This window comes from Gopherus flavomarginatus, chromosome 16, assembly GCF_025201925.1.
Source record: "Gopherus flavomarginatus isolate rGopFla2 chromosome 16, rGopFla2.mat.asm, whole genome shotgun sequence".
Taxonomy (NCBI): Eukaryota; Metazoa; Chordata; order Testudines; family Testudinidae; genus Gopherus; species Gopherus flavomarginatus.
The window spans coordinates 8,135,678-8,403,352 of NC_066632.1; the positions used below are offsets into that span (position 1 = coordinate 8,135,678).

The 267,675-nt window shown below is 47.4% G+C and overlaps 2 protein-coding genes and 1 pseudogene across 4 annotated transcripts; 2 read left to right on the forward strand and 1 right to left on the reverse strand.

The window, feature by feature from the left end:
• Positions 1-67,023: 67,023 nt before the first annotated feature.
• On the reverse strand, positions 67,024-228,240 carry LOC127035557 (adhesion G protein-coupled receptor E3-like; annotated as a pseudogene).
• On the forward strand, positions 93,065-121,132 carry LOC127035657 (adhesion G protein-coupled receptor E3-like). 3 transcript variants are annotated; one of them, XM_050925803.1, is made up of 17 exons: positions 93,065-93,390; positions 95,258-95,323; positions 103,568-104,776; positions 106,749-106,825; positions 107,419-107,508; positions 108,049-108,232; positions 109,142-109,261; positions 110,169-110,368; positions 110,873-111,043; positions 112,122-112,316; positions 112,994-113,229; positions 113,963-114,029; positions 115,439-115,530; positions 117,667-117,835; positions 117,946-118,050; positions 118,620-118,680; positions 119,148-121,132. In XM_050925803.1, exons 1-17 carry the CDS (start codon positions 93,360-93,362, stop codon positions 119,180-119,182), a joined length of 3,108 nt encoding a protein of 1,035 aa, XP_050781760.1. In that variant the 5' UTR covers positions 93,065-93,359; the 3' UTR covers positions 119,183-121,132. The 3 variants fall into 3 exon arrangements, with proteins under 3 accessions (XP_050781760.1, XP_050781762.1, XP_050781761.1); XM_050925804.1 differs by lacking the exon at positions 93,065-93,390 and adding an exon at positions 94,537-94,570; XM_050925805.1 differs by lacking the exon at positions 95,258-95,323.
• Positions 188,661-210,475, forward strand: LOC127035670 (adhesion G protein-coupled receptor E3-like). The gene is made up of 14 exons (XM_050925853.1): positions 188,661-189,106; positions 191,822-191,898; positions 192,486-192,575; positions 193,115-193,298; positions 194,241-194,357; positions 195,095-195,294; positions 196,545-196,715; positions 201,897-202,085; positions 202,769-203,004; positions 203,733-203,799; positions 205,205-205,296; positions 207,294-207,462; positions 207,573-207,677; positions 210,072-210,475. Exons 1-14 carry the CDS (start codon positions 188,764-188,766, stop codon positions 210,105-210,107), a joined length of 2,076 nt encoding a protein of 691 aa, XP_050781810.1. The 5' UTR covers positions 188,661-188,763; the 3' UTR covers positions 210,108-210,475.
• Positions 228,241-267,675: the final 39,435 nt, after the last annotated feature.

Here is a 267,675-nt window from a genome sequence, read left to right on the forward strand (position 1 = left end):
CGCAAACGACAGTATCACATTGATTTCTAAAAAATCGACTTCTATTAAATTGAACTAATTTCATAGTGTAGACATACCCTAAGTAACTACAGGCGGAACAGATATTTAATAATGGGTTCTTCAGTCTCTCAGAGAAAGGAATAACACAACTCAATGGTTGGAAGTTGAAGCTAGGCAAATTCAAACAAGAAATAAAGTATAAATGTTTAACAATGAGAGCAATTAACCGTTGGGACAATTTACAAAGTGTTGCAGTGGATTCTCCAACACTGACTATTTGTAAATCAGGTTTGGACTTTTTTCTAAAAGATATGCTCTAGAAATTATTTGTTGTATAGCTTCTATTACATAGAAGGTCAGACTAGAATATGATCAGAATGGTCCCTTCTGGCCTTGGCATCTATGAATCTGTGAGAAACAGGAATTGTTTGTCACAACCAACACTTTGAAATCAAAAGAAAGATACCTGAAAATGAAATAAATATTAGAGGGTCTCTGTAGCCTAAACAGCTTCTGTGACCAAATGTGGTGCTAGGAACTATTGTGCTTTGGAGATGATGTCTTTGAGGTAAAAAGTGAAAACAATATATTTTCCACTTATGGTCATTCATTATCCTATGGCTGTTGCCTTACGAGTTATTGTTGCTAACTTCAGTATGTCCTGGCTAGTTTCCATTCTGCCTCTCTATATTCTCTGTACAGTTTAAATTGGATATAGGATTCTTTGTCATGTCCTTTCCAAAAGAGTTGTGCAGGATTAATGGCTTTCGTGTGCTATCCAAGGCATGTGGGAAGTGGTTCTTGAATATTTTGTTATACATATTTCTACGGCACCCATCCCCATAGCTTATGGGGGCATGCCTAGACATTGTGATACAATCCACCATTAGTGTCCAAACACTGGTAGCTGGGGCTTACCATTTTTGCATTGCTTCTAAAGCAGAAATCCCTCCCTCTACTGCAATAATGAACTTTTAATTTGAATCATACACTTAACAGAATCTAGTGTGGCTTCTGTCTCCACCAGGTTCTCAGCAGGCTCAGCAGCAGACTGTTCCTTGGGAGCAGGAGGCTCAAACAGCTCTTCTGAGTAACAACCAAAAATTTGCTGTTGAACTTCATCCACACCTTTCTCTGGGGCTGGTTTCGTCACTTCATAATTCTGGCTGGGAGCCTGTTGTTGGCTGAAGTCAGTCCCCATGCTGGATTCAGGGGCCAGCATGATACCATCACATACAGGCGCTGGCTTCCTCTGGGCCCCAGGGGTACACAACCTCCCACTCTGCCTCAGGCCCTGCCCCCACCCGACCCCTTCCTCCAAGCCCTCATCCCGCCCTGTTTCTTCCGCCCCCCTCTCTGCCCCAGGCCAGAGCCCCTCCCCACCTCTTCTCCCAAGCCCTCAGCCCTGCCCTGACTCTTCCTGCCCTTCTCCACCCTGTCCTCATCTCTTCCCACACAGTTCTGCCCCCTTCCCCGAGCCTGTCCTGTCCCCACTCTTCCCCTTCCCTCCAGCACCTCCTGCACGTAGTGGAACAGCTGATCGCAGCAGGCGAGAGGCACTGGGAGGGAGGGGATAGAGCTGATCAGTGGGGCCACTGGCAGACAGGAAGCATTGGGGAGGAGTGGGGAGCTGGCTGCCAGTGGGTACTAAGCACCCACTCATTTTTTTTCTGTGGGTGCTCCAGCCAAAATCATCATAAAATGGGCATGTTGTTGGTGACTTTCCCAAAGTGCAATTCTTATCCTGGATCTTCCTGTATTTGCTCTTTAGCCTCTTAATTCGCTCCCTGCACTGATCACCTGTCTGGAAAATCTGCAGCGCTGCCAGCTTTTTAGCTCTCTGCAGGTATGCATACCCATTTCTGATGCTTTCGCTGAAGTCCACAGTTTTACTATCCTCACACCACAGATTCACCCAATCTGGCTGTGCTCACGTGACCAGAAAACAGCTCACTTTGCAAAAGGCTTGTTCGGATCAGTCTCCATTGCAGATCCTGGAGACTGTCTGATAGTGTGCTTGTACATTGGTAATGAGAAGACAAGGAGTCAATACTGACCTGAGCTACTGCTGTTCACAAAGGGAGGGTGGCTTCTGTTTGCAATAGAGTGTATTGCAGATTGTTGGCACAGAGAGGTCTAAGGCGGTTGCCATAAGGAACTGAGGGATACATGTGGATGACTCCTGAGACCTGAATCAAACCAAGGCCACATCTACACTGCAAAGCAATAGGCCTCAGACCCTAGGTTCCAGCTTGACCTGAGCTTGGACCCTCCAGCCCTGCAAGGTTCTCGGACACTGGGTTAGTGTCATTGCGATGTGGATGCAATGAGGTTTGCCTTGAGCCCAGGCTCGAGCCCAGGCTTACATTGCAGTGTAGACATACCCTGAGTGCCATATCACTATGTTGAGCATTAATTAAGATCCTTACGGATGAAGAGTGCTATACAAAGTTACAGACGGTGATCAAAGCTGGCATATTTTATGGGAATATGAGGATGTTTACCTATTCCTTTTGGATAGTGGAAAATGTATCACAGCAAGCTAGCAGTATTGGCAACTCAAAGCATTTTAAAATCATAAATCAGGTATAAAAATCATGAGATTAAAAACAGAGTCTTTTGATTTGGCTTCTGGTTTTTAAGTCTTTAGGTTCATGTTTTCCAGATTTTTCCAGGAATCACAAAGCCTAGAAATTTACTTAAAAATATATGAAACCTGAAATTCTCACATAATTATAGGACACCAGGAGCTGAAGCTTTAAGAGAACCCCAAATATTGTGACCCTCCCAATAAAATCATGAAACTGGATTTGGATTTGGACTGCACTGGATTAGACTTTCCTTCATTCTATCCTTGTTCATCCAACTGGGCCACTTTCTATACTGTACTTGCCCACTTATTTCTAAATTAAATGCTCCCAAACTTAATTCATATAGAGTTAAGATTGCTCAGTGGTATCTGATGCCCTTCCAGTATGTGGAATTTAAACCTCTGAAAACCAGTAAGTACAAAGTTAAGTTATATGCCACCTCCCAATGCAACCTTAACATTGCCCCCTGAAACTGGCAGTAGCCACACTGGGAATGATTCAGGAAGGGGCAAGGGGGGTGCCATAATAAATAGTTATGAGGAAAATCTATGAAAATGTATCATTATTTGTGTTGCGGTCCATGGATTTGAATTACAGTATTTATCTGCATGCATTCCAATTGCTTTCATTGTGTTAGGCGTGGTGAATAGTGGAGGGATTAGTTGGAGTATCTCAGCAAAGCCGTTACTTATGATATTGTGATATGATGAGAGGTGCATATGTATTTCAAAGGATCAGGTATACCACATTTCAGCCCTGAGTTTGGCAGGCCATGTCCACAGAGGTGCACAAAGGTGTGTTCTTGCCAGGGCGTTTGTCAGCAGTCTGGTGGCATACATGACTGTGCTCTCCAGGCCTCACGGAGGGGTCAGTGAAGGCTATATTTCAGAAGGAATCCTCAGGTTAAGGGTGATGGGGCCTGCACTGGCCCTATAAGAGCTGTATTGGGTCAAGTGGGCTCAAATCAGCCAATTAAGCTGCAATGTGGGAGAATTAAGCCTGGGAGGAAAGCCCTAATTATGTAAGGTTTCCATATTTCAAGTCCCCAAACAGAGGGCACTGATGGGGGGAGGGAGAGTTGGCATGGGTATTGGAGGGGTGTTGGAGGGGTGTGTGTGTACTGGGATGGGAGGGGTATTTGGTGGAGTATGGCCTCACACTCAGTGGGGGGCAGGATCGTGCTTCCTGTCATGGTGGTAGGGCAGGTGGCGCAGGTCCGGGATACAGTGCCAGACTCTCAGTCAGCACCTCCCTGTGGGCCTCTCCTCATCCCCAGGGCAGGAGCTGTGGCCTGGCCCTGTCTTCACACCCAGCCAGATTCTGAGGCCCTGTGGCAAGGTAGGTGGCCTGGCTGAGAGGCACTTGGTGGCTCTGCTTACCTGGTGATTCAGGCTGGCCAGATGATTCGACCATCTGCAGGGGAGGGACCAGTCTGGGTGCCAAGATTCAGGGCTGTAACCAGGGCAGGGTGAGCAGGGCAGCCACCATGAGTGCAAAGCCATGGAGGCTGAGAAATGACGGGGACCCAAAAGCAGGGGGTGCAAGTGTGCTTGCTCACCCTGGATGCTGAAGAGCCTAGTTATGACTTTGCAGAGACATCTTTTTTGGATCTGCACCGAGCAAGGAAAAATCCAGGACATTTCTTCACATTTCAAAAATCCACCTGGATGGAGATCAAAGGACCAAAAAAGAGGTCATGTCCAGGAAATCCCGGACATATGGTAACCCTATAATTAGGGGAAACTCACCAGTGTGGGAACAGGTGAGATTTATATAAAGACAGGAAATTGGAAGAAGAGAAGGCTGCAGGAAGGTATCTGCAATCACTCCTTGGGAAAAGAGTTGAGAGACTGGCAAACCCAGAGGAGTGGAAAGGGCAGGAGGTAAGGAAGTGGCTCAGGGAAAGGCAGCAAGGTGCAGGAGGGAACCACACCTTGGCTGCTGCTTATAGAGAGTCCCTGAGCTGGAACCTGGCATAGAGGGCAGGTCTGGCTTCCTCTACCAGCCATTGAGAGAATGACACCTGGGTGGTGAATGGGAGGACTGCCTGAGACTGCTGATGAGCAGGGACTTTGACACGCATCCCCCCGGAAGGGGAAACCATGCAGTGACCTGGTTGGAAGACTCAGTCATGAGAAGAAAGCTGTGGATCCTGGAGCGAGAGAGGCCACAGGCCAAGGAAGTGAAGGAGTGTAACTGCAGGAAGAGGTGTTGACCTGACAGAAGTAAGCCCCAGAACTGCCAGGCAGCGGTACCATCCAGTGATGAATAGAGGCCCCTGTGACAGGGAAGTAAAATTTAGTAAGTCTGGAGTGGTTTCTGGGGAGTAGCCTCAAGCCTGGTCTACACTTAAAATTTAGGGTGGCCTAGCTGCGTCATGTAAAAGTGTGAATTTTTCACATCCCCTGAGAGATGTAGTTAAGTCAACCTAAGCCCCAGTATAGACACCACTGTTCTTCCATCAATCTAGCTGCTGCCTCTCGAGGCAGTGGGTTTACTACAGCAACAGAAAAAATCCTTCCATCACTGTAGCAAGTGTCTACACTATATCACTGCAGTGGTATAGCTGCACCTGTGCTACTGTGGTACTGTGAATAGTGTAGACATACCCTTGGTGTTTGAGTATCGGCCAGGTGGAGATTGCTCCTATTTGCTACATCTGACCTAAACCGAAATTCTAAACTCTTAAATAAATAACTTTTTCAATATTGCTTCCCCTGAGAGTCAGTGGATGCCATGCCCTAGCTCAGATAAATACCAAGTGACTGAGATCAGTTGGGGAACAATTACAGTCACGTTGAGCAATAAAAGAAGAATGAGTTAATTTTGTAAAATGCTAGTTTGGGGGCGTCTGTCTCTTGAGAATCCAATCCTCAAATGACCCCAAATTTGGACCACTAATACTACCCAGCACCCTTATGATGCACAGCAAATTTCAAGACAATCCAAGTTAGAGCACCTAGAACAGTCCACCTTTAAACAAAAGCAATGCTGAATCTTCTCTTTAGCAGAGAAGCATATATGATGTGCATTGGGAAGCTCCTTCTTAAAACCAGCATGACACCAGAGTACTCAGATACTTTGGTAGATGGCACATTATAATCTATATAGATGCTTACATATAATGATAGATTAGATAAACTTCTGGATGCTGTCAGGGATTGTTAATAGAATGTTGAAACTTTCAGTTCTATCTGATTTGCATAGACTTCTAAACCGTACTCATCAGAATGACATACAAATGCTTTAGTAACTTCTAGTTTTGTGGTCTGAGTTCAGCCTAGGTTGTTGCAACAAAGTTGTTCATATCGTTCCCTCTAGGACAGGTATCCGCCTTACAGAACCCATCCTCACACCTGACACTCATGGGCCTCACTGCTGGCAACCTTAGCAGAGAGACCAAGAACTGAATAGGCCACAGAAATTGAATTACTGTCAGATACCCAGAAATTGGATCCCCCAGGTCAGGCTTGAGGCACAATGAATGACTGTGGTGTATGGAAAATGTGTACAGTTGTTGTCAGTTCTTCTCTGTGAAAAAATAGAGGAGCAAAAACCTGTGATGTGTTGAGTCCTCAGTTCCTATTGGCCTCGGAGCATCTCAGCAATACACAGGATCAAGCCCCAGTTTGCCAGTCCTATACTTTCACCAGCACTAAATTCATGAATAGGATGAATTAATTAATAAAGAAGAAAAGAAAGAAAATAATCAAGGACAGTCACAGTACTCCTATAGTTCTGGATGAGATTCTGATCTCATTTACACCTGCGATAACTGGTGTTGATGGAATTACTCCATATTTACACCAATATGACTGAAATCAGTGTCTGTTCCAATGACTTAGTTTCTCAGAAAACCAATCTTTCTATAAATCCAAAGTACCAAATTCACACCATTGGAGTCAATGGAAATACATGAGAGATGAATTTGTCCCAAATGCTTTATTTAAAGGCTATCTCCTTATATATCTTGATTTGTTAGAATGCAGTGGCCATTCACCCAGGAAAACAATGTGAATAGAAACATTTAAACAGATGAACTATTCTCCCCTGATTTGCTGAAATAGTTTCCTCTTAAGAAACTAACCAGCATTAGGCAGTAGATTGTGCAGTGCCCTTTCTGGACTTTATGCTGCAAGTTTGAAGCCATTTCCTGGAAGTGAATAGCATTGTTTCATGAATATTTAAAGGCACCTTTTCCAAGTACTTCCTAAATCGTGTTTACAATAAGAAGAAGGGAGAAGTTCTCCTTGTATTCAAGTAAAAGAAAGCTGCAGACTAGCAAAATCATAAGACTCAATTCTGATTTTGCTTACTCTAATAAAACTCCATTAGCTGACATACATTTACTCTTTATTCTTACTGATGTGAGACCAGAATTAGGCCAACAGAATCAGTATTTTTAAGATATGCAATTTAATCTATTGCCCTGCAGAACCTATAGCAGTGGTGGGCAACCTATAGCCCATCAGGGTAATCCACTAGCAGGCCGTCAGACAATTTGTTTACATTGACCGTCCACAGTTACAGCTGCCCGCAGCTCCCAGTGGCTGCAGTTAGCTGCTCCTAGCCAATGGGAGCTGTGGGAAGTGGTGGCCAGCACATCCCTGCGGCCCTTGCCTCTTCCCACAGCTCTCATTGGCCTGGAATGGCGAACAGCGGCCATTGGGAGCTGCGGGCAGCCGTGCCTGCTGATGGTCAAAGTAAACAAACTGTTGCCAGTGGATTACCCTGATGGGCTGCGTGTGACCTGTGTGCCGCAGTTTGCCCACCACTGACCTATAGGGTCTGGTGCTACTTTAAATTATGCTGAATTAAATCTAGAATAATTTCCCTGAAATCAGTGGTGTAAATGGTAACTCAATCTAGTCAAGTGAAGTTATTTCAGATTTACAAGAGGGTAAATGAGAGAAGAGAGAAGAGTCTAATGTAGTGACTGCAGATGTATACAGGTGAGTAGTAATAAGCTCGATAGCATTCATCACCATACAAATTTTGACAGGTTTCCATGCCCCGTTTAGGGTTTATGTCCCGCCTTCCCACCCCCCATTTCCATTGGCGCCAAAGTGTGGCGCCGTCGGCCATTTTGAAAAAACGTGTGCGTGTATGTGTTTGACTAGGGGAAGTGTTGTGTATGTTTGTGCTTGTGTATATGGAGATAAAAAGGTTGAAAGAAGAGTGTAAAGAGGAAAAAAGAGAGTCTGAGTAAGGTTTAGAGGAAAAAAGGAAATTTGAAAGAAGAGAGGTAAGTTATTGAAGAAAAGAGGCAGGTTATGAAAGAATAGATAGAATTTAAAGAAAAGGAAATATTTGTTTTTGAAGGGCTAGTTTAAGAAAAAAGTAAAATAATATTGAAAACTAGGTTGAAAAAGGGAAAGGCAAAACCTGTTTGGGAGCCCCACAACCCCACTTCTTCCCCCCACCCCCTTTCCTCTTTTCTTTTCCTCCCTCCCTTTTAACTGTTTTATTCTTATCTAAAGAAACAGACCCCCAGCGTTTTCCCGCCACATAGCCCTTTTACAAAGGGGTTTTTATAAAATTTAAATTTATAAGCTTTTAGTAACACACCATTTTTAAAGTTTTTTCCTAGGTTTTAGACTAACAGGGGGGTTACTTTTTTTTTTAATAAAAACAATGTGAAACTGTAGCTAAGTGCCTGTTAGCAAAAGCAGCCTCTGTGAGTTAGTGGATTAGAGATAAGAAGGCTGCTTCTTTCCCAAACTTTTTAATAAACACAAGTTTAAATTACCTTAAGTTTTGCAAAGGGATAAGACAAACCTAAGACACAACCCTTTTGTATGTGTTGTAATAAAAAATTATGCAGAAGCACCCCTGGTTTTTAGTAACAGATGGTTTATAGTCCCCTTATTTTGTAAACCACTGAATTAGAGAGAAGAAGAAGATTGCTTCTTTTCCCACTTTTTAACAAATAGAAGTGAAAGTTTTGTAAAGGTGTAAACACTTGAAAAGACATGCCTAAATGAAGACACATTTTTTATTTAACCCACTAGGCATAAGTGTTTTAGTAAAAAAGAGCAGGCAGAAGCACCCCAGGTTTATAAACCCCTTATTTTGTAAACCAGTGGATTAGAAAGACAAAAAAGCAAAGCTTCTGTTAGCAAAAGCAGCCTCTGTGAATCACAGAGGAGTTTGCTTTTGACCCCCTAAAACACAACCCTTTTGTATTTAAGTTATAATAAAAAAGAGCAGGCAAAAGCACCCCAGACCTAAACCCACAAAACCCTTACTAAGAAAAACTTTCCCTACCCCCAAGGTTTTTAGTGAAAACCACTTAAAACAGCCTTTTAAAGGCTGTGGATTAGAAAAAAAGAAGAGCCCTTTGAAAAACAGGCAGCTTAAAGACACATTTCTTTATTTAACCCCCTTGACATAAGTGTTTTAATGGAAAAGAGCGGGCAGAGGGATTTTTATAAAAGTTAAAACCATAAGCTTTTAGTACTACACTATTTTTAACACGTTAAAGTTACCTTAAGTTTTGCAAAGAAATAAGACACAACCCTTTTATATTTGAGTTGTAATAAAAAAGAGCAGGCAGAAGCACCCCAGGTTTTTAGTAACAGACAGTTTAGGGCTATAAAACTAATGTATTGTGACAAAAAAGGTTGTCCCCCATGGGTTTTAGGCTAACATGGGCCATTTTTAAGTAAGGACAGCAGGCTTTTGCAGCAAAAGCCATTGTTAGCAAAAATAGCCTCTGTAAGTCAGTGAATTAAAAAGAAAAAGGCTAGAATATAACAAAAAAGCCCTAGGTCTCCTTTTAAAACAAAAGGACACCAAAAACAGGTTTTAAAAAGAATAGTAACTTACTTACTATAAAAAATAAACTTTTTAACCATTAAAGTTTAAAAAAGCTAAAGTTTGTAGCCAGAGACCTTCCCGCATTTTTTCCCAGAAAAAACAAGGCCCCCACCCTGCTTTGCTCTTATCTAAACAGCCAGAAACTTTGGTTTTTTCCCCCCTGTAACAAAAGCTGAACAACAATACTATAAACCATTTTAAAATGTGTTTTTTAAAGTAATGTTTAAAATCCCCTCTTTTTAATTTATTAAATAAACACATAAAACAGACCTACCTAAAGACCCTGTTCTTTGGCACAGTTGTTTTAATAACACGTAAGGCTGCAAAAATAACCCAGGTTTAAAAACACAAAAAACCTGTTTATAAAAGTTTTTTTTCTAGGTTTTAAATTAACGGGTTATTTTTTAGTAAAAACAATGTAAAGCTGCAGCAAAGCAGCCTCTGTGAGTTTAAATCACAGAGAAAAAGGCCAAAACAAAACAAAAAAGCCATAGGCCTGCTTTTAATACAAAAAAGCTTGTTAAACTAAACACTTTTTATGTAAAAAAGGCATTGCTTTGTAAATAATAGCAAAATAAAAAATATTACCCAAGGTTTAAAGCCACAGCTGGCTAGTTTATAAAAGTAATTTGTTAACAAAAAGAGAGGAAAGTTTTGCAAAGGCCTTAATAAACCCTCGAAAAGACATACCTAAATGAAGACACATTTTTTGTATGTGTTGTAATAGAATAAAGCACCCCTGGCTTTTAGGGACACACAGTTATTAGTCCCCTTATTTTGTAAACCAGTGAATTAGAGAGATGTTTGTTTTAATAACATGTAAGTTTGCAAAAATAGTTTAGGGCTATAAAACTAATGTATTGTGACAAAAAAGGTTGTCCCCCCTGGGTTTTAGGCTAACATGGGCCATTTTTTAAGTAAGACAGAAGGCTTATAACAGACAAAAGCCATTGTTAGCAAAAACAGCCTCTGTGAGTCAGTGGATTAGAGATAAAAAGGCCAGAACATAACAAGAAAGCCCTAGGTCTCCTTTTAAAACAAAGGGACACCAAAAACAGGTATTAAAAAGAATAGTAACTTACTTACTATAAAAAATAAACTTTTTAACCATTGAAGTTTAAAAAAGCTAAAGTGTGTAGCCAGAGACCTTCCCGCCTTTTTTCTCAGAAAAAAACAAGTAAGGGGCCCCTCTGCTTTGCCCTTATCTAAACAGCCAGAACCTTTGTTTTTTTCCACCCTGTAACAAAAGCTGAACAACACATACTGTAAACCATTTTAAAATGTGTTTTTTAAAGTAATGCCTAAAATTTTTTTAACTTACTAACAATGTAAAATAAGTTTTGTAGAAGTTTTTAGTAATAAGTTTAATGGAGTTTATTTTTAAATAAACAGTTTTGTTTTAAAAAGCCAAGGCCATAAAACAAATTAAAAAATACAGCTTGCAGCTTTTAAAAACTTTTTGGTTACAAAGGTGTAAATGGGTATATTACCATTTACAAAGGCTTTTTATTAACTGTTTAAACACATTTACTATAAAAAATAACATTTTTAACCATTAAAGTTAAAAAAAGCTAAAGTATATAGGCACCCCCAACCCACACACACCTACCCACCTTTTTTCCTAGAAATATGCCCTTTACACACCCTGTTTTTTTTTAAGAAACGTCTTTTTAAATATTAATTCTTTTGGGGGGGCGCCCAAAACCTTTTTTTAAAAACAGGTTTAAACCTATAAATAGGGGACAGAAAACTGAACAATGCTGTCAAAGAAATATTGCTAATACAAGACTTATACCATTATGGGGAGCAACAACATGGTAAGAAAAGTTACTATGGTGTGTGTTTGTTTGTGTGTGCCACCACGGTATTATACCTGCATTGTGCTTAGTTAAAAGGCAATATTTTTTCTTTTAAACAGGATGAGGCTTTTTTCTTGACATACCAGATTCCGCACTAGAAGCTTTAAATTTTAGTAAGCTAATTAATATGCTACACAAGTATGATTTATTTTAAAAGGAAAAGGGTTTTAAAATTTTTATTTTTTTAATTTAGAACAAGATGGAAGTCAAAACCACCCGATAGGATTTCCTGAGATTACAGAAGAAGGTATAAACTGTTTTCAAATATGTGTTTGAAAAAACTGTTGTTGAAAATAGTGTACATTTTTAGGGGTTTATGTTTGTTATTGTTAGTAAAAAAGAAGCGGTTTTTGCCCTTAAAGGTTTTACTCTACAAAAAAGTTTTGCTGGAAGTTGTTAAAAATGTTGCAGCTGTACCGCCCCCGTGTGGTGTAAGCTAAAATAGCACTTTATTTTGTACATTGTATTTAAACGCTGTTTTTAGCCCCTTACTGTAAAAATGTTTTTAGTGGAGTTATATAAAGGCTTCAAAAATATATATCTGGGGGGATATGTTTATTGTTGTTAGTAAAAAAAAACATACAGGCTTATGTGCTAAAAACATTTTGTTTATGTGTATTGGCAGACTTATCAAGCGTTATTCCTCAAGAAGAAATGTTGAAGGGGAGCTCGCTTAAAGGGGCCAAGAAATTTCCCTCTGAGGCAGCTGCAGTCGGAAGCAAGGGTATTAAGCTCACCAATTTTGAACAGCCCTGCACGTCCAAATCCCTTATTACACAAAGCCAGCAACCTTTAAAGAGGGGCAAGAAATTTTCCTCTGAATCAGCGGCAATCTGAAGCAAGGGTATTAGACCCACCGATTTTGAACAACCCTGCACATCCAAATCCCTTATTACACAAAACCAGCCAGCCTTAAAAAAGGCCAAAAAGTCTACCTCTGAAACAGCAACAGTTTTCAGGGTGGGGGGAAAGGGGATCAGGCCCCCCGATTTTGAACCACCCAAAGCTAAAAAATCTACATCTGCAGCTTCCAGGGACCATGGTAAGCAAGGCAAAGGGGTCAAAGCCTCTAGTTTTCAACAACCTTATGCCTTCCCAACCCAAAATGAATTAGCTTTAAAAAAGGTAAAAACAAGCAACCCTGTAGAAGCAACCGTGTCCAGAGGTGGGTTTGAGCAGGGTGAAGAAGTCAGCCTCCTGGCTTTTGGGTCCTGTGGAACCCTTGCTACAAATAACCATCTTCCTGTAGGGCTCGCCACATCAGTTGTTGTTTGTAATGAGCTGTTCAGTGTTTGTACATCTCTGAAGTGTTTAATAGTTAAAAAGTTTTCAAAGCTAATTCTCGAGGTGTTTCAAAAGCAAAATTTTCCAGAAGAAAGGGTGGTTTTAGACCAAAAAATAACAGATACCCATGCACTGATTGAAAAGGTGGAAAGCGTGTTGAAGGGGGAAGGAAGGGTACGACTAAATATGAAACCTAAAAATGTAAAGAGGGGTTGGAAAAAATGGAAAAAATCTAAAATATTGAGAAGGCTTTTGGCCAAAAAAATTAAAAAAGCCAAAGCTATTTTAAAAAAACAACCCCCCAACCAAGAAAGGGAAATAGACCCTCCGACCCCTTCTCCTGAAGGTCCAGATTCTCCTGCTCCTAATACACCACCTTAGGTGTATTTGGAATGTGTGAGACACTGGATAAGACCCCGAAGAGAGTTTAACGCTTATGAATATTGTCAAGAATTTCGTTTCGCTAATTTGAACAGAGTAACGGGGTTCACAGAGGCCATGGTGGCCGTTGACATCGCTATTCAAAATTTGCTAGATGATATTAATAATCAAGTGGGCCCTGAAGATTTTGTACAGCTACGCTTAGATGCCCCGGGGCTAAATCACCCGCTTTTTTCTGTACGGAGGCCTTGGGAAGATTTAAACGCCATAGATTTTTTAAATAACATCATTAATGTGTTACAAAGTAATGCAGAGATTGTGGGGTCCGGAACTTTACGCCTGGTTGTTACGATTATTAGAAACAGGGTTGGTGGTGATGGATCTGTAAGACCCCTAAAGACTATCACATACAGTAAAATTATTGAAAAAAAAATAAAACATTTAATTGATTTAAATAACCAGGGTAACAGCCTGTGTTTTGCCAGTAGCGTGCTGGGTCTTTTATCAGATGAAAAACTTACAGATGCCCAACTGTTAGAGGGGGCCAGACACCTTCATCAGGAGTTGGGGCTTTCGGACCAAAAAATGATTAGCTTTACAGACGTGAGCTCTTTTGAAGAGCGCTTGGGGGTGGCTATTACCGTTATGTATTATGAAAATGGAAACTGGTGCTTTTTTACAATGGGTGGTGTACAGTGCCCCCAAACTGTTTTTGTTTTGCTACATAACGAACATTATTACGGCATCCTAAATATTAAAGCCTTTATAGACACACCGTATTTGTGCAACTACTGTTACGCCCCGTATAGCCACAAACACCAGCACGCCTGTAAAAACCACTGCTGTACGTGTAATAGCGCCGAGTGCCTCGAAGTGGCCGCGGAAAAAGAGAGATGCCCCAGCTATAAGCTATTCTGCAGGTCTGACGCCTGTTTAGAAAGGCACAGCACTCTGGCAAACAGCGGTAAAGTTGATTGTAAAAACAGCAGTTTTTGAGATAAGTGCGGCTTTTACGAGGTTAAAAATCACAGGTGTACAAGCAAAAAGTGTCTCCGGTGCTATTAAAAAACCGACAACATAGAGGGTCACGAGTGTTATATGCGTAATATCTGGTCTCCAGAAGAGGGGAAGGATTATGCGTTTTATGATTTTGAATGTATGCAAGAAATGGGGGTACACGTGCCAAATTATGTTTATGCTTTGCATTTAGATAAAGAATCTAGCTGGGAATGTAAGGGGGAAGAATGCATTAGCGAGTTTGTTCGAACCTTTGTAGACAAGCGCTTTAAGGGATACACTTTTATTGCTCATAACGCTAAAGGTTACGATAGTTATTTTATTCTTAGGCAGTTAATTAAAGAAAAAATGGCTGTTAGCACCATAATGCAAGGTGGAAAACTTATTTGCGTAGCGGTGGTGAACTTAGACATCAGATTTATAGATTCTTTAAATTTTCTCCCCATGAAACTCAGCAAGTTACCCAAAGCGATGGGGTTTGAGGAAGCGAAGGGATACTTTCTGCACTTTTTTAACACCGTTAAAAATCAGAACTATGTGGGACCTATGCCCAGGATAGAGTACTTTGGAGTAGACTACATGATGCCTGAAGAAAAAAAGGAATTTCTAAACTGGTACCAGCACAATTGCCAAAACAAATTCGGTCTCCAAAAAGAACTATGCTATTATTGCAAAAAGATGTTGAAACTTTGCGAGAGGCTTGCGACCGGTTCAGAAATGAAGTTATAAAAATGACAGAGAAGCAGATTGTTAAAAACCCAGGGAAGGATAATAAGAAGGTGGTCACTAAGTGTATAGATCCCTTTCAGCACCTTACATTAGCCTCGATTTGCATGGCCATGTACCGGTTTAATTTTTTAAAACCGCGAACCATAGCCCTTTTGCCATTAGACAATTACCACAAACAGCAGAAGAGATATTCCACACCGGCCATTCAATGATTGATGTACGTAGCCCACACTGAGAATATTTACATCCAACACGCTTTGCAGGGTGGGGAGTTTAAAGCGGGGTCCTATTTTTTGGACGGTTACGCCGTTATAGCAGGTAAACCTACGGCCTTTGAATTTAATGGCTGTTTTTTTCACGGTTGCCCCGTCTGCTATTGCGAAAACCATTACAACCCATTGCTTAAGGCAACCTACAGGCAGCTGTACAACTGAACCATAATTAAGGCTGAATTTTTAAAAAGCCAGGGGGTTGAAGTAAGAACCGTGTGGGAACACGAGTGGCAGGCTATGCTAGCGAACGATAACCGGGTGGGGAATTTTTTACGAAAAAAAAAGCTGCCACAGCCTTTGGTTCCTAGAGACGCCCTTTACGGTGGTAGAACAAATGCCATTTGCCTTTATTACAAACCGCAGCCTGGGGAGCAGGTTCATTACTACGATTTTACCAGCCTCTACCCTTTTGTTAACAAGACTAAACAATACCCTGTGGGACACCCCGTTATTGTGTATGAGTGTTTTGGGATATTAAACAGTACTTTGGCATCGCCAAGGTTAAAGTGTACCCTCCAAGAGGTCTGTATTTCCCCGTATTACCATACAGGGTCGGTGGTAAACTAATGTTCCCCCTGTGTGCCCTTTGTGCAGAAACAAAACAAAAGAACCCCTGCAGGCACAGTCAGGAGGAGAGGGCTTTACCAGGGACTTGGTGCACAATAGAATTGGTGGAGGCTTTAAACAAAGGGTACAGAATCGCTGAGATTTATGAAGTCTGGCATTTTAAGCGCTCTTCAGATGCCCTGTTTTCAGACTACATTAAAACACACCTAAGACAGAAACAAGAGGCTTCGGGGTTCCCTCACTGGTGTACGGACAAATTTAAAAAAGAACAGTATGTTAAAGACTACCGTAAAAAAGAAGGTGTGTGTCTGCGTCTAAACAAGATTAAGGTAAACCCTGCAAAAAGACAAATCTCAAAGCTGTTTTAAAATTCCTTGTGGGGAAAATTTGATCAGCGAACAAATTTGACTAACACTAGTATAGTGACAGACCCCGATGAGCTTTTCAAGTACGTTTTTGTGCCTTATTACGATGTGTCAGCGTGCGAGTTAATTGATGATGACACAGCCGTAGTGTCTTGGGGTACGTCTACGCTACAGGATAAATTCGAATTCGCTTAAACCGATTTTATAAAACAGATATTATAAAGTCGATTGTGCACGTCCACAGTAGGCACATTAATTTGGTGGTGTGCGTCCGTGGTCCGAGGTTAGCATCGATTTCTGGAGCAGTGCACTGTGGGTAGCTACTGTAAAATAATGAGGCCAATAACGTCGATTTGCGTCCACGCTAACCCTAAATCGATATAGTAATATCTATTTTAGCATTACTCCTCTCGTTTTGTAGGAGTACAGAAATCGATTTAAAAAGCCCTTTAAATCTATATAAAGAGCAGTGTAGTGTGGATGGGTGCAGCGTTAAATCGATTTAACGCTGTTAAAATCGGTTTAACAGCATAGTGTGGACCAGGCCTTGGAAGTACGCAAAAGAACACTGCACCCATTCCAGCAACACTAACGTGTTTATAGCGTGCTTTACCACCGCTTATGCCAGGCTAGAGCTTTACCGCTTGTTAGATCGCTTACAGAAGTGGTGTCTTTATCATGATATGGATTCTGTGATTTTTGTGAGTAAAGAAGGGGAGTGGAATCCAGCCCTAGGGGATTATTTAGGAGATTTAACTAGCGAAATACCCCCAGATGAACACATTGTGGAGTTTGTGTCCGCGGGGCCTAAAACATACGGGTACAAACTGTCCAGCGGTAAAACTTGTATGAAATTAAAAGGAATCACATTCAACTCAGGAAATAGTGAGAAAATTAATTTTGAAAGCTTAAAAGAACTCATCTGGGATTAGCCCATGGAAGAGGACCCAAAAGAAATCATGGTACAGCAGCCAGGAATCGTAAGGGTAAAAAAACACTGGTTAATAGAAACAAGAACGCTGAAAAAACCCCAAAAAGTAATTTACGACAAAAGAGCCCTTGAGGAGGCTTTTAAAACCTTGCCTTAAGGGTATTAATTATTATGAAAAACCACGTTCAGTTTGTTCATCCCTTTTCCTGTTTGCTTTGTGGTCCCTCAAATTCTGGAAAATCATATTTTATAAAGCAATTGTTGGGAAATGGTAATAAGCTGTTATCATATATGCCTAAAAATATTGTGTGGTGTTATAGCTGTTGGCAACCATTGTATAAAGATTTGCTGCAAAAATTTCCATGTATTACATTTTTGGAAGGTTTACCTAATACTTTTAATGATGAACCTTTATTTCCTAGTTGTGATGAACTAGGAATGTTCTTAATGTTTTCTCTGAATACTGTGTTGGTGCCTCAGTGTCCCCATGGCAGTTCTTAAGTATCTGGCAGAGCAAAGGACCAGTGCACCTAAATGCCTGACCCTTGTCTCCTAGCAACTGATGGCCTGGGCCCCTCCCCTGCAAAGGTGCCAACTGAAGGTGTTGGAGACAAAGAGATCAGGTGACCTCTTGGTCTGGGAAAGGAGCTGAGCAGAGAGGAGGGGCTGGAGGGGGTTGTGAGTCTGGAGCTGGCGGGGGACGAGGAGTGAAGTGCAGACGTGGGCGTCTGGCTCACTGCCCCCCAGAATGGTCCCGGCCGAGGGGACCGGTTCGCTGTATCTACAAGCTCTGTTTTAGACCCTGTTCCTGTCATCGAATAAACCTCTGTGTTACTGGCTGGCTGAGAGTCAAGTCTGACTGCAAAGTGGGGGTACAGTACCCTGTGGCTTCCCCAGGACCCTGCCTGGCTGGGCTCGCTGTGGGATGCACACGGAGGGGCAGAGGATGCTGAATGCTTCAAGGAGAGACCCAGGAGGTGAAGACGTGTGAGCTTCTTGCCCTGAACAAGTCTGCTCCAAGGGAGAGGAGGCTCCCCAAAGTCCTGCCTGGCTTTGTGGGGAGCAGTTCCACAGCATCACCCGGTGACTCCATGACACTAGTAATAAAGTAAATATGGTTATTATAGATGATCTAATGGAGTCTGCTTCTGAAAGTGGTGAAATCGAGAAAGCCTTTACAAAATACGTACACCACAAAAACCTAAGTATTATGTACGTTGTGCAAAATATGTTTTGTCAGAGAAAAAAAGCCGTACAATTAATTTAAATACTAAGTATATGGTACTTTTTAAAAAACCCCGTGATAAACTGCAAATCACCACTTTGGCCCAGCAAATGTACCCTGGTAAAACACAATTTTTTTTGGAGGCTTTTGAGGACGCTACCAAAAACCACTATGGGTATTTGCTGGTGGATTAAAACCCTTCAACACCCGAAGCCCTCGGGTTAAGAACAGGTCTTTTCCCACCTTTAAAAAATCCATAAAAATAGTTATTTTTATTAATCTTTCATTTTAAAAAAGATCATCCCCCTGACAAACATGTCTAACTGCGTGCAGAGAAACCTGGCTCTTTTAAAACTTCTCATCAAAGCCAAGCCGCCACAAAGGAAGGCTATTCTCTGCTTGGCTTCTGATGACCTAGTAGTGGCCATCTCAGAAATAGCGCTTAACTCTTTTAAAGGAAACGTTCCTCTAAAACCCCGACAAATAAGCATCCTAAAAAAAATAACAGGGAATTATTAAAAAGCTAAGCGATAAAAAGCTATCCCTCAAAAGAAAAAAGCTAATTGTAAATCAGACCGGTGGCTTTATCGGCCCTTTGTTGAGCTTTGCACTCCCCCTACTGTCAAGCCTTTTAATTAACAGATAATGGAACACGCTGAAAAGATGTACCTCATTCCTAGCCATCAGTTAGAACAAATAAAGTTTGCTTTTAGCAGTGAAGAAAATATCAGAACCACAACCACTCGCCAATTGGATTCAGAAATGAAAGACATTCTTCAAAAAACTGGTTTATCCGACTACGAAAAGGCTAAACTCTACGAAGGGGTCCTGCAAAGATACCTGTTATTGGCCAAGCGTGATGAAATGGAAAAGACTTAAATTAACCTCTTTTTTTCCCCCGAGCAAGAGCAAGAGGAACTTCAACCTCCTAAAGTTCAGGGGGGTTTATCGGACTTTGTCATTCAGGAGGTGTTGGAGGGGGTAAATCCTCGCTATAAAAAAAAAGCTGAAATATTGTTAAATAAACTTAAACAGCTTAAAGATGTTTCTTCTTGGGCTGATAATGGCCGTTTTGTGTACCGAGGGAAAGCGATTGAGGGGTCTCACATGCTTGATTTAGTCAGGGGGGTAACCGGCTCTTATTCTTTCGCTAACAAAAGGACTCCTAAAGGATGGAATGTTTTTATGAAAGCCTTGGTTGAGCTAAACGTGCCTACGTCTGTCGTAGGGCATGTTACCAATAAACAATTTTTAGAACGTCTAAAAATAGGGCTAGAGCCTGTCAAGGCCACAAGTAGCATCACCCTTTTTAAAAACATCCCTGTTAAAAAATGAAAAGTCGAATGGTTAATGATATAAAATAAAAAATGTAAACAAAATTCAAGGTGTGTTTTATTGATGCGCCTCTTTAAACTCACGACAAGACAAACACGTTTGGACATGTTGAAACATGTTTGAAACATGCCTGGGCATGCCTGGTCTTTTCCCTTTTACAAATCACACCACCAAGCTGTCATTTTCTGGTAAATCATCGGTGTACAATTTTAAAATGCGATCAAAAGATAAACCCCTACTACGTTGTTTTAAAAAAAAAATACAATGATAACCACAGGTTACAGCTAGGGGGTCCTGTAGTTTTCTCTGATGAAACACAAAGTTATTAGAGTTACAGTTTAAAAAAGTCATAATAGACTTAGGAAAAAAGTTACTGTCTGGGGAAAATCCATAGGAGTCAAAAAACTCGCCAGGACCCCGTTTTGGTAAATAAAGGACCAGCCAATGTTCCCTAGGTAAGTTATGGGGGTGAGTGTTAACAATAAGTCCCAAAGGTCTTTCAGACACAAAACCTTTCGGAAGCAAGTCGCTAGGAAAAACATCTAAAAAAGAAGGGTCCTTTGATAAAATATCTCTTAGCTGCATGGTGTTCATGATCACATATAGTCAAACAGAACGTTTCTTCTATGATTCACTTCAAGCACATTATCAAAAACCCCACACACTATCATGTTAACCGTAGAGGGCAAAGCCGTTGCAAACCGAATTTCCGCTCTCAGGTTTCCAGTTTTAATCAGAGAATAATGATCGGCACACTCCTGATCCGGAGTCAAATCGAAGGTGTATAGCGTATAGCCCTGGGCAAATTCATCACGGTTAATTAAGAGCAAGCAGTCTTTTACATATTTTCCAGTAGCCTGCACGAGCTGCATGTACTCCCTCACACAGTTTCCATTTTCAAAATCGGGTTGTAGGGGTTTTGCTGGCACCTGTTCGCCATCCACGTACAAGGCCACAAAATTAATGTTATAATGTTTAAAGGTAAAAGGGTTTCTAACATAGCTGCGCTGAAGGCGTCGTTATCTATAAAACCGATTACAAGTTGCTTGGGCAACTGTCCTAAAAAATGGTTTTCCTGGTTACTGACACGACTGCCAGCCGGAATGCTAAACAGCTTTATGCCCACGCAGTCTACCGGGTACTTAGCATTGGCGGTCATTAAAGTTTCAGGGTGCCCCAAACGAACCCCGGGGTTACTTTTACCTGTTTTACAAACAGGCTATGTCTACACTACAGGATACATTCGAATTAGCTTAAACCGATTTTATAAAACAGATATTATAAAGTCGATTGTGCGCGTCCACACTAGGCACATTAATTCGGTGGGGTGCGTCCATGGTCCGAGGCTAGCATCGATTTCTGGAGCGGTGCGCTGTGGGTAGCTACTGTAAAATAATGAGGCCAATAACGTCGATTTGCGTCCACACTAACCCTAATCCGATATAGTAATATCGATTTTAGCGTTACTCCTCTCGTTTTGTAGGAGTACAGAAATTGATTTAAAGAGCCCTTTAAATCGATATAAAGAGCAGTGTAGTGTGGACGGGTGCAGCATTAAATCGATTTAACGCTGTTAAAATCGGTTTAACAGCATAGCGTAGACCAGGGCACAGAGGCGCTGAAATAATGTGAACTTAATAATTCTGGTTGGCTTTTCCGCTCATGAGGCAAAAAACATCTTTCCTACGCGTCAGTTTAATTTGTAAATCCACGCCATTCAGCAGTAGTTTTTCTTGAAAAAACAAATTGCTGTGTAAAGGTCCCAACAGATCCAGCTTCCTGCTGCTGGCCATTAGTCTGGCCCTGCGTACAAACCCCTTGTTAGCCTCGCCGACCAAAAGGGTGTTTTTGTGGCCCCCAGCTGTGTCTTTATAAAACCTGCCTGTCGAAAACTGCATAGCTAGGGTGTCATGGATGTAGTTCAAAATTAGCTCTATTAAGGCTCTGTAAGGGTAACAATTGTTGCTCTGACTAATAAGACGGTCGCCTAAAGTAACATCCAGCTGGTTAGAAAGAGTGGTGATGGGGTAGTTTGTTAGGGCCACCCTGACATCATCATCAATGTCTGACCCATCTTCTTTTATCACCTGCAGCACACGTACAGCAGCGTGTTGTTAAGGTCTAAGTGATGATCTCTGTGTCCCGAAATAAAAAATTCAAGAGGGGCGTTCACCGTTAAAGCGGCCAAAGGAGGCACCTCTACATAAAAGCTATTCTCGATACTGGTTTGTGTGGGGGCTATTTGAAATAAATCCAGTTCTGATTTGGTGCATTCATCAGAGCCACAATGAATAAAAGCCATTTTAAAATATATCCCTTTTACCACGCGTGACGTGACGCTTCCTCTTAGGGTGCCTTTTAGGTTTATGGCTAAGACGTCTTCTGACAGCTTTTTTTTTTTTTAAAGGGCCTAGGAGGTCCTTTAAACGGCTGGCGCAACGCTGCTCTTTTTCTCCTCATCACCACTAAACCAAAACCTTCCTGTGGCATGCGTGCTCCTATTTTGTTTATAGCGGCACTAGACACGTGGTTCACGACGTCTTTGGTTATATTTTTTGCTGCTGTTTTCATGTGGGGTTTAATAATGTCAAAACCTCTTTTTAAAAGTAGCACGGCTTTTCTAAAAAGACTGCGAAATATCCCTCCTAAACCAGCCCCATACATAACGGGTAATCCTTGATATCCTGGTAAGCCATAACCAGCCTGGGCCTTGTAGTAGTTTCTATACAAAAAAGGGTCCCCGTAGTTTTTCATAATCACCATTCTTCAGCCTTTTTGGGGTGCAAATGTAGTTTAACAATTACCTTCCCAAAACTAAATGAAACGTGTTTATTCTGATCCGTCTTTATTTCAATAGTAATGGTTCCGATATGCTTCTTACTCGCGGTGACGTAATGCGGTTTGTCATACGTGATGGTAACAAATTCACTGTTGCTACCGCAGATGGGGACACAGCGCAACAGCAGCACATAGTAGACCCCCACTAACTGATGTTCCACTATGTCCGTGTACATGTATAAAGAGTTAAATCCACCCGTAATGTCTGCGGGGTACGGTGCTATCCTACATGGATGATCCGAAAGCATTCCTAATATTGTTGCCAATTTTCCCCTTGTGGAAAAAAAGTACTTTCCATTGTTTGGTTTTAACTGAACCCTTCTAGTCACCGAGCTGTAAATGATGCTGGCATTTAGTTTTTCAGTATCTTTGTCAATATTCTTGTTGATGATTTCTATTAAATGGAGAATGCTTGAATAATAGCCAGCATCTATGTTGTAGGTTCGGATTTTTTTTCCCGATGCTAACGTTAATGTTGTATCGTAAAGGAGTGTGTTCCACAAGTGACAATAATGAATTTCTGATAAAGCGACATCCCACTGACCTATTAAATTTAAAGGCTTGGCTAGTTGTATTGTAAAATTGGAACTAGTATTTTGAGGAAAAGCTCCCGCAGAGGCTTTGCTTGGTAAAGTAATGTAAAAACTTCATTCAGTCATTTTTCCCCCACCTTTATTAAAGGTCATACACTTGAGACACTTTAACCCAACTGTTAAATTTTTTAGGCCAGCCTTTCCATTTCACAAAAAAATACTTGTTTCTTCCCCGACTTTTTTTTTGCTAAAATCTTTTCTACCCTGGAAACGCGGTCCTGGTTAGGGTTTACTTTTTGTAATTCTTCAGGGTAAAAAGACCCTGCGACTTCCTCCCCTCCGTAATCTTGTAATGCATACACAGGCCTTTGTCCTCGTAATAAAACCCCTGACAAGATAAATATTTCATCAGTAAAGGTTTGCTGATAGCCCTTTTCAAAAGTGCCCTTTGTTTTAGATACTCTTATGTGATTCCCTTTCTTGAAAATCACATGTGGCATCTTTATTTTAAAACTACCCCCATAGACGGTTTTCCACACGCTCAGTGCATTAGCTTGTGTCATGTCAATTGGGCGCCCTCTAATAGTTCTGTGATAACTTCTGTTGTAACCATCTATGAAGGCCTGCAGCACATCAATGTAGCGAAAGGTGTTACGGGTGGTAAAATACCTCCACATCTTTGATTTTAAAGTTCTGTTAAACCTCTCCATGATCCTGGCTTTGACTTCGTTATTGGTAACAAAATGGTGTACCCCATGTTGCTTAAACAGATTTTTTAAAGCTTTGTATAAAATCTCTTTTCCTCAGTCTGCTTGTAATTTTTGAGGCACGCGGCCTTTTGAAAAAAATAGCTTTAAACACTTTTGTCACCTCTTTCCCTGTTTTATTCTTTAGGGTTACAGCCCAAGCGTATTTAGACAAAATATCTATCACTGTTAAAATATATTTACGACCGTTATTGTGGTTAGAATAGGCGACTATATCAACCAAATCTGCCTGCCATTGCACATCCACATTAGACACAACTGTTCTATTTCTTTTAAATTTAAGCCTTGCCGGTTTATCTAAAGTCTAAGCATCTTGATCCGCAAGCCAAGAGGTAACCTGCTTTTTGCTTAAAGTTTTATGTTGTTTTTTAGTGGTCTGAAATAAGGGTGTTATACCCCCAAAACTTCCAACTTCTCTGGGAGAGTAATAAATTTTCTTTAGCAAATTTGCCACATTTAACCCGTCTTGCTTTAAAACACAAGTATACACAAAAATTTGTTTTTGCTTTTGTTTTTATTTAATACAGCAACATCTATACACATTTTACTTTTAAAGCAACAGCAAAGTAATATATGGTACAATCATACACATTTCTTTAACGCATAAGCAAAATAATATAAAAATGGTTATACTAACTTTTTTTTCAAATTTTACAATACATTTTAATTAATATTTTTTTTGAGCCTTTAGGGTCAGAAGCTGATATGTAAAAAGTTTTATAATCCATTTTACGAACCCTGCTACACACCAATCAACGAATATAGGCTGCCACCTCGTTTGACAGGTCTACCAGCAAGATGTTTCTGCAACCTCCCTAATCATTTTAACAACTTTGGTTATAGTTTCAGTGGTTATGTTAAACTTTTTCAGTTTGTAGCCTTCGACTATAATTACATTTAAAAGCTGGGCCACATTCAGTTTAGAAGAAGTATGTCTAATCTGATAAAATACTTCTGAGTGACCCCAAAAAATACAAGGGTGACTAAAAGGGTTGGACTCATTTACCACGCAGGCTGCACAGTTTTCCAAAAGCTGTTTTTTCAAACAGTGGTAAATGGCTTTTACTACAACAGCTCTAATAATATCAGCCATAACGGCATCTTCACAGCTTTTCTGGTCACCCTCCTTACTTTTTACAGACATTTTTTTAACATCTTGTTTCACGCAAAAAAAACAGGTACATATTACGGTTATTCTGCTCAAAGGCCACCTCTCTTCATCTTCTGAAAATGTCTGTCAAAAAGATAGCAAAAACATGTTTTAAATTCTTTGTTGCAAAGATTTAAAAATAAAAAAAGACCTATAGTTTATTTGTGCTACCCCAATCGTACCCTCGTCTGATTCTGAATCATCATTATCATCCTCAGCTGATGCACCGTTGGGCCCCGTAGCACCTTCCTGTAATTAGACACAAAACATATAGTTTTATTTAACCTCCCCTTATATATGTTTATATTTATATTTCTTTCAAGATTATCTAAGTAACTTTTCCTCACCATGTTCTTTGGGTTCTACCATTGACTCCCGCTCACTGCACACCCTGTTTGTGTCCTTTGTTTCTGAATCACGCTGGCAAGGGCTCCATCGATCATAGTTTCAGCCACCTATTATTAAGCCAACCGTATAGTAATGTTTAATTAGTGTCATACAAAGATATATTTCTTTTCTTTCAAATAAGTTAAGCTGCCTTTACCTCCTTGTGTGCTTTTGTCTCTGCATCTGTTGGCCATTTGTCACACACCAGAGCAGTAATCTTGTATGGCCCCGGCTTGGTTATCTGTCCAAAAAAACCCCCCACAAAAGTCATTTTTAAGAGCGTAAATACAATAATTTTTTTCACAACGGGTAAAGCTTTCACTTGCTTTTACCATAACAATATAGCCATCTTTCCATGACTTGGGGTCTATCAGCTGGTTCTCGACATCACTATCCTGCAACGGTCCCTCGATTGCCATGTCCTCATATATAGGCTCTTCTTCCATTCCTACCTATAAAAAATAAAACTATGTAACCATTTATCTTTATAAAACATTTTGTAATTTTTTCATTACTTTGTTATAAAAAGGGGGTTTTACCTCTGCCTTTTTTTCCAAATCCGACAACAATTTTTTTCGCACTTGATCCTTTTTCTCTTTTACAAATGGCTATGGCTTCATAAAGTCTTCCTCTTTTTTCGGTTTTATTTCAGGATGAAACGTAGGGTTCGGCAACAACCCTTTCTTGTTGGCAAAATAACTGTAAAGAGGCCTTCTCTTCTGAACATGGACTGGTGCACCCAGGGGCAATTCCAGCTTCTTGGCTTCTGTAGGCATCTTGTACATGGACATGTCTTTGTGTTTAGGCACCCTGTTTTAAAAACCCTGCTTGCAAAACTATGTATTTTTATACACAAGAACACATGCTCATTGGTAAACAATAGCTCGTTTCTAAAAGGCTCTTGTTTAAAATCTTGGGACTCTAGGATTGGTTTAAGAAGTGCTTTCTGTGACCTTACTGTAAATATCATCTCTGATTGGTCCACCAAAAGGAGGGGCTAGTTCCCTAGCCTCACCACCCAGAACAGCTTTCATTTCACTTCCAACAGTTGTAGGGGTAGGATGTCTTGCTCTACACGTGTTCAGTAAAATAAACACTGCTTTATTTTTTCTTCTCTTTCTATTCTTTCATAACCAGCCTCTTTTCTTCAATAACTTACCTCACGTCTTTCAAATTTCCTTTTTTCCTCTAAACCTTACTCGGACTCTCTTTTTTCCTCTTTACATTCTTCTTTCAACCTTTTTCTCTCCATGTACACAAGCACAAACATACACAACACTTCCCCTAATCAAACACATACACACAAGTTTTTTCAAAATGGCCGACGGCGCCATACTTTGACGCCAATGGAAATGGGGGGTGGAAAGGCGGGACATAAGCCCTAAAAGGGGCATGGAAACCTGTCAAAATTTTTATGATGATGAGTGCTATCGAGCTTATTACTACTCAGGTGTAACCGAGAACACAATCTGATCCAATGAAAGTACTCCAGTTTTACACTATGTAACTAAGAACAGAATGTGACCCAGCTGGTCAGATCCCCAGCTGGTGTAAATAGGCATAGATGTATTGAAGTAAATGGAGCTATAACAATTTATACTAGCTGAAGATTTGGCCCACTGTCTTTAAGGAACTTCCAGGATGTTCCAAATCTGTCAGGGCTTGTCTACATCAGAAAGTTGCAGCGCTGGTGAGGGAGTTACAGCGCTGCAACTTAGGAGGTGTACACATCTGCAGGGCACCACCAGCGCTGCAACTCCCTGTTTGCAGCGCTGGCCGTACTCCCGTTTTGTCTCGGGTGTAGAGGATCCAGCGCTGGTGATCCAGCGCTGGTAATCAAATATAGACACTTACCAGCGCTTTTCTTGACCTCCGTGGAATAAGCAGGTATCCCAGCATACCTGAGGAAGCCTCTGGTAATCAAGCTGGTCTCCTTCCCCGGTTTGCTCTCGCGTTCCCCGAACCCCGAGCAAGCAGGTCTCCTTCCCTGAGGTTTGCTGGGTGGTTCCGGGAACGCGAGAGCAAACCGGGAAAGGAGACCAGCTTCGCCGCGGTTTGCTCTCGCGTTCCCCGAACCCCGAGCAAGCAGGTCTCCTTCCCTGCGGTTTGCTGGGTGGTTCCGGGAACGCGAGAGCAAACCGGGAAAGGAGACCAGCTTCGCCGCGGTTTGCTCTCTCGTTCCCCGAACCCCGAGCAAGCAGGTCTCCTTCCCTGCGGTTTGCTGGGTGGTTCCGGGAACGCGAGAGCAAACCCGGGAAAGGAGACCAGCTTCGCCGCGGTTTGCTCTCGCGTTCCCCGAACAAGCAGGTCTCCTTCCCTGCGGTTTGCAGGGTGGTTCCGGGAACGCGAGAGCAAACCGCGGCGAAGCTGGTCTCCTTTCCCGGTTTGCTCTCGCGTTCCCCGAACCTCCCTTGAAGCCGCCCAACAGCGCTGCAGTGTGGCCACATCTAACACCACTTGCAGCGCTGGTTGCTGTAAGTGTGGCCACTCTGCAGCGCTGGCCCTATACAGCTGTACTAATACAGCTGTAACAACCAGCGCTGCAAAATTTTAGATGTAGACATGGCCTCAGTCACTTATACCAGGATACATTCAGAGCAATTCCATTTGTTGAAGAATCTTTGGTCTTATTAATAAGTATTCTGGTGGGAATCTGATTCTGATCATCTTACACCAACACAAATCAGGACTAACTTGACTGATAAATGGAGTCACATAGGTGTAGAGCAGATCAGAATCAGGTGTGGTGTCCAGTCATTAATGTGTGGGAGTGAGTGAACATGTGTTAACTAGAGATCAACATGTCTAAATTAGAGATCAATGTCTACTTGGCAGCCGTTATCAAGCAGAGTGCCCCAGGAGTTGGTCTTGGGGCCGGTTTTGTTCAACATCTTTATTAATGATCTGGATGATGGGATGAATTGCACCCTCAGCAAGTTCGCAGATGACACTAAGCTGCAGGGAGAGGTAGATACGCTGGAGGATAGGGATAGGATACAGAGGGACCTAGACAAACTGGAGGATTGAGCCAAAAGAAATCTGATGAGGTTCAACAAGGACAAGTGCAGAGTCCTGCACTTAGGACGGAAGAATCCCATGCACTGCTACAGACTAAGGACTGAGTAGCTAGGCAGCGGTTCTGCAGAAAAGGACCTAGGGGTTACAGTGGATGAGAAGCTGGATATGAGTCTACAGTGTGCCCTTGTTGCCAAGAAGGCTAACAACATTTTGGGCTGTATAAGTAGAAGCATTGCCAGCAGATCGAGGGAAGTGATTATTCCCCTCTATTCAGCACTGGTGAGGCCACATCTGGAGTATTGCGTCCAGTTTTGGGCCCTCCACTACAGAAGGGATGTGGAAAAATTGGAGAGAGTGTGGCGGAGGGCAACAAAAATGATTAGGGAGCTGGGGCACATGACTTACGAGGAGAGGCTGAGGGAACTGGGGTTATTTAGTCTGCAGAAGAGAAGAGCGTGGGGGGATTTGATAGCAGCCTTCAACTACCTGAAGCTCCGTTGTTCTCAGTGGTGGCAGATGAAAGAACAAAAAGCAATGGTCTCAAGTTGCAGTTGCGGAGATGTAGGTTGGATATTAGGAAACAGTATTTCACTAGGATGGTGGTGAAATGTTGGAATGAGTTACTTAGTGAGGTTGTGGAATCTCCATCCTTAGAAACAACTAGGAGTCCGGTGGCACCTTAAAGACTGACAGATTTATTTGGGCATAAGCTTTCATGGGTAAAAAGCCTCACTTCTTCAGATGCATGGAGTGAAAGTTTTTGAAGAAGTGAGGCTTTTTACCATGAAAGCTTATGCCCAAATAAATCTGTTAGTCTTTAAGGTGCCACCAGACTCCTTGTTGTTTCTGTGGATGCAGACTAACATGGCTACCCCCTGATATTTGACTCCATCCTTAGAGGGTTTTAAGGCCCAGCTTGACAAAGCTCTGACTGGGATGATTTAGTTGGAGTTGGTCCTTCTTTGAGCAGGGGATTGGATTAGATGGCCTTCTAAGGTCTCTTCTAACCCTAATCTTCTATGATTCTATGACAGATAAAAGTTTGTTTACAACTTCTTCCTTATCCCACAGGTGGTGTAAGTTGGATGGAAAGACATATACTATTACTGAAGCATTAGGATATTCCAGGGTGTATTATTGTGTTACTGCAATGAGCAACCAACTAGCATACAGTATGTGCTTTGTTTGGCCTTGTGCCTCAGACCTCCTCCGTGAACGGTTGCTACACAATAATATTTGCCCCAGTATGCTTGGTTACAATTATAAATTGCTTTTAATTATTAGAAAAAATATAAAACCAGGAACAAGTTCTTAAAGTACTGGGCCATATTCTCCCCAGCATTAAAGCAGCATATGTTGCTATTCCACAAAGTTGTCCTAGAGGGTGCCATGCCACAAGAAGTGTGAGTGATTTCTGGTGTGGCAATTCCTATTTACAAAGCCCCATACTATGGTTAAGACCCAAGACCATTTTAAATTGCTTGTGTGTAGCTGAAAAGTTCTTGCAAAGCCAAGAAGTTTATTTCAATCCCTTGACAATCGAGCAAACAAAGAAAAGAGAAGGTAGTTTCACTGACGGAATTCAAAGCTTTGATCTCAGCCTCTCTAAGTCAGATGATTTAGCAAGTCCTGGATATTATCACTGTTAGAACACAAGCTCTTGTGTCTCATCCTAGGGATTATCCAGACATAATCAGTTCAGTGTTTTAAATAAATCATGAAGCTGCTCAGCCTAGGAAACTTCCATTAACTCCTGAAAAGCAGGGATTGAATTCTGATTTTCAAGGCAAGATGGTAAATCCAGCCTGTCTGTTTCTCAGGTCTGGGATGAGAGACTTATTCTGAACCTTGCCTTGTTTCAGGATTATTTAAAGATAAAGAAGGAGGGAAATTTACGAGAAAACACGAGTGCATGTACAGAATTTGAGAGTATTAAAAATGTATTGTTGTGGAAAAGACCACCACCCAGTTGATTTGGATCAGACAGCCTGAGGCACCTTTATTGATAAAACAAGATTACAAGTATGCATACAGGGAGAGACGGCGTAACCTCATGCAAGAGATAGGCCGCTCTGCCCCTTACAATTTTACCAAGCTTATAAAGGTTAAAACCGCAAAATGTCACATTTATATTTGGGCTATATTGCTTAACACAGTATATTAAAACTAATGTTTTACCTTATCTAGCATAAAATATTATAATTGAGCAAGCTATTTCAACACCTATCATGCGTTTTGGCAGTGGGTGAGCTGGTCATTCTGTAACTCCACCTTGCAGTTACCGTAAGCAAGCAATAATTATCCTACTATATTTTGCTTAAAGCTGAGCTGGCACTCAAGTGACCCCTTGTCCTCCTCCTAGTTCCTCTTTTGTCAGTGTTTCATACCCCACTTTCTCATATCTAGTTTCTCCACACCCAGTGCCACAGTATGCAGATAAACAAGTTTCTTTGAGAACTAAAACCATGGCTTTTATTTTGCATTTATTTAGCTTGCATGGGCCTGTAAACTAATAAAGCTAAAAGCATATAATTGTTACAATATTTTATGTTAAAATCACAGATGCTTATATCAATGGCAGGACTCTTCAGCAGGGACTGATAGATTACTATTTCAATCAGGGCCCTGATACAGTATCCGACCAGTGACAGCAACCTCCCAAAAGGCTTTGGTGGCAAGACAAGATCCCATATAAACAGTTGCAAAGCTCTATCCAATGAGATGGGGAGGGGTTATATTCCCTCACAGTATGTAGTGAGGAGGCACGATCTTGTGGTTAAGGCACTAGACCAGGACTCAATTCCCAGCTCTGCCATTGATTCCCTGTGTGGACAAGTCACTTCACTTCTCTGTGTCTCAGTTCCCCATCTGTAAAATGGGGATAACAACCAATACTTTTTTATCTCTTTACAGTGTAAGCTCTTTTGGGCAGGGACTGTTTCTTATTACCTGTGTACAGCACCCAGCACAACAGGGTCCAGATCTCTGGCCTTTCTACTTTGCTGGAATACAAATAACAACAGTTTTTTTGTTTTTTATTAAACCTCTTGTCCCATTGTGACCATTATGGCTGAAGAGGAAATAATCTGAGAGAAGGACTACATATAGGCTTGCCAGGCATTAGGTTTTCAACTGGAACACCCAGTCGAAAAGGGACCCTGGCGGCTCCGGTCAGCACCACTGACCCAGTCCTTAAAAGTCCGGTTGATGGCGTGGGACTAAGGCAGGCTCCCTGCCCAGCTCCATGAGGCTTCCTGGAAGCAGCCGCATGTTGCTCGGCTCCTAAGAGCAGGGGTGGCCAGGGCAGTTCCGTGCGCTGCCCCCACCCCAAGTGCCAGCTCCGCAGCTCCCATTGGCCGAGAACCATGGCCAATGGGAGCTTCAGGGGTGGTGCCTGTGGGTGAGGGCAATGTGCAGAGCTGCCTGGTTGCGCCTCCACCTAGGAGCCAGAGAGACATATCACCTCTGCTTGGGAGCCACCTGAGGTAAGCACCACCTGGAACCTGCACTCCTCACCCCCTCCCACACCCAACCCTCTGCCCCATCCCTGAGCCCCCCCTGCACCCAAACTTCCTCCTACAGCCTGCATGCTGCACCTCCTTCCACACCCCAACCGTCTGCACTCCAAACCCCTTGGTTCCAGCCCAGAGCCCCCTCCTGTACCCCGAACCTCTCATCCCTGGCCCCACCCCAGAGCCTGCATCTCCAGCTGGGGTTCTCACCCCCTCCCACATCCAGCCCCCTGGCCGAGCTTGGAGTTCCCTCCTGCACCCTGAACCCCTCATTTCTGGCCCCACCCTGGAGCCCACACGCCCAGTTAGAGCCCTCACCCCCTCCTGTACCCCAACTCCCTGTCCCAGCCTGGAGAAAATGAGTGAGTAAAGGTGGGGGAGAGTGAGTGACAGAGAGTGGAGATGGAGTGAATGAGAGATGGGGCCTTGGAGAAGGGGTGGGACAGGAGCAGGGCCTTGGGGCAGGAGGTGGGACTAGAGTGTTCGGTTTTGTGCTGTTACAATGTTGGCCTAATTACGTACTATGGGTACCAGCCTAAGGAGCCTCACAGGTTCTTTAAAATAGTTATGCCAGCAAACCTTTCCTAGTGTAGACAAGGCCTTAGTTCCAATCAGTTAGATTTGGGCAAAACTTTTGAAGATAATGGAGTTGCTCCAGTGTCACTGAGGTAATTCAGATTTATGCCAGTGTAAATAAGATCAGGAGTATTTCCAGTAAAAGCCCAATGTAAAAGCCCGATGTAAATTAAAAGTGTCTAAAGCCCAGACACTGGATTTTTTTCATTCAGGTCTCATTGTCTGATATTGCTTAGTGGCATGGGTCTGAGTGTTTTTTCATTCTCCTAGTACTGCATGTTTTGAGGCTGAGACAGGTCTTTCCCTGTGTGCCCTTGTTAGTTTGGGCTCTGGTTATGCAGGACTCTCCCATCATTGCTCAGTGGTGGAGCACAAAAATTTCTATTAGGGATTTGGACGACATCTTACCTCTAGTGGTCTTCTTTCCTCATAGAAGACATTAAAACTATTCTCTCCTGGTATTTCCAGGAAATGACTGCTTGCCCACACCCAAATTTGCAACTTCTGGTCTTCTGCGCTATCCATAGCATGTGTCTTTGTGAGGAACACCTGCTAGGCCAACTCTCCTTCAAACCTTCCTGCCTGCATCCCTCTTTCTATAGGAACATAGCTAGAAACACACCCAGGTCCTGCTACTGCTGCATATGGTCCTGTAACACTAAGTGAATGTCTACACTGCAGTTGGGAGGTAGGAATAGCCAAGCCAGTGTAAGCAGAGTCAGGATGAGCTCTACCCTGACATCTGGTGGTGAATTATGGTGAGTGTTGAAAATAATTTCAGGGACTGATCTTGTTTGCATACGCTCACCCACCCCGACTAGCATAGCCCACGGCAGCCTAAAATGGTCACTTTGACAGCTGTGGGATCCTCAATTTCTCTGTTATTGGGGCAGGAGGAATAAAGCTTTGTCACCCTGATTATGTGAATGAGGAACTACGAAACTGTTTTATGACAGAGGGTCTCACCATCAACTACGTAGCACTCACTAGACAAGGGACATGGGCTCCAAAACCCAGTGAACTGAGAAAGGTTGGGGATAGAGATTTGTGCCTGGGGGTGCTGTCTGTTACCCCCCACTCCCCCTTGCCAGAAACACCACTTGCACCTTCTCCTTTTTCCACTGTCAAATGTTAGAGCTCATTTTTATTCCATTAAGAATCTAGTTATAGGTTACTGAGCTGAACTCACTTTGGGCTAATAGTGTACCAGCACTGGGGTTTCTGTACTATGAGCTGAAATCACTAAAGAGTTAAAGTTACTAAGGGTTGAGGTCACTGAGTGCTGTGCTAACTAGTGGGAGAGCCTGAAGCTATATTGTGGAGTGGAGCAGTTTTTGGGGATGGCTGGAGCAGATCACAGAATGGCTGGTGGAGCAGAGCAGCTGGCAGAGTGAAGCAGTTTGTGGGACGGTTGGAATGGCCCATGGAGTGAGCAGAGCTGAGCAGTTTGCGGGGATGGCTTGGTGGAGCAGAGCAGCTGGCAAAGTGGAGCAGTGTGTGGGATGGTTAGAGCGGCCTTTGGAGTGAGTGGAGCCAAGAAGTTTGCAGGGATGGCTGGAGCAGATCACAGGATGGCTGGTGGAGCAGAGCAGCTGGCAGAGCGGAGCTGAGCAGTTTGTGGGGACAGCTGGAGGAGCAGAGTGGAGTGGCTGGTACAGCAGAGCAGTTCGTGGTGAAGGCAGAAGCAGAACCCCATGGAGAGGCAGGGCAGTCGGCCCAGGACCACATAAGGTGCCCCTTAATATCCTTGGCCCCTTTTCCACCCAGGCTGGGGGTTGGGTGTGTGTAAAACCCTGCAGAACTCTGGGGCTTCACTGACCCGGGACAGAGACTTTTAGGTTGTGGGACTTTTGGGACTGTGAATGATTTTTGGGTTGCTGGACTCAAGGGACATTTGGGGTGTTGGACTTTGGGACTTTGGGGTGATTTTGGGGTTGCTGGACTCAAGAACCCAAGGGAAAGGACATGGCCCAATTTCTTGGGGTGGATCTTTGCTCATGGTTTGGTCTATGAACTCTAGTTGAAGTATTTTCCCAATTTAATACTGATGTCATTTATCTCACGTTATTAAATATTTTCTGCTACACTGAGACTCTGTGCTTGTGAGAGGGGAAGTATTGCCTCTTTGAGGCACCCAGGGGTGTGTGTAAGATTTTCCCAGGTCACTGGGTGGGGGCTCAAGCTGGTTTTGCATTACGTTGTAGGGAGGGGACCCCTATGTAGTGAACCCGGCCCTTGCTGCTATCAATTCGGCCTGGCAGAAGGGTTACACTAGCTTTGATTCAGCTCAGCAGTTCTCAAACTTCATTGCACCATCTGCGACCCCCTTTTGACAACAAAAATTACTACGTGATCCCAGGAACAGGAACCAAAGCCTGAGCCAACCCAAGCCCCACCACCCTAGGTGTGGAGGCCAAAGTCCAAAGGCTTCAGCCCTGGGCAGGGTGCCTGTAACTTGAGCTCTGCCACCCAGGGCTTTGCCTGGGGGCCCCAGGCAGTGGGGCTTGGGCTTCGCCTGTGGGCCCCGGGTTGCAGCAACTCTAATGCCAGCCCTGGTGACCCCATTAAAATGGGGTCACAACCCATTTTTTGGTCCTGACCCACAGTTTGAGAACCACTGATCTAGCTAGATCAGGGGTGGGCAAACTTTGGCCTGTGAGCCACATCCAGCCCTCCAGCCAGTTTAATCCCTTGAGCTCCTGTTGGGATGCAGGATCTGGAGATTGCCCCTCTCCGGTGCTCCAGCTGGGGAGTGGGGTTGGAGGCCGCATGATGTGCTGAGGATACCAGAAGCAGCAGCATGTCCCACCTCCAGCTCCTACATTTAGGGGAAGCCAGGGAGCTCTGTGCACTGTCCCTGCCCCAAGTGCCATCCCTGCAGTTCCCATTGGCCAGGAACTGCAGCTAATGGGAGCTGCAGGGGCGGAGCCCGCGGACGGGACAATGCACAGAGCAGCCTGGCCGCATCTCCACTTTAGAGATGGAGGGGGAACATGCCGCTGCTTCCAGGAGCTGGTTGAGGTAAGCACTGCCCGGAGCCTGCACCCCGACCTCCTCCCATGCCCCAACCCCCTGCCCCAGCCCAGATCCCCCTTCTGCCCTCCAAACCCTTGGTCCCAGCCTGGAGCACCCTCCTACACCACAAATCCCTTAGCCCCATCCCAGAGCACACACCTCCAGATGGAGCACTCCCCATTTCCCCCCCACATGTACCGAACCTCCTGACCCAGCCCAGAGCCCCCTCTTGCGCCCTGAACTATTCATTTCTGGCACCTCCTCCTGCACCCTAACCCTAATTTTGTGAGCATTCATGGCTCGCCATAAAATTTCCATACCCAGATGACCCCCTCAAGCCAAAAAGTTTGCCCATCCCTGAGCTAGATCTTGTAGTTTTGATTTACCTAAATCTTGACGTTAACATAGCTAGAAACACACCCAGGTCCTGCTACTGCTGAATACAGGCCCTGTGTCATTCAGGGAATGTCTACACTGCTTTAGGAGATAAAAGCTAGCTTAAGTAACAATAGCAGTGTCGTCGCTGCATTGGGTAGCTCTAATATGGACAGCGCAGTACATAAAGAGCAAGTTTAAGGTGAATATTGGAGAAAAGCAGCAGACAATAGAGCTGGTTGACTTTTTTAAAATTTTGACAAAAATGCATTGAAATTGCAAACTTTAACCAAAAAAAGGAGTGGGGGAAGAATCAAGAACATTTTGAATTTCAACAAACAGGGGAGAATGTAGGGAGGTAAAATGTCAGAGTTGCTCAAAAACTATGTAGCTGGCTGAAATTTTTGATATTTCAAAATTTCATTGAATAAGTACAGAAAAATGTCCAACAATTTTGTTGTTTCATCCCCCTCTGCCCCCCACACTGCTTTAGTGGATAGTGAGTATCAAAACAGTAACTGTAGGGGACTTAGGCACCAGAATTTAAGAGTTCAGAATAAGACTGGGTGACTTAAGCAATCAATTAAAACCGCTTGAGAACTTAACATTGAATAAGTCATTCAGCAAAATTATTCCATGGATAATGTTGAGCAATGAATACATTCAAGGGAATTGCAATCCATTTGGGGGAAATTTGAAAACAGGCAAAGTTAACTTAGGGCCAGACTCTATGACTCTTGTCATGTTAAGTGGTACCTTATCTACATAAGTAGCCCCATAGGGCAGTGGTTCATAACCAGGTGTCCAGGGCCCACTCCGGGCATGCAAGCAGGTTTCAGGGGATCCACCACGCAGGGCTGGCATTAGAGGGGGCCAGGACCGAAAGCAAAAGCCCCACAATCTGGGTTGAAAGCCCAGGGCTCTAAGTCCTGCCACCTGGGGCTGAAGCCAAAGCCTGAGCAACTTAGCTTCACAGGGCCCCCTGTGGCATGGGACACCATGCAATTCCCTGCTGCTACCCCCTAATGCTGGCCCTGGCTTTTATATGCAGAAAAACAGGTGTTGTGGCACAGGTGGGCTGTGGAATTTTTGTAGCAAGTGTGTGTGTGTGTGCGGGGGGTGCCTCCGAAAGAAAAAGACTGAGAACCCCTGCCACAGAGTCTGTCCCTAGGGTAGTTGTAGTTGTAGAGTCATGGCTCCATAATCCACTGAGTTTGTCCCATGTGCCTGAAGAGAACACAAGGCTCCAGCTTCCCATGGAGGCTTAGGGCCTATGAGAAGAGGATGAGTTTTGGAATTCTGAGCCTTGCAGCAACCTTGTTAGTGAAAATTAAAAAGGAAACCAAGCAGACAATGGGCCCTGTTGTGTCATAAGATCCTATCAGCTGAAACTGAAAACAGGAAAAGTGTTTCTTCTCAGAATACCCTGCATCTTCTGGTTTATCTTGACACTAACTTCTTCCTTTCTCACTGGACCTCAAAGCCCCCGCTGTCTTGAGAAATTGAACCTGAAATCCTCTGTCAAAATTGCACATCTAGACAGCCATGATCAAGAGATAGTGTGTTGAAGTAGCCATTGGGGTATCCTGCTACAGTGACACATCTCAGTCCTGAACTGCTAGGAACTTGACATTTTGTTCCTTGCTCCTGGACATCTGGGACAACTTCATCATGTGGGGCTCAGACAGAGGGACTCATAACGCCTTACAGCACTGGGGCTATAGCATCCTCCTCCTGGCACCATGTGGACTCCCTCTTATGCCACTTGGTTCTGTCTGAAAGATATTGTCTAATCAGCAGGCAACTCAGGAAACTCTGCTCAGTCTTAGGAAGGTTAATGGGTGGCAACTGCCTGCGACATTCCCCTCTGGTGTTATCTGGACCTGTGATCTGCTAGGTCACTCCAATCCTTGACTCTGGCAGCCAGCCTGACCCTGCTCTGCTGTGAGAACCCCCACTCCTGGGGCTGTTCATACACAGTCTCTGGCATGTGAGCTGCTTGGATTGTGCAACCAAATGACACTAGCCAATATCTCTGGTCCCAGACACAACCGTAGGAACCTCCATCTTGCAGTGTCCTGCTGGTTGCTGCAAGCTTATATGCGTTTGTCAATTGAATGAAGAAATTGATATGTACCAGGCTTGTTATCCCAATGGGAGTCTCTGACATGCTGGTTGCTCTTCAGTCAGGCTCTCCGCTTGGTCAGAGCTTCAGTCATTTGGTGGTGATGCCTGTAGATGTAGGTGGAAGAGAGAGAGAGGATGGCAAATGTCTCTCCCTTTTATTGTGTTCTTTCTTCCCTCTTGGCTTTGACCCCTCCCCCCTTCAGAGTCAGGTGAGCATTACCTCATCGCAGTCCCAAACTGGCCAAAGGCAGGAGGGTGACTCACTCGAGAGTCCAACAGATCCTTTTGTTGCTGTGTAGGCCAGCGTCCTTTGTTCCTGTGAGGCTGGGCTGGGTTTGTCCCATACGTGCCCTCATGAGGTATGAACTGCCTCTCTGCTCTTGGAGAGTTTTTGCCTGGACTTATTTTAAGCCATGAGGATACATTTTCAGCCTCATAACTACATACATGAAATTATAACCTATAACATTATTATAACATTACTGTAACAACAATGCTCAGTGCATCATGAGCCTTCCGAAGACACCAACATGACAAACATTGCATTGGATACCACACAATTATTTCACAAGGAAGAACACAGGGGTGCTGGGTGTTCCTCCAAGGTACAGAGCATCACACCTCCTCTCTTAGTTTACTGTAAGAGGGTTAGTCATTGACTAGCTTGAGGGCAGTTTGTGTTATAGTTCTCTTGGCAGCCAGACATTAAGGCCATGAGGCAGGGTGCCTCAGTTTCCCCATTCACACACAGCAACTCAGGTTTTGTATAGTTCCTCTGCTGTGATAAGCTTTAAACCTGTTTACAGGTATTAATTGAAAAGTAAGATTATCATAAGGTTTAACATCTGTGTCAAAATTCGTATCCCCAAAACTTACCATTAATATCAAAATCTTTATCTCAGGTGTGCGTTTACAAGTATCTTTATGATACCACGCCCTCTGTTCAGATATTCTAGTGTGAGGTTAGTTTGTTCATTACCTATGGTGCCCTTTGACTCTCTCCCATGTAATCACTCACTGGCTTTTCTTTTACTCTAGTGTTCCCTTCTGTGTGGGCTCTTAATTTAATCATGTTGCTGGCATTTTGATAGCTCAGGGTCTGGCAAGATGCAGGTCCAGGGGGATCCTGCACACTGGCTGGCCCTCTGAGGAGCAGTCTACCACCCCCAGGAATGTACATATGTAGAAAATCCAGCTTCCCTTTTGGGGTTACCCTTTGGTTTCCCCCTCCCAGCACTAAGTCCTTCCCTGCCCCCTAGAAAGCTGTGATCTGTGCTCTCTACGCTAGATGTGTTTACCCTTTGAACAGATGCACCTTTTCTCAGCAGTTTTCCCATAACTGCTCCCTGTCTCTCACCAGCCTGGGGAAAAACACCCCCTTCTCTGTCAGTTGGGTTATTTGTATTCTGGCAGACTACCACCAGGCAATTTCCTGGTCTCAACTCCTGTGTTATCACAGGCATTGGAGATGCATCTTGATTTAAAGAAACAGTTACTTTCAAAAAACTTTTTAGAAATAGCATCCTGAAAAACTGGGACCTGGATTGGAGTACCCTCCGCCACTTCTTTCTCTGTCACTGAGAAGTCAGCTGTGTGACTGCCTCCCTCCAGGAGGTCACTTACACAGTTCCTTAGTGCCTGGGTGCACAGATTCTGACCCAGCCATCCTCCGAGTGTCCTGGACATCCTGACCCAAGGGACTAGGGAGGAGACATTCCTGTACCCCCACTATTCCTTGCTCAGTTTCTGCCTCTGGGTCCCTCCTAAGACCAGGGCCGGTGCAACCACTAGGTGAACTAGGCAGTGGATCTAGGGGGGTAAGTGGTTGGGGGCACCCAGGGCTGTCCTTAGGCACAGGCAGCTGGGTAGGGCACCTGAAAATTTGAGGCACCACTGGGTCTTAGTGTCCACCCTGCTGGTTTTCCTATCTTTGTTCTGACCCTTCCTGCAGGCTCTGATTTTTCATGGGAAGGGGATCTAGTAGTTAAAAGAGAAAAATTGTCCAACCTGCCAGACCTATTAGCACAACAGTGAAACTGTTAAAGAGCCATTCAAGGGGTAATGAAGACATTTAACGGGCATTTGCCAACCCCCAGGTATCTACTGTCAGTTTCTGAATGTACTGACAAAAACAGTTGTCCATGACTGTAATATTTACTCAGAACATGTCAGTCTACAGGACCTTAGTTTAAAATTTGCTTTAAAAATATTTCATTAGTGAGTTGGTGAAGATTATAAAATCACATCTCTAAAAAATCCTTGCGTAGATTTTTAGATGCACAATCATCTTTAGCCTTAAATGCTTGGATCTTCAGACATATGTTTTTTAAAATAAATTCTTCAAAAGACCACCCTTTTCTAAAATACAAATTTTAATTATTATTGTAAAAAAACTTACTTCCAAAATCTTCCTGTCGTTTCTGTCCATCCATTTCTCCCTTCATCCCACTCCCCTCCTCCCCCGCCCCCCCACTGAAGGAAGCAACAGCCCTTTGCTTCCAGATAGCTGGATAAAGAGTTTCCCTTTCTTTACTTCTGTCTGTCTGTCGAACTAGTTTTAAGCAAAATCAGTACCTTAGTAAGATATAAAATCCTTTGTTATGCCTAAAATCTTTGGAAACACATTTTTTAAAGTTGGTGAAATTTCATTAACGTGTATTGTTATAGAGATCACACACAGTAAATTAGTGTTCCCTTTTTCTAAAAGCAATGAACATTGTTATGAACACAGTAAACCTCTGTAACTAATTAATTTAAAATAATGTCTGTTTCAGAGAGTTAAATATGTAGTAATCTGGAATGACTACATTTAAGTGTACATTTAAAATATAAAATCAGCTTAGAAATACTGATTAAGAAAATATAAAACAGAGAAAAGCAGCATCATGTATTCCATAATATTTAATGTTGTATTCAGCAAGACAGCTGACTCACCCTTACTACAAAGTTTTTGCAAATAAATGTCTGACAGACTTCAGGGCATATCAAAAAACCTGTGACTGGCATTTTTTATTTCCAAGTTTAGTTCTTTTAATTAGGTACCTTCTGCCTGTCCATTCTGAGTGAGGGAGAGGGTACAGGGCTCTCTGTGGGGAACTGTGACTCTTCGCCACCGTGAGGTAGGCCGGACATCTTGTTTTTCTTTCTGCTTTGTCCCTCCGCCCCCACCCCCACCGGACTGCAAGCTCAGGCTGCCGTTGGCCTAGGGGCACCAGTTTAATAATACTGCATAGGGACCCATAAATCCTAAGGATGGCCCTGGGGGTGCCAAAAAGTGGTGCCCTGGCTCAGCAGGGAGGAGCTGCCTTCCAGAGGCACCTGAGAGCCAGAGTGTCTTGCTTGCTGCGGCAGTGAGCTCCACCCATGGAAGAGCCGGTGCGGCGCGTGGGGGTGGGTGGGCAGGAGCCCTGCAAAGTCGGTGGTGCCACTAGCGGGGAGCAGTCGCATCTCTCCACCCCTCCTGCCCAGGATGCAGCCTGGTGTCTCCCTGGGGGGCTTCTTCAGGCTGCTGCAGATGCATGCAGGCAGAGGCCCCTGTGTGCCCCTCAGCTTCCCCCTCACCATGCTCAGGCTCTGTGGCTCCTGGGCATGTGAGCCACTGCCAGGGCACGGGGCCCTGAGCCTGCTCTGGGAGGGGCGGCAGCAGCTTACACTCCTGGAAGCAGCAGAGCCCGAGTGTGGCGAGGGGGGAGCTGGGGGTGCGCACGTGGGCCTCTGCCCACATGCATCTACTGCAGGAGCCTCCAGAAGGCAGCTCCTCCCTGCCGAGCTGAGCAGCAACCCAAGTCCGGCAAAGCCAGTGAGTGGACTCAGGGCGGGGGCTGCCGGAGTGTGGTGAGGAAGGGAGGGCTCACGGGGGGGGATGTGCACCCTCCAGGGGAGTTTAGGGGGCGGGGAGGGGAGAGCCTGGTCTGGGGAGAAGCCCCTGGGCATGGCTGGTCCCTGGGCAGGCTGGCCCCTGGGGTTTATACAGGCTTATTGGGATTTGCCCCTCAATGAACCAATGTTACGGGGTGAGGGGCGCGCAAGGTGGAAGTTTCGCCTAGGGCACAAAATATCCTTTCACCAGCCCTACCTAAGGGTATGGCTACACTTGCAGGTGTGCAGCGCTGGGAGTTACAGCTGTCTTCGTACAGCTGTGAAGGGACAGAGCTGCAGTGTGGCCACACTGACAGCTACCAGCACTGCAGTGTGGCCACATTTGCAGCATTTACAGCGCTGTTGGGAGTGGTGCTTTGTGGGCAGCTATCCCACAGAGCACCTCGTCCCATTTTGGCGCCATGGGTTGTGGAAAGGGGACGGAAGGGTGCAGGTCATTCCGCTTCCTGTCCCAATGCCCCGTAGTGCATCGCTTCACATCCCAGCAGTCACAGTTTTTCCGTCCACGTTTGGTGCCATTGTGAGTCTCTGTGCAGTGCGATTTCTGTGGGAAATGGAGCCCGAGCTACTGAAGACTTTGCTGATGAGTGTCGCTAGCACATCACGTTTGGCAGTTGAGCTATTCCTTCAGCTCCAAAGTGACAGTGAGGAGTCCGACGATGATATCGAGTCGCCTGACGCGTATGACACTAAATTGCTTGTGGCATTCACGAAAATGCTCAGCACCAAGGAACGCCGCTTTTGGGCTCGGAAAACAAGCACTGAGTGGTGGGATCACATTGTCATGGAAGTCTGGGATGACGAGCAGTGGCTCCAGAACTTTCGGATGAGAAAAGCCACTTTCATGGGACTGTGTGACGAGCTCGCCCCCACCCTGCGGCACAAGGACATGAGATTGAGAGCTGTCCTGTCAGTGGAGAAGCAGGTGGCTATTGCAATCTGGAAGCTGGCAACTCCAGACAGCTACCGATCGGTCGCGAACCAGTTTGGAGTGGGAAAGTCCACCGTTGGAATCATGTTGATGCAAGTTTGCAGGGCCATTAATCGCATCCTGCTAAGAAGAACCGTGACTCTGGGGAAAGTGCAGGACATTCTGGATGGCTCTGCACAAATGGGTTTCCCTAACTGTGGAGGCGTGATAGATGGGACGCATATTCCTATTCTGGCACTACCCCACCTGGCATCCGAGTACATTAATAGGAAGAGGTATTTCTCTATGGTTCTTCAGGCACTTGTGGATCACTGTGGGCATTTCATTGACATTAACACAGGCTGGCCTGGAAAGGTGCATGATGCACGCATCTTTCGGAACAGTGGCCTGTTCAGGAAGCTGCAGGCCTGGACTTTTTTCCCAGACTGGAAGATCACAGTAGGGGACGTCGAAAAGCCCATTGTGATCCTTGGAGACCCCGCTTACCCATTAATGCCTTGGCTCATGAAACCGTATACAGGGAAGCTTGACAGGAGCAAGGACGGGTTCAACTAAAGGCTGAGCCGGTGCCGAATGACTGTGGAGTGTGCTTTTGGCCGTTTAAAAGGACGCTGGAGATCTCTTTATAGGAAGCTAGACTTGGGGGAAAGCAGCATCCCTGCGGTTATATCCGCGTGCTGTACCCTCCATAATATTTGTGAAGGGAAGGGTGAAACATTCAGTCAGGAATGGACCTCCGAGGTTCAACGCCTGGAGGCTGAATTTGCACAGCCAGAGAGCAGGGCTACTAAAGAGGCCCAGCACAGGGCTACAAGGATTAGGGATGCCTTGAGGGAGGAAATTGAGGCTGAAAACCAACAGTAATGTTTGGTGCCTTGCACGAGAGTGAAGTGCAGTGGTTATAATAGTAGGAATCTGTTTTTCCTAAAATGATTTGCAGGGAATGCTTCTTTTCTGGGCTAAGGTATATTTCACTTTCTGCAATAATAAAGACTGTTTTCAAAGACAAGAATTCATTTATTGAAAAGAAAATAACTTTCTTGACAGGCACACAACATTCTGGGAACCTAAAAGGGCAGGGGGGTGGGGTGGGGAACTGTACAGTCACAGGTTTGAATATGTCCTGTCTGGAGTGCTTTGCAATGACTGCTGCACTTCAGGATGAAAATACTGCATGGTGATGGGGACTGAGTGCAGAGGGTAAGGGTCCTAGTTCTCAGGGCTGGTTGGTGCATGTACAGGTGTTGGGGGCAGCTGGTGGTGGTAAGAACCTGGATGCTGGGGAAGGGGCTTTGGAGCTGACATTGAGGCACAAGGGAAAGAGCTTTGGGACTGGGGAGGGGCCGGCATGCTAGTGCTCTGCCTGCATGGCTACGAGTGCCTGGATAGAGTCTGCTTGGCGCGCCAGGATGCTTATCAGCTGCTTTGTGCTTTTCTTCCTGGCTGCTGCGTTTCTCTGACGGATCCTGCTTTCCCTTTGTCTCCAGTCCTGCAGTTTTTTACTCTCTCTGGCAGAGTGATCCATAACTACTTTAAGCATGTCTTCTTTGCTTTTTTGCGGCTTTTTCTTGAGATTCTGTAGCCTCTGCCCAGTGGATGATGCGGGCAGTCCAGTAGTCAAGGACACTGTTCGAAAGACAGAAATGGGAACAGTTAAAACAGAACACAGGCTGCATTGTTTATAATCTCACCGAGACAGTTATTCCCACACAGTGAAGGATTTGACAATCTTCACTTTAGCCTACTTTTACACAGGCTGCATTGTTTATAATCTCAACCAGACAGTTATTCCCACAGAGTGAAGGAGTTTACAGTCTTCACTTTAGCATACTTTTCCCATACCAAACAGAGTGCACCTAACCCACAGGAGGCAGGAAATGGTGAGTAATGATTGCTTCAGGGATGTGCAGGGGTTTCTGTGCATTGGGGAGAGCAAAATGCTGCGGGGGGCACCTACACTGAACACTCTCCCCACATTTTCCACAGGAGTTAATACTGGAAGCTCTCTCACTGCTGCAGGTCACCTGGGAAGGGGTGTTAGCCTGACTGGGACAAGGACCACAGTGGCTTTCCCTATAAACTTGCACAAGCGCATTGCCCACACTCTGGCAGAAACTCTTGAAGAGATTACCGCAGCCAATTACCGCAACATGATAGACCACATCAATGGGCTATTCCACATCTAGGCATGCATGTATGCAGCCCAACCCCCCCACCCTTCTCCCGAAACATTTGCATCCTGAAACTAAAAGCTGCTTACCGGGAACCCGCTCCTCTGCTTGTCCTTCACCAAGTACCGGCTGCTGCAACTGGCTACTTTTCTCCTGGCTTGAGAAGAGCTCCTGGCTGCATGCCTCCTGGGACTCTGGGGTGTCTCCCCCCACCCGAGTACCCTCACTCTCAGTTTCCTGAACCCCATCCCCTTCCCCCTCCTCTAACCCACTCTCCCCCCCCCCGAAGCGTCCATCGTAGTCGTCGGATTGGCAGTGGGGTCACCCCCAAGTATCGCGTCCAGCTCCTTGTAAAAACGGCAGGTCATGGGGGCAGCACCTGAGCGGCGGTTTCCCTCGCTGGCTTTGCAAAAGGCACTCTGCTGCTCCTTTACTTTAACCCTGCACTGCACCGCATCCCGGTCATGGCCCCTTTCCAGCATGGCCTTTGATATCTGCCCTTAGGTATCGTAATTCCTACAGCTGGAGCGCAGCTGTGACTGCACAGCTTCCTCACTAAAAACACTGATGAGGTCCAGCAACTCGCCATTGATCCATGCTGGGGCTCGTTTGGCGCGTGGAAGCATGGTCACCTGGAAAGAGTCACTGATTGATTGCACTCCACACCTGGCTGAGCAAACTGGAAGGGGATTTTTTAAATTCCTGGGGCATTTAAAGGGTGGGTCACTTGAGCCCAGGGCAGTAGTGTGTGAACTGATGAGCAGAGTGGCTGAACAGGCATTCTGGGATACCTCCTAATACCCTGGAGACCAATTACAGTGCTTTTGGTGGCCACACTTGCGGAACAGCGCTGCATCACCAGCGCTGCAATCCTTATACCCCAAAAAGAGCAAGAGTACAGCCAGCGCTGCAATCAGGGAGATGCAGTGCTGTATGTGCCTTGCAAGTGTGGATGGTGAGTAAGTTGCAGCGCTGGTGCTGGGTTTGCAGCGCTGCAACTCTCCAGTGTAGCCAAGCCCTAAGACACATTTATCTGTGCTTCCTAGGAAGGGTTCTGTCTCTTGTTCATCTGCAGAATTCTGCCAGCTAACAACTGGGATAATTTCCTTAATCACTGACAACACCTCTCCTGCCCCTGTGCCTGAGGGCAAGTTGCCTTTTGCTGGAAAGGAGCTAGTCTCAGCCCCTCTCATAGTTGGAAGCACCCTGCTTCCCTGTGTTACAGAGTCACAGGAATCCTCACCCACCTCAGTGGTTTCTGAGATCCCCTGTCCCCTCTCTGGTCTCTCCTCTGGGACACATTGCTCTATGCTCCCTAGAGCCGGGTTTGCCTCTGGACAGACTCTCTCCCATTCTCTCAGCAGTTCCTGAGACCTTACCCTTGCCCTCGGGGATCCTAGCATAAAACTCCCTCCTACTGCAGGCAAATACTTTAACTTGAGCTACACGGAAAAAATCATTTCCAAGAAGCAGGTTGACTAGGAGGTGTTCCATTACTCCCACAGTCAAAACACTGTCCAAACCTTCCCACAGAACATGGGTTGTAGCTAGTGGTATGAGGAATCTGCTTTCACCCAACCCCACGATCTCTGCCATTTGGCCAGGTAGCATACTGTCCTTTGGGACCACATTCTGCTTAACCAGACAGATCTGGGCCTCTGTATCCTTCCAACCCAAGTACTCCTTGCCAATAATTTGGACAACCTAAATATGCTCCACATCTGGTTCTGCAGAGGCTAACCTCACAGTACCAATATGATAGGTTTCAATTGCTTGGAGGGTTTCTGTGCTGAGGACAACAGAACTGATTTGCTACTGGCTGCCTGCCTCCTCCCAGCATGGAGCATTTATTCCTCAGGTGATCAGTGGAATTACACTGATAGCATCTTTTGGGCTCTTCTGCTTTTACAGGAGATTTGAGATAGGAGTTACCAGTAGAGGAATATTTTTGGGTAAGAGAATGTTTAGGCTCCCAAACCCCTTCTCTCTACCTGGGGGCAAAATGGGATCCTCCCTTCCCACCAGTTTTAAACTCCTCTTTCTGTGGCCTGCCCTCAATAGACCCCTGATTCTGTTCGAAGGCATCAGCTAAAAAAGCCATCTCATCCACAGACTTTATATCTTTGTCCCATACACTCTGCTTTACATCAGCCTTACATATGCTTAGAAAATGCTTTTGAGCAACAAGATCAAGCATTCCTTCAAAACTTGCCACCTCTTTACCCCTCACCCATTTCCCCAACAAATCTCTCATTTTGTTTATATATTTCCCATTACTCATACCAATAGCCCTCTTAAGATTCCTAAAATTAACTCTATATGTTTCAGGGGTAATCTGAAAACTTTGCAAAACAGTATCTTTCAATTTACAATAGTGAAAAGCATCTTCAATAATCATTCCATTGAATATCTTTCAAGCGTTACCAGTTATTTGCAATCAGGGTAGGAACACTCTTATCATCAGGGATTTCATGTATTACACACAGCCTTTCGAAAGTAGTCAGATATTCAGCAATATCATCCTCCTTACTGTATGCAGGACATAAATGTTTCCATTTGTGGATTTTGGGAGCGATGGGAGTTGTTGGGGTCGGGGGCCTCTGGTTCTGCTTTTCTTTACAGGCCCAGCTGGCGTTTTCACTCTTTCTTTTTCTTCTGTCTCTTTCTCTCTTTTTCTTTTATACCCAGTTCTTTCAGTTGCAAATCTCTGGTGCTCCTTCTCCTTTTCTGCAGACTGCAGCCTAAAAAGCTACAACTTCGCAATTGCTTATAGACTCATAGACTCATAGACTCATAGGTCAGAAGGGACCAATCTGATCATCTAGTCTGACCTCCTGCACAAGGCAGGCCACAGAACCCCACTCATCCAATTTTATACAACCCCTATCCCAGGACCGAGTTTTTGAAATCCTCAAAAATGGTTTGAAGACCTCAAGCTGCAGAGACACCACCAGCAAGCGACCCGTGCCCCACGCTGCAGGGGAAGGCGAAAAACCTCCAGGGCACCTGCCAATCCGCCCTGGAGGAAAATTCCTCCCCGACCCCAAATATGGCGATCAGCTAAACCCTGAGCATGTGGGCAAGAGTCACCAGCCAGCACCCAAGAAGGAGTTCTCCGCAGCAACTCAGTACCCATCGCATGCAACATCTCCCCGCAGACCATTGAGCAGACCTGTCTGCTTCACTGCTTTCACTCATTTTCCTGCTGTTCTGTTCCTACTTCCATTTCCTAAAATAAGTAAACAGAAAATAACAAAACTGTGACCTCCTCCTGACTGTTCGTAGCCACTGCACTTAAGACTCACTTAAAATCACAAATATCAGTGCTTAAAGTGTGAACTTTATTTAGAGTAACAAGCTGCCCATACAACCCTGTTTGCTGCGCTACTGTGATGTTCCCCTGGTGTTATCTGTACTGGTGATCTGCTAGGTCACTCCAGTCCTTGACTCTGGCAGTGAGCGTTACCCTGCTTTGCTGTGAGAACCCTCACTCCTGGGCTGTTTACGCACAGCCTCTGGCATGTAACTGCTCCTTGGATTGTGCAACCGAATGACACTAGCCAGTATCTCTGGCCCAAGACACAACCCCAGGAACCTCTGTCTTGCAGTGTCCAGTTATGCCCACTGGATGCTGCAAGACTATATGTTTGTCAATTTAACAAAGAAATTGTTATGTACCAGGCTTGTTATCCCAATTGGAGTCTCTGACATGCTTCAAACCAAACACACTGCTTCAGGTAGAATAAACAAACAGATTTATTAACTACAAAGATAGATTTTAAGTGATTATAAGTCAAAGCATAACAAGTCAGATTTGGTGAAATGAAATAAAAGCAAAAAGCATTCTAAGCTGATCTTAATGCTTTCAATGTCCTTACAAGCATAGATGCATCTCACCACAAGCTGGCTGGTTGCTCTTCATTCAGGCTCTCTCCTTTGGTCAGCGCTTCCGTCACTTGGTCTGCTCTCTGTAGATGTAGGTGGAAGAGAGAGAGAGCATGGCAAATGTCTCTCCCTTTTATCATGTTTTTTCTTCCCTCTTGGCTTTGCCCCCCTACTTCAGTCAGGTGAGCATTACCTCATCGCAGTCCCAAAGTGGCTAAAGGCAGGAGGGTGACTCACTCAAGAGTCCAACAGATCCTTTTGTTGCTGCACAGGCCAGTGTCCTTTGTTCCTGTGAGGCTGGACTGGGTTTGTCCCATATGTGCCCTGATGAGATGTGAACTGCCTCTCTGATCTTGGAGAGTTTTTGTCTAGACTTATTTTAAGCCATGAGGATACATTTTCAGCCTCATAATTACACACATGAAATTATAACCTATAACATTACTGTAACAACAATGCTCCGTACATCATGAGCCTTCCGAAGACAACCCACATGACAAACTTTGCACTGGATACCACACAATTATTTTACAGGGATGAACATGGGGATGCTGGGTGTTACCCCGAGGTATAGAGCGTCACAGTCCTGCCAGATAATCTGTTCCTAGGTTAGTTTTTAAGTGTAGAGTCAGAGCTCCATAATCCATTGAGTTTATACCATGTCCCTGAAGAAAATATAAGCCTCCAACTTCCCATGGAGGCTCAGGGCCTATGAGAAGAGGATGAGTTTTGGAATTCTGAGCCTTGCAGCAATGCTGTTAGTGAAAAATTAAAAAGGAAACCAAGCAGACAATGGGCCCTGTTGTGTCATAAGAGCCTATCAGCTGAAACTGAAAACAGGAAAAGGGTTTCTTCTCAGAATGTCCTGCATCTTCTGGTTTACCTTGACACCAACTTTTTCCTTTCTCATTGGATCTCACAGCCCCCTCTGTCTTGAGAAATTGAACCTGAAATCCTCTGTCAAAATTGCACATCTAGATATAGTCATGCTCCAGAGATAATATGTTGGCTGCATAGGAACAGGAGTAACCATGAGGGGATCCTGCTTCAGTGACACATCTAAGTCCTGGACTGCTAGGAACTCCGCTTGATACCGGCTGCCAAATAGACATTGAGCCATTGATCACTACCCACTGAGCCTGACAATCTAGCCAGTTTTCTATCCACTTTATAGTCCATTCATCCAATCCATACTTTTTAAAGTTGCTGGCAAGAATACTGTGGGAGACCATATCAAAAGCTTTGCTAAAGTCAAGATATATCACATCCACCACTTTCCTCATAGCCACAGAGCCAGTTATCTCATCATAGAAGGCAATCGGGTTGGTCAGACATGACTTGCCCTTGGTGAATCCATGTTGACTCTTCCTGATCACCTTCCTCTCCTCCAACTGCTTCAAAAAATGGTTTCCTTGACAACCTGTTCCATGATTTTTCCAGGGACTGAGGTGAGGGTCTGTACTTCCCTGGATTCTCCTTCTTCCCTGTTTTAAAGATGGGCACTATATTTGCCTTTTTCCAATCATCCGGGACCTTGCCCCATCACCATGAGTTTTCAAAGATAATGGCCAATGGCTCTGCAATCACATCAGCCAATTCCTTCTGCACCCTTGGATGCATTAGATCTGGACCCATGCACTTTGCATGTCCAGTTTTTCTAAATAGTACTTAATCTGTTCTTTCACCACTGAGGGCTGCTCTCCTCCTCCCCATACTGAGTTGCCGAGGACAGCAATGTGGAAGCTGACCTTGTCTGTGAAGACCGAGGCAAAAAAAAGCATTGAGTATTTCAGCTTTTTCTACATCATCTGCCACTAGCTTGCCTCTCCTATTCATTAAGGGTCCCACACTTTCCTTGACCTTTTTCTTGATGCTAACATACCTGTAGCATACCTTGTTACCATTCACATTGCTTGCTAGCTTCAACTCCAGTTGTGGTTTGCCTTTCTGATTACAGCCCTGCATGCCTGAGCAATATTTTTATACTCCTCTCTAGTCATCTGTCCAAGTTTCCACTTCTTGTAAGCTTCCTTTTTGTGCTTAAGCTTACTGAAGATTTCACTGTTAAGCCAAACTGGTTGCCTGCCATATTTGCTATTCTTTCTGCACATCAGGATGGTTTGTTCCTGCGCCCTCAATAAGGCTTTTTTATAATACAGCCAGCTTTCCTGGACTCCTTTCCCCCTCATGTTATTCTCCCAGGGGATCCTGCCCATCAGTTCCCTAAGTGAGTCAAAGTCTGCTTTTCTGAAGGCCAGGGTCTGTATTTTGCTACTCTCCTTTCTTCCTTTTGTGAGGATCCTGAACTCAACTATCTCATGGTCACTGCTGCCCAGGTTGCCACCCACTTCTACTTCCCCTACCAATTCTTCCTTGTTTGTAAGCAGCAGATTAAGAGGAGAACAACCCCTGGTTTTTTACTCCAGTAATTTCACAAGGAAGTTGTCCCCAACACTCTGCAAAAACTTCCTGGATTGTCAGTGCAATGCTGTGTTGCTCTCCCAGCAGATGTCAGGGTGATTGAAGTCCCCCATTAGAACCAGGGCCTGTGTTCTGGAAACTTCAGTTAATTGTCCAAAGAAAGCCATGTCTATCTCATCCTCGTGGTCTGATGGTCTATAGCAGTGGTTCTCAAAGCAGGTTTGTCACTTGTTCAGGTAAAGCCCCTGGCAGGCTGGGCCAATTTGTTTACCTGCTGCATCTGCAGGTTCAGCCAATCACAGCTCCCACTGGCTCCCACCGCTCCAGGCCAATGGGCCCTGTGGGAAGTGGTGTGGGCTGAGGGATGTGGTGACCATCCTTCCCTTCTACCCTTGCTTTCCCTGCCATCCTTGGACTCCAGCACCCTGTCTTGTTGAGCCAGACATGCCAGTCTGCTCCAACACAGACCCGGGGTCTGAACCATGTGTCCCAAAGCTCCAGGTAAACTCATAAATTGTTTGCCCTCTGTAACACGGATAGAGAGATATGTACAGTTGTTTGCCCCCCCACCCTGGTATTAATATATACTCTGGGTTAATTAATAAGTAAAAAGTGAGTTTATTAAATACAGAAAGTAGGATTTAAGTGGTTCCAAGTAATAGCAGACAGATCAAAGTGAATTACCAAGCAAAATAAAATAGAACACACAAGTTTATGTCTAAGAAAACTGAATACAGATAAAAACTTACCCTTAGAGGAGTTCCAATAAGCTTCCTTTTACAGACTAGTCTCCTGCTAGTCTGGATCCAACAATCAGTCACACCCTCCAGGGTTACTGTCCTTTGTTCCAGTTTCTTTCAGGTATCCTTGGGGGTGGAAAGGCTCTCTCTTTAGCCAGCTGAAGACAAAATGGAGGGGTCTCCCAGGGGTTTAAGTAGACTTTCTCTTGTGGGTGGAGACCCCCTCCTCTCTCCTATGCAAAGTCCAGCTCCAAGATGGAGTTTTGGAGTCACTTGGGCAAGTCACATGTCCATGCATGACTGAGTTTCTTACCAGCCAAGCCACATTCCTGGGAAAGCTCCAATGTGGATTGGTGTCTTCGAGTTCATTGTTGGTTCAAGTAGGTCTTGATTGGGCACTTAATTTGCACATTCCTTTCTCAAGAAGCTGACCAAATGCTTTACTAAGGCCATGTCTACATCTAAAATTTTGCAGCGCTGGTTGTTACAGCTGTATTAGTACAGCTGTATAGGGCCAGCGCTGCAGAGTGGCCACACTTACAGCAACCAGCGCTGCAAGTGGTGTTAGATGTGGCCACACTGCAGCGCTGTTGGGCGGCTTCAAGGGGTTTTGGGGAAGGCGAGAGCAAACCGGGGAAGGAAACCAGCTTCGCCGCGGTTTGCTCTCGCGTTCCGCGAACAACCCTGCAAACCGCAGGGAAGGAGACCTGCTTGCTCGGGGGTTAGGCGAACGCGAGAGCAAACCGGGGAAGGAGACCAGCTTCGCCGCGGTTTGCTCTCGGGTTCCGCGAACCACCCTGCAAACCGCAGGGAAGGAGACCTGCTTGCTCGGGGGTTCGGCGAACGCGAGAGCAAACCGGGGAAGGAGACCAGCTTCGCCGCGGTTTGCTCTCGCGTTCCCCGAACAAGCAGGTCTCCTTCCCTGCGGTTTGCAGGGGGGTTCGCGGAACGCGAGAGCAAACCGCGGCGAAGCTGGTCTCCCTCCCCGGTTTGCTCTCGCGTTCGCCGAACCCCCGAGCAAGCAGGTCTCCTTCCCTGCGGTTTGCAGGGTGGTTCGCGGAACGCGAGAGCAAACCGCGGCGAAGCTGGTCTCCTTCCCCGGTTTGCTCTCGCCTTCCCGGAACCACCCAGCAAACCTCAGGGAAGGAGACCTGCTTGCTCGGGGTTCGGGGAACGCGAGAGCAAGCCGGGGAAGGAGACCAGCTTGATTACCAGAGGCTTCCTCAGGTATGCTGGGATACCTGCTTATTCCATGGAGGTCAAGAAAAGCGCTGGTAAGTGACTATACTTGATTACCAGCGCTGGATCACCAGCGCTGGATCCTCTACACCCGAGACAAAACGGGAGTACGGCCAGCGCTGCAAACAGGGAGTTGCAGCGCTGGTGGTGCCCTGCAGATGTGTACACCTCCTAAGTTGCAGCGCTGTAACTCCCTCACCAGCGCTGCAACTTTCTGATGTAGACAAGCCCTAAGACTACTTAGAAATCAAGCAAACATGCAACTAAGATAACTAGCTGATTGCCCTGCTTTCTCAGTATGAATCAGGAGCAGTCCCTCCCCTCCATTGCACCCACCTACCTGTAAATGTTTCTTTTTGCTGAGAGGATTTAACCTCTGTTTGCTGTAACTTTGAACCTAAGGCTAGAGAGGGTTCCTCTGGGCTATAGGAATCTGATTACCCTGTAAAGTATTTTCCATCCTGATTTTACAGAGATAATTTTTACCTTTTCTTTCTTTAACTAAAAGCTTTCTTTTTAAGAACCTGATTGATTTTTCCTTGTTTTAAGATCCAAGGGGATTGGATCTGGACACACCAGGGTTTGGTGGGGGAAAGGAGGGGGATGGTAAATTTTTCCTTGTTTTAAGATCCAATGGTTTTGGATCTGTGTTCACCAGGGAATTGGTGAAGTCCATCAAGGCAACCCAGGGGGGGAAAGTTTTGGGGGAATAGAGAGTGCCCCAGACACTGGAATTCTGGGTGGTGGCAGTGTTAACAGATCTGAGCTAGTAATTAAGCTTAGAAGGGTCCATGCAGGTCCTCCACATTTGGACCCATAAGTTCAGAGTGGGGAAAGAAACCTTGACATGGTAAGCAGTGGTTTGGGATTTTTTTTAGGAACCGAAAGCCTGTGGGATTTTTTTTCTCTCCTTTCTAGCTTCTTGGAAAGTAGCCTGAGGGCAGAAGTGTTAAGTTTTTTAACAAGGGTCTTTGTTAAGAGGAGGCTTCAAGCTGTGAGCAAGCAGGCAGCAAAAGGAATTTACAAGCTGAATTGTTTTCTTTCTTTCTACCCTTGGGTATAGCTAGTTAGAAAGTCTCTGTTAGCCAAGCAGCCCTGAGCTGAGTGCATCCCAGTTTCAGTGAGCTGCAGGGGGGTGTGGCCAGCACAAGAAAGTAGGAAAATGAGTACCAGTGGAGCAACTAACAAACTAGAGCTGGCTAGACTGGAAGCAACAGAGAAGGACAAAGAATATAAGAGACAGATGGAACTAAAACAATTAGAAATAGCCAGAGAAGAGGCTGCCCACAAAAGAGCTATGGGGGCGAGAGAAAAAGAGATGGAGATGAAACAAAAAGAGATGGAGATGAAACAAAAAGAAAGAGAAAGAGAAGAGAAAGCCAAAGACGCTGACCACCGGAGAGCTATGGAGATGAAACAAAAAGAGATGGAGATCCAGAGGGAGGCCCACCAGCAGGCCCTGGAATTAGCAAGGGCTAAGCCAGACGTACCAGCCAACTCTAACAACCCTTCTCCAGGTACTGTTTTCCATCCCAGAAAATTCCCCACCTACAAGGCAGGTGATGATATTGAGGCCTTCTTAGAAAATTTCAGAAGGACCTGCCATGGGTACAGCATCCCTACAGACTAGTACATGATAGAGCTGAGGCCACAGCTCAGTGGACGCTTAGCAGAGGTGGCGGGTGAAATGCCTAAGGAACACATGAATGATTATAAACTTTTTCAAACCAAGGCCAGAATCAGAATGGGGCTAACACCTGAGCATGCCCGTCGGTGGTTCAGGGTCCTAAGGTGGAAACCAGATGTGTCATTTACCTGACACGCCTACCACATTGGAAAGAATTGGGATGCCTGGATATCAGGAGCAAGTGCTAAATCTCTGGAAGAGCTGTCCTTCCTAATGCAAATGGAGCAGTTCTTCGAGGGTGTTCCCGAGGAAATAGAAAGGTACATCCTAGATGGGAAGCCCAAAACTGTAACTGAGGTGGAGGAGATTGGAACCAGATGGGTGGAAATGGCAGAAAAGAAAAAAACTACTAGCAAGGGGAGCGAATATCAGAGGGGGCAAACCGAAAATAAACCCTATCACCGGGGGCAACCCAAGACCCCACCTACAATCCAAGGAAAGCCCCAGATACCCTATTGTCCCTATTGTCCCACTTTACCAGTCTCCAACAACCCACTTCGACCCAGTGAGCAGTGGGCAATGTTTTAAAATGTAATGAACTGGGACATATAAAGGCCCACTGCCCCAAGAACCCCAACCGATTACAGTTCATTACACCACAATCACACCAAAGATCCTCAGGCCCAGATGCCTCTCAAATACCCTCGGAGCGAAGGGAAAACTTGAGAGTGCGCGGAAAGAAGGTTATCACGTGGAGAGACACCGGGGCACAAGTGTCAGCTATCCACCAATCCTTAGTGGACCCCAAATTCATCAACCCAGAAGCCCAAGTGACAATTTACCCATTCATGTCAAAATCTGTAAACTTGCCTACAGCTGAGTTGCCTGTCCAGTACAAGGGCTGGTCAGGAATGTGGACTTTTGCAAGTTTCTATGACAATTATCCCATCCCCATGCTACTGGGGGAAGACTTGGCCAACCATGTGAAGCTGGCCAAGAGGGTGGAAATGGTCACATGCAGCCAGGCCAAGCAAGCTTCCACACCCATCCCTGTTCCTGAGCCGTCCACAAGGGCCCCGTCTGTGTTAGCAGAGACCCAGACAGAGATGGTGGAACCGGATCCCCTGCCAACGACTGCAACAGCCATAGTGCATCCAGTCCCAGAACCGGAACTGGAAAAGCAACCAGCACCAGAACCGTTGCCAGCACTGATGCCAGCGCTTGCAAACCCATCTACAACTCCAACACCAGAGGGCACCAGCGGGCCTGAACTGGCAGAAGCAGCAGACAACCCAACCCAAGAGTCTCAGCCAGAGCCTGAAATATCACATAGTGCACCTGCGGAAAGCGGTTCACAATCAACAAAAACAACCCCATCACCTACATCGCTTCCAGAGGGACCAAGCCCAAGTCCACAGCCTAAGGAGGAACTGATGTCTCCAGCCTCAAGGGAACAGTTCCAGGCTGAGTGGGAAGCAGATGACAGCCTTCAGAAAGCTTGGATGGCAGCCCAGAGCACCCCACCACCTCTCAGCTCTTCTAACCTATCTCGGTTTGTTGTAGAACAAGGACTTTTATACAAGGAGACTCTTTCTGGTGGACACCAGGAAGACTGGCATCCGCAAAAACAGTTGGTAGTTCCAACTAAGTACCGGGTAAAGCTCTTGAGTTTAGCTCATGATCATCCCAGTGGCCATTCTGGGGTGAATAGAACCAAAGACCAACTGGGGAAGTCCTTCCACTGGGAGGGAATGGGCAAGGATGTTGCTAATTATGTCTGGTCTTGTGAGGTGTGCCAATGAGTGGGAAAGCCCCAAGACCAGGTCATAGCCCCTCTCCAGCCACTCCCCATAATTGAGGTCCCATTTCAGCGAGTAGCTGTGGATATTCTGGGTCCTTTCCCAAAAAAGACCCCCAGAGGAAAGCAGTACTTACTGACTTTCATGGACTTTGCTACCTGATGGGTGGAAGCAGTAGCTCTAAGCAACACCAGGGCTAAAACTGTGTGCCAGGCCTTAGCAGACATTTTTGCCAGGGTAGGTTGGCCTTCTGACATCCTTACAGATTCAGGAACTAATTTCCTGGCAGGGACCATGAAAAATCTGTGGGAAGCTCATGGGGTGAATCGCTTGGTTGCCACCCCTTACCACCATCAAACCAATGGCCTGGTGGAAAGGTTTAATGGAACTTTGGGGGCCATGATACGTAAATTCGTAAATGAACAGTCCAATGATTGGGACCTAGTGTTGCAGCAGTTGCTTTTAGCCTACAGGGCTGTATCACATCCCAGTTTAGGATTTTCACCATTCGAACTTGTGTATGGCCACGAGGTTAAGGGGCCATTACAGTTGGTGAAGCAGCAATGGGAGGGGTTTACGCCTTCTCCAGGAACTAACATTCTAGACTTTGTAAGCAACCTACAAAGCACCCTCCGACACTCTTTAGCCCTTGCTAAAGAAAACCTAAAGGATGCTCAGGAAGAGCAAAAGGCCTGGTATGATAAACGTATCAGAGAGCATTCCTTCAAAGTAGGGGGCCAGGTGATGGTCTTGAAGGCGCAACAGGCCCATAAGATGGAAGCATCATGGGAAGGGCCATTCAAGGTCCAAGAGTGCCTGAGAGCTGTTAACTATCTCATAGCATTCCCCACCTCAACCCTAAAGCCTGAAGTGTACCATGTTAATTCTCTCAAGCCCTTTTATTCCAGAGACTTAAAGGTTTGTCAGTTTACAATCCAGGGAGGAGATGATGCTGAGTGGCCTGAAGGTGTCTACTACGACGGAAAGAGTGACAGTGGCGTGGAAGAGGTGAACCTCTCCACAACCCTGGAACCTCTGCAGCGACAGCAGATAAAGGAGCTATGCACTAGCTTTGCACCAATGTTCTCAGCCACCCCAGGGCGGACCGAACGGGCGTACCACTCCATTGACACAGGTAATGCTCACCCAATTAGAACCCCACCCTACCAGGTGTCTCCTCATGCCCAAGCTTCTATAGAATGGGAGATCCAAAGCATGCTACAGATGGGTATAATCTGCCCCTCTAACAGTGCATGGGCATCTCCAGTGGTTCTAGTTCCCAAACCAGATGGGGAAATACGTTTTTGCGTGGACTACCGTAAGCTAAATGCTGTAACTCGTCCGGACAACTATCCAAAGCCATGCACCGATGAGCTATTGGAGAAATTGAGACGTGCCCAGTTCATCTCTACAATAGACTTAACCAAGGGGTACTGGCAAGTACCGCTAGATGAACCCGACAAAGAAAGGTCGGCCTTCATCACCCATGCCGGGGTGTATGAATTTAATATGCTTCCTTTCGGGCTGCGAAATGCACCTGCCACCTTCCAAAGACTTGTAGATGGTCTCCTAGCAGGATTGGGAGAATATGCAGTTGCCTACCTCAATGATGTGGCCATTTTTTCTGATTCATGGGCAGAAGACCTGTAACACCTGAAAAAGTCTTTGAGCGCATCAGGCAGGCAGGACTAACTGTTAAGGCTAAAAAGTGTCAAATAGGCCAAAACAGAGTGACTTACCTTGGACACCAGGTGGGTCAAGGAACTATAAACTCCCTACAGGCCAAGGTGGATGCTATCCAAAAGTGGCCTGTCCCAAAGTCAAAGAAACGGGTCCAATCCTTCTTAGGCTTGGCCGGATATTACAGGCGATTTGTACCACACTACAAATCGCTGCCCCACTAACAGACCTGACCAAAAAGACCCAGCCAAATGCAGTTAAGTGGACTGATGAGTGTCAGAAGGCCTTTACCCAGCTTAAGGCAACACTCATGTCTGACCCTGTGCTATGGGCCCCAGACTTTGACAAACCATTGCTAGTAATCACAGATGCATCTAAGCGTGGTGTAGGAGCAGTTTTAATGCAGGAAGGACCGGATCAAAACTTCCATCCTGTCGTGTTTCTCAGCAAGAAACTGTCTGAGAGGGAAAGCCATTGGTCAATCAGTGAAAAAGAATGCTACGCCATTGTGTATGCCCTGGAAAAGCTACTCCCATACGTTTGGGGACGGCGGTTCCAGCTACAAACCGACCATGCTGTGCTTAAGTGGCTTCATACTGCCAAGAGAAACAACAAAAAACTTCTTCGATGGAGTTTAGCTCTCCAAGATTTTGATTTTGAAATTCAACACATTTCAGGAGCTTCTAACAAAGTAGCTGATGCACTCTCCCATGAAAGTTTCCCAGAATCAACTGGTTAAAAATTGTCCTTGAAATGTGGAAAATCTTGTAGTTTTACATAATTAGTAGTATATGTAAAAGTGCATGTGTTTTATTAATCTGTTTATTCTAAAGTTCTAGGAAGAAATCACCGCCAGTGTGGTTCCACACTGTCTGAGATTTGGGGGGTGTGTCATAAACAGATGGTTAAGGGTTAATGTCTCTTTTACCTGTAAAGGGTTAAGAAGCTCAGTAAACCTGGCTGACACCTGACCAGAGGACCAATAGGGAGGCAAGATACTTTCAAATCTTGGTGGAGGAAGTCTTTGTTTGTGCTTTTTGTTGTTGTTGTTCACTCTCGGGACTGAGAGGGACGGGACATCAATCCAGGCTCTCCAAATCTTTCTGAATCAGTCTCTCATGTTTCAAACTTGTAAGTAATTAGCCAGGCAAGGCGTGTTAGTCTTTAAGGCGTGTTTGTTTTTTCAACTTGTAAATATTTCTTTTTGCTGAAAGGATTTTACCTCTGTTTGCTGTAACTTTGAACCTAAGACTGTGGGGGGGGGGGGGTGCGCCCTCTGGTCTATAGGAATCTGATTACCCTGTAAAGCATTTTCCATCCTGATTTTACAGAGATAATTTTTACCTTTTCTTTCTTTAATTAAAAGCTTTCTTTTTAAGAACTTGATTGATTTTTCCTTGTTTTAAGATCCAAGGGGATTGGATCTGGACTCACCAGGGATTGGTGGGGGGGAAAGGAGGGGGGATAGTTAATTTCCCCTTGTGTTAAGATCCAAGGGGATTGGATCTGGACTCACCAGGGATTGGTGGGGGGAAAGGAGGGGGGATAGCTAATTTCTCCTTGTTTTAAGATCCAAGGGGTTTGGATCTGTGTTCACCAGGGAATTGGTGAAGCCTCTCAAGGCAAACCAGGGAGGGAAAAGTTTTGGGGGGGACAGAAAGTGCCCCAGACACTGAAATTCTGGGTGGTGGCAGTGTTACCAGATCCAAGCTAGTAATTAAGCTTAGAAGGGTCCATGCAGGTCCCCCACATCTCTACCCTAAAGTTCAGAGTTGGGAAAAAGCCCTGACAGTCCTGATCCCATTGAAGTTGACTGGAGTTTTCCCATGGGATTGGCACTTACTGTATATATTTTTTTTGCTGGCAGGTGAGTTGGGGAGAGCCCTCCACTTCATGTCTGTGAAACAATCACCTTTCCAACCAATGATGTTTATCATACAGCCGGCTTTGCTGTGCCAGTGTTGCAAGTGCTTCAGCTGCCATTCTTCATCGCAACTACATACAAAACCTGGAAGGGGAAGCTGTCATAAACAGATAGCTAAGGGTTAATGTCTCTTTCACCTGAAGCACCTGACCAGAGGACCAATCAGAAAACCGGATTTTTTCAACTCTGGGTGGAGGGAAGTTTGTGTCTGAGTCTTTGTTTTCTGTCTGCCTGCTTTCTCTGAGCTTTGGAGAAGTAGTTTCTACTTTCTAGTCTTCTGTTTCTAAGTGTAAGGACAAAGAGATCAGATAGTAAGTTATATGGTTTCTTTTCTTTGGTATTTGCATGAATATAAGTGCTGGAGTGCTTTGATTTGTATTCTTTTTGAATAAGGCTGTTTATTCAATATTCTTTTAAGCAATTGACCCTGTATTGTATCATCTTAATACAGAGAGACCATTTGTATGTATTATTCCTTTCTTTTTTATACAAAGCTTTCTTTTAAGACCTGTTGAAGTTTTCTTTACTGGGAAATTTCAGGGAAATTGAGTCTGTACTCACCAGGGAATTGGTGGGAGGAAGAAATCGGGGAGATCTGTGTGTTGGATTTGCTAGCCTGATTTTGCATTCCCTCTGGGGGAATAGGAAAGTACTTTTTGTTTCCAGGACTGGGAACAGAGAGGGGGAGTCACTCTGTGTAGTTTCACAGAGCTTGTGTCTGTGTATCTCTCCAGGAGCACCTGGAGGGAGGAAGGGAAAAAGGATTATTTCCCTTTGTTGTGAGACTCAAGGGATTTGGGTCTTGGGGTCCCCAGGGAAGGTTTTTCAGGGGGACCAGAGTGCCCCAAAACACTCTAATTTTTTGGGTGGTGGCAGCAAGTACCAGGTCCAAGCTGGTAACTAAGCTTGGAGGTTTTCATGCTAACCCCCATATTTTGGACGCTAAGGTCCAAATCTGGGACTAAGGTTATGACAAAGCGGGATTGGACCAAATCCTCTCTCTGATCCAAATCCACAACTCCTCAATTCAAAGGGCACCCTAGGGTTGTAGCTGGGTGTCTCTCCCAGATTTAAAGGGCCAGATCCCAGGTCAGAGAGCAGTTATTTCTTAGGGAAAGCACACATTGCGGGGGGTGGGGGGTGGGGTGGGAAGGGCTCGCTTGCTATGTGTGTGAGCTAGCTTCTCTGTTTCACTGTAATGTGCAAAGAATAAAATAACCTTTTTATGGACCTTGGTTGCTTCTTTGGTTTGAGGGTTTGCTATCATGTTCTGTGTATCCTGGAAACCTAGGGCCAATTCTAAAGCCTCTTTATGCCAATCTGGCAATGTAAAGGGGCCTTAAAGTGGGCAGAAATGGCCCTTTGATTAGCCCTCCAGTGCAGGAGTCCTTCCTGGATGCTGTAGAGCTGGCATAAAATCTCTACATTAGCCCTGCCCCCAGCCCTGGCATGGGGGTTGTGAGTGGGGGGGTGGAGGTGCTGCTGAGGGCATGGCTGAAGCACATTGCTTCATGGCTATTGTCTGCTTCCCAAGGCCCAAAAGGATCCTTGAACATGCACTAGTTTATACCAGCTGAGGATAGATTTTCAGCTCCAGCACTGTCACTGCACCACTAAATGCTCTTCTACTTTTTTTTAAAGAAAATTTGTTTTCAAACCATGCTGTCCCCACAACACTATGAAATTCGCTGATGTCATCTTTCCATAAGAAACTTCTCCAAACTGAGAGCAGTGACTGTGTCATCCCATTTCTGTTCACCAGTATTTATTTATATTATTTTGGCATGTACAGTTCCATGATGCTTGGTGCTGTACATACATAGTCAGACAATCCCTGTCCCAAAGAACTTACAAGATATGTAGACAAGATGGACACAAGGTGGGAGAACAGAAGGATTATTACCCTTGTTAGACAAAGGGGGAATAGAGGATGAGGTAACCTGGCTAAAGTCACATAGGGAACCTGAAGCAAAATCAGGAACTAAATTCAGTTCTTCTGCCTTAGGATAGTTTTTTGGTTAAGATGCTGGACTTTCACCATCTCTCTCCTATCTCCTCAGCACCATTCAGATGCTCAGCTGGTGAAAATCAACTTTGTTGTTCTAAGGAGATGTGCCTAATGGTCCCTGTAGATTCAGGTATGTGGAAGGGTTTCAGGCAGCGCAGCCATCTTGCTCACTTTGGAAGAGCTGCAGAAAAAGTGGTTGTGAACTTCCAAAAAGGAGATGTGCTCAGGGCCTAATTCAGTACAAGTTCTTCTAAAAATAGATTTAAGTTTCAGCCTCTTTCACTGCACATTGGCCCTTGGCAAAATAGGGGCTGGGTTGAGATGTAGCTGCACAATGAACTGTTGGCTAATGTAGGTCTCAGCTCTCTGCTTGAGCTGCAGGATAGTCACATGGCTATGACCATGCAGCAGGATGGCAGATGTGCATCTGTTCTTGGCTCTGCCACAGCTGCCCCATATGTGGAAGGGATATGCAGTGCATGACATTAAAATATACACAGACACCCCATGAATTCTGGGTGTGGAGCATGTGTGTTAAGATTTACCAACACTCCGAGCCAATCTGTGTGAAGGGCAAAAGGTTCCCCAATTGCAAATGTGCTTCTGGCGCCATGCCTCATCCCCATGGTGGATCCAAGTTCTGCTTCCTCACCAGACATCCTCATCAGATTCAAACTTAAGGGGTTCATGGGTTTCCTTCAAGCTCAGGAGCTGTGCATCCTGCTTTAACCGACCTCTGGATAAAACTATCCTCCTGCCTCCAACAAAACATCTCCCCTTTACATGACTAACACGTCTGACATATTAGCCAGAGATGGTGGTGACCATGCTCCATCTGTGCCTGCTACTAACACCCCAGGGAATTGTCTGTTCCCTCACATGCACCTCCTGTCAGAAATGTGGACTGGTCCAGCTCCTGGTGGGGTTCTAAGAGGGCTCATCATGCTCATCAGAGACAGAGTCCTCTCTCTCCCCCAGCTCCCACCTCACACACAGATAAGCCAACAAGTAGCAGCTATCAGCTGTTTTCAATGTAAGCAGAATCAGGATGAGCTCTACCCTGACATCTGATGGTGAATTGTGGCAAATGCAGAAAAGAACTTTAGGGGCTGGTCTTGTTTGTGTAGGCAAACTCACTCCACCTAGCATGAGCCCACAGCTGCCCAAGTGGTCACAATTGCTTCTCCTCCTCCTCCTCCTCCTCCTTTTTTCTCCACTATTGAATAGCAGAGCTAATTCTGATTCCCTTAAGAGTCTAGTTACAGGCTGCTGTGCTGAATTCATTTTGAGCCAATGGTGCACCAGCCCCTACTACAAGCAGAAATCACTGAAGAGCTAAAATTACTGAGATGAGATCACTGAGTGCTGTGTTAATTAGTGGGGGAGCCTGAAGATATGTTGCTAAGCGGCTGGCAGAGCGGAGCAGTTTGTGGGGACAGCTGGAGTGGCTCATGGGACTGCTGGTGGAGTGGAGCGACTGGCAGAGCAGAGCAGTTTTGTGGGACAGTTGGAGTGGCTGACTGAACAGCTAGCGGAGCAGAGCTGAGCTGAGCAGTTTGCGGGGGCAGCTGGAGAGGCTCGCGGGATGGCTGGAGGAGCGGAGCAGCTGGTAAAGCAGAGCAGTTTGTGGTGAAGACTTCAGCAGAACCCCACGGAGAGGCGGGGCAGTTGGCCTTGGGCCATGTAAGGTGCCCCTTAATACCCCTTCACCCCCCATCTCCACCCAGGCTGGGGTGAGGGGGTAAAACTCTGCAGATAAACTTTTGAACTCTGGGGCTGCACTGACCAGGGACAGAGACTTTTGGGTTGTTGGACTTTTGGATGATTTTTGCGTTGCTGGACTCAAGAGACTTTTGGGACTTTGGGGTGATCTTTTGGACTTAAGACCCTGAGGGGAAAAGGACACTACTCTGCTTATTTGGTGGTGGGTCTTTTGCTCATGGTTTGTGTTATGAATCCTGTTTGTGGTGTTTCCCCAACATAACGCCACATTGTTTCCCTCCTTTATTAAAAGGCTTTTGCTACACTCAGATTCTGCTTGCGAGAGGGGAAGTATTGCCTGCTTGAGGCACCCGGAGAGGTGGTATGTAATTGTCCCAGGTCACTGGGTGGGGGCTTGAGCCGGTTTTGCGTTGTTACTGAAACGGAACCCCTGGATACTGAACCCGGCCCTTGTTGCTGCCAACTCAGAGGGGCAGAAGGGTTACAGCAATAAAGCAGCAATTTCATCTTCCATGCAAAGGCTTCAGTGTCTGGTGCTGGGCTGGAGCAGGGAGGTTTGTCAAACACAAGAATCTGCCCTTTTCCTCCATGTTCTTTATTCCTGAAAAGAAAAGCAGCAACATGATGATGGGTTCTGAAGCCCCTGAGAGTGTCATGTACAAATTGGTGGCAAAAACCGAAGCTCCCAGATCCTTACTGTGACAAAGTTCCTCCTCTACCTTGGTGGGTCCTGCACTTATTGGCAGATTTGCTCACCTCAGTGATCTTCCCCACAGCCTGGGTCGACTCCTCCTGGTCTGATCAGGAGCTGGGAGGTTTGGGGGGAACCCAGGCCCGCCCTCTACTTCGGGTTCCAGCCCAGGGCCCTGTGGATTGCAGCTGTCTATAGTGCCTCCTGTAACAGCTGCATGACAGCTACAACTCCCTGTGCTGCTTCCCCATGGCCTCCTCCAAACACCTTCTTTATCCTCACCACAGGACCTTCCTCCTGGTGTCTGATAACGCTTGTACTCCTTAGTCCTCCAGCAGCACAGCCTCTCACTCCCAGCTCCTTGTGCCTCTTGCTCCGAGCTCCTCACACGCACTTCCTCTCCTGTGGCTCCCCCCGGCCTGACGGGAGTGAGCTCCTTTTTAAACCTGGGTGCCCTGATTAGCCTGTCTTGATTGGCTGCAGGTGTTCTAATCAGCCTGTCTTCCTTAATTGGTTCTAGCAGGTTCCTGATTACTCTAGTGCAGCCCCTGCTTCTGGTCACTCAGGGAACAGAAAACTACTCATCCAGTGACCAGTATATTTGCCCTCTACCAGACTCCTGTACCCCACTGGTTTGGGTCTGTCACATTACTCAATAAGAGTAAAGGACCTAAAGGATATTCCTCAAAGTGCTGACTGCTCACTCGGCATGGTCCATCTGTTACCAGGGGTTCTTTCAACCCAAAGCTATTGGTAACTTTTACACTATGTGAGGTGGTGTCAGGAAATAAATCAGAGGAGACACGGCCATCTGACTGATAGATGGCCGGCACAAACAGGACAACACACGAGTGCTTTCACTTAAAGCTAAACTTTAGTGTCAAGCACTTACTTATGTCTGCAACAGGTTAGTAAAACACCCCAAACTCTTGATAATTACCAACACTGAGTGTGACTCTTGAATGACACAGCGGCAGGCTTCCGGTGGCCAAATCTTCTATCTGCCAGTGGGGACCAGAAGGAGAGTCCCAAAAGTGTCCAACTTTCCCCTCAAACTTTCCCCCCTTATTTGTACATTAGTAATACAGTGACATGTCTCTTAAAGAAACATTGTTAAGTAAGCAGTTTCAATGGTCAGGCAAGAGGTTCCTTCTGATTATTGATTAACCAGCTCTTTAACCAGGTATGGGTTTTTCCAGCTTTTGCAGCCTTGAGGCCCCAGTAGACGTTCCTGGGGCACATCCTGCTCTTCTAAAATGCATGTATCAGCAACTTCTACACAATTCTTGTCAGGAAGAATGTAGCATCCCAACCCTGCCCCCTGCCTTGGTCAAGCTGCATGGCCACTTTACAGCCTGCTGACTAAGTTGCTTTTAGCAATAAGCCATTGTAGCTTCAGGCACTTTACTGGTTTGCCAAAATCTCCCCGTACACATCTGGACCGACAAGGTTTCAGTCCCAGGAAACAATCCTGATCCAATACGTCCAGATCATTACATTGCAAGTGTCAACAACACCGACACAGTCGACAATCAGTGACCACTGGAGTTCTCAGTGGAGCCAAGGAGAGGGAATGTGGAGCTGCTAGGAAAGGAGCATTTGGTGCTGGTGCCTAAGACATGTAGGATATCCCTCAATTGGGATGCGATTGACTAATGACATTCCCAGCTGGCTTATAACAAATCCTGACTTGCTCAGGGGACAAAGCACCATTAGAGCAGTAATGAGACCCAGCTAGAGATGACTGTTTCACAGGCTGGTACTGGAACAGAGCAGAGGACCTTTAGCCATCTAGGTGCTGGTGGTGGGGATAGCAGATATGGATAGATTGGAGGTCTGAGATTTCATGCTGGACGTTCGGTATCCCATCTCCTGTACTCCTCTCTCACCTGGAGAGTGAGGGACACAGTCACTGCACAATGTTACTAACTCTGAGAAAATCAGAAATGGCCACTGTGAGGCTGGTGAAGGTGCAGGGTGGGTGCTGAAAGGCATGGGTGTTACCTGATGATTGAGGAGACAGTGCACCAGGAAGATGAAAGCTCCCGGAGGGCTGTTGACCATGGTGAATAAATATGCCATGACCGTGACTGCTGGGCTGACTTGGAGGAGACCAAGGCTCCGTGTGCAGCCTGGAATGAAGAGCTGGGCAATGGCTTTAAAGGTCAGTAACCTGGGTAAAGGCAGATGGAGAGATCCCGTTACAATAACCCTTTGGAGAGCAATTGGGTCAGGAGGATCTGGGCAGAGTGGGGTAAGCAGCATCGATGGGGGAGCTGTGGCAGTCGACTCGCCACCATGAGGATGGCCAGGTAAGTCGAACTAAGATACTTCGACTTCAGCTACATGAATAGCGTAGCTGAAGTTGCTTATCTTAGCTTGATCCCCCCCACCACCCCACCAGTGTAGACCAGCCCAGAGTTTCCAGCACCCTGTCTCTAGGCTCTTCCCTGCCACTTTCAGGCTGTAACTAATCTCCCCAGCCCCAGGACTTGGGGAAGAAACTGCATGGACTTTGTCATTTTTGCTCCGCCCAGTGTAGGGCCTTTCCCCCACCAAACGCTGCATGGTGCAGCCCTTTCCTTCCTCATTTCTTGGGTCAATAACTGGACTAGACCAAACTCTTGCTGTTCTCAAGGTGAGCTCCCACTGGTTTCTGTGGCAGCTATGCCCGAGTAAAGGCTGTCGGCCTGGGGATACAGCACAGGGACTAATCCCAGGACTAGCTGAAGCAGATAAGTCATATGGGACCTAACAGTCTTTCAGTGTGTTTTATGGACCATGTTCTCCTCCTCGCTGCTCTGAAATCAGTGGGGTCACAGAGGTGAGAGGATAAGGGGGTCCTGTGGGTCTGTGAGGTACCCACCAGGATTATGGCACAGACTGGACCCAGGAAGCTCCAACGAAAGCATCTCTCCAGGCTGAGCCAGCAGCTACAGGCAGGGAGGAAGAATGCAGTGACAGTAATATGAATTTATCACCCCTTTTCAGCCACTGGAGCAGAGACAGGGATTGTGTCCTGAAACAAAAAATGGATTAGACTGAAAAGCTTGAACACAGTCCCAGAGCCAGGTGTGGACACCAGTTATACCAGTGTGAATCCAGAGACACGCCATAAGAATCCATGGAGTTAATCCTCATTTACACAGGTGTAAACACTCAGAGCTCAGATACCATGGTGATGGGTGTGGAATATGAACCTGGGGAGATAGAGTGAGATAAGAGAGTGGTGAAGCACTGGAATGGGTTACCTAGGGAGGTGGTGGAATCTCTTTCCTTAGAGGTTTTTAAGGTCAGGCTTGACAAAGCCCTGGCTGGGCTGATTTAGTTGGGACTTGGTCCTGCTTTGAGCAAGGGGTTGGACTAGATGACCCCCGGAGATCCCTTCCAACCCTGATATTCTATGATTCTATGGTATCTCTTCTCACCTTGAGGACAGAAGTGGTGGGATCATTGTTAAATGGTCTTACCCGTCCTACCTATGCATAGTTTGAAAATGTCCTTGTGATTCCTTCAAATCACGAGTGACATTTACAAGTGTCATTCCCAGGAGTGTTGATGCATCTCCCATGTGTTTCACAGAGGGTGGCATTTTATTGACAATATCTGCAATGAGAAAAGGGATAAAACTGTCAGTGAGACCTTGGGCCCGTTTCAGTGACAAGGGAAAGGCAGGAGCAGAGTAGAGCTGGTCCAAAAATGGGGTTATTCCCACAGAATTTTTCAACACAATCACACAAACAAAAAGTTAACCAAGGGCAGCCAGGCAGCAGAGAGGGATGGGAGGGTCCTCATCCTGGAAGATGTTCTCATTCGCATCCGTGAAATTCCCTTTCACGGGATCAGGCTTTTATCCATCTACACAGGCACAGTGGAAACTTCCAGTTACATTGTGGCACTTTGAGAAGGGTCTGTACACAGAAGGGGACCCTGGTCATTTCCAAGCACAAAGACATTCCCCTTTATAACCCAGCTGCACTGACCTGGGACATGGAACCCAGGTGTTCGGGGCCCTGACAAGTCTGTTAGAAGGGACCCAGAGGGGCTTTCCTCTGACCTGGAGACAGTGAAACCAGCTGGGAACCCAGGGGAGGTGGAGCCAGTGCAGAGGGTTTGCACAGGAGGCAGGATGCCTGGGGGGACACGGCTTTGGGATTCAGAATCCTTGGCTCCTGGACAGTTGTCAGCCTCTTTCTGCTGCTGCAGTTGGAGGGAGGGGGATTGCAGGATGTGACGGGATGAAATCCATGTTGATGAGTGACCCCGGTTGGAGCAGAGATCCCTCCAGTCTATCATGAACTAACCCCACAGGTCAGGAGTCTCTGTGGGGCTAGAGAACAGGGATGGGAACCTGAGGGGTCCTTCCTTTGCCTCATCACCTGGGTCTGCTATCATCAGGTACTAATGGACACAGCATCACATTGGGCCCCATTCTCCTGTCACTGTTGACTCTTCTGCTTTTCATTGACTTTGCTGAGATCATGGCCTCACTCTCCTGAAAGTTCCAGAATCGAAAGGGTTGTGAAGTGATGCAAGAAGAGGCACATCTGTTTTTTGCTATACTTGCCCAGGGCTAGCCCTACTCCTGAGAGGGGCTGATCACCTCCAGGAGGCACTGGTGAGCAACCTCAATTCCTTCTGAGTGAAGGGAACTCGCAAACTCTCTAACAAACACATGGAACTTGGAGGGAGGAACACGGGTTGCAGAGGGGAGGAGTTTGGAGGAGACCCCTGGAAGTCAGTCTGTGTGCATATGGCCTGGATTTTAGCTACGGTGCTCACACATCTGAAATAGTTGACTTGATAAAAAAGCAGTTTAGTTTTATAAGCATAGAGTCCTCTCCTGTTATTACACAACATGCAGTACATGAAAACTGATGGCTGTGGTCTGCCTAGTGAGACCCGCAGCTCGGATGGGAGTGTGTTTGTGTTTAACAGAAAAAACAAAGCAGCACCTAGGACCAGAGCAAACAGCCAGTAAAACAATTCTTGCTCCAGGGCTGACCACATCACAAGGAGTAAGTACCACAGGAGCTCACTCCCGACCAACAGGTGAGGGACTGAGCAGTGATCCCAGTAGTGAGTAGGAGCAGGGAGGTGATTTCACCTTTGCATATGGCACTGATGAGACCCAAACTGGAATACTGCCTCCAGTTCTGGGGTCCACATTTAGAAAAGAATGTTGAACAATTGGAAAGTGTGCAGAAAAGAGCTACAAAAATGATTCAAGAGCTGAAGAAATGCCTGACAGTGAGAGACTCGAAGAGCTCAATCTATTTAGCATATCAAAATGACGATCAAGAGGGGAATTTGCCAGCTCCTGAGTCTTCAAATCCAGGCTGGCTGCCTTTCTGGAAGATGCTTTAGTCAAGCACCCCTTACTGGGCTCAATAGAGGGTAACTGGATGAAATTCTATGGTCTGTGTTGCACAGGAGAGGAGACTTGATGATCTAATGATCCTTTTTGGCCTTAAAATCTGTGACTCTATGAACAATTCCTCTTGGCACAGACACACCAGAGAATCTAACCCGGGGAATCTAAGGGGGTTTCACTGTCAGGACAGATACTCAGTTGGTGGAACATTCGTGTTGGAGGGACCAGAAGTAATTGCAAGTTGCATCAACTTAGACCCTTCTGGACTTTCCTAATCCACCCCTGAATTCATCCCACTGACTTCATTCCACTCACTGGACAGATTCCCGTCAGCTTGGCTTCCCACAGGGACTCAGAGGCTGTCAGGAAAGGATGAGCTCTGAGGATTCTGAGCTTTGCAGATCCCTTATCTCAGAAAAACAGCACAGGAAGCCAACCTGATGCATATCTTGTTATATGACATCATATCAGCCAAAAGTTTTGCAGACAGGAAAGAGCTGACACTTCCTGCTGTCCCACCGCCCAGCCTCAGCACCTCATAATCATTTGCTTCCCCAAGTAACGTATTCCTCATGGGTGAAATTTACCACAGTGCAGAGGGCCCAGCACCAATTCAGTCCTGGCCCCAATGGAAAGCACATAATGCCCATACTGAGCATTACATACTATCAGAATGGACTGAGATTTCAGTGTCTTGGTGTCTTCAATTAATCTGGTAACTATTCATCCTAAAATAATACAAACATAATGCTTAGGTCACTTTGCCTTAGGTCACAGACTTTGACTCCCTCAGAGAACTGATGGGCAGGATCCCCTGGGAGAATAACATGAGGGGGAAAGGAGTCCAGGCGATCTGGCTGTATTTTAAAGAATCCTTATTGAGGCTGCAGGAAAAAAACATCCCGATGTGTAGAAAGAATAGTAAATATGGCAGGTGACCAGCTTGGTTTAACAGTGAAATCCTTGCTGATCTTAAACACAAAAAAGGAGCTTACAAGAAGTGGAAGTTTGGACAAATGACCAGGTAGGAGTATAAAAATATTGCTCAGGCATGCAGGAGTGAAATCAGGAAGGCCAAATCACACTTGGAGTTGCAGCTAGCAAGGGATGTTAAGAGTAACAAGAAGGATTTCTTCAGGCATGTTAGCAACAAGAAGAAAGTCAAGGAAAGTGTGGGCCCCTTACTGAATGGAGGGAGGCAACCTAGTGACAGAGGATGTGGAAAAAACCTCTATCTTTACAAACAAAGTCAGCTCCCAGACTGCTGCACTGGTGGTTCAGGACTATTTAGAAAAGCTGGACGAGCGCAAGTCCATGGGGCTGGATGCGCTGCATCCAAGGGTGCTAAAGGAGTTGGCGGATGTGATTGCAGAGCCATTAGCCATTACCTTTGAAAAGTCATGGCAATCGGGGGAGGACCTGGGTGACTGGAAAAAGGCTAATGTAGTGCCCATCTTTAAAAAAGGGAAGAAGGGGGATCTGGGGAACTACAAGCCAGTCAGCCTCACCTCAGTCCCTGGAAAAATCATGGAGCAGGTCCTCAAGGAATCAATTCTGAAGCACTTAGAGGAGAGGAAAGCGATCAGGAACAGTCAGCATGGATTCACCAAGGGCAAGTCATCCCTGACTAACCTAATTGCCTTCTATGAGGAGATAACTGGCTCTGCGGATGAGGGGAAGGCAGTGCTACAGACTAGGGACCAAGCAGCTAGACAGCAGTTCTGCAGAAAGGGCCCTAGGGGTTACAGTGGATGAGAAGCTAGATATGAGTCAGCAGTGTGCCCTTGTTGCCAAGAAGGCTAACGGCATTTTGGGTTGTATAAGTAGGGGCATTGCCAACAGATCGAGGGACGTGATCATTCCTCTCTATTCAACATGGGTGAGGCATCATCTGGAGTACTGTGTCCAGTTTTGGGCCCCCACACTACAAGAAGGTTGTGGAAAAATTGGAAAGAGTCCAGCAGAGGGCAACAAAAACGATTAGAGGGCTGGAGCACATGACTTGTGAGGAGAGGCTGAGGGAACTGGCATTGTTTGGTCTGCAGAAGAGAAGAATGAGGGGGGATTTGATAGCTGCTTTCAACTACCTGAAAGGAGGTTCCAAAGAGGATGGATCTAGACTGTTCTCAGTGGTAGCAGATGACAGAATAAGGAGTAATGGTCTCAAGTTGCAGTGGGGGAGGTTTAGGTTGGATATTAGGAAAAACTTTTTCACTAGGAGAGTGGTGGAATGGGTTCCCTAGGGAGGTGGTGGAATCTCCTTCCTTAGAGTTTTTTAAGGTCAGGCTTGACAAAGCCCTGGCTGGGATGATTCAGTTGGGGATTGGTCCTGCTTTGAGCAGGGGGTTGGACTAGATGACCTCCTGAGGTCCCTTCCAACCCTGATATTCCATGATTCTAAACCCAGGAATACATTTTCTAGAAAGTAAGAGATCTTAATAAAAACCCAGACTTTCATCCAGATGACAGTGTGACTACTTATCAGTGAGAAGGTGTTGTCCATATCTGAGCTATGGTTATAGCTCACATCTGCAACTGTCACCTTCAACAAGCAGACAGTCAATGGGGCCAGATCTCCAGCTGGTGTAAATCATCATCGCTCCATTGGAATCAATGGAGCCAGATCCCCAGTTGTTAAATGGGCAAAGTGCCATTGGAGTCAACACACCCATTTACACCAGCTGAGGATCTGGCCTTATATGATGAACTTTCACACATTCGGGTCCTTGGGAGGCCACCCCGCCTCACTTCATACCCACCCTTAAGTCTGGCTCCCGATCTTCGGGGTTGAGCTCTTGGCTTTCCCCTAGGTGGGACAGAAAGTCCGCATTAGCATTTTGTTTCCCCGTGCGATGTTGGATTGTGAAGGCATATTGCTGCAAGGTGAGGTACCATCTCATCAGCCTAGTGTTCGCAATTTTCATGGTGTCCAACCACCTTAAGGGCTCATGATCAGTTATCAGAATGAAGGGTTTCCTGAAAAGGTAGTATCTAAGGGCCTCAATTGCCCATTTGATGGCAAGGGCCTCCTTTTCTATAACTGCATAGCGGCGTTCTCTGGGGAAGAGCTTCTGGCTAATGTAGAGGACAGGGTGGTCCTCCCCATTCACCTCCTGGGACAAGACTGCCCCCAGCCCCACCTCCAAAGCATCTGTCTGGACCAGGAACTCTTGGTCAAAATTAGGGCTGAATAGTACAGGTTCCTGACACAGACTCTCCTTGAGGATTTGGAATACCTCTTCACATTCCACCGACCATCATACTCGCTGTGGGGTGTCCTTAGTTAAAAGAGCCATGAGGGAAGCTGCGATGGATGCGAACTGGGGGATGAAGCATCAATAGTATCCTGCTATGACCCAAAACTGCCATACCTCCTGCTTTGTAGTTGGCACTGGGCAGGCCTGCTGGGCTTGGACTTTCCCTACGAGGGGCCATACGAGGCTTGCCCTAGGGTCTATCCCAGGTAGGTAGTTTTCTGCCATTCAATCCAACATTTCTTCAGGTTGGCTGTGAGGCCTGCTTTCCGAACGGTTCACAGGACAGCTGCTAAGTGTTCTTCCCAATGGTGACTATAGATAACAATGTCATCTAGGTAAGTGGCCGCGTAAGTGATATGTGGACTCAGGAGATGATCCATCATACTCTGAAAGGTAGCTGGGGCTCCATGGAGGCTGAAGAGCATCTGGACAAATTGATACATCCCGTTGGGGTGGTGAACACTGTCTTCTCTCTGGAACACAGGTCCAGGGGAATCTGCCAATACCCTTTTGTGAGATCAAGTGTGGTGATGTAATTGGCAGTTTCCAGACAGTCAAGAAGCTCATCAATCTGGGGCATTGGATAGGCATCAAACATCGAGATTCTGAAAGTTGATACAGAGACAATGGCTCCCATCAGCTTTTGGGACAAGCACAATTGAGCCACTCGATGACCACTCGATGACTCCCAGTTCTACCATCGTTTGGATCTCCTTCTCTATGATCTCATGCATCTGCCGTAGAAGGGGGTTGGTCACTTCTCAGACCACCTGTCCCAGGGTCGTCTGGATCCTGTGCCATGCGACTGTGGTTTGGCTGGGGCATGTGGTGAAAATCTTCTGGAAGGCTTCCAGGAGGCACTGAGCTTGTTTCCATTGATCAGTCAACAGCGTCTGACCCAACTGGGGCTGCGCCATCTTGTCCAACCCAGGCACTTGGAGGTGGGAATCCTTCCCGGGCATGTCAGCATTTCAAAAGGTTCACATGGTACACCTGATTCTTCTTCCTCTGGTTGGGCTGGTGAACCTCATAGAAGACAGGCCCCAGCTGATGGATGATTTTGTACAGGCCTTGCCATTGGGCCAGGAGCTTCAACTCTTCTGATGGGAGGAGCAGAAGTACCTGGTCCCCGGGTGCAAAGCTTCTTGTTTGGGCCTCGTGGTTACAGCACCGCTCCTGGATCCCTTGGGCTGCCTGAAGATTTTCTTGGGCGAGGGTCCTGGCTTGCTCAAGCCAGTCTCACATTTCCAGTACATATTGGAGAAGCCCCTGGGTGGTTGAGGGAGTGTACTCCCAGGCCTCTCTCAGGCTGGCATCCATACAAGAGTTCGAAGGGGGATAACTTGGTGGATGACTGGGGTACTTCGCAGATGGCCAGGAGCAACGGTGGAAGTAGCTAGTCCCACTGTTGCAGTTCTTGAAGAGGAAACTTCCTCACATTGTCTTGAGCATTCTATTAAAGCACTCAACGAGCCTGTCCATCTGGGGATGGTATACGGACGTTTGCAGCTTCCCAATGCTGAGCAAGGAAGCTCCACTCAGGTGAAAACCTGCACCAGCTCAGCCATGATGGTATGGGCGCTGGTGTTCCGCAGTGGAATGGCCTCAGGGAAATGGTTGGCATAGTCCAGTAGGACAAGGATATGCTGGAACCCAGCCTTGCTCTTAGGGAGAGGCCTGATCAGGTCTGTGATGACTCACTCAACGGGCGCTCCCATCATGGGCAAGGGAACTAAAGGCACCTTTGACACTCCGGGGTCGGCAGCCAACTGGCAGTCTGGCCATGAGCAGCAATAGTCCCTAACCTCCCGGTGAATAGAATAGAAGCGGGATAAGACTCGAGCCACGGTCTTTTCTTGTCCCAGGTGGCCGGCTACAGGGATGTCGTGAGCGAGCTTCAGAACACTTCTCTGATGGCACCAGGAAATGACCAGCTGGGTCTGGACCTCCTGGGTCTGGTCCTGTTCTACCCGAGAGAGGTGATTGGCTGTAATCTCAAACTGCAGCCACTGCATTGCTCTCTGTGGGTCTACTGCAGTCCCATTTGTTAGGAAGCTTATTCCTTCACCCTCTCACTTCCCTGGTCCTTCTCGCATGAACAGAAAGCAACAATACCCGAAGTCCGAAGGTGTAAACAATTTGATGTTTATGGGGGTGAACTTCCAGCAAGCATGATTACAGTTTCCTTCCCCACTATCCCCCTTCCCAGCTCTGACACCACAGAGCCTTGCCTGTGTCCCTGTTCCCATTCCCTGTTCCCTTCCCCCCCTTAGCAAAACATGATTCCAATTCTCCCAGCCCCATTCACTGTTCTCACTCCCCTCTTACTTCCTGATTGACTGCAGACTATATAGTAAAACTTGAGTTCTGCTTAGATATATCTTAACCAATCATTTTACTGGAATTTAATTAATCACTCCTAACATATTGTAACATGGTTATTTAACCAATTACATCCCACCAACTTAATTGGTTTACACTCAATGAATTATACAGCAGATAGAAATACAGAACCAGACAGAGATTATACAGACAAACAATAGGGAAGTGGAGACTGCTGTGATAGAACAATACAGAAATGAGGATTTCACATCCCAGCTATTGATAAGTGAGTTCTTGCCAGACAAGATGCTATCAAACGAAGTTTTCTTTTACGTCTTCTAGGCTCTTCCCTTTCTCTGGAGGTGATAGGAATATCAGGACAGGATTGTATTCCTAGCAGCCCTATAGCACCTTATTTCAATGTGATTGGTTTGGAATGTAAGGATGTGACCATACACTTCCCAATTTATGGTTGCCTCCATTACTTAGCCAAAGGCCTTAGCCTAAGAACCAGGCCTCAGACTCTCATAGTAAGAAAAGGCCCTTACACAGACAGACAGAGGTATAAAAGAAAGAATCAAAATCACTATAACTAGCTAAGTGATAAGAATACACATAAATTCTTAAAGTATAGGCCTTTGCAGACAGGCGTGATTATCTCTATCCTAACACCATTGACCTTGGTTATAGGCATGCTCAAGGATGGGGTTGTCCTTCTAGCCTCGAGGGAAGTCAGACACGGAGGTTCTCACAGGGCCTTCCCCCACTGGATCTGGGAGCCTGGTTTGTGTCCGGGACTCATTGGGTTTTCTTCTCCCTGTTCCTTTTCCTCTGGTTCACGGTGTCCCTCTTAGTTGGCCTCAGGGCCCTGGTTTGCCACCGTGTCTTCCCCTAGAGCTGTCAGGGGAAGAATCCCCCAAAGGCTGGCCTCCCGGAGAAGGTCATTAAAGCCCAGCCAGTCCCGGTCTAGAATGATGGGATAGGCAAGGGTGGGGGGGCCAACTCTACCATTATCTCCTCGGTCACCCCATTTATTGTTAAAAGTACCCAGACCCGGGGGTACATTTTTATGTCTCTGTGAACACACTGGAGTTGAATCTCTCCCTTGGTCCTTTTCAGGTTCAGGATGACTCCCTTCTGTATGAGGCTCTGCTCACATCCTGAATCCAGGAGGGCCATGACTGGCTTGCGGCCTACTTCAACCAGCATTGTCAGCTTCGGGGAGGATGGCTTGCAGGCCTGGATTCCCTGGTGCAAACCTGGCCAAAGCTACAATCCATCTCAGGACATTTGTGTTGTAAGTGTCCAAAATGGCGAGCGCCTGGGTGCTGCTCAGGTCTGGGTTTGGGTCTCTGAGTCAATTCTGGGGTCATCACCCTAGTTGTGGTGCCCAAAGCCTGGGACCTCTGCCCAATGGGATCTTCAGGAGCCAAGAAGTCCTCCATCAAGGTAACAGCCATGCTTAAAGTTTTTGGGCAATGTCGGAGTACCCATGCCCTACCGCGGGGCAGGAGAAACTGGGTGAATTGCTCCAGGACCACTTGCTTGGTGATTTCTTCCACCGAATGCCACTCCGGGAGCAACCATTGCCATCAGAGGTCCTTTATCTCATGAGCAACATGCGAGGTCAGGCCCCTGGAAGGTAGGTTGCCTTTTGGAGCTGCCGATGAAAGGTCTTAGGTGTAATATCCAGGGCATCCAGGATGGTCATCTTCACCCACCTGTACTCTAGTGCATTCTCAACTGGCAGCCCCCACTCAATTCCACTCAATTATGGGGTGAAGAGGGTTAATTGCTGCTCCTGGGGCCACCATGCTACCACAGTGACCCGCTCAAAGGTCTCCAAGGATACTTCCAGATCATCCTCGGGTTCCACCTTGGAGAGCCTGATTGGCACCAGAGCCGTGGTGGGTGTGATGGCCCCCTCCAGGTGGGGGCACATTGGGTTTGGGTAGCAAAGTCATAAGCTGTTGGAGGCACTCCTGCTGCAGCTCTCGAAGCTGCGCCCCCAACTCCCAGAGGACATGCTGTTGTTGGGCCCCCAGCTACTGCACCAGTTGTTGCTGCTGTTGCTGTTGGCTTTCAGCCAGCTACTTGAGGAGCTTGTCCAGTTCCATCTTTCGCTCTCTCTCTTTTTTCCCCCAAAGAACTTGTCAAGGGCGGCCATGAGACCCCTTTTCACAGGGGTTGGGTCGTGCCTGCATTCTCCACCAAGTGTAGTTGCTCAGTGTGTGGGGGTCTGTGCTCCCATTCTGGATCTTCAGAAGGCCACCCTGCCTCACTACGTCACTGATACATTGACCACTATGGGGAACAAAGCAGTCTCCACTCGCAGCTGGGGCTCGGGCCAGTGTGCAGGCTGAGTGGCAAATACGCAGTCAATTAGCCCAGGCCCTGGATCAAGGCAGGGCAGCAAAGAGTCTGAGGCTAAGGCTTCCAGCCTGAGGAAGGGGAGACTGCCACCCCCAGGTTGGGGCAGCAGGGGGGATGCCGGCCCACCCACTCCACTGTGCCCCAGCCCAGAACTCGTCACTGGATCAGTGGGGATCCACACCGCAACACACTGACTCACCCTCTGTCAGAATTGTGGCCAGACAGGGGTCTTCTACCCCTGGCCACTTGATTTCACCCCTTCTTAGTGTACCTGCTGCTGTGAGGATGGGTTGAGATTGACAGCAGCTTCCGGGTCAGCAAGCAAATCCTTGGGGATCTGGTCCATCAGTGGTCCAGGCCAGTTGTCCTTTCCCTCTGGGGTCAGATTTGACAGCAGTCTGGGTGGTCTGGGCCAGCTGTCTGCTTCCTCCAGGTCTGAATCAGCTAGTGCCCCCGGTGTCGCAGGCCAGTCCTCTGGTTCCTTGGCACCCTCTGCTGCTTCCCAGCTGAGGCCACAGGAGGCATTTGGTGTCTCCAGTGGCTGCCTCCCTACTGAGCTTTCTGAGCTGCCTTTTATACTTCCTGCCCCTCCCACGCACTTCCTGAGGGAGGGGCAACTAGGCCCTGGTGCCGCCCACCAGGGCTCAGTCTGGGGGCCCTCCCGTTCTGGGTCCTCGGGAGGCCACCTCGGCTCACAACAGGCACCAATAATTTCAAACCCCGGACAAACATTGTGATTGGCACCTGAGCAAGTGAGGGTGGGAAAACTGATGAAATTCAACATAGAAACTGTTCATTAGAAAATAGTCGCTTGGTGCTCACAAGAATCTAAGCCATGTGTAAGGAGCTGTGATGTATGGGAAGCGCAAATGAGTTTTTACACTTTGGAACTGCAAGTCAGCTGGTCTATACTAGAAAATTGAATCAACCCAGCAACTTCACTCAGGGCCTGGAAAAATTCACATCCCTGAGTGATGCAGTTACGGCAAGCTAAGTCTCCATGTCAACAGTGTAAGATTGATGGAAGAATTCTGCCTTCCACCTAACTTTCACTTCTTGGGGAGGTGGACTACCTATGCAGACAGGGGAAGCCACTGTAGCATTTCCAGTGCAAGACAAGCCCTTAGGCTGGCTCGTTCCATGATCATTTGTCTCTACATAGAGTCCATCTGCATGAAAATGCAAACCCATCTGGTGGTCATTTGAGAAATGTTGTTACTACATTTCAACATCAACTTAACCACTGAAAGAAGTTTTGCAGTTCTGCACTGATCAAGGATCTCACCTGGTTATTAACAACAAAGACAACCCATGGCTACAGTTTTCTATCAGACACAGTGTTGCAAACTCTCATTGTATTATTACAAGCTGTGAAATATTTGTTCTTGTTATTCAAGCCCCAGCTCTAGGAGTACCATGATTAGGTGAGAATCTCAGTTTGCATTAAAAAATAAAGTTTCTAGCCCATGTGATTGCAGAGAAAAGCTTGTCTGACCTCTTGTATACCACAGGCCACAGAATTTCCCCTAAATAATTCCCAGAGCAGAGCTTTGAAAACAACATCCAATCTTGATTTAAAAAATGCCAGTGATGGAGAATCCACCAGGACCCTCGCTAAGGAGCTCGATCTATTTAGCTTAACAAACAGAAGGTTAAAGGGTGATTTGATCACAGTCTACATAGGGAACAAATACGGGATAACGGTCTCTTCAGTGTCACAGACAAAAGTCTAACAAGATCCAATGGCTGGAAATTGAAGCTAGACAAATTCAGACTAGATATAAGGGATGGTAATTAACCATTGTGGTAGATTCACTGGCAATTTTTAAATCAAGATGGGATGTTTTCAAAACACTCTGCTCTAACTCAAACAGAAATTAATCCAGGGAAGTAGGAGTGGCCTGTGTTAGAGAGGAGATCAGACTAGCTGATCCCTTCTGGCCAGGGAATCAGTGAATGTGCTAGTAGATCAAAGCCAACACTGGCTTGTACTTAGGCAGACTGAGGAAGGATTGTATGGTGGTTATGACCCTTTGCTGGGACTGGGGAGACAGGGGCTGTGGGCCCAGATCAAGTTTTTCCGGGTGTCATTTCCTCATCTGGGATTTCCTTCATGCATGGGGTGGTTCTGAGGCTAGCTCTTCATCTGTAAGTCTCAAAATGCTGCACTGAGGTGTGTGTGTGTCAATATTATTATCCCTGTTTGACCAACAGCAAAACCAAGGCAGAGTCACCCAGAGTTGTCACTAGAAGCCAGGTTTCCTGAGTGCCAGTCCATTGCACCAGCCAACAGCCCGGGAGCCACTGGAGTTTGTAGAGCACACGGGTGGGTTGAGCTTGCTGGGAGAAGCACTGATCTGTAACCAGGCATTCTGGGCTACTCAGGTCAGCCCTAGGATTAAGAGGCTGCATTCTCATGGTAAGTGACATTACAGTAGTATATAAAGGCTCCAGCTGAAATCAGGGCCCCGCTGCGCCAGGTACTGTACAGATACAGAAAGAGAGAGAGTGTGTCCCTGCCCCCAAGAGCTTCTATGCTAAATAGACAAAAAGCAGGAGGGCAAAGAGGCCCAGAGAGGGGGAGGATCCTGCTGCAGAGTCAGGACTGGAACCTAGAGCTCCTGGCCCCCTGTCCAACCCCACTGCCCCCAGACCCAACTATCTGCATGTATCATTCTTATGTCTGAAGTTATGAGCATTGGCTCCATGCTTGTATTTAAAGTGTTTGCTGTAGGAACACATAAAGAAGGTTTGGCCAACACATTGTGAAGGGATTATTCAAGTAATGGGAAGTACTTAATTAACAATGGACTTTGGGAGATGCCAATCCACATGTGAGCTTTCCTGGGAACATTCAAGCTAACATGGAAAAAGCTGAATCATTCATCGACATGTGACTTGCCCAGGTGGCTACAAATTCCATCTTGTTGCTGTGATTTTGCACAGAAGAACAAAGGGGTTTCCACCTACAAGAGAGAGAATATAAAAGGCTCTGGAAGCCTCTCTATTTTGTCTTGACCTGGCTCAAGAGATGGCCTCTCCAACTCAAAGAGATGTGTGAAAGAAACTGGAACAAAGGACTGTAACCACAGGGGTGTGAGTGATTGCTGGAGCCAGGCCATAAACTACAATGTTGGTCTGAAAAGGATTGGGCCCAGACTAGAAAGGAGTCCAGTCTGTGAAAGAAGTTTATTGGAACATCTCTGAGGGTGAGATTTCATCTGTAATCAGTTTCTTGATGTATTAGTCTTAGACTTGTGTGTTTTGTTTGTTTTATTTTGCTTGGTAATTGACTTTGTTCTGTCTGTTATTACTTGCAACAACTTAAATCCTACCTTTTATACTTAATAAAATCACTTTTGTTTATTAATTAACCCAGAGTAAGTGATTAATTCCTTGGGGAGCAACCAGCTGTGCATCTATCTCTATCAGTGTGATAGAGGACGGACAATTTATGAGTTTACCCTGTATAAGCTTTATACAGAATAGAAGAGATTTGTTCGGGGTTTAGGCTCCCAGAATGACTGAATACTGGATGCTGGAAAAGTCCCCATTAACTGAGAAGCCCCTGGGCTAAGTGAAGCTTCCTTTCTGTGAACTGCAGGGGGGCATAGCACAACCTCTTGGTCTGTGCTGGAGCCAACTGGTGTGTCTAGCTCAGCAAGATGGGAGTGGAGGGAAGCCTTTTCTGGCAGGGAGGGCTGTTCTCGGTTTCCCAGCACATCTAGTGACAGTCTTGAGGGAGTTTCTGTGACTCAGCCCATCACAGATAGAGTCTCTTCCCCCCTTTGAGCTGGGCAAGCAGTGCTTAGGGAGCACAAACTGACCCTAAGTTCCTTGCCAGCGTGCAGGAGCCCCTGCCAGGGTTACAGCTCGTATCGCCAGCTCCCATGTCCCACACTCCCTGGCACATACTCCTGCAAGTGGAGAGAATCCACAGGAGAGTGTTTGGATTAAGTTTAGAGGCAATAGCAACAAGAGTGATGCCCTAGAGGACCTACGGAGTTGGTGCCTATGTATTCTTCTGCTGATATTTCTCCACGCTCGGGTGTAAGCAGTTCTCACTTTGCTGTCAGCCCCAGTGTTCAAAAATCATGAGGCAGGCCCATGAGATGGGTTTTAAAACCATGAGATTTAAAAAAAAAACGGACTCGTTTGATTTGCCTCCTGGCTTATGAGCCTTTAGGGTTGTGCTCGGCCATGATTTTAAGCTTTTCTCTACCATCATGAGGGCAAGGAACTTTCTTACTTCAACCCAGGAGCTGGGACTTGGAGAGACACATTCAATGATGTGAGACCTGCAATGAAATTGTGGGAGCTGGCAATACTGCATGGCTCTGCGTACTGAGGGTGGGGCCTCTCCTCTTGATGCATCCATGTAGAGCAGCATTTTCCTCCCCCTGATGTTTGCAGTGTCCAAGAAGCTGGCTGGGATGAGGCTGGGGATCGAGAAGATCCAGGCTGATTCCATGAAACACCCATCAGATCTCTAGGACTCCATAGGTGAGAAATGCCTTACACTTCCAACGCCTGATCACTGCTACTTCCTCACAGAGGGAATCCTGGATATGGTCTTTCTGTGGTGAGGCCAAGCTGAAATTCAAGGAGAGAAGTAGGATGGGAGGGAGAGATGGGAGGATAGGAGCAGGGAGCCAGAGATAGATAATTCTGTTTTATTTTGTGATCACATGCATCTTTCCCAGGTTTTACTCTGAGCTGTCATGCTGTAGCAGAAATTTGGTTCTTAGATCCCATCCAGCAAAGACTCCTATGTATGTGTAACCCCCTGCGTCCTTTAGATCAGTCTATAGCAGCTTTCAGAGTGGTAGCCGTGTTAGTCTGTATCAGGAAAAAGAATGAGAAGTACTTGTGGCACCTTAGGCCTGGTCTACACTACGAGTTTAGGTCAAATTTAGCATCAATAAATCGAATTAACCCTGCAACTGTCCACACAATGAAGCCATTTTTGTCAACATAAAGGGCTCTTAAAATCAATTTCTGTACTCCTCCCCAACGAGAAACATTGCTGGTTCGAATTAGGGTTAGTGTGGATGCAATTCAACAGTATTGGCCTCCGGGAGCTATCCCTCAGTGCACCATTGTGACCACTCTGGGCAGCAATCTGAACTCAGATGCACTGGCCAGGTAGACAGGAAAAGCCCCGCAAACTTTTGACTCAACGCAGTGCCACGTGAAGGAGCTGAGACAAGAGTACCAGAGAACCAAATAATCAAATGGATGCTCACGGAGGGAGGGGCAACTGATGACTGTAACCATCCCACAGTTCCCGCATTCTCTGAAAGCCATTTGAATTCTGGGTTGAGCTCCCAATGCTTGAAGGGTCAAAAACATTATCACGGGTGGTTCTGGGTACATGTCGACAGCCCCCCACCCTTGAAAGCAACGGCAAAAAAATCGTTTCTCACCTTTTTCTCTGTCATCGTATGTCTCCTGAATGCTGCTGGCAGACGCGGTACTGCAGCGCTACACAGCAACATCCCCATGCCTTGCCTTGCAGATGGTGCAGTATGACTGGTATCTGTCACTGTCATCCCGTGAGTGCTCCTGGCTGGCCTTGGTGAGGTCGGTCGGGGGCGCCTGGGCAGACATGGGTGCTCCTGACCAGCCTCGGTGAGGTTGGTCGGGGCACCTGGACAAAAATGGAAATGACTTCAGGTCATTCTCTCTTTAAGTTTTGTGTAATAAAGATTCAGTCCTGCCTGGAATATCGTGCCAGCTGAAGGCTTCTGCCTCAGGCTGCTCTCCCAGTCTGTAGCACCATGTGGTCGCACCTACCCCAGCCTACCCCTTGCTCCCATGGCTCACGAAGCCTAGACAGTAGTAAGGTGCAGCCCAACTATAGGCTGAGCAAGTGCAGAATGGTGGTTCACTCTACTTCCCTGTAAGCCAACCGCCCTCCCCTCCCACCTTTGATCTCTGCTTGCAGAGGCAATAAAGTCACTGTTGCTTCAAATTAATGCACTCTTTATTAATGCATTCTTTATTACTTCATCACACAAATTGGGGATAACTGCCAAGGTAGCCCAGGAGGGGTGGGGAAGGAGGGAAGCAATGGGTGGGGTTATTGTAGGGGCACCCCCTGGAATGGCATTCAGCTAATCATTTCTGTGGGATGTCTGGGGCTTTGACCCATTTGCATCTGTGGTTCTTTAGTAGGCTTGCCTGATATTCTAGGCAGGACCGAATCGCCCTTAGACAAAACTTAAAGAAGTGATTGACCTGGGGAGTCATTCCCATTTTTGTCCAGGAGCCCCCGACTGACCTCAGTGAGGCCAGCCAGGAGCACCCATGACAGCAGCAGATGGTACAGTATGACTGGTAACTGTCTTTGCCAACTTGCAAAGGCAAGGGGATGCTGCTGTGTAGCACTGCAGTACGCGTCTGCCAGCAGCATCCAGTAGACATATGGTGACAGTGAAAAAAGGCAAGAAATGATTTCACAGGGTGGTGGCTGATGACATGTAACCAGAACCGCCCGCGACAATGTTATTGCCCCATCAGGCATTGGGAGTGCTACCCAGAATTCCAGTGAGGGGACTGTGGGATAGCTACCCACAGTACAATGCTCCGAAAGTCAACACTAGCCTTGGTATTATGGACGCACTCTGCCGACTTAATGCGCTTAGTGGGGACACACACAATCGACTGTGTAAAATCGCTTCCTAAAAATCGACTTCTATAAATTCGACCTAATTTCGTAGTGTAGACATACCGTTAGAGACTAACAAAATTTATTTGGGCATAAGCTTTCATGGGCTAAAACCCACTCCAAGTTAGCAGCTGTCCAACAACTTTAAGCTCCCAATTACTGTGTGGGTTAACATGTGCTTAGAGTTAAGCACTTGCTCAAGGTCTTTACTGGGTTGTGGTCTCTGTGCCCCATAGATAGCAGGGGGGTTCTCTCAGACGTGCTGAGAGCTCACAGCTCCTATAACCTGAGGCTGGAGTTTTGAAGTGCATTCATGAATTAGATTTGGATCTTAGAATCATAGAATATTAGGGTTGGAAGAGACCTCAGGAGGTCATCTAGTCCAATCCCCTGCTCAAAGCAGGACCAACGTCAATTAAATCATCCCAGCCAAGGCTTTGTCAAGCCAGGCCTTAAAAACATCTAAGGATGGAGATTCCACCACCTCCCTAGGTAACCCATTCCAGTGCTTCACCCCCCTCCTAGTGAAATAGTGTTTCTTAGTATCCAACCTAGATCTTCCCCACTGCAACTTGAGACCATTGCTCCTTGTTCTGTCATTTGCCAACACTGAGAACAGCCAAGCTCCATTCTTTTCGGAACGCACCTTCAGATAGTTGAAGGCTGCTATCAAATCCCCCATCACTCCTCCCTTCTGCAGACTAAATAACCCCAGTTCCCTCAACCTCTCCTTGTAACTCATGTGCCCCAGCCCCCTAATCATTTTCGTTGCCCTCCGCTGAACTCTCTCCAATTTGTCCACAACCCTTCTGTAGTGCGGGAACCAAAACTGGACACAATACTCCAGGTGTGGCCTCACCAGTGCCGAATAGAGGGGAATAATCATGTCCCTTGATCTACTGGCAATGCTCCTACTAATACAGCCCAATATGCCATTGGCCTTCTTGGGAAGAAGGGCGCATTTCTGACTCGTATCCAGCTTCTCGTCCACTGTAATCCCCAGGTCCTTTCCTGCAGAGCTGTTGTTTAGCCAGTTGTCCACAGCCTGTAGCGGTTCATGGGATTCTTTCATCCTAAGTGCAAGACTCTGCACTTGTCCCCGTTGAACCTCATCAGAATTTCTTGGCCCAATCCTCCAATTTATCTAGATTACTCTGGACCCTATCCCTACCCTCCAGTGAATCTACTTCTCCCCTCAGCTTAGTGTCATCTGCGAACTTGCTGAGGGTGCAATTTATCCCATCCTCCAGATCATTAATAAAGATATTGAACAAAACCAGCCCCAGGATTGACCCCTGGGTCACTCCGCTAGATCATGTAATCTCTCGGCACCTCAGTTTCCTCTTGAGCAAAGCATGGGTAATCATCCTTCCTCTGTTTGGTTTGCAAGTGCTCGAGGACAAGAAGTGTTTGTGACTCGGTCTTTGGGAGTGCCTGGCATAGTGGGGAGCTGATCTTAGCTGGTGCTTCTAGGCACTGCCATAATACAAATACTAAAGCTTTTAGTCTAGATGTTTCCATAGTGTTGGTAGCAACACGGAGCAAAACATCCACCAAATGAATGATCAGTTCAAAGGTACCTGCAGAAAAAAGTTCCTGCACCTCTCTATGAGTCCCGCAAACTCAGGGCTGCAGTTAAAGATGGGCACTTGAAGCAATGGAAAGAGAGGCGCAGACATTAGAGCTTTTACTCAGACCACATTGGGGGGAAAATCCCCTTATCTTCCCAACCATGAAGGCTGCCCTCTGTCTGTATGCCAGTCCTGTGCTGCCAATAATCTAGTAAGTGCCTGCTGCAAAACTCCTCTCCCTTCCTTCCCCTCTCCCCCTGCCTTTCTCTCCCTCCATTTACACGCCCGTCTCCAGGGGCTGCTCCAGGCACCAGTGCACCAAGAGCATGGCTGGAGCTGCAAGCTGCGGGGGGTGGCCTGCTGGTCACCATGACTGTTCCTGATCTCCTTCAAGTTCTTCAAAATTGATTCCTTGAGGACCTGCTCCATGATTTTGCTGGGGACTGAAGTGAGGCTGACTGGTCTGTAGTTCCCCGGGTTCTCTTTCTTCTCTTTTTAAAATATGGGCACTATCGTTGCCTTTTTCCAGTTATCCAGGACCTCCCCCAATCGCCACAAATTTTCAAAGATAACGGCTAATGGCTCTGCAATTGCATCAGCCAACTCCCTCAGCACCCTTGGATGCATTAGATCTGGACCCATGGACTTGTGCATGTCCAGTTTTCTGAATAGTCCTTAACCTGTTCTTTCACCACTGAGGGCAGTTCACTTCCCCATACTGTGTTGCTCAGGGCAGCAGTGTGGAAGCTGACCTTGTCTGTGAAGACCAAGGCAAAAAAAAAGCATTGAGTACTTCAGCTTTTTCCACATCTTCTGTCGCTAGGTTGCCTCCCCCATTCAGTAAGGGTCCCATACTTTCCTTGACCTTATTGTTGTTGCAAACATACCTGTAGAAACCCTTCTTGTTACCCTTCACATCCCTTGCTAGCTGCAACTCCAGTTGTGCCTTGGCCTTCCTGATTACACACCTGCATGCTTGAGCAATATTTTTATACTCCTCTCTAGTCATCTGTCCAAATTTCCACTTCTTGTAAGCTTCCTTTTTGAGTTTAAGCTCACCAAAGATTTCACTGTTAACCAAGCTGGTCAACTGCCATATTTGCTATTCTTTCTGCACATCAGGATGGTTTGTTCCTGTGCCCTCAATAAAGCTTCTTTAAAATACAGCCAGCTCTCCTGGACTCCTTTCCCCCTCATATTAGCCTTCCAGGGGATCCTGCCCATCATTTCCCTAGGGGAGTCTAAGTCTGCTTTTCTGAAGTCCAGGGTCCATATTTTGCTACTCTCCTTTTTTCCTTTTGTCAGGATCCTGAACTCAACCATCCCATGGTCACTGCTGCTTAGGCTGCCATCCACATCTACTTCCCCTACCAATTCTTCTCTGTTTGTAAGCAGCAGGGCAAGAGGAACATGGCCCCTAGTCGGTTCCTCGAGCACTTGTACCAGGAAGTTGTACCCAACACTCTCCAAAAACTTCCTGGATTGTCTGTGCATTGCTATATTGCTCTCCCAGCAGATGTCAGGGTGACTGAAGATCCCCATTAGAACCAGGGCCTGTGTTCTGGAAACTTCTGTTAGTTGTCTGAAGAAAGCCTCGTCTACCTCATCCTTCTGATCCAGTGGTCTATAGCACATGCCCATCATGACATCACCCTTGTTGCTCTCGCCTCTAAACTTAACCTAAAGACTCTCAACAGGCTTTTCTCCTGTTTCAAACTAGAGCTCTGAGCAATCATACTGCTTTCTTACGTACAATGCAACTCCTCCACCTTTCCTCCGATACCTGTCTTTCCTGAAGTGTTTATACCCATCCATGACATTGCTCCAGTCATGTGAACTACCCCACCAAATTTCTGTTTTTCCAGTCACATTGTAGTTCCTTGACTGTGCCAGGACTTCCAATTCTTCCTGCTTGTTTCCCAGGCTTCTTGCATTTGTGTACGTGCACCTAAGGTCATTCTTGGCAGTATCATTGGTGCCGACATGGAGAAGTAGGAAGGGGTAGAGGTCCGAGGTCTTGATCAGTCTCTGCAAACACTCCGTCACATCCTGGATTCTAGCTCCAGGCAAGCAGCAAACTTCGAGTCTCCCGCTCTGGTCGGCAGATGGAAGACTCCATCCCCCGAGGAGGGAGTCCCCAACCACCACCACCCATCTCCTCCTCTTGGGAGTGGTGGTCATGGAATCACCATCTTGGTTATGCTGGTGTAAATCTGGTGTGACTCCATTGAAGCCAACAGACTTACACCTCCATAGAAGAGGTGTACGAAGTGATGTGAGGGCAAGCTGATTGTGGGGCTACTGTGATTAAAGTTCCCTCAATGGATATAACAGGCATTTGGCTTCTAGCAAATTGCATGGGTCCGTTACTAGATGGAAATGGTAGAATTACTGGCAGTAATGCAGAAAAGGCAGAAGTTTTAAATAAATATTTCTGTTCTGTGTTAGGGAAAAAAGGAGATGATGTAGTGTCATCGTATGATGATAGCACTCTTACCATTCCACTGGTATCTTTGGAGATGTAAAGCAGTGACTCCTCAAATTAGGCATTTAAAATCAGTACATCCAGATTACTTTCATCTAAGAGTTTTAGAAGAGCTGGCTGAGGAACTTGCATGACCATTAATGTTGATTTTCAGTAAGGTCTGGAATACTGGGGAAGTTCCAGAAGATTGGAAGAAAGTTAATATTGTGCCAATATTTAAAAAGGGTAAATGAGACGTGTGACATTGATCCTGGGAAAAATGATGGAGTGGGTGATTCAGGACTCAAATAGTAAAGAATTAAAGGAGGATGATATAATTAATGCCAATCAAGATAGGTTTATGAGAAATAGATCTTGTCAAACTAACTTGATATCTTTTTTTGAGGAGATTATAAGTTTGGTTGATAAAGGTGTTTGATCTAGCACTGCAGAACATTTTGGTTAAAAAAAATAGAATGAAATAAATAAAATTAACCTGGCATAAATTAAAAGCTAGATATCAGATAGATCTTAAAATGTAATTATAAATGGAGAATCATCAACAAACAGGTGTGTTTCTAGGGGATCCTATAGGTCTTTATGCAATTTACCATTTTTAACAATGACCTGAAAGAAAACATAAAATCATCACCGACAAAATTTGCAGCTGACAATAAAATGGGGGGAGTGACAAATAAAGAAGAGGTCAGGTCACTAATACAGAGTAATCTTGAATAGTAGGTCAACTGAGCTCGAGCAAGCAATACAGGAACTCCTCACTTCAAGTTATTCCAGTTAAAGTTGTTTCGTTGTTACATTGCTTATCAATTACCGAACATGCTTGTTTAAAGTTGTGCAATGCTCCCGTATAACGTTGTTTGGCAGTTATTTGCCTTGTCCACTGCTTGCAGAAAGAGTAGCTCATTGGAACTAGCCGGTGGGGACTTGGCACCAGGGTGGGCCGGCAGCCCCCATATCAGCTCCTCACTCCCCTAAGTTCCCTGTACAGTAGCCACCCAGCAGGCTATCAATTGTTGGGCAGTTCAGCTGTCCCTCCCCAACTGCCATGTGCTGCTCCTGGGAGCCTCCTGCTTGCTGTGCAGAGGTGGGGAAAGGAAAAGGGGTGCTAACGTCAGGGGGTCCCCCTTCCCCAGCTTCTTATTTCCACAGAGTAACTTGAGTAACAATAGTAGTGTCATTGCTGCTCTTTTGCTCTCTCTTTCTCTTTCTCCCCTCTCTTTCTCTTTTTCTACCACGGCCCTTTTATGTGCAGCCTCCTCTCCGGCTGCCTCCCTGGCTGCCTTTGCCTCCATAGTTTCCCTGGCTGCAGCTGCTTCTTTTAGCTTCATTTCTGCTTGCCACATTCAAAACTCGTGGTCCTTTGCCTTCTCTGCCGCTTCTAGTCTGGCCAGCTCTAGTTTTGTAGCTGCCTCACTGGTAGTCATTTTTCTGCTTTCTTGTGCTTATTTCACTCACCTGAAATAAACAAACAGAAAATAACAAAACTGACCTCCTTCTGACAGCTTTTGGCCACTGCACTTAAGACTCATTTAAAATCACAAATATCAGTGCTTAAAGTGTGAACTTCACTTGGAGTAACAAGCTGCACATGCAACCCTGCTTGTTGCGCCACTGTGACATTCCCCTCTGGCGTTATCTGGACCGGTGATCTGCTAGGTCACTCCAATCCTTGACTCTGGGAGCCAGCCTGACCCTGCTTTGCTGTGAGAACCCCCACTCCTGGGCTGTTTACGCACAGCCTCTGGCATGTAACTGCTCCTTGGATTGTGCAACCAAATGACACAAGCCAATATTTCCGGTCCCAGACACAAACCTAGTGTAGACGAGCCAGACTCACCCCTGCAGCCCCTCCTGCTGGTTGTCCTCAGGAATTAGCTCACTGCCAGCCCAGAGCACCCTCTGCAGGCCAGTGATCCACCTTCCAGCTACTGGCCCCCATGTCCCTCCCAGGACCCCAGTGCCCCTTTAACTGGGTCTCCCCCTCCCAGGGGAACCCCCACCCCACTATCCCCACTTTGCCTCAGTATTGGCTACTGCCCAGTCTCCATCTAGCCCCTGTTCACTGGGGCAGACTACAGTATAAGCCACTTGTTATCAGCAAAGGGGTTTGGACCTGCTGCCTTTGCCTACCCCTGGGCTGTCCCATGCAACCCCGAGTACCTCTTGGCCTAATACTAAGCCACAGCCTGGGGCTTTCCAGGCAGGAGCTCCCCAGCTCCTCTGCCTTTCCTGAGCCCTGCTCCACACTAGGTACCTTGTCTCACTCCCTGTAGCCAGGCCCTTCTCCCTCTACAAGCAGAGGGAGACTGCTGAGCTCCTGGCTCCCAGCCTCTTTATAGGGCCAGCTTTGGCCTGATTGGGGGGTTGCTCAGCAGTGGCCACTTCCCCAATCAGCCCAGCTTTTACAGCTGAAGCTTTCAAGCCCTGCCAGGCTGCTTTTTAAACCCCTCAGGGCAGGAGCGGGTAACCAACCCGCTACACTAGGAGCCTCTATCTTGCGGTGTCTAGTTATACCTGCTGGACACTGAAAGCTTATATAAGTTCATCAGTGTAACAAAGAAATTGATATGTACCAGGCTTGTTATTTCAAGGAGAATCTCTGACAAGCTTCAAACCAAACACACTGCTTCAGGTAGAATAAACAAACAGATTTATTAACTACAAAGATAGATTTTAAGTGACTATAAGTCAAAGCATAACAAGTTGGATTTGGTCAAATGCAATAAAAGCAAAATGCATTCTAAGCTGATCTTAGCACTTTCAGTGCCCTTACAAACTTAGATGCGTCTCACCACAGGCTGGCCGGTTGCCCTTTCAGTCAGGCTGTCCCCTTTAATCAGTGCTTCAATCGCTTGGTGGTGATGTCTGTTGATGGAGGTGGAAGAGAGAGGAAGAGCCTGGCAAATGTCTCTCCCTTTGATCATCTTCTTTCTTCCCTCTTGGTTTTTCCCCCCACCTCAGAGTCAGGTGAGCATTACCTCATCACGGTGCCAAACTGACCAAAGGAAGGGGGGTGACTCACTCGAGAGTCCAACAGATCCTTTGTTGTTGCCTAGGCCAGTGTCATTTGTTCCTGTGAGACTGGGCTGGGTTTGTCCCATATGGTGTGAACTGCCTCTTTGCTCTTGGAGAGTTTTGTCTGGGCCTGTTTTAAGCCATGAGGACACATTTTCAGCCTCATAACTATATACATTAAATTACAGCCTGTAACATTGCCATAACATTACTGTAACAATTACTGTAACACCACTATAACAACAATGCTCAGTGCATCATGAGCCTTCCGAAGACAATCAACATGACAAAATATGCATTGGATACCACACAATTGTTTTATAAGGATGAACATGGGGGTGCAGAGTTTTCCCCTGAGGTACAGCACGTCACACTGCCTTCACAGCCCTAGAAGCCTTTGAAGTCAGAAGTGATGAATCATAGAAATGTAGGACTTGAAGGGACCTCGAGAGGTCTTCTAGTCCAGTCCCCTGAACTAAGGTAGGACTAAATACTATCTAGGCCAACCTGACAAGTGTTTGTCTAACCTCTTCTAACCTCTCCATCACATCCAGTGATGGAAATCCCACAGCTCCCTAGGTAACTAGTTTCAGGGCTTAACTAACCTTACAGTTCGGAAGCTTTTCCTAATGTCCAACCTAAGTCTACCTTGCTGCAATTTAAGCCTATTGCTTCTTGTCCTGTCCTTAGTAGTTAAGAAGACCAATTTATCGCCCTCCTCTTTATGTACTTCAAGACTGTTATCATGTGTTTCTCCTTCCCATTCTTCCCCTCCCCCCCGGTCTTCTTCAGACTAGACATCCCCAGTTTTTTCAATCTTTTTTCACATTACGTTTTCTAGAACTTTCATCATTTTTGTTGCTGTCTTTTGGACTTTCTCGTTTGTTCACATCTTTCCTGAAATGTGGTGCCCAGAATTGGACACACTGCTCCAGCTGAGGCCTTATCAGTGTTGAGTAGAGTGGAAGAATTATTTCTCATGTCTTACTTACAAAACTTCTGCTAATATATCCCAGAATTATGTTTGTTTTTGTTTTTTGTTTTTTGCAACAGTAGTACATTGTTGATTCAGATTTTTCTTTGTGATCCACTCTAACCCCCAGATTCTCTTCTGTAGAAAAGGCAGCCATTAATCCTTTCTAAGCACTCATTTTCCATTTTGTACATGTGAAATGAGACTCCTGCTGAGGTAGGGGTTTGTGTGTGTGTGTGTGAGAGAGAGAGAGGTGGCTGTTGAGCTGCAGTATGGAGTGAATTTAACGATTTATCCACTGTGGGTCATCAGCAGGGATTATACCTAGAATCTTCTGCACTAAAAGCCTGAGCCTTGTACCCCTTTAGCTAAAGGACATGCTTCTCTAGTGTGCAGCAGTAGTAGAATCTTATTCTCCTATGTGAAAGTAACTAGAGAGCTGCATTGTCCTAGTGTGGGTTACTTGAGGGTAGAAAGTGGTTGGAGTGGGGGGACTCTGAAAGATCTGGGCAGGAAGTGGACACATGTGTTACAGATAAGAAACCAACAGATCTTTGTTTTGTAACCCTTGTTTGCTCAGCTTATTTCAGCACCAATTGTATGCAACTGTCACCTGGTGTGTGATCTCCCATGAGGGTGTAAACTGCAGCGTAGGGACAGTCTGATTCCCTGTTGCCCTGTGAGGGCACCCAGCACACTGCAGGGGTTACAGAAGATAATAAATAATAAAGGGCCCATCCCCTTAGTGGGATCAGTTACTGACTCCAGTGAGGGGAACTTGGCCCAAAGACTTTGTTTCCAGAGACAGGAGACAAGGGTGTTAAAGAGGAAGATGCTGTGACTGTGTGTCACTTTTGCTTTTGGTCTTGTTTCTGGTTAATAAAGAAGCTGCCAGAGTGAGAATCCCAGAGCTTGTCTTCTGAGCAGCCATGGGACGCCGAGGCTTCACATTTCCTCCAAGTAAGTAGAACCAAGTTAGTGATGGCAGAGCCATGATGTATGGGAGAGTGTGGCAGGCAAGCCGCTATCCTCTGAATAGCTGGGAGTAGCCAGCTGGCAACTTACTGGAGATGCCAGGGAGGGGAAGTTAGAAGGGTTCTGTCCTCAGGTACTTTAGCGGTGCCCTGGCCTATCGGGGTACATCTGCACAGCCTGTGGCAGGGACCCTCCAATCCTGCCTTGACAGACTCAAGCTTGTGCTATCATGATAAAAATAGCTGTGTAGACAGCACTTTTAAGTTGTGGTTTGGACCAGCTGAGGCCTATCCCCACCCCAGACTTCAGAGCCTGACCTCCCGTCCAAGCCACAACTTAGAAGCTCTGTGTACGCAGCTACTTTTAGCACAGTCGCACGAGCCCAGGTCTGTCGAGCTGGGTTCTGAGCTTTGCTGCTGCAGTCTGCTGCGCGGTGTAGATGGACATTCTGTTACCTGTTCGGCTTCACAGGCAGGCAGAGAGCAGCTGCAGCATCAACTGTTGACTAAAGAGATTAGCAAGATACATGCTCTCCTGCAAACTTATTGTACATCTTACCCCTCTCTAGGGCATGTGTTTGCTTTCTTGCTTAGCACTGGGCATCCTGATCCACGAGGAACAGATGCGAGAAGGTTATATCTGACAAAACCGAAAATGACAAGGGCAAAGGGAGAAAACCCTGTATGGTGGTTGTGTGAATTTTGGTAATGATTTATGATTCCTGTGCATGCTTCAGTTTCCCTCTGGCCTTAGCATTTCTGTGACATGATGTGGTATTTCACTCAGCAATCTGGTTGGAGACCAGAGTCATTAACAAACTAGGTAAAGAAAGTCTACACATTAATGAAGAACCTGGAAGAGACAATGGAAACCTCAGTAGCCAGGACATCCAGTTCTAGCGACCAACAGCTGAGAGGAAGTAGATTTCCCTGCCCCTTGCAGGACAGGAAACCAAACACCCTGAGTGGGAGAACAAAGGGGAAAGGTGACAGGTGGCTGGGTTTAGAGCTGAGCTTTCAGAGACACAGGAAACACACCTGGAACTAAAGGAACAGACCCGGTGAGAGAGAGCCAAGAGGGTTTGTTCCTACAGCAACCTGGCTCATGGCAGCCCTGGCATTGGTCAGCATGGACCATCTCCTAACCTGTGCCTCTCTATGCTAAAGTAAGGTCTGTCAGATTCTGGGGTCCAGGTGGCTAATACATTCTTACCTTGTTTTGAAAAGGCTGCCTGGCATTTCTGCAAATACTCACTGAGAGCGTTGTTCCCTGAAGGAGTAAAGAACAAACCTCCCACTGGAGTCTGGTTTGGCTGGACTTACTACAAGGAGCCATAGAAAATGACGGGGGTGGCTGGCACCCAAAGGCCTAGTTTTGGAGGCCACGGCTCTGCCCTGTGGAACTGTGTAGCTCCTTGGGGCCCAGCACCTCTACAGGGATCTCTCCAAAGGGACTGGTTATAGACTGCAGCATAGAGCAGACCCTGTGAATCCATGACACCTTGTCCCAGGACACTGAGAAGCCACTCAGACTCCAGCCTCCCAACTGCCTCCTACAGAGCATCAGATGATGAGACTAGAATGGAAAAATCCAGTGCTTAGCTTCCATTCTCCTCATATCAATGAGGTCCAGTGCCCTGATCCTAATTCTGATCTCCTAAATCCCAGGATAAATCCAGGGTAACTCCAATAAAAGTAAACCAATGGAGTCATTCCAAATTTAGACCAGTGTAACTGAGATTAATGTCAGATTCATACACAGGTGCTTAGACTCCTTTATTTAGTAATATCTCCCTGTGGTGTTTATTGCCATATCTTAGATTTTAAATAAGTTTTGTTCATCTTCTCTCAAGTGTTTTTCTTCCTTGGACTGTTCTGGTTTCAACCACCAGCAAGCGCCCAGAGGACAAACAGAATTGGTAAGTTCTCCGGTTAGTGAAACATAATGTTTTGTGTAACACTTCTGTGCCCATAGTAAGTGAGTCCCATATAGAGTGTCTGCAATGAAGTTGGTATTGGCCTGGCAGCTCTCAGCAGCATTATCTGGACTCTAATGTGGGGGTTCAGTGTATCGGGTCATTAGGAGTAGCGGAATGCCCAAAGGAGTGGGTACACCTCAGGTTCTAAATAGGCCCTGAAGGGAAAACCCAGAATTTTGAGAAGAGGAAAGATTTGGTGTCAGGGATAATTCCTCCTTATCTGTGTTCATTTATTCATTCACTCCCTCTTTCTCCCTCTGTCACTCCTCAGGGTGTTCTAGTTTTAGTCTGCTCATACTCTATCCCATGATGGACAAGAACCTCTTTCTGCTGCCATGTCCCACTGAGAGGTCTTTTAATAGTGTCACTAGGCCATACTGAAAAGCCAGAGGTGGGCCCAGAAAGCAATAGCTGGAGACTTACTCTACCGGACTGCAATACTTGGAGGTCTGTCAGAAAGGAATGAGGCAGAATGAAGTAGCAGTAACTCTGGGTCTGTCCTTTTGGCAGCTTCCCCTTTAAGAAGCTGTTAATTTTCGTTTGCAATTCTGTAATAATGAGATTATGATCAATTTTATGAAGAAAGTAGAAGCACTGGCAAATCCTACAAATGGAGCTAAATCTATGTTGACCAGCAGGCAGGGCTGACCCTAGACCAAATGGCGTGTGCCCTTCCCCACCTCCTCCATTTGTTAAACTTTTAAATACCTTATTTTTTACTGCATTTGTCATCCATTTCATGAATTTGATGCATGATTTATCCCTGTCTCATAAGACTAACTCTTGATATGAGGGTTGCCAAGCATCTGGTTTTCAACTGGAATGCCCATTCGAAAAGGGACCCTGGTGGCTCTGGACAGCACCGCTGACCCAGCAGTTAAAAAATCTGGTTGGTGGAGCAGTGGGGCTAAGGCAGGATCCCTGCCTGCCCTGGCTCTTCGCAGCTCCCCGGAAGCAGCCGGCATCCCCTAGGCGCAGCAGCGATCAGCAAAGCTCCAAGTGCTGTTGCTGCTCCCAGCACCAGCTCTGCAACTCCCATTGGCTGGGAAATGTGGCCAATGGGAGCTGTGGAGGGTGGTGCCTGTGGGCGAGGTTAGTGCACAACACGAAGAGCCACCTGTCTGCGCCTCCGCCTAGGGGCCGAACATGCCGGCCACTTCCAGGAGCAGAGTGGAGCCAGAGCAGGCATGGAGCCTGTCTTAGCCCCGCTGTGCCACCAATCGGGAGCTGTCTGAGGTAAACGCCACCCCGCCAGAGCCCCCACCCTGAACTCTGGGAGTTAGGATAAAATGTTTAATGGGAGATATGATGTTTCTGTATCTTTCTATAAAGAGCCAAGTGGGATGTCAGCTAGCACATGTCCTCCAGTTTATATCTTGGAAATTAAAAGTCTCCCATGATCACACAATTCCCATTAGTATTTACTTCATTAAAAATATTAAAGAGGTCTCTATCCATATCCAGATCCGATCCTGGTTTTCTGCAGCACACCCCAAGCACTATCCCAAGGAGGCTCGAGGAGCTTTCTTCCCAACACGATTATTGAGACAGACTCTGTCGTATCCATTCCATCACTTCTTATTTCTTTACAGTCTACCTCATCATTGATATACAACGCTACTCCACCACCTTTGCCTTTATTTCTGTCTTTCCTAAAGAACACATACCCTTCAATACCTGTACTCCAGTCATGACTACTATTCCACCATGTTTCTATTATCCCTATAATATCCGGTTTCCCTTCCTGCACCAGTAGCTCTAGTTACTTCATTTTGTTACCTAGGCTCCTCGCATTAGTGTACAAACATCTTAATTTTTGCTGTTTGGCTTCGCTCACATTCTTTACCCAATTAGGCCCAGATATTCTACCACCAGTATCACCTATTAGACTGGTATCTACACTACCCTTCCTCCTTATGTCCATTCTCCTATCCACAGCTATATCCTTTCTTACTTTGTTTTCTTCTCTCTTACCTGGATATCTCCCAACGATCTCCCCCAAATTCCTAGTTTAAAGCTCTCTTAATCAGTTGTGCCAGCCTCCATCCTAGAAGTCTATTTCCCTCCTTACTCAGGTGAAGTCCATCCTGAGAGAACAGTCCTCTGTCCATTAATGCTTCCCAGTGGTCGTACATCCCAAAGCCCTCCTTATAGCACCACTGCCTGAGCCATCTGTTGATTGCCATAATCTTGTCACACTTTTGTTGCCCTTCTCTAGGAACAGGCAGAATCCCACTTAAGATCACCTGAGCCGTGATTTCCTTAAGCGTTTTCCCCCATCTGGCATAGTCTCCCTCAGGGCTGGTGCAACCATGTAGGCAAACTAGGCGGCCGCCTAGGGTGCCTAGTGGTTGGGGCCACCTAAAAGTGCCCTCAGGGAGGAGGTGGAGTGGAGGTGAGCTGGGGGAGGGCGCACGGGGAGGGCTGCCTGCAGTAACGGGGGGGCACACAGGGGAACAGCTCCCCACCCCAGCTTACCTCCACTCTGCCTCCTCCGCTGAGCACACAGCCTAGCTCTAAGTCTCCTCCAATCAGCGCCGCAAGCCTGGGCAGAGAGGAGAATTAGAGCAGCACCGGCGTGCTCAGAGGAGGAGGCGGAGCTGAGGTGAGCTGCGGCGGGCTACTCAGGCAGGCTTAGTTTCCACAGGAGGTATCCCCAGGCAGGGTTAGCTGCCGGGGGGGTGGGTGGGAAAGGGGGGAAGTCTCCCCAGGAAGGGTTACCTGCTGGGGAGAGGAAGGGGGAAGTTTCCCCAGGCAGGGTTAGCTGCCATGGGAGGACGGGGGAGAGAGGGGTTAGCTGTTGCTGTGGGGGGGGGGGGTAGCTGCTGCGGGGAGGGGGAGCTCCCCGGATGGGGGGCTAAGTTAGCTGCTGTGGGGGGGGCAGTGTTAGCTGGGGGTGGGGTGCAAGGTGGAAGTTCCGCCTAGGGCGCGAACCTTCCTTGCTCCGGCCCTGGTCTCCCTTGATACGTTCCAGCGAGAATCTAGCCGTATTATTCATTCCCACATGAAGGACAATCAACGGATTCTTTCCCGCTCCCATTAGGATCCTTTTCAGCATCAGGTCCACGTCCCGTACCTTAGCACCTGGCAGACAGCACACCCTTCTGTTCTCTGGATCAGCTCTAGTTACAGGCCTGTCTATTCTTCTCAGTAAGAGTCTCCAATCACATAGACCTGCCTTTTCCTGGTGATGGTGCGGTTCTCTGGTCTATCCTCTGTTCCCTCTGGCTGCAAGTCCTCTTGATTTTTGTTGTCCCTTGCAATCTTCCACAACCCATCCTGTATCCTCCTGGGGCTCATATTTGGTGGTGTTGTCTCCATTGACTCTTCGCCTCTTCCTATAAGACTAGCTGCTCTTCTCTTCTTCCTTGCCCTCTCACCTTGAGCAACCACCTGTTGAGCCCCTTCTTCATTTTCCAACTCTGCAGACCTGTTCTTGAGCTCTATTTCTCCTTCACTGGTCTGTCTTTTCCTCTGTCTGGTTCTCTTAGTCACATGCTTCCACCGTCCACTTTCCTCACCCAGCAGTGTCTCCTCAGCATTCTTTGGTTCTGCTTCCATCTGCATGTCTGAGCTTTTCCCTTCAGCCTCCTCATGTCTTTGCTCCATCATCCCTTCGAACCCCCTTCTAAACATGACCAGAGTTTCCACCTGCATCTCCAGTCCTTGGATCTTTTCTTCCATCAGCTCTATCAGGCGGCACTTCATTCAGATTAAACTCTTTTCAGGTACCCACTCCAGGATCATGTACATGCCACAGCTTCCACATCCAGTCATCCTCACTGTGTCTTTCACAGCTGCCTCTGTATCAGTCATAGCCTTCCCACCTAAAACCTGTTAGTCCAGGAAACACAAACCAAAGCAAACCACCACCATCTATAACAAAACAAACCCCCAACGGGCACCAGAACACCAGCAGAACACCACCCACTCCCTTCACTAGCCTGTCTATTCCTCTGTCTAGCTTTCTTAGTCTCCTCTGCAAAATCCCCTTGCAAACTCCCACTGAAACGCCCCTGTTTACAGCTCTGTTTGTTGGCTCCTGTGCTGCTGCAGCTGTAGGGATAAAGTGAGAAAGGCCGAAAGCCATGTAGAGTTGGACTTTGCAAAGGGAATTAAAACCAATAGTAAAAGGTTCTATAGCCATATAAATAAGAAGAAAAGAAAGAAAGAAGAAGTGGGACCACTGAACACTGAGGATGGAGTGGAGGTTAAGGATAATCTAGGCATGGCCCAATATCTAAACAAATATTTTGCCTCAGTCTTTAATAAGACTAATGAGGAGCTTAGGGACAATGGTAGGATGACAAATGAGAATGAGGATATGTAGGTAGATATTACCACATCCGAGGTAGAATCCAAACTCGAACAGCTTAATTGGACTAAACTGGGGGCCCCAGATAATCTTCATCCAAGAATATTAAAGGAACTGGCACATGAAATTGCAAGCCCATTAGCAAGAATGTTTAATGAATCTGTAAACTCAGGGGATGTACCGTATGACTGGAGAATTGCTAACATAGTTCCTATCCTTAAAGGGAAAAAAAAGTGATCTGGGTAACTACAGGCCTGTCAGTTTGACATCTGTAGTATGAAAGGTCTTGGAAAAAATTTTGAAGGAGAAAGTAGTTAAGGACATTGAGGTCAGTGGTAACTGGGACAAAATACAACATGGTTTCTCAAAAGGTAGATTATGCCAAACCAACCTAATCACCTTCTTTGAGAAAGTAACAGATTTTTTTAGACAAAGGAAATGCAGTGGATCTAATTTACCTCGATTTCAGTAAGGCATTTGAAACGGTTCCACATGGGGAATTATGAGCTAAATTGGAAAAGATGGGGATTAATATGAAAAGTGACAGGTAGATAAGGAACTGGTTAAAGGGGAGACTACAATGGGTCATACTGAAAGGTGATCTGTCAGGCTGGAGGGGAGGTTACTAGCGGAGTTCCTCAGGGATCGGTTTGGGGACCAATCTTATTTAATCTTTTTGTTATTGATCATGGCACAAAAAGTGGGAATGTGCTGATAAAGTTTGCGGATGACACAAAGCTGGGAGGTATTGCTAACACAGAGAAGGGCCGGGTTATCATACAGGAAGATCTGGATGACCTTGTAAACTGGAGTAATAGGATGAAATTTAATAATGAAAAGTGCAAGGTCATGCATTTAGGGATTAATAACAAGAATTTTGGTTATAAACTGGGGTTGCATCAGATGGAAATAACAAAGAAGGAGAAGGACCTCAGAGTATTGGTTGATCACAGGATGACTATGAGTCACCAATGAGATATGGCTTTGAAAAAAGCTAATGCAGTCTTGAGATGCATCAGGCGAGGTATTTCCAGCAGATATAAGGAGGTGTTAGAGGCACTGATGAGACCTCATCTGGAATATTGTGTGCAGTTCTGGTGTCCTATGTTTAAGAAGGATGAATTCAAACTGGAACAGGTACAGAGAAGGGCTACTAGGATGATCCGAGGAATGGAAAACCTGTCTTATGAAAGGAGACTCAAAGAGCTCGGCTTGTTCAGCCTAATCAAAAGAAGGCTGAGGGGAGATATGATTGCTCTCTATAAATACATCAGAGGGATATATACCTGGGAGGGAGAGGAATTATTTAAGCTCAGTATCAATGTGGACACAAGAACAAATGAATATAAACTGGCCATCAGGAAGTTTAGTCTTGAAATTAGAAGATGGTTTCTAACCGTTAGAGGAGTGAAGTTCTGGAACAGTCTTCCAAGGGGAGTAGTGGAGACAAAAGACATATCTGGCTTCAGGATTAAGCTTGATAAGTTTATGGAAGGCAAGGTATGATGGGATAGCCTAATTTTGGCAATTAATTTGGCAATTGATCTTTGATTATCAGCAGGTAAGTATGCCCAGTGGTCTGTGATGGGATGTTAGATGGGATGGGATCTGAGTTACTACAGAGAATTCTTTCCTAGGTGTCTGGTTGGTGAGTCTTGCCCACATGCTCAAGGTTTAACTGATCGCCATATTTGGGGTCGGGAAGGAATTTTCCCCCAGGGCAGATTGGCAGAGGCCCTGTGTGTTTTTCGCCTTCCTCTGCAGTGTGGGGTCACTTGCTGGAGGATTCTCTCCACCGTGAAGTCTTTAAACCATCATTTGAGGACTTCAATGGCTCAAACATAGGTCTGGGGTTTGTTACAAGAGTGAGTGGGTGAGATTCTGTGGCCTGCATTGTGCAGTAGGTTGGACTAGACATCGTAATCATAGAATCATAGAATATCAGGGTTGGAAGGGACGTCAGGAGGTCATCCAGTCCAACCCCCTACTCAAAGCAGGACCAATCCCCAACTAAATTATCCCAGCCAGGGCTTTGTCAAGCCTAGCCTTAAAAACCTCTAAGGAAGGAGATTCCACCACCTCCCTAGGTAACCCATGCCAGTGCTTCACTGCCCTCCTAGTGAAAAAGTTTTTCCTAATATGCAACCTAAACCTTCCCTACTGCAACTTGAGACCATTACTCCTTGTTCTGTCATCTGCTACCACTGAAAACAGTCTAAATCTATCCTCTTTGGAACCTCCTTTCAGGTAGCTGAAAGCAGCTATCAAATCCCTCTTCATTCTTCTCTTCTGCAGACTAAACAATGCCAGTTCCCTCAGCCTCTCCTCATAAATCATGTGCTCCAGCCCCCTAATCATTTTTGTTGCCCTCCGCTGGACTCTTTCCAATTTTTCCACATCCTTCTTGTAGTGTGGGGCCCAAAAGTGGACACAATATTCCAGATAAGGCCTCACCAATGTTGAATAAAGGGGAATGATTACGTCTCTTCATCTGCTGGCAATACCCCTACTTATATAGCCCAAAATGCCGTTAGCCTTCTTGGCAACAAGAGCACACTGTTGACTCATATCCAGCTTCTCGTCCACAGTAACCCCTAGATCCTTTTCTGCAAAACTGTTGCCTAGCCACTCGGTCCCTAGTCTGTAGCAGTGCGTGGGATTCTTCCATTTTAAGTGCAGGATTTGGCACTTGTCCTCGTTGAACCTCATCAGATTTCTTTTGGCCCAATCCTCTAATTTGTCTACGTCCCTCTATATCCTATCCCTACCCTTCAGTGTATCTACCGCTCCTCCCAGTTCAGTATCATCTGCAAACTTGCTAAGAGTGCAGTCCACACCATCCTCCAGATCATTAATGAAGATATTGAACAAAACTATCCCCAGGACCGGCCCCTGGGGCACTCTGCTTGATACTGGCTGCCAACGAGACATGGAGACATTGATCACTACCGGTTGAGCCTGACGATCTAGCCAGCTTTCTATCCACCTATAATGGTCCTTTCAGACCTTAACGTCTAATATTCTATGATATATATATTTAACAGTGGTGGTTGCAACAGGAGAAGGTGCCAGTGATAACTTGACACAAACCACACGTATGTGTTTAATGTTGTAAGAGTACAAAAGGGTTTTATTATCACCTCAGCCCAATAGACCAAAGGCACCTACCCTTATCAACACAGCAGACTCAGGTTCTATTCCCAGCGCTGGGAAGGGTTGTAGGATTTAATGGTTAGAGCACAAGAGACTGAGAATCAGGAAACCTGGGTTCTATTCTTAGTTCTACTGCTGATTTGTGGGTTTTCTTTGAGCAAGCTTCTAACTCTCTTTGTGCCTTAGTTTCCCCCTCAGTGCAATGGGGACAGTGAATTGGGGACTGAGAATTATTTAATGTCTGTCTCTAAAGTGTTTTGAGCTTAGACAGGAGGTGCTAGGGAAGGGCAAACAATTATTCTTACAGCTGAGCCCAAATCATTAAATGTGCATTTGGATCTGAATTTTTTCTATATTGCCATGAGTGTTTGGATCCAGGCTTCTGGATCTAAACTATAATAGAGATCAGCGACAGTCATGGAGTTCTGATCCAGATTGGAACATTCCCCAAAGTCGTGTTTGATTCCAAGATCTTTGTTGGCTTCTAAGCTAAGTTGTGCTTATTCATTATTTAAAATAATGTTCACTATTAATAAAAAATATTTTCAATTAGATTACAAATATAACGGGGGAAACTTCTAGCTGCATTAAGATTTTCAGGCTCCTTTTCTTTTTTATTGGGCCTTATTTTTTTGCCTGAACAAAGTTGATCCAGTCCCTTTTACTCTATCCACCTCTCTCCACTTCCAATGTTTTATTGCTGTTTTTCCTTGCAGGCACATGTCAGACTGAGACTCTGGGAAGAGAATTCATCACCTCCTACATGGAGGACTGTGGAAGCTCCAGTCAATTTGAAATGGAAATTACTGGCTACTTTGCCTTCACTTCAGTGTCTGTTTCCATCTCCAATTACACGGGTGACGGGGGAAGGTTTGAGGAGAAGATCATGGTAAATCAGGGAGAGATGGTTCGGGTCAGGCTACCAGAGTCAGTGGGAATTAAGGGCTCTACCAAGTTCTCCAAGGTGGTCCTAGTCAAGGCTGACAAAGATATCTCAGTAGTGTCTGTCAGCAACAAGACCACTGTGCTGTATCCTGTCTCCAGCTTGGGAAAAGAACACTACATAGTGACTCCCTCTACAGAATGCTTAGATAGTTACCCAGAGTTCTCTGTTATGACGTATGAAGACTTCAACGCCGTGGAGGTCCATGTGAAAGGCAAGTTACGTGACAGAACACAGAGCAACTCCACTTGCGTCGGAACTAAGCTCCGCGCTTTCGAAGGCTACCAGTTTCAAGGCATAGGAGATCTGTCTGGCACCAGGATTGTCTCAGAAAAGCCAGTAGCCGTCCTGATTGGTCAGGGGTGTTTTTGTAATAACACAAAATGCAACCATGTCTTTGAGCAGCTCCTACCAGTTTGCAGCTGGGGTACAACATACATCATTCCTCCCTTACCCTGGCAGAAAATGAATGAAATAGTCTACATCACTGCCTCCCGGAACACAACTGTGTTGTATCAACTAGGGGAACAGCAAGAGACTGTTACTCTAGCAGGAGGCAGCGTACTCCAGCGTCCTGTCAAGCCCTGGATCCCAGTCTCCATCTCTGCTAATGTGGGCATCCAGGTGGTGTTCTACAGTGTGGGCTGTAGAATTCCTAATTCCTCCCACACCTTCCTGATGAATGTTCCAGATGTTGCCAGTTACTGCCAGATGTATTCTATAAATGCCCAGAAGGGCTTCGAGGACTTTGCTTTGATGGTGGCCGATACATCAGAGACTGGTGCCATCATCCTAGACAATCAGCCTCTAAGGGATGTGGTGTGGAACCGTGTCCCTGGTACTGAGTTTGTTTGGGGCATGCGTACACTTGGACCTGCCATCAGGTCCCATGCTGTGGAACATCCCAGCTCTCCATTTGCACTCCTGAGTGTTGGCAATGCCGCCATGGACAGCTATGGGATTCCGGGTTCCTGCAGGAAGAGTGAGTAGCATGGGTTTTTAATTGATTTTGACCACAATTTGTGTCCATGTTGCACAGAAAACAGTGTCACAACCAGGAAGGCAACCATGGGCCTGGTGTAAAGTGTGTTAATTTTGATGGGGTTCCACTGATTTACACCAGCTGAGAATTTGGCCCAACATGCCATCCTAGGCCACCATTAGCCACAGTTACTTAGGCTATGTCCATACTACAGAAGCTGCAGCAGCACAGATACGGTGCTGCAGCTGTGCCTCTGTTACACTGTAGTGTGGACACTTGGTACAGTGATGGAAGGGTTTTTTCTGTCACTGCAGTTATTCCACCCCACCACGAGGTGGTATCTAGGCTGACAGAAGAATTCTTCTGTCAACCTAGTAGTGTCAACACTGGACTTAGGACACCTTAACTACATCTCTCAGGGATGTGAATTTTTCACATGGCTAGATCTACCTAAGTTTTAGGCATAGTCCAGGCCTAAGATTGTACCTGTGTTGCTAGCTGCACCGAACTAGTTTCAGCCCAGCTCATGCAGTTAGGCAGATGCTCGCCAGCTGTTCTGAATTGGTTTAAGAACTGTTGCACTTTTCCTCCTGTACTTGGTTGTAATGCCCTCTGGGTACCCAAGAGAATGTTGTGCCTGATTCTCACTTATGCCACTCCTGTGCTTGCGGCAGGGAATAGAAAGGATGGAGGAAAAGGTAGCTTTAAGACACCCTTTGTGTGCTATGCATTCTGGGACCATGCAGGGTTGCTGTAATTTACCCTCTGCTTCCCATGGCCCCTGAGAACCAGGAAGTAGCTGTAGCATGGCGCATTCTGACCACGCTTGATCTGCCTTGCATATGAAGCCAAGATCACATAAAGGCCCTTATACCAGTTCCACTCTAGCGCTGGAGGATCCCTCCACAGGGAATATTCTTAGGAACCTTTTACACCCACTTTAACCACCTTTTCCAGGCCAGAGCAACATAAGTGTAACGGAGGCCTGCTCAACACCTGAAACTTCAGCCAACCATAAGCCAGCCTAAGCCTCAGTGTAGGCAACACTAGGTCAACAGAAGAATTCTTGTCTTGTCCTAGCTACCACCGCTCAGAGGTGGATTTACTAAAGCAACAGAAGAACCCTTCCATCACTGTGGTCAGTGTCTCCACTATAGTGGCACATCTGCAGCTGCACCACTTTAGCATTTCTAGTGCAGACATGCCTTGATGAGACTCAGGCCTTTTAGAAGTACAATAGCAGGGTTAGAACAGTTCCTGGGGAAGGGAAATGTCTTGAGATAGATATAACAACAATCATCTTGGTTATCACTATGGATCAAACTCAGGACCTTGTGGCTGCATGACTCACTACTGTTTGAACTGAGGGATGAACTCCAATAGCTAGGAGCTGTAGCAGAACCAGACCCATGGTGGACCATCCCCTAGAGGACACATAACACACACTGATCAATGAGATACACAGACAAAGCTTACGTTGAGTATTAACCAGGTGATGTGTGGACACACAGTAGGCTTTTAGGGCCGAATGTATTGCTAACTGATTACAGGTTCTGTTGCTAGTTGTCAGATAGACAGGGCTTTAGGGATCAATGGAGTTAAAGGGAGAAAACACCCGCTGGGTTTCAGTAGATCATCAACTTTGTATTGTGGTAGGAAGAAAGGACGGCCCTTGTGGCTAAATGCTAGTCTAGGACTCAAGTGATCAAGCTTCCATTCCCAGCTCTGTCAAAGAGTCCCTGTGTGTGTGGCCTTAGGTGTGTCACTTAGGCCAAGGTTTTCAAAATTCCCTTGTGATTTTGGTTGCCTAACCTGAGACCTTAAAGGGGCCTGATTGTCAGAGGGTAAGTGCTCAGCACTTTTGAAAGTCAGGGCCCTTTTAAGATGTCTCAAATCCTGAGACACTTTTGAAAACTTTAGCCCTGCAGATGTTGACCTGATGTAATTGTCCTGCCTCCCTTTCTGTTGCTAGATGTTACCTTTAAATGCCAGACTGAGACTCTACAGATAAAAGAGCAGTTGGAGAGGTGCAAAGATGTCTTTCTGCAGGTACGTTGAAGGGGTTTATTTGGGCTTTGAGGGTTTTCACAAAGAGTGCACAGAAAACGTTGAGTCTGAGGATTCTCTGCTTATCCAGGATTTACCACTGACTGCAGTGGGAGCAGAATCAGTCCAACACAAAGTGCTTTTGAAACTCGACCGTAATCAAGCTTAGGTGTGTGACACCCCTACTGTACATCAGAGTTCTGCAGTTAAGGCACCACTCAGAGATACAGGAAGTCAGAGTTTGGTTCCCATCTCTACCCCAGACACACTGTGTGATTTTGGGCAATTTGGTCAGTCACTCTGTGCATTGGTTTCCCACTTGTAGAAGGAGGAAAATAATCCTTATAAAACCCCTGTGAGGAAGGGAAGGAGAAATTCATTAATATGCATGAAAGCTTCAGTACTATGCGAAATATCAGCATGTCTGTGGGCTTCACCACACTTAGCCTTAACATGTCATAATCTGTAGCCATTCCAGTGGGATGGCCAACCAGCCATAGGTCAAAGCAAGAACACTCTGCGAAAACATTAACCTTAATTTAGGGTGATGTTTCCATGCTTGCAGAAATAAACCATGTCCTCCGATTGTTCTGCAGGGCAACAACAGTGAATTTTGCTCCTTCATGAATTCAACCTTGGTGAATCTGGAGACCATGTGTGCAGAGGACAGAGCAGTATCGCTGCAGGTCAGAGGTTCTGCCCCCTCATGTGTGGGCGCTCTATGGGCAAATGCCCTGAGCACAGAAATAGCAGTCTCACTTTGGGAGGAATTGTGGCTGCTCTTCAGAAAAGGGGTGTGTGTGTGTGTGCATGTGCATGCTCTCTAGCTTCGGTGGCAGGGGATCTGGGTTCTGTCCCCACTGGTCCTAGGAAGATCCAAATTCCTTCTGGGGACAACACAGAGACGAGCTGGATGCCTGCTGATTTGCTGCAATGTTCTCTGGCACCTACACTGAAGGGACCAGGGATGAGGAGTGAATGACACAGGGTGTTAGCCCGACCCTGGCTTCAGGTTACTGTGGAGTCCTAAGCTAGCCTCAGTAGAGTCACTCGCTCCATAAAGGGCTCCCTCTTTGAGAATGCTGCAGTCTCTCCGAGTAGGGGAGGTCACTATGAACCCATATGTCCCTAAGAGGGTCATTGTTCCCCTGGGAGTGTGAAGAATGTGCCTCATGAACCACTGAAATCCTCCCTCCTTCTCAGAGCATTTCCTTTCCCAATCCCAGGAAGTTGCTCGTCCCTTTGGTTCCTTCCTGAATAGCTCCATCCTCAGTTCTGGTGGGAACGAGAGCAAGAGCGAGGTGGCCTCCGCCATGACATTCCTCCTGCAGAGTGTGGAACTGGCTGCACTGACTGCTGCTTTGAAGTCTCCGGAGAATAAAACCCAGACTGTGACAACAGAGTCTATGGGTGAGGAGGATAGAAGGCTCCCACATCACCTTGTGGTGGCTGTGAGATAGGGGCTTATACTGTTCTTAATACAGAACACCACTGGAGCCTTGCTGCCCCTTTCCCAGGGTTTATAACTCAGCCATGGATGGCAGGTGAACGAGCCATTGAGGAAGACAAGTCCCTGGGCCCTCCCTCTCTGCCCAAGGCCCTGCCCCTCCTGTTCCACCCCCTCTCTTTCGCTGGAGCCAAGGGCAACCCACTCCCTCAGCCCCAGCGTGCCAGGCGGGCAGCGCAGGGGGGGCACCCCCAGCCCTGGAGTGCCGGTCAACTGGATCGTCCCCACCTCCAGTGCCGGGTGGATGGGCAGGCAGCATGATGCGGCATGGCGCCGGCCCCAGTGCTCCCAACACTGGGCGTTGTGAGCACCAGCCCCAGCCTGCCTGCCCCAGCGTCTCAGCCACGGAAGAGCGGGAAAGGAACTTGAAGTAGGCAGGAGAAGGCCTGGGGACAGAGCATGGGTGGGTCCACACCAGGCAGTTCCCTGGCCTATGCTCCCTGCTACTCATAAACTCAATGGCAGCTGCCTGAGAGGGTTTTAGAAGCACTGCCAATCTGCTGTCACCACAGGCAGGTGCCATTGTTTCCTCCTTTCACTCCCTGCCCCAACAATACCCCTTCTTGCTGCTTCCCCTGCAAAAGCGCAGAGGTGAGGCAACAGGGAGAAGTTGCCTTCTGCCTCTTGGCACAGTGACATCTTCATGGGGACACAGGGACGATGGATCATAGGAGGTCAGCCAGAGGGGCTCAGGGAAACACAGAGAAATGGAGGTGAGGAGAAAAGGGGAGGGGCTGGTGGGATTCAGAGAGAGTGGAGCTCCAAACCTGCCTTGCCCTTGCAGCAAAAGGCTTTGCCATTTCCCTCCCCAGCTATCGAGACGCTCCTCGTTGTCCCGACTGCAGGTCCCTGTGATGAGGTCTTCACGCTGAGAGCTCAGAATGAGACAATGGACATTCACTGCAATACGGTCACCAAAGCATGCACAGAAGGTACCATCCTGGTGGTTCCCAGGCACTCACCCCTGTAACTAGACACCAAACTCCAGCCCTAGTTCTCCCTTTCCCCTCGCCCCAGGCTGGCTTGCTCGCCTTTGTTATCCTGACACTAGTGTGGACCTTGTTGGCTGAGCCAGTGTTTCTCAGGCGTTGAGCTCTGCAGAGCCCTTCATTTCTGGTTGTTCCTCAGCATGAAAACCAAGAAATGTTGGGTGGGGGAGCAAGGAGTAGAGAGAAGCTTTGACAGGCATATGAATTGGTCCAGAGAATGGAAAGATCAGAGAGCTGTTGGCCCAATACATGACGTCCTGATGATGAGCCCAGCTAGATCCAGGTTGACGTGTGTGACTTCCTGGAATGGAACCAGGATATTTATCAATTTTCCTCCAATTTTCAGGCCAGTATGACCTAACTGGGACTGGTTCTTAATTCTTTATCACCAGGGAAAACTCTTCAGTAACCAACCCCTCTACCTCTCCTAACCAAGAAAAACTATGGCTTCACCTCAGTGCCTTTCACCTGGGACTGTCTACCTGGCTGGATAATGTGCAGTGTGGGGATATGATTTCTAAAGAGCACTAATGTACTGTGCATTAATTGGTCAGTATAGATCCTACTCATGTGCACTAAAGGTTCCCTGGTATGCTTTAATGTACGTTAGTGCACTTTAGGAATCACACTCCCATAGTGCACACCAATGTTTCCAACAAAGAAGGGCTTCTGTGGAAGAAGAGGGAGGAGGCAACATACTCTAGTGGTTAAAGCCCGAACTGCTAGTCAGGACTCCTGGGTTCTGTTCCCAGCTCTGCCCCAGACTTGCTGTGACCTTTGGCACCTGGCTTGCTCTTTCTTTGTCTCAGTGTCCCTGTCTCCATGATGAGGCATCATTTCATGTTTTCAGATTCTGTGGCTGTTGCTTTTATTTCTTACTCCACCCTGGACTCCATCATTAACAAGAGATTTCTCAACGAGGAAGATCTAACGGCTGATGAGAAATTGAGGAATTTTCACCTGAATTCCAGGGTGGTGAGTGGGGCTGTTGGAGATGGGAGGCTCATGAACATCTCCAAACCTGTGAACTTCACCCTGCGCCATAGACAGGTGAGTGTCGACCCTTTTACTTTGCTCTGTGCCCAGGGCTGCAGCTGGTCACTTAAAAGGTGCATCTCCTGCAGGGCATTTGAGTTCTGTTGCCTTTCTGGACTGAGACGCAGTTAGCTGAGAAACAGAGGGAGCTTCTTCAGTCCTGACACGGGGTCTGTTTTGGTGGAGGACGTCACATAGGGTTCACCCCAGGCCTGATTGGGTTATGATTCATCCTGTAAAACGCTCAGGAGTAACAACTGTGCCTGGCTCACCCATTAGAGCAGGAATAATTGGAAAGCAACTTCCTATAGCAGTGGTCCCCAAACTTTTGAGGGTCACCCCCCAAACCGTTCATGCCCCTCCCCTGAGCCAGGGCCAAGAGCAGGGCCGCAGCTTGGGTGGGTGGGGAAGGACATTGACAGGGGTAAGGGGGCTGAGGCTGGGGCTACAGCTGAGTTGGGTCTGGGGATGGGGATGGGAGCAGGGCCAGAGCCATGGCCGATGGGTTTTTTTTTCCAGGCAAAGAAAGAGGAGGAAGAGACTCGCTGCGTTCACTGGAAAGTCATCGCTGGGAAAGGCACCTGGGCTGAGGATGGCTGCACCGCTCTGCACACGAACAGCACTCACACCATCTGCAGCTGTGACCATCTCTCCAGCTTCGCACTCCTTATGGGTCTCACTGGAGTGGAGGTATCTCACTGTCAGACTCAGATCAAAGGGCTGGACTCTGAGCTCTTGACTGGGCAAAATCAGTGGGAATTTTGCCTGAATGAACGCTGAGTCAGAACCATAGGGTATAATCTGTGGCCATACAGGATGGGTCAGGGTCAAGGGGGCTGGGGGTTGTGATCCGAGGTGCCTGGAGTAGCCCACATTAACAATGTCAAGGCCAGGGTAGGCTGCAAAAAGAAGAACAGGCTGCAAAAAGGCTGCAAAAAAAACCTGGTGATCATTTTTTCTAGAGCTTTAATAATTTTTGTTGCTCTTCTCTGGACTTGCTCCAATTTGTCCACATGCTTCCTGAAATGTGGTGCCCAGAACTGGACACAATACTCCAGTTGAGGCCTAATCAGCACAGAGTAGAGTGGAAGAATTACTTTTTGTGTCTTGCTTGCAATACTGCTGCTAATACATCCCAGAATGATGTTTGCTTATTTTGCAACAGCGTTACACTGTTGACTCATATTTAGCTTATGATCCACTCAGAGCTGTCCTTAGGTATACGCACCTACATACATGGCAGTGTAAAGGACATCTGAAAATTTGGGGCATCCCTGGGTCCTAGTGTGGACCCTCCCATCTCTTCCTATCCCTGTTCTGACCCTTCCTGCAGGCTCCCATAGCTCTGAGTGAAGCAAGTTTCAGCGCTGTAAAGCGCCATTGTAAACAGTGCACCAGGTAGTTACGCCTCTTGTGGAGGTGGGTTTTTTTAGAGGGCTGGGCAGTGTAGAATAGCCCTTACTAAAGTCAAGATATACCACATTTACCGCTTCCCCCCCACATCCACAAGGCTTGTTACCCTGTCAAAGAAAACTATTGAGCTGGCTTGGCATGATTTGTTCTTGACAAATCCATGCTGACTGTTATTTATCACCTTATTATCTCGTAGGTGTTTGTAAATTGGTTGCTTAATTATCTGCTTCATTATCTTTCCCGGGACAGAAGTTAAGCTGACTGGTCTGTAATTCCCCAGGGTGTCCTTACTTCTCTTTATTTATTATGTAGTATCCCAGGGCTTACTGGTGAGTCTTCCTTTGCTGTGTTACAGGAGAGTTACACACTGACCATCGTCACCCATGTGGGACTGACCCTCTCTCTGCTGTGCCTCCTGCTCGCCATCCTCACCTTCCTCCTGTGCCGCTCCATCCGCAATGTCAGCACCTCCCTCCACCTGCAGCTCTGCCTCTGCCTCTTCTTGGCTGATCTGCTCTTCCTCACCGCAGTGAAGCGCACCGGCATTCGGGTCTGTTATCCACTTTTATTCTTGGTTGAAAATTGAGCTGTGTCCAGATCCTCTGTCAGCATTTCTAAAGCTCCCCTCACCCCAGCACCTTTTTATACCCTTGGCTGGACGGTAACATTTATTCCATGTTCTTTAGTCCTGCAGAAGTAATTATTTATTCCTCTCCAAAAGAAATCTCTATGGGTGAAACCAGTCCTTCCCTTTTCCTTGTGGGCCCCATCCTTCATCATTCAGACAAAGGAACTTTGATTTCCAGAGTCACAGTCCCCTGCCTGTCTTCTTTGCCCCCAGACTAATGGGCAGATGCAAGGCACCTATATCCTGAAGCAGATATAGAGAAGAGAACCTACATTCTCCAGGTCTCTCCCCGTTATGAGGACTGTGAACTTGTTTATGCCCCTACTCCCTTTCCTAGGATTCCTCACAGTATCCAACTCTTTTCTGAGTGGAGATCAGGACCTGGCTGGATTCTGAATGATTGAAAGGGCCAGCCAGCTTGCCCTTAGACAAGCCCCTCATAGACTGAAGAACGTATTGTCTCTGGGAGAGCATCATAACTAGAGAGATGTGTTAATAAAAAGCCCTATGTGATCCTCACAAAAATCCCCCCACTTCCAGATTCAGTATTTCCTTTCCCAGAAGCAGTGTCCCAGAGCTCTCTCTCGTCCTGTCCTCAGGTGGTCTGTGCTGTCATTGCTGGATTCCTACACTACCTCTTCCTGGCCTGCTTCAGCTGGATGTTCCTGGAGGGGCTGCACCTCTTCCTCACTGTCAGGAACCTGAAGGTCGTGAATTACACCAGCGCCAGCCGGTTCAAGAAGAGATTCATGTACCCGGTCGGCTACGGATTCCCAGCCCTGGTGGTGGCTATTTCTGTAGGGGTGAATCCTGAAGGCTACGGAACTTCCACACAGTACGTGCAGCACCCATCCCGAAGGGGAGCTGGGATGTGGCTTCCATGTGCTTGTCCGGCTCACCCTAGGTTTGATTTGAACCCAGATTTCCTAGCTCATCCTGTCTGGGAGCTGAATGTCCCCCCGGGACCCTTCCCATCCCCAGGGACACTGAGCTGCCCCGAGCACTGCAGTTGAGTTGGCATCTACGCTTCTCACCCCACTGACGATGCGGAAGAACAAGCCAGAAAGATCCCACTGGACTCCCAGCTCCCAGGCTGGGTTTGTGGGGCTGGTGGGTAGGAAACAAATGCACCTTCTTACTGTGAGCAAATCCCTGCGGATCCCCGCTCTAAAGTGAGAGACTCCATTAAAACAAGGCGTGGTCTGTTCTAGACACCCCAGGCTGGATCCTCAGCTGGTGTAAATCAGGGCAGCTCCACTTCTTTCAGTGCAGCTAGGCCAAGGTCCCTCCGCTGCATGTCTGGCCCTCCATCAATACTGGCCCATCCGCCAGAAAGGGTGATGGGAAAAAGTGGAAGAGGAAGTGGTGTTTGAAAGCAGGAGATGCCGAGGTATATGGGAGGGCTGTTAGCCTGCTGCCGGCAAGAGAGTCGGCCATGTCACAGGCAGGCTGAGATCCATCTCGCTTTTGAGATCCAGCTGCCCGGTGACACCCCATCTCTGCCCCCCAGGGCTGAAAAAAGGCAGTAATCCCGTTAAAGTCACCTTCTTCTTCCTCCTTCACTGTAGCTGCTGGCTCAGCCTGGAGAGAGGCTTTCGTTGGAACTTCCTGGGACCAGTCTGTGCCATAATCCTGGTGGGTACCTCACAGAACCACAGGGCTCCATTCTCCTCTCACCTCTGCAACCTTGTGGATTCCAGTGGAGCCAAGAGAAGAATATCTCCCAGAGAATTTAAGTTGGAAGAGCCCTATAAGATTCCATTTCATTCACCCCTCTTTGGCCAGTGCAGGATTTTTCCCTAACACAACAGCCTACATTCTATGGAGGCACTCAGGGCAAATGGGTTGGGCACTGGGTTTGGTTGTGAGTCAGGAGCCCTGACTCTTCCACTGGCCTGCTGTGTTAGCTTGGGAAGTAGCTTACCCTCGCTGTACCTCTGTTTCTCCTCCCACCCTTTGTCTGTCTTCCCCTTAGGCACCGAAAAAAAATTAGTGGATGCTCAGCACACGCTGGCAGCCATCTCCCCCACTCACCCCCCGTGCCTCTCGTCCACTGGCAGCTGCACCAATCAACTCCACCCCCTCCATCCCATCACCTCTGGTTTGCCACAGTCAGATGTTCTGTAGTGTGCAGGAGGCACTGGGAGGAAGGGGGCAGAACTGTGTGGGAAGAGGTTGGGCAGGGGTGGGAGGAGGCAGGGGCTTGGAGAAAGGTGGGTAGAGCTTGGGGCCAAGCGGGGAGTGGGAAGAGGTGGGGTGGGGGCTTGGGAGAAGGGGTCGGGTGGGGGTGGAATCTGGGGTGCCGTGGGGGGTTGTGTGGCCTGGGGGAAGCTGGCGCCTAGTTGCTTTGTAAACAAATGCTCCAGAACAGGGGCTGCCCCTTTCTTTGTGTGAGTACAGAACTGAGTGCAGTCTCAGTTGGAGCCTCTAGGTGCTACCATAATATAATTAATTATAATGTCATTACTCATGCAATGCTGCCATGAAAGCAAGTGGAACTCTGCTGGAATGAGGATAGTTTTGTCCCTTGCCTTGTCCAGCCTGGCTGGTAAATAACCCAAGTGATGGGGGAAGGGAAGGTGGCTGCAGTGTGGGGAGTTTGAGGATGGAAGGGTGCATTGTTGCAAGAGATAAAGGTAGCAAATGTCCTTGCAGATTCCTCCCCATCTCAGGCAATGGGTTAAGAATTAATTTCAACCTCAGAATTGAAGGGAACACTCTATAGACAGGATAAATCACACGGCTCTAAATCTGTTATAACTGCAGACCCCATTGGAATTAGTGGAGTCCCTCCAGATTCAGAGAACAGCAGAATGTGGCCCTCTGGCTGTATGATCACATGTGATGCATTGCAGCCCTGCCTATGCCAACAGTTTCCTGCAGGGCCTGGGACCAAGATCTGGCAGGGAATGGTGTATGACCCACTTGATGAGCAGTCACTGATGTGCAGCCATCTGATCCCATAGGATTGTTCCGTGCCTCAGCCAGAGAGACTGGCCTTGGCTGGCATGTTTTACAAGGAATATTTCATGCTGTTTCCACAGATAAATTTAACATTTTTTCTTGCAACCCTCTGGATCCTGAGAGACAAACTCTCCTCCCTTAATGAAGATGTGTCCACTCTCAAAGACACCAGGTAGGACAGCACTAAATCTACTAGAACAGGGGTGGGCAAACTTTTTGTCTTGAGGGCCACATCCAGGTGTGGAAATTGCATGCAGGGCCATGAATGTAGGGCTGGGGCAGGGGGTTGGGGTGCAGGAGGGAGTGTGGGGTGTAGGAGGGGGTGCGGTGTACAGGAAGGGGCTCAGGGCAAGGGCTTGAGGTGGAGGAGGGGTGCGGGATGTACGAGGGGCTCAGGGCAGGGGGGGTTGGGGTGCAGGAGGGAATGTGGGGTGTAGGAGGGGGTGCGGTGTGCAGGAAGGGGCTCAGGGCAAGGGCTTGAGGTGGAGGAGGGGTGCGGGATGTACGAGGGGCTCAGGGCAGGGGGGTTGGGGTGCAGGAGGGAGTGCCGGGTGTGGGAGCGGGCTCAGGGCAGGTGTGCAGGGAAGGGTGCGTAGTGCGGGAGGGCTCAGGGAAGGAAGTTAAGGTACAGGATGCAGGAGGGGTTTGGGATGCAGGCACTGGCCCAGCGCCACTTACCTAGAGTGGCTCCGGGGTGGCAGCGGCTCGCAGCGGGACTGAGACAGGCTGCCTGCCTGCCTGCCATGGCCCTGCACCACTCCTGGAAACGGCCAGCACCATGTCCTGTAACTCCGAAGGGGATAGAGGGCAGTGCGAGCTGTCCTCGCCTGCGTGTACTTCTCCACAAGCTCCCATTGGATGTGGTTCCTCGTTCCGGCCAATGTGAGCTGGGGAGGAGGGAGCGGAGGGCAGTGCCTGCAGGTGAGGGAAGCATGCAGAGACCTCTGCTTTCCCCTTCTCCCAGGGGCTCAGGGACATGGTGCCGGCTGCTTCTGGGAGTGGTGCACGGCCCGCAGCGCCATGGGGGTGGCAATCCTGTGGGCCAGATCCAAAGCCCTGATGGGCCGGATCCGGCCCATGGTCCGTAGTTTGCCCACCCCTGTACTAGAAGGATCTAGTGAGCCTCCTGTATGGAAATTCCTGTTGGATTCTGCACAGATTGCTGCTACCATACAGCTGAGCACATGCCACTGTAGGGTTTCCGGGTTATCTTGGCGACCTTTGGCTTGATGAGAGAGTAACAGTCTCGCTGTCCAAGGAGCTGATAAACCCTAAGTCAATCAGGAGTCCCTTACTCATGAATCCTAAAGTTGTCCATTGGAACATCTGCCAAAATAAGGACAATTTGCATGAATAAGGGTATGCTGTATCGGATCTTAAATTAGACACAGCACAGCCAGAGTGGCAATTGAAAGGTCAGGTTAGGAGAGAGGAGAGTTCTATGGCAGTAAAGGATCATCATGGGACATACTTTTCTGCCATGTGCATCATGTTGGTCCCTGGATGGATATTGAGATGACAGGTGCAGTCTGTTCCAAAGCCCGCTGAAGGCAGTGGAAGTCATGGGACAGAAGAGGCTGCTTGATCAGCAAGGCTCTTGCAGTAAGTCCTGCAGCACATTCAGAGTGTGATTTTTTTAGGGATGAACAAGATCAGGGCCTCCAGCTGGGAGAGCTGGATGGAGACATGAGAGAGGAAAAAGATTTTGGAACCAGATCAGAATGTTGAGACTTCAGAAAGTCATGGTGTTACTTACTGCATGTGCCTAGAGCTGTGTAAGGAGAAATGCAAGTCTGTGCTGCTATTCAGAGCTGGGCCATGTGCTGTGTAGGGAGGAAACTCATCTCTTTCCCCTGGGGCTGTGGATAATGTCGAGGTAAAGTGTCATCCATTGAGGAGGAAGGCAAGTGTGGCTCACTGTTGCTCTGTAGCAACTCCTCTGACTATTTATGGAACAAGATAGATGGGTTCCTGAGATCCCAATATCCTGTTCCCACTTGATTGTCACGTTGCCAGGGCCTGATGTGAAGGGATTAAAAACAAAACCGTAATGAGAGGTTGAACCATTTGCTTTGGAAGAGCCACCTGTAGGAGGGGAAGGTGTGTGTGTAGGGGGGGAAGATGGTTGGGCACAATATTGTATTTCAGATTCATAGGCGTAAGTTGCCATTGTGTTCATCTTGACAGTAACCCTAGGACACAGTAAAGTGGGTGCCAGCTGTTTCGCCCCACACTGCCCAGAGCCCCCTGACTCAGTCATTCACCATAGGGTCATTATAACGGGATCTCTCCATCTGCCTTTATCCAGGCTACTGACTTTTAAAGCTATCGCCCAGCTATTCATTCTGGGCTGCACATGGAGTCTTGGTCTCTTCCAAGTTGGCTCAGCAAAAACGGTCATGGCGTATTTATTCACCATTGTCAACAGCCTGCAGGGAGCCTTCATATTCCTGGTGCACTGTCTCCTCAATCGTCAGGTAATGCCCACAGCCCGTCATCAGCCACCCAGTAACTTCACGGGCCTAGCAGTGGCCTGGCCTGAGGGTGTTAGTTACATGATGTAGTGACCATGTCCCTTATTCTCCAGGTGAGAGAGGAGTACAGGAGATGGATTAAAGGCATAAGAAAACTCAGCCCCACAACTCAAACTTTTAGTCCATCAGCGTCCACTGTCACTACCAGCACCAAGATGGTAAGAGATCCTCTAGTCTGTTCGAATACCAGCTCCAAAAGTCGCATCCATCTGGGTCTGTTGTAGCTCCTGAGGTGCCTTGTCCCCTGAGTGACACATGCTTGTTTTAATCCAGGGATAGGCAACCTATGGCATGTGTGCCGAAGGTGGCATGCGAGCTGATTTTCAGTGGCACTCACACTGCCCCGGTCCTGACCACCAGTCCGGGGGCCTTTGCATTTTAATTTAATTTTAAATGAAGCTTCTTAAACAGTTTAAAAACCTTATTTACTTTACATACAACAACAGTTTAATTATATATTATAGACTTAGAGAAAGAAACCTTCTAAAAAGGTTAAAATGTATTACTGACACGCGAAACCTTAAATTAGAGTGAATAAATAAAGACTCGGCACACCGCTTCTGAAAGGTTGCCGACCCGTTTTAATCCATCTGAGAATGGCATTGGGAGTCTTAATGAGATTCAATTTCATCCAAATCAAGGGGGAATCCCAGGTCTTCTAGAACCCAGCACAGAACTCCTCCTTTCTTGTACACCTCCATGTTCCCTTCCCTTTGCTGCTTTGCAGGTTCCATGCATCACTCGCTCTGGAATGGGCTGGGAAGGTGTTGGATTTGACACAAAGTCAGGTAATTTTCCAGTTAGGGAGGCTTGCAAACCAAAACTGGGGTGGAAATCTTGTCAGTGCCCAGATGGGCCATCCCCAACGAAGAGTTAACACTGCATGGAATTTCCTCTGGTTCCATTACCTCTATTGGGAAAGGATCCAGAAGCTTTGTCTGGAGGAAAAAGTGGAGCCTTATGTCTTGAAAAACCTCCCTGCTCCAGTACCAGCATGAGAGGCCACAGCCTGTCTGGAAGTGGACATTTCTGTTTTATTTAGAGCAGCCTATATTGACTACTACTTTATGGTTTACCTGTGCGGGCTTTGTCTACACCTGTTGTTTTCCTGCATGTGATGTCACTTCAGTGAAGGCTGGCTGCATTTTGCAGACTCTGCACTATTCCTGAATGAGGACGCAGTCCTGATCCCATTGACGTTGACTGGAGTTTTCCCATGGGATTGGCACTCAATGTATATTTGTTTTGCTTCCAGTGAATTGCGGAGAGCCCTCCACTTCATCTCTGTGAAACAGTCACCTCTCCAGCCAACGATGTTTATCATACAGCCGGCTTTGCTGTGCCAGTGACGCAGGTGCTTCAGCTGCCATTCTTCATCATAACTACATACAAAACCTGGAAGGGGAAGCAAGATTGGACCAAATCCTCTCTCTGATCCAAATCCACAGCTCCTACTGAATTCAAAGGCCATCCTAGGGTTGTAGCTGGGTGTCTCTCCCAGATTTAAAGAGCCAGATCCCAGGTCAGAGAGCAGTTATTTCTTAGGGAAAGCACACCATGCGCTGGGGAGGGGCGGGGATGGGTCGATTTGCAAAGCCGTCGTGTGCTATGTGTGTGAGCTAGCTCTGCTGTTTCACTGTAATGTGTAAAGAATAAAATAACCTGCTTTTGGACCTTGGTTGCTTCTTTGGTTTGAGGGTTTGCTATCTGTGTATCCTGGAAACCTAGGGCCCAATTCTAAAGCCTCTTTATGCAAATCTGGCAGTGTAAAGGGTCTTTAAAGTGGGCAGAAATGGCCCTGTGATTAGCCCTCCAGTGCAGGAGTCCTTTCTGGCTGCTGTAGAACTGGCATAAAATCTCTACATTAGCCCTGCTCCCACCCTGGCATGGGGGTTGTGAGTGGTGGGGTAGAGGTGCTGCTGAGGGCATGGCTGAAGGACACTGCTTCATGGCTATTTTTATTGAGTATTAATAATTTTTTATATGATTTTGTGATTTCATAGGTATCTATATCCCCTTTTAGGCCCCAAACCAAACCAAGCCAGCAGAAAGGTATATAAGATCTAGAGTACCAAGACCGAGCTAATTAAAACTATCCTTCCTGTATCTCTATGTGAAACCTTACAGGGACAACTTGCTAATTGTACTTGCACATCCACAGACAAAGAGTCTGTTGGAGGAGGTGATAAGAGCTGTTGTTAAAATAACTGTGCTCTGGAACTGGTCTTGCAGAAACCCCCTTACCCTCCTTCATTTAGTGCCCTGCTTGTTTTCTACTTCTGTATCAGAGAAGTTACATAGATTGATGAGACTCTGTCATCTCTGAGAAATAAAATTGTAAAATAAGGATGTCAAGGAAGAGGAGGTAGTAAAACAAAAGTGCAAGATGTGACTGAAAGATAAAGAATGAATGTGAATAAATGCGTGTGATGCAAATAATTAGCAAATCAAAGGTGGCAGCCTAAGAGTTATAACTGTAATATCACATGGCCTAAGAATGCATAGTGCGGAGATAACTAGATGACCCCGCAGGGCAAGCCGGAATCCACCCAAGTGCCCTCCCCCCCGAATGAAGACTCAAAGAACAAGATAACACTCAACCATCAGGGATGTGCCATCTGCTGATTGATTATCACTTCACACAAACATCAGCATGATGAAGCGATTCCCATAGACTTGTATAAGGACAAAATCCTATAAGAACAGAACCAAAAACTCAGGGACTTTGAGTCTGGTTCTGCAACCACCCTCCAGGAGCGTTGGATGTGCATCTGACAACAACTCGGCTCCACCCTCGTGTCCAGGCTACCTGGCCAGTAACTTGGCACGAGCAACCTCTAGGCTGGTAAGTATAACAACTTCAGTTTGCAGACCGTGTGTGCATGTATGGATGTATGGATAGAGAGTTGTCTTTATAAATGATTGTATTTTGCTTCCTTTCATAAATGAACTACTGTTTTGTATTACCAACAAATGCGGCGCTTTTGCCTTATCCCTCTTACAAGATCTTGTTGGTCTTTATTGGTATAACACAGTCTGCTTCCAAAGGCCCAGAAGGATCCTTGAAAATTCACTAGTTTACATCAGCTGAGGACATGGCCTGTAATCGATTTTCAGCTCCAGTGCTGTCACTGAATCACTAAATGCTCTTCCACCTTTTTTGTTTTCAAACCGTGCTGTCCACACAAGACTATGAAATTCGCTGATGTTATGTTTCCGTAATAAACTTCTCCAAACTGAGAGCAATGACTATCAGTCCACTTCTGTTCACCGGTATTTATTTATATTATCTTGCTACGTACAGTCCCACTATGCTTGGTGCTGTACATACACACAGTAAGAGGCAATCCCTCTCCCAAAGAGCTTACAAGCTAAGTAGACGAGATGGACAGAAGGTAGGAGAGCAAAAGTATTATCACTCCTTGTCATAAATGAAAGGGGGAGGGAGCTCCCTTTTATGGGCACCCAGCCAGCCAGGTGCTATAAAATCCCTCTTAGAATCATAGACTATCAGGGTTGGAAGGGACCTCAGGAGGTATCTAGTCCAACCCTCTGCTCAAAGCAAGACAAAACCCCAACTAAATCATCCCAGCCAGGGCTTTGTCAAGCCTGATGATAAAAACGTCTAAGGAAAGAGATTCCACCACCTCCCTAGGTAACCCATTCCAGTGCTTCACCACCCTCCTAGTGAAAAAATGTTTTCCTAATATCCAACCTAAACCTCCCCCACTGCAACTTGAGACCATTACTCCTTGTTCCTTCATCTGGAACCACTGAGAACTGTCTAGATACAGCCTCTTCAGGTTGTTGAAAGCAGCTATCATATCCCCCCTCAGTCTTCTCTTCTGCAGACTAAACAATCCCAGTTCCCTCAGCCTCTCCTCATTAAGTCATGACTTTATCGTCTTCAAGTGCTCCTTTTGTATCTCAATCATCCAGGGGCCACACTGGTTGTTTAGCAGGCTTCCTGCTTTTGATGTATTTAAAAGACATTTTGTTATTATCTTTTGAATTTTTGGCTAGCTGTTCTTCAAACTCCATTTGGGCTTTTCTTATTCAATTTTTACACTTAATTTGGCAGCGTTTATGCTCCTTTCTATTGACCTCACTAGGATTTGACTTCCACTTTTTAAAAGACGCCTTTTTATCTCTCACTGCTTCTTTTACATGGTTGTTAAGCCACAGTGGCTCTTTTTTAGTTCTTTTACTGTGATTCTTAATTGGGGTATACATTTAAGTTGAGCCTCTAGTATGGGGTCTTTGAAAAGTGTCCATGCAGCTTGCAGGGATTTCACTCTAGTCACTCTATTTAACTAACCTCCTCATTTTTGCATAGTTCCCCTTTCTGAAACTAAATGCCACAGTTTTGGGCTGTTGAGGTGTCCTTCCCACCACAGGAATGTTAAATGTCATTATATTAGGGTCACTATTTCCAAGAGATCCTATTATAGTTACCTTTTGGACCAGATCGTGTGATTTTCTCAGGACTAAATCGAGAATTGCCTCTCCCCTTGTGGGTTCCCGTACCACTGCTCCAAGATGCAGTCGTTTAAAGCATAGAGAAATTTTGTCTCTGCATTTTGTCCTGAGGTGACATGAACCCAGTCAATATGGAGATAATTGAAATCCCCCACTATTATTGAGTTCTTAATTTTGATAGCTTCTCTAATCTCTTTTAGGATTTCATTGTCACTATTGTTGTCCTGATCAAGTGGTCGATAATAGATCCCTACTGTTATATTCTTATTAGAGCATGAAATTTCTATCCATAGAGATTCTATGGAACGTGTGGATTCATTTAAGATTTTTACTTCATTTGATTCTACATTTTCTTTCACATATAGTGACACTCTCCCCCCCACCGCCCGCACGACCTGTTCTGTCCTTCTGATATATTTTGTACCCCGGAATGATTGTGTCCCATTGATTGCTCTCAGTCCACCAGGTTTCTGTGATGCCTATTATATCAATATCCTCCCTTATCACAAGGCACTCTAGTTCACCCATCTTATTATTTAGACTTCTAGCATTTGTCTATAAGCACTTTAAGAACTTGTCCCAGTTTAGCTGTCTGCCCTTTTCTGATGTGTCAGATTCTTTCTTATGTGAATGTTTCTCATCTGATCTGGCCCTTACTTTATCCTCTTCCATCTGCTCCTCCTCACTAGAACCTAGAGAATCTCTATCAATAGACTGTCCTCTAAGAGAAGTCTCTGTCCGATCCACGTGCTCCGCTGCAGCAATTGGCTTTCCCGCATCTAGTTTTAAAAACTGCTCTGCAACCTTTTTAATGTTAAGCGCCAGCATTCTGGATCCACTTTGGTTTAGGTGGAGCCCATCCTTCCTGTATAGGCTCCCTCTATCCCAAAAGTTTCCCCGGTTCCTAATAAATTAACCCCCCCGCCCCCACATCATCGTCTCAGCCATGCATTGAGACTCTGAAGCTCTGCCTGCCTACCTGGCCCTGTGCATAGAACTGGGAGCATTTCTAAGAATGCTACCATAGAGGTCCTGGATTTCAGTTTCTTTCCTAGCAGCCTAAATTTGCCCTCCAGGACGTCTCTCCGACCCTTCCCTATGTCATTGGTATCTACATGTATCATGACACAAGCTTCTCCCCAACACTACACATAAGTCTGTCTAGATGCCTCGAGAGATCTGCAACCTTTGCACCAGGCAGGCATGTCACCATACAGTTCTCCCGGTCATCACAAACCCAGCTATCTATGTTTCCAATGATTGAATCTCCCATTACTAACACCTGCCTTTTCCTAATGACTGGAGTTCCCTCCCCTGGAGAGGTAACCTCAGTGTGAGAGGATACCCCAACATCATCTGGAAGGAGGGTCCAACTATGGGAAGGTTTCCCTCTGCTCCCGTTGGCTGCTTTTCTTCCCTGAGCCTTTCATCCTCCTCAACAGTGCAGGGGCTGTCTGACCGGAAGTGGGCCAAATGTACAGAGTCCTGGAAAGCCATATCAGCATAGCTCTCTGCTTCCCTTAGTGCCTTCAGTTCCACCACCCTGTCCTCCAAAGCCTGTACTTGGTCTCTGAGCTCCTTGCAATGAATGCAAAAACACGCCACCCACCCACAGGGCAGGTAATCATACATGCTGCACTTGGTGCAATAAACTGGATAGCCCCCAATCTGTAAAAGGGGAGACTTGGACCCTGATGGTTGGGCTAGACCCAAAGCTGGCATACCCAGTCCAGTGGCGGCTCTAGGCAGCAGCACAGCAAGCGCGTGCCTGGGGCAGCAAGCCACAGGGGGTGGCCTGCTGGTCACTGTGAGGGCGGCAGTCAGGCAGCCTTCGGCGGCACGCCTGTGGGAGGTCCACCGGTCCCGTGGCTTCGGCGGTAATTCAGCGGCAGGTACACCGAAGGCATGGGACTGGCAGATCACCCGCAGAAACACCACCGAATCTGTGGGACCAGTGGACCACCCGCAGGTGTGCTGCCGAAGGCCGCCTGACTGCTGTGCTTGGGGCGGCAAAAAACATAGAGCCACCCCTGACCCAGTCATCCTCGGCCAAGACTGGAAGAGCTTTGTGGGGCTCCTGCGAACAATGGCTGATAGGGCCTCACCTGTGGAGGCCACCCTTGAAGCTGAACCTTTACAAGAAGCTGACCAAGCGCTGGAGGACCCTGACAGGGAGGACCGTTTGCTGGCCCCTCAAACCCTGACATCCTGGAAGGAGGGGAACCTGGACCGAAAGAGGCCCCAACATTGGGCACGAACTTCAGTCATGAACAATGGGAAGACCCCTCCTGTAGGTGGGCATACGAACAACTAGTGAGGGTTAATGGGGTCCTGAATCTGCCCCATCAGGCCACCACATACCCCTGTTTTGAGTTGGTGGGGGAATCGCCTATACCGGATTACCCGTGAGAGCCAGACCAATGAAACTTGGACGCAATTGGTGGTTTCTCCCTGCCACCAATAGGCGGTCCTACAGCTGGCTCATGAAGTCCCTGCAGCGGGTCACCTGGGCCATGAGAAAACTCTGGCCCAGATCATGGCCCAATCCTATTGACCAGGAGTACACAAGGAAGTCTGAGACTTTTGCGATTCTTGCCCAGACTCCCAACGAGCTGCCCCAAAGGGAATACCAAAAGCGCCTCTTGTCCCCTTTCCCAGGGCCGTCCTTAGGATTTATGGTGCCCTAGGCAAGATTATTAAACTGGTGCCCCTGTGCCTGACTTGCTCTGAGCAACACAAACATAAGCTTACAGTATTGGAAAACTTGCCACATGCATGTTAAGCCACTGTAATGCTGATGGACTAGCACTAAAGAAACAGCACTATAGAAAAAATTCTGATTTGATAGAATGATGCAAAAATATAATTTTTTAAATTTGTCAGCATTTTATTGGAAATTTCTATGAAGAGGTATTGAAACAAGGATTTGGTTTTATTTAAAAGCAATCTTCCTGGCTTTTTTGGCTGCAAAATCTGTAATGTCATCATATGACAAAGATGTCTTGTTCGATTGCAAGACTAGCAAGACCAGTCAAGCGTTCCTGACTCTGTGTAGAGCGGAGATAGTTTTTAATGAGTTTTAGTTTTGAGAAACTCCATTCTCCTGGTGCTATTGTTACAGAAATTGTCAGTAGAATACGAGTGGCAATGTACACATTAGGATATATATATATATATCAACAAGTTTGCTGTTATGAGTAAACTGTACCATGTCCATCACTGATTTTGCATGTGGCAACACTGATGACAGTGTACTCAATTCTTCGTACAGTTCAAGTCCATTTAAATCAAAACAATTGCCATGCTTCAGAAGGTTCTCTAGGTTCTTGCACTTTGTCATTAGTTGCTCTTGTTTTCCTATTTCGTTGAATTTAGTCCCGCTCAGCCTGCTGCCAGCTGAGTGAATGGAACCCCAGGCCGACAGTGGGTTGAGTGGCTCAGCCGGGGTCTCAGCCGCCGGCCTGCTTAGCCCGCTGCCAGCCTGGGGTTCCTTGGGGGTCCCCAGGCCAGCCGCGGGTGCTGAGTGGGGCCGGTGGCCAGGACCCCGACTGGCAATGGGGCAGCAGCCAGAACCCCAGAGCATCAAAAATCAGCTGGCATGCCACCTTTGGCATGTGTGCCATAGGTTGCCGACCCGTGCTCTATATCAGTCATTCCCAAAATGAGGTTTGTGAACCCCTGCGGGTTTGCAGAACGTTACTGGGGGTTCACCAGAAAAATTTCACTAATGGTGGCCAGAGGACCCCGGGCACTGGAGACAGCAGGTGGGACCCGGTTGCAGGGCAGACACCCCGAGCCCCAGGGAGAGTGAGGCTGGGCAGTTTGAGCTGGCAGCCCGAGTTCCAGCAGTCAGCGAGGGAGCCAGCATCCCAAACCCCAGTGCTCTGCGTGGGGCTGGTAGCCCAAGCCCCAGGGAGAGTGGTGCCGGCAGCCCGAGTCCCAGCGGTCAGCAAGGGAGCCAGCAGCCTGAACCCCAGTGCTCTGTGCGGGGCTGGCAGCCCAAGTAACAGGAAGAGTGGGGCTGGGCAGTTGGGGCTGGCAGTCTGAGCCCTGCCCCCATCAGTGGGGGAGCCAGCAGCCAGAACCCCAGCCTGAGCCCCAGGAAGAGCGGGGCGGGCAGTTGGGGCATCCATCACACTGAGGAAATTTAAACTTAAATCCCTGAAAATATTCATTTTTAGGAGGGAGTTCATGACATTTCACAATTTAGTGAAAGGGGTTCGCAGGCTGTTAAAGTTTGGGAACCTCTACTCTATACGCTAGTAAGGAGATGAGCATATTACAGTTGTTGGAGGGCTCTATTTAGCACAGGGGTAGGCAACCTATGGCACGCATGCCGAAGGCGGCATGCTAGCTGATTTTCAGTGGCACTCACACTGCCCAGGTCCTGGCCACCAGTCCGGAAGGCTCTGTATTTTAATTTAATTTTAAATGAAGCTTCTTAAACATTTTTAAAACCTTATTTACTTTACATACAACAATAGTTTAGTTATACATTATAGACATAGAAACAGACCTTCTAAAAATGTTGCAATGTATTACTGGCACGTGAACCTTACATCAGAGTGAATAAATGAAGACGTGGCACACCACTTCTGAAAGGTTGCCGATCCCTGATTTAGCAGTAACAGGGCTGTAGGAAAGTTAGTCAACATTTTTTGTTTCTCTGATGAAAACTGGCCCACTCCCTTCCCCATACCAAACTTGACATAAATAATTGCCAATGACTTAATTTTCTGTTTTTGGCTAAGATATTGATTTTTTTTAAAATGAAATTGAATTCAGGATTGTTAGCAAGCATTTTTGGCAAACAAATTTGTTAAATGACAATCTAAATGGCAACACAGTACTGCTTTCATGCCTGGCTCACCCCCCAGCCTGCTGATCCAACAGCTGTGGTAGAGGAGGAGATAGGTGGAAAACTGTAGGACCCCAAAATCCACCTCTTGGGGTGCAGAGTGGCAACAGCAGTAGCAAACCCTCAGGTCCGATCACACACCACTGGGCACCACTGCCAGCCCAACAGACCATGGTGAAGTTAGCACAGCATCTGATCTCAGGGACGGGGCACCCATGGAGCAACAGCAGCTCATCCTGCCCTGTGCGGCTCTGCCCAGACATGTTCCCCAGCTAGGGTGACTAGATCCAGATGTCTTGATTTTATAGTGCCTGTCCCCATATTTAGGGCTTTGTCTTATATAGGCACCAGGAGCCTATATAAGAAAAAGACCCCAAAATTGGGACTGTCATAAAAGTGGGACATCTGCTCACCCTACCCCAACCCCCCGTCCTGACTTTTTGCACATGCTATCTGGCCATCGCCAGCCCAGTCCTGTGCGACCATTCCAATCCTGGCTGCTTGCCAAGGAAGTGAGTTACTTTCACTTTCATTCCTCAGTAGGCAGCCAGGGAAGGGGGAGAGGGGGTTCTCCGTGGGGGGAGGGAGAAAGGTAGGGTGCTCCGTGGGGCAGGGGGGAGAAGAATGGATGTTATAGGGTTCAACAAAGGATATTGCCAGAGCCGCTGAGGCTGCCTCACCTCACGCTGGGGGAAAGAGTCACACTCACAGGTGAGTTCCTTCCCCCCTCCATTCCCAGAGACCCCAGCAGCCAACCCCCTCCCTCAGACTGTGCTGCATTCGGCTCTCTCTAAGACCCAGCAGCCCTGCTCTTACATGCTCCACTGCTTTCCATCTGTCCGGGCTCCCGGCAGAGCAGTGCCCCCAGACCTAGAGGTGCCCTAGGCGGCTGCCTGTTCTGCCTATGGCTAAGGGCAGCCCTGCCCTTTCCCATTGCCCATTTGAGAGGATCGCAATGGATCTCACGGGGCCCCTGCCTAAAAGTGTTGCAGGGTTCCAGTACATCCTTGTGGTCCTGGACTATGCGACCCGGTTCCCCAAAGCCATCCCCCTGCAAAGTATCATGGCCCGGACGATCGCCGACGAGATCATGAAAATCTTCACCTGGGTTGGCCTCACATTAGAACTCCTGACCGATCAAGGTACCAATTTTACATTGTAGTTCCTACGCCAAGTCTGCAACTTCTTGGGGATAAAGAAACTATAAATCACAGTCTACCATCCCTAGATGGATGGGCTAGTGGAGCACTTTAATCATACATTGAAGGACATGTTATGGAGGTTTCCCCCCAAAAAAGATGTGCCTATGGGACCAGCTGATTTTCCCCACTGTTACTGGCCCTCCGGGAAGTCCCTCAATCTTCAACTAAGTTCTCCCCCTTCAAGGTGCTGTATGGTTGACAGCTGAAGGGGCTACTCGACCTCATGCGGGAGAACTAGCAACAGACCCCTTTCCCATCGCACAACCTCCTCCAGTATGTCCTGCATCTTCAGGAATGACTGACCTGGGTGGGGGACTTGACAAGAGAAAATTTACAGAAAGCACAGAAAGCCCAAGAGCAAACCTACAATAAGGGATCCCGTGGAAGGATCTTTGCACCAAGTGAGAGGATATTGCTTCTCCTCCCATCAGAGGAGTCAAAGTTGCTCACCCGGTGGCAGGGGCCTTATCAGGTTATTAATCAGGTCAGGCTGGTCATAGAATCATAGAATATCAGGGTTGGAAAGGACCTCAGGAGGTCATCTAGTCCAACCCCGTGCTCAAAGCAGGACCAATTCCCAACTAAATCATCCCAGCCAGGGCTTTGTCACCTATGAAGTGTCCCAACTTGACTGAAAGAAGAAAAAGCAAATCTATCATGTCAACCTGTTGAAGGCCTGGCGTGAGGGGGAAGGGCTTTTGATCATACCATATTCCCCTGAGCCTGAATTTGGACCTGAACTACCAGTCCCCACCGACCCCGAAGAGCCGCAATTGGGAGATATCTTGACCAAGGAACAACTGAAGCAGGCAAAGGGGCTGGTAAAGTCCTTCCCTAAGACATTTACAGCGAGACCCAGACAAACCATCCTGGTGCAGCATAAGATACTAACTGACCCAGAGGAGGTCATACAAGAGACCACTAGGCCATTGCCATGCAGCATGCGGGAAAGAGTCAAAAAGGAGGTGCAGACCATGCTAGAGTTGGAGGTAACAGAAGTCACAAAGTGACTGGTGCAGCTCCATCGTCTTGGTCCCAAAACCAGACGGTACGATCTACTTCTGCATCAACTTTAGGAGAGTCAATAACATTTCAAAATTTGATGCCTACTGCATGCTGCAGATTGATGAGCTACTCGACCACCTGGGAGACGCTCAGTACATCAGTACCCTCAACTTTACCAAGGGGTACTGGCAAACCTCCCTAGGTCTGAGCCCTCGGGAGAAGACCACCTTTGCTACCCCCACCTGGTTGTATCAATTCACCCAAATGCCTTTCGGCCTTCATGGGGCACCAGTTACCTTCCAGAGGCTGATGGATCGAGTCCTGCAGCCACACCAAGCCTATTCGGTGGCACACCTTGATGATGTAGTGATTTACAGCTGCCGATGGGAGGACCACGTCAACCAAGTTGCTGCCGTCCTACGGGTCCTGCGGGATGCTGGGCTGATGGCCAACCCCAAGAAATGTAAAATTGACTGGCAAGAGACCACCTACTTGGGATACACCTTTGGGCAAGAGCAAGTACAACCTTTGGTGGGGAAGGTCCACAAATTACAGGCCTGAGAGGCCCCCACTACTCCAAGGTCCTTCTCCTCCTCTGTTGCTTCCAACTGATGTGTCCCCAATGTATAACTAAAATTCTTATTATTAATCCCTAAATGCATGACCTTGCACTTTTCACTATTAAATTTCATCCTATTACTATTACTCCAGTTTACAAGGTCATCCAGATCTTCCTGTATGATATCCCGTTCCTTCTCTGTGTTAGCAATATCCCCCAGCTTTGTGTCATCAGCAAACTTTATTAGCACATTCCCGCTTTTTGTGCCAAGGTCAGTAATAAAAAGGTTAAATAAGATCGGTCCCAAAACTGATCCTTGAGGAACTCCACTAGTAACCTCCTTCCAGCCTGACAGTTCACCCTTTAGTACGACCCGTTGTAGTCTCCCCTTTAACCAGTTCCTTATCCACCTTTCAATTTTCATATTCATCCCCATCTTTTCCAATTAAACTAATAATTCCCCATGTGGAACCGTGTCAAATGCCTTACTGAAATCAAGGTAAATTAGATCTACTGCATTTCCTTTGTCTAAATAATCTTGCATGGTGCAAGAAGGCTCTAGCCCAGGACAGGAGCTCCCTTATCACTCACCTGGAGAGACTGTTTGTTTGCTGGCTGCCTGAGCCCTACTCCGGCTAGAGCCAGCCCCATGAAGACTGTTTGCTCATGGGTTGCCCGGGCTCCACCCAGGCCAGAGCCAGCCCTTAAAGAGTGTGTGGTTGTTGTTGGCTTGGGCCCCACCCAGGCCAGAGCCACCCCGATAGACTGTGTTGACGGGCTGACTACTTGAGATACCCCAGCCTAGGCTAAAGCCTGGTAGTGATGGTTGGTCGCCCAGCCCTATTGTGGGCTCCGGCTATCCTGCAAACTCTGGTGCTGACCAGACTGGGCCAACCTGAGTGGCCTTCCTCCGAGCGGGAGAGTGAGGAACGTTTACACCAGTACGAGGGCTGGTCAGGAATATGGACTTTTACAGTCTATGACAATTATCCCATTCCCATGCTGCTGAGAGAAGACTAAGCCAACCATGTGAGGCTAACAAAAAGAGTGGGAACGGTCACCCACAGCCAGTCTGAACAGGCCTCCAAGCCTAACTCCATTCCTGAGCCTCCTATAAGGACGTAGTCTGTGCCCCCTGATACCACGGACCTGGGGACCCAGCCAGAGGTAGTGGAACCAGACTCAAAACTAGAGTCTATAGCAGCAGTTTCAGATTCAGTTCCTGGGACCCAGCTAGAACCAGACCAAGGATCAAAACTGGATGAGCAGTCAGCACCAGAGCCCGTGCAAGAAAACCCATCGGAGTCAGGGGAACAAGCACCAAAGGGCTCCACAGAGCCTGCACCTGTAGCATCAGCTAAACTGACGCAAGAAGCTCAACTGGAGCCTGGAATACAACCTGGTGCACCAGCAGAGAGTGGTTCACACTCAATGGAGACACCCCCATCACCTGCATCGCTTCCAGTGGGACGAAGACCAAGTCCACAACCCAGCGAGGAACTAATGTCTCCAGCATCAAGGGAGCAGTTCCAGGCAGAGCAGGAAGTAGATGAAAGACTCAGGAGAGCTTGGACGATGCCACGGAGCAACCCACTGCTTCTCAGCTCTTTATAGGACCAGGTTTGTTGTTGAAGGAGGACTCTTCTACAAGGAAACCCATTCTGGCGGGCACAAGGAGGACTGGCATCCTCAGAGACAGTTTGTAGTTCCCACTAAGTATAGGGAAAAGCTTTTGAGATGAGCCCACGATCACCCTAGTGGCCACATTGGGGTGAATAGAACCAAAGACCATTTGTGAAAGTTATTCCCCTGGGAGAGAATGGGCACGGCCATTTCTACCTATGTCCGGTCTTGTCGGGTGAGTGATCTCCCATGAGAGTGTAAACTGCAGGGTAGGGCCCGTCTGATTCCCTGTTGTCCTGTGAGGGCACCCAGCACACTGCAGGGGAGAGGGAAGATAATAAATAATAAAGGGCCCATCCCCTTAGTGGGATCAGTTACTAACTCCAGTGAGGTGAGCTTGGCCCAAAGACTCTGTTTCCAGAGACCGGAGATAAAGAGACTAAAGGGGAAGATGCTGTGGCTGGATGTCTGTTGGTTTTGCTTTTAATCTTCCTTAAGCTGCCAGGGTGAGAATCCCAGAGCTTGTCTTCTGAGCAGCCATGGGACGCCGAGGCTTAGCATTTCCTCCAAGTAAGTAGAACCGAGTGAGTGATGACAGAGCCATGATGTATGGGAGAGTGTGGCAGGCAAGGCACTATCCTCTGAATAGCTGGGAGTAGCCAACTGGCAACTTACTGCAGATGCCAGGGAGGGGAAGTTAGAAGGGTTCTGTCCTCAGGTACTTTGGAAATTCCCTGGCCTATCCAGGGCCGCCCAGAGGATTCAGGGGGCCTGGGGCAAAGCAATTTCGGGGGCTCTTTCCATTAAAAAAAAGTTGCAATACTATAGAATAGTATATTCTTGTGGGGCCCAGGGCCTAGGGCAAATTGCCCCACTTGCCCCCTCACCCCCAGGCAGCCCTGGGCCTATCAGGGGACATCTACACAGCTGTAGTAGTAAAAATTTATGTTTGTATTTTGTATAATTTAAAATAAAAAATAGAGAATAATAATGTAGCAGGCATTAAATGTACTGGTGTGTGATTTGACCATATCCTGCCAGCCAGGAAATCAAAAGGATTTCTGAAATCAGAAAGGAATGGCCTAATGGGCCATTGGTAAAGATGCATCAGCCAAAATCTGTGTCTGAAGCTGATTTCAAGGCAGTGACAGACCTTTAGGGTCACCACGTTGTTGTAGATTTAGCATTTTAAAATAAGTAAAGGATGCAATAATTGTTTTCTCCTGCACTGCAATTTGATGTTCTGTTCCAATGCTCTATGTAAACCAATCCTGTTTTGTGTGTAAATAAGGAATGTGTGTTAAAAAATAAGTGTAAAGGCCATCAGCGGACCAATTGTTCTAGGAAAGAACCAAGGACAAATGTAAGGGAGCCAGGAGATTGCAACAAGCCCCTATTAAATGTCAGAGGAGGGGGAATTAATGACTCTAAAAATAAGACATGCACCTAGCAATAAAGACAAAGTAGCTGTGATCAAAACCAGCATAAAATAACTCCCTAAAATTAATTTAAAAAAAATACAAAAAACAAACAAACATAAAACAAAACCCAAACCAATTTTGAAAAACAAGCACTTGTCAAAGAACAATGAATTATAGCATAAGGGTGCAAAATTCATTGGTCCCAGTGAAAGAAATATCACTATATAAACAGGGTGCCTTGCCATGAAACATTGGATTCATCCTGCCAAGACTTCCCCAGAGCAATGTGTCGTGACCAACAGAACTTGGCTCCTCTCTACCTGTGATCAACCTAGCTGGGCACTAGATTGATCCGGACTCTAAACTTGTAAAACATCGACTGGCAGGAGTGCATGCGCGCGCGTGTGTGTGTAATTAAATGCATATGCTAATTGATGTATTTCCAATTAATGCGGCATATTGCCTTTTCCCCTGAAAAAGATCCCGTGTGCTTCTTATAAGCATAACATTTTTGGTGGAGAATTGTGAAAAGAAGACATTCACTGTAATTGTTAAAAATACTGCTAAAAGGTATACCATACGTATAAAGTGACCAATCATTCAGGTGTGCACACCTCTAGTCGTAGAGATACCGGGCAATAGGGGGAGAATTAGAGTCCTCGCTGCCCCTACCCATCTGTCAGGGAAAAAATGCATAGGCAAATATACCCTCAGTCGTAGCAGGATCAAGTCCAAAAGGTAGGGGGCTTAGCATTCCCCCCTCCTGCTCTGTCAGTCAGGGTTTTGAGTGAGTATAGACTTTTTGTGTCGTGTATGTCCCAGCACAAGCATGGGCACAAAAAAATTATAAGGGTAAAAAAAAATCATAAAAAAAAGTTAGAGCGAAGACTCCCCTAAAAACAATGCTAAAACACCCCCTAAAATTACCATTCGTACAAAAAACTACTCTAAATTTATTTTGCAAAAGTTTGGGCACAGTCCATGAACTAAACAAGCATTAGCCTAGGGATCGACAACCTTTGGCATGCCACTCTGCAGGGTAAGCCCTCTGGTGGGCTGGGCTAGTTTGTTTACCTGCCGTGTCTGCAGGTTCGGCTGATCGCAGCTCCCACTGGCCATGGTTTGCCGCTTCAGGGCAATGGGGGCTGTGGGAAGCGGCGCGGGCTGAGGGATGTGCTGGTCACCGCTTCTCGCAGCCCCCAGTGGCCTGGAGTGGCGAACCGAGGCCAGTGGGAGCTGTGATTGGCTGAACCTGCGGACACGGTCAGTAAATAAACCGGCCTGTCCCGCCAGAGGACTGACCCTGGTGTGCCATATGCCAAAGGTTGCCAATCCCTGCATTAGCCAATGTCCATACTACAGCTAACATACAAAAATTAAAAAAGCCCATCAGTGCCTCCTTATCAAAATTAGTAATAAAACAACAATTATTTTCTAAAATACTGCCAGTAAAGCAACAGCAAAAAAGGCAAAATCAGGCCCAAACAAGCAAACAGGCAACAAAACAAGTTGGGAGCCCTAAGGGGCATAGTGGCAAACGTAAAAAAAAGCAGTAAGTAAGCACAGGCATGGAGAGTTCAGATCCCTGGGCCAATACCTGAAATGGGACTATCTGGGCTAATAAAAGTGTCATTTAAAAAAATAAGCAAGTAATTAAAAAAAATAAAATAAAAAGTTAACTCTGCAAAAGCTGGAGGGAATTAAGCAGTTAAACGTTGTAAAAAAATATTATTTTAAAAGGGTTATAAAAAAATTTCTTGGTTTCTTTGCAGCCATTCTGAAGGAAAAATGGGCCCTTTTCCAAAAAAAGTCTGTAAATAATCCACACACACAAAAAAAATCTAAGTTAAATAATTTGACTATGAACAATTCAGTCAAATTTGCTAAAAAAAGGGATTTCTATTAAAACTTAACTGCCTCCAAATATATTAAAACAAAGTAATCCATGTACAGCTGCGTAAAAATTATTAAAGCAATATAAATATGCAATATAAAAATATTTAAGTGTGTGTGTGTGTAAAATATATTGTGTAAATACAGTAACTCCTCACTTAAAGTTGTCCTGGTTAATGTTTTTTCTTGCTGACCAATTAGAGAACATGCTTGTTTAAATTTGCGCAAGGCTCCCTTCTAGTGTCGTTTGGCAGTTGCCTGATGTTCCACTGCTTGCAGAAAGAGCAGCCTGTTGGAACTAGCTGGTGGGGGCTTGGAACCAGGGTGGACCGGTAGCCCCCACATCAGCTCCCCGCTCCCCTAAGTTCCCTGTGCAGCAGCCTCCCAGGAGGCTATCAATTGCCAGGCAGTTCAACTGTCTCTTCCCCCACTGCCATGTGCTGCTCCCGGAAGTCTCCTGCTTGCTGTGCAGAGGTGGTGGGGGGGAAGGGGTGCTAATGTCAATGTGTCCCCCACCCCCTGCTCCTGCCTCCCCCGCTTCTGTACCTTATCTCCACAGAGCGGGCCGAGGGGGACATGACAGGCCTCAGGATGGAGGGAGCTTGCTGGCAGCAGCTTCTGTCTCAACTTGCTGATCTACTTAAAAAGGCAGTGTACTTAGAGTTGGGTCAGTGTACTTAAAGGGGAAATGCATGTCTCTCTCACACACCTGGTGTGTGTCTGTCTTAGGGTGACCAGATGTCCCAATTTTATAGGGACAGTCCCGATTTTGGGGGCTTTTTCTTATACAGGCACCTATTACTCCCCACCCCCTGTCCCAATTTTTCATGCTTGCCGTCTGGTCACCCTACTCTCTCTCTTTCTGCCATGCTGTCTCCCCTCCCTCCATTCATACTGCCTTGTAGAGTGTGAGGCTACATTAACAACAATGTGTTAACCCTTGAGGGCTCAGCCAAGTGCAAGTTCATCATTTAGCAGTAAGGCATTCCCTGGGAAATATCCCACCCTCTTCCATCCTCTGACTTCACCTCTACCAAGCTTCATGATCATTAAATTGTTTGTTTAAAACGTATTCTCTCTCTCTCTCTGTGTATATTTATGTGTGTGTGTGGAGAGAGAGAGAGAGAGTCTTGTCTGGTGAAGTTTTTTTTCCTGGAATCTCATCCCCTCATTTACATTAATTCTGATGGGGAAATTGGATTTGCTTAACATTGTTTTGCTTAGAATAGCATTTTTCAGGAACATAACTACAGCATTAAGGGACAAGTTACTGTATGTAAGGCTTTAAAGACATAAATCAATACTCCTACTTTGTAAAACTCTTGTTTTGTAAGTTTAAAATAAATTGGTTTTGTTTTATTTTTAAATACTACCACTAAAATCCATTTGAATTTTTCATTCAAAACTGCAAAAGTAACCCATACTTTTTGCCAAACACAAATAACTAGTGTTGTTTGGCTTTGGTATTTAGCATTTAACCCTTAAGGAACAGTACCTCAATGCTTTATAAAGTTCAATATCTTTTTAAAGACCAAAGTCGTGGCTGCAGCATAAAAATTTTATAAATTTTTTTAAAAAAATAGTATATCCTTCTGCAGCAACAGCAGGGTAAGGTACACAAAACAAAAAAAGCAACATTAAAAACATTGAGTCTTAAGGTGGCTCTTTGTAATCAAACTCTCACTTTAATAAAAGTTCATAAAAACTCATTAAGCGCAAAAAAACCCAAACAACAACAAAAAAAACAGTTACATTTAAGTAAAAATTAAGATGGCTAATATAATGTTAAAAAAGTTAAACTATAAAAAATGTGCATTTTGCCCAGAACATGTACAGGGTGTGTTGCAAAAAAAAGTAAAAAAAAAAAAAATGCAAACAAAGCATACTACTTAATTAAAATACTATTAAGGCTCCAAAGGTTGTGTTTTCTTTTTCAAATTGCTGTGTATTATAAAAGAAAAAGTTAAAAATAAAAAATAATCAAAACTCTAGTGGAAGTTGACTGTGTCCCTTTTAAAACAAAGTCTCTAAACTCTGCTAATGGCTTTAAATCCAAAAGCAAGCCAAACAGCATTCATGTTAATGCAACAAAAACCCGTCCCAAAACCTCCAAATTATAACCCAACAAAAAAACCTAAAAAATCAAACCTAAAAATAAAAACAAACAAATCAACCCTAAATATAATTTAAAATACTTTGTGCGTGTATGCAATGCTTAAATCTAAAAACAAGAACAAAAAAATCTGCTTATGTGTATAACACCCCTACCTTTTAGTTAACCACTCCCTCCAGATATAATTAAATTAAAAAGCCTATTCAAAAATTTCAAAAAAAAACCATTAAGTACACTGGCCTCTAAAACAAAATAGTCTAAATAAAAAGCATAGTACACCTCTACCCGGACATAACGTGACCCAATATAACATGAATTCAGATATAACGCGGTAAAGCAGCACTCCAGGGGCGCGGGGCTGTGCACTCTGGTAGATCAAAGCAAGTTCGATATAACGCGGTTTCACCTATAAAGCGGTAAGATTTTTTGGCTCCGAAGGACAGCGTTATATTGGGGTAGAGGTGTATAACAAAGTACTTTTAATACATTTATTCTTAATATTAAACATTAGGATAAATTTAATGTTAATAAGTACCCCATAACAATGTATAGTATGTATGATTTTTTAAAAAAATCTTTAAAGTCAGATAGTAATGCTTCTCAGCTATTACCTGTAAATAAACTTAAAGCTTAGCACAGCAAAAATACATAAATAAATAAAATTACACACAGTCTGCTGCTGTGTTAAACAAAACCAAACCAACTGAAGTACCCCACCTCATAAATTTAATAACTAAACAGTAAAATAATTCATACTAAATCATTAAAAAGTAAAAGCCATTAAAACCTGGCCTATTGAACAAAACCACGAAAAAGTATTGGGGTAATTCCTCTGTTTTGCTGCAATCAGCAAAAATATTTATTAAAAAAATATTTAAGCAATAATCTACCACCTCAAAATGTTACCCGGGGTTCTTTCAACCCAAAGCTCTTGGTAATGTTACTCTGTGAGAGGAGGTGTCAGGAAATAAATCAGGGGAGACACGGCAGTTCAACCAATAGATGGCTGGCACAAACAGGACAACACAAGGTTGAACCTTGCAAAGTGAATTAAAACCAATAGTAAAAGGTTCTATAGCCATATAAATAAGAAGAAAACAAAGAAAGAAGAAGTGGGACCGCTACACACTGAGGATGGAAAGGAGGTTAAGGATAACCTAGGCATGGCCCAATATCTAAATAAGTACTTTGCCTCAGTCTTTAATAAGGCTAATGGGGAGCTTAGGGATAATGGAAGGATGACAAACGGGAATGAGGATACGGAGGTGGATATTACCACATCTGAGGTAGAAGCCATACTTGAACAGCTTAATGGGACAAAATCGGAAGGCCCGGACAATCTTCATCCGAGAATATTAAAGGAACTGGCGCATGAAATTGCAAGCCTGTTAGCGAGAATTTTTAATGAATCAGTAAACTCAGGGGTTGTACCGTACGACTGGAGAATTGCTAACGTAGTTCCTATCTTTAAGAAAGGGAGAAAGAGTGATCCGAGTAACTATAGGCCTGTTAGTTTGACATCTGTAGTATGTAAGGTCTTGGAAAGAAATTTGAAGGAGAAAGTAGTTAAGGACATTGAGGTCAATGGTAATTGGTACAAAGTACAACATGGTTGTACTAAAGGTAGATTGTGCCAAACCAGCCTGATCTCCTTCTTTGAGAAGGTGACCGACTATTTAGACAAAGGAAATGTGGTAGACCTAATTTACCTCAATTTCAGTAAGGCATTTGACACGGTTCCACATGCGGAATTATTAGTCAAATTGGAAAAGATGGGGATCAATATGAGAATTGAAAGGTGGATAAGGAACTGGTTAAAGGGGAGACTACAACGGATCGTACCGAAGGGTGAACTGTCAGGCTGGAAGGACGTTACTAGTGGAGTTCCTCAAGGATCAGTTTTGGGACCGATCTTATTTAACCTTTTTATTACTGACCTTGGCACAAAAAGCGGGAATGTGCTAATAAAGTTCGCAGATGACACAAAGCTGGGGGATATTGCTAATACGGAGAAGGACCGGGATATCATACAGGAAGATCTGGACAACCTTGTAAACTGGAGTAATAGTAATAGGATGTAATTTAATAGTGAAAAGTGCAAGGTCATGCACTTAGGGATTAATAATAAGAACTTTAGATATAGATTAGAGACGCATCAGTTGGAAGCAACAGAGGAGGAGAAGGACCTTGGGGTATTGGTAGATCACAGGATGACTATGAGCCGCCAATGTGAGATGGCCGTTAAAAAAGCTAATGTGGTTTTAGGATGCATCAGGGGAGGTATTTCCAGCAAAGATAAGGAGGTGTTAGTACCGTTATATAAGGCACTGGTGAGACCACACCTGGAATACTGTGTGCAGTTCTGGTCTCCCATATTTAAGAAGGATGAATTCGAACTGGAACAGGTTCAGAGACGGGCTACTAGGATGATCTGAGGAATGGAAAACCTGTCATATGAAAGGAGACTCAAAGAGCTTGGCTTGTTTAGCCTAGCCAAAAGAAGGCTGAGGGGGGATATGCTTGCTCTTTATAAATATATCAGAGGGATTAATATAAGGGGGGGAGAAGAATTATTTAAGCTTAGTACCAATATGGATACAAGAACGAATGGGTATAAACTGGACACTAGGAAGTTTAGACTTGAAATTAGATGAAGGTTTCTAACCATTAGAGGAGTCAAGTTCTGGAACAGCCTTCCAAGGGGAGTAGTGGGGGCAAAAGACATATCTGGCTTTAAGATTAAGCTTGATAAGTTTATGGAAGGGATGGTATGATGGGAGAGCCAAATTTTGGCAATTGATCTTTGATTATCGCCAGATAAGTATGCCCAGTGGTTGGTGATGGGATGTTGGATGGTATGGGATCTGAGATACTGCAGAGAATTCTTTCCTGAGTGCTGGCTGGTGAGTCTTGCCCACATGCTCAAGGTTTAGCTGAACGCCATATTTGGGGTCAAGAAGGAATTTTCCTCCTGGGCAGATTGGCAGAGGCCCTGGAGGTTTTTCGGCTTCCCTTGCAGCGTGGGGCATGGGTCACTTGCTGGTGGATTCTCTGCAGCTTGAGGTCTTCAAACCACAATTTGAAGACTTCAATAACTCAGGCATAGGTTAGGGGTTTGTTATAGAAGTGGATGAGTAGGGTTCTGTGGCCTGCTTTGTGTAGGGGGTTGGACTAGATGATCACATTGGTCCCTTCTGACCCTAGAATCTATGAATCTATGAATCTATAAGAGTGCTTTCACTTAAAGCTAAACTTTAGTCTCAAGCACTTACACACATCCGCAACAAGTTAGTAAAACGCCCCCAACCCTTGATAATTACTAACGCTGGGTGTGGCTTTCGAGTGATACAGCGGAAGCCCATCTGCTGCTGGGGAACACAAGACGCATCCAGAGGGAGAGGTCAGTCCCCAAACAAGTCCCACCTCTCTCAAGCTTTTCCCCCTTATTTATACATTAGTAATTAAAGAAACCTTGTTAAGTAAGCAGTTTCAAGCAAGAAGTTCCTTCTGATTATTGATCAACCAGGTGTGGGTTTTTCCAGAACTTGCAGCCTTGAGACCTCAATAAACATTCCTGGGGCATATCCTACTCTTTGAAAACATGTATCAGCAAATTTTAACCCAATTCTTATTAGGAAGGATGCATGGTCAAGCCACCCTTTCCGTAGCACCCTAAACTCCCCTCCCCTCCTGCCTTGGTCAAGCTGAGACTTGCTTTTAACAGCTTGCTGACTAGGCTGTCTTTAACAATAAGCCATAGTGGTTTCAGGCACTTTACTGGTTTGCCAAAGTCTCCCCATACAAAAAGGGGTAAAAACATGTTCTTTTTGTCTTTCAAAAAAATCAAAAAAAGCTCATACCAGCTAAAAGGCAACCCAAAATACTACAAATAGAATGTCACAACAAAAATTGTTGCAAAAGCATAATATTGCAACCAACAATATCACAATCTCATCCCTACCCATAATCAACCTAGCTAGCCATGGAACTAATTCAAACTCTAAACTAGTAACTATAACATGTGGCAGGGACCTCCAAGCCCACCTTGACAGACTCGAGTTTGTGCTACCATGATAACAATAGCTGTGTAGACAGCACTTTTAAGTTGTTGTTTGGACCAGCTGAGGCCCATCCCCCTCCCAACATTCAGTGCCTGACCTCCTGTCCAAGCCACAACTTAGACGCTCTGTGTACGCAGCTACTTTTAGCACAGTAGCATGAGCCCGAGTCTGTTGAGCTGGGTTCTGAGCCTTCCTGCAGTTTGCTGCGCGGTGTAGATGGACATTCTGTTACCTGTTGAGCTTCACAGGTGGACAGAGAGCAGCTGCAGCACCAACTGTTGGCTAAAGAGATTAGCAAGACACATGCTCTCCTGCAAACTTATTGTGCATCTTGCCCCTCTCTAGGGCACGCGTTTGCTTCCTTGCTTAGCACTGGGCTTGCTGACCCATGAGGAACAGATGCAAGAAGTTTATATCTGACAGAATCCAAAATGACAAGGGCCCTGTGTGGTGATTGTGTGAATTCTGGTAATGATTTATGATTCCTGTGCATGCTTCAGTTTCCCTTTGGCCTTTGCATTTCTGTGCATTGAGCGTACAGGGAAGTGATGTGGTATTTGACTCCGCAGTCTGGTTGGAGACCAGAGTTATTAACAAACTAAGTAAAGAAAATCTACACATGTGAATGGAGGCTCTGGAAGAGACAACGGAAACCCCAGTGTCTGGGACATTCACTCCTAGTGACCAACATCTGAGAGGAAGTAGATTTCCCGGCCCCTTGCAGGGCAGCAAACCAAACACCCTGAGTGGGAGAACAAAGGGGAAAGGTGACAGGTGGCTGGGTTTAGAGCTGAGCTTTCAGAGACACAGGAAACACACCTGGAACTAAACAAACAGAGCTGGCGAGATAGAGCCAAGATTATTTGTCCCTACAGCAGCCTGGCTCATGGGAGCCCTGGCATTGGTCAGCATGGACCATGTCTTAACCTGTGCCTCTCTATGCTAAGGTAAGGACTGTCAGATTCTGGAGGCCTGGTGACTATAAGGGTACGTCCAGACTACCCGCCCTATCGGCAGGTAGCGATCGATTTATTGGGGATCGATATATTGCGTCTTGTCTAGATGCGATATATCGATCCCCAAATGCGCTCCCTGTCGACCCCGTAACTCCACCAGAGTGAGCGGCGGTAGCAGAGTCGACGGGGGAGCTGCGGCCGTCGATCCTGCGTCGTGAGGATGGGAGGTAAGTCAGAATAAGAAACGTTGTCTTCAGCTTCGATATTCCCATAGCTGAAGTTGCATATCTTACACTGACACCCCCTCTCCCCCAGTGTAGACCAGGCCAAATACATTCTTACCTTGTTTTGAAAAGGTTGTCTGGCATTACTGCAATACTCACTGAGAGCGTTGTTCCCTGAAGGAGTAAAGAACAAACCACCCACTGGAGTCTGGTTCTGCTGGACTTACTACAGAGAGCCATGGAAAATGACAGGGGTTGCTGGTACCCAAAGGCCTAGTTTTGGAGGCCACGGGTCTGCCCCTGTGGAACTGTGTAGCTCCTTGGGGCCCAGCACACTACAGGAATCTCTCCAAAGGGACTAGTTACAGGCTGCGGCATAGATCAGACCCTGCGAATCCATGACGTCCTGCCCCAGGGTACTGAGAAGCCACTCAGACTCCAGACTCCCAGCTGCCTACCACCAGCAAGCACCCAGAGGACAAACACAATTGTAAGTTCTCCGGTTAGTGAAACATAATGCCTATTGTAATGTTTCTGTGCCCATAATAAGTTAGTCCCATATAGAGTCTCTGCAATGAAGTTGGTATTGGCTTGGCAGCTCTCAGCAGCATTATCTGGACTCTAATGTGGGGGTTCACTGCATTCGGTCACTAGGAGTAGTGGAATGTCCAAAGGAGTGAGGACAACTCAGGTTCAAAAGAGGCCTTGATGGGAAAACCCAGAATTTTGAGAAGAGGAAAGATTGGGTGTCAGAGATAATTCCTCCTTCTCTGTGTTCGTTTATTCATTCACTCTCTCTTTCTCCCTCTGTCACTCCTCCAGGTGTTCCAGTTTTCATCTGCTCACACTCTGTCCCATGGTGGACAAGAACCTCTTTCTGCTGCCATGTCCCACTGAGAGGTCTTTTAATAGTGTCACTAGGCCATACTGAAAAGCCAGAGGTGGGCCCAGAAAGCAGTAGCTGGAGACTTCATATATTGGACTGGAGTACCTGGAGGTCTGTCAGAGGAGTGAGGGAGAATGAAGTAGCAGTAACTCTGGGTCAGTCTTTTTGGCAGGTTTCCCCTTAAGAAGCTATTAGCATTACAGAACTGGAAATGAAAATTGAGATCATGATCAATTTAATGTAGAAATTAGAAGCACTGGGAAATCCTACAAATGGAGCTAAATCCTGAGATATATTGAAGACCGGCAGCCAGGGCTGGCCCTAGACCAAATGGTGCACCCTCCCCCCATCCATTTGTTAAATATTTAAAAACCTTATTTTTTTATTGCATTTGTATCCCATTTCATGACTTTGATGCATGATTTATCCCTGTCTCATAAGACTAACTGGTGATACTAGGGTTCCCAGGCATCAAGTTTTTGACCGGAACGCCCAGTCGAAAAGGGACCCTGGCGGCTCTGCATAGCCATTAAAAGTCTGGTTGGTGGTGCAGTGGGGCTAAGACAGGCTCCCTGCCTGCCCTGACTCTGCTCAGCTCCCTGGAAGCAGCTGGCACGTCCAGCCCCTAGATGCAGAGGCAATTAGCAAAGCTCCGAGTTCTGCTGCTGCTCCCAGTGCCAGCTCCACAGCTCCCGTTGGCCTGGCACCATGGCCAATGTGAGCTTTGGTGCCAATGGCTGCAGGCACGGGCAGCGCACACCATGCAGAGTCACCTGACTCTGCCTCTGCCTAGGGGCCAAACATGCCACCTACTTCTCGGAGCAGAGCAGAGCCAGGGTAGGCAGGGAGCCTGCCTTAGCCCCGCTGCACCATTGACTGGGAACAGCCTGAGATAAGCGTCACCTGGCAAGAGCCCCACCCTGAACTCCCTTCCCCAGTCCGGAGCCCCTCCTGCACCTTGAACCTCTGGAACCCCCACCCCCAGCTAGAGCCTTCACCCCCTCCTGCTCCCAACTCCCATGCCCCAGCCCAGTGAAAGTGATTGAGTGTGGAGGAGAACGAGCAATGGATGGAGGAGGGCTAGAATGAGTGGGAGAAGGGCCTTGGGGAAGGGGTGAAGCCTTGGGGAAGGGCGGGGCCAGAGTTTTCGGTTTTGTGCAATTAGAAAGGTGCCAACCCTAGGTGATTCCTTGCTCCTTGTATAGTTGCAAGGGCATAGCTGACAACATTCTTAGAGGCTGGAGAAAAATGTAGTTCTCAGAAAATCTGGAAGGTGCCATGAGATCCTATAAAGGTCCAGAACATTCTAGGAGGCTAGTGAAAAATGAATCCACATATGGATTCTCCCTTCTGTACCATTACTTCCACTGACTTTAGTGGGCTTTGGAACAGACTGCAACTGTCATCTCAATATCCATCCAGGGACCAACATGATGCACATGGCAGAAACGTATGTCCCATGATGATCCTTTACTGCCGTAGACCTCTCCTCTCTCCTAACCTGAACCTTCAATTGCCAGACTGACTATGCTGTGTCTAATTTAAGGTCCGATACAGCATACCCTTATTCATGCAAATTGTCCTTATTTTGGCAGATGGTCCCATGATGTGAGTTAGGGTTTCTCAGCTCCTTGGGCCGTGAGACTGTTACTCTCTCATCAAGCAGAAGGTCGCCAAGATAACCTGGAAACCCTACAGTGGCATGTGCTCAGCTGTATGGTAGCAGCAATCTGTTCTGAATTCCACAGGAATTCCCCATACAGGAGGCTCACTGGACCCTTCTAGTAGATTTAGTGCTGTCGTACCTGGTATCTTTAAGAATGGACACATCTTCGTTAAGGGGGAGAGTTTGTCTCTCAGGATCCAGAGGATTACAAGAAAAAATGATAAATTTATCTGTGGAAACAGCATGAAAGATTCCTTGTAAAACATGCTAGCCAAGGCCAGTCTCTCTGGCTGCAGAACAGTGACTGCTCTTCAAGCTGGGCCATATTGCATTCTCTGCCAGATCTTTGTCCCAGGCCATGCAGGGAACTGTTGGTATAAAATCATTGAATATCAGGGTTGGAAGGGACCTCAGTAGGTCATCTAGTCCAACCCCCTTCTCAAAGCAGGACCAATCCCCAGCTAAATCATCCCAGCCAGGGCTTTGTCAAGCCTGACCTTAAAAACCTCTAAGGAAGGAGATTCCACCACCTCCCTAGGTAACCCATTCCAGTGCTTCACCACCCACCTAGTGAAATAGTGTTTCCTAATATCCAACCTAAACCTCCCCCACTGCAACTTGAGACCATTACTCCTTGTTCTGTCATTAGGTACCACTGAGAACAGTCTAGATCCATGGTCCTTGGAACCCTCTTTCAGGTAGTTGACAGCAGCTATCAAATCCCCCCTCATTCTTCTCTTCTGCAGATTAGAGGTGAAGAAAGAGCCAGCCAGGTGCAACTAGCAGGGGAATTTCAGAGAGCACAGCTGCAGAGCCTACACTTGGAGGTAGAGGGACTTGGCAAGTTGTTTGGTGGGGGTTTGTTTATTTCCATATAGCTGGAGTTTGGGGCCCCTGGACAGGTCAGGTGAGAGAAGTCTGCTCATGTCTCTATGGGGGGCAGAACAAGAACCAACATCTAGAAGCTGAAGCCAGAAAATGAAACTGGAAACAAGACACCACAGCCAGAGCGATTAACCAGTGGAACAAACTCCCAAGGGAAGCAGTGGATTCTCCAGTGTTACCACATTTGCCCGTTACTTTGGGGTATGCTCATTTATTAGGTTTACTCTTTTTTGGGGGGAGGTAATTTTATCAATGTGCTGCTTGTGTCTCTTGTGTGTTCATATGGAGCTCTACTTCTCTCTTCTGCAAGTCCCCTCCCAGGAGCTATCCTGGTTCCCCAGGGCTGGGTTCTTCCAGATGAACAAACACACACACACACACACACACACACACACACACACACACACACACACACACACACAGCAAGTCTGAGTGGGCCGGATCAAGCAGCACTTCCAAGCTGCCACCCTTATATGCCACAGGTAACGCACCGGAATAGAGTAAGCCTGAGCGGGCTGGGTTGAACAGCCCTTCCAGACTGCCATCCTTATATGCCCCTGGACTCAGTAGTCTGGGTCGAGCAGCACTTCCAAGCTGCCACCCTCATATGTCACAGGTTTAGCATGTGTCCCTATCCCCACTTTCATGTTACAATTGTTCTGCTAGTAACCCACTTGATGAGCAAACCCCACAGTATTTTTGGGCTCTACAGGGATCTTTAGCTTAGGTAAGAGGAGTGTTGCTGCAGAGTAAATGGGGAAGCCAGAAACACAAAAGAGTAAAGTTCAGAGAGAGAGAGAGAGAGAGAGAGAGAGAGAGAGAGAAGCAACCTGCTGAACCATAAAAGTTATTTATTGAATCATAGTGATAACCACACAAGGAGGGCTAAACAAACATAACAGTTAATGATTACAAAAAGTCAGATATAGAAAACTAGACCTGATCAAACAAGTCAGGGTTAAAAAGTTATACACCAGGTAGAAAAGAAAAGAGAGAGAGAGAGAGAGCTGGGGTCTCACCACTCCATGAAGCTTGAACTGGTTGGAGTTCCCAGGTGATGGTGGTAGCTAGGGTCCTGAGTGCTGGAGACAGGCAGAGCCCCCAGCATGATCAGTCAGAAGATGAAGTCCCAGTGGAAATGATGCAAAGTTTGGATCCATGCATCAGAACACTTACTTTTTGTAGGGAAACAACAATGGTTCAAGGGAGAATACTAGATTTGCTTATGGGTAAACTGATGACTCAAGGGTTTTCTTTAGGCTAGACAATAGGAACTGATCATTCCTGGCTATGGGTGGGTGGTGTTCCTTCAAGGGAGCTCACAATGCAATTAGGCAGCTTCAGTATTTAGGATATCGATCAAGGATTCACTACTAGAATTGGTCTGATAACTGCTGAGCTGGGTGTCGGCAGGCATAAGTTCATTAACATCCGGAGCAGAGATCCCCCATGATGCAGTGCATCCTTGCTTCTCTGGTCCCAGAGTTCAGTGAGGTTCTTGCCTTGGAATCTCTTTCTCCATTCTGTGTGCTAATGGAGATGCCTCCCTGTCCCATCTTTGATACAGATGAGGAGAGGGGAGTTGCCTTAATCCTGTCACCTTTGTTGGGAGGGGTTTAGGTGCGTCTCCCACTGCCTTTTATTGCTTTCTGTAATTCTTTCTTCAGATCGGTTTTGGTTCAAGCAGAGGCTGGGTGTGTGTGTGTGGTGGTGGTGGTGTCCTTCTTGAGTCAGACGGGCTGGATACTATGCCCTGGTTCCCTAAGAACATGGGACTGATTGGTATCACCAGCCCATGCTGTCTTCAAATCCAGACCGACTGCCCTTCTGGATGGCACCAGGCAATTTAGACAAGCACAAGTTATCGGGCTCTATACATGGGGCCTGTTCTATACAGAAGGTCAGACCAGATGATCTAATGGTTCCATCTGGCCTTAATCTCTATGAGACACCCAATGGCCAGCGAGACTGTGGCAGAATTGGGTATCAGACTCAGAAGTCCTGGTTAACCATTGGACCAGGCTACTTCCCCCCTCTGATGCCAGAGAAACATTCCATCTTGGAAACATTAAGCTGCAGGAAGCCGAGGCAAAGACATAACTTTTCTCAGTGAAGACAAGCAGAGGAGTTGGCCAGGGAGGAGCTTTCCCTGGTGCTGGAGGATTCGGGAGCAGTATCAGGACTTGTCTACACTGCAAGTAACTGTGTTGCAAGCGAGGTGGAGAATCTATGGTGCACCAGCTTGCTGTGCAATAACACCCCTTGTGGGCACTTCAGTAGCATGCTGAACTGCAGCAATGCTCACAGGGGATTTTACTGAGCCACAAGCTAGCACACTGGAGATTCACAACTGGCTTGCAGTGCAGTATCTTGCCATGGAGACAAACTCTCAGTTAGGTCGTATCAGCCCAAAACTGGGAGTTGAGGGGAAATGTTATTCTGGCTCCCACTCAGGGAGATGCTCACCTCCAGCCTGGGGTTTAGCTGGGCTAAGAATTCCCTTCCCTTTCCATTCTCTGGGCCCACTTCATACCACAGAGGCCCTCTGCTGAGCCATCTCCCTTCTGAGCCCCCACCTCTGTGAGACAACCAGAAATGAAGGTGTCTGCACAGTCCCATGGCTGACAGTCTGAGAACCGCTGGCTCAGTCAGCAACGTCCACACTAGTTCTGAAGCCAGAGACGAGGGTCCTGACCTGGGGATCCTGGGGACAGAGCAAGGATAGAACCAGGACTGGAGTTTCTGGGAATCACTCTGTACTGCAGTTTGGTCCCTGGGTATCTCCAGGTACCTTGTGTGGTTGCCATGGTGACCTGTATCACAGTGAATGTCCATCATCTCCTCCTGAGCTCTCAGCCTGACGGCCTCGCTGTCTGCACTGCAGTTCTGTGTGATGAGCCAAGTCTTGGTACCTGGGAGAGGGGAAGTGACAGAGCTTCCCACTGTGAAACCACTTCCCCAGGAATTCATCCATTCTGGCCCAGATCCTCTCCCAGCAGATGTCAGAGTGATTGAAGTCCCCCATTAGAACCAGGGCCTGTGATCTGGAAACTTCTGTTAGTTGTCAGAAGAAAACCTCTTCTACCTCATCCTTCTGATCCAGTGGTCTATAGCACACACCCACCATGACATCACCCTTGTTGCTCTCACCTCTAAACTTAACCTAAAGACTCTCAACAGGCTATTTTCCCGTTTCAAACTGGAGCTCTGAGCAATCATATCGCATTCTTACATACAATGCAACTCCTCCACCTTTCCTCCCATAACTGTCTTCCCTGAAGTGTTTATACCCCTCCATGACATTGCTCCAGTCATGTGACCTACCCGACCAAGTTTCTGTTTTTCCAATCACATCGTAGTTCCTTGACTGTGCCAGGACTTCCAATTCTTCCTGCTTGTTTCCGAGGCTTCTTGCGTTCGTGTACATGCACCTAAGAAAACTAGCCAATTGCCCTACTTTCTCAGCATGAATCAAGAGGATTCCCATCTTGTACACTCCTCCTTGTGTTTCCTCCTGGTATCCCACTCCCCCACTTAACTCTGGGCTTAGGTCACCATCCCCCCGTGAATCTAGTTTAAACCCCTCCTCACTAGGTTAGCAAGCCTGCCTGCAAAGATGCTCTTCCCTCTCTTCGTTAGGTGGATCGCATCTCTTCCTAGCAATCTTTCTTCCTGGAACAACATCCCATGGTCAAAAAGTCCAAAGTCCTCTCTCTGACACCACGTACATAACGACACATTCACCTCTACAATTCAATGGTCCCTACCTGTGTCTTTTCTGCAGCAAGGAGGATGGACAGGAACACGACTTGTGCCTCAAACTCCTTTATCCTTCTTTCCAGAGCCATGTAGTCTGCAGTGTTCTGCTCAAGGTCATTCTTGGCAGTATCATTGGTGCCGACATGGAGAAGTAGGAAGGGGTAGAGGTCCGAGGTCTTGATCAGTCTCTGCAAACACTCCATCATATCCTGGATTCTAGCTCCAGGCAAGCAGCACACTTCTCGAGTCTCCCGGTCTAGTCAGCAGATGGATGTCTCGGTCTCCCAAGGAGGGAGTCCCCAACAACCACCACCCATCTCCTCCTCTTGGGAGTGGTGGTCATGGAATCACCATCTTGGTTATGCTGGTGTAAATCTGGTGTGACTTCATAGAAGCCAACAGATTTACACCTCCATAGAAGAGCCCCATGGTACGAAGTGGCGTAAGGGCGAGCTGATTATGGGGCTACTGTGATTAAAATCCCCTCAATGGATATAACAGGCATTTGGCTTGTAGCAAATTGCATGGGTCCATTACTAGATGGAAATGGTAGAATTATAGGTAGTAATGCAGAAAAGGCAGAAGTTTTAAATAAATATTTCTGTTCTTTGTTAGGGAAAAAAGAAGATGATGTAGTGTCATCGTATGATGATAGCACTCTTTCCGTTCCACTAGTATCTTTGGAGATGTAAAGCAATGACTCCTCAAATTAGGCATTTTAAAATCAGTACATCCAGATTACTTTCATCTAAGAGTTTTAGAAGAGCTGGCTGAGGATCTTGCTGGACCATTAATGCTGATTTTCAGTAAGGTCTGGAATACTGGGGAGGTTCCAAAAGACTGGAAGAAAGCTAATATTGTGCCAATATTTAAAAAGGGTAAATGAGACGTGTGACATTGATCCTGGGAAAAATAATGGAGTGGGTGATTCAGGACTCAATTAATAAAGAATTAAAGGGGGATAATATAATTAATGCCAATCAAGATAGGTTTATGGGAAATAGATCTTGTCAAACTAATGATGTCTTTTTTGATGCAATTACAAGTTTGGTTGATAAAGGTGTTTGATCTAACACTGCAGAACATTTTGGTTAAAAAAAATAGAATGAAATAAATAAAATTAACCTGGCATAAATTAAAAGCTAGATATCAGATAGGTCTTAAAATGTTATAAATGAGGAATCATCATCAAACAGGTGTGTTTCTAGGGGATCCTGTAGGAATCTGTTCTTGGCCTTATGCAATTTACCATTTTGATCAATGGCCTGAAATAAACAAAATCATCACTGATAAAATTTGCAGCTGACAATAAAATGGGGGAGTGACAAATAATGAAGAGGACAGGTGGCTAATACAGAGTAATCTGGAATACTAGTCCTGTGGCACCTTATAGACTAACAGACGTATTGGAGCATGAGCTTTTGTGGGTGAATACCCACTTCGTGCATGCATCTGACAAAGTGGTGTTCCCCCACGAAAGCTCATGCTCCAATACGTCTGTTAGTCTATAAGGTGCCATAGGACTCTTTGCTGCTTTTACAGATCCAGACTAACACGGCTATCCCTCTGATACTGGAATACTAGGTAAATTGAGCTCGAGCAAACAATACAGGAACTCCTCACTTCAAGTCATCCAGTTAACGTTGTTTCGTTGTTACGTTGCTGATCAGTTAGGGCACATGCTTGTTTAAAGTTGTGCAATGCTCCCGTATAACATTGCTTGGCAGTTGCCTGGCTTGTCCACTGCTTGCAGAAAGAGCAGCCGATTGGAACTAGCTGGTGGGGGCTTGGCATCATGGTGTGCCGGCAGCCCCCCTAAGTTCCCTGTGTGGCAGCAGCCCAGCAGGCTACCAATTGCCGGGCAGTTCAGCTGTCTCTCCCCAACTGCCCTGTCCTGCTCCTGGGAGCCTCCTGCTTGCTTTGCAGAGGTGGGGGGAAGAGGGGTGCTAATATCAGGGTTTCCCCCTCCCCCCGCTCCTTATTTCCACAGAGCGGGGGAGGGGGGATATGTCAAGGCTCAGGATGTAGGGAGCTTGCTGGCAGCAGCTGCTCTCTCAATTTACTAATCTACTGAAAAAGGCAATGTACTTAGAGTGGGGCCAGCGTATTTAAAGGGGCAATGTGCATCTCTCTCTCTCTGCCATGCTGTCTCCCCTCCCTCCAGTCATACTGCCTTGTAGAGTGGGAGGCTACATTAACAACAATGTGTTAACCCTTGAGGGCTCAGCCAAGTGCTAGTTCATTATTTAGCAGCAAGGCATTCCCTGGGAAATATCCCACCCTCTTCTACCCTCTGACTCAAGCACCTCAACCAAGATTCACAATCATCATTGATATGTAGAGTATTATATTGTTTGTTAAAAACTTATACTTTGGGGGAGAGATAGCTCAGTGGTTTGAGCTAAACCCAGAGTTGTGAGTTCAGTCCTTGAGGGGGCCATTTAGGAAACTGAGGTAAAAATCTGTCTGGGGACTGGTCCTGCTTCAAAGCAGGGGGTTGGACTAGATCACCTCCTGAGGTCCCTTCCAACCCTGATATTCTATGATGTGTGTGTATATAATATAGTTTTTTGTCTGGCAAAAAAAAAAATCCCTGAAACCTATCCTCCTCCCCCTCACATGAATTCTTATGGGGAAATTGGATTTGCTTAACATCATTTCGCTTAAAGTTGCATTTTTCAGGAACATAACTACAACGTTAAGTGAGGAGTTACTATGTCTTGTCCTGAACCTTGCCTTGTTTCAGGGTTATTTAAAGATAAAGAATGAGGGAATCTTACAAAGAAACACCAGCTCATGTATAGGATTTGAGAGTATTAAAAATGTATGTAGTGAGGAGGCACGATCTTGTGGTTAAGGCACTAGATCAGGACTCAATTCCCAGATCTGCCATTGACTCCCTGTGTGGACAAGTCACTTCACTTCTCTTTGTCTCAGTTCCCCATCTGTAAAATGAGGATAACTTTCTATGTCTTATCTCTTTACGTTGTAAGCTCTTTTGGGCAGGGACTGTTTCTTATTACCTGTGTATAGCACCCAGCACAACAGGGTCCAGATCTCTGGAAATTTCTACGTTGCTGGAATACAAATAACAGGTTTTTTTTGTTTTCTGTTAAGCCTCTTGTCCCACTGTGACCATTACGGCTGACGAGGAAATAATCTGAGAGGACTACATATAGGGTTGCCAGGCATTCGGTTTTTAACCAGAACATCCAGTTGAAAAGAAACCCTGGTGGCTCCAGTCAGCACCACTGACCCAGTCTTTAAAAGCCCAGTTGACAGCACGGCGTTAAGACAGGCTACCTGCCCAGATCCACAAGGTTCCCCAGAAGTGGCCGAAATGTTCCTCAGCTCCTAGGGAACTGCGGCCAATCGGAGCTGTGGGGGCAGCACCTGTGGGCAAAGGCAGTGTGCAGAGCCACCTGGTTGTGCCTCTGCCTAGGAGCCGTAGAAACATATCGTTGCTTCCCTGGAGCCACCTGAGGTAAGCGCTGCTCGGAGACTGCACTTCTCACCCTCTCCCAAACATAACCCCTTGCCCCAGCCCTGAGCCCCCACTGCATCCAAACTTCTTTCTGGAGCCTACACACCGCAGCTTCTCCCACACCCACACCCCAACTACCTGCCCCAGCCCTGTTCCTCTCCTGCACCCAAACTCCCTCCTGGAGCCGGCATCCCATACTCCTCCCATACCCCAACCTGCTGCACTCTGAACTCCTCAGCCCGAGCCCGGAGCCCCCTTCTGCACCCCAACCTCCTCATCCAAAGCCCCACCCCAGAGCCTGCACCCCCAGCCAGAGCTCTCAGCCCCACCAACTCCCGCATCCAACCCCTTGGCCCAGACTGGAGGTCCCTCCCACACCCCAAGCCCCTCATTTCTGGCCCTGCCCCAGAGCCCACACCCCCAGCTGGAGCCCTCACCCCCTCCTCAACTCCAACTCCCTGTCCTAGCCTGGTGAAAATGAGTGAGTGAGGATGGGGGAGAGTGAGTGACAGAGAGAGGGGACATGGAGTGAATGAGAGGCAGGGCCTTGGAGAAGGGGCAGGAAAGGGGCAGGGCTTCAGGGCAGGGGCGGGGCAGTGGTTGGGGCTAGGGTGTTCAGTTTTGTGCTATTAGAACATTGGCAGCCCTAGCTACATACTATGGGTACCATTCTAAGGAGTCTCACAGATTCCTTAAAATAGTTATACCAGCAAATCCTTCCCAGTGTAGACAAGGCCTTAGTTCCAATCAGTTAGATTTGGGCAAACCTTTTGAAGACAATGGGGTTGCTGCCGTGTCACTGAGGTAATTCAGATTTATACCAGTGTAAATAAGAGCAGGAGTGTTTCCAGTAAAAGCCCAATGTAAATGACAGGAGATTAAAGCCCAGACACTGGATATTTTTCATTCAGGTCTCATCCTCTGATATTGCTTAGGGGCCTGGGTCTGAGTGGTTTTCCATTCTCCTAGCACTGTGTGTTTTGAGGCTGAGACAGGTCTTCCCCTGTGTGCCCTTGTTAGTTTGGGCTCTGGTTATACAGGACTCTCCCATCCACTTCTCATTGTTCAGTGGTATAGCACAAAGATTTCTGTTAGGGATCTGGAAGACATCCTACCTCTAGTGGTCTTCTATGGGGAAAGAAGACCTTAAAACTCTTCTCTCCTTGTATTTTCAGGAGATGACTGCTTGCCCACTCCCAAGTTTGCAGCTCCTGGTCTTCTGCCCTACCCATACCGTCAGTCTTTGTGAGGCCAACTCTCCTTCAAACCCTCCTGCCTGCACCCCTTTTTCTATAGGAACATAGCTAGAAACACACCCAGGTCCTGCTACTGCTGCATATGGGTCCTGTGACACTCGGGTAATGTCTACACTGCAATCAGGAGGCAGGAATAGTGGTCCATCTGTGACCCCTTTCAGATAACAAAAATGACTACATGATCCCAGGAACAGGGACCGAAGCCTGAGCCAATCTGAGCCCCACCGCCCTGGGTGCAGGGGCCAAAGCCCAAGGGCTTCAGCCCCAGGCAGAGGGCCAGTAACTTGAGCTCTGCCACCCAGGGCTTTGCCTGTGGGCCCCAGGCAGTGGAGCTCAGGGTTTACCTGTGGGCCCCAGATGGCAGCAACTCTAATGCCAGCCCTGGTGACCCATTAAAATGGGGTCACAACCCACTTTGGGGTCCCGACCCACAGTTTGAGAACTGCTGATCTAGCTAGACCTTGTAGCTTTGATCTAGCTAAATCTTGAAGTAAACATAGCTAGAAGCACACCCAGGTCCTGCTACTGCTGAGCATGGGCCCTGTGACATTCAGGGAATGTCTACACTGCATTGAGGAGATGAAAGCTAGCTTGAGTAACAATAGCAGTGTCAGTAGCAGCCGTGTTAGTCTGTATCTGCAAAAAAAACAGGAGTACTTGCGGCACCTTAGAGACTAACAGATTTATTTCAGAATAAGCTTTTGTGGGCTACTGCTCACTTCTTCACATGCATAGAATGGAGCACACAGATAAGAGATATTTATACATACAGAGAACATGAAAAGCTGGAAGTATGCATACCAACTGGAAGAATCCAATCAATTGACATGAGCTATTGTCAGCAGGAGAAAAAAAACCTTTGAAGTGATAATTGAGATGACCCACAGAAGGTGCGAGGAGAACTTAACATAGGGAAATAGATTCAACTAGTGTAATGACCCAACCATTCCCAGTCTCTGTTTAAACTAAGTTAATTGTATCTAATTTGCATATTAATTTGAGTTCAGCAGTCTCTCTTTGGAGTCTGTTTTTGAAGTTTTTTTGTTGCAAAATTGCCACCTTCAAGTCTGTCACTGAATGGTTAGAGAGGTTGTAGTGTTCTCCCACTTGTTTTTGAATGTTATGATTCCTGGTGTCAGATTTGAGTCCATTTATTCTTTTGCTTAGAGACTGTCCGGTTTGGACAATACTCACCAGCAACCGCACACCATACAACGTAAACAGTAACCCAGAAACCTATCCTTGCAACAAAGCCCGATGCCAACTCTGTCCACATACCCATTCAAGTGACACCATCATAGGACCTAATCCTATCAGCCACACCATCAGGGGCTCGTTCACCTGCACATCTACCAATGTGATATATGCCTTCATCTGCCAGCAATGCCCCTCTGCCATGTACATTGGCCAAACCGGACAGTCTCTATGCAAAAGAATAAATGGACACAAATCTGACATCAGGAATCATAACATTCAAAAACCAGTAGGAGACCACTTCAACCTCTCTAACCACTCAGTGACAGACTTGAAGGTGGCAATTCTGAACATCAGCAGACAATAGAGCTGGTTGCCTTTTTTCAAAGTTTTGAAAAAATGCGGTCAAGGCTGATTCCACACTCTGGCACTTCGCTTGCAGAAGTTGGGAGCCTGCTAGGATTTACAAAATTAATACTGGCCACTCCAGGCTTGTATTAAACTCCCAAGGTTACAGCTTCTCTCTGACCTTGGCTTGGTAAACACTTCCAGCACCCAAATGCAAAACCCCTTTTGGAACCCAGGAAGACACACTTGGGAATTCCTTCCTGTGAGATACCCTCAAGCCCTTTCACCCCTCCCCCCTCCAGGAAGAGCTGAGAAAGAAAACAAAGGAAATTAGCTGTTGCCACCAGCGAATTAAACAACATACACACAAACCTCTTAGACACCAAAAATCCAATCCTGTTCTTAAAAAAGGGTAAATATTATTAAAAACAACAACAAAAAAGAAAAATACATCTGGAACTTAGGCTTTTACTAGATTCCAAAAATTAAGCACCCAAACTAGTTTTCTTGGGAGTTCAGCTTCAAGGTTACAAGCAAACCAAAACATCTAGGGTTAGCATAGAAGGGTCCATTAGCCATAAGAAATAAACAGAAATAACCCAAACTGCATCTTTCTAAACATTCCTGATCTACTTATGCATTTGGGAGTTTCAAAGAAGTAGTTCTAGGTATGATCTGATGATTTATGATCATACCTGGCTTAAAACGTCTCATAGCATAACTGCTCCCTGTTCCCCTCTTTCCTGGAGAAACAAGAAGAGACACAAAGGGGAAGTTTTTCCACATTTAAAAAAGTTCTAGCCTTCCCATTGGCTCTTTTGGTCAGGTGCCCACTCCCTTTCCTTCACCTGGGGGACTTTGTTAACCCTTTACAGGTAAAGCGAGCAGAACAGCCACCAAAAGGGATTTTATAGCTAACTGGATGGCTGGCTGGCCATAAACGAGAGCTACCCGCATTCATTTATCACAAATGCATTGAAATGCATTTAACCAAATAAAAGGAGTTGGGGAAGAATCAAGAACATTTTGAATTTCAACAAATGGGGGAGGGGGAATGTAGGGAGGAAAAATGTCAAAGTTTTTATAGTTTTTGAGCAACTATGTAGCTGGCTGAAATATTTTATATTTCAAAATTTCATTGAATAAGTACAGAAAATTTTTCAACAATTTTGTTGTTGCATCTCCCCCACCCTGCACAGCTTTAGTGGAAAGTGGGTATCAAAATAGTAACTGTAGGGGACTTAGGCACCAGAATTTAAGAGTTCGAAATAAAACTGGGTGATTTAAGCAACGAATTAAAACAGCTTGAGAACTGAACATTGAGCAAATTATTTCATGGATAATGTTGAACGATGAATATATTCAAGGGAATTGATTTCAGAGGGGTAGCTGTGTTACTCTGTATCAGCAAAAACAAGGAAGAGTCCTTGTGGCACCTTGCAGACTAACAAATTTATTTGGGCATAAGATTTCGTGGGCTATAACCCACTCCATCAGATGCATCAGATACATCTGATGAAGTGGGTTATAGCTCATGAAACCTTATGCTCAACTAAATTCATTAGCCCCTAAAGTGACACAAGAACTCTTCATTGTTTTTATTAAAGGGAATTGCAATCCACCTGGGGGAAATTTGCAAGCAGGCAGAGATAACATAGAGCCAGATTCTATAACACATGTTTAGGCTCCCAACCCTCTTCTTTCTTCCCAGGGGCAAAATGCAATCCTCCCCTCCCCCCAGTTTTAAACCCCTCTTTCTGTGGCCTGCTCTCAATAGATGCCTGAGTCTGTTCAAAGGCATCAGCTAAAAAAGCCATCTCATCCACAGACTTTATATCTTTGTCCCATACACTCTGCTTTACATCAGCCTTACATATGCCTAGAAAATGCTCTTGAGCAACAAGATCAAGCATTCCTTCAAAACTTGCCACCTCTTTACCCCTCACCCATTTCCCCAGCAAATCTTTCATTTTGTTTACATATTCCCCATTACTCATACCAATAGCCCTCTTAAGATTCCTAAAATTTAACTCTATATGTTTCAGGGGTAATCTGAAAACTTCGCAAAACAGTATCTTTAAATTTACAATAGTCTAAAGCATCTTCAACAGGCATTCCGTTGAATACATTTTGAGCTTTAGCAGTTAATTTTGCAATCAGGGTAGGAACTCTCTTATCATCAGGTATTTCATGTATTACACACAGCCTTTTGAAGGCGGTGAGATATTCAGCAATATCATCCTCTTCACTGTATGCAGGACATAAGTGTTCCCATCTGTGGATTTTTGGAGTGATGAGAGTTGTTGGGGTCTGGGAGTTCTGGTTCTGCTTCTCTTACAGGTCCAGTTGGTGGTTTTGCGCTCTCTCTCTCTCTCATTTTCTTTTTCTTCCCGCTCTTTCCCTTTTTCTACCCTTCTGCCCTTCTGTGTGCAGCCTCCTCTCCGGCTGCCTCCCTGGCTGCCTCTGCCTCCATAGTTTCCCTGGTCACAGCTGCTTCTTTGAGCCTCATTTCTGCCTGCTGCATTTGAAACTCGTAGTCCTTTGCCTTCTCTGCTGCTTCCAGTCTGGCCAGCTCTAGTTTTGTAGCTGCCTCACTGGTATCATTTTTCTGCTTTCTTGTGTTTATTTCCTCACTCAAAATAAACACACAGAAAATAACAAAACTGTGACCTCATCCTGACTGTCCTTAGCCACTGCACATAAGACTCAGTTAACATCACAAATATCAGTGCTTAAAGTGTGAACTTTGCTTGTAGTAACAAGCTGCACATACAATGCTGCTCACTGCATCACTGTGATGTTTCTCCGGTGTTATCTGGACTGATCTGCTAGGTCACTCCAATCCTCAACTCTGGGAGCCAGCATTACCCTGCTCTGCTGTGAGAACCCCCACTTCTGGGCTGTCCACGCACAGCCTCTGGCATGTGAGTTGCTCCTTGGATTGTGCAACCAAATGACACTAGCCAGTATCTCCGGTCCCTGGCACAACCCTAGGAACCTCTGTCTTGCAGTGTTCAGTTATGCCCAGTGGGATGCTGCAAGCTTATATAAGTTCATCAGTGTAACAAAGAAATTGATATGTACCAGGCTTGTTATTCCAAGGAGAATCTCTGACACGCTTCAAACCAAACACACTGCTTCAGGTAGAATAAACAAACAGATTTATTAACTACAAAGATTTTAAGTGATTATAAATCAAAGCAAAACAAGTTGGATTTGGTCAAATGCAATAAAAGCAAAACACATTCTAAGCTGATCTTAGCACTTTCAATGCCCTTACATACTTAGATGCTTCTTACCACAGACTGGCTGGTTGCCCTTCAGTCATGCTCTCCCCTTTGATCAGTGCTCAGTCGCTTGGTGGTGATGTGTGTTGATGGAAGTGGAAGAGAGAGGAAGAGCATGACAAATGTCTCTCACTTTATCATGTTCTTTCTTCCCTCTTGGCTTTGCCCCCCACTTCAGAGTCAGGTGAGCATTACCTCATCACAGTGCCAAACTGACCAAAGGAAAGGGGGTGACTCACTCGAGAGTCCAACATTGTTCTAGGCCAGTGTCGTTTTTTCCTGTGAACTGGGCTGGGTTTGTCCCATAGATGCCCTGATGAGGTGTGAACTGCTCCTCTGCTCCTGGAGAGTTTTGTCTGGGCTTCTTTTAAGCCATGAGGATACATTTTCAGCGTCATGACTATATACATTAAATTACAGCCTATAACATTACTATAACATTACTGTAACAACATCACTATAAAAACAATGCTCAGTGCATCATGAGCCTTCCAAGAACAATCAGCATGACAAAATATGCATTGGATACCACACAATCACTTTATAAGGATGAACATGAGGGTGCAGAGTTTTCCCCTGAGGTACAGAATGTCACACTGCTTTCACAGCCCTAGAAGCCTTTGAAGTCAGAAGTGATGAATCATAGAAATGTAGGACTTGAAGGGACCTCGAGAGGTCTTCTAGTCCAGTCCCCTGAACTAAGATAGGACTAAATACTATCTAGGCCAATATGACAGGCATTTATCTAACCTCTTAAAAACATCCAGTGATGGAGATTCCACAGCTCCCTAGGTAATTAGTTTCAGGGCTTAACTAACCTTGCAGTTAGGAAGCTTTTCCTAATGTCCAACCTAAATCTACCTTGCTGCAATTTAAGCCTATTGCTTCTTGTCCTGTCCTTAGTAGTTAAGAAGACCAATTAATTTATCACCCTCCTCTTTATGTACTTCAAGACTGTTATCATGTGTGTCTCCCCACCATTCCCGTTCCCCCAAACTCTCCGATCTTCTTCAGACTAGACATCCCCAGTTTTTTCAATCTTTTCTCACAGGTCATGTTTTCTAGAACTTTCATCATTTTTGTTGCTCTTTTCTGGACTTTCTCCAGTTTGTTCACATCTTTCCTGAAATGTGGTGCCCATTTGAGGCCTTATCAGTGTTGAGTAGAGTGGAAGAATTATTTCTCATGTCTTGCTTACAATACTCCTGCTAATATATACCCTGAATTATGTTTGCTTTTCTTTTTTCTTTTTTTTTTGCAACAGTGGTACATTGTTGATTTAGTTTTTTGTTTGTGATCCACTCTAATCCCCAGATCCTTTTCTGTAGAAAAGGCAGTCATTCATCCTTTCTAGGCACTCATTTTCCATTTTGTACATGTGAAATGAGACTCTTGCAGAGGTAGGGGTTTGTGTGTGTGTGTGTGTGTGTGTGTGTGTGAGAGAGAGAGAGAGAGAGAGAGAGAGAGAGAGAGAGACAGAGCGGTGGCTGTTGGGCTGCAGTATAGAGTGAATTTAGCGATTTATCCACTGTGGGTCATCAGCAGGGATCGTACCTAGAATCTTCTGCACTAAAAGCCTGAGCCTTGTATCCCTTTAGCTAAAGGACATGCTTCTCTAGTGTGCAATTGTAGTAGATTCTTATGCTAAGTTGTGCAGTCTATATGATTTAATAAAAATATGGTAATGAGTTAATATAATGTAACTGGAATATGCCTCATGCAAAAGGTCTCTTGTAAGGTTTCATTACAAAGCTTATAATCTACTGAGTGTGATCATCCTATTTGTATAAATGTACTACTCTTGTATCTGAAACTAGAAATATGAAATATAACTCTGAGGGCCTATTATAATTATGCAAAGTGTGGGCCATTACTGGTGGTTTGGAATCTTGGAACCATTAACCAGGACCATTGTTTGCATATGGCTCTGTTTTACCTGTAAGTCTTCCTGTATACGTGTGTGCTGCCAAGTGTGTAAAGAAGTCTTGCAGTGACATGTGATCCTGTCACCTGAACTGGAATCCATCTTTAACCTGGTGTCTTTCCATTGAGAAGGAGGGGGTGGGAATCCAGAGAGGGACAAAGGATTCCCGCCTTATGCAAAAGATATGTTAATGGGTGGAAGAGAACAAAGGGAGGCGAGGAGCCATCAGGAAGCTACCGCCTGAGCTGGAACAAGAGCTGTACCAGGGGAAAGAATTGTGCCCAGGCCTGGAAGGAGTCAGTCTGAGGAAAAAACGTACTGAAGTGTCTCTGAGGGTGAGATTATCTGATTTCAGTTTGATTAGACATATATTTGCACATTTGATTTTATTTTGCTTGGTGACTTACTTTGTTCTGTCTGTTACTGCTTGGAACCACTTAAGTCCTACTTTCTGTATTTAATAAAACCACTTTTTTAAATATTAATTAACTCAGAGTGTGTATTAATGCCTGGGGTAGCAAACAACTGTGCATATCTCTCTATCAGTGTTATAGAGGATGGACAATTTATGAGCATAAGCTTTATACAGGATAAAATGGATTTATTTGGGTTTAGACCCCATTGGGAGTTGGATATCTGAGTGCTAAAGACAAACACACTTCCGTGAGCTGTTTTCAGGTAAACCTGCAGCTTTGGGGCAAGTAGTTCAGACCCTAGGTCTTTGTTGGAGCATATGGGAGTGTCTGGCTCAGCAAGCCAGGGTGCTGGGGTCCTGATCTGGCAGGGAAAACAGGAGCAGAGGTAGTCTTGAAACATCTGGTGGCAGCTCCTAGAGCTGGGCAGGAAGTGGACACCTGTTACAGATAAGAAACCATCAGATCTTAGTTTTGTAGCCCTTGTTTGCTCAGCTTATTTCAGCACCAATGGTATGCAACTCTCACCTTGTGTGTTAGATCTCCCATGAGGGTGTAAACTGCAGTGTAAGGACTGTCTGATTCCCTGTTGCCCTGTGAGGGCACCCAGCACACTGCAGGGGTTAGGGAAGATAAATAATAAAGGGCCTCTCCCCTTAGTGGGATCAGTTACTGACTCCAGTGAGATGAGCTTAGCTCAAAGACTCTGTTTCCAGAGACAGGAGATAAGGGGACTAAAGAGGAAGATGCTGTGACTGAGTGTGTGTCAGTTTTGCTTTTGGTCTTGTTTCTGGTTAATAAGGAAGCTGCAAGGGTCAGAATCCCAGAGCTTGTCTTCTGAGCGGCCATGGGACACCAAGGCTTCGCATTCCCTCTATGTAAGTAGAACCGAGTGAGTGATGACAGAGCCATGATGTATGGGAGAGTGTGGCAGGCAAGCCGTTATCCTCTGAATAGCTGGGAGTAGCCAACTGGCAACTTACTGGAGATGCCAGGGATGGGAAGTTAGAAGGGTTCTGTCCTCAGGCCCTTCAGAGGTTCCCTGGCCTATCAGGGTACATCTACACAGACTGTGGCAGGGACCCTCCAATCCTGCCTTGACAGACTTAGACTTGTCCTACCATGATAAAAATAGCTGTGTAGACAGCACTTTTAATTTGTGGTTTGGACCAGCTGAGGCCCATCCCCACCCCAGACATCAGAGTCTGACCTCCCGTCCAAGCCACAACTTAGAAGCTCTGTGTATGCAGCTACTTTTAGCACAGTCGCATGAGCCCAGGTCTGTTGAGCTGGGTTCTGAGCCTTAGTGCTGCAGTCTGCTGCGCAGTGTAGATGGACATTCTGTTACCTGTTCGGCTTCACAGGCAGGCAGAGAGCAGCTGCAGCACCAACTGTTGACTAAAGAGATTAGCAAGACACATGCTCTCCTGCAAACTTACTGTGCATGTTGCTCCTCTCTAGGGCATGTGTTGCTTCCCTGCTAGCATTAGGCTTGCTGACCAATGAGGAACGGATGAGAGAACTCAAATTCCCAAGGGCAAAGAGCCCTGTGTGGTAATTGTGTGAATTCTGGTAATGATTTATGATTCCTGTGCATGCTTCAGTTTCCCTTTGGCCTTTGCATTTCTGTGCATTGAGCGTAAAGGGACATGATGTGGTATTTGACTCCGCAGTCTGGTTGGAGACCAGAGTTATTAACAAACTAAGTAAAGAAAATCTACACATGTGAATGGAGGGTCTGGAAGAGACAACGGAAACCCCAGTGTCCAGGACATTCACTCCTAGTGACCAACATCTGAGAGGAAGTAGATTTCCCGGCCCCTTGCAGGGCAGGAAACCAAATGCCCTGAGCAGGAGAACAAAGGGGAATGGTGACAGGTGGCTGGATTTAGAGCTGAGCTTTCAAAGACACAGGAAACACACCTGGAACTACATGAACAGAGGCGGCGAGATAGAGCAAAGATAGTTTGTTCCTACAGCAGCCTGGCCCATGGCATCCCTGGCATTGGTCAGCATGGACCATGTCCTAACCTCTGCCCCTCTATGTTAAAGTGAGGTCTGTCAGATTCTAGGGGCCAGGTGGCTAATACATTCTTACCTTGTTTTGAAAAGGCTGTCTGGCATTACTGCAATACTCACTGAGAGCGTTGTTCCCTGAAGGAGTAAAGAACAAACCTCCCACTGGAGTCTGGCTCTACTGGACTTACTACAGGGAGCCATGGAAAATGACGGGGGTGATTGGCACCCAAAGGCCTAGTTTTGGAGGTCACGGGTCTGCCCCTGTGGAACTGTGTAGCTCCTTGGGGCCCAGCACCTCTACAGGGATCTCTCCAAAGAGACTGGTTACAGGCTGCAGCATAGATCAGACCCTGTGAATCCATGACACTCTGCCCCAGGGCACTGAGAAGCCACTCAGACTCCAGCCTCCCAGCTGCCCCCTACAGAGCATCAGAGGATGAAACTAGAATGAAAAAATCCAGTGCCTAGTTTCCATTCTCCCCACATCAATGAGGTCCAGTGCCCTGATCTTAATTCTGATCTGCTAAATCCCAGCATAAATCCAGGTTAACTCCAATAAAAGTAAACCAATGGAGTTATTCCAAATTTACACCAGTGTAACTGAGATTAGGGTCAGACTCATACAAAGGTGCTTAGACTCCTTTATTTAGTAATATCTCCCTGTGTTGTTTATGCCATGAAAATGAACAAAGTTTTGTTCATTTTCTCTCAAGTGTTTTTCCTCCTTAGACTGTTCTGGTTTCTACCACCAGCAAGTGCCTAGAGGACAAACACAATTGGTAAGTGAAACATAATGCCTTGGGTAACGTTTCTGTGCCCATAATAAGTGAGTCGAATATAGAGTGTCTGCAATGAAGCTGGTATTGGCTTGGCAGCTCTCAGCAGCATTATCTGGACTCTAATGTGGAGGTTCACTGCATCTGGGTCATGAGGAATAGTGGAATGCCCAACAGGATGGGTACAGCTCAGGTTCTAAACAGGCCCTGAAGGCAAAACCCAGAATTTTGAGAAGAGGAAAGATTGGGAGTCAGGGATAATGCCTCCTTCTCTGTGTTTGTTTATTCATTCACTCCCTCTGTCACTCCTCAGGGTGTTCTAGTTTTAGTCTGCTCACACTCTGTCGCATGATGGACAAGAACCTCTTTCTGCTGCCATGTCCCACTGAGAGGTCTTTTAATAGTGTCACTAGGCCATACTGAAAAGCCAGAGGTGGGCCCAGAAAGTGGTAGCTGGAGAATTTCTCTACTGGACTGCAGTACCTGGAGTGAGGGAGAATGAAGTAGCAGTAACTCTGGGTCTGTCCTTTTAGCAGCTTCCCTTTAAGAAGCTGTTAATTTTCATTTGCAATTCTGTAATAATGAGATTATGACCAATTTCATGAAGAAAGTAGAAGCACTGGCAAATCCTACAAATGGAGCTAAATCCTGAGAGGCATTGAGGTCCGGCAGACAAGGCTGACCCTAGACCAAATGGCGTGTGCCCCTCCCCCGCCGTTTGTTAAACTCTTAAATACCTTATTTTTTACTGCATTTGTCATCTATTTCATGAATTTGATGCATGATTTATCCCTGTCTCATAAGACTAACTGGTGATACTGGGATTGCCAAGCGTCTGGTTTTCGACTGGAATGCCCATTCGAAAAGGGACCCTGGTGGCTCTGGACAGCACCGCTGACCCGGCAGTTAAAAAATCTGGTTGGTGGCGCAGTGGGGCTAAGGCAGGATCCCTGCCTGCCCTGGATCTTCACAGTTCCCCAGATGCAGTTGGCATGTCCAGCCCCTAGGCACAGCGGCGATCAGCGAAGCTCCGAGTGCTTTTGCTGCTCCCAGCACCAGCTCTGAGCTCCCATTGGCTGGAAAATGTGGCCGATGGGAGCTGTGGGGGCAGCAGGGCCGGCTTTAGGCCGATTCGACCGATTCCGGGGAATCAGGCCCCGCGCATAAGAGGGCCCCACGCCTTAGGCACCTTTTTAATTTTTTTTTAACTTACCCCGGTCCCCGGCTGCGGTCTGCTCCGGGGTCTTCCATGGTCCTGCTCCTTTGAGCGAAGTGCCGGCGGGAGTGCGGCGCGGCCCCGCTCTCCCAGCTAGAGCTCCAGCTGGGGCGGCAGGGCTTGCCGCGCTCTGGCCGGGGCTCCAGCCGGGAGAGCGGGGCGGCGGGGCTTGCCGTGCTCCAGCCGGGGCTCCAGCCGGGAGAGCGGGGCAGCGGGGCTTTGCCACTCTCTGGCTGGGAGAACGAGGCCGTGGGGCTTGCCACGCTCCAGCTGGAGTGCGGCAAGCCTGGCGGCTCTGGCTGAAGTGCGGCAAGCCCCTTGACCCCGGCTGGAGCTCCGGCCAGAGCGTGGCAAGCCCCGTGACCCCGGCTGGAGCTCTGGGCCCTTTAAATAGCCCCCAGAGCCCTGGGGCAGTGAGGGGCTCCGGGAGCTATTTAAAAGGCCCGGGGCTCCAGCTGCCTTTGCATCCCCGGTCCTTTAAATAGCCGCTGGAGCCTCGCCTCCCCCTGCATTCCCCAGTGCTCCCGCGGCTATTTAAAAGGTCTGGGGCGAGTAGAAGGGGGTTTGGGGGCTACTTAAAGGGCTGGGGTTCCAGCTGCCTCTGCTGCACCCCCTGACCTGCCCACACCAGTCCAGCCCCCCCGCCTGCAGCCAGTTCTGCACCCCTTGCCCACAGCCAACCCCTGCCAAACCCCCTGTCCTTTCTCCAGCCAACCCCTGCCACACACCCCTGCTGCCCTGCCCAAAGCCAGCCAGCCCCACACACACTGCTGCCCGCAGCAGCCCTGCACACCCTGCCCATCCCGCACCCTCTGCCCTGTCTCCAGTCAACCCCTGCTGCACGCCACTGCCTGAAGCCCGCCAGTTCCACACTCCACTGTCTCCAGACCTGCAAACCCCTGCTGCACCCCCCTGCGGCCCTGCCTGAAGCCAGCAAGTCCTACACCCCCTGTCTCCAACCAGCCCCACACCCCTTGCCCTGCCTGCAGCCAGCCCCATGTCCACTGCTGCCCTGCAATTTCCAGGGCAGTAACCCTGCACACCTGCTTCAATGAGGGGGGCAGGGAGCAGCTGGGACCAATACATGTGCACACCCCCAGGGAGTGGCGGGGACCCACACATGTGAAATGGCGGTCATTAATAGCCAATCAACAGCATATATGATGCAATGTACATAATATATAATTTTATTATTCATATAGTTATGGAAAGTAAATAATACATGAAAGAAATGAAAGGCTTTTTTTTTTCCACTTTTTTTTTTTTAAGTCATCCCTGCCAGGGCCCCGCCAAAAATGTTTGAATTGGGCCCCGCACTTCCTAAAGCTGGCCCTGGTCTCCCTGGGGACTATTATCCCGTCCTTGGATCCTGGAGACTGGTATGCCGCCCTCAATATGAAGGACGCGTACTTCCATATCGCCATCTTCCCTCCACACAGGAGGTATCTTCGCTTTGTAGCCAGTCACCTGCACTTCCAATTCACGGTCCTCCGCTTCGGCATCTCTACGGCCCCGAGGGTGTTTATGAAGTGGATGGCCGTCGTCGCCACCCACCTCCGCCTGCAGCAGATACATGTATTCCAGTATCTGGACGACTGGCTCGTCAAGAGAACCTCCCAGACTCAGGTCACACAGCACATGAACATAATTACGCAGCTATTTTCCCTATTGGGGCTGCTCCTCAATGCCGAAAAGTCCACACTGGTTCCCACACAAAGGCTGGACTTCATAGGGGCAACCCTGGACTCCACTCGAGCCAGGGCCTACCTACCTCAGCCACGCTTCCAGACACGGCGATCATTCGAGGTCTGCAGAACTCCCCGGTCACCTCGGCTCTCACGTGCCTCGGCCTACTAGGCCACATGGCCGCCTGCACTTATGTGACCAAATATGCCAGGCTCTGCCTCCGGCCCCTTCAAATGTGGCTCAACTCGGTCTACTGTCCGGGCAGGGACCCAATTGACACTCTGGTGACCGTTCCTCCGAGCACCTTACACTCCCTCAACTGGTGGCTGACTCCCTCCCTGGTGTGGTCAGGGCTACCATTCCATCCACCACAGCCCTTGCTGTCCCTAATGACAGATGTGTCATCTCTCGGTTGGGGGGCTCACCTAGGTCACCTTCCTACCCAGGGCCTTTGGACATCACAGGAGTTGTCCCTCCACATAAACGTCCGGGAGCTGATAGCAGTCCGCCTCGCGTGCCAGGCGTTTCAGCAACGTCTTCATGTCCTTTGTGTCTCAGTGTTTACGGACAACACAACGGCCATGTATTATATCAACAAACAGGGAGGGACTCGCTCTTCTCCCCTGTGTCAAGAGGCCATTCGACTCTGGGACTTCTGTATAGCCCACTCGATAGACCTGGTAGCGTCCTTTCTCCCAGGGGTTCGGAACACTTTAGCGGATCAGCTGAGCAGATCCTTCCTCTGTCACGAATGATCGATAAGACCGGACGTTATTCATTCAGTCTTCCAGAGGTGGGGCTTTCCCCTCATAGACCTGTTCACCTCTCGCACGAACAGGAAATGCCAAGCGTTCTGCTCCTTCCAGGGTCTTTCACCGGGTTCAATCACGGACACATTCCTCCTGTCGTGGGAGTACCACCTGCTCTATGCCTTTCCATCGTTCCCTCTGGTTCACAAGGTCCTAATAAAACTCCGCAGGGACAGGACGCATCTAATCCTGATCGCGCCAGCATGGCCCAGACAGCACTGGTACACCACACTGCTCAACCTGTCCCTGGACAGCCTGATTACCCTACCTCTTCTTCCAGGCCTCATAACGCAGGACCACGGCAGTCTTCGCCACCCAGACCTGCAGGCCCTTCACCTCATGGCATGGCTTCTGCATGGCTGAACAGATCGGAGTTACACAGTTCCGCTCTGGTACAGCATGTTCTCCAAAGCAGCAGAAAGCCTTCCACTCGGTCTACGTACCTGGCCAAGTGGAAACGTTTCTCCTGCTGGTGTGCAACGCAGAATGTTACTCCTTCTGAGGTCTCGTTCCCTGCTATTTTAGACTACCTCTGGTCTCTTAAGCAACAGGGCCTGGCGATATCTTCTCTGAAGGTGCACTTGGTGGCTATCTCTACATTCCATCCCGGAGAAAGTGGCCACTCCGTGTTTTCCCACCCCTTATTTACTAGATTTCTTAAGGGCCTGGAGCGCCTCTATCCCCCAGTACGCCACCCTGCCCCCACCTGGGACCTCAACTTAGTCCTAAGCAGACTTATGCATCCACCCTTTGAGCCATTGGCGACTTGCTCACTCCTATACCTGTCGGGGAAGACTTTCTTCCTGGTGGCCATTACATCAGCCAGAAGGGTCTCCTAACTTCGAGGGCTTACGGTGGACCCACCGTATACTGTCTTCCGCAAGAACAAGGTACAGTTGCGACCTCATCCGGCGTTCCTCCCTAAGGTAGCATCGGCTTTCCATTCCAACCAGGACATCTTCCTCCCAGTCTTCTTTCCGAAGCCCCACTCTTCTCGACGGGAGCAAAAGTTGCACTCCTTAGATGTCCATAGGGCGCTCGCTTTTTATATCGAGTGGACAAAGCCCTTTCGGAAATCTCCCCAGCTGTTTGTGTCAGTCGCTGAACGGATGAAAGGTCTACTCATCTCCTCCCAGAGAATCTCCTCCTGGGTAATGGCGTGCATACGCACGTGCTATGACCTGGCTCATGTCCCCTCGGGCCATCTCACGGCGAATTCTACCAGAGCTCAGGCTTCATCAGCCGCCTTCCTGGCCCACGTGCCTATCCAGGAGATATGTCGCGCAGCGACCTGGTCATCGGTCCACACCTTTGCTTTGCACTATGCTCTGGTTCAACAGTCTAGAGATGATGCAGCCTTTGGCTCAGCGGTTCTGCACACTGCCACATCTCACTCCGACCCCTCCGCCTAGGTAAGGCTTGGGAATCACCTAACTGGAATGCATATGAGCAATCACTCAAAGAAGAAAAGATGGTTCTCACCTTTGTAACTGTTGTTCTTCGAGATGTGTTGCTCATATCCATTCCAAACCCACCCTCCTTCCCCACTGTCGGAGTAGCCGGCAAGAAGGAACTGAAAGGTGGCCAGGTCGGCTGGGGTATATATATATGGTGCCATAGCGGAGCCACTCCAGGGGGCGCCCAGCCAACCCGCCAAGTGTTGCTAGGGTAAAAAGTCTTCCGACGAACGTGCACGCGGCTCTCGCACACCTAACTGGAATGGATATGAGCAACATATCTCAAAGAACAACAGTTACAAAGGTGCGTAACCGTCTTTTTCTCTTCTGTGATAAGCTTTAAACCTGTTTACAGGTATTAATTGAAAAGTAGTATTATCATAAGGTTTAACATCCATGTCAAAATTCTTATCCCAAAAACTTATTGAAAAAAATAACCCCAGTATGCATACAATATGATGGTGGCTAATTTAGCTACAACTAATCAGGAAAAAGATCTTGGAGTCATTGTGGATAGTTCTCCGAAGATGTAGATGCAGTGTGCAGCAGCAGTCAAAAAAGCAAACAGGATGTTAGGAATCATTAAAAAGGGGATAGAGAATAAGACGGAGAATATCTTATTGCCCTTATATAAATCCATGGTACGCCCACATCTTGAATACTGCTTACAGATGTGGTCTCCGTAGCTCAAAAAAGATATACTGGCTCTAGAAAAGTTTCAGAGAAGGGCAACTAAAATGATTCGGAGTTTGGAACGGGTCCCATATAAGGAGAGATTAAAGAGGCTAGGACTTCTCAGCTTGGAAAAGAGAAGACTAAGGGGCGATATGATAGAGGTCTATAAAATCATGAGTGATGTGGAGAAAGTGAATAAGGAAAAGTTATTTACTTATTCCCATAATACAAGAACTAGGGGTCACCAAATGAAATTAATGGGCAGCAGGTTTAAAACAAATAAAAGGAAGTAGTTCTTCACACAGTGCACAGTGTGGAACTCCTTGTCTGAGGAGGTTATGAAGGCTAGGACTATAACAGGGTTTAAAAGAGAACTGGATAAATTCATAGAGGTTAAGTCTATAAATGGCTATTAGCCTCTATATGTCAGAGGATGGAGATGGATGGCAGGAGAGAGATCACTTGATCATTGCCTGTTAGGTTCACTCCCTCTGGGGCACCTGGCATTGGCCACTGTTGGTAGACAGGATACTGGGCTGGATGGACCTTTGGTCTGACCCGGTACGCCCATTCTTATGTGCTGCAAACTTTGGTTAATACTCACATTTTATTTTAATAACCTGGTGTTGGAAGATACAGGACCCCGCCTCTGGCAGTTCCAGTTTCACACCTCTGGCAGAGGAAACTAATGCAAAGAGCTGTTAAAGCTGCTTACTCTTTAACTTAACTTAATAAACCTTGAACTGAAATAAAGTATAGGGAAACCAAGCTTAGCCTAATCCCCTTAAAACTTAAAGTTTGAAAAGAAACAAAGTATGGCCTATTAATTGTTAATAGCCATCTTAGATGGGTAGCATCGAAAGGTTGTTGAAGATGGAGACAATGAAAAGTAGATAGGTGGATAGATTGCATCCAAAATGGTGAAATGAATTGCCTTTTTATAGGGCATTGGCTGGAAATCCTTCCTCTTATGCCCAAATTTCATCCTTCCCCCACGGAAATGTTAGGATACACTTACCCCATAGGCTAGTATGAATGTGTGTATGGATGACAGGTATGTACACACTTGTGGTGTACTTGTTAAACCTGTGGGTACAACTCTGAAAAATCTCCTTTGCCATACTTCATTGTCTATTACTTTAGGTAAAGATCTCTAGACATCTGCATGGGTATTTTATCTATTTGGGTAACAAATACAGGTCATCTTTACTTTTCTGGGTAAAGGGTCCCAATATAGATATGCTAACTTTGCCTTAGCTTAACATACGGGGTTTTGGCCTGTAAGTCTCTTGCATTACAGCGAAACTTATTTTTAATGTAAATCTATAAACCTATTACATCAAATATTCAAGTTTATAAGAAAAGATATATCTATGCAAGCAAGCATATTAATCCTTAGGGCTACATGACCCCCTTTGATGGGGTGGTTTGTACCAGTGAACGCTGTCACATAGATAGGATTTAGTATCTCTCGGGACAATTTTAAAGCCATTTCATACATGGGCAGATTTTGGTATGTATCTGAAATGGGTACCATGTATATGTATTTATCTTCCTCACCAAAACCTAGACAAACAGCTTGACAAACAGCTGTTTGTCTAGGTTTTGGCTTGGGTTTGTTGGATTTATACTGCAGGCAACCTAAAATAAGGAAATTCATTCCAATTGCAATTCCTTGGATAATCACTCATTCTTTTAATTCAAAATTTTGCATGGGAGTTGTTACAGGCTTATTACTTTCATTTATTAATTGGATAATAATTTGTTGGGCTTTGTCCATATAGTTAGTAATTGGATGAGGTGAGTTGCCTTACGAGCCATTACTGATTTTAGCTGTAACCCTAGTGGAGGACTATAGGCCAGAAAGGTGGGTCTGCTTTGGCTAAGTAAATCCTGATAGGCGGGCTTGGACTGAATAATGGTGATGTTCTCAAAAGTGAGAATAGGGGAAATAGCTTGATTTCCTATTAAAGTGGGCAGCTTTGGGGTAAAACAGAAATTTGGCTCTGTGACACAACACTCCAAGGGACCATATTGGTACCTGTTTTGGTTGATAACCACTCAAAATTGGTTACTTCCAGCACAGGTTACCCTCTTCATTGGAGTCTTCCACTTGGTCAGCCTCACCAGGCATGACGATGATGAATTCTGTATTTTCTCTCCCTGTAGTCCACACAAAACAACGTCTGTTTCAAACACATTACACCTACAGATACACCGAGGCCCTTTCTCGGAACAACAGGCCATCGGTGGCACTTTCCAGGTCCGAGCTGGAGTGTGATAGACCACCAGGGGAGGTGCATTAACGCATTCCCTGTAGATGTCATCGTGGAGGTGACCTATAGAATGGATAGCAGCCAATTGCCTGTACACATCCTTGTCTGGGTCAAACCCTGGCAACAAGACCATGAATGAGACATACAAGGATCATGTCATCAGAAAATTTTTTGAAAAAGAGCAACTGTTTCTGTTGGGGTGAGGTGTCACAGATCCTATTTCTCTCATAGCATGAACTGACAAATGCTGGCATGATTCCAAACAAGTGGATCTTTCCTTTTTCAGCTTTCGAAAACATTTAGGACAGTTCCAACTTAACCCAGTTGCTCATTTTTAATTAAGTCAGGAACTTTTCCTAATCTTAAGGATCGTAATGCATCAATAATTGTACTTACGATATATTCTCCATATGCAGAGCATACAATTTCTTTCCCCAGATGTTGATCCCTCTGCTGATCATTGTTTAAAGCAATTAACTGATTAATTTTCTGTTGAGTCTCATTAAACAGTTGGGTTATGTCATGCATATTATAAACAGTAAATCGCTTTTCCTGTGCCAATCCCTTGATCCCCTGTAATTTTGGATTGACCACCCGATTGGCTTCCTCTTTTAACACATAATCTATATGCTTGCGGATTTTTCAAATATCCGCTTGATTCCAAACTGACATTCCTGAACCAAATAGTCCTGTTAGGGATCCTATATCTCCAAGGAGATTCAAGCTATGCTTTATCCTAGGAGTATGTGATTTAGGGATTTCATTATCCACGCCCAACAGAACAATATCTCACACTTGTTGCTGATAGGCTACAATTCTATCCACAAGTTGTTCTGAGAAAAAGGAAGCCACTTTAGCACGCTGACATTAGCTAAATTCTCCTAAATACCAATTGGACAAATTTTGCACTACAGGAATATGCATAAACCAAACTTAATTAATCATTTCCCCTATTATGGGCATTGTGGTGAGACCACTAGCAGGTCCTGGGTTTAACATTGGACAACTTACATCATTTGGTATTGAATCATCATAATCATAGTTAATAATTGGGTCTTGAACCTTAAGTTCAAATGTCATATTATGTACATATCTTCTGCTTCCTGTTTTGGTTTGAAAGGTAGCTATAATGAGTACCTCATATCGCCCTTGGTCCTCATATTCAAGCTTATATAAGGTTAAACTCCGCCCCCCTTATCAAATTACTACAACTAGCTTTGTCTTTCCAAGTTCCATAAGGTATACCATGTTTCAGGCAAGCTGAATTTGTTGTTGAGAATGTGTAGGTTTTACATCGTCCCCACTTTGAATTTTCATCTAATCTTTTCCGGTCACTAGAGGGCAACGAAGTTACTCCCACCAATTGATATTCAAAAGTAACATCTTCCCCTCTAATTCCTTAACCTGTTGAATCGGGTTGTAGATAAGTTCTAGGTTGAGCATAATAGTTTGTTCCTTTTTTGTCAGTATGTTCTGTTGCTTGTGCTCAGGCAATTGAGCACGACTGGGTCGTCTGGTTTCTTGGAGTTGTAATAGTTCAGTCCCAAATTCAGGATTTTGGCTCAGTCCTACCGTTAGAGCAACGATAAGGGTGTAATAAGTAAGAAATAGCAATGTCAATTTTGTGGTTGCAATCTGCTGGGCTCCAGTTGTCGCGATTTCATCTGATGTTGTTCGCTTATGTCCTGAGACAGAAGTTCTCCTGCGACCTGGAGGATCAATACAGCTTTAACTGTTTAGCACGGTAAATTTTGTCATTATTACGCTTTCCTCCTGTTATTTTAATTTTATATACCGCTGAACCGAGTTTATGGATGATTCGGAAAGGTCCAATCCATCGGTTACACAGCCCATGTTTTAGTGACATATGATAACAACATTACCTGGTCTCCTACCTCCTGAGTATTCTCTCTGTTTTTTGTCAAAGTAAGCCTTTGCCTTACGTCTGGATTTTCCCAATTTGGCAGCTACTGCAAGTGGATTTGATTTAAATGTTTTTGCAGATTTTGCAGGTAGGTATCCATTTTTATTCCTTCTAATTGAGTGCCACTAGTGTGCCAAATTAAATGTTCTGGTAATCGCATTGTTCTGCCTGTCATCACTTCAAAAGGTGTTTTATCAGTAGATGCAGCAGGTGTCACCCTCAATGCCATTAAAATTAGGGGCATGAGAGTGTCCCAGTTACATTCATTGGCAGCAACCAGTTTCTTCAACATCACTTTTATAGTCCGACTGGTTCGTTCCACCATCCCAGATGACTGTGGTCTGTATGGAATGTGTAGTCTCTGCGGGACTCCCATTAATTTAAGACAGTCCCTAAAGAACTGTCCCATGAAATGTGATCCCTGGTCCGATTTTTCCTTTGCAGGGATCCTCCAGCGAGAGAAGACTTGCTCTACTAGGACCCTGGTGGTGGCTTTTGTAGTATTGGCTTTAAGAGGAAATGCCTCTACCTATTTTGAGAAAGGATCAACAATCACCAATAGGTATTGCTTACCTCTTTGAGTCCTTGGCAAAGGACCTACAAAGTCAATCTGCAAAGCCATCCAAGGACTTTCATACACCTGGGATTTTAGTGGCATATTTCTTTTGGATGGAGTTGGATTAGCTTGGGCACATGCCAGACAATTTTCACAATATTGTTGCACATCCATCCGAAGAAGTGGCCACCATCCTACAGATGCAAGATATTGGACAATTTTGTCCACTCCCTGGTGTCCTACTGTAGGAGTGTCATGGACCATGTACATCGTTTCCCTCTGTAGGTGAGCTGGAACTACCCACACAGGGAAAGGACCTCCTGTGTAAATGAGAACTCCATCTACTACCTGTAACTGCTGCTCATGTCTTTTGTTAATGACCCTTCTTTTCCTGTTTTGGAAAACTCTAGGATTTCTCTTACTATATCCTTATTCAATTTTTGCATGTCTTTTAAATCTGATATATCGGGTTGTACCAATTTAGTTGCAGCTATAGGACATTTAGGACTAAGGGTAGTAACAGAATACTCCTGATCTTTTCCTTTCCAAAATTCTTCTGGTTGGGCGCCTTCTTGGGCCAATTTATCAGCCTTTTCATTTTCTATAGCATAAGGGTCTAATTTCCAGTGAGCTTTTACTTTTTTTCACTTTAATTGGCCACCATGGAACAGTAATTATTACTGCTAACGAATGGATATATTTCATTAGCAATGCATACCCAATAGGTGTGCCATCAGAAGATGTAAACCCATTTGTTTCCCAACATGGTAGAAACTCTGTGAGAGAATTGCATACCCATGCAGAGTCTGAAAACACACAGATATTTTGGTAAGTCGTGGTGATGGAGAACTGCATGCAGTACTCTAACACACAAGCCACTGCAGCTAATTCAGTATATTGAGCCGAATGTGGAATGCATGAATATGCCTTCTCCCAAGGCTCTCCTTTCCCCTCAGGAGGAGCTGTATAGATTCTGAACCCAGTATATGGTTTGCCTTCATGGTAATAACTAGAACCATCAACAAAGAAATGATACCTATTAACAGAAACTGTCTCCTGGATCAAAGGTTGGAAAAGTTCTTGTTTTTCCTCCCCTCTTAGATCCAATTGACCAAAATTGGGACACATGTATGGCTCTCCTTGATACAACAGAGCAGTTGGTAACAAGGATGGTGTCCTAATAGGTTTGATTGCAATATCTTTTCCTTGCAGTAATAATGGCCAGTAGGCTAGGCGAGCATTTGAGACTTGCCCATCTTTTACCCTATTGGACAGTAAAAACTGAAGGGGAGTGTGCGATGAGTGTAATATGATCGGGCTGAGGCCAATTAGAAAAGCAAAGTGTTGTATGGCCCAACTGGTTGCCAATAGATACTTTTCACAATTGTCATATTTAAGTTCAATTGATGACATTAAACATGAGGCATAAGCCACAGACCCGATTTTCTCATGCCTTTCTTGTGAGGCCACAGCTGCTAACGCATTAACACTCACCGCTACCTCAAGATGATAGGGTATTTCAGGATTTGGAGTGATCAACACCGGAGCCTTGACAATGGCCTCTTTTAATGGGATACTGCTTCCGTGTGTTTCTTAGACCATTTCCATCGGACACCTTTCTTTACTAGTTGGTACAAGGGACCTGCAATAGAAGCAAAATTGGGGATGAAATCCCTGTGGTACCCAGCTAAACCTAAAAAGGATCTTAAAGCAGTTGAGTCCTGTGGCAAAGGCAATGGTTGGATTGCATCTACTTTCTGTTGCGCCAGGGTTCTACCCCACTTTGTCAGGGCGAGGCCCAAGAAAGAGACACAGTCGGCCATTAGCTGGGCCGTGGCTGGATTGCACTTAAACCCTGCTTCCTTTAGAATCTGCAGGAGCTCGTCAAGTTTTCTAAATGCTCCTTTTTCGTCTGTTCTGCTAAACACAGGTCATCTACATATTGAAATAGAACATTTGGTTTAGAAAATTGCCACAGTACGCACCTCATTGGTGCATGGAATAAAGCTGGAAAATTTTTATACCCCTGCGGTAAATGATTCCAAGAATATTGCACTCCCTGGAAACTAAATGCCGAAAGGTCCTGTGAAATGTGGGCCAATGGCAATGTCCAAAAGCTGTTACTGGTGTCTAATACAGTAAACCCTACAACCTCTGGATCAAAGGATTTGATTAGATCTGGCATTTTGGCCACAGTGGGGGCACAAGTGGGTGTGACCTGATTCAGGCGTCTGTAATCTACTGTGAGACACCATGAACTATCTGGATTCTTTACAGGCCAAATAGGGGAATTAGCAGTAGAAGTACATCTGCATAGTACTCCCTGTATCAGTAAAGACTTGATAGTCTCTTCTATGCACGGATTTGCTTGTTCTGGGTAAGGATACTGTCTTTGGGCTGAAATCCCTCCTCCTTCCACAACAATAGTGACTGCCATGCAACCACAATCATGTTTGTGTTTACCAAAGGCATCTGCATGCTTGCAAAGTAATGCCTGTAACTCAGGTTGGTCCGCATGCTTAGCCACTATTTTGTTCGAATTATACCCCTCAGGTTCAGAGTCCTCCACTGGAGATACCATGCCACACTCAGGTATGACTACTGGAGAGTCATCTCTTGCCTGTTCTACAGAAAGACACAATAATTTGTTACACAAATCAAGAACACATTCCTCTTTATATAAGAAATCAGTGTAAAGGGCCCACGAAATTCTTGGGGTCTAGGCAATGTTGATTGCCCAAATGCCAATAAATGTCCACCCAAAGGGACTGGATCTTCTACTCTATATGGTCCTAATGTAATGTTGGGTGGAGGAGCAGGAATTCTATCCCTTGGTTGTTGTAGCTTTCTCTGTTGTAATTTAGAGATTACTACATCACATGCACTAGCTACTAGTGTCACTTGTGACACTGCATCTTCTAATCCCTGAACAATGACAGTTTCTATAGGCACTGCCTCTTCACTATCAGGGGCTGGCACTAACAAAGGAGAGGATTTTTTCCTCTCCCTTTGCTTTGTTCATTTCCTCTTTTGTATCACTAGCCTCTGCCTCCTGTGGTGTCACCTTAGGACTTCCGTTTCCTATTGGCAGACTGCTGGTAGCTTCTGCATTGCCAACTTCCTCTTCTGACTCTCCTTGTGGGTCTTCAGATTCCATCTCCAAATCCACTTCTAAAGGTGCTTTACCAGCCTGAGCTAATTTTCTTGCCCTGTAGTTGGCCCTGTAGGTTTTTTTTACCTCTGTCGGTTTCACCATGCCGATAGGGATAGGAATCGATTCTTTATCCTCCTCTACCATATCTTCTCCCCTTTCTAATTCTTTAATTTTTTCCAACATCTGACCACAGTCTACTCTATAGGTCCCAAGCATTTGCTGAGCTTCCCTGAGTAACTCTATATTTTTATTCAATTTCTTTCCCAGTGAGCTACAAGCCACGAGCAGGCATTCAACAGCTGTTCCCTTTACCAATTTAGCCCTTTTCTTTTTCAGCTCTGTTTCTTCATCACATACCTCACTTACAAAACCCCATGGGTTACTATGCTCAGAAATTATCTCGTTATTTCTCAGCTGTTCTAATCCTCCTCCATGTTCCTGAATATATTTCCTGGCAAAGTTTTCTAAAGCCAGACTGCGACCAGCTCCAACAGACTTTACTCTTGCCCTTGCTCCACTCTTAACATGAAATAGAGAACTCATTTCAATTCTACAACTTTACTAGCTTATTCAATAAACTAGACTAAATACTCGGTTGCTTTACTCTGAAACTGAAGGCATCCCTTCACAGAAACAACAGGAAATAACACCCTAATCATTTTTTTTACACTTTGTTCAATAAGTCCCAAGTCAATAAAAACGGAGGGATGGGGGTACGTTCTCTTTCTTCCCTTGATGGCTTGTAGCAAATTGAGAGGTCTTTTCCGTCTGTTGGGACCTGCCGAATACTGGAGAATACTGAGGCAGACAGATCAGAGGTGCAGTTCAGGGGAGTTAAGGGGACTGAGATAAGGTATCTTTGAACTGTTCAAGTTCTGACTTATTGCTGCTTTTCTGGCAGCGATTAATACCTTGCTTTGTCAGCTCCCCCACCACCACTAGTGTGGGTCATCGGATCCAATGCTACTGCTAATATCTTATTGGTACCATTCGTTATAATTTCAACCTTTACAAAACCCCTTAAATAAGTGTATCACTTTAAATAGTATTAATTCAGTCAATAACTTATTACTTTATAATATTTAATTTTATCTTGCAGTATTATATTCAAACCCTTAAACTTAAACTTCTAAGTCAAAACCACAAATACTTATAAGGCAAAACCACAAAAAACTGGAAATACTGGGACTGCCGCCAAGCCGCAGTCACAGGAAATTAGGTTTCTGCTTTTCTTAAGAGAGAGAGGGTGAGACACATAATTTGCAAGTCTCTGTAATTTTTAACCATTTACTTATGCCTCAGGTGAGATTTCTTAAGTGTATAAGGATGCCTGAAATCCCTGAAAATTCCTGTCGCACACTTCTCAAAACTCCTGGCTGGCTTGCCAGTCTGTAGCCTGATTTGGGGAGTGTTAGTGGTGTTGATTTAATTTATCAACATAATTTATTTTTATTTAATTAATTTTATTTAATTAATAATATTAATAATACTTATTATGGATATTAATTAATATAGGTTTAGGCTCGCCAATTTGTTTGATCAGAAGATAAAAGTTTGTCCTGAATCAGGCTTCACAGAGTTTATAAAAGGACCTTTGGGGGTATGACAGGAAGCTCATTCTGAGACAGATACAGTCATAAAGATTTTTTATTAAAATCCATGAAATAGTAAGTAAATGATAAAATAGTTAGAATTACAGAGTTATAATTGTATTACTGTTATTCAAGAGATACATATGATAATACATATGATAATACAATATTATGTGCTGCAAACTTTGGTTAATACTCACAATCTGTTTTAATAACCTGATGTTGGAAGATACAGGACCCCGCCTCTGGCAGTTCTGGTTTCACACCTCTGGCAGAGGAAACTAATGCAAAGAGCTGTTAAAGCTGCTTACTCTTTAACTTAACTTAATAAACCTTAAACTGAAATAAAGCGTAAGGAAACCAAGCTTAGCCTAATCCCCTTAAAACTTAAAGTTTGAAAAGAAACAAAGTACGGCCTATTAATAGTTAATAGCCGTCGTAGATGGGTAGCATCGATACGTTGTTGAAGATGGAGACATTGAAGAGTAGATAGGTGGATAGATTGCATCCAAAATGGTGAAATGAATTGCCTTTTTATAGGGCATTGGCTGGAAATCCTTCCTCTTATGCCCAAAATTCATCCTTCCCACACAGAAATATGAGGGTACACTTACCACATAGGCTAGTATGTATGTGCGTATGGATGACAGGTATGTACGCACTTGTGGTGTACTTGTTATGTCTGTGAGTACAACTTTGAAAAATCCCCTTTTCCATCCTTCATTGTCTATTGGTTTAGGAAAAGGTCTCTAGACATCTGCATGGGTGTTTTATCCATGTGGGTAACAAATATAGGTCATCTTTTCTGGGTAAAGGGTCCCAATATAGATATGCTAACTTTGCCTTAGCTTAACATACAGGGGTAGGACCTGTAGGTTGCTTGCATTACACTCAAACTTATTTTTAATAGAAATCTATAAACGTATTACATCAAATTCTCAAGTTTATAAGAAAAGATATATCTATGCAAGCAAACACATTAATCCTTAGGGCTACAGCGCATAGCCAACTTGTGGAACTCCTTGTCTGAGGAGGTTATGAAGGCTAGGACTATAACAAGGTTTAAAAGAGAACTGGATAAACTCATGGAGGTTAAGTCCATTAATGGCTATTAGCCAGGATGGGTAAGGCATGGTGTCCCTAGCCTCTGTTTGTCCGAGGGTGGAGATGGATGGCAGGAGAGAGATCACTTGATCATTACCTGTTAGGTTCACTCCTTCTGGGGCACCTGGCATTGGCCACTGTCGGTAGACAGGATACTTTGGTCTGACCCAGTATGGCCATTCTTATGTTCTTAACATTAATACCCAAAATCTCAGGTGTGCGTTTACAAGTATCTTTATGTTATCACACCCTCTGTTCTGATATTCTAGTTTGAGGTTAGTTTGTTCATTACCCAGGCTGTCCTTTGACTGTCTCCCATGTAATCAGTCACTGGCTTTTCTTTCCTTCCAGTGTGTCCCTCTGTGTGGGCTCTTAATTTAATCACGTTTCTGGAATTTTGGTCCCTCAAAGTCTGGCAAGATAGGTATTCAGGGGGATCCTGCGCATTGGTTGGCCCTTTGGGGAGTGGTCTCCGAACCCCAGGACTATACACATGCAGAAAATCCTTTTGCGGTTCTCCTGTGTTTCCTCCTCCCAGCACTGAGACTTCCTCTACCCCCTAGAGGGCTGTGATCTGTGCTCTCTAGGCTAGGTGTATTTACCCTTCTATCAGATTCACCTTCTCCCAGCACATTTCCCATAACTACTCACTGTCTGTCACCAGCCTGGGGGAAAACACTCCCTTCTCTGTCAGTTGGGTCATTTGTATTCTGGCAAACTACCACCTGGCAATTTCCTGGTCTCATCTCCTCTGTTATCACAGGCATTGGAGCTGCATCTTGATTTAAAGAGACACAGTTACTTTCCAAAAACTTATCAGAAATAGCATCCTGAAAAACTGGAATCTGGTTTGAGGTACCCTTCGCCACCCCCTGCTCTGTCCCTGAGAAGTCAGCTGTGTGACTGCTCCTCTCCAGGAGGTCACTTACACAGTTCACTCTCAAAACCTGGGTCACAGGCGGAGTGCCTGGGTGCACAGATGCTGACCCAGCCATTCTCTTAGTGTTGTGAGTGACTAGTGAGGAGACATTCCTATACTCCATTATTCCTTCCTCAGTTCCCTCCTCTGGGCCCCCTCCTAAGACACATTCCACTGTGGGTCATCAGCAGGGATTGTACCTAGAATCTTCTGCACTAAAAGCCTGAGCCTTGTACCCCTTTAGCTAAGAGATATGCTGCATGAGGCCTGTCTGATTCCCTGTTGCCCTGTGAGAGCACCCAGCACACTGCAGGGGTTACAGAAGATAATAAATAATAAAGGGCCCCTCCCCTTAGTGGGATCAGTTACTGACTCCAGTGAGGGGAACTTGGCCCAAAGACTGTTTCCAGACACCGGAGATAAGGGTATTAAAGAGGAAGATGCTGTGACTGAGTGTGTGTCAGTTTTGCTTTTGGTCTTGTTTCTGGTTAATAAGGAAGCTGCAAGGGTCAGAATCCCAGAGCTTGTCTTCTGAGCAGCCATGGGACGCCGAGGCTTCACATTTCCTACAAGTAAGTAGAACCGAGCTAGTGATGACAGAGCCATGATGTATGGGAGAGTGTGGCAGGCAAGCTGCTATCCTCTGAATAGCTGGGAGTGGCCAGCTGGCAACTTACTGGAGATGCCAGGGAGGGGAAGTTAGAAGGGTTCTGTCCTCAGGTACTTTGGAGGTTCCCTGGCCTATCAGGGTACATCTGCACAGCCTGTGGCAGGGACCCTCCAAGCCAAGCTTGACAGACTCAGGCTTGTGATACTATGATAAAAATAGCTGTGTAGACAGGACTTTTAAGTTGTGGTGTGGACAAGCTGAGGCCCATCCCCCTCCCTAGACCCTGACCTCTCATTGAAGCCACAACTTAGACACTCTGTGTACACAGCTACTTTTAGCACAGTCGCATGAACCTGAGTCTGTTGACCTGGGTTCTGAGCCTTGCTGCTGCAGTCTGCTGCGCGGTGTAGATAGACATTCTGTTACCTGTCCGGCTTCACGGGCGGGCAGAAAGCAGCTGCAGCACCAACTGTTGGCCAAAGAAATTAGCAAGATACATACTCTCCTGCAAACTTACTGTACAACTTGCCCCTCTCTAGGGTGTGTGTTCGCTTCTTTGCTTAGCACTGGTCATGTTGACCCATGAGGAATAGATGGGAGAAGGTTCTATCTGACAGAACCCAACAGTTAAGAGGAAGGAGATTTCCTGGCTCCTTGCACGGCAGCAAACCAAATACCTTGAGCAAGAGAACAAAGGGGAAAGGTGGCAGGTGGCTGGGTTTAGAGCTGAGCTTTCAGAGACACTGGAAACACACCTGCAACTAAAGGAACAGAGCCGGCGAGAGAGCGCCAAGGTGGTTTGTTCCTACAGCAGCCTGGCTCATGGCAGCCCTGGCATTGGTCAGCATGGACCATGTCCTAACCTGTGCCTCTCTATACTAAAGGACTGTCAGATTCCCGGGGCCAGGTGGCTAATACATTCTTACCTTGTTTTGAAAAGGCTGCCTGGCATTACTGCAAATACTCACTGAGAGCGTTGTTCCCTGAAGGAGTTAAAACCAAACCTCCCACTGGAGTTTGACTCTGCTGGACCTACTACAGGGAGCCATGGAAAATGACAGGGGTTGCTGGCACCCAAAGACCTAGTTTTGGAGGCCACGAGTCTGCCCCTGTGGAACTGTGTAGCTCCTTGGGGCCCAGCACGCTACAGGGATCTCTCCAAAGGGACTGGTTACAGGCTGCCACATAGACCTGTGAATCCATGACACCCTATTCCAGGGCATTGAGAAACCACTCCCAGCCTCCCAGATGCCTCCTACAGAGCATCAAAGGATGAGATTAGAATAGAAAAATTCTGTGCCTAGCTTCCATTTTCCCCACATCGATGAGGTCCAGTGCCCTGATCGTAATCCTGATCTCCTAAGTTCCAGGATAAATCCAAGGTAAATCCAATAAAAGTAAACCAATGGAATCATTCTAGAGTTACACCAATGTAACTGAGATTAGGGTCAGACTCATACAAAGGTGCTTAGATTCCTTTATTTAGTAATATCTCCCTGTGTTGTTTATTGCCATATCTTAGATTTTAAACAAGTTTTGTTCATCTTCTCTCAAGTGTTTTTCCTCCTTGGACTGTTCTGGTTTCTACCACCAGCAAGTACCCAGAGGACAAACTCAATTGGTAAGTGAAACATAATGCTTTGTGTAACGTTTCTGTGCCTATAATAAGTGAGTCGCATATAGAGTGTCTGCAATGAAACTGGTATTGGTTTGGCAGCTCTCAGCAGCATTATCTGGACCCTGTGGAGGTTCAGTGCATCGGGTCATTAGGAGTAGCAGAATGCCCAAAGGGGTGAGTACAGCTCAGGTTCTAAATAGGCCCTGAAGAGAAAACCCAGGACTTTGAGAAGAGGAAAGTTTGGGTATCAGGGATAATTCCTCCTTCTCTGTGTTTGTTTATTCATTCACTCCCTCTTTCTCCCTCTGTTACTCCTTAGGGTGTTCTAGTTTTAGTCTGCTCACAGTCTGTCCTATGGTGGACAAGAACCTCTTTTTGCTGCCATGTCCCACTGAGAGGTCTTTTAATAGTGTCACTAGGCCGTACTGAAAAGCCAGAAGTGGGCCCAGAAAGCAGTAGCTGGAGACTTCCTCCACTGGACTGCAGTACCTGGAGGTCTGTCAGAAAGGAGTGAGGCAGAATGAAGTAGCAGTAACTCTGGGTCTGTCCATTTGGCAGCTTCCCCTTTAAGAAGCTGTTAGCATTACAGAATTGCAAATGAAAATGGAGATCATGATTAATTTAATGTAGAAACTAGAAGCACTGGGAAATCCTACAAATGGAGCTAAATCTTGAGAGGCATTGTGGACTGGCAGCTAGTGCCTGCCCTAGACCAAATAGTATGTGCCCTTCCCCTCCGCATTTGTTAAACATTTAAATACCTTATTTTGTATTGAATTTGTAGCCATTTCATGACTTTGATGCATGATTTATCCCTGTCTCATAAGACTGACTGGTGATACTAGGGTTGCCAGGAGTCCGGTTTTTGAACCGGAACGCCCAGTTGAAAAGGTTCCCTGGCGGCTCCGGACAGTATTACTGACTGGGCCTTGAAAAGTCTGGTGGCGACGTAGTGGGGTTAAAGCAGGCTCCCTGCCTGCCCTGGCTCTGTGCAGCTCCCAGGAAACAGCCGGCATGTCCGTCCCCTAGGTGCAGCAGTGATCAATGAAGCTCCGAGTGCTGCCACCACTCCCAGCCCCAGCTCTGCAGCTCCCATTGGCCAGGAACTGTAGCTGACAAGAGGTGTGGAGGTGGCGGCTGCAGGTGCAGGCTGCGCACACTGCGCAGAGCCACCTGGCTGAATCTCCACCCAGGACCGCCCAGAGGATTCCGGGGGCCTGGGGCCGTTGGCGGCAGGCGGCTCCGGTGGACTTCCCGCTGTCGTGCCTGCAGAGGGTCTGCTGGTCCCGCGGCTCCGGTGGAGCATCCGCAGGCGTGCCTGCGGGAGGTCTACCAGAGCCTCGGGACCGGCAAGCGGCAGGGCGCCCCCTGCACGGCGAAATGTCTAGAGCTGGCCCTGTTTGGCGGCGGGGGGCCCCCGCTGCGGGTCTTCGGGGCACTTCGGCAGTGGGTCCCAGAACGGAAGGGCCCCCCGCCACCGAATTACCGCCGAAGACCGGGTTGCACTTCAGCGGCAGGTCCTGCTTTGGGGGTAATTCACTGGTGGGGGGTCCTTCCGCCCTGGAGCGGAAGGACCGCCCCGCCAGCAAAGACCGGGAGCCGAGGAAGCTCCAGGGCCTGGCCCCGCAAGAGTTTTCCGGGCCCCCTGGAGCGAGTGAAGGACCCCGCTCCAGGGGCCCCAAAAAACTCGTGGGGGCCCCTGTGGAGCCTGGGGCCTGGGGCAAATTGTCCCTCTTGCCCCCCCCCGGACGGCCCTGTCTCCGCCTATAGGATGAATATGCCGGCCACTACCAGGAACAGTGCGGAGCCAGGGCCGGCAGTGAGCCTGCCTTAGCCCCACTGGACCACTGACCGGGAGGTGCCTGAGGTACACTGCCCAGCTAGAGCCCCCACCCTCCGCACCCCCACCCCGCCCCAAGATGGAACCCCCTCCTTCACCCAAACTCCCTCCACCAGCCTGCATCCCCTTCCGCACCCCAATACCCTGCCCCAGCCCTGTGCTTTCTTCTGCACTCCAAAACCTTTGGTCCCAGCAAAGAGCCCACTCCTGCATCCCAACCCCCTCATCCCCAGCCCTATCTTAGAGGCATGAGGGCAGGGGACTGGACTCGATGATCTCTCGAGGTCCCTTCTAGTCCTAGAGTCTATGAGTCTATGAGCCCACATCCCCAGCCAGAGCGCTCACCCCCTCCCGCACCCCAATCCCCTGCCTGAGCCCAGTGAAAGTGAGTAAGGGTGGTGGAGAGTGAGCGCCTGAGGGAGGGGCGCTAGAGTCAGTGGAGGCAGGGTCTTGGGAAAGGGCAGGGCTTGGGGAAGGGGCAGGGCCCAGGTGTTCAGTTTTGTGCAGTTAGAAAGTTGCCAACCCTAGGTGATGCCCTAATCTGTGTGTACTCGCGAGGGCACGGCTGACAAACTTCTAGGAGGCTGGAGGAAAATGTAGTTCTTAGAAAATCTGGATGGTTTCATGAGATCCTATAAAAGTCCAGAACATTCTAGGAGGCTAGTGAAAAATGAATCCACATATGGAATACCTGAAACATTTTACTTCAAACATTCTGGTTTCCCTTTTGTCGCTAACAATAACAGCACTCTGATCTCAGCGCCCTGCAAGCCTGGCACCCCAGGTGGTTGCCTGGGTCACCTGCCCCTAAATCCAGCCCTGCTGCCAGCTCCCATTGAGCCTAAGAATGATGGGCCTGATTCTCATCTCACATACATCAGTGTAAATCAGGAGAAATGCACTGAAATCAGTGGTGGTCATATGGTGTAAGGGACAGGAGAAGGAGGCCCAGCATTTCACAATATCTCCCCTCACTGATCAAATTAAAAGGCCTGAAGGTAGACAAGCCAGATTCTCAGCTAGTGAAAATTTGAGAAGCTGTATTACACTTGGCCTTAATGTTGTTTCCACTCCGCGCCGAGAGAGAGCTCTGGGAGTGGGGATAAAATGTTTATTGGGAGACATGATGTTTCTGGATCTCTCTATAAGCGGGTTGTCAGCTGGGGGTAATGGGCAGAATCCTCATCTGTTGTAAATCAGCAAAGATCTGTTGTAGTCAGTGGTGCTACCCTGATATACACTAGCTGAGGATCTGGCCCTATATAACTAAAAGGGAAATAAAGGAAACTTATTACATGAAAGTTTTATTTAACTTTTTAAATTGTTTTTTATCTGTTTCTTATGTGTGTTTAATAAAAGGTTCTCTCTCTCTCTCTCTCTCTCTCTGTATATATATATTTAATGGTGGTGGTTGCAACAGTGATAACTTGGCACAATACTCCAAACCACCTTTAGGTGTTTAGTGTTGTAAAAGTACAAAAGGATTTTATCATCACCATAGCCCAATAGACCCAAGGCACCTTCCCTTATCAACACACCAGACTAAGGTTCTATTCCCAACCCTGGGAAGGGTTGTAGGATTTAACGGTTAGAGCACAAGAGACTGAGAGTCAGGAAACCTGAGTTCTATTCTTAGTTCTACTGCTGATTTGTGGGTTACTTTGAGCAAGCTCCTAACCCTCTCTGTGCCTTAGTTTCCCCCTCAGTGCAATGGGGACAGTAATACTGACCTATCTCCTGGTGGAACTGAGATTTATTTAATGTCTGTCTGTAAAGTGTTTTCAGCTTAGACAGGCGGTGCTAGGAAAGGACAAACAATTATTCTTACAGCTGAGCCCAAATCATTAAGTGACCATCTGGATCTGAAGTTTTTCTGTGTTTCCATGAGTGTTTGGATTCAGGATTCTGGTTCTGAACCATTATAAAGATCAGGGACAATCAAGGAGTTCTGATCCAGATTGGAACTTTCCCCGAAGTTGTGTTTGGTTTCAAGGTCTCTATTGGGTTTTAAGCTGTCTAAGTTGTGCTTTGTCATTATTTGAAATAATGTTTACTATTAATAAAAATTATTTTCATTTAGATTAAAAAATATAATGTGGAAAATTTCTAGCTTCATTAAGATTTTCAAGCTCCTTTTCTTTTTTACTGGGCCTTATATTTTGGCCTGAACAAAGTTGATCCAGTCCCTTTTACTCTATCCACCTCTTGACAATATCTCTCTCCACCTCCAACATTTTATTGCTATTTTTCCTTGCAGGCACATGTCAGACTGAGACTCTGGGAAGAGAATTCATCACCTCCTACATGGAGAACTGTGGGAACCCTAGTCAATTTGAAGTGCAAATTAGTGGCTACTTTGCCTTCACTTCAGTGTCTGTTTCCATCTCCAATTACACAGGCGACGGGGCAAGGTTTGAGAAGAAGATTATGGTAAATCAGGGAGAGATGGTGCGGGTCAGATTACCAGAGTCAGTGGGAATTGAGGGCTCTACCAAGTTCTCCAAGGTGGTCCTAGTCAAGGCTGATAAAGATATCTCAGTAGTGTCTGTCAGCAACAAACATGTGAGTCCTGAGACCACTGTGCTGTATCCTGTCTCCAGCTTGGGAAATGAACACTACATAGTGACTCCCTCTACACAATCCTTAGATAGTTACCCAGAGTTCTCTGTTATGACGTACCAAGAGCCCAATTCCATGAAGATCCATGTGAAAGGCAACTTACATTACGAAACAGGAGTCTACTCCACTGGCAACACACTGGAAATTATACTCCTCGCTTTCCAAGGCTACCAGTTTCAAGGCATAGGAGATCTGTCTGGCTCCAGGATTGTTTCAGAAAAGCCAGTGGCTGTCTTGGTTGGCCAGGGGTGTTTTTGTAATAACACAAAATGCAACCATGTCTTTGAGCAGCTCCTACCAGTTTGCAGCTGGGGTACAACATATATCATTCCTCCCTTACCTTGGCAGAAAGTAGATGAAATGGTCTACATCACTGCTTCTCAGAGCACAACTGTGTTGTATCAACTAGGGGAACAGCCAGAGACTGTTACTCTAACAGGAGGCAGTGTACTCCAGCATCCTGTTAAGCCCTGGATCCCAATCTACATCTCTGCTAATGTGAGCATCCAAGTGGTGTTCTACAGCATGGGCTCAGCTGTCCCTAATTCCTCCCACGCCTTCCTGATGAATGTTCCAGATGTTGCCAGTTACTGCCGGATGTATTCTGTAAATGCCCAAGAAGGCTTTGAGAACTTTGCCTTGATGGTGGCCCATACATTAGAGACTGGCACCATCATCCTAGACAATCAGCCTCTAAGGAATGTGGTGTGGAACCGAGTCCCTGGCACTGAGTTCGTTTGGGGCATGCATCTGCTTGGGCCTGCTATCAGCTCCCATGCTGTGGAACATCCCAGCTCTCCATTTGTGCTCCTGAGTGTTGGCAATGCCACCATGGACAGCTATGGGATTCTAGGTTCCTGCAGGAAGAGTGAGTAGCATGGATTTTAAATCGATTTTGGCCATAGTTTGTGTCCATGCTGCAAAGAAAACAGTGTCACAACCAGGGATGCAACCATGGGCCTGGTGTAAAGTCTGTTGATTTTGATGGGGCTCCACTGAGTTACACTAACTGAGAATTTGGCCCAACATGCCATCCTAGGCCATCACTAGCCACAGTTACTCAGGCTATGTCCATACTACTGAAGCGACAGCAGCACAGCTACGGCGCTGCAGCTGTGCCTCTGTAACATTGTAGTGGAGACACTTGGTACAGCGATGGAAGGGGTTTTTCTATCACTGTTATTAATTCACTCCAACAAGAGGTGGTGTCTAGGTTCAGGGAAGAATTCTTCTGTCAACCTAGTAGTGTCAACACTGGGCTTAGGACGCCTTAACTACATCTCTCAGGGGTGTGAGCTGCATTGAACTAGTATCAGCCCAGCTCATGCAGTTAGGCAGATGCTCGCCAGCTGTTCTGAACTGGTTTAAGAACTGTTGCACTTTTCCTCCTACACTTGGTTGTAATGCCCTCTGGGTACCCAAGACAGTTTTGTGCCTGATTCTACCACTTATGCCACTCCTGTGCTTGCGGCGGGAGATGGAAAGGGTGGAGGAAAAGGTAGCTTTACGCCACCTTTGTGCGCTATGCATTCTGGGACCATGCAGGGTTGCTGTAATTTACTCTCTGCTTCCCATGGCCCCTGAGAACCAGGAAGTAGCTGTAGCATGGTACATTCTGACCACATCTTTGATCTGCCTTGCATATGAAGCCAAGATCACGTAAAGGCCCTTATACCAGTTCCACACTAGCTGTGGAGGGTCCCTCCACAGCGAACATTCTTAGGAACCTTTTACACCCACTTTAACCGCCTTTTCCAGGCCAGAGCAACATAAGGCTTCTAGTGTAACTGAGGCCTGCTCAACACCTGAAACTTCAGTGAACCATAAGCCAGGGAAAGATGTTAGAGAGCTTATTCTTTCACTTTCCCACTTCCCTGGTCCTTCTCGCATGAACAGAAAGCAAGAATACCCGAAGTCCAAAGGTGCAAACAATTTGATGCTTATTGGGGTAAACTTTCAGCAAGCTTAAATTCAAGTTCCTTTTTCTTATTTTCGAATTCCAACTTACTTCCTGTTTGCCCCTAATTTATATAGTAATAGTCACAGCTACACCTTAACCAATCATTCTACTAAAATTTACCTAACCAATCCTAACACATTGTAACATGATTAGCTAACCAATTATATCCCACCACCTTCATTACTTTACACCCAGCAAAATTAATTATACAGCAGACAAAAACAATTACAAAACCAGACAGAGCCCATGCAAATAAACATACAAAACAATAGAGAAGTGAGGATTTCACAACTACATCTATACAGACATAATGGTTTTACAACTACATCTATACAGACATAAGGGTTCTCCAGCTGTGTCTATTGATAAGTGAGTTCTTACCAGACAGAAAACTATCAAACTAAATTTCCTTTTACATGTTTTAGGCTCTTCCCTTTCTCTGGAGGTGATAAATCAAATCACCTTCCCAACAGCCCCAGATTGCCTTATTTTAATATGACTAGTTTGGAATGTGAGGATCTGACCATACACTTCCCAATTTATGGCTGCTTAGCTGAAAAACCAGGCCTCAGATTGTCACAGTAAAAGAAGGCCATTACACAGACAGACAGTGATTTTTGATTCTTTCTTTTATACCTCTATAACTAGCTAAGTGATAAGAATACACCTAAATTCTTAAAGTATAGGCCTTTGCAGACAGGCCTGAATATCTATATCCTAACAAAAGCCTCAGTGTAAACAAAACTAGGTCAACAGACGAATTCTTGTCTTGTCCTAGTTACCACCTCTCAGAGGTGGATTTACTACAGCAATGGTAGAACCCTTCCATCACTGTAGCGTTTCTAGTGTAGACACACCTTGATGAGTCTCAGGCCTTTTAGAAGTACAATAGCAGGGTGAGAACAGTTCCTGGGAAGGGAAACTTCTTGAGTACAGATGTAACAACAGTTATCTTCATTACCACCAAGGATCAAACCCAAGACCTTTGAACTGCATGACCCCCACTGTATGAGCTAAGGGACAAGCTCCCATAGCCAGGAGCTGTAGCAGAACCAGACCCTTGGTGTACCAGCCCCTAGAGGACACATAATACACACTGATCAATGAGATACACAGACAAAGCTTACGTGAGTATTAACCAGGTGATGTGTTAACACACGCCAGGCTTTTAGGACCGAATGTATTGCTAACTGATTACAGACTCAGTTGAAAGTTGTCAGATAGACAGGGCTTTAGGGCTCAATGGAGTTAAAGGGAGAAAACACCCGCTGGGTTTCAGTAGATCATCAACTTTGTATTCTGGTAGGAAGAAAGGATGGCCTCTGTGGCTAAAATGCTAGGCTAGGACTCAAGTGATCAAGCTTCCATTCCCAGCTCTGTCAAAGAGTCCCTGTGAGTGTGGCCTTAGGTGTGTCACTTAGGCCAAGGTTTTCAAAATCCCCTTGTGATTTTGGTTGCCTAACCTGAGACCTTAAAGGGGCCTGATTGTCAGAGGATGAGTGCTCAGCACTTTTGGAAGTCAGGGTTCTTTAAAGATGTCTCAAATCCTGAGACACTTTTGAAAACTTCAGCCCTGCAGATGTTGACCTGATGTAATTGTCCTGCCTCTCTTTCTGTTGCTAGATGTTACCTTTAAATGCCGGACTGAGACTTCACAGATAAATGAGAAGTTGGAGATGTGTAAAGATGTATTTCTGCGGGTACGTGGAAGGAGTTTATTTGGGGTTTTGAGGGTTTTCATAAGGAGTAGACAGTAAACTTTGAGCCTGTGGATTCTCTGTCCATCCAAGGTTTACCACTGACTTCAGCGGGAGCAGAATCAGTTCAACACAAAGTGCTTTTGAAAACTCAACCCTAGCATGGTGTGTGATGCCCCCACTATACATCAGAATTCTGCAGTAAAGGCATCAGCCAGAGATACAGGAAGTCAGAGTTCAGTTCCCATCTCTGCCCCAGACTCACTATGTGACTTTGGGCAATGTGCTCAGTCTCTCTGTGCATCGGTTCCCCACTTGTAGAAGGAAGATAATAATCCTTACAAACCCCCGTGAGGAAGAGAAGGAGAAATTCATTAATATGCATGAAAGCTTCGATACTATGTGAAATATCACGTGTCTGTGGGCTTCACCACACTTAGCCTTAACATGTCATAATCTGTAGACATTCCAGTGGGACGGCCAGCCAGCCATAGGTCAAAGCAAGATCACTCTGCAGAACCATTAACCTTAATTTTGGGCGGCGTTTCCATCCTTGCAGAAATAACCCATTTCCTCTGATTGCTCTGCAGGGCAGCAACAGTGAATTTTGCTCCTTCATGAATTCAACCTTAGTGAATTTGGAGACCATGTGTGCACAGGACAGAGCAGTATCGCTGCAGGTCAGAGATTCTGCCCCTACGTGTGTGAGCACTCTATGGCCAAATGCCCTGAGCACAGGAATAGCAATCTCACTTTGGGGGGAATTGTAGCTGCTCTTCAGAAAAGGGGTGTGTGTGTGTGCACGCATGTGCATGCTCTCTAGCTTAAGAGGCAGGGGTTCTGGGTTCTGTCCCCACTGGTCCTAGGAAGATCTAAATTCCTTCGGGGGCAACACAGACACTACCTAGATGCCTGCTGATTTGCTGCAATGTTCTCTGGCACGTACAATGAAGGGACCAGGGATGAGGAGTGAATGACACAGGGTGTTAGCCCGACCCTGGCTTCAGGTTACTATGGAGTCCTGAGCAAGCCTCAGTGGACTCACTCGCTCCATAAAGGGCTCCCTCTTTGAGAATGCTGCAGTCCCTCTGAATGGGGAAGGTGACTATGAACTGTTATGTTCCTAAGAGGGGTTATTGTTCCCCTGGGATTGTGAAGAATGTGTCTCATGAACCACTGAAATCCTCCATCTTCAGGGTGTTTCCTTTCCCAATCCCAGGAAGTTGCTTGCCCCTTTGGTTCCTTCCTGAATAGCTCCACCCTTAGTGCTCATGGGAAGGAGAGAAAGGGAGAGGTGGCCTCCGCTGTGACGTTGCTCCTGCAGAGTGTGGAACTTGCTGCACTGACTGCTGCTTTGAGCTCTCCGGAGATGAAGACCCAGACCGTGACAACAGAGTCTATGGGTGAGGAGGATGAGAAGCTCCCACATCACCTCCCGGTTGCTGTGAGATAGAGGGTTAAACTCTTTTCAATATAGAACAGTCCAGCAGCCTCTCTCAGGGCTTATAACCCAGCCATGGGTGGCAGGTGAACGAGCCATTGAAAGAGACTAGCCCACAGCCCCTCCCTCTCTGCCCAAGGCCCGCCCTTCCCCTTCCACTCCATCTCATCTGCTGGTGCCCAGAGCAACCCACTCCCTGTGTTACCCCAGCCCCAGAGCATCATGCGGGCAGTGCGGCAGTAGTGCCCCCACTCCTGGAGCGCCGGGCAGCCAAACCATCCCCAGTTCCAGTGCCGGGCGGACAGGCAGGCAGCATGACATGGCATGGCCCCGGTCCCAGTGTCCCCAGCCCTGGGCCTTGTGAGCACTGGCCCCCGCCTGCCTGCCCCAACCCCTCAGTGGTGGAAGAGCCAGAAGGGAACTAGAAACAGGCAGGAGAGGACCTGGGGACGGAGCATGAGCAGGTCCATGCCAGGCTTTTTGGGGAGGCACAGCCTTCCCTGGCCTATGCTACCTGCCACCCATAAACTCAGCCCTGGGGCTTTGCAGCAATGGCAGCTGCCTGAGAGGGTTTTAAAAGTGATGCCAATCTCCTGTCACCACAGACAGCTGCCATTGCATCCTCCTTTTACTCCCTGCCCCAGCAATACCTCTTCTTGCTGCTTCCCCTGCTAAAGAGCAGAGCTGAGGCAGCAGGGAGAAGTTGCCTTCTGCCTCTTGGCACAGTGACATCTTCACGGGGACTCAGGGACGATGGATCATAGGAGGTCAGCCAGAGGGGCTCAGGGAAACACAGAGAAATGGAGGTGAGGAGAAAGGGGGAGGGGCTGGTGGGATTCAGAGAGAGTGGAGCTCCAAACCTGCCTTGCCTTGCAGCAAGAGGCTTTGCCATTTCCCTCCCCAGCTATCAAGACGCTCCTCATCCCAGCTGCAGATTCCTGTGATGAGGTCTTCAGGCTGAGAGCTCAGAATGAGACAATGGACATTCAGTGCAATACGGTCACCAGAGCAAGCACAGAAGGTACCATCCCGGTGCTTCTCAGGCTCTCACCCCTGTAACTAGACACCAAACCCCAGCCCTAGTTCTCCCCTTCTTCTCGCCCCAGGCTGGCTTGCTTGCCTCTGTTATCCTGACACTAGTGTAGACCTTGTTGGCCCAGCTAGACCCCAGGTTGGCGTGCATCAGTTCCTGGAATGGAACCAGGATAATATTTACCAATTTTACTCCAATTTTCAGGCAGGTGTGACCTAATTGGGACTGGTTTTAATTTTTTCTTTAATTCTTTAATTAATTTAATTCTTTAGCACCAGGGAAAGCTTCTCACTAACCAACCCATCTGCCTCTCCTAACCAAGAAAAACTATGGCTTCACCTCAGTGCCTTTCACCTAGATCTGTCAACCTAGCTGGATAATGTGCCGTATGAGGGTATGATTTTTCAAGAGCACTAATGTGCTATGCATTAATTGGTCCACATAGACCATACTAGTGTGCCCTAGTGTGCTTGAAAGTACATTAGTGCACTTTAGGAATCACATTCCCGTAGGGCATGCCAGATGTTTCGAACACAAAGTGCTTCTGTGGAAAAAGAGGGAGAAGGCAACATACTCTAGTGGTTAAAGCCCGAACTGCTAGTCAGAACTCCTGGGTTCTTTTCCCAGCTCTGCCCCAGACTCGCTGTGAGCTTTGGCACCTGGCTTGCTCTTTCTTTGTCTCAGTGTCCCTGTCTCCATGACGAGGCATCATTTCATGTTTTCAGATTCTGTGGCTGTTGCTTTTATTTCTTACTCCACCCTGGACTCCATCATTAACAAGAGATTTCTCAACGAGGAAGATCTAACGGCTGATGAGAAATTGAGGAATTTTCACCTGAATTCCAGGGTGGTGAGTGGGGCTATCGGAGCTGGGAGGCACATGAACCTCTCCAAACCTGTGAACTTCACCCTGCGCCATAGACAGGTGAGTGTCGACCCTTTTACTTTGCTCTGTGCCCAGGGCTCCAGCTGGTCACTTAAAAGGTGCATCTCCTGCAGGGCATTTGAGTTCTGTTGCCTTTCTGGACTGAGACACAGTTATCTGAGAAAGAGAGGGAGCTTCTTCAGTCCTGACACGGGGGCTGTTTTGGTGGAGGATGTTACCTAGGGCTCACACCAGGCCTGACTGGGTTATGATAAATCCTGTGACAACTGTCCCTGGCTCACCCCTTAAAGCAGGAATAATTGGAAAATAACTCTCTATGGCAATGGTCCCCAAACTTTTGAGGATTGCCCTCCCTTACCATTATCCACGCCCCTCCCTCTGAGCTGGGGCCAGAAGCGGGGCTCAGGGGCAGTGGGAAAGGACACAGGCAGGGATAAGGACTGAGGTTGAGGCTGCAGCTGGTTTGGGTCTGGGGACAAGAGCAGGACCAGAGCCATGCCCGAGTTGAGGCTGGGGGTAGGACTGTAGCATCAGCCTGGCTGTGGTGGGAGCCAGCAGCCGAGCCCATGGCCATGAGTGGCTCCACACCCAGCCCTGCCCCTGCCCCTGCCCTCAGCTTTGGCCCTGGGCTGGGAATGGAGCTGTAAGGGGCTGGGGCTTGGAGTGGAACCATGCTGAATCTAGGGATGGTGCCAGACATGGGGCTGGAAGTCATGGATGTATCTACTGGTGGGACCAGGACAGAGCTTAGGGTGAGGAGGGGTTGGGAGGTGCTCCCTTTCCGCACCCCGTGGGGGCTGACCCAGGACCTCTCACGTCCCTCCAAAAGATCCTCTGTGCCCCCATTGGGGGGCGCTCCCCACAGTTTTGGGGACCTCTGCCCTGTAGATAGCAAAGTTCAGGGAAACAGCATGAGATGGTGCCTTCTTTGATAAAGTAATGAACTCACTAGAGTGCATGTGGGTATTTGTGGGCGGGGGTGTGAATGTCTTTTAATGGCTCAAATTGGAACTGCAAAATTGTGTGTCATAGACCCTAGAGTGCTCAGAGTTAAGGGAATTACCCCTTTAGCTCTAGGATCAGGGGCTTGTGCTATTGGAGCTGGAGGATCTCGCTTGTATTTCCACTGCCAGTGGGAAGTCCCAAATGGCTGTTATGTGCACACAATGAGAGCTATGAACCCACTGGTGACTTCAGATTTATTATTGTCTATTAAAGATTGTTGACAAAAGAAACAGTGTCCTCTCCATGATCCAGTGAGGATGATGATGGAGTGTTTTTGTTTCCAGACAAAGAAAGAGGAGGAAGAAGCTCACTGCGTTCACTGGAAATTTATTGCTGGGAAAGGCACCTGGTCTCCAGACGGCTGCACTGTTCTCCAGACGAACAGCACTCACACCATCTGCCTCTGTGACCATCTCTCCAGCTTCGCACTCCTTATGGGTCACACTAGAGTGGAGGTATCTCACTGTCTGACTCAGATCAAAGGGCTGGACTCTGAGCTCCTGACTTGGGCAAAATCAGTGGGAATTTTGCCTGAATGAACGCTGAGTCGGACCCTCAGGGTATAATCTGTGGCCATACAGGCTGGGTCAGGGTCAAGGGGGCTGGGCTGGGATTGTGATCTGAGGTCCCTAGGGTAGCCCCCACTAAAAATGCCAAGGTCAGGGCAGGCTGTAAAAAGGAGAGCAGATTCCCCCAGAACTGGTGGTTAACACTGTAGTTAGAATCACCAGGGACAGATTAACTTTTCTTGGCCCAGTGCCAAACATATTTGTGGGCCCACCTGGGGAATGAAGGGGCCATGGGCAAGAGCATAGCAGGCAGGGTGGATTTGATTTAAATCATGATTTAAATCACTAGTCAGGAAGACTCGATTTAATTATGGTTTTCTACATAAAAGCGCATCCTTGTTGGTTGTTATAGCCTTAATAAATATTCTTCACAACTCAGAGATAGACGTAGGTTTCATTTTTAGAAGGTACACACTATACATTTTTAAACAGTAATTTATTTTGAAAACTTTTCAGATGAGTTTTACAGCTATATCAGAAAATGAATGGTTATTTCCTTTACCAAAAGTAATTAAAGCATATATTGATGAAGTCATTGGGAGGTGAACTATCTCCAATTCAAAAGGCTAATCATTCATATTTGGAAGATTTTCTTGCCAGGCTGTATTAGGAGGAGAACATCACCAGACAGACATTTAAATTGTTTTATTTAACTAAAACAACAATGTTAAGCAGTCTGGATTTTTTTCTTCAACAGCAAACATAATATTTAAACAAAAAAGCATACATCCCTCGCCTCTCACATTTATCTGCAGACTTCTCCTTGTCCAGATCTATTCCACCCCCAATAATCTTCCATTCATTGAATCGTTTGAAACTTTTCACTTTTAAAGAGAGTTAAGGGACTGACTCTGTGTACACAAATTTGCAGAGGGACAGTAGAGTTGAGGTCTGTTATTTCTCACCTCTCTATATTATTTTTTATTTAATTTTTATTTTGCTGTTAACAAGCATGTTACCCCTGGCTACACAAATCCACACTCTGAGAATTGCAAAATTAAGCATCTCTGATGGTATCTTCTAGACTGAGCACTGAGTCCCATTGGGTAGATAGAAAGATTAACCTAAATAATCTATACAGAAGCCTGTGGAACCCCAGAAGATTGGGTTTCCCCAATCCATGAACTATTAGAACTCATTTAAAAAAACTTTTCTTAAACATGACATGAATATATTGTCTCATACTATAAAATTAGAATTTATAATCCCTATTCCATTATGAGAGATAATGTATCTTAATTAAAACTATCTTTAGATAGGTTTTCTTCCCTCAAAATCCAATTAAAACAAAAAAAATCCGATTTTTTTTTAAAAGTCAATGATTTTTATTCATCCTGACAGCGGGGAATGGTGGGGGGTGGGGGGCGAGGAAGGACTGGTCCCCAGCTGGAGTGAGGGAGAGGCCAGGGGCAACATGAGCACAGTGGAGCATGGGGGGAGGATTAGTCCCTGCTGACTGGAGCAAGGCAGGAACTGGGGGCAAAATGACAGTCGGGCGGGAGCTAGGGTTGGTCCCTGGAGCAAGGGAGGGGCCGGAGGTAAACTGCAAGTGCAGCAGGGCTGGAGACGGGGTAAACAGGATCCCCCCCACCCCTGCCCACATAGAGCAGGTACCTACCTTCTCCCTGGTTCTAGCCCATTCCCTTCATCCCTCTCTGCACTGAGCTGAGGGTCAGGGTGCACTGAACACAGGGCTGGGGGTCCAGGGTCAGGTCTGGTAGGGAGTTAGCATGCAGGAGCAGGCTGGGGGTTGGGAGTGTGTGAGGGGTTGCAGAAGTCAGATCTGGGAGGGAGTTAGGGTGCAGGAGCAGGCTGGAGGTTGGGGTACAGGGTCGGGCCAGGAGCTAGGGTGAGGGAGAGGGCTCAGGATTGGGGCAGGAGTTTGGGGTGTGGAGCGCTTACCTGGGGCAGCTCCCATTTGGTGCAAGGGGTGCAGGTGGAAATGTGGGGGGAGGTGCAGGCGCTCCCATTTGGTGCTCAGTGTGGGGGTGAGTATGTGGGGTGGTTCAGGAGTCAGAACTGGAGGATGGGGGCAAGCGAGGGAGTGCAGGAGTCAGGGCTGGGGTCGTGGGGGTTCAGGATTCAGGGCAGAGGGCTGGGTGTGTGTGAAGGGGTGCAGGAGTCAGGGCTGGGGTCGTGGGGGGTTCAGGATTCAGGGCAGAGGGCTGGGTGTGTGTGAGGGGGTGCGGAAGTCAGGGCAGAGGTCGTGGGGAGCATAGGGGTGCAGGAGTCAGGGCAGAGGGCTGGGTGTGTGTGAGGGGGTGCAGGAGTCAGGACTGGGGTCATGAGGGTGTTTGAGTGGGATGCAGGAGTCAGGGCAGAAGGCTGTGTGAGGGGGAGCAGGGGTCAGGGCTGGGGTCATGGATGGGGGGTGCAGAAGTTATGGGAGTGATCCCTGCCCTGAGCAGCTCACGGCAGAGGGCTGGAAGGGCTATGCACTGATTCCACCCACTTCCCTGAGGCTCTGCCCCTGCCTCTTCTCCACCTCCTCCCCCAGCAGCGAGCACACTGCGGCTCTGCTCATCCCCCTCCCTCAGAAGGGCAATCAGCTGATCGGCAGCAGGGAGAGGGAGGGGGAGGAGCAGGAACATAGCATGCGCCAGGGAAGAGGCAGGGGAGGGGGCACTTGGTTTCCAGCAGAGCCTGCCCTGCTGTAGGACCAGGCAAGAGTGAGGGGTGGAGAAGAGAGGGCCAGACTGGTGCTCCTTTGGACTGTGAGCCCAACCCTGTGGTAAATCCAGTACTGAGAATCACCAACTAGTCACAATCTGTGCTCTGGATCCCCCACACTGGTTATCAAGAAGCTGAAAAAAAATCACACCACCCCCTTGATTGCATTCCAGTCTCTGGCTCCCAATCAGCAGATAGATCCAGTAAATTGAGAAATTACTTAAAACTCTAGTCACCTAACAAAATGTTCTTCTGAGCCCCTGCCATAAATATAAAGGGAAGGGTAACAACCTGTATGTATGCAGTAACATAAAATCCCTCCTGGCCAGAGGTACAGACAGGGGTAGAGAATCATTTTACCTGTAAGGGATTAATCAGTTCAGTTAGCCTAGCTGGCACCTGACTAGAAGGACCAATGGAAAAAGAAGATACTTTCAAATCTGGAGAGGTGTGGGGAGGAGGTTTTGTTTGTGCTCTTTTTGTTGGTTCTCTCTGGATAGAGAGAGAGAGAGAGCCCAAGCAGGTAAACAATCTCTTGAAAAGATATCTTGAAATGATACATCTAAAATTACAGAAATTGTAATCTGACGAAGTGGGTATTCACCCACAAAAACGCATGCTCCAATATGTTTGTTAGTCTATAAGGTATCACAGGACGCTTTGCCACTTTTACAAAAATTGTAAGTAAAGGCAAGGAAATGCATTAGATTATCTTTTGTTTTAGCTTGTGAATTTTCCCTATGCTAAGAGGGAGGTTTATTCCTGGGTTTGTGACATTGAAGTTGAGCCTAGAGGGGAATCCTCTGTGTTTTAAATCTTTTTATCACCCTGTAAAATTACTTTCCATCCTGATTTTGCAGGTGTGATTCTTTTACTTTTTTCTTTATAATAAAGTTCTTCTTTTAAGAACCTGATTGATTTTAGTGCCCTAAAATAAAGGGTCTGGTCCTAAAGGCAACTGGTTGGTATATTATTCTCAAGCATCCCCAGGAAAGGAGGTGAAAGGGCTTGGGTGGATATTTTGGGGAAATAGGAACTCCAAGTGGTCCTTTTCCTAAATCTTTGTCTAAATCACTTGATGGTGGAGCAATACCATCCAAGGACAAGGAAAGGATCTGTGCCTTGGGGAAGTGTGCCTGCTAGAAATAAGCTTAGAGGGTCTTTCATATGGGTATAATGATTCTGTACCTCTGGCCAGGAAGGATTTTATGTTACTGAATACATAAAGGTTGTTACCCTTCCCATTATATTTATTACATCCCCAAAGGGGCAGCCACATTGCCAGGTCAACATTAGGTTGGATCTTACCCAAAATACCACACTGACAGCCAATCCTTTAGTATCTAAAATTAAAGGTTTTATTATATAGGAAAAGAAAAGAAAGAGAGGAGAGCTGTTAAATGATCAAAGCAATCCAATACATATGGCTTCAGGGTCCATATATCAGGTTCTTAGCAGCGTTGGTGAGTTTTCTGGCTTGTAAAGTCTCTCTGGAAAGCTTAGATGGGTCTATCAGACCTTTGTTCAAAGCTTCCATTTGTAGAGAAGTTACTGCAGAGGTGAGAAGCAGGACTGAAGACAAAATGGAGGTGATGCAGCTGCCTTTTTCTATCCTTTTCCATGTGGCTCGTGCTTGCTCTGTCCCAAACAAACTTGCAACACATGGGCATGGAAAGGTACTTGGAGTCCCCTGTCCATAGGCATGCCCCTACATGTCCTGCTGACTCATGAGCATAGCCCCTGGCTTCTCTCAGTGGGTTCACTGTAGAGCTCAGTGGTTCTCAAACTTCAGCAACCTGAGGACTCCCATTTTGATTTAAAATTTTTTGCAGACCCCCAATCCCCGCACTCAGCCTGAGGCCCCACCCCCTTTCCATCCATTCCCCCAAGGCCCTGCCCCAGCTCCTCCTCTTCCCTGCTTCTTTCCACCCTGTCCCATGAGCGCTCCCCATCCCTGCTCATCCCCCTCCCTCCCAGAGCTGCCTGCATGCCGCTGAACAACTGTTCCCCAGCATGCAGAAGGTACTGGGAGGGAGGTGGAGGACTTGGTCAGCAGGGGTCATGGACCCCCAGAGGTCCATGGACCCCAGCTTGAGAAATGCTGGTATAGCTGATTACCTTTGATGGGCCATCAAACAGACTGGATAGTGGTGATGCCAATCTGTCTGGGGGTGTCACCCAGAAACACACGATAACACATGATGCAAAAATGATACATACATAAAAAGATTCTGATACTTAGCAAATCATAATTTTTCAAGTCATATCTTACATGGCATATCTTGTAATCTTCATTACAATTTTGTAATATTGGTATCCATAATATTATAAATGGTCATCCATTTTCCATATAGCGTCACAGGGCTCACTGGTGATTCTCCCTTTGCTGTGTTACAGGAGAGTTACCCACTGACAATCGTCACCTACGTGGGACTGACCCTCTCTCTGCTGTGCCTCCTGCTCGCCATCCTCACCTTCCTCCTGTGCCGCTCCATCCGCAACGTCAGCATCTCCCTCCACCTGCAGCTCTGCCTCTTCCTGGCCGACCTGCTCTTCCTCACCGCAGTGAAGCGCACCGGCATTCAGGTCTGTTATCCACTTTTATTCTTGGTTGAAAATTGAGCTGTGTCCAGATCCTCTGTCAGCATTTCTAAAGCTCCCCTCACCCCAGCACCGTTTTATACCCTCAGCTGGATGGTAACACTTATTCCATGCTCTTTAGTCCTGCAAAAATAATTATTTACTCCTCTCCAAAAGAAATCTCTATGGGTGAAACCAGTCCTTCCCTTTTCCTTGTGGGCTCCATCCTTCATCATTCAGACAAAGGAACCTGGATTTCCAGAGTCACAGTCCCCTGCCTGTCCTCTCTGCCCCCAGACTAATGGGTAGATGCAAGATACCTATACTCTGAAGCAGATACAGAGAAGAGAACCTACACCCTCCAAGTCTCTCTCTATTATGAGGACCATGAACTTGTTTATGTCCCTGCTCCCTTTCCTAGGATTCCTCACAGTATCCAACAATTTCCATGATTCATTTGGGAATTACAACCCCCAGAAACCATCTTTTCTGAGTGGAGATCAGGACCGGGTCCTTAGACAATCCCCTCATAGACTGAAGAATGTATTGTCTCTGGAAGAGAGCTATAACTGGAAAGATGTGTTAATAAAAAGCCCTATATGACCCTCACAAAAGTCCCCCCACTTCCAGATTCAGTATTTTCTTTCCTAGAAGCAGTGTCCCAGAGCTCTGTCTCATCCTGTCCTCAGATGGTCTGTGCTGTCATTGCTGGCTTCCTACACTACCTCTTCCTTGCCTGCTTCACTTGGATGTTCCTGGAGGGGCTGCACCTCTTCCTCACCGTCTGGAACCTGAAGGTCGTGAATTACACCAGCGCCAGCCGGTTCAAGAAGAGATTCATGTATCCGTTCGGCTACGGATTCCCAGCCCTGGTGGTGGCTATTTCGGCAGCGGTGAATCCTGAAGGCTACGGAACTTCCACACAGTACGTGCAGCGCCCATCCCGAAGGGGAGCTGGGATGTGGCTTCCATGTGCTTGTCCGGCTCACCCCAGGTCTGACTTGAACCTAGATTTCCCGGCTCACCCTGCCTGGGAGCTGAATGTCCCCCTGGGACCCTTCCCATTCCCAGTGACACTAAGCTGCCCCGAGCGCTGCAGTTGAGTGTTCCCCTGTCAGACATCTACACTCCTCACCCCACTGATGATGTGGAAGAACAAGACAGAAGGATCCCAGCTTGACTTCCAGCTCCCAGGCTGGGTTTGTGGGGCTGGTGGGTAGGAAACAAATGCACCTTCTTACTGTGTGCAAATCTCTGAGGATCCCCTCTCTAAAGTGAGTGACTCCACTAGAACAGGGTGTGGCGTGCTCTAGACACCCCAGGCAAGATCCTCAGCTGCTGTAAATCAGGGCAGCTCCACTTTCTTCAGTGCAGCTAGGCCAATGTCCATCCGCTGCATGTCTGGCCCTCCATCAATACTGCGCCCATCCACCAGGAAGGGTAATTTGAGGAAGTGGTGGCTGGAAGCAGGAGGAGTAGCAGTAGATGGGGAGGGCTGTTAGCCTGCTGCCCGCAAGAGAGTCAGCCATGTCACCAACAGGCTGAGATCCATCTTGCTTTTGAGCTGCCCTGTGACACCCCCACTCTGCCCCCCCCAGGGCTGAAAAAGGGCAGTAATCCCATTAAAATCACCTTCTTCCTCCCTTCCTGTAGCTGCTGGCTCAGCCTGGACAGAGGATTTCATTGGAGCTTCCTGGGTCCAGTCTGTGCCATAATCCTGGTGAGTACCTCACAGAACCACAGAGTCCCATTCTCCTCTCACTTCTGCAACCCTGTGGACTCCAGTGGAGCCAAGAGAAGAATATCTCCCAGAGAATTTAAAATGAAAGAGTCCTATAAGATCCCATTTCATCCATCCCTCGTTGGCCAGTGCAGGATTTTTCCCTAACACAACAGCCTACATTATATGGAGTCAGTCAGGGTGAATGGGTCGGGCACTGGGTTGAGTTAGGAGACCTGACTCCGCCCCTGGCCTGCTGTGTTAACTTGGGAAGTAGCTTCCCCTCGCTGTACCTCTGTTTCTCCTGTCTGTCTTGCCCATAGGCACTGAAAAAAATTACTCGATGCTCAGCACCCACTGGCAGCCACCTCCCCCACTCACACCCCATGCCTCCTGTCCACTAGCAGCTGCACCAATCAACAATTTCCCCTCCATCCTGGTGCCTCCTGCTTGCTGCAGTCAGCTGTTCTGTGATGTGCAAGAGGCACTGGGAGGAAAGGGGCAGATCTGCATGAGAAGAAGTGGAGGCTTGGAGAAGGGGTGGGTGAGGGCGAGGCTTGGAGCCAAGCAGGGGTGGGAAGAGGTGGGGTGGAGGCTTGGGAGAAGGAGTGGGGTGGGGGTGGGGCCTGGGCAGAGTGGGGGGTTGAGCGGCCCTGGGGGATCCGGCGCCTGTGGTCTTGGCTAGTTATTCTGCAAACAAATGCTCCAGGATTGGGGCTTCCCCTTTCTAGGTGTGAGTACAGAACCCAGTGCAGTCTTAGTGGAGCCTCTAGGTGCTACCATACTATGATTAATTATAATATGTCATTACTCATGCAATGCTGCCTTGGAAGCAAATGGGACCTCTGCTGGAATGAGGATTGTTTTGTCCCTTGCCTTGTCCAGCCTGGCTGGTAAATAACCCAAGTGATGGGGGAAGGGAAGGTGGCTGCAGTGTGGGGAGTTTGAGGATGGAAGGGTGCATTGTTGCAAGAAATAAAGGTAGCAAATGTCCTTGCAGATTCCTCCCCATCTCAGGCAATGGGTTAAAAATTAATTTCAGCCTCAGAATTGAAGGGAACACTCTATAGACAGGATCTAGAAGCTTTGGGCCAAATCACATGTCTCGAACTCTGGAATAACTGCAGACCCCATTGGAATCAGTGGAGTCCCTCCAGATTCAGAGAAGAGCAGAATGTGGCCCTCTGGCTGTATGATCACATGTGATGCATTGCAGCCCTGCCTATGCCAACAGTTTCCTGCAGGGCCTGGGACCAAGATCTGGCAGGGAATGGTGTATGACCCACTTGACGAGCAGTCACTGCTCTGCAGCCGTCTGATCCCATAGGATTGTTCCGTGCCTCAGCCAGAGAGACTGGCCTTGGCTGGCATGTTTTACAAGGAATATTTCATGCTGTTTCCACAGATAAATTTAACATTTTTTCTTGCAACCCTCTGGATCCTGAGAGACAAACTCTCCTCCCTTAATGAAGATGTGTCCACTCTCAAAGACACCAGGTAGGACAGCACTAAATCTACTAGGACAGGGGTGGGCAAACTTTTTGTCTTGAGGGCCACATCTGGGTGGGGAAATTGCATGCAGGGCCATGAATGTAGGGCTGGGGCTGGGGTGCAGGAGGGAGTGTGGGGTGTGGGAGGGGTTGAGGTGTGCAGGAAGGGGCTCAGGACAAGGAGTTAGGGTGGAGGAGGGGTGCAGGGTGTACCAAGGAGGTCTCAGGGCAGGTGTTTGGGGGCTCAGGGAAAGGGGTTGGGGTGCAGGAGGGGGCTCAAAAAGGGGATGGGGTGCAGGAGGGGTGTGGGGTGCTGCAGGAGCTCAGGGCAGGGGGTTGGGTTGCAGGGATGGGTGCGGAGTGTGGGAGGGGGCTCAGGGTAGGGGGTTGAGTTCAGAAGGGGTTCAGGGTGCAGGCTCTGACCCAGCACTGCTTACCTGGAGAGGCTCCGGGATGGCAGTGGCTCAGGCAGGCTGCCTGCCTTACTGCCCTGGCCCTGTGCCACTCCCTAAAGCGGCTGGCACAATGTCCCTGCGGCCCCTGGGTGAGGAACAGAGGGCTCCAGCGCTTCCTTCACCTGTGGGTACTTCCCCTGAAGCTCCCATTGGCTATAGTTCCCCATTTCTGGCCAAAGAGAGCTGGGGGGGTTTTGGGGGACTGCAAGCGAGGGCAGTGCGTGGAGCCCTCTTCCCCCCCTTCACCCGGGGGCTGCAATCCGTGGGGGTGGATCCAAAGCCCTCATGGTCCATTGTTCGCTCACCCCTGTATTAGAAGGATCCAGTGAGCCTTCTGTATGGGAAATCCTGTGGGATTCTGCACAGATTGCTGCCACCATACAACTGAGCACATGCCACTGGAGGGTTTCCAGGTTATCTTGGTGACCTTCGGCTTAATGAGAGAGTAACAGTCTCACTGTCCAAGGAGCTGATAAACCCTAACTCACATCAGGAGTCCCTTACTCATGAGTCCTAAAGTTGTCCATGGGACCATCTGCCAAATAAGGACAATTTGCAAGAATAAGGGTATGCTGTGTCAGACCTTAAATTAGACACAGCACAGCCAGGGTGGCAATTGAAGGGTCAGGTTAGGAGAGAGGAGAGGTCTATGGCAGTAAAGGATCATCCTGGGACAAACTTTTCTGCCATGTGCATCATGTTGGTCCCTGGATGTATATTGAGATGACAGTTGCAGTCTGTTCCAAACCCTGCTGAAATCAGTGGAAGTCATGGGACAGCAGAGGCTGCTAGATCAGTGAGGTTCTTTCAGTAAGTCCTGAGGCACATTCAGAGTGTGACATGCAAATGGTCTTTAAAGCAGCTCATTATGAAATCTGTTTGTTGGGGAGAAACAAGATCAGGGCTGCCAGCTGGGAGTGCTGGATGGAGACTTGAGAGGGGAAAAAGATTTTGGAACCAGATCAGAATGTTGAGGCTTCAGAAAACCATGGTGTTACTTACTGCACGTGCCTAGTGCTGTGCAAGCAGAAAGTCTGTGCTGCTATTCAGAGCTGGGCCATGTGCTACTTAGGGAGGAAACTCATCTCATTTCCCTGAGGCTGTGGATACTGTCAATGTAAAGTGCTATCCATTGAGGAGGAAGGCAAGTGTGGCTCACTGTTGCTCTGTAGCAACTCCTCTGTCTATTTCTGGAACAAGATAGATGGGTTCCTGAGATCCCAATATCCTGTTCCCACTTGATTGTCATGTTGCCAGGGCCTGATGTGAAGGGATTAAAAACAAAACCGTAATGAGAGGTTGAACCATTCGCTTTGGAAGAGCCACCTGTAGGAGGGGAAGGTGTGTGTGTAGGGGGGGAAGATGGTTGGGCACAATATTGTATTTCAGATTCATAGGCGTACACTGCCATTATGTTCATCTTGACAGTAACCCTAGGACACAGTAAAGCGGGTGCCAGCTGTTTTGCCCCACACTGCACAGAGCCCCCTGACTCAGTCACTCGCCATAGGGTCATTATAACGGGATATCTCCATTTGCCTTTATCCAGGCTACTGACTTTTAAAGCTATCGCCCAGCTATTCATTCTGGGCTGCACATGGAGTCTTGGTCTCTTCCAAATTGGCTCAGCAAAAATGGTCATGGCGTATTTATTCACCATTGTCAACAGCCTGCAGGGCGTCTTCATCTTCCTGGTGCACTGTCTCCTCAATCGCCAGGTAACGTCCATGGCCGATCATCAGCCATCCAGTGACTTCACGGGCCTCGCAGTGGCCTGGTTTGAGGGTGTTAGTTACGTGATGTAGTGACCATGTCTCTTATTCTCCAGGTGAGAGAGGAATACAGGAGATGGATTAAAGGCACAAGAAAACCCAGCCCCACAACTCAAACTGGTAGTGCGTCTGTGTCCAGTGTTACTACCAGCACCAAGATGGTAAGAGACCCTCTATTCTGTTCTAATACCGGCATGCAAAAGTCGCATCCATCTGGGTCTATTGTAGCTCCTGAGGTGCATTGTCCCCTGAGTGACATATGCTTGTTTTAATCCATTTGAGAATGGCATTGGGAGTTTTAGCGAGATTCAATTGCATCCAAATCAAGGGGCAATCCCAGGTCTCCTAGAACCCTGCACAGAACTCCTATTTTCTTGCGCACCTCCACGTTCCCTTCCCTTTGCTTCTTTGCAAGCTCCATGCATCACTCACTGTGGAATGGGCTGGGAATGTGTTGGCTTTGACAAAATTTCAGGTAATTATCCAATTGAGGAGGCTTGCAAACCAAAACCTAGGTGGAAATCTTGTCAGTGCAGATGGGTCATCCCTAACAAAGAGTTAGCACTGCACGGAATTTCCTCTGGCTCCGTTACCTCTACTGGGAAAGGATCCAGAAGCTTTGTCTGGAGGGTAAAGTGGAGCCTTACTCTGGAAAAACCTCTCTGCTCCAGTCCCAGCACGAGACGCCACAACCTTTGTCTGAAAGTGGACATTTCTGGTTTATTTAGAGCAGTCTATATTAACTGGGGCCGTGTTCCTCTTGATCTGCTGCTTACAAACAGGGAAGAATTGGTAGGGGAAGTAGAAGTGGGTGGCAGAAGTGAACTAGGCAGAAGTGACCATGGGATGGGTGAGTTCAGGATCCTGACAAAAGGAAGAAAGGAGAGTAGAAAAATAGGGACCCTGCACTTCAGAAAAGCAGACTTAGATTCCCCTAGGGGAAGATCCCCAGGATTCCCTGGGAGGCTAATATGAGGGGGAAAGGAGTCCAGGAGAGCTGGCTGTATTTTAAAGAAGCCTATTAGGGGTGCAGGAACAAACTGTCCCAATGTGCAGAAAGAATAGCAAATATGGCAGGAGACTAGCTTGGCTTAACAGTGAAATCTTCGGTGAGCTTAAATTCAAAAAGGAAACTTACAAGAAGTGGAAATTTGGACAGATGACTAGGGAGGAGTATAACAATATTGCTTGAGCATGCAGGGGTGTAATCAGGAAGGCCAAGGCACAATTGGAGTTGCAATTAGCAAGGGATGTGAATGGTAAGAAGAAGGGTTCGTACAGGTATGTTAGCAACAAGAAGAAAGTCAGGGAAAGTGTGGAACCCTTACTGAATGGGGGAGGCAACACAATGACAGAAGTTGTGGAAAAAGCTGAAGTACTCAATGCTTTTTCTGCCTCTGTTTTTGCAGACAAGGTCAGCTCCCAGACTGCTGCACTGGGCAACACAGTGTGGGGAGGAGGGAGCAGCCCTCAGTGGTGAAAGAACGGGTTAAAGACTGTTAAGGAAAGCTGGACATGCACAAGTCCATGGGTCCAGATCTAATGCATCCAAGGGTGCTGAGGGAGTTGACTAATGTGATTGCAGAGCCATTAGCCATTATCTTTGAAAACTCATGGCATTCGAGGGAGGTCCAGGACTACTGGAAAAAGGCAAATATAGTGTCCATATTTAAAAAAGGGATAAAAGAGAACCTGGGGAACTACAGCCTCACTTCAATTCCCAGCAAAATCATGGAACAGGTCCTCAAGGAATCCATTTTGAGGCACTTGGAGGAGAGGAAGGTGATCAGGAACGGTCAACATGGATTCACCAAGGGCAACTCATGCCTGACCAACCTGACTACCTTCTATTATGAGATAACTGGCTCTGTGGATAAGAAGAAAGTGGTGGCTGTGATATATTTTGACTTTAGCAAAGCTTGTGATATGGTCTCCCACAGTATTCTTGACTATAAGGTGGATAGAAAGCTGGCTAGATTGTTGAGCTCAACGGGTAGTGATCAATGGCTTGATGTCTAGTTGGAAGCCGGTATCAAGCAGAGTGCCCCAGAGTTCGGTCCTGGGTCTGGTTTTGTTCAACATCTTTATTAATGATCTGGATAATGGGATGAATTGCACCATCAGCAAGTCTGCAGATGACACTAAGCTGGGGGGAGAGATAGCTCAGTGGTTTGAGCATTGGCCTGCTAAACCCAGGGTTGTGAGTTCTATCTTTGAAGGGGACATTTAGGGATCTGGGGCAAAAATCTGTCTGAGGAATGGGCCTGCTCTGAGCAGAGGATTGGACTAGATGACTTCCTGAGGTCCCTTCCAACCCTAATATTCTATGAACTGCTACTTTATGGCTTACCTGTGTGTGGCTGGGGGAAGGGAGCTGGCTTTGTCTACACTTGTTTAGTTATTTTCCTGCACATGATGTCACTTCATTGGAGGCTGGCTGAATTTTGCAGACTCTGCACTATTCCTGAATGAGGACCCAGTCCTGATCCCATTGAAGTTGACTGGAGTTTTCCCATGAGATTGGCACTCAATGTATATATATTTTTTGCTGGCAGGTGAGTTGGGGAGAGCCCTCCACTTCATCTCTGTGAAACAAATCACCTCTCCAACCAACGATGTTTATCATACAGACAGCTTTGCTGTGCCAGTGGAGCAGGTGCTTAAGCTGCAATTCTTCATCACAACTACATACAAAACCTGGAAAGGGAAGCGGGATTGGACCAAATCCTCTCTCTGATCCAAATCCACAACTCCTCGATTCGAAGGCCGCCCTAGGGTTGTAGCTGGGTGTCTCTCCCAGATTTAAAGGGCCAGATCCCAGGTCAGAGAGCAGTTATTTCTTAGGGAAAACACACCGTGTGTGGGGGGGGTGGGGGGCGATTTGCAGAGCCTTCACGTCCTATGTGTGTGAGCTAGCTCTGCTGTTTCACTGTAATGTGTAAAGAATAAAATAACCTGCTCATGGACCTTGGTTTCTTCTTTGGTTTGAGGATTTGCTATCACATTCTGTGTATCCTGGAAACCTAGGGCCCAATTCTAAAGCCTCTTCATGCCAATCTGGCAGTGTAAAGGGACTTTAAAGTTGTCAGAAATGGCCCTGTGATTAGCCTTCCAGTGCAGGAGTCCTTCCTGGCTGCTGTAGAGCGGGCATCAAATCTCTACATTAGTCCTGCCCCCAGCCCTGGCATGGGGGTTGTGAGTGGTGGGGTGGAGGTGCTGCTGAGGGCATGGCTGAAGCACATTGTTTCATGGCTATTGTCTGCTTCCCAAGGCCCAGAAGGATCCTTGAAAACACACTAGTTTACACTAGTTGAGGACCTGACCTGTAATCGATTTTCAGCTCCAGTGCTGTCACTGCACCACTAAATGCTCTTCTACTCTTTTTTTTTTAAGGAAATTTATTTTCAAACTGTGCTGTCCCCACAACACCGTGAAGTTTGCTGATGTCATCTTTCCGTAAGAAACTTCTCCAAACTGAGAGTGATAACTGTGTCAGCCCACTTCTATTTCCCCATTTTTTTTAATATTATCTGGGCACATACAGTCCCACGATGCTTAGTGCTGTACACACACACAGTCAGAGACAATCCCTGTCCCCAAGAGCTTACAAGCCAAGTAGACAATGCGGACTCAAGTGTCCAGAAGAAGCCACACCCTTCTCAGAGGAAGTTCCTCATTTTAGAGGAGGGAGAAGGGAGAGGGGAGTCTCGGGGCTTTGTACACAGGAAGAAGGTTATTTGTTTCTTATTTGCCAGAACCACAAACCCAGCCTGGGACCTGGGAGTCGAGCTGGAATCATTAGTGGGGTGAGGTCTGTAGATATATGGCAGGTGGGCAACTCAACTACAGTGCTCAGGGCAGCTTAGTGTCAGTGTGGAGGGCGAAGGGTCTGCACTTACTCTTGGGGAGTTCTGTAGCCATCTGGGTTGAATGCTGCAGAAATAGCCAGTGCCAGGGCTGGGAATCCATAGCCGACTGGGTACATGAATCTCTTCTTGAACCGGCTGGCGCTGGTGTAATTCACGACCGTCAGGTTCCTGACGGTGAGGAAGAGGTGCAGCCCCTCCAGGAACATCCAGCTGAAGCAGGCCAGGAAGAGGTAGTGTAGGGGGCCAGCAATGACAGCACACACCACCCGGAGGAGACAGAGAGCCCAGGGATACTGTAGCGAGGAAGGGAAATGCTGCACATGGGGGATATCTGCCTGGGCCACACGGGGATTCTTGTTAGCAGAGCTCTCCAGTTGTAGCGCTCCGTGACCCAGATGCAGGAAGGGAGCAGAGAGTAGTGGTTAGAGCAGGGGAGCAGGGCTCAGGGGAGCCAGGTTCTGTTCCCTGCCGTGCAACAGATTCCCTGGGTGATAGTGGGCAAGTCACTTCGTCTCCTTATTCTTCTCCTGTGACACAGGGATGGAGCTGGCCAAACTCCTGGGGATGAGGAGACTGAGGCCACTGTGCCCAGTCCCCCACCCCCAGGAACCTCCCCTGTGTCTGCACAGCCCAGAATCCAGGGAGCACAAGGGGTTCAAAGCCACACATCCCAGCCCTGCTGTGAGTAGAGGAACAGAGCAGGGGAGAATCAGGCCGTACCCGACTGTGTGTGCAGGTTACCGTGGTGAGGAAGAGCAGGTCGGCCAGGAAGAAGCAGAGGCAGAGCTGCAGGTGGAGGGAGGTGCTGACGGTGTGAATGGAGCAGCACAGGAGGAAGGTGAGGATGGGGAGGAAGACGCACGGCAGGGAGAGAGTCAGTCCCATGTAGGTGACAATGGTCAGTGGGGAACTCTCCTGTAACACAGCAAAGGGAGGATCACCAGTGAGCCCAGCCCAGCCCCCCTTGGCCCTGAGATCCTGAGGTTCCTATTCAAACTTTACCCCAGCAAAGCCACCAGAGGCTCAGGGTCCAGCCTTCTGAGCTGAGTCTGAGAGTGAGATACCTCCACTGCGGTGGGACTCATAAGGAGAGCGAAGCTGGAGAGACGGTCACAGCTGCAGGTGGTGTGAGTGCTGTTTGTGTGCAGAGCAGTGCAGCCATCTGGAAACCAGGTGCCTTTCCAGAGATGAATTTCCAGTGGATGCAGAAAGCCTCTTCCTTGGCTGGTCTTTGCCTGAAAACACAATAGCACCATCATCATCCTCACAAGATCACTGAGACAATGCTTTTTTATGTTTTTGTGGGTCTATATCCCACACAGTAACAAACTCAAAGCCACGTAGTGCCACATGTCTCTCCCCAAACAGCACCCAGTGCCCATGGGTCATTTTATGATGATCGTGGAGAGAGAACTCAGATCCCAGAGCTCCAAAAGCAAAGGCCCTGATTCCTGAGACTATTTGTTAGCTAAGGGCATGTGGAACACGGCTGAGCCATTCTCGTTCCATCCAGTAGATGGCAGTAGTACAACTGCCCCCCCCCAGCTCATTTCTGTATCAAAGAAAGCACTGTTTCATGCTGATTCCCTGAACCCCATGAGCCATAGGAAGCTGCTTTCTCATTAGTCTGGATCAGGGGTGAGCCAGGCAGAGCTGTTACCCCAGAGCACTTTCCACAATGAATCATAACCCAGTGTGACACAGTGCAAACCCTCGTAACCTCCCCCACTAAAACAGCCCCAGTGCATCAGGAATAAGGAGGTCTCTCCGCTTCTCAGACCCAGTGGGAGCCCAGAAAGGCAACACAATCCAAATGCTCAGTAGGGGAGCCCCAGAAAGGAAGCAAAGTGAGGGGATCTCCACACACTTCTATATGGTGCAGGGTCAAGTTTACAGGTCTGGAGAGGTGAATGCATCTCCCATCTCCAATGGCGCCACGCACCACTCGAACATTCCTCAGCTTCTCACCAGCTGGTTGATTTCCCTCACTGAGAAATGTCTCGTTAATGATGGAGTCCAGGGTGGAATAAGTAATACAAGCAACAGACGTGGAACAGGAGATACCTCATTCTGGAGACTGAGACAATGAAGGTGAAGAAAGAGCCAGCCAGGTGCAGCAAACAGGGGAATATCAGAGAGCACAGCTGCAGAGCCTATGGTTGGAGCTAGAGGGACACAGCGAGTTGTTCGGTGTTGTTTGTTTGTCTTCATGTAGCTGGAGTTTGGGGTCCCTGAACAGGTCAAGCGAGAGAAGTCTGTTCATGTCTCTTTGGGGGGCAGAACAAGAACCAACATCTGGAGGTTGAAGTCAGACAAAATGAAACTGGAAATAAGAGACCACAGCGAGAGTATAAGAACATAAGAACGGCCATACTGGGTCAGACCAAAGGTCCATCTAGCCCAGTATCTGCCTACCAACAGTGGCCACTGCCAGGTGCCCCAGAGGGAGTGAAGCTAACAGGCAATGATCAAGTGATCTCTCTCCCGCCATCCATCTCCATCCTCTGATGAACAGAGGCTAGGGACACAATTTTTACCCTTCCTGGGTAATAGCCGTTTATGGACTTAGCCACCATGAATTTATCCAGTTCCCTTTTAAACATAGTTATAGTCCCAGCCTTCACAACCTCCTCAGGTAAGGAGTTCCACAAGTTGACTGTGTGCTATGTGAAGAAGAACTTCCTTTTATTTGTTTTAAACCTGCTACCATTAGTTTCATTTGGTGACCCCTATTTCTTGTAAAATGGGAATAAGTAAATAACTTTTCCTCATCCACTTTCTCCACATCACTCATGATTTTATATACCTCTATCATATCCCCCCTTAGTCTCCTCTTTTCCAAGCTGAAGAGGCCTAGCCTCTTTAATCTTTCCTCGTATGGGACCCTCTCCAAACCCCTAATCATTTTAGTTGCCCTTTTCTGAACCTTTTCTAGTACTACAATATCTTTTTTGAGATGAGAAGACCACATCTGTACGCAGTATTTGAGATGTGGGCGTACCATGGATTTATATAAGGGCAATAATATATTCTCAGTCTTATTCTCTATCCCCTTTTTAATTATTCCTAACATCTTGTATGCTTTTTTGACCGCCTCTGCGCACTGCGTGGACATCTTCAGAGAACTATCCATGATGACACCAAGATCTTTTTCCTGACTCGTTGTAGCTAAATTAGCCCCCATCATATTGTATGTATAGTTGGAGTTATTTTTCCAGTGTGCATTACTTTACATTTATCAACATTAATTTCATTTGCCATTTTGTTGCCCAATCACTTAGTTTTGTGAGATCTTTTTGAAGAGCGATTAACCATTGGAACAAACTCCCAAGGGAAGCAGTGGATTCTCCAGCCCATGCTGTCTTCAGATCCGGACCGACTGCCCTTCTGGAAGGCACCAGGCAATTTAGACAAGCACAAGTTATTGAGCTCTATACACAAGGCCTGTTCTATACAGAAGGTCAGACCAGATGATCGAATGGTTCCTTCTGGGCTTAAACTCTGAGAGACACCCAATGACCAGCGAGACTGTGGCAGAATTGGGTATCGAACTGGTTAACCACTAGACCAGGCTACCTCCCCCCTCTGAGGCGAGGGAAACATTCCATCTTGGAAACATTAAGCTGCAGAAAGCTGAGGTGAAGACATAACTTTTCTCAGTGAAGACAAGCAGAGGAGTTGGCCAGGGAGGAGCTTTCCCTGGTGCTGGAGGATTCAGGAGCAGTATCAGGACTTGTCTACACTGCAAGTTACTGTGCTGCAAGCGATGTGGAGAATCTATGGTGCACCAGCTTGCTGTGCAATAACATCCCTTCTGGGCACTGCAGTAGCGCACTGAACTGCAGCAACACTCAGGGGATTTTACTGAGCCACAGGCTGGCGCGCTAGAGATTCACAACCTGGCTTGCAGAGCAGTATCTTGCCATGGAGACAAACTCTCAGTTAGGTCGTATCAGCCTGAAAGTGGGAGTTGAGGGGAAATGTTATTCTGGTTCCACCTGGGGAGATGCTCATTTCCAGCCTGGGGTTTAGCTGGGCTAAGAATTCCCTCCCGTTTCCATTCTCTGGGCCCACTTTATACCACAGAGGCCCTCTGCTGAGCCATCTCCCCTCTGAGCCCCCACCTCTGTGAGACAACCAGAAATGAAGATATCTGCACAGTCCCATGGACGACAGCCTGAGAACCACTGGCTCAGTTAGCAAGGTCCGCACTAGTGCTGGAGCCAGAGACGAGGGTCCTGGCCTGGAGATCCATGGGGACAGAGCAAAGATAGAACCAGGACTGGGGTTTGGTGCCTGGGAATCGCTCTGTGCTGCAGTTTGGTACCGGGGCATCTCCAGCCCCAAGATGGTAGCTTGTGCAGTTGCTATGGTGACTGTATCACAGTGAATGTCCATCGTCTCCTCCTGAGCTCTCAGCCTGATGGCCTCGCTGCCTGCACTTCAGTTCTCTGTGATGAGCTGAGTCTCACTACCTGGGAGGTGGGAAGTGACAGAGCTTCCTACTGTGAAACCACTTCCCTGGGAATCCATCTGTCTCCCTGTATCCCCTCCCCAAACTCTGGCTGTGTCTCCTTAGGGGTTCTGTATCCCCTCTGCACTCACCCAGCTGGTGGAGTGATGTTTGGAGCAGGGGCAGGGGGAGGTGCTGTTCTGTGTCTGTACTGAATGCACTGTATAATCTTCTATCCCATAGCACCTGAGAGCCACACAGCCCCTTCACCTATAAATCCTGTCCTCCCGTTCTGAGTCTTCGTCTCTGGAGACTGGAGTGCATTGGCCAGCATGGCCAGTTTCATGGCCTGCAGCCAAAGCGTCACAGCTGTTGCCACCTCTCCCTCGCTGGCACCGGCCTGGAGACAGCTGCTGTTCAGGAGGGAGTCGAAAGGGAGAATTTCTTCCTAGTGATGGGAAAGACTCACCTTGTGAGTGAGGAGTCTTGGGGCTCTGGTGCCACATCCTGTTTGGGGACATTGACGTCACTTAGGGACATTTGGGGTCAGACTGGCCTTTCCCAGCTCAAGCTGCTGCACCCAAATATGCACTCCCCACTAGAGCACGCAAGCACACATACCCAATAGACGGCATAGATATTTTCTAAAGAGTATCTAGCTACACATCCCTCTACTGTGAGACCCCTACATGAGCAAAGGGCTGTGGGATGCACCCAATTAGCTCTGGAGCACATCCAGGGCAGACCCTCTCACCTGCAATGATAACACCGCACTCCCATCTCTGCACATGAATGTAAAATCTCTGCAATTGAATTCATGAAAGAGTAAAGTCTGCTGCTGCTGATCTCCCTGTTAAAGTTGTTGGTGCATGAACTGTGCATTTCTGGCATTTCAGCCAAGTAGGTTTTCTTTTAGTTTAGCAGTAGTTCTGAATTTCCTGGGTTTCTGGTGCTTCCTTCTTTTTTTTTTAAATAATTGCAACAGTTTTGTGAGGTTCCTTTTTTAACTCTTAAGTTTCTGATGTTGGGTCTGGCCCATGCTGAAGGACAATGGCTTTGTGGCTAAGGCACAGGATGGGGACTCAGGGAATCTGCGTCCAGCTCCTGGCTCTACTGTTGACTCTGGGTTCCCCTGGGCAGATCATGTAATGTCTTTGCACCTCAGTTTCCTCTTGAGCAAGGCACCTTCCTCTGTTTGGTTTGCAAGTGCTCAAGGACAAGAAGTGTCTGTGACTCAGTCTTTGGAAAGACCTGGCACAATGGGGAGGTCATCTTGGCTGGTGTTTCTAGGCACTACCATAATACAAATACTAAAGCTTTTAGTCTAGATGTTTCCATAGTGTTGGCAGAAACACTGAACAAAACACACAACAAATGAATGATCAGTTCAAAGGCACCTGCAGAGAGAAGTTCCTGTACCTCTCTATGAGTCCCGCAAACTCAGGGCTGCAGTTTAAGATGGGCACTTGAAGCAATGGAAAGAGAGGCGCAGACATTAGAGCTTTTACATCAGATCACATTGTGGGGAAAATCCCCTTATCTTCCCAACCGTGAAGGCTGCCCTCTGTCTGCATGCCAGTCCTGTGCTGCCAATAGCCTAGTAAGTGCCTGCTGCAAAACCCCTCTCCCTTCCTCCCCCTGTCATCCTGTCTTTCTCTCCCTCCATTTACACGCCCCTGTCTCCCTTTCCCTGCTCCTGTTCCTTTGGTCCCTCACATGACCCTGGGCTTCTGCCTCCCTTCAGCTGCTTAGAGCGTTTCACAAGGTGACGAAAGGAATTTAAGGCATATCCCTACAAATACATGGGGGCTGCTGGCCTTGAGCCTGAGCACCCTGTCTGGGATGGTGGGAGAAATTAATTCATTTTCAAAGTGTTGATCATGCTTAACTGCAGGTCCCAGTTAGGGAGAAAATTTGGGACAGAAGTGCAGCTGCTGGCGGAGAATATTTTATGCAGCAGCTGCACTTGAACTCTTCTCTTCTACAAGAGATGCTCCGGCAGAATGGTAGCTCTGGCAAGAGAAGAGGCTATATGCCCCTGGTTCTCAAAATCAGGCTTGTGTGCACTTGCCTCCCTCTCCACCCCGTCAGTCAGGTTTTGTGCACCCAGGCCCCAATGAACCAATGACTTTTGTGCACAGCTGGCTGTGATGTTGCACTCTATATGTTTATGAAAATATGCTTATGAGTGTGAATCATAGAATCCTAGAATATCAGGGTTGGAAGGGACCTCAGGAGGGCATCTAGTCCAACCCCCTGCTCAAAGCAGGAGCAATTCCCAACTAAATCATCCCAGCCAGGGCTTTGTCAAGCCTGACCTTAAATATATAATGTAACTGGACTATGCTTTATGCAAAAGGTCTCTTGTAAGGTATCATTACAAAACTTATAATCTACTGAGTGTGTTCATCCTATTTGTATGACTGTATCATTCTTGTATCTAAATCTAGAAATATAATGTCTAATTCTGAAGTCCTATTGTAATTATGCAAAGTGTGGGCCGTTAATAATGACTTGGAATCTTGATGGCTCCCAATAACTAGAACGATTGACTGTAGATGGCTCTGTTTACCTACAAGCCTCCAGAGACAAAGGATTCCCACCTTTTGCCAAAGCTATAAAAGTGGGTGGAACAGAACGAAGGGGTCCCAGTCATGTGGAATCCCTGGCTTTCCACCTAAGATGCCTGCTGGAACTAACAAGGTCTGTACCAGGGGAAAGGACTGGGCCAAGACTAAGAAGGAATCTAGTCTGTGAGAGAAGCTTATTGGATCATTGCTGAGGGTGAGATTTACCTGTATTCAGTTTCTTAAATGTATTAGGCTTAGACTTGTGTGCTTTGTTTTATTTTGCTTGGTAACTTACTTTATTCTGTCTGTTATTACTTGAAACCACTTAAATTCTACTTTTTATACTTAATAAAATCACTTTTATTTATTAATTATCCTAGAGTAAGTAATTAATACCTGAGGGAGTAAACAGCTGCGCATATTCCTCTATCAGTGTTATAGAAGGCAGACAATTCATGTGTTTACTCTGTATAAGCTTTATACAGAGTAAAATGGATTTATTTGTGGTTTGGATCTGATTGGGAGCTTGGTGTCTGTGTCCTGGAGACAGGAGCACTTTTTAAGCTGTTTTCAGTTAAGTCTGCAGCTTTGGGGGCATGGTTCAGACCCTGGGTCTGTGTTGCAGGAGGCTTGCATGTCTGGCTGAACAAGACAGGGTTCTGTAGGCCGAAACTGACAGAGAAAATGGGTTTAGAGGTAGTCTCAGCACATCAGGTGGTAGTCCCAAGGGGGGTCTCTGAGACTGAACCCATCACAGTGGCATAGTTGTGCTTGGACACACATTGCCACAGGTTAACTGGGTTTTTGGATCAGAACCACACACTTGTCAAAATTTAATTTTGATATTGGAGAGTTTAAGGGTTAACAATCAGTTACAGTGAGTGACCCATGATCAAGATCCTGACAGAAAAAGCCTGGAAGAATTTTGCTTACAGAGAGGGTTGTATTTTAAGCAAAAGGCTCCAAAGGAGGAACTGAAAAATCTGTTAATTCACAGTGATAAGGAAGTAGACCCAGGGAAAATGCTTGCAGTGAGAATCCAGCAGCTAGAACTTGAATAAAAGCAAAAATAGCTGATATCGAAGGAGAAGCTGCTGAAAAACAATGCCTTGGTTTTGAACGTGAACAAAAAATGGCAGATATTCGATTGCAGGAACCAGAAGCTAAGGCAAAAGTGGACAGACTGAAGCTCCAACTCAAGAGAATAAAGGAACAACAGGAACTGTATCATACCGAAAAAACAGTTCTTTTCAACAACAAAGATGGGGATAGTATCTATCCAGTTTGTAACAATGTTGCTATGTTGTTTGACTCTAAGCAGTTGTCTGTGTGTAACCAAATTTACCCCAACATTTCCACCTTTTATGTAAATACTTTTACTGTGAGCTCTGGTGAAGGTAACCCCATAACTTGTCCAGAGAATGTAAAAGTCAATGGTTTAGGGCAAATTACAGTTTCTAACATTACTCTTGTTAAAACAGATTTTGTCAAAGAGGAAGATTATTTACCAAATCAAAGTGTGAATATTGTGATCCTCTATGAGTTTACTGTACGTGTGCCTTTAGCCAGAATCCCTCTTGAATGGAATGGTGTTAAACATGAAGTTATAGCTGATGTAAGGAAGTTATTGCCTAAGGATCTTTTGATTGGGGATGATATTAAAATGTTGTTTGGTCAAGTTGATGACATAAATCAGTCACAGGAAAGAAATAGTCCTGAACCTGTGTCTACTAGGGGCAAGGATTGGCCTGTGGAGAGTTTCTCCAAATGTTTGTCTGAGGAAGTTGGCTGTTTATCTGCACAAAGAAGCAGTGCATTATAAGGAAGAAATTTCTGAGTGTCTGGCTGGTATCTCAGAAGTAAATCTGGCATTAGATAAGACTCAGGAAGATGTTTCTCTAGAGCAAATTAAATTTGGCAATGAGGTTAAAGCCCTACCTGAGAAGGAAGGGGTACATTCTTGGTGAGTGGTGGGTTGTTGGCAAGGTTAGTGGAACATGAGTATCCCAATACCTTACCTGTTACCAGTGTGGAGAATTGTGATAGTGACGGAAATGTGCCTTTGTCTGTTAGGGGTAATGACTTGCCCTTGAAGGGAGATCCCCCAATCTCCAAGCAATTTTCTGTGAATAGCCATGTGTGCTGGGACAAAGAAAAGGATATCCCAAGCTGTTTGTCTGTTAAAGAGGAATGTTTCTTCAGGTCTTTTCTGCCTGTAAAGCAGACAGAAGAAGCCTGTCAGCCTATGACGGCTGACAATTTATCAGTTGACCCAGCGTTGATTCTGGATACAACTAAAGCCCAGAAAGGAAGTGGTCCTGAATTTGTGTCGGCTAGGGATGGAGACATTGTAACTAGTCTGCATCCTGTTAATGCCAGAAATAGCTCCCAGAGACCAAGCAATTCTGGTGCTTCTATTTTGCCTGTTGCTAGTGTGTTGCTGGGTGAAGATATGACAACTCTAACCAGGTTGATATCATAGCCAGAGCACAAGGAGAGCATGAAGGTAATTTAATTGTGTTAGACACTAACAGTGTGGAAACTTGTAACAAGTAGGAAATGATTCCTGAGCTTGTGTTGGCAAAGGGAGAGAAAGTGCTTCTAACCTTTTATCTAGTAAGTCTCTCAGCTTGCCTGAAAAGGGGTTATGTAAAAATCCTCATGATGGGTCAGAGATGATTCTGGATTTAAGTGAGACCTAGAAAGAGTCTGTTGTTGCCAAGGAAAATGTTTCTTTAGAGCAAGCCCTAGGGGAAAAGGGTAAGGGCAGAATTTCTATTAAAAATGTGTGGTTTCTTAGAAAGATTCCTGAAGAGAAAAATCTTCAGGGTAGTTTTTGCAAGCAGTTTTCTGCAAGTGATGAGTGTGGAAGTGATTTGATTGAGTTAACTGAGGGTGAATCACTGTATAGAGAAAGCAACAGTTTGTTTGGGAGACTTGTTTCAGTTCCTAACTGCCAGAGTCTGTCTGAGGTGTATAGACCCACTGACTTTGCTTTGGAAAGGCTCTGTGTGGTTAGCTTTGCGAAGGTTTTAGATGGAATAAAAATGGTCAGGGAATTTTAACAGCCCTATGACCAACTGGCTGTGCTTGAACAGCTTGTTGGGAAGACAGTGTTGTTGGGACAGGAATGTCTCCATATTGATTCTTTGAGTAAGCAGTCTGTGACTCAGGTCCTGAGGAAAGATGTAGGTTACTGGTTTTTCAGAGCAGAACAATCTTATGACGGAACTCACAAGGATGCAGGGCAGAGCAGGCAAACTCTCACTCTTAGACACTTTGAATTTGTTTGGTGTCTCTTTAAAACAGAGTCCAGTCTCTAAGTTGCTGGTGGTGGTAGATTCACAAGCAAGCATGCAGCAGGGAGTCTCTGTAGATGTTCATAGCACAGAGGGGCTGCAGTTGCTGAACACACCTAGCCAGCAAAGGAATTTCTGTGAGCAGGAAGTGTCAGTTTTCAATTATCTAGGAAAAAGGTGGGGAGGAAAAGAACGGAATCCTGCTTAAGGGAAGAATGAGGGTCCAGCCTTGAAAAGCTAGTGTTTGTGTTGATGCAAATTACCTGACTGACTGGCGGGAGAAAGACTTGCCTGGATCTATTAGCAAAAAGGACACACTCAGCCGGCCAATGGATTCTGTTAAGCAATAGAGCTCAGATTTTGACCCACTGGAACAGGGAAAAAGGGGAAAAGTTTATCATGCTAAAGAAAGCCACAGGTTAACCCTAAAATGCCAAAACCCCAATGATAGTGAGCCAAAGGTATGGCATAACAAAAATTTGATGTTAATGTTAATGCTAATATTAACTTTTGTGACTGTGGCGCTGACACCAAGAACTGTAAAAATGTACAACATGCATATAGTTTTGGAAAAGCCCTTGAATATGTTGGGGGTGATACATATAAACTCATTATGTTGTAAAAGCCTTCATGGTTATACTGTTTCATTACATAACAACACACACTATGTTAAAAGACCTGGTGATACTGATATTTCACAGTCAGTGCCTGTATCTAATCTTGAAACAGTACACAGCAGAAAAACCACTACATGCTTGAACTGCTGTGCAAAAAAGGAAACTGAGGTACAACTCCTCATAGCCTTCTTGGCTGAATACCAGAGTAAGTGCTTTCTGAAGAACATTAATGGCTATGTTAACTTAACACATAGACCAAACCCTAGAATCACTGAAGTGTTTCACAAATTATGGATAAGTTTTTAACTTGGGCCAAAGCAGGAATCAATAATTTGGCCTCACAAAGAATTCAGTGTAAACACAGCTCATATCAATGTTGGAAGGTCCCAAAGGTGTATCCAGGAGCTCTAATTTCGCCGTCTCACATTGAGGGTGTGACACATGGCTAGAAAGGGTTAAACATCCTGCAAAAGGAATAACCCCCAAAAGACATGTAGGGAGATAATGTTTGTGTTTTTGTGTGTTTACATATGTATGACTAGGGTTCACATTGTAATCAACAGTCTCTGTCTGTGCTGTATTCTGATATCATTTAAATGATTTATAAACATGGGATATCTCGGTATTCATCTCTCTGTGAAATGTACTGTGAATGGTGAAGGAAAAACCAAATGGCCTTATGTTAATTTGTATAGCTAAGTACCGATGATGGACCTCCTTCAATGTCATCCTAATTATCTTTTGTTCCCCAAGGGAATCCCAACTTGTCAAAGAGGACATGAAGTTGTGTAAAAGATCCTTGGGTCCTGATTCTGTCTTCTCAGATCTGCTTAGACTTCATCAGGGGAAGTTTGAGTCACAAGACCAAGGCCCCAGTTATGTGCGCATAGTGTTAGCAATATTGCACCCCATCATGTTTTCAGGCACTCAGGGACTAGGAACCCAGAACTTTGCTAGGACCCCTATGAATGACATCATAAGGCTTAAATATCAGGGAGGACTAGCTCAGTGGTTTGAGCATTAGCCTGCTAAACCTAGGGTTGTAAATTCAATCCTTGAGGGGGCCACTTAGGGATTTGAGGATTGGTCCTGCTTTGAGCAGGGGGTTGGACTTGAAGTCCCTTCCAACTCTAATAATCTATGATTCTACGGTACTGGAAGGGGGTGTGACCAGAGACAAACAGGGATTTTACATGTACTGCCTCCACCATGGACAGAGTCAGACTCCAGCAGTAAGTTCAGGAGGAGGGTGTGACATTGCACTCTATATGTTATGAAAATATGCTTATGAGTATGAATATGATGTAACTGGAATATGCTTTATGCAAAAGGTCTCTTGTAAGGTATTATTACAAAGCTTATAATCTGCTGAGTGTGTTCATCCTGTTTGTATGAATGTATCATTTTTGTATCTGAAACTAGAAATATGAAGTCTAATTCTGAAGTCCTATTGTAATTATGCAAAGTGTGGGCCGTTAATAATGACTTGGAATCTTGATGGCTCTCATTAACTAGAACAATTGACTGTAGATGGCTCTGTTTACCCGCATACATGCGGACCAGTCTTGGAAGAATTGAGACTAGGAGTTTCACAGGACATGTGAACATGTCACATGATACTGGAATCCATCTTAAACCTGGTGCTTTTCCATTTAGAAGGAGCGTTGGGAATCCAGAGAGAGACAAAGGATTCCCGCCTTGTGCCAAAGCTATAAAAGGGGGTGGAACAGAACGAAGGGGTCCCAGTCATGTGGAATCCCTGGCTTTCCACCTAAGATGCCTGCTGGAACTAACAAAGTCTGTACCGGGGAAAGGATTGGGCCAAGACTAAGAAGGAATCTAGTCTGTGAGAGAAGCTTATTGGATCATTGCTGAGGGTGAGATTTACCTGTATTCAGTTTCTTAAACGTATTAGGCTTAGACTTGTGTGCTTTGTTTTATTTTGCTTGGTAACTTACTTTGTTCTGTCTGTTATTACTTGAAACCACTTAAATCTTACTTTTTATACTTAATAAAATCACTTTTGTTTATTAATTATCCCAGAGTAAGTAATTAATACCTGGAGGAGTAAACAGCTGTGCATATCCCTCTATCAGTGTTATAGAGGGTGAACAATGTATGAGTTTGCCCTGTATAACCTTTATACAGAGTAAAACAGATTCATTTGTGTTTTGGATCCGATTGGGAGCTGGGTGTCTGTGTGCTGGAGACAGGAGCACTTTTTAAGCCATTTTCAGTTAAGTCTGCAGCTTTGGGGGCATGGTTCAGACCCTGGGTCTGTGTTGCAGGAGGCTTGCATGTCTGGCTCAACAAGGCAGGGTGCTGGAGGCCTAAACTGACAGAGAAAACAGGCTTAGAGGTAGGTGACAGTCCCAAGGGAGTCTCTGTGACCCAACCTGTCACACTGGCCTCCATCCATCAGGTTTCTATGCACCAGGAACAGCCAGTGAAAGTGAACAGAGAATGGCACACTCAAGAGTGATATTTACCATACTCCTGATCCGCTGACCCACTTCACTCCCTTTATATGAACACTGACCACATGTCCCCTGGGGTGGGGAGTCCTTCATAGGTGTAGGGCCAATGTATCTAGTTCTTTCAGCCTCCCCTCCAGCTCCAGCATAGCGGGCGGGGCAGGCATGGGGACCATTACCAGTTGGCAGACCCCAGACTGTACCAGAGTCCACCAGGGCTGGTGTAGAACCAGCCAACAAGCACTAAGAGGTTCCTGGGAAGAGCCAAGACCTGGGTCTTAAGCTGGTTAGCTATGTTTCATGTTGAAAGGCACAGTAGTGGCTCAGTGCAGAAGGGCCCTCCCACTCCGTGTCCTATGGAGGCTACCCCACCTCAGTATGTCACTGATATGTCGGACACTGTGGGGAAACAGTCAATTAGCCCAGACCCTGGATCAATGCGGGGCAACAAAGAGTCTAAGGCTCAGGCTTCTGGCCTGAGGAAGTGGAGACTGCCACCCCTGGGTTGGGGTTGCAGGGGGACGCAGGCCCACCACTCCACTACCCTAGCAGTGACAAAGTGCTTTGTCACTGGGTCACTGGGGATCCACGCCACAACACGCTGACTCACCCTCTGTCAGAGTTGCGGCCAGACAGGGGTCTACTACCCCTGGGCCACTTCCACTCTCCCCTTCTTGGTGTGAGAATGGATCGAGGCTGAAGGTGGTTTCCAGGTCCATGAGCAAGTTCTCGGGGATCTGGTCCGTCGGTGGTCTGGACCAGTCGTCCTTTCCCTCCGGGGTCAGGTCTGACAGTGGTTTGGGCAGTCTGGGCCAGTTGTCTACTTCCTCCAGGTCTGAATTAGCTAGTGGGCCCAGTGGCCCAGGCCAGTCCTCTGCTTCCTCGGCACCCTCCACCACTTCCCAGCTTGGGAGGCCACAAGAGGCGTCTGGGGTCTCTCCAGAGGTTGCCTCCCTACTGAGCTTTCTCAGCTGCCTTTTATACTTCCTGTGTTTCTCACCCACTTCCTGAGGGGCTCAGTGCAGGGGCCCTCCCACTTGGGTCACCCCACCTCAGTACACACTCTGACCTTAAGTCCGGCTCCAGATCTTCAGGACTGGGCTCTTGGCTTTCCCCTAGGTGAGACAGAAAGTCCACATTAGCATTCTATTTCTCCATGCGGTGTCAGATAGTGAAGACATACGCAAGGTGAGGTACCATCTCATCAACTGAGTGTTGGCGGTTTTCATGGTGCCCAACCACCTTAAGGGCTCATGATCGGTTATCAGAATGAAGGGTTTCCCCGAAAAGGTAGTGTCTAAGGGCCTCAATCGCCCATTTGATGGCAAGGGCCTCCCTTTTTATAACTGCATAGTGGCATTCTCGGGGGAAGAGCTTCCGGCTAATTTAGAGAACAGAGTGCTCCTCCCTATCCACCTCCTGGGGTAAGAACACTCCTAGTCCCACCTCTGAAACATCTGTCTGGACCAGGAACTCTTTGTGAAAATCAGGGCTGAATAGTACAGGTTCCTGACACAGGTTCTCCTTGAGGGTTTGGAATTCCTGTTCAGATTCCACCGACCATTGTACTAGAAGTGGGATGTCCTTAGTTAAAAGAGCTGTGAGGGAAGCCGCGATGGATGCGAACTTGGGGATGATTCATCGATAGTATCCTGCTATGCCCCAAAACTGCCATTCCTGCCGCTTTGTAGTTGGCAGTGGGCAGACCTGCAGGTGTTGGACTTTCCCTATGAGAGGCCATATGAGGTTTGCCGTAGAGTATATCTCAGGTAGGTAGTTTCCTGCCATCCAATCTGACATTTCCTCATGTGCTGAAAGGAGCTGGGGCCCAATGGAGGCCAAAGGGCATCCGCACAAACTGATACAGCCCCATCACAGTGGTGAACATCGTCTTCTCTCTGGAACGGAGGTCCAGGCACATCTGCGAATACACTTTTGTGATTTCAAGTGTAGTGTTGACCTGAATTTTATGGGTTAATTGTTATGGCTCACCACTGATCGCATCCGACCAGAAGATTTGTAGGTTCTTGTCCAATTCAGACTACAGGGTCTGAGAACTCAGAGAGTTCTATATTGGGAGAAGAGTCTTGAGGAACTTGTGCCAAGATGGCATCAGAACACTTCACAGAGAGAACAAGGAACAGGCAGGTGCGTATTAAAGAGAGGGTCAAAAGGACAATGTGATGGGTAGATTTGATTGAATCTACATGATCAATGAGGGAGACAGCCCCCAATGAGCCAAGGGGCTGTAGCTCAATACATCAGTAGAGTTGAGTAATCTGTCCTGTAACTGTATAAAATTAGGTCCCGGAGTGCACATCTTTGTCTGGCCTAGAGGGCAGTGGAAAGTCCTGCCACTGACTGAGCCGGTCCATTGCCAGGGGGCACAAATTTGTAGTATGTCTTGTAGAGTCTACCGGAAACTATTACTGTGCTTCTTTTGACAATAAATCTGGCTTGGGTTCCTTCGTACCCTACTACAGTCTGTGGTCTCTGGCGGTTCTCTGGGGGCCTGCTGTGTCAGCGATCTGCGCAGAGCTGGGGCAGCACACAGAGGGAACATACATGCAGCCGACTGTTATCATCATCAAACAAGGGGAGAGAACCACACCAATAGCTACTAACAACACCAGCTTTGTGGTATACCCTGCAGTTACCAACCAGTTGCAGATGCTAGATACACCTGCTTAGTGTTGTGTATAGTTCCTCCCTTTGGTTCCCCAAAGTTCAGGGACCATTCCTATCTATGCCAAAGGTTACCAGCTGTTATGCTGATTTTCCTTAACTGATTGTACTTTTAGCTGTTTAGCGCATTTTACTGGAAACAGACCAGTAAGCTTCTTGCCTTTCAGCAAAACTTATTCATTAGGAAACACGTATTATATGCCTCAACACATCCTAATTTCATAGGAATTAATACTGATAAAATGCAAGAATGAAATGGATAAATTCAGAAAGAGAAACATATTATTTGATATGGCTGGCTGGATTAGTAGGATATAATAGCAAGCAAAATAATCCTGTGGGCTACAGTGGTGACGTAATTGGCAGTTCCCAGATTGTTGAGGAGCTCATCAATCCGCGGCATTGGATAGGTGTCAAACTTTGAGATTGCATTTATGTTCCGAAAGTCGATACAGAAGCGATGGCTCCCATTGGAGTTTGGGACTAGTACAATGTGGCTGTGCCACTTGCTTCATGACTGCTCAATAACCTCCAATTCTACCATCATTTTGACCTCCTTCTCCATGATCTCTCACATCTGCCACAGGAGGGGGCATGTCGCTTCCTGGAACACCTGTCCAGGGGTTGTCTGGATCGTGTGCTGTACAATGGTGGTCTGGCCAGGGCATGTGGTGAAAGTCTTCCGGAAGGCTTCCAGGAGGCGCTAAGCTTGTTACCATTGATCAGCCAACAGCATGTCGCCCAACTGGGGCTCCATCTTGTCCAGCTCAGGCACTTGGGGCTCTAGGGCTGCTTCAGGTGGGTAGGGGGCAATTAGCAATCCTTCCCAGGCATGTCAGGATTCAAGAGGTTCACATGGTACACCTGTTTCTTCTTCCTCCTCTCGGACTGGTGAACCCTCATAGGTGACAGGCCCCGCGTGAGGGACAATTTTGGGCCTTGCCACCAGGCTAGGAGCTTCAACTCTTCTGATGGGAGTAGTAGAAGTACCCGGTCCCCGGGCTCAAAGCTTTTTGTTCAGGCCCAGTGGTTATAGCACCGCTTCTGGATCCTTTGGGCCACCTGAAGATTTTCTTGGGCAAGGGTCCCGGCTCAGTCAAGCCGGGCTCGCAGTTGCAATACACATTGGAGAAACCCCTGGGCAGTTGAGGGGGTGTACTCCCAGGCCTCTCTCCTCAGATCCAGTACCCTGCAGGGTTGGCATCCATACAAGAGTTCAAAGGGGGAGAACTTGGTGGATGAGTGGGGTACTAGGTTCGGACCTCCTGGTTCTGGGGGTCCCGCTCTACTCGATAGAGGAGAATGGCTATAATCTCAAACCATGGCCACTGCAGTGCTCTCTGGGGTCTACTACAGTCCTGTTGATGTGGGACACTTGGTTATAGGCATGCTTAAGGGTGGGGTCATCCCACTGGTCTTGAGGAAAGTTGGACGGGAGGTTCTCGCAGAGCCTTCCCCCACTGGATCTGGGGGCCAGGTTTGGGTCCAGGACTCATCGGGGTTTTCTTTTCCCTGTTTCTCTTTCTCTGGTTCACAGTGTCCCTCTCCGCTGGCCTCAAGGCCCTGGTTTGCCACTGCATCTTCCCCTAGAGCTGTCAGGAGAAGGTCATTAAAGCCCAGCCAGTCCCGTCCAAGAATGATGGGATAGGCAAGGGTGGGGGTCAACTCTACTATCATCTCCTCAGTCAACCCATTTGTCATTAAAAGTACCCAGACCTGGGGGTGCCCTTTTATTTCTCCGTGAACACACTGGTGTCAAATCTCTCTTCGGTCCTTTTCAGGTTCGGGATGACTCCCTGCCATACAAGGATCTGACCACATCCCAAATCCAGGAGGGCCATGACTGGCTTGGCGTCTACTTCCATCGGTGTTGTCAGCTTCGGGGAGGATGGCTTGCGGGCCCAGGATTCCCCAGTGCAGACCTGGCTAAAGCTACAATACATCTCAGGGCATTCATGCTGTAAGTGTCCTAATCTGCCACACATGAAGCAGGGCCACATGTGAAGCAGGGCCACATGTCTGAATGTGCTGACTGGGGCACTGCTTCTGGAGGTGGGCTCCGATGATAGTCCAGGCCCACTGGGCTCAAGGATCCCCAAGAGGTGCGCCCTGTGGATGAAAGGAGGGAGGCAGGTTACAGGTGTGGTTCTCTGAGTTGCCTGCACGCAGGCACTTTTTAGTCTGGGTCTAGGTCTCTGGGTCAATGCTGGGGTCATCGCTGTAATTGTGGCACACAAAGCCCAGGCTCCCAGCCCAATGGGATCTTCAACAGCCAAGAATTCCTCCACCAAGGTGACGGCCATGCTTAAAGTTTTTGGGTGATGTCGGAGTACCCATGCCCTACCGCGGGGCCAGAGAGTCTGGGTGAATTGCTCCAGAGCCACTTGCTTGGTGATTTCTCTCGCTGAATGCCACTCCAGGAGCAACCATCACCAGCAGAGGTCCTCTATCTCATGGGCAACGATGCGAGGTTGGTCCCCTAGAGGGTAGGTCACCTTTCAGAGCTGCCGAAAGTAATCATAGAATCACAGAATATCAGGGTTGGAAGGGACCTGAGGAGGTCATCTAGTCCAACCCCCAGCTCAAAGCAAGACCAATCCCCAGCTAAATCATCCAAGCCAGGGCTTTGTCAAGCCGGGCCTTAAAAACCTCTAAGGATGGAGATTCCACCACTTCCCTAGGTGATCCATTCCAGTGCTTCACCACCCTCCCAGTGAAGTAGTGTTTCCTAATATCCAGCCACCATCCCCCTCTGAAACTTGAGACCATTACTCCTTGTTCTGTCATCTGCTATCACTGAGAACAGTCTAGATCCATCCTCTTTGGAATCCCCCTTCCACGTAGTCGAAAGCAGCTATCAAATCCCCCCTCATTCTTCTCTTCTGCAGACTAAACAATCCCAGTTTCTTCAGCCTCTCCTCATAAGTCATGTGCTCCAGCCCCCTATTCATTCTTGTAGCCCTCCGCGGGACTCTTTCCAAATTTTCCATATCCTTCTTGTAGTGTGGGGCCCCAAACTGTACACAGTACTCCAGATGAGGCCTCACCAATATAGAATAGAGAGGAATGATCACGTCCCTCAATCTGCTGGCAATGCCCCTACTTATACATCCCAAAATGTCATTAGCCTTCTTGGCAACCAGGGCACACTGTTGACTCATATCCAGCTTCTCATCCACTGTAACCCCTAGGTCCTTTTCTGCAGAACCGCTGCCTAGCTGCTCAGTCCCTAGTCTGTAGCAGTGAATGGAATTCTTCCATCCTAAGTGCAGGACTCTGCACTTGTCCTTGTTGAACTTCATCAGATTTCTTTTGGCCCAATCCTCTAACTTGTCTAGGTCCCTCTGTATCCTATCCCTACCCTCCAGTGTATCTACCACTTCTCCCAGTTTAGTGTCATCTGCAAACATGCTGAGGGTGCAATCCATGCCATACACCAGATCATCAATGAAGATATTGAACAAAACCAGCCCCAGGATTGACCCTTGGGGCACTCCACTTGATACCGGTTGCCAACTAGACATGGAGCCATTGATCACTAGCCATTGAGCCCAATGATCTAGCCAGCTTTTTATCCACCTTATAGTCCATTCATCCAGCCCATACTTCTTTAACTTGCTGGCAAAATTACTGTGGGAGTCCATATCAAAAACTTTGCTAAAGTCAAGGAATAACATGTCCACTGCTTTCCCCTCAGCCATTATCTCATCATAGAAGGCCATTAAGTTAGTCAGGCATGACTTGCCCTTGGTGACTCCACGCCGACTGTTCCTTATCACTTTCCTCTCCTCTAAGTGCTTCAAAATTGATTCCTTGAGGACGTGCTCCATGATTTTTTCAGGGACTGAGGTGAGGCTGTTTGGACTGTAGTTTCCCAGATTCTCCTTCTTCCCTTTGTTAAAGATGGGCACTACATTAGCCTTTTTCCAGTCATCCGGGACGTCCCCTGATCGCTATGAGTTTTCAAAGATAATGGCCAATGGCTCTGCAATCACATCCGCCAACTCCTTTAGCACCCTTGGATGCAGCGCATCTGGCCCCATGGACTAGTGCTCATCCAGCTTTTCTAAATAGTCCAGGGGGAAAATGGGAGCCTCTCCTCCCCCCAGTTTTAAACCTCTCTTTCTGTGGCCTGCCCTCAATAGATGCCTGAGTCTGTTCAAAGGCATCAGCTAAAAAAGGCATCTCATCCAGAGACTTTACATTTTTTCCCATAGACACTGCTTTACTTCGGCCTTACATATGCTTAGAAAATGCTTTTGAGCAACAAGATCAAGCATTCCTTCAAAACTTGCCACCTTTTTACCCCTCACCCATTTCCCCAACAAATCTCTCATTTTGTTTACATATTCCCCATTACTCATACCAATAGCCCTCTTAAGATTCCTAAAATTAACTCTATATGTTTCAGGGGTAATCTGAAAACTTTGCAAAACAGTATCTTTCAATTTACAATAGTGTAAAGCATGTTCAATAATCATTCCATTGAATATATTTCGAGCGTTACCAGTTATTTGCAATCAGGGTAGGAACTCTCTTATCATCAGGGATTTCATGTATTACACACAGCCTTTCGAAAGTAGTCAGATATTCAGCAATATCATCCTCCTCACCGTATGCAGGACATAAGTGTTCCCATTTGTGGATTTTTGGAGTGATGGGAGTCATTGGGGTTAGGGGGTTCTGGTTCTGCTTCTGCTTCTCTAGCAGGTCCAGTTGGTGTTTTTGCACTCTGTCTTTCTCTTTCTTCTCTCTCTTTCTTCCATGACCCTTCTGTGTGCAGCCTCCTCCCTGGCTGCCAGGGGCGGCTCTAGGTATTTTGCCACCCCAAGCACAGCAGGCAGGCTGCCTTCAGCTGCTTGCCTGTGGGAGGTCCCCGGTCCCGCGGATTTGGCAGCACGCCTGCGGGAGGTCTGCCAAAGCCGCGGGACCAGCAGACCCTCCGCAGGCATGCTACCAAAGGCAACCTGCCTGCTGCCCTCGCCACGACCAGCAGAGCATCCCCCGTGGCTTGCCACCCCAGGCACGCGCTTGGCGCGCTGGTGCCTGGAGCTGCCCCTGCTGGCTGTCTCTGCCTTCATAGCCCTTCTGTGTGCAGCCTCCTCTCTGGCTGCCTCCCTGCTCACCACATTCAAAACTCGCGGTCCTTTTCATTCTCTGCACCTTTCAATCTGGCCAGCTCTAGTTTTGTAGCTGCCTCACTGGTATCATTTTTCTGCTTTCTTGTGCTTATTTCCCTCACCTGAAATAAACAAACAGAAAATAACAAAACTATGACCTCCTCCAGACTGTTCTTAGCCACTGCACTTAAGATTCAGTTAAAATCACAAATATCAGTGTTTCAAGTGTGAACTCCAATTGGAGTAACAAGCTGCCCATGCAACCCTGCTAGCTGCGCCACTGTGATGTTCCCCTGGTGTTATCTGGACTGGTGATCTGCTAGGTCACTCCAATCCTTGACTCTGAGAGCCAGCGTTACCCTGCTCTTCTGTGAGAACCCTCACTCCGGGGTTGTTCATGCACAGCCTCTGGCATGTAAGCTGCTTCTTGGATTGTGCAACCGAATGACACTAGCCAATGTCTCTGGTCCCAGACACAAACCTAGGTACCTCCATCTTGCAGTGTCCAGTTATGCCTGCTGGACACTGAAAGCTTATATGCGTTCATCAGTATAACAAAGAAATTGATATGTACCAAGCTTGTTATTCCAAGGAGAGTCTATACCAAGGAGAGTCTCTGACAAGCTTCAAACCAAACACACTGCTTCAGGTAGAATAAACAAACAGATTTATTAACTACAAAGATAGATTTTAAGTGTTTATAAGTCAAAGCATAATAAGTCAAATTTGCTCAAATGAAATAAAAGCATTTTGTGCAAGTAACAAAATGTTCAAACAAACTGCTGTTCAAAACAGTTTCAATGCTGTTCAAAGGCATTAGCTAAAAAAGCCATCTCATCCACAGTCTTTACGTCTTTGTCCCATAGACCCTTCTTTACTTCAGCCATACATATGCTTAAGAAACGCTCTTCAGCAACAAGATCCAGCATTCCTTCAAAACTTGCCACCTCTTTACCCCCACCATTTCCCCAACAAACCTTTCTTTTTTTTTTCTTGTGGAAATCCCACAACTCTTTAGGTAATTAGGTAATTAGCTCCACTGCTTAACTAACCTTACAGTTAGGATCTAAATCTACCTTGCTGCAATTTAAGCCCATTGCTTCTTGGCATGTCCTTAGTTGTTAAGAAGGACAATTTATCACCCTCCTCTTTATAACAACCTTTTATGTACTTCAAGATTGTTATCATGTGTGTCTCCCCTCCCCCAACCACCCTCAGTCTTCTCCAGACTAGACAAACCCAGTTTTTTCAATCTTTTCTCACAAGTCATTTTTTCTAAACCTTTAATTGTTTTTGTTGCTGTCTTCTGGATTTTTTCCAGTTTATTCACATCTTTCCTGAAATGTGGTGCCCAGGACACACTACTCCAGTTGAGGCCTTATCAGTGTTGAGTAGAGTGGAAGAATTACTTCTAATGTCTTGCGTACAACACTCCTGCTAATATATTTGAGAATTATGGGTTTTTCTTTTTTTGAAACAGTAGTACATTGTTGATAACCCGTAGGAGAACACTTCAATCTCTCTGGTCACTCAACAACAGACTTAAAAGTGGCAATTCTTCAACAAAAATCTTCAAAAACAGAGTCCAATGAGAAACCGCAGAACTGGAATTAATTTGCAAACAAGACACCATCAAATTAGGCCTGAATAAAGACTGGGAGTGGATTGGTCACTACAAAAACTAATTTCCTCCTGCTGATACTCACACCTTCTTGTCAACTGTTTGAAACGGGCCACCTTCTTTACATTGGCCTCATTAGCACTACAAAAGTGATTTCCACCCCTTCTTGTCAACTGTTGGGAATAGCCCATTTCCACCTTAATTGAATTGACTCATTATTACTGACTCTCCACTTGGTAAGGCAAGTCCCATCTATTCATATGCTGTGCATTTATACCTCCCTACTGTATGTTCCACTCCATGCATCTGATGAAGTGAGTTGCAGCCCACGAAAGCTCATGCCCAAATAAATGTGTTAGTCTCTAAGGTGCCACAAGGGCTCCTCATTGTTTTTTCATCCTATTTTAGTTTTGTAACCCTGTTTGTTCAGCTTATTTCAGCACCAATTGTATACAACTCTCACCTGGTGTGTCAGATCTCCCATGAGAGTGTAAACTGCAGTGTAAGGACTGTCTGATTCCCTGTTGCCCTGTGAGGGCACCCAGCACACTGCAGGGGTTAGGGAAGATAAATAATAAAGGGCCCATCTGCTTAGTGGGATCAGTTACTGACACCAGTGAGGGGAACTTGGCCCAAAGACTCTGTTTCCAGGCACCAGAGATAAGGGGACTAAAGAGGAAGATGCTGTGACTGAGTGTGTGTCAGTTTTGCTTTTGGTCTTGTTTTCAGTTAATAAGGAAGCTGCAAGGGTAAGAATCCCTGAGCTTGTCTTCTGAGCAGCCATGGAACGCCGAGGCTTCGCATTCCCTCCAAGTAAGTAGAACCGAGTTCGTGATGACAGAGCCATGATGTACGGGAGAGTGTGGCAGGCAAGCTGCTATCCTCTGAATAGCTGGGAGTGGCCAGCTGGCAACTTACTGGAGATGCCAGGGAGGGGAAGTTAGAAGGGTTCTGTCCTCAGGTACTTTGGAGGTTCCCTGGCCTATCAGGGTACATCTGCACAGCCTGTGGCAGGGACCCTCCAAGCCCAGCTTGACAGACTCGGGTTTGTGCTACCGTGATAAAAATAGCTGTGCAGACAGCACTTTTAAGTTGTGGTTTGGACCAGCTGAAGCCCATTCCTGCACTTCAGAGCCTGACCTCCCGTCCAAGCATCAAACTAAGAGCTCTGTTTACGCAGCTACTTTTAGCACAGTACCATGAGCCCTAGTGTGTCGAGCTGGGTTCTGAGCCTTGCTGCTGCAGTCTGCTGCGCGGTGTAGATGGACATTCTGTTACCTGTTCGGCTTCACAGGTGGGCAGAAAGCAGCTGCAGCACCAACTGTTGGCTAAACAGATTAGTAAGATACATACTCTTCTGCAAACTTACTGTGCATCTTGCCCTATAGCAGCCTGGCCCACGGGAGCCCTGGCATTGGTCCGCATGGATCATGTCCTAACCTGTATCCCTCTATGCTAAAGTAAGGACTGTCAGATTCAGGAGGCCAGGTGGCTAATACATTCTTACCTTGTTTTGAAAAGGCTGCCTGGCATTACTGTAAATACTCACTGAGAGCGTTGTTACCTGAAGGAGTAAAGAACAAACCTCCCTCTGGAGTCTGGCTCTGCTGGATTTACTACAGGGAGCCATGGAAAATGACAGGGATTGCAAGCACCCAAAGGCCTAGTTTTGGAGGCCACAGGTCTGCACCTGTGGAACTGTGTAGGTCCTTGGGTCCCAGCACCCTATATGGATCTTTCCAAAGGGATTGGTTACAGGCTGCAGCATAGATCAGACCCTGTGAATCCATGACACTCTGCCCCAGGGCATTGAGAAACCACTCAGACTTCAGCCTCCTAGTTGCCCCCTACAGAGCATTAGAGGATAAGACTAAAATGAAAAAATCCAGTGCCTAGCTTCCATTGTCCCCATATCAATGAGGTCCAGTGCCCTGATCCTAATTCCGATGTCCTAAATCCCAGGATAAATCCAGTGTAACTCCAATAAAAGTAAACCAATGGAGTCATTCCAAATTTACACCAGTGTAACTGAGATTAGGGTCAGACTCATATACAGGTGCTTAGACTCCTTTATTTAGTAATATCTCCCTATGTTGTTTATTGCCATATCTTAGATTTTGTTCATCTTCTTTCAAGGGTTTTTCCTCCTTGGACTGTTCTGGTTTCTACCACCAGCAAGTGCCCAGAGGACAAACAGAATTGGTAAGTTCTCCAGTTAGTGAAACATAATGCCTTGTGTAATGTTTTTGTGCCCATAATAAGGGTACGTCTACACTACAGGGTAATTTCCAATTAACTTAAATCGGTTTTATAAACCAGATATTATACAGTCGATTGCACGCGTCCACACTAGGCACATTAATTCGGCGGTGTGCGTCCATGGTCTGAGGCTAGCATCGATTTCCGGAGCATTGCACTGTGGGTAGCTATTCCGTAGCTATCCCACAGTTCCCGCAGTCTCCCCTGCCCCTTGGAATCCTGGGTTGAGATCCCAGTGCCTGATGGGGCAAAAATCATTGTAGCGGGTGGTTCTGGGTACAGCCTCACCCCTCCCTTCCTGAAAGCAGCAGACAACCATTTCGCGCCTTTTTTCCTGAGTGAACTGAAAGCAAATGCCATAGCACAGCAAGCATGGACCCTGCTCAGATCAATAGTGCAATCGTGGACGTTGTAAACACCTCACGCATTCTCGTGCAGTCTATGGTGAACCATGAACTGCAAAGGCAGGTGAGGAGGAGGCAGCTACGGCAGCACGGCCACGAGAGTGATAAGGACATGGACACTGATTTCTCCCTAACCGAGGGCCCCTGCGCTTTGGAGCTCCTGCTGGTAATGGGGGAGGTTCTACCCATTGAACGCCAATTTTGGTCCCAGGAAACAAGCACAGACTGGTGGGACCGCATAGTTTTGCAGGTGTGGGATGATTCGCAGTGGCTGCGAAACTTTCGCATGAGTAAGAGCACTTTCTTTGAACTTTGTGACTTGCTTTCCCCTGACCTGAAACGCCATAATACCAAGATGAGAGCAGCCCTCACAGTGGAGAAGCGAGTGGCAATAGCCCTCTGGAAGCTTGCAACGCCAGACAGCTACCGGTCAGTCGGGAATCAATTTGGAGTGGGAAAATCTACTGTGGGGGCTGCTGTGTTGCAAGTAGCCAAAGCAATCATTAAGCTGCTGCTACAAAAGGTTGTGACTCTGGGAAACGTGCAGGTCATAGTGGATGGCTTTGCTGCAATGGGATTCCCTAACTGTGGGGGGGCGATAGATGGAACCCATATCCCTATCTTGGCAACGGAGCACCAGGGCACCCAGTACATAAACCACAAGGGGTACTTTTCAATGGTGCTGCAAGCACTGGTGGATCACAAGGGACGTTTCACCAACATCCACGTGGGATGACCAGGAAGGGTTCATGACGCTCGCGTCTTCAGAAGCACTGTTCTATTTAAACGGCTGCAGCAAGGGACTTACTTCCCGGACCAGAAAATAACAGTTGGGGATGTTGAAATGCCTGTCGTTATCCTGGGTGACCTAGCCTACCCCTTGATGCCATGGCTCATGAAGCCATACACAGGCAGCCTGGATAGTGGTCAGGAGCTGTTCAACTACAGGCTGAGCAAGTGCAGGATGGTGGTAGAATGTGCATTTGGCTGTTTAAAGGCTCGCTGGCAAACGTTACTCACTCGCTCAGACCTCAGCCAAACCAAAGTCCCCTTTGTTATTGCTGCTTGCTGTGTGCTCCACAATCTCTGTGAAAGTAAGGGGGAGACCTTTATGGCGGAGTGGGAGGCTGAGGCAAATAACCTGGCCGCTGATTACGTGCAGCCAGACACCAGGGCTATTAGAAGAGCTCACCAGGAAGCGGTGCGCATCAGAGAAGCCTAGAAAACAAGTTTCATCATGGGCCAGGGTACGGTGTGACTGCTGTGTTTGTTTCCCCTTCATGAACCTTCCCCCTTTATTGACTCCTCCTGTAAGCAATCCACCCTCCCCCTTCGATTACAGCTTGCTTATGGAAATAAAGTCACTATCGTTTAAAAAGCATGTATTCTTTATTAAAAGTCATTCCCTGTAAGCAACCCACCCTCCCCCTTCGTTTAAAAAGCATGTAATTATAAAAAGAGGAAGAGAAATAACAAGGTATCCCGGGAGTGGTTTGGGAGGAGGATAGGAGGGAAGGAAAAGGCCATTAAGCACATTTCAATGTAATGACAGCCTTTTGGTTGGACTGTCCACGGGGCGGGTGCAGAAAGCCTTCCCCCACGCGTTCTTACACGTCTGGGTGAGGAAGACATGGAACATGGTGAGTACTGAGGGTGGTTAAACATGGGCTGCAGCGGCACTCTGTGACCCTGCTGCTCCTCCTGAAGATCCACCAGATGTCAGAGGATGTCAGTTTGATCACGCAGCAGCTCCAGCATTGCATCCCGCCACCGTTGATCTTCCTGCCTACACCTCTCATCTCGAGCATCTCTCCTATCCTCACGTTCATCCCTCCTATCCTCACGTTTGTCCCTCCTGTCCTCATGTTCACTGGCATCTTTCCTGTACTTTGCTACTACGTCCTTCCACTCCCTCAGATGAGCTCTTTCATTGCGGGTTACTTCCATGATTTCTGAGAACATTTCATCTCGTGTCCTCTTCTTCCTCCGCCTTATCTGAGCTAGCCTTCGGGATGGAGTAGGGAGGCTTGAAAAATGTGCAGCTGCATGAGTGAGGGAAAATAGTGAGAGAAGGATTATAAAAGATAATTTTACAGAACAATGGTTATACACTTTCACAGTGAACAACACTATTCACCTTACATAGCACATGTGATTTCACTACAAGGTTGCATTTGGATTCTTTTAGTATTGCGTGCCTGCGGCTCTGGTGTAACAGATCAACACAGACACAGGTCCGGGCATCACAATTCAGCTTGCATGCTCTCATGGTAAGGCATATAAGGCATATAGCTTCTCCCTGTGCTGCTTGTTTCCTGTTAACAAGGAGCAGCAGACGCCAACCCCTCCCCTCCCCAATCCAATTCTCTAGAATTGCTTTACCCCTCCCCCCACTGCGTGGCTGGTATCATGGAAGATCACTGCTAATCACCCCCCTTTCTACCCTCCCCCCACCACATGGCTGGTAGCTGGGAAGATTCCTGCTGGCCAAACGCTAAAAAGCTCAGCGCTATCCTTTCAACCCTCCCCCATCTCTCTGTCCCTTACTTAAATTCCTTAATTTCAACCAGGTTACCATGAACGATATCACTCTGCTGAGGCTAACAGAGCGAGATAAAGAACGGATGTTTCTTGAATGCCAGCAATCACCGGGACCATACACAGCTAGGCTTTGTCATGCAATGATACCCGATTACTTGCTACATGCATGGCGTGATAAAGTGTCCTACCATGGTGGGCGGAACAAGGCTGCCTTGCCCAGAAACCTTCTGCAAAGGCTTTTGGAGTACCTCCAGGAGAGCTTCATGGAGATGTCCCTGGAGGATTCCCGCTCCATCCCCAGACATGTTTACAAACTTTTCCAGTAACTTTACTGGCCGCGAATGCATCCCAAGTCCTCAGGGCAAATCAATCATTAAAAAACGCTTGCTTTTAAACCATGTTTTATATTTACAAAGGTACACTCGCCAGAGGTCGCTTCCATGGCTTCACTGTCTGGGCTAGTGGCTTGGGAGGGCTGGGAGGGTAATTCCGTCTGGGTCACAAAAAGCTCCTGGCTGCTGGGGAGAATGGAGTGCTGTGTGCTCTCTGCAAGCTCTTCCTCCTCTTCCTCCTCGTCATCTTCCCCCTCCGCTGTATCCTCATCCACGGTTGAGATTATAACCCCCACCTCGGAATCCACGGACAAGGGGGCGGGGTAGTGGTTGCATGCAGCTCAGCGTAGAGGCGGCATGTTTTTGGCCCTGACCCGGACCTTCCGTTTGCTGCTTTGGTTTTCTGGTAGGCTTGTCTGAGCTCCTTAACTTTCACTCTGCACTGCACTGAGTCCCTGGTGTGGCCTTTTCCCATCATAGCCTTGGAAATTTTTTCAAAAGGTTTTTCATGTCGTCTTTTGTAACGGAGTTCTGTTAGCACTGAATCCTCTCCCCATATAGCGATAAGATCCAGTACCTCTTGTGCGGTCCATGCTGGTGCTCTTTTTCTATTCTCAGGAGACTGCATTGTTACCTGTGCTGATGAGCTCTGCGTGGTCACCTGTGCTGATGAGAGCTCCACGCTGGCCAAACAGGAAATGTAATTCAAAAGTTCGCAGGGCTTTTCCTGTATACCTGGCCAGTGCATTAGAGTTCAGATTCATGTCCAGAGCGGTCAGTGGTGCACTGTGGGATACTGCCCAGAGGCCAATAACTTCGATTTGCGGCCACACTAACCCTAAATCGATATGTTAATATTGATTTTAGCGTTACTCCTCTCATCGGGGAGGAGTACAGAAATCGATTTAAAGAACCCTTTAAATCGATATAAAGTGCATTGTAGTGTGGACGGGTACAGCGTTAAATCGATTTAACGCTGTTAAAATCGATTTAACTGCGTAGTGTGGACCAGGCCTAAGTGAGTCCCATATAGAGTGTCTGCAATTAGGCTGGTATTGGTTTGGCAGCTCTCAGCAGCATTATCTGGACTCTAATGTGGGGGGTTCACTGCACCTGGGTCACTAGGAGTAGCAGAAATTGAGGCTCAGGTGATCTTCAGTGGGATTCTGCCTGTTCCTAGAGAAAGGCAACAAAGGTATGACAAGATTATGGCGATCAACAGATGGCTCAGGCAGTGGTGCTATAAGGAGGGCTTTGGGATGTACGGTCACTGGGAAGCATTCATGGACAGAGGACTCTTCTAGGATGGAGACTTCTAGGATGGAGGCTCGCCCAGCTGATCAAGAGAGCTTTAAACTAGGAATTTGGGGGAGATGGTTGGGAGATGTCCAGGTAATCTCCACACCAGAATTTAACACTGAGTGGGAAGAAAACAAAGTAAGAGGGGATACAGCCACGGGCAGAAGAATGGACAAAAGGAGGAAGGGTAGTGTAGACACCAATCTAACAGGTGATACTGGTGGTAGAATGTCTGTGCCTAACTGGGAAAGAATGTCAGTGAAGCCAAACAGCAAAAATTAAGTTGTCTGTACACTAATGTGAGGAGCCTAGGTAACAAAATGGAGGAACTAGAGCTACTGGTGAAAGAAGTGAAACCGGATATTATAGGGATAACAGAAACATGGTGGAATAGTAGTCATGACTGGAGTACAGGTATTCAGTTTTATGCAGTTAGAAAGTTGCCAACCCTAGGTGATGCTCTGCTTGTTATATATTCACGACAGCATGGCTGACAACATTCTAGGCGGCTGGAGGAAAATGTAGTTCTCGGAAAATCTGGAAGGTTCTATGAGATCCTATAAAGGTCCAGAACATTCTAGGAGGCTAGTGAAAAATGAATCCACATATGGACTACCTGAAACATTTTACTTCAAACATTCTGGTTTCCCCTTTGTAGCTAACAACAATAACAGCGCCCTGAGCCCGGCACCCCCCAGACCTGGCACCCCAGGTGGTTACCAGGGTCACCTCCTCCTAAATCCAGCCCTACCGCCAGCTCCCATTGAGGCTAAGAATGACAGGCCTGATTCTCTTCTCACATACATCATTGTAAATCAAGAGAAATGCACTGAAATCAGTGGTGGTCATATGGTGTAAGGGACAGGAGAAGGAGGCCCAGCAATTCACAATATCTCCCCTCACTGGTTATATTAAAGGGCCTGAAGCTAGACAGCCAGATTCTCAGCTAGTGGAAATTTGAGAAGCTGTATTACATTTAGCCTTAATTTTCTTTCCACTCAGGGCAGAGAGAGTGAGAGTGAGGACAAAATGTTTATTGGGAGATACGATGTTTCTGGATCTCTCTATAAAGAGCCAAGTGGAATGTCAGCTGGGGGTAATGTGCAGAATCGTCATCTGTTGTAAATCAGCAAAGGTCTGTTGTAGTCAGTGGTGCTACCCTGATATACACTGGCTGAAGATCTGGCCCTATATAACTAAAAGGGAAATAAAGGAAACATTAAATGAAAGTTTGATTTAACTTTTTAAATTGTAATTTTATTGATCTCTTTCTTATGTGTGTTTAATAAAAGGTTCTCTCTCTCTCTCTCTTTCTCTCTCTCTCTCTTTCTCTCTCTGTATATATATATTTAACAGGGTGGTTGCAACAGGAGAAGGTGCCAGTGATAACTGGACACAAGACCCCAAACCACACTTACGTGTTTAATGTGTCTAAAAATTATGTGTCTAAAATCACTTAGAAAAGTTAGATGCCTGCAAGTCATCAGGGCCTGATGAAAGGCATCCTAGAATACTCAAGGAGCTAACAAAGGAGGTATCTGAGCCTCTAGCTATTATCTTTGAAAAATCATGGGAACAGGAGAGATTCCAGAAGACTGGAAAAGGGCAAACATAGTACCCATCTATAAAAAGGGAAATAAAAACAATCCAGGAAACTACAGACCAGTTAGTTTAACTTCTGTGCCAGGGAAGACGATGGAGCAAGTAATTAAGGAAATTATCTGCAAATACTTGGAAGGTGGTAAGGTGATAGGGAACAGCCAGCATGGATTTGTAAAGAACAAATCACGTCAAACTAATCTGATAGCTTTCTTTGATAGGATAACGAGTCTTGTGGATAAGGGAGAAGCGGTGGATGTGATATACCTAGACTTTAGTAAGGCATTTGATACGGTCTCGCATGATATTCTTATCAACAAACTTGGCAAATACAACTTAGATGGGGCTACTATAAGATAGGTGCATAACTTTTTGGATAACCGTACTCAGAGAGTAGTTATTAATGGTTCCCAATCCTGCTGGAAAGGTATAACAAGTGGGGTTCCGCAGGGGTCTGTTTTGGGACCGACTCTGTTCAATATCTTCATCAACAACTTAGATATTGGCATAGAAAGTACGCTTATTAAGTTTGCAGATGATACAAAACTGAGAGGGATTGCAACTGCTTTGGAGGACAGGGTCATAATTCAAAATGATCTGAACAAACTGGAGAAATGGTCTGAGGTAAACAGGATGAAGTTTAACAAAGACAAATGCAAAGTGCTCCACTTAGGAAGGAACAATCAGTTTCATACATACAGAATGGGAAGAGACTGTCTAGGAAGGAGTACGGCAGAAAGGAATCTAGGTGTTATAGTGGACCACAAGCTAAATATGAGTCAACAGTGTGATGCTGTTGCAAAAAAAGCAAACATGATTCTGGGATGCATTAACAGGTGTGTTGTGAGCAAGACATGAGAAGTCATTCTTCCGCTTTACTCTGCGCTGGTTAGGCCTCAGCTGGAGTATTGTGTCCAGTTCTGGGCACCACATTTCAAGAAAGATATGGAGAAATTGGAGAGGGTCCAGAGAAGAGCAACAAGAATGATTAAAGATCATGAAAACATGACCTATGAAGGAATTGGATTTGTTTAGTATGGAAAAGAGAAGACTGAGCGGGGACATGATAGCAGTTTTCAGGTATCTAAAAGGGTGTCATAAGGAGGAGGGAGAAAACTTGTTCACCTTAGCCTCTAAGGATAGAACAAGAAGCAATGGGCTTAAACTGTAGCAAGGGAGATTTAGGTTGGACATTAGGAAAAAATTCCTAACTGTCGGGAGTGGTTAAACACTGGAATAAATTGACTAGGGAGGTTATGGAATCGCCTTCTCTGGAAATATTTTAAAGTAGGTTAGATAAATGTCTATCAGGGATGGTCTAGACAGTATTTGGTCCTGCCATGAGGGCAGGGGACTGCCTGATGACCTCTCGAGGTCCCTTCCAGTCCTAGAATCTATGAATCTACGTAGTAACAGTACAAAAGGGTTTTATTACCACCTCAGCCCAATAGTTCCAAGACACCTACCCTTACCAACTCAACAGACTAAATTTCTGTTCCCAATGGTGGGAAGGGTTGTAGGATTTAATGGTTAGAGCACAAGAGACTGAGAGTCAGGAAACCTGGGTTCTGTTCTTACTTCTGCTGATTTGTGGGGTTACTTTGAGCAAGCTCCTAACCCTCTCTGTCCCTTAATTTCCCCCTCAGTGCAATAGGGACAGTAATATTGATCCATTTCCTGTTGGGACTGAGAATTATGTAATGTCTGTCTGTAAAGTGTGTGACAAAGTTCCTCCTCTACCTTGGTGGGTCCTGCGCTTATTTGTAGATTTTGCTAGCCTCAAAGATCTTCCTGTGTTGGATCAGGAGTTGGGACGTTCTGGGGGAACCCAGGCCCACTCTCTACTCCAGGTTCCAGCCCAGGGCCCTGTGGATTGCAGCTGTCTATAGTGCTTCCTGTTACAGCTGCACGACAGCTACAACTCACTGGGCTACTTCCTCATGGCCTCCTCCAAACACCTTCTTTATCCTCACCACAGGACCTTCTTCCTGGTGTCTGATGCTTGTATTCCTCAATTCTCCAGCAGCTCTCACTCTCACTCTCATCTCTTGCTCCCAGCTCCTCACATGTGCACCACAAACTGAAGTGGGCTCCCTTTTAAATCCAGGTGCCCTGATTAGCCTGCCTTAATTGATTCTAGTAGCTTCTTGATTGGCTGCAGGTGTTCTAATCAGCCTGTCTGCCTTAATTGTTTCCAGAAAGTTCCTGATAGTTCTGGAACCTTCCCTGTTATCTTACCTGAGGAAAGGGGACCTACTTAACCTGGGGCTAATATATCTGCCTTTGATCACTCTCCTGTAGCCATCTGGCCTGGAGGCTGCAGAAAGGCAGAGGGCTGCTGCTGCTGAACACTGGCCCTCCTTGCTGCTGCTGCTGTTCCAGCTGCTCATTTGGCTAGCCCAGACACCACCACTTCCACCCCCCACCTTCCCCTTCTCTGCTACCCTCTAGCTGGCTGGCTGCTGATCCCCTCGCCCCCCTCCCCTCAACTGCTGCTGTTGTTCCACCTACAGCCCCAGGGGGAGGGGAAGGCTGCTAAAGGCCTGCTTTCCAGAGAAGGAGAGGAATAAGGGACCCCAGCTCTTGTTGCTGAGGACACCACCATCTGAGCGGGGTCCCTCCTGCCTGGACACCAGACCACCACCATCTGGAGCTGCTGGGGCTACTGTGGCTGTTGCTGGTGAGCTGTTGGAGCCCTGAGGAGGAGGAGGAGAAGAGGACCACCTGCTGCTGGAAGACCGTGTGAGGACTGCTGTGGAGGGGGCTTTTCTGGACTAAGTCTTTTTTGAACTGTGCTCTTGTGGTGGGGGTTTGGACTGTGTCTGTTGGACACCGGGGGTGTGGCATGGAGCCTGCCCCAGGTCCGTCCGTGTTCCCCTTCGCCCCCACCACCATTGTTGCTCCCTCCACCACTCCCGCTGGCTGGTTTCCTTCTGCTGCGGCCTCCTGCCTCCAGGACTGAGCTGCTCGCCTGGCTCACCACACCCACTTCAACCATTTGAGCCTGCAACGACAGCAGCCAAGCGTTGACTTTTTTGCATAAGTGCCCGTGGGCGCACCCCCTCCCCTCACATCTTGGACTGACCCCCTTTCCTTTGCCACATTTGTCTGCCCCACCCTTTTCCCTCTGTGGTCCTGATTGTCCTGCCCGACCCCTGCAGCTAGCCCCATAGTCCCTCCGCCCCATTCCTAGCTCTCCCTTCCCCTCCCACCCTGTGATCCCCCAGCCCTGATTGGTCCCTTCCCTCATGCGCCCATGGCCCCTCCCATGCGCTTGTGCCCTTCCCCCATTTGAGTTTGCCCTTGTTCACTGCATCCCCTTATGCCGTTATCCCCCCTGATCCCCTAGTGCAGCTAGAGGAGCCGGAATTCCCCTCTGAGTCGGTGACCTGACACCCTCCCGCCCCTAGGTCCCTGATAGCTCCCCACACCTCTTTAGCCCTCCCCTTCTGGCGCCCTCCTCCCCTGCCTGCATCCTAGCGGGGAGGGGTGGTCGCCTCCTCTTCTTCCCCTCCCCTCGCTGTTTGTCCCCCTCCCCGTTCTTTTATGGTGGGGGACGCAGTAGGGGAGACTCCTCACGATGCTCCCACCGCCCCTCCTTCACCTGCCCCTGTGTACATTTCCCAAGCCTCTACCTCAACCGCCACTGCCGATCCACCTACCACCGCCCCTGCTGGGGCACCTGCTGCCTCAGCCTCGCTACTGGCCGCAACATCCCTCCCTGCTGCTCCCTCCACCAGCTCCTCAGGTGTCCCTCCCCCAGCCCCCAGGGCGTACGCTCAGGTGGCGGCAGCAGCCCCGCCTGCCGCTTCTTCGACCGCCGCTTCTGCTTCCATCTACAGCAGCCGGGGCCCCTTCCCCACCTTGACCAGGAAGCACGACGTCCGTTGCCTCCTGGTGCCCGCCTCATCCCACGTGGAGAACTATGTGCGGGCATTGGCGAGGGTGGTGGGGCCCACAGCCATTGAGGCAGCCTGCAAGATGTACGGGAGGGTGGTCTTCTTCCTGGCATCGGAGCCTGCTACCCATAGGCGGTAGAGATGGGCCTGGCGGTGGGGGGCGTGTTCGTCCCCCTGGAGCCATTGGAAGACCTGGGGTTCCGCTTGATCCTGACCTCCGTCCCTCCCTTCCTGCCCAATGCCGCCCTGCTGCCCACCCTTTCTGCCCTGGGACACACCATCTCCATCATCAGCCCTCTCCCGTTGGGCTGCAAGGACCCCACCTTCCGTCACATCCTCTCGTTCCACCGGCAAATGCAGCTTCAACTGCCACTGGCAGCACATGGCAGAGAGGCGCTCGAGGGGTCCTTTATGGTCCCCTACGAGGGAGCCCACTACCGGGTGCATTATTCTACGGGGGAGGCCCGGTGCTACCTCTGCCCGGCGATGGGGCACGTCCGGAGGGACTGCCCCTTGGCCCAGCACGGAGGAGCGTCCAGGACCCCGAGCCCTGGCAAGGCGCTGGCCCTGTCACTGCCGATACCCCTGGCTGCCTAGCACCCGAAGCTGCCCCTCCTTCTTCTCGGTCCACTGCTGTGGAGGAGGCTGCGGCGGAGATACCACCGGGCGTAGGAGAGGGCCTGCCCCAGGGGGATTCCTCCCTCATTCCTGCTGCCCCACCGTTGCTTCCCCGAGTCCCTGAGCCATTGCCCTTGCCCCCTGACCCGACCCCTGTTAACCAGCCCCTGAACGATGCCATGGAGAGCTGGTCCTTAGTGCAGGAGAAGCGGGGCAAGAGGAAGGCTCGGGCTCTGTTACATCCTTCAGATTCGGAGACTCCCCGGAAGATCAGGAAGGGGGCACCGATGACGAGCCTTCCGCCTTGCCCCTAGATGACTCCCGTTCTGTGGTGTCGGCTGGGAACGCAGTGACAGCACCAGAAGGTAACACCGCCTCTCCTCCGGGGTCCCTTCCCGAGGCCCCTGAGGGAGCCCCTACCGCCCCCTTACCATCTGAAGCCCCTGCGAGCACCAAGATGGGCATCGCCTTGGGTGCTGTCAGGGAGGGCCCTGGGGTGGTGGACGGTGATCTCCCGTCCATTTAAGAGGAGATCGAGGCCCTGGGTATGACCCCGGTCACGCAGGGGGAGGACGACCCTCTACCGGCGGGCCTCGATCTGAGCGACCTCATCCTGGTCCCCCTGTCCCTGTGTTTCCTTCCCCTGACCACTGCTTCTGCTCCTGCCTCTGAGGGTCCCCTGGAATCTTCCATCAACCCGGCTGCGGGTGGCACCCTGCTGATGGCCCCCAAGCCCATTGGGGTGACGGCCGGTGCCCCGCTGCTGGGACCCGGTTCCCAGGGGGTTTCCCTCTTGGGTGTGGAGGACCCGACCTCCTTCCCAGGCAGGGACCCTGTTGACGAACATCTATCTCTGGATGCTGGGGCTGCTGCACGTACCACAGTGGCTGAGCCTGGCATCGTTAGGGGTCCCCTTCCCACTTCCCAGATCCCTGAGCCTGGCCGGGAGGGGCCACCGTCCAGCGGCCCGACTATTGAGGCTCAGGATTCTGTCTCTGCCCCCCTCCCTGATTCTCTTCCTGACCCCTACCCTACTCCTATCCCCTGCCCTATCCCTGATGCCAGCCCTGTCCTTGTCCCCCGCACCTCCTGTGATGCCAGTGCCGCCCCTGGGAATACCCCCCAGGGAGCAGCTTTAGTAGTTTTTCCTTGTTCCGACCCACCAGGGGCTGCTGTTTTCCTTCCTCCACCCCCTGTTGAACTGGAGAGCGGGCATGTCGCATGGCATCAGCCTATCGGATGCCACATTGGGGGTCTGCCCCCTGCCTGCCCACCTCGGTGGGCCACAGGGCTGTGATGGGGGCCCCCCGGGGGACGGTCGTAGATCAGTGACCCCGCCCCCCAAGCACTGAGGGAGGAGCTGTGGGAGTTCCTTGAGGATGTCCGTGGCTCCCATAACAAAGTCCAACTTGCGCTTCAGCGGTGGAGGGATTTCCATTAGATCCTCTGGGCTATGAGGGCCCTCATGGGGGAGGGCAAGAGAACCAGGAAGCAGGCCGCCACAGCCTACCAGCGGATCCGCCTCTTCCGCGACTCTTTACTCACCTACAGGGTATGTCACGGATTGCTGCGCAGCCCAACGGAGGCTGAGGGCGTGTCTGCTGGCGAGGATACCACCCAGCCCTCCTCATGGCACCGATCATCTTTGCCACATTAAACACCTGGGGCTGTAGGATGGGTCTCCGCAGGAGCCAGGTGCTCTCCTTCCTCTGGGATGGGGGGGTTCTCTGTGGTTTTCCTGCAGGAGACCCATACGGATCCGGCCGCTGAAGCTAGCTGGCGGCTGGAGTGGAGGGACAGGGTCTACTTTAGCCACCTCTCGGTTCGCACAGCTGGAGTGGCCACCCTGTTCTCCCTCGACCTAAGGCCCAAGGTGCTGGGGGTTGCCAAGGCTGTGCCAGGCCTCCTGCTGCACCTCCTGGTCCGCATGGAGGGGCTTGTGGTTAATCTTGTCAACGTCTACGCCCCGACATCGGGCACAGAGCGGTTGCATTTTTACCAGCAGGCGTCCACCTTCCTCAGCTCCCTGGATCCTTGTGAATACCTGGTCCTGGGAGGGGACTTTAACACCACCCTCGAGGAACGAGACCACTCTGGGACGGAGCAGTGCCCGGCCGCCGTGGATGTCCTCCGGGAGATCGTCGAACGCCACTCCCTGGAGGACGTCTGGCACAACCACCACCCAGATGACGTCTCGACGTTCACCTTCATCCGGGTGGAGGCCCATCGGTCGCGCCACTCCTGGCTGGACCACATTTACTTGTCGCGTTTCCACCTTTCAAGGGCCCATGCCTCCAGCGTTCAGCCGGCCCCCTTTTCAGATCATCACCTTGCCACCGTGACGGCCTCTCTCTGCGCGGAGAGGCCGGGGCCGGCCTATTGGCACTTTAATAATAGTTTGCTGGAGGATGTGAGCTTCGTGGCGTCCTTCCAGGAGTTCTGGCTGGCTTGGTAAGGGCAGAGGCGCGCCTTTTCCTTGGCGTGGCAGTGGTGGGATCTGGGGAAGGTGCGCGCCCGGCTCTTCTGCCGTGACTACACTCGGGGTGCCAGCTGACGGAGGGATGCGGCGATAGGGCAGTTGGAACGGGAGGTCTTGGAGCTGGAGAGGCATTTGGCCGCCAGCCTCGAGGATCCATCCCTCTGCGGAGCATGCCAGGAGAAGTGGGAAGAGCTCTGGGCCCTTGAAGACCATCGGGCCTGGGGTACCTTTGTTCGATCCCACATCTGCCTCCTTCGGGAGATGGATCACGGCTCCCGCTTCTTCTATGCCCTGGAGAAAAGGAGGGGGGCCAAGAAGCACATCACCTGCCTCCAGGCAGAGGACGGCACCCCCCTCACAGATCTGGCGGAGAAGTGCGAGAGGGCCAGGGCCTTCTACATAACTCTTTTCTCCCCGGATCCGACCGATCCTAACGCTTGCAGAGTGCTCTGGGACAGTCTCCCGACAGTCAGCACGGGCGACCGGGACCAGCTAGAGCTGCCTCTCACTCTGGCCAAGTTCTCGGAAACCCTCCGTCGCATGCCCACCAATAAATCTCTGGGCATGGACGGGCTGACCCTGGAGTTCTACCGCATGTGCTGGGACGTCCTCGGCCCAGACCTGGTCACCATCTGGGCTGAGTCTTTGCAGGGCGGGGTCCTCCCTCTCTTGTGCAGGCGAGCTATGCTCGCCTTATTGCCGAAGAGGGGGGACCTCCACTACTTACGGAATTGGCATCCCGTCTCGCTCCTCAGCATGGACTACAAAATCATTGCGAAGACCATCTTGATGCGACTAGGATCCGTGCTGGCGGACGTGGTCCACCCAGACCAGACCTACACCAACCCGGGCCGCACGATCTTTGACAACCTGTACCTAGTCTGGGACCTTCTGAAATTAGGGTGTAGGGATGGTCTGTCGTTCGCCCTCTTGTCCCTGGATCAGGAGAAGGCATTCGACAGAGTGGTCCACGGGTATCTCCTGAGCACTCTGCGAGTGTTCGGCTTCGGACCCCAGTGTGTGGATTTTCTCCAGGTGCCGTACGCTTCTGCGAAGTGTCTGGTCAGGCTGAACTGGACCCTGGCCAAGCCGGTCAGCTTTGGGCGAGGAGTGCGGCAGGGGTGTCCCCTCTCGGGTCAGCTGGACGCTCTGGTGATCGATCCCTTCCTCTATCTCCTCCATCGGAGGCTGATGGGGTTGGTGCTTCGAGAGCTGGAGCTGCGGCTGGTCCTGTCAGTGTATGCCGACGATGTGCTCCTTGTGGTCCAGGACCCGGGCGACTTGGTGCGGGTGGAGGCTTGCCAGGCCATCTACTCGGTGGCCTCCTCCGCCAGGGTCAACTGGGTTAAGAGCTCTGGCCTGGTGGTCGGTGACGGGTGGCAGGTGAGCTCCCTCCCACCCGCGCTTCAGGCCATCCGGTGGAGCGCAGGTCCGCTGCTCTATCTCGATGCTTACCTTTCTGCCACACATCCACCTCTGCTGGAGAACTGGAATGGTTTAGAGGGCAGGGTGACGGAGCGGCTCCGGAAATAGACGGGACTACTCCGGTGCCTCTCCCTTCGAGGGAGGGCGCTGGTGCTCAATCAACTAGTCCTGTCCATGCTCTGGTACCGGCTCAACACCCTGATCCCGGCCCCGGGTTTCCTGGCCAACCTCTGGACGATGATTCTGGAGTTCTTTTGGCCAGGGACACACTGGGTCTCTGCAGGGGTCCTCCACCTGCCCCTGGTGGACGGGGGGCAGGCCCTGAAGTGCCTACACACTCAGGTCTATGTCTTCCGCCTCCAGGCCCTGCAGAGGCTCCTGTATGGTTCAGGTAGTCCGGCGTGGAGCATATTGGTGCACGCCTTACTCCGCCGCTTCCGAGGGCTCTGATACGACCAGCAGCTCTTTTACCTCCATCCAAGAGGTCTTCCGCGAGACCTCTCCGGGCTGCCGGTCTTCTACCAAGACCTCCTCCGGACTCAGAAGCTCTTTTCAATGACCAGGTCCGTGGCGGCCACCATGGGGGCCGATCTCCTCACGGAGCCTCTGCTACACAACCCCTAGTTTCGTGTGCAGGTGGCGGAATCCCCCGCGGTGCGCCAGAGGCTGGTCTTGGCGGGAGTCACCAGGGTCGGAGACCACGTGGACTACGACCGGGGAGAGTGGCTGGATCCCCTGACGCTCACTCAGCGCATGGGGCTCTCCAGACCTCCTACTCCCCAGCGCATACTTCAGGAGGTGAAAGGTGCTTTACTGCCCGCTGCTCAGGCTTACCTCGACCAGGTCCTGTGAGAGGGCATGCCCCGCCCACCCTCCATCCCAGGCCCCGTGGACATTTTTATCGGGCCCCTGCCCTGGCAGATTTCCTCTGGGCGGCGTCCACTGGCTTCCTTGATGCCTTCGAGGGGCAGTGGGCGTTGTCCGGGGTTCTCTGCTCGGTGTCCCCATCAGGTTCCCTTCGTTTAGCCCTATGACCTCACTCCCGATCCTGTTTTTTCATTAGTTGTCCCACAGAATTGTTTGGTATCACAGACCTGTGGATCTTCCCCTTAGGCTGAGGGGAGGTCCTTTAGAAGTGGGCGGGTTTTGCCCACCCACCTCCTGGATACCAATAGGATCACTCTCCTGTAGCCATCTGGCCTGATCCTGTCACAAGTGTTTTGCACTGAGACAGGAGATTCTAGAGAAGGGCAGAAAATTATTCTTAGAGCTGAGTCCAAATCATTAAGTGAGCATCTGGATCTGAAATTTTTCTGTGTTTCCATGAGTGTTTGGATCCAGGATTCTGGTTCTAAACCATTAAAGAGATCAGGGACAATCATGGAGTTCTGATCCAGATTAGAACATTCCCTGAAGTCGTGTTTGGTTCCAAGGCCTTTGTTGGGTTCTAAGCTACGTTGTGTGTGTTCATTATTTAAAATAATGTTTACTATTGATAAAAATTATTTTCATTTAGATTAAAAATATAATGGGAAGAATTTCTAGCTGCATTAAGATTTTCAAGCTCCTTTTCTTTTTTACAGGACCTTAATTTTTGGCCTGAACAAACTTGATCTAGTTCCTTTTACTCTATCCACCGCTTGACAATCTCTCTCTCCACCTCCAACGTTTTATTGCTATTTTTCTTTCCAGGCACATGTCAGACTGAGACTCTGGGAAGATAATTTATCACTTCCTACGTGGACGAGTGTTGGAACTCTAATCAATTTGAAGTGCAAATTACTGGCTACTTTGCCTTCCCTTCAGTGTCTGTTTCCATCTCCAATTACTCATTTGGCAGGGAAGGTTTGAGAAGAAGATTATGGTAAATCAGGGAGAGATGGTGCGGGTCAGACTACCAGACTCAGTGGGCATTAAGGGCTCTACCAAGTTCTCCAATGTGGTCCTAGTCAAGGCTGACAAAGATATCTCAGTAGTGTCTGTCAGCAACAAACATGTGAGTCCTGAGACCACTGTGCTGTATCCATTCTCCAACTTGGGAAATGAATACTACATAGTGACTCCCTCTACAGAATCCTTAGATAGTTACCCAGAGTTCTCTGTTATGACGTACGAAGACCGCAACTCCATGAAGGTTCATGTGAAAGGCAAGCTACGTTACCAGAGACATGTCTACTCCACTGGCAAAAAAATGGAAATTAAGTTCCTCGCTTTCCAAGGCTACCAGTTTCAAGGCATAGGATATCTGTCTGGCACCAGGATTGTCTCAGAAAAGCCAGTGGCCATCTTGGCCAGGGGTGTTTTTGTAATAACACAAAATGCAGCCATGTCCTTGAGCAGCTCCTACCAATTTGCAGCTGGGGTAGAACATACATCATTCCTCCCTTTCCCTGGCAGAAAGTAGATGAAATAGTCTACATCACTGCTTCCCAGAGCACAACTATGTTGTATCAACTAGGGGAACAGCAAGAGACCGTTACTCTAGCAGGAGGCAGTGTACTCCAGCGTCCTGTCAAGCTCTCGATCCCAGTCTCCATCTCTGCTAATGTGGGTATCCAGGTGGTGTTCTACAGCATGAGCGCAGCTATCCCTAATTCCTCCCACGCCTTCCTGATGAATGTTCCAGATGTTGCCAGTTACTGCCGGATGTATTCAATAAATGCCCAGGAGGGCTTTGAGAATTTTGCCTTAATGGTGGCCAATAATCAGAGACTGGCACCATTATCCTAGATAATCAGCCTCTAAGTGATGTGGTGTGGAACTGAGTTCCTGGCACTGAGTTCATTTGGGGCATGCTTATACTTGGACCTGCCATCAGCTCCCATGCCGTGGAACATCCCAGCTCTCCATTTGCGCTCCTGAATGTTGGCACTGCCGCCATGGACAGCTATGGGATTCCGGGTTCCTGCAGGAAGAGTGAGTAGCATGGGTTTTAGCATAGGTTTTAAATCAATTTTAGCCACAATTTGTGTCCACGCTACAAAGAAAACAGTGTCACAACCAGGGAGGCTACCATGGGCCTGGAGTAAAGTCTGTTGATTTTGATGGGGCTCCGTTGAGTTTCAGCAGCTGAGAATTTAGCCCAACACGCCATCCTAGGCCACCACTAGCCACAGCTACTCAGGCTATGTCCATATCACAGAAGCAACAGCAGCACAGATACGGCGCTGCATCTATGCCTCTGTAGCACTCTAGTGTAGACACTTGGTACAGTGATAGAAAAACCTCTTCCATCACTGTAGTTAATCCACCACACCAAGAGGTGGTATCTAGGTTAATGGAAGAATTCTTCTGTCAACCTAGTAGTGTCAACACTGGACTTAGGATGCCTTAACTATGTCTTTCAGGGGCATGGATATTTCACACCCCTGAGTGACACAGCCTGATCTACCTAAGTTTTAGGCATAGTCCAGGCCAAAGATTGTGCCTGTGTTGCTAGCTGCACCGAACTAGTTTCAGCCCAGCTCATGCAGTTAGGCAGATGCTTGCCAGCTGTTCTGAATTGGTTTAAGAACTGTTGCACATTTCCTCCTACACTTGGTTGTAATGCCCGCTGGGTACCCAAGAGAATTTTGTGCCTGATTCTCACTTATGCCACTCCTGTGCTGGCGACGGGGGATAGAAATGGTGGAGGGAAAGGTAGCTTTAAGCCACCTTTGTGCTCTATGCATTCTGGGACCACGCAGGGTTGCTGTAATTTACTCTCTGCTTCCCATGGCCCCTGGTAACCAGGAAATAGCTGTAGCATGGCGCATTCTGACCACATCCTTGATCTGCTTTGCATATGAAGCCAAGATCACGTAAAGGCCCTTATACCAGTTCCACAAGGGTCCTTCCACAAGGAACATCCTTAGGAGCCATTTACACCCACTTTAAGCACCTTTTCCAGGCCAGAGCAACGTAAGGCTTTTAGAATAACTGAGGCCTGCTCAACACCTGAAACTTCAATCAAACATAAGCCTGCCTAAGCCACCGTGTAGGTAACACTAGGTCAACAGAAGAATTTGTGTCTTGTCCTCGCTGCCACCTCTCAGAGGTGGATTTACTACAGCAACGGAAGAACCCTTTCCATCACTGTAGTTAGTGTCTCCCCTAGAGTGGCACAGCTGCAGCTGCTCCACTTTAGCATTTCTAGCGTAGACATGCCTTGATGAGACTCAGGCCATTTAAAAGTATACAATAGCAGGGTTAGAACAGTTCTGGGGAAGGGAAACTTCTCGACTATAGATGTAACAGTCATTGACCACCAAGGATCAAACCAATGATCTTGTAACTGCATGATCCCCACTGTTTGAGCTAAGGGACGAACTCCCATAGCTAGAAGCCGTAGCAGAACCAGACCCATGGTGGACTATCTGCTAGAGGACACGTGACACACACTGATCAATGAGATACACAGACAAAGCTTAAGTGAGTATTAACCAGGTGATGTGTGGACACACACCAGGCTTTTAGGGCCAAATGTATTGCTAACTGTTTACAGACTCAGCTGAAAGTCGTCAGATAGACAGGGCTTAAGGAATCAATGGAGTTAAAGGGAGAAAACACCCGCTGAGTTTCAGTAGATCATCAACTTTGTATTGTGGTAGGAAGAAAGGACGGCCCTTGTGGCTAAAATGCTAGGCTAGGACTCAAGTGATCAAGCTTCTATTCCCAGCTCTGTCAAAGAGTCCCTGTGTGTCTGGCCTTAGGTGTGTCACTTAGGCCAAGGTTTTCAAAATTCCCTTGTGATTTTGGTTGCCTAACCTGAGAGTTTAAAGGGGCCTGATTGTCAGAGGGTGCCTTTGAAAGTCAGGGCCTGTCAAGGTATTTTCCCCCCAGTTTGAACTTTAGCATCCAAAAGTGGGGACCTGCGTGTACCATTCTAAGCTTAATTCCTAGCTTAGATCTGATAGCGCCGCCACCAGCCAAAATATTGTGTTTGGCACATTTTCTGTTCCCCTAAAACCTTCCCTGGGGAACCCAAGACCCAAACCTCTTGGATCTTAAAACTGGGATAAATAAACCATTCCCCCTCCTTTCCCCCTCCCAGACTTTCCCTTCCCTGGGCTACCCTGAGAGGCTCCCCTGATCCAAACTCCTTGGATCTTAAAACAGAGAGGAATTAACCTCCCCCCCCCGCTTTCCCCCCACCAATCCCTGGTGAGTTCAGACCCAAACCCCTTGGGTCTTAAACAAGGGGGGAAAAATCAATCAGGTTCTTAAAAAAGAAAGCTTTTAATTAAAGAAAGAAAAAGTAAAATTTATCTCTGTAAAATTAGGATGGAAAATGTTTACTAGGTAGTCAGATTTATATAGCCTAGAAGGACTCCCTCCCCACTAGCCTGAGATTCAAAGTTACAGCAAACAGAGGTAAAACTCCTTCCAGCAAAATACACATTTACAAGTTAAGAAAACAAACATAAAACTAATCCGCCTTTTCTAGTTAGTACTTACTATTTTGACACATGAGACACTGATTCAGAAAGATTGGAGAAACCTGGGTGCATGTCTGGTCCCTCTTAGCCCCAAGGGTGAACAATGAACAAAACAAACAGCACAAACAAAGACTTCCCTCCACCAAGATTTGAAAGTATCTTGTCCCCCGATTGGTCCTGTGGTCAGGCGTCAGCCAGGTTCACTAAGCTTCTTAACCCTTTACAGGTAAAAGAGACATTAACCCTTAACTATCTGTTTATGACAGGGCCCTATAAAGAGATCTCAGATTACAAGACATTTTGAAAACCTTAGCCCTGCAGATGTTGACCTGATGTAATTGTCCTGCCTCTCTTTCTGTTGCTAGATGTTACCTTTAAATCCAAGACTGAGACTCCACAGATAAAAGAGCAGTTGGAGATGTGAAAAGATGTCTTTCTGCAGGTACGTGGAAGGAGTTTATTTGGGTTTTTGAGGATTTTCACAAAGAGTACACAGAAAACTTTGAGCCTGAGGATTCTCTGTCCATCCAGGGTTTATCACTGACTTCAGCAGGAGCAGAATCAGTCCAACACAAAGTGCTTTTGAAAACTCAACCCTATCATGGTGTGTGATGCCCCCACTGTACATCAGAGTTCTGCAGTTAAGGCATCAGCCAAAGATACAGGAAGTCAGAGTTCAGTTCCCATCTCTGCCCCAGACTCACTATGTGACTTTAGGCCATTTGCTCAGTCTCTCTGTGCATCGGTTCCCCAATTGTAGAAGGAGGATAATAATCCTTATAAACCCCTGTGAGGAAGGGAAGGAGAAATTCATCAATATGCATGAAAGCTTCAATACTATGTGAAATATCAGTGTGTCTGTGGGCTTCACCACACTAAGCCTTAACATGTCATAATCTGTAGGCATTCCAGTGGGCCAGCCAGCCAACCATACGTCAAAGCAAGATCACTCTGTGGAACTATTAACCTTAATTTTGGGTGATGTTTCCATGCTTGCAGAAATAATTCATGTCCTCTGTTTGCTCTGCAGGGCAGCAACAGTGAATTTTGCTCCTTCACGAATTCAACCTTAGTGAATTTGGAGACCATGTGTGCAGAGGACAGAGCAGTATCACTGGAGGTCAGAGGTTCTGCCCCTGTGTGTGTGGGCGCTCTATGGACAAATGCTCTGAGCACTGGAATAGCAGTCTCACTTTGGGTTTGTGTGTGCATGTGCATGTTCTCTAGCTTAAGTGGCAGGAGATCAGGGTTCTGTCCCCACTGGTCCTAGGAAGATCCAAATTCCTTCCAGGGGCAACACAGAGAGAACCTAGATGCCTGCTGATTTACTGCAATGTTCTCTGGCACGTACACTGAAGGGACCAGGGATGAAGAGTGAATGACATAGGACGTTAGCCCTGCCCTGGCTTCAGCTTACCGTGGCGTCCTGAGCAAGCCTCAGCAGAGTCACTCGCTCCGTAAAGGGCTCCCTCTTTGAGAATGCTGCAGTCCCTTTGAGTGGGGGAGGTCACTATGAACCCATATGTCCCTAAGAGGGCCACTGTTCCCCGGGGAGTCTGAAGAATGTGGCTCATAAACCACTTAAATCCTCCCTCCTTCTCAGGGTGTTTCCTTTCCCAATCCCAGGATGTTACTCGTCCCTTTGGTTCCTTCCTGAATAGCTCCATCCTCAGTGCTGGTGGGAATGAGAGCAAGAGGGAGGTGGCCTCCGCCATGACGTTCCTCCTGCAGAGTGTGGAATTGGCTGCACTAACTGCTGCTTTGAGGTCCCCGGAGATGAAGACCCAGACTGTGACAACAGAGTCTATGGGTGAGGAGGGTGGGAGGCTCCCACATTGCCTGGTGATGGCTGTGAGATAGGCGGTTATACTCTTTTCAGTGCAGAACACCACTGCAGCCTCGCTGCCCCTCTCTCAGAGTTTATAACCCAGCCATGGGCGGCAGATTAATGAGCCATTTAGAGAGACTAGCCCCTGGATCCTCCCTCTTTGTCCAAGGCCCGCCCCTCCTTTTCTACCCCCTCTCCTCCACTGGCACCCAGAGCAACCTGCCCCCCCTCCTTCCTGCGCTACCCTAGCCCTGGAGCGCCAGGCGGGCAGCACATTGGGAGCACCCCCAGCCCTGGAGCACCAGGTAGCCAGATCATCCCCATCTCCAGTGCCAGGCAGATGGGCAGGCAGTGTGACATTGCATAGCCCTGACCCAAGCACCCCCAGCCCTGGGCCTTGTGAGTACTTGCCCCAGCCTACCTGCCCCAGCCCCTCAGCCATGAAAGAACCGGAAGGGAACTGGAAGCAGACAGGAGGGGGTCTGGGGATGGAGCATTAGCAGGTCCATGCCAGGCTGTTTGGGGAGGCACAGCCTTTCCCGGCCTATGCTTCCTGCCACCCATAAAGCCAACCCTGGGGCTTTACAGCAATGGCAGCTGCCTGAGAGGGTTTTAGAAGCACTGCCAATCTCCTGTCACTACAAACAACTGCCATCGTGACCTCCTTTCACTCCCTGCCACAGCAAAATACCCCTTCTTGCTGCTTCCCCTGCTAAAGCGCAGAGCTGAGGCAGCAGGGAGAAGTTACCTTCTGCCTCTTGGCACAGTGACATCTTCATGGGGACACAGGGACAATGGATCAAGGAGGTCAGCCAGAGGGGCTCAGGGAAACACAGAAAAATGGAGGTCAGGAGAAAGGGGGAGGGGTGGTGAGATTCAAAGAGAGTGGAGCTCCAAATCTGCCTTGCCCTTGCAGCAAGAGGCTTTGCCATTTCCCTCCCCAGCTATAGAGACGCTCCTCTTTTTGCCAGCTGCAGGTCCCTGTGATGACGTCTTCAGGCTGAGATCTCAGGAGGAGATAATGGACATTCAGTGCAATACGGTCACCAGAGCACCCACAGAAGGTACCATCCCGATGCTTCGCAGGCACTCGCCTCTGTTACTAGACACCAAACCCCAGTCCTGATTCTCCCTTTCCCCTCGCCCCAGGCTGGCTTGCTCACCTCTATTATCCTGACACTAGTGTGGACCTTGTTGGCTGAGCCAGTGTTTCTCAGGCCATTGAGCTCTGCAGAGCCCTTCATTCCTGGTTGTCCCTCAGCATGAAAACCAGGCAATGGGAGGGGCAGGGAGGAGGGAGAAGCTTTGATAGGCATGTGAATTGGTCCAGAGACTGGAAAGATCAGAGATCCGTTGACCCAATACATGATGTCCTGATGATGAGCCCAGCTAGACCCCAGGTTGACGTGTGTGACTTCCTGGAATGGAACCAGGATAATATTTACCAATTTTCCTCCAATTTTCAGGCCAATATGACCTAACTGGGACTGGTTCTTAATTCTTTATCACCAGGTGTGGCAAAGTACCTGCCTCTCCTCTGCTAGCTCAGTCCTTCTTAGCCTTGGAGACACAGGCTTGGGCAAAGCAAAAAGCCCTTCACAGTCACACAGGGTCTGGCTGATCCCTTCTCAGTCAGGCCCTTGTTCTGTTTTCCTCTCCTTCTGGGGAGAGTGCAATCTGCCTTGCAAGAAAAGTTTCAGAGTTCAGCTGCCCCTACTCGCTGGCAGCTACTCTATTTCTCTCCTCCCCCTGCTTCCCTGCCAGGGAGGGTTTAAAAAGGTCTCCAGCCATTGGGGCCAGCTGAAACTAATTAGCTCCCTGGTAACCCCTGTTCCAGCTGAACCTTATTCCTCCATGGTTAAGCCTTCTGGGACTAATTACTACCTCTCTCCTGGTAGCTAAGTGTCCTGAGTTTGCCACATATCCCCCACCCCCGCTCAACACTACGGGGTTGGGCTACTTGGGTCGGAAAGCAGTGCACCCTCGACAGGCCATCTGCATTGCCATGTTGGGTTCCCGACCTGTGTCGCACCGTGAAGTGGAAGGGTTGTAGCGATAGGAACCATCTCGTTACTCTCACATTTTTGTCCTTGTTTTGATGCATCCACTGCAACGGGGCATGGTCCGTGACCAGGGTAAACCTCGATCCCAGTAGATAGTAGCGGAGGCTTTCAACGGCCCATTTTACTGCCAAGCATTCCTTTTCCACTATGGCGTACTTCCGTTCCCTAGGCAGGAGCTTTCTACTGAGGAAGAGGACGGGGTGTTTGTCATCTCCGACCATTTGTGAAAGCACCGCCCCTAGCCCTACTTCAGAGGCATCTGTTTGTAGGATAAACTCCTCGCTCCAGTCTGGGGCTATCAGTACGGGATCTGTGCAGAGGGCCGTTCACAGATCTGCAAAAGCGGCTTCGGCCACAGCAGACCATTTTACTATGTTTGGGCCCCAAGCCCTGGTCAGGTCCATTAATGGGCATGCCCTGGTGGCGAAGTGGGGAATGAAATGTCTATAATACCCCATGAGTCCCAGGAATGCTCGGACCTGTTTTTTACGGAGTGGTCGGGGCCACTTCTGTATGGCGTCTAGCTTGTTGAGTTGGGGCCTCACCGCGCCCCTCCCCACTATATATCCAAGGTATTTGGCCTCAGCTAACCCGATCGAACATTTGGAGGGATTTGCAGTCAGTCCGGCCTTTCTCAGGGTATCCAGGACTGCCTCTACCTTTCTTAGGCCTGGTCCACACTACACTGTTAAACCGATTTTAACAGCGTTAAATCGATTTAACACTGCACCCGTCCACACTACACTGCTCTTTATATCTATTTAAAGGGCTCTTTAAATCGATTTCTGTACTCCTACAAAACAAGAGGAGTAACAGTAAAATCGATATTACTATATCGATTTAGGGTTAGTGTGGACGCAAATCGACATTATTGGCCTCATTCTTTTACAGTAGCTACCCAGAGTGCACCGCTCCAGAAATCGACGCTAGCCTCGGACCACGGACACACACCACTGAATTAGTGTGCCTAGTGTGGACGCGCACAATCTACTTTATAATATCTGTTTTATAAAATCAGTTTAAGCTAATTCGAATTTATCCTGTAGTGTAGACGTACCCTTAGGTGAGTCTCCCAGTCGGGGCTATATATGATGACATCTTCAAGATAGGCAGCAGCATACTCTCCATGGGACCGTAACAGTTTGTCCATCAGCCGCTGGAAGGTAGTGGGGGCCCCATGCAACCCAAAGGGAAGAACAGTGCACTGATATAGTCCTTCTAGGGTTGCAAAGGCCGTCTTCTCCTGGTCGGCTTTAGCCAGGGGAATCTGCCAATAGCCCTTAGTAAGATCAAGGGTAGACATGAAACAGGCTTTTCCCAGTCTGTCAATCAGCTCATCTATCCTGGGTAAAGGGTAGGCGTCAAATTGGGACACCTCGTTTAGCTTGCGGAAGTCATTGCAGAACCTCATACTGCCGTCTGGCTTAGGCACTAAAACCACGGGACTGGACCATAGACTATGAGACTCTTCAATGACTCCTAAGGCCAGCATCTTCCTGACCTCTTTCGTAATCTCTTCTGTCTTGGTTCCGGGATCCGGTATGGCTTGACGTGCACCTTCACTCCAGGTTCTGTGAAGATGTGATGGTGAACCTCAGTAGTCCTGCCTGGCTTTTCCGAGAACACATCCTGGTTGCATTTGATCAGGCTGACCACTTCGGATCGTTGTTCCGGGGTCAGCTCCGGGGATATTCCTACCAGGTTGGGCTGATCGCCTTTAGGGGATGGTGCCCCAGCGCAGCTACCAGAGCTTCTCTATCCTGCCAAGGTTTCTGTAGATTTATATGGTAGATCTGCTCCAGCTTCCGGCGACCTGGCTGCCGGACCTTATAGTCAACTTCTCCTACGGCTTCGATTACCTCATAGGGCCCCTGCCATCTGGCCAGGAGCTTGCTCTCCGCCGTGGGTATGAGCACCATCACCCGGTCCCCCACCTGGAACTTCCTGGACCGTGCTTGACGATTGTAGTACGTCCTTTGCGTCCCTTGGGCCTTCTCCATGTGTTCGCACACAAGGGGGGTGATTCGGGCTATTCGGTCTTTCATTTGCAGCACATGTTCCACAATGTTTCTCCCCGGGTTCGGCTGTTCTTCCCAGTCTTCTTTAGCCAGGTCCAGTATGCCGCTGGGGTGTCGACCATATAACAGCTCAAAGGGGGAGAATCTAGTGGAAGCCTGAGGAACTTCCCGTACTGCAAACAGTACATAAGGTAGCAGGGCATTCCAGTCTTTTGCATTGCGGCTAATCACCTTCCGTAACTGGCTCTTCAATGTCCTATTAAAACGTTCAACGAGGCCATCGGTCTGGGGATGGTAGACCGACGTTCTGAGGGTCTGTATGTGGAGCATGGTACACAAGTCCGTCATCAGTTTAGAAACAAAGGGGGTCCCTTGGTCCATCAGGATCTCCTTAGGTATCCCTACTCTGGAGAATATCTGGACTAACTCTTTGGCTATGGTCTTGGACATGGCATTCCGTAGGGGGATGGCCTCAGGGTATCGGGTGGCATAATCTAGTGCTACCAGGATGTATTGATGGCCCCTGGCCGACTTCTTCAACGGCCCCACTATGTCCATAGCTATTCGCTCGAATGGAACCTCAATAATTGGGTACCAGAGGGGCCCTTAAGTGTGGTCGGGGCCCATGTATTTGGCACTCCGGACAGGAGGAACAATATCGCCGGACGGCCGCATAAATACCAGGCCAAAAAAACCTCTGTAGAATCCGATCAAGGGTCTTATCCATCCCTAGGTGGGCCCCAAATAGATGACTGTGGGCCAGATCCAATACTGCTTTTTGATGCTTCCGGGGGACCAAGAGTTTTTCGATGACTTGCTCTTGGACGCGGACTACTCTATACAGCAGATCTTTTTTAATCATATAATACGGCCCTGGGCCCTTAGTTCTCCCCTCCACTGGGACACCATTTACCTCGACTACTTCCTTAAAAATGTTGTGGTATATGGGATCATTGGCCTGATCTTGACCAAAAGTCCCGTGTGCAGTCCCTATTGGCCCTATTTCGGGGGGGTCTACCTCCATCTCCCCCTCAGGGACAGCGCCTGGGGAACCCTGTCCAACAACTGGGTTGTAGTTGGCCAATCCCGTCCCGCTGTCAGCTGAGTCCCCTCTTTCCCCTGCCAGTGTAGGTGTTAGGTACTGGGTCAGGATCCTCGTCCCCCTCCTTTTATTGGCCCTCCGTTCCCTCCGAGTCTTCCTGGACTTCCCCGGTGGGAAGAACACATCCTGGCTAAACTCGTGGAAGGCGGGGAGAGGGTCCCCGATCTGGGCCACCCTTTGGGTCCCAGGGTCTTTCTTTCCTTCTCCCTCATCCCCGGGGAGTAGGCCATCTAACCCCGGGAAGTCTCGTCCAATAAGAGCAGGGTAAGGGAGTTTCGGAACGACTCCCACTGTCAACTCAGCGGGGTTCCCAAGAACTTCTATGCGTATGGGGACGGTCGGGTAATAGCTGATATCCCCACATACACAGGATATTCCCGAGCACTTGGCCTGGGATAGTTGGCCCGGCCTGACCAGCTTCCCTGAGACCAGTGTGACTGCACTTCCCTAGTCTATTAATGCTGTGGTCTCTATACCATTCAGCTTAACGGGCCTAGTGTACCTATGGGGGACCATTGCAACCCCAACTAGACTTATTAGCTCACATGGTCCCCCTATATCTCCCAGTTCACACTGCATGGGCTCTCCTAGATTAGGGCAGTGGGCAGCAATATGCCCTAATTCACCACAGGCATAACAGCGATACCCCCCTTCGGGGCAGCCCCCTATTTTTCGGGCTGCTGGGATTTATCCCCTGAGCCTTTCTTCCCCAGTCCTCCAGTTTCTCTGGGACTGCCGGCGGCTCTTCCGCCTCCTGCCTCCCCTCCATTTTCCGGCCTGGAGCTAGGGCAACCCGGGGCCTCGGTGCAGAGGCTGGTCTCCGATACTGGCGCCTTCCTCCCCCGGTGGTCTGAGAAAGTTCTTGGGCTGCTAAGTGCCTCTCCACGAGAGAAACTAGATCGTCGTAAGAGGAGGGATCATTTTGGCGGACCCACCCCCGTATGTCCGGCGGCAACCCTCTCATGTACCTGTCCAATACCAGGGTTTCTACTACCTTCTCCGGCCCACGGGCCTCGGGGCGGAGCCACTTCCGTGCAAGGTGTATCAAATCAAATAGCTGGGACCTCGGTGGTTTGTCCTCCTGGTACTTCCACTCATGGAAGCGCTGGGCCCTTATGGCTGGCGTCACGCCTGCCCTCGCCAGGATTTCCACCTTCAGCCGCAGGTAATCCATAGCTGCTTCTGCGGTCATGTCGAAGTAGGCTTTCTGGGTCTCCCAACACAGGAATGGAGCCAGCAGACCTGCCCACTGGTCTTGGGGCCAGGCCTCCCACAGTGCCGTCCTCTTGAACTTGAGGAGATACGCTTCTATATCATCATCTGTTGTCATCTTCTGTAAGTAGTTGCTTGCCCGTAGCGGCAGGGTCCCCTGGGCCTCGTGCGTCATCGTGGTCTGGGCCTTCAACTGGTTCACTACCTCGGTCAGGGTGGCTCAGTCTTGGGCCGCCTGGCTCATCAGCAGCTGGTTGGTCTCCTGTTGTACCTGTACGGACTTTCGCTGGGCCGCCACCTGTACTCGGGTAGCCTCTTGTTGAGCCGCGGTGGCCTGCATCAATGCCTTCAGCACATACTCCATTTCCCCCCCCCAAAATTTTTTTTCTCTCTTTTTTTTTTTTTTACCTTGCCCTGTGATGTCTTGCCACCGAGCCTCACTCACTAGTACATCCCACTCCTGACACCACGTGTGGCAAAGTACCTGCCTCTCCTCTGCTAGCTCAGTCCTTCTTAGCCTTGGAGACACAGGCTTGGGCAAAGCAAAAAGCCCTTCACAGTCGTGCAGGGTCTGGCTGATCCCTTCTCAGTCAGGCCCTTGTTCTGTTTTCCTCTCCTTCTGGGAAGAGTGCAATCTGCCTTGCAAGAAAAGTTTCAGAGTTCAGATGCCCCTACTCGCTGGCAGCTACTCTACTTCTCTCCTCCCCCCTGCTTCCCTGCCAGGGAGAGTTTAAAAAGGTCTCCAGCCACTGGGGCCAGCTGAAACTAATTAGCTCCCTGGTTAAACCTTCTGGGACTAATTACTACCCCTCTCCTGGTTGCTAAGTGTCCTGAATTTACAGGGAAAGCTCCTCATTAACCAACCCCTCTGTCTGTCCTAACAAAGAAAAACTATGGCTTCACCTCAGAGCCTTTCACCTAGGGCTGTCTACTTAGCTGGATGATGTGGAGTGCGTGGGTAAGATTTCTAAAGAGCGCTAACGTACTGTGCATTAATTGGTCTTTATAGACCCTACTAGTGTGCCCTAAAGGTTCTCTAGTGTGCTTGAATGTACATTAGTGCATTTTAGGAATCACACTCCCATAGTGCAAACCAGATGTTTCCAACACAGAAGGGCTTCTGTGGAAGAAGAGAGAGGAGGCAATATACACCTCTACCCTGATATAATGCGACCAGATAGAACGTGGGTTCACATACAACATGGTAAAGCTCTGACATGTTGCTCTGAGCAGCGTGTTAAGGGTGTCGGTCCAAGCTGGGGCTGAGGGGTTTGATAAGGGGCAGAGGGTCTCTGGGGCAGTCAGGGGCTCCCCCCACAGGGTCAAGGAACCAGGGGGGGCAAAGCAAGTTTAATATAATGCAGTCTCACCTATAACACAGTGAGATTTTTTGTCTCCCAAAGACTGCATTATATCGGGGTAGAGGTGTATTCTAGTGGTTAAAGCCCAAACTGCTAGCCAGGACTCCTGGGTTCTGTTCCCAGCTCTGCCCCAGACTCACTGTGACCTTTGGCACCTGGCTTGCCCTTTCTTTGTCTCTGTCTCTATGAGGAGGCATCATTTCATGTTTTCAGATTCTGTGGCTGTTGCTTTTATTTCTTACTCGACCCTGGACTCCATCATTAACAAGAGATTTCGCTATGAGGGAGGTTTAATGGTTGATGAGAAATTGAAGCATTTTCACCTGAAGTCCAGGGTGGTGAGTGGGGCTATCAGAGCTGGGAGGCTCATGAACATCTCTAAACCTGTGAAGTTCACCCTGCACCATAGACAGGTGAGTGTCGATCCTTTTACTTTGCTCTGTGCCCGGGGCTCCAGCTGGTCACTTAAAAGATGCATCTTGTGCAGGGCATTTGAGTTCTGTTGCCTTTCTGGACTGAGACGCTGTTAGCTGAGAAAGAGAGGGAGTTTCTTCAGTCCTTAGACTGGGGCTGTTTTGGTGGAGGATGTTACATAGGGTTCACCCCAGGCCTGTTTGGGTTATGATTCATTCTATAAAATGCTCAGGAGTAACAACTGTGCCTGGCTCACCCCTTAGAGCAGGAATAATTGGAAAGCAACTCCCTATAGCAGTAGTCCCCAACCTTTTGATGCCTTCACCCTGTCCACACCCCTCCCTCTGAGCTGGGGCTGGGAGTTGGTCCATGGTTCGGGGGCAGGATGAAAGGAGACAGACAGGGGTAAGGGAGCTGAGGCTGGTGCCACAGCTGGGTTAGTTCTGGGGCCAGGAGCAGGGCCAGAACCATGGCCAGGGGCTGAAGTTGACGGTGGGAGTGAAGCAGCAGCCAGGCTGCAATGGAGGCCAGTAACTGAACCCATGATCAGGTGCAGCTCCGCTCCCAGCCCAACCCCTGCTCCCGGCCTTGGCCCTGGGCCAGGAATGGAGCCGTAAGGGGCTGGGGCTGGGAGTAGAGCTATGCTGAGGCTGGGGATGGTACCAGACATGAGGCTGGAAGTCAGGGATGCGGCTATGGGTGGGTCCAGAGCAGAGTACAGGGTGGGTAGGGGCTAGGTTGTACACTCTCTCCGTGCCTCATGGGGGCGGATCCAGGACCTGTCATGTCCCTCAGAAGGTTCCTCTGTGCCCCCATAGGGGGGCGCTCCCCACAGTCTGGGGACCTCTGCCCTATAGATAGCAGAGTTCAGGAAAACAGCATGAGATGGTGCCTTCTTTGATAAAGTAATGAACTCGCTAGAGTGCATGTGGGTATTTGTGGGCAGGTCTGTGAATGCCTTTTAATGGCTCAAATCAGAACTGCATAATTGTGTGTCATAGACCCTACAGTGCTCACAGTTAAGGAAATTACCATTTTAGCTCTAGGATCAGGGGCTTGTGTTATTGAAGCTGGAGGATCTCACTTGTATTTAAACTGCCAATGGGAAGTCCCAAATGATTGTTAGGTGCAGCACAATGAGAGCCATGAACCCGTTGGTGACTTCAGGTTTATTACTGTTT

Excerpts from the sequence above, each read along its gene's own strand:
- LOC127035657 (XM_050925803.1), top strand. The coding sequence starts at position 93,360 with ATGGGACGCCGAGGCTTCACATTTCCTCCAA. Across the intron at positions 110,369-110,872 it reads TCACCCTGCGCCATAGACAG|GCAAAGAAAGAGGAGGAAGA; the intron begins GTGAGTGTCGAC and ends TTTTTTTTCCAG. Across the intron at positions 114,030-115,438 it reads CAGTCTGTGCCATAATCCTG|ATAAATTTAACATTTTTTCT; the intron begins GTGGGTACCTCA and ends CTGTTTCCACAG.
- LOC127035670 (XM_050925853.1), top strand. The coding sequence starts at position 188,764 with ATGGGCTCAGCTGTCCCTAATTCCTCCCACGCCTTCCTGATGAATGTT. Across the intron at positions 191,899-192,485 it reads GTAAAGATGTATTTCTGCGG|GGCAGCAACAGTGAATTTTG; the intron begins GTACGTGGAAGG and ends ATTGCTCTGCAG. Across the intron at positions 202,086-202,768 it reads TGAAGCGCACCGGCATTCAG|ATGGTCTGTGCTGTCATTGC; the intron begins GTCTGTTATCCA and ends TCCTGTCCTCAG.